Source organism: Pristis pectinata, chromosome 38, assembly GCF_009764475.1.
Source record: "Pristis pectinata isolate sPriPec2 chromosome 38, sPriPec2.1.pri, whole genome shotgun sequence".
Taxonomy (NCBI): domain Eukaryota; kingdom Metazoa; phylum Chordata; class Chondrichthyes; order Rhinopristiformes; family Pristidae; genus Pristis; species Pristis pectinata.
This window is the reverse complement of record NC_067441.1, coordinates 7,806,131-8,031,415: the sequence shown is the minus strand read 5'-3', so window position 1 is coordinate 8,031,415 and position 225,285 is coordinate 7,806,131. Positions and strand designations below refer to the sequence as shown.

Below are 225,285 nucleotides of genomic sequence, written 5' to 3'. Positions count from 1 at the left end.
GTGCACGTGACAGACTGCTGAGTTATTGGGTGAGAGCTACAGATCCTCTGCCTGAAAGCACCAGGTTCGACAAATAACAAATGTTAAGATTGTACCATAATGTGGAAATGTTCCATTCTGCTGATGAGCTGTTTCTGAATTTAAACGCCCTTTTGCAAAGTGCATTTGCTTTAATCAAATCCTCTTCACACGCTGCACCCAGGAGGAACAAACAAGCGTTTTGTGTGATCCACTGTGTCTGAGCTGGGTGATTTATCAGTGGGGACGAAGGGGCTGGATTGGAGGAAGTCATCCTTGCTGACCGGTGTGTGGGGCCATTGCATTAGCAATTGACTTTCCTACTTGGATGCAGATCATAGCCTGATTTGACCTGCTCAATCAACCATCCCTCGCAAGGATGAGTGAAAACCCCCCAGGCACTGCACGCTTGGAGCCAAATACTGCAAAGTGCACGTTTATCAACATTTTCTTCTCGAGGTGGCATGTCAAGTTAACAGACTTGAGAAAGAGGATACTTTGCTAGTTCTACACTTCATTCTCTACCGGGTGGAAAGTCCCTCCAAAATTCACTCTGTGGTGCATGTCATTCAGAGTTTTTGTGTTGTAGTTAGCAGAGCCTGGTTTTGTGTTGCATTGAGCCCAACACAGTTTGTCTAAAATGTGTGCCCCGGCAAAGTGTCTCTGCATGTGTAAACCTGTTAATGTGGGGCAGGCTGTTAGCCCTTTGACTGAGAATAGGGAACAGTTTGGAGCAAGCAATGAATGCCAGGATGTTGATTGTGGATGTGCTGTGCTTTCCCTCCTCTTGGCTGAACGGTTACCCAATTCTTTGATCGACAGGGAGGCAAATGCTTTCTTTCCCTGCCCTGTGCTGTTCCATTCTCATCAATTGCTAAAGGTCTCAGAATAGGGAGAGATCGATTTTTCCTCTCTCATTGTGAAAAGCAAAAAGCTTCTTCCTTTTTTTTAAAAAAAAAGAACACCTCCTTTTCACGGTGTGGTCTCCTCACTGTGTCTAGGGGACAAGCAAGATTGCAACCTTGCACCTCAGATCATCTCTAGAAGGTTTCCTCTGTATGTTCTTCAGTTGTCGGACAGCCTTACCCTCACCTTGGTTCAGCACTTGCACCCCGATGGACTGCTTAAACCAGTGGAAATAAAGGCGGCTTGCAATGGAACGTTAGCCACATAGCTGTTCTCTCCTCGGAAGTTAGAGTGTCCCTTGGTCTGCGCCAGTGTGTTGGAACCGTAGCCGCGAAAGGCAAATCCGTCGCAGCAGGGTGCGTCGCTGTGTGGAAGCGGCCGTCTTTTTGTTTCTGTGGACGAGTTGGTGCAGAGCACGTTTGCGGTGCGATTTTTCTTCCTGCCGTGTCGGTCCTCCCACTGGACTCCTGCCAGCCGGCGTCTCTGCTCGGATCAGTGCCACTGCTCCCTGCTGCCTCGTGGTTCCGTCCTGTGCTGACGTTGGAGGTGTCAGCTGGAGGACGAGCCCTGAAACAACACACTGGTGTCGCTTTTTCTTCTCCACCCCCCCCCCCCCTTCTCTCCCACCCCCTCCCTTCCCCCTCCACTGTTTGCGAGCAGTCTCCCCACTTTCCCCTTCGTCAGGGTGGTGTCAGTGATCACTGAGCAGTTTTGAGTGATGGGCACAGGGTGACAAAGTCACCAGTTAACATTTTGGGGTCTGCTTCAGCCAACAGGATGGAAGGTGTTCTGCCTGTTCACTACACGACATACATTGGACTGATTTTATTACCGTTCCCACTGGGTTTAAATTTCCCACATAATATTTGTTTCTGGTTTCATATTCCAGCACCCCCACCCTCCCTCAGCCTGACCCCGCAGTGTTGAGCCGGCCCCCAGCTGAGGCACTGCCTGCCGCCCCTTGCCAGCTTTGCGTTTACCTCCCCCCAACCGTTCCCTGCCAGACGCTACAATCTCCACTCGGCCCAACCCGGCCACAGCACGCTCGGGCTCACACAGGAGGGAGGCTTCAATCTGTCCCGTTGCACCATGTGCCAGCTTGTAGCATTCCACCCCATCTGGTTTGTCCTCTGTACCCACCACCTCACCGGTGAGTTTAATGACTTCCCAGTGTTCTACACTAGGGCACTCTTTAAGACTCAAACAGCAGTTGCAAATTAACCCTTTTGATAGCAGGAAGGTTGCTACAGGATTCTTGTGATACAGTTGGAGTCTTCTCCTTCCAAACAATGGGTTTGTGGAGTGGATCATCCAGGAGCAGAGGCAGGGCATTCATCCCTGCCGGGTACCAAGGTGTTCGTCCGTCTGGCCACACCGACAGCCTCGTGCAGCGTTCTCTGGGCGTGGCTGGGTTCACAGGCCGTGCCGAGCTGACTCCTTCCTGTCACGGTGCAGGTTGTGTGGTGTGAGGCTGTCCACCGCCGGTGACCTCACTCCCTATCGCCCGCTAAATTCTTGGAATCGATGTGTTACTCAGCACTCACCACTCCTGACGTTGTCGCTTTGGTGAGGTCCTCGTTAGAGCAGGAATGTCAGTCGTGCACTGTGAAACTCCGCTGCAGTGTAAATGAGTTGCTCCTTGTGCTGCCTGTGTTGTGTGACGTCCTGTAGCAAGCTTCCTGCTGTCCCTTACGCTTCCTCAGCCAGTGACCTACCACATCCCCCTTTTTAAATGCTAGACTGAAAATGCAGTCTCTGTTCCAACAGTCCAGTGTGTGTCTTTATCTTTGTTTTGGAGAGTTGACAATTGTATTTGAGCATCTGTGTGAAATGTCATGATTTAATGAATATTTAATTCTGTATTTTTGTTCTTAACAATGACAACCACCCTTTACCAGCTCCTGTATAAGTTATCATAGGAATGTAACTTCTGACTCTGAAATGCAAATTATCATTTGATCAGCTTGTAAATAAAACTTTTTTTTCTGACACTACTTCCAGCTGGATTTGTTTTGGCCGAGAAGGGGTTAATACTCGGAGAGTGGCAGTTCATTGCTGTCTGTCCAGGGGCGGACGCTGTCCTGTTGGCGTGTGAGAAGTGACGTCGTCCCATCAAGCCGTTGGTTGGCCCCACGCACCGCCAGCTCTTCGTTCTACAAACTGGGTTCAAACTTGTCACATCGGTGTCCTGCAACTATCAGCAGCGGTTGTAAGAAATCTGAAGTATTAATTATTATGCCTCACGGTGACCCAGAATTCAGTACAGTGCACCGAGGAATGATGGGCTGCAGAGCTCCTTGACTGTATACTGATCAGCTGCAGTATTCCCACCCTCCCCACGTGATTGTCCGCGTCCTGGAGACGCTGGAATCTGGAACAACAGACAATCTGCTGGAGGAACTCGGCGGGTCGAGCAGCATCTGTGGAGGGGGAAGGAATTGTCATAGCAGGGTCTTGACCCGAATCGTGGACTGTTCCTTTCCTCCCACAGGTGATGCTCAAGCCAATGAGTTTCTCCAGCAGTTTGTTTGCCTGTCCAGTTCCTGTTTTATCTCTGTGGTTGGATTCCGCACCCCGCACCCCCGAGACGGTGCATTCCGGAGTCTTAACGACTTCAGGCATTACAGCATGCCAACAGGCCATTTGGCCCACTGAGTCCACGCTGACCCATCAGCCCACCCATTTACAGGCAGTCCTTGGGCTCCAACAGGGTTCTGTTCCTGAGAACTGTCGGCAAGTCGGAAACAAACAGAAATGGCTGCGACGGGAGAGCGAGCGGGCGTGGGAAGAGCAGCCACCAGCCGGCCTCGCCGACTCAGTGAAGCCTTCTCAGAGCTCCCTGCTCTGCTCAGCTCCACCCAGCCCCCGATTGTTGCAGCTCGGGGAGGGAGAGGGCGGTGGGGAGGGAGAGGGCGGTGGGGAGAGAAGGCACACACAAATGCCCTACAACAGCCAGCAAATCCATCCTGCCAGTCTTTCAAACACATTACGTGCAGGTTGTCCAGAAGCCCGGTGTTGGTAAACCCGGGGAGGACCTACATGCTGATTTCCAATTTTATTCTCCCCAGGATCCCACCCAACCCCACACGTTTGGGGCAATTTATAATTTAACTAAAAGACAACATGTTGGGAACAATTGGCAGTTCCAGCATCTGCGAGAGCAACGTTGAATCCGTCTCTCGCTGCCTGACCCGCTGAGGTGTTTGCAGCTTCCGCAGTCTTTCGATTTTTATTCAAGTCTACCTCTGACTTCAGTTCTATATTTTTTATTTAACATTTATTTGCTAAAAGCACGACAACAGGACATCCAGTGTCAAAAATACTACAACTAATACAAAAAAGTAGAAGGGAAAAACTATGCAAACTACTAACAACCACTAAACACACACGCTATACTTCAGAGGAGAATCCCATCCACATTGTCCACGACACACGCCATCGCCTGGGGGGGGCCACTGATCGCAGAACTCAACCAGGGTGCCCGCGGACACCGCGTGCTCCCTCTCCAAGGACACCCGCGCGCGGACGTAAGCCCGGAAGACGGGCGGGCAGGCAGACCGGCCAGAACCCTCGGTCGCCCACCGCTACGTCCCATGGATGGCCAGCTTGGCCAGGCCCAGCAGGAGACCCACCCCCTCAGTTCTTCTGCTAGTCAGCTTCATCCTCTGTGCCCCGATTCTTGACCCCCACACCCAATGAATCTAGTGTGTCCAGACTTGCCATGAATTCAAATACCTTGTCTCACCTTCAACAAAGGAGCACTAAATCTCCGCCAGTTTGTATATTAATTCCATTTCCCCACAATTCCCTTCAATCGATTTTTCTCTACCCCATTCCCGTCAACTCCCCCTCGTTCCTACCCCTCACCCACGCACTAGCGAGGTAAATGGGTCAATTAACCCACCAACCCCGCACCCAGTTGCAATGTGGAAGGAATGCAAAGCAGCTGGAGGAAATGCACGCGGTCACGGAATGAACGGGGGCGCGCGCACACACACACACTCTCTGAACCCAGGCCCCTGGAGCAGTGAGACATTGCTGCACTATTGTGCCTTTTCATTCTGTACCATCTCCGTCTGAGTCAGAAGGCGCGGCACGGAGATCCGGGGCCAGAGTCGGGGAGTCTGCAGACGCCCCTTGGGTGCTGACTGCGGCCCGCAGTGGGAGTCCCCTTACACTGCTACACTGGGTCAGTTGCCGGTGAACCAGCAAGGTTGTAGACTCAGCCAGCTCCATCCCAGGCACAACCCTCCCCACCGTCGAGGACATCTTCAAGAGGCAGTGCCTCAGGAAGGCAGCATCCATCACTGAGGACCCTCACCACTCAGGGACATGCCCTCTTCTCGTTACCACCGTCGGGGAGTCTCAAGACTCACAGTCAATGATTCAGGAACAGCTTCTTCCCCTCCGCCATCAGATCTCTGAACGGTCCATGAACCCAACCTCGTTATTCCTCTTTTGCACTATTTGTTTTTGTAACTTATAGTAAGTTTTACCGCCCCCGCAAAACAACGAATTTCACGGCATGTTGTCAGTGACGTCAAACCCGATTCCGAGGTCTCCAAATACCATTCTTCAAGCGCCAACACCCAATAAAAATCCCCTCAGAATCCGGAGGCTGCCCAGCACAAGCTGATTGGCTCGCGTCTCGTCGAAGTGGGATTTCAAAGTAAAATATTTTGTGATGTAATTTTAAAAAATTGCAGATGCTGGAAATGGTCATTGTCATTCAACGCGGAAACAAGGCCCTTTGGCCCAGCTGGTCTATGCCCCCAAAGATGCCCATCTAAGCCAGTCCCATTTGCCTGCGTTTGGCCCATATCCCTCTAAACCTTTCCTGTCCATGTACCTGTCCAAGTGTCTTTCAAATGCTATTAATGTCCCTGCCTCAACCACTTCCTCTGGCAGCTCGTTCCATAAACTGACCACCCTCTGGGTGAAAAAGTTGCCCCTCAGGTATCTATTAAATCTCTCCCCTCTCACACTAATGTAAGCCCTCAAGTTCTCGATTTCCCAACCCTGGGGAAATGGACTCTGTACATTCACCTTGTCTACGCCCTTGTGATTTTATACACCTCTATGAGATCACCCCTCATTCTCAAACACATCAATAAACAAAGTCCCAACCTGCTCAACCTCTCTCCATAACTCAGTCCCTCAAGTCCCAGCAACATCCTCGTAAATCTCCTCTGCACCCTTGCCAGTTTAGGCAGAGATAGGGAAGGGGGTAGGGGCTTAAATCCGAAACAAAACAGAAAAAATGCAGCAAGTGTGTTGAGTCCAGACACAAGAGTCTGCAAGGTGCTGGAATTTAGAGCAGAAAACGAGTGACTGGAGGAACTCAGCGGGTCAGGCAGCATCTGCGGAGGGAAATGGACAGTCAGGACATCTCAGAAACGTCGACTGTCCATTTCTCTCCACAGACGCTGCCTGACCTGCTGAGTTCCTCCAGTAGTTTGTGTGTTTCTCACATCTAAAATGTTCTCGAAACTTGAGACAGAGAATAAAAGTACAAATAGGAAAACTGTGTGCGTCACGGGGTCCGAATGTAACCCCTTGCAACCCAAACACCTCTCCCTCTAACCCCCTTTAGCCCCTGCACCCTTCTCTATCTCTGTAACCCCCTCCGGCCCCTACACCCGTCCCTGTCTCTGTAACTCCCTCCGGCCCCTACGCCCCTCCCCACCTCTGTAACCCCTCCCAGCCCCCACACCCCTCCCTGTCTCTGTAACCCCCTCCGGCCCCTACACCCCTCCCTGTCTCTGTAACCCCCTCCGGCCCCTACACCCCTCCCTGTCTCTGTAACCCCCTCCGGCCCCTACACCCCTCCCTGTCTCTGTAACCCCCTCCAGCCCCCACACCCCTCCCCATTGCTGGAAATCTGAAATAATTTTTTTTAAAAAAAGCAGAAAATGCCGGAAACACTCAGCTGGTCAGGCAGCATCTGTGGGGAGAGAAGCGGTTAACGTTTCAGGTTGAATTGTGGGTGGCAAGACAATCGTGGGGGGGGGGGGCAAGGCGAGAGATGAGGTTAGAATAGATGGGTACTCAGTGGCTAGCACAGACAGAATGGGCCGAAGGGCCTGTTTCCATGCTCTTTGCCTCTGACTCACAATTGTCTGCACCCCCGAGCAGGAGCTTCCTCGGTATCCTTTGGCTTCAGTTTACCGCCCGCGGTTTGATATCGCTCGCTCTCTGTGACCCACAGCGGGGAGCTCGCTTGGGGGTTGTAGAGTGTGGGTGGGTGAGTGGTTGCTTCAGGGGAGGGGCGAACCGATGGAAGCTGTCACAGTGTCGTACAACGCAGGAACAGGCCGTTCCACCCACCAGGTCTGCACTGACCAGAGATAGAATAAGATTTCTTTATTAGTCACATGTACATCGAAACACACAGTGAAATGCATCTTTTGCGTAGAGTGTTCTGGGGGCAGCCCGCAAGTGTGGCCACGCTTCCGGCGCCAACATAGCACGCCCACAACTTCCTAACCCGTACGCCTTTGGAATGTGGGAGGAAACCGGAGCACCCGGAGGAAACCCACGCAGACACACGGGGAGAACGTCTGTCTCATGAGGATAGGGTGAGCGAGCTGGGGCTTTTCTCTTTGGAGAGGAGGAGGATGAGAGGTGACTTGATAGAGGTGTACAAGATGATAAGAGGCACAGATCGAGTGGACAGCCAGAGACTTTTTCCCATAATTTTAAGGTGACTGGAGGAAGGTATAAGGGGGGTGTCAGGGGTAAGTTTTTAACACAGAGAGTGGTGGGTGCGTGGAACGCACTGCTGGCAGAGGTTGTGGGGGCAGATACGTTAGGGAGATTGAAGAGACTCTTAGATAGACACGTGAATGATAGAGAAATGGGGGACTCTGTGGGAGGGAAGGGTTAGATAGATATCAGAGCGGGATAAAATGTCAGCACAACATTGTGGGCTGAAGGGCCCGTACTGTGCTGTAGTGTTCTATGTAACATTCAAACTCCTCAGAGACAGCGGCCAGAATTGAACCTGGGTCGCTGGCGCTGTAATAGCGTTATGCTAACCGCTACACTACCGTGCCTGCCCACCCATATTAATCCCATCTCTCAGCACTTGGCACGTTCCCTTCTGCACCGGGGCGATTAAAGTCCTCGTCTAGACACTTCTTAACTGCTGTCAGTGATTCTGCCTCCAGCGCTCTCTGAGGCAGCGTGTCCCAGGTCCTCACTGCTCTCTGGGTGAAGAAGGTCCCCTCTAAGTCTCTTCCCCCGACCCTAAATCTGTGTCCTCTAGTTTTATCTCCCTTTGATCTGGGGAAAGGTTTCCCGCAGTCTGCCCGACCTGTACCCCTCCCGGAAGTGTGGCGACACTTGTGGGCTGCCCCCAGAACACTCTACGCAAAAGATGCATTTCACTGTGTGTTTCGATGTACACGTGACTAATAAAGATACCTTATCTCAGTCACCTCCTCTCTCAGCCTCCTCTGGTCCAGGAAAGCTACAGGAAGTATCCTGACGGGTTGCATCCCAGCCTGGGATGGCGACCGCTCTGCTCTGGGCCGACGGAACCGGCAGAGAGCGGTAAACACGGCTCAGTCCGTCACCGGTTCCTCACCTCCTCCCATCCAGTCCGTCCTCACCGTGCGTTGCTTCAGGACACCTGACGGTATCGTCAGGGATGCCTGCCCCACCCTGGCCGTTCCCTGTTCTCTCTTCTACCTTCGGGGAGAAAATACAGGAGCTCGAAAGCCCCGGACTCAAGAACAGCTTCGTCCCCACTGCTGTCAGACTCCTGAACCAGTCACCTCCCTCACACCCCCTTCCACATTCCCAGACTCTTCCGTTACTGTCACTTTAAGATTCTCTTTTGCACAGTGTGCACGACTGTACCTTACACCATTCTGCTGTTTTGTGCTGGTCGCTGTGTTTATTATTACCGTGTACACTGTGAGCTTCACACGAGCAGGGAATTTCATTGCACTTTGAGTAATCCAAGACCTGGGACTCAGCACCTCGGCTTCCTGACCAACAGACTGCAATCAGTGAGGATAGGCAGCAATATCTCCGGCACGATTATTCTCAATGCTGGTGCCCCACAAGGCTGCGTCCTCAGCCCTCGACTCTACTCCCTGTACACTCATGACTGTGTGGCCGGATTCTGCTCCAACTCCATCTACAAGTTTGCAGATGATACCACTGTATGGAGTACAGGAAGGAGACAGAGAGCTTAGTGACATCATGTCATGACAACAACCTTTCCCTCAGTGTCAGCAAAACAAAAGAGCTGGTCATTGACGTCAGGAAAGGGGGCGGTGTACATGCACGTGTCTACATCAATGGTGCTGAGGTCAAGAGGGTCAAGTTCCTGGGAGTGAACATCACCAACAGCCTGTCCTGGTCCAACCACGCAGACGCCACGGCCAAGAAAGCTCACCAGCGCCTCTGCTTCCTCAGGAGGCTGAAGAAATTTGGCCTGTCCCCTTAGCCCAACACCAATTTTTATCAATTTTTATCAGTCCTGATGAAGGGTCTCGGCCCAAAACGTCGACTGTTCATTTCCCTCCACAGATGGTGCCCGACCTGCTGAGTCCCTCCAGCACTGTGTGCGTATTGCTCCAGATTTCAGCGTCTGCAGAATTTCTTGTGTCACCAAATTTTATAGATGCACCGTACCATCCCGGCTTGGGACGGCAACTGCCCTGCCCAAGACCACAAGAAACCTCAGAGGTTGTGGACACAGCCCAGTCCGTCATGGAAACCAGCCTCCCCTCCGCGGACTCCGTCTACGCTTCCCGCTGCCCGGGAAAGCAGCCGACATAATCAAGGACCCCTCCCCACCCCGGACATTCTCTCTTCTCCCCCCTCCCGTCGGGCAGAAGATACAAAAGCCTGAAAGCCCGTACCACCAGGCTCAAGGACGGCTTCTACCCCGCTGTTATAAGACTATTGAATGGTCTCCTAGTACGATAAGATGGACCCTTGCCCTCACAATCTACCTCGTCGTGGCCCTTGCACCTTACTGTCTGCCTGCACTGCACTTTCTCTGTAACTGGAACACTTTATTACTGTTTTCCCTTGTACTACCTCAATGCGCTGTTGTAATGAAATGATCTGTATGGATGGCATGCAAAACAAAGTTTTTCACTGGACCTCGGTACCATAGAACCATAGAACAGTACAGCACAATACAGGCCCTTCGGCCCACCATGTTGTGCCGACCTTTAAGCCTCGCCTAAGACTATCTAACCCCTTCCTCCCACATATCCCCCTATTTTAAATTCCTCCATATGCTTATCTAACAATCTCTTGAACTTGACCAATGTACCTGCCTCCACCACTACCCCAGGCAGCGCATTCCAGGCCCCAACCACTCTCTGGGTGAAAAACCTCCCTCTGATATCTCCCTTGAACTTCCCACCCATTACTTTAAAGCCATGCCCTCTTGTATTGAGCATTGGTGCCCTGGGAAAGAGGTGCTGGCTGTCCACTCTATCTATTCCTCTTAATATTTTGTACACCTCTATCATGTCTCCCCTCATCCTCCTCCTCCTCTCCAGAGAGTAAAGCCCCAGCTCCCTTAGTCTCTCCTCATAATGCATCCTCTCCAATCCAGGCAGCATCCTGGTAAGGTCGGGTGAGGATTGTACAACAGAACAGCACACAGCCCGTTATTTAAGGAAGGATTTACTTGCACAGAAGGGATTCACCAGACTAATTCCGGGAATGAGAGGGTTCTGCTGTCACCAGCAGCTCACGACATTTAAATCGTCTGGAGTTTAGAAGGATAAGAGGCAACGTTATTGAGTTATACAAGATCCTGAAGGGACGTGACAGGGGAGATGTCTCCCTCTGTGGAACGAGGGGACGTAGTTACAGGGTTAGGGATGGGGGGGGGGGGGGGAGCCTCTGGAATTGTCTGCCCCTGACGGGGGTGGAGGGTGGGTCAGCGGAGGGGGGAGATCCCGGGGGGAGTGGGATTGAGGGCTGTGGGGGAATGGGACAAGGGGAGACGTGGGGCAGATCAGCCACGATGGTATCGAGTGACGGGGCAGGTTTGAGGGGAGGGGCCGAGTGGCCTCCTCCTGCTGCTGTTGGCCTGTGTCCTGGGTGCTGTTGGGGGAAGGGGTCCAGGAAAGCTTCTGGTACTTTCCATTAGTCCACAACCTCAAAGGTGCTGAAAGTACTTGCGTTGATATAGCACCTTGTCCACTCCCCTCCACTGTCCACTCTCCTCCCCCTCCCCGTCCACACTCCCCCCTCTGTCCACCCCCCCACCTCCTCGCCCTCACTCCCCCTGCCAGCACTCGGCACCCTCCTTCACTGCCTTGCCTCCCCCGGTGCTCCCGGCTGGACCTGACTTCCCCGCTGGGCGGGACCCTGCCCGTCACCGGCAACCCCCACCCCCACCCCCCCCGTGCGCAGGAAGATCCCACAGGAGGGCTCGCTCCCCGTCCTTGTTGCTCGCCTGCTTTCACCGAGCCCCGCAGGGGGATGGAACCTGCGGCGCACGGCGAGGGAGGCCACTCGGCCCATTGTATCTGTGCCGTTCCTTCTCCCATGCGTTGGCTCCATGGAGTCTGCACCAACGTTTGACCGTGGCAACCGTTGCCGCTTCCATCGTCCTCTCAGGCACTGAGTCCCCAACACCCCATCACAGGCGGCGCAGCGGGTAGTGCCACTGCCTCACAGCTTCAGAGACCCGGGTTCGAGCCCGACCTCCAGCGCTGTCTGTGTGTGTGTGCGTGTGTGTGTGTGTGTGTGTGTGTGTGTGTGTGTGTGTGTGTGTGTGTGTGTGTGTGTTTGTGGAGTTTGCACGATCCCCCTGTGACCGCGTGGGTTTCCCCCGGGTGCTCCGGTTCCCTCCCACATCCCAACCACGTGCGGGGGGTTGGTGGGTTAATCGGCCCCCAGTGTGTGGGTGAGGGGTAGAATCTGGGGGGAGTTGGTGGGAATGTGGGAGGATAAGATCACAGGAAAAATGGGGGAATGGGAGCTAGCATTGACTCGATGGGCCAAATGGCCTCTTTCTGTGTTGAATGGAAATGCAGTAAATGTAGCACCTTGTGTTGCAACTTTACACGATAATAATTCCCTGGCAATGATATCACACAGGCCTAGCGACCTTGTCGAGTCTGGTCAGAATGGTCTGTCCAGTCACGTTGAAGGGTCTCGACCCGAAATGTCCACTGTCAATCTCCCCCCCACAGACGCTGCCCGACCCGCTGAGTTCCTCCAGCAGCTTGGTTGTTTCCTCCAGATTCCAGCATCTGTCGTCTCTTGTGTGTGTCTCTCTCTCTCGATCTAAGGCTGGGTCAGTAACAGGTAGTGAGGTAGTGAACAAGAAGTCCTCTCTCCGCGCTCAGGGCACCTTCTGAGGAACTCGTTGGATGAAATAGAACAGACCTGGCAGCTCTCAACAGGGTGTCCATGAGGTGCAGTGGACCATCAACAGAGGCAGAAATGTTCCTCAGCTCTCTCTGTGACCTCGTGGCCTAGCCGCATGGATCAGCTTCAGAACTGGACTCAGATCTAGCATTTGGCGGGACGATAAGAAAGCACAGGGGGATCTCGGGGTCCAAGTCCACAGCTCCCTGAAGGTGGCCACGCAAGTAGACAGGGCGGTAAAGAAGGCGTACGGCACGCTTGCCTTCATCGGTCGGGGCGTTGAGAAGAGTCAGGAAGTCATGTTGCAGCTGTGTAAAACTCTGGTTATACTTCAGTCCTGAAGAAGGGTCCTGACCCGAAACGTTGACCGCCTGCTTTTCTCCACGGATGCTGCCTGGCCCGCTGAGTTCCTCCAGCATCGTCGTGTTTTTCATCTAGATTCCAGCATCTGCGGTCCTTTGTTTCTCTAAAACTTTGGTTAGGCCGCACTTGGAGTATTGTGCGCTGTTCTGGTCTCTTAAACCCCTCTGTCGTATCTGCCTCCACCCCCACCCCTGGCAGCACATTCCAGGCACCCACCGCTCTCTGTGTAAAAAAAACTTGCCCCGCACATCTCCTTTGAACTTTCCCCCTCTCACCTTAAATGAACGTCCTCTAGTGTTAGACACTTCAACCCCAGGAAAAAGATTCTGACGGTCTACCATATCTATGCCTCTCGTAATTTTATAAACCTCTATCAGGTCTCCCCTCAGCCTCCGACGCGCCAGAGAAAACAACCCAAGTTTGTCCAACCTCTCCTTATAGCTCATGCCCTCTAATCCAGGCAGCAACCTGGTGAACCTCTTCTGCACCCTCTCCAAAGCCTCCACACCCTTCCCGTAACAGGGGCGACCACAACTGCACACAGTACTCCAAATGCAGCCTGACCTAAGTTTTACACAGCTGCAATGTGAGTTCCTGACTCTTGTACTCAATGCCCCGACCGATGAAGGCAAGCACGCCATTTGCCTTCTTTACCACCCTATCTACTTGCGTGGCCACTTTCAGGGAGCTGTGGACTTGCACCCCAAGATCCCTCTGTACGTCTGGGAGCTCGGTGAAGCAGGGGCATCCATGGATGTCACAACGACAGGCGTTGGGGATACGGAAGAGGCCAGGTCAGGAGGAGAGCGGAGGACGGGGCTGGTTGGGGGAGAAAGATACGGGCTGTCTACTCTATCTATGCCTCTCATGATCTTATAAACCTCTATCAGGTCTCCCCTCAGCCTCCGCCGCTCTAGAGAAAACAACCCAAGTTTGTCCGACCTCTCCTTATAGCTCATGCCCTCTAATCCAGGCAGCATCCTGATGAACCTCTTCCGCACCCTCTCCAAAGCCTCCACATCCTTCCTGTAATGGGGCGACCTGAACTGAGTGCAATACTCCAGATGTGACCCGACCAGTTTTATAAAGTTGCAACATCACCTCCTGACTCAGTGCCTCGACTAATGAAGGCAAGCATGCTGTACGCCTTCTTTACCGCCCTGTCAACCTGTGCGGCCACTTTCAGGGAGCTGTGGACTTGGACCCCAAGATTCCCCGAGAAATATAGAGGAGGCTTTGTTTTATGAGGATAGGTTGAGCGAGCTGGGGCTTTTCTCTTTGGAGAGGAGGATGAGAGGTAACTTGATAGAGGTGTACAAGATGATAAGAGGCATAGATCGAGTGGACAGTCAGAGACATTTTTCCCAGGGTGACAATGGCTCACACGAGGGGGCATAATTTTAAGGTGATTGGAGGAAGGTATAAGGGGGATGTCAGGGGTAAGTTCTTTACACAGGGAGTGGTGGGTGCGTGGAACGCACTGCCGGCAGAGGTTGTGGGGGCAGATACATTCGGGACATTTAAGAGACTCTTAGATAGACACATGAATGATAGAGAAATGGGGGGCTATGTGGGAGTGAAGGGTTAGATAGATCTCAGAGAAGGGTAAAATGTCGGCACAACATTGTGGCCGAAGGACCTGTCCTGTGCTGTAGTGTTCGATGTTCTGTGTTTAACGAGGAGTTTGGATGGACCCTGGGTCCACAGTTGGGCAGGGAGAGGCAGGTAGGTGGGTGCGATGATTCAGTACAGGTTGGAGGGGAGTCAGCAAGAGCTGGGGGCTCACAGAGGGATTTGCTAACACTCCCCAGATGGATTCACCTGAGGGCATGACCGAATATCCATCGCTCTCAACAACAACAATAGAAGACTGAGTCAGGGCTGTTTAGAGTGAGCACAGATAGGGCCCCCTCTAATCATTAGCCAACGTCATTAACAGCAGATTAGGTGCAGAGGATGTCTGTATCTCGACTTATTCCTCTGTTGACTTAGTGCTGGCCATCTCATTGTTGCTCTAGACCCAACTTCAAAGGGCCATTTGCACCTTTTTTGTGCTTCTGAGATGTGTTTACACTGGCAGGCACCATACTCTGGTCTGAGCTGCGCACTTCTCTAAGGTCAAGGCGAGTAAATGCCGCCCAGGAGCGTGCCTGTTCTCGTCTGCCTGTGCTTTTGCCGGGGCTAAAGCCACAGGTGAAGTGGGAATAGTGCTGCAGGTGTTGGGAATCTGGAACCGGAATTGTCACATAGACCACAGTACAGCACAGTGCAGGCCCTTCGGCCCACCATGTTGTGCCAACCCTTATGCCCATTCAATCTATCCCCCTCTCTACGTCATATTCATATACCCCTCGATCGTATCTGCCTCCACCTCCACCCCTGGCAGCACATTCCAGGCACCAGGCAAAAAAATTTGCCCCACACATCTCCTTTAAACTTTCCCCCTCTCGCCTTAAATACTAATTAGACATTTCTACCTTGGGGAAAAGATTCTGACTGTCTGCCCTATCTATGCCTCTCATAATTTTATAAACCTCTATCGGGTCTCCCCTCAGCCTCCGACGCTCCAGAAAAAAACAACCCGAGTTTGTCCGACCTCTCCTTATAGCTCATGCCCTCTAATCCAGGCAGCGTCCTGGTGAACCTCCTCTGCACCCTCTCCAAAGCCTCCACATCCTTCCTGTAATGGGGGCGGCCAGAACTGCACACAGTGCTCCAAGTGCGGCCTGACCAGAGTTTTACACAGCTGCAATGTGAGTTCCTGACTCTTGTACTCCGACCGATGAAGGCCAGCGCGCCGTACGCCTTCTTCACCGCCCAGTCTACTTTCGTGGCCACTTTCAGGGAGCTGTGGACTTGCACCCCAAGATCCCTCTGTACGTCTGGGAGCTCGGTGAGGCAGGGGCGTCCACGGATGTCACGACGACGGGCGTTGGGGATACGGAAGAGGCCAGGTCAGGAGGAGAGCGGAGGACGGGGCTGGTTGGGGATGAGGAGGAGACAGAGAGAGGGCGAGGGCGAGAACGTGGAGGGTTAGGAGTTTAAAGCAAGGAGCCCGAGACGACAGAGGTGACCGGAGTTTTGGACGGGCAATCTCCTGGGGAAATGGTGCTAGGGCGCAGGCACCTTCTGGGACCCTGAGCCAAGGATCTCTTCTTCATTTTGTGTCTTAAGCTGATTAGACATTTTATCAAGGAGATCCAGCACTCTCCCTTATCTCACACCCCATTGTAACAAGACCAGTCTTTGTAATTCTGCCTCCTGGCCAGACATGACCCTTGGCCCCGAACGTCAATCACCCTTCCTCCTGCCAGACTTCCTCCCCTCTCTGAGAGCGGCGTCACAGGTAGACAGGGCAGTGAAGAAAGCGTCTGGCACGCTGGCCTTCACCAGTCAGGCCATCGAGTATAGAAGTCGGGAGGTCACATTGCAGTTGTACCAGACATTGGTGAGGCCGTACCTGGAGTACTGTGTTCAGTTTCGGTCGCCCTGCTATGGGAAAGACGCCACTAAGCTGGAACGAGTGCAGAGGAGATTTACGAGGATGTTGCCGGGAATCGAGGGCCTGAGTTACAGGGAGAGGTTGGGCAGGCTGGGAGTTTATTCCTTAGAGCACAGGAGACAGAGGGGTGACCTTATAGAGGTGTAAAAAACCATGAGGGGCACAGATAGGGGGAATGCACTCAGTCTGTTTCCCAGGGTTGGGGAATCAAGAACTAGAGGGCACAGGTTTAAGGTGAGAGGGGGGAGATTAAACAGGGACCTGAGGGGCAACTTCTTCACCCAGAGGGTGGTCCGTATATGGAACGAGCTGCCAGAGGAAGTGGGTGAGGCGGGTAGATTAGCAACATTGAAAAGACATTGGGACAGGTACATGGATAGGAAAGGTTTCGAGGGATATGGGCCAAACACAGGCAAATGGGACTGGCTTAGGTGGGAATCTTGGTCGGCATGGACCAGTGGGGCCGAATGGCCTGTTTCTGTGCTGTGTGACTGTATGGCTCTGCGACTTCATCTCTCCTGAATCTTCCCACTAAGACGGCGCATTGGGTAGAGCTGCTGTCTCAGAGCTCCAGAGACCTGGGTTCAATCCTGATCTCCGCCGCTGTCTGACGGTGTGTGTGTGTGTGTGTGTGTGGAGTTTGCACGTTCTCCCTGTGACCCCATTGGCTCCCCCCCCCCCCCCCGGGGTGCTCCAGTTCCCTCCCACAACCCAACGACGCGCGGGGTTGATTGGCCCCTCAGTGTGTGGGGTCGAATCTGGGGAGAGTTGCTGGGAGTGTGGGGGGAGCAGGTTACAGGGGAAAGTAGTAGGCGAATGGGATTGCTCTGTGAGCCGGCATAGACTCGATGGGCTGAACGAGCTCAGGTGACATGAGGAAGTATGAGATATGAAGCATCATTGTCAGAAGACTCGGTCTATCTCGGTCAGTCCGATGGTCCAATAGCCTTCCCCATTGTTGGCACGTGCCTTGGGATGCCGGTAACTACTGGCAGCGATGCTGGACGGATCTGGATCCGGAGGCAGGGCGTGTGGGAATGCAGAGAGGATGGGGACAGTTGGTAGGGGGTGGGATGTGCCCAGTGGTCCCTGGTACCTGCCGGTGGGAGAGGTTGCCCCACACCCCCTGCATCGGCCCAGATCCAGATCCGGGTGCGGCTGAGGGGGTGAGCATCCGTATCCGGACACGCACACTGCACCATCCGATCCGGCCTCAGCTCGCCGGGACACCCTGAGGGGCTCGGTAAGGAGAGGGTCCGCTGGTCAGCTGGTCCTGGGACAGGGGTCCCAACACAGCCTGGGACGGGGTTGCTGACTGTTCCTGGGACAGGGGTTCTGACTGTTCCTGGGACAGAGGGAAATCATGTTTGAGAAATGTGTTTGAATCTGTAACCAGGAGGATGGATCAGGGTGAACCAGTAGATGTAGTGTATAGAGCAGGCCCTTGAGAAAGAGCCACACAGGGCTGAATACGAGGTGCTGTTCCTCTGTGTTTGGTCCCACCCTTGCGAGCGGGAGGGGTAGCTGAGGGGGCGTAGGGACAGGTATAGCAAAAGGGTATCATCTCTCTCAGAAAGTCGGGAGATGTAAATGGTTTGGGAATGGGGAGGGGAATTAAAATGGCCGGCAGCCGGGAGCTCCAGCCGGCCGTGGTGAGCGGACTGTGCACCGGGAACAGTTGGGGCCACGGGGACTGTGCTCGGGGTGTCTGCCGTGTGTCAATGAGCGTAATACAAGGGAGACGCTGGAACCTGGAGCAATGGATAATGAGCTGGAGGGACTCGGCGGTGAGCAGCCTCTGTGGGGAGGGAAGGAATCCTCGAACGTTTCGGGTCAAAACCCTGCGTCAGGACCCAAAACGTTCGACGATTCCTTCCCCCCCCCCCGCCGCAGAGGCTGTTCGATCCGCTGAGTTCCTCCAGCTGATCGTGTGGGGAAATGTGTGCGCTGGGGATGGGAGGGAAAGCTGAGGGAGGATAGGGACAGCTACAGTGAAAGGGCATCACCTCTCTCAGAAAATGTAGGAAGTCGGGGAATGTTGAGGGTTGAGAGCTTCAAGTTCCTGGAAGTGAACATCACCAATAGCCTGTCCTGGTCCAACCACGTAGACGCCACGGCCAAGGAAGCTCACCAGCGCCTCTACTTCCTCAGGAGGCTAAAGAAATTTGGTATGTCCCCTTTGACACTCACCAACTTTTATCGATGCACCACAGAAAGCATCCTATCTGGATGCATCACAGCTTGGTACGGCAACTGCTCTGCCCAGGACCACAAGAAACCGCAGAGAGTTGTGGACGCAGCCCAGCGCGTCACGGACACCAGCCTCCCCTCCTTGGACTCTGTCTTTACCTCTCGCTGCCTTGGCGAAGCAGCCAGCATAATCAAAGACCCCACCCACCCAGGTCAGTCTCTCTTCTCTCCTCTCCCATCGGGTAGAAGATACAGGAGCCTGAGGGCAACGTACCACCAGGCTCAAGGACAGCTTCTACCCAACTGTGATAAGACTGTTGAACGGTTTCCCTTGTACAAGGAGATGGACTCTGACCTCACGATCTACCTTGTTGTGACCTTGCAGCTTATTGCACTGCACTTTCTCTGTAGCTGTGACACTTTACTCTGTACTGTTATTGTTTTACCTGTACTACCTCAATGCACTCTGTACTAACTCAGTGTAACTGCACTGTGCAATGAATTGACCTGTACGATCAGTATGCAAGACAAGTTTTTCACTGTACCTCGGTACAAGTGACAATAATAAACCAATACCAATACCAGTGTTGTAAATGGTGAAAGAAGTGTTGGTGTTCTGAGGGTCCTGGGGGTCTTTGTACTGGAATCTTTGAACGTGCAGATTCCTTTTTTATTATTCATTCAAGGGGTGTGGGCTTCGCAGGCTGAGCCAGCATTTAATTGCCCGTCCCTGATTGCCCTCGGGAAGGTGGGGGTGAGCTGATTCCTCGAACCGTTACTGTCCTTGGGGTGTGGGTGTCCCCGCGGGGCTGTCAGGGAGGGAGGGAGTCCCAGGGCTTTGACCCAGTGATGGTGAAGGAACATTTCCAAGTCAGGAAGGGGTGAGCTGACTTCCAAGTGGTGGCGTTCCCTGTGCTTTTAACATAGAACACAGAACAGTACAGCATAGGCCATTCGGCCCACCATGTCTGTGCCGACCAAGATGCCAATTTAATCTGCACTTGCTCCCATCTCCCTCCATTCATGGGTCTGTCTAAATGTCTCTTAAACCCCACTGTTGTATCCGCCTCCCCCACCACCACTGGCAGCCCGTTCCAGGCATCCACCGCTCTCTGTGTAAGAAACTTGCCTCATAAATAAAGGAAACTTTTCCCCTCTCACCATAAACCTATGCCCTCTAGTATTTGACATTTCCGTCCCGGGAAAAGGAGTCTGACTCACTACCCTGTCTGTGACAAATTTATAAACCTCTGTCAGGTCTCCTCTCAGCCTCCGACACTCTAGAGAAAACAACCCAAGTTTGTCCAACCTCTCCTTATAACACACGCCCTCTGATCCAGGCAACATCCTGGTGACCTTCTTCTGCACCCTCTCCGAAGCCTCCACACCCTTCATGTAATGGCGTGACCAGAACCACACACAGTGCTCCAAGTGCTGCCTGACCAAAGGTTTATACAGATGCAACATCATTCCTGACTGTTATACTCAACACCCGACCGATGAAGGCAAGCGTACCGTACGCCTTCTTCACCGCCCTGTCTACTTGTGTGGCCACTTTCAGGGAGCTATGGACTTGCACCCCAAGATCCCTCCGTACATCAATGCTCCCAAGGGTCCTGCCATTTACTGTAGACTTTCTCCTTACGTTTGACCTTCCAAAGTGCAACACCTCACACTTGTCCGGATTAAACTCCATCTGCCACTTCTCTGCCCACATTTCCAACTGATCTACATCCAGCTGACTCCTTGGACAACTCTCCTCATGACCCACAACTCTGCCAATTTTTGTGTCGTCTGAAAAACCTGCTAATCAACCCACCCACCTACAGGGCAGGCACGGTAGTGTAGCAGTTAGCGACCCAGGTTCAATTCCCGCCGCTGTCTGTACGTTCTCCCCGTGTCTGCGTGGGTTTCCTCCGGGTGCTCCAGTTTCCTCCAACTTTCCAAAGACGTACGGGTTAGGAAGTTGTGGGCGTGCTATGTTGGCGCCGGAAGCGTGGCCACACTTGCAGGCTGCCCCCCAGAACATTCTATGCAAAAAGATGCATTTGATGTACATGTGACTAATAAAGAGATCTTATCTCATCTAGTTTTCATCCAAGTAGTTCATATACAATCATACACAACAGAGGTCCCAGCACCGAGCCCTGCGGAACACCACTGTTCACGGACAGAGTAACACCCCTCCATACTACCCTCTGTCTTCTGTGGCCAAGCCAACTTTGAATCCAACTACCAAGTTTCCATGGATCCCATGTGCCTTCTGGATCAGTCTACCACGAGGGATCTTGTCGAAAGCTTTACTGAAGTCCATGTAGACAACATCCACTGCCCTGCCCTCATCAATCACTGTCACCTCCTCAAAGAGCTCAATCAAGTTTGTAAGACATGACCTCTCCCACGTAAAGCCATGCTACTCCTAATAAGTCAATGCTTTTCAGATGTGAGTACGTCCTATCCCTAAGAATCTTCTCCAGTAATTTCCCTACCACTGATGTACAGCTCACCGGCCCATAGTTTCCTGGTTTGACTCTACTGCACTTGTTAAACAGGGGAACAACACTGGCTGGTCTCCAGTCCTCTGGGACCTAAAGCTTAAGAAGATACAACGATCTCTGTCAAGGTCCCAGCAATCCCCTCTCTTGCCTCCCTCAATAACCCGGGATAGATCCCATCAGGTCCTGGGGTCTAATCCACCTTGATACTCCTCAAGAGACCCAACACCATCTCCTTCTCGATATCAATACCTTTTGTCGCCGTCCTTCCAGCTGGGAGGGGTGGTGGGTTTGGAAGGCGCCGTCTGAGGAGTCCCGGTGAGTTGGTGCGGTGCATCCCGCAGGTGGTACAACCTGCTGCTGCTGTGTGACCGTGGTGGAGTGAGTGAGTGGGCGTGGATGGGGTGCCTGTCAAGCGGGCTGCTGCGTCCTGGATGGTGTCGAGCTTCTTGAGTGTCATTGAAGCTTCACTCCTGCAAGAAAGTGGGGTGTCCCGTCACACCCCTGACCCAAGCCCTGTAGATGGTGGAGGGGCTTTGGGTATTGGTATTGGTTTATTATTGTCACTTGTACCGAGGTACAGTGAAAAACTTGTCTTGCGTACCATGAGTGAGGAGGTGAGTCACTCACCGCATGATTCCCAGCCTCTGACCTGCTCCTGTAACCTCTGTACGTGGCTACTCCAGTTCAGTGTCTGGTCAGTGGTAATCCCCAGGGTATCGATAGAGGGGGATTCAGTGATGGGAATGCCGGGGGGAGGGGGTGAGGGCTGGATTTTCTCCTGTGGGAAACCGTCATTGCCCGGTCCTTGAGTGGCCCAGAAGTTACTCGTCACCTGTCGGCACGGCCCCGGATATTTTCCCAGTCTTGCTGCGTTTGGGTGTGGACTGGCTCATTATCCAAGGGGTTGTCAATGGTGCTGAACATTGTGTGACCGTCAGTGAACTTCCCTCCTTCTGACCTTGCGACTGAAGGTAGGTCATTGGTGAAGCAGCTGAAGATGGTTGGGGTTTGGTCACCAGGGTGACGGGCAATGGCAACACCAGGGAACCCTGGATGTCAAGGGCAGCACCGTGGCGCAGTGGGCAGAGCCACTGCCTCACAGCTCCAGAGACCCGGCTTCGATCCTGAGTTCCGGTGGGGTGTGTGTGTGTGTGTGTGTGTGTGTGTGTGTGTGTGTGTGTGTGTGTATGGAGTTTGCGCCTTCTCCCTGTGACCCCGTGGGTTTCCCCGGGGCGCTCCGGTTCCCTCCCACATCCCGACGACGTGCGGGGTCGGTGGGTTAATTCCCCGCTGTAAATCGCCCCCCCCCCCCCCCCCCCCCAGTGTGTGGAGTGGAGTCAATGGGAGTATGAGGAGAATGGGATTGGTGTAAATGGGTGGTTGATGGTCGGGCACAGACTTGGTGGGCTGAAGGGCCTGTTCCTGTGTTGTACCTCTTCAGCAGTGTAAGGGACATGGAGGGTTTGATTAAGACAGGTAATACATGGTGTGATTAGAGCCCTAAAAACAGGGAATGAATTCTGAGTGTACAGTACATGTAGGGAGTGCTGAACAAAGGAACCAGTGGAGTAAAGTGAGGCCATTATTTAAAACAATAGGGAAAATCACAGGCCTTTGTATAAGCATATTACGAGCAAAGTGGTATCCAGGGAAAGAATGGGGCCCATTAGGGACTCGAGACAATCTGTGTGGGGAGCCAGAAGATGTAGGCGAGGCCTTCAATGAATTCACCAAGGAGAACGACACTGTGTGCAATTCTGGTCGCCTCATTACAGGAAGGGTGTGGAGGCTTTGGAGAGGGCGCAGGAGAGGTTCACCAGGATGCTGCCTGGATTAGAGAGCATGTGCTTTAAGGAGAGGTCGGACAAACTTGGGTTGTTTTCTCTGGAGTGTCGGAGGCTGAGGGGAGGTTTATAAAATTATGAGAAGCATAGATAGAGTAGACAGCCAAAGTTTCTTTTTCCCCCAGGGTAGAAATGTCAAATACTAGAGGGCATAGCTTTAAGGTGAGATGGGGAAGGAGATGCGCGGGGCAAGTTTTTTATACAGAGAGCGGTGGGTGCCTGGAATGTGCTGCCAGGGGTGGGGGTGGAGGCAGATACGATAGAGGGGTTTAAGAGGCATTTAGACAGACACATGAATGTGCAGGGAACGGAGGGATATGGGTCATGTGCAGGCGGAAGAGATTTAGTTTAATTTGGCATCGTGTTCAGCACAGACATTGTGGGCCGAAGGGCCTGTTCTTGTGCTGTACTGTTCTGTGTTCTACTTCACGGAGGGGGCAGAGATATTGTGGACATGATATCATTGAAAGGGAGGAGGTTTTCAAAGACAGGGTGAATGTAAAGGTGGATAAATCCCCAGGGCCAGAGGTATCCTGGTGGAGATTGTTCAGGTCCTGGTGGAGATTGTTAAATCTCCCCTGGCTACAGGTGAGGTGCTATGAGACTAGAAGATGGCAAATGTAGTTCCTTCACTCAAGAAGGGCAGATGTGATAAGGTGGGTAAGTCAAGGCTGGAGAGTCTAACGTCAGTGGTCGGGAAGTTATTGGAAAACGTTCTGAGGGATGGGATTAACCTACACCTTGAAAGGCAGGGATGGTCACCATGGCTTTGTCAATAGGAGATCCTGATGAGAGGGCTGCAGACGCTGAAATCTAGATGAAAAACATGGTGACACTGGAGGAACTCAGTAGGCCAGGCAGCATCCGTGGAGAAAAGCAGGCAGTCAACGTTTTGGGGTCAGGACCCTTCCTCAAGACTGAAGATAGGAAAAGGGGCCCAATATATAGGGGGGAAAAGCAGTGCAGTGAGAGGTGGACAAAAGAGGGGAGGCAGGGTGGGCACAGGGTGGTGATAGGTAGACTAATTTGATTTGAGTTTTTTCAAAGATATAGCCAAGTACATCGATGAGAGCAGTGCGGTTGATATACCCTCATTCTGGGCCGTGCCATCTTCCTGCAGCTCCCATCGGGCAGGAGGTACAGAAGCCTGAAGTCCCACACCACCAGGTTCAGGAACAGCGACTTCCCTTCAACCATTCGGTTCTTGAACCGACCGGCACAACCCTGATCACTGCCTCAGTGCAGCAACACTGGGACCACTTTGCACCGCAATGGACTTTTTTTTTGTTCTAAGTGTGTTCTTTATTGTATAATTTTATTTAATTTATGTTTTCCTTGTGAATGCTGCTTATCTGATGCTCTGTGCCTGTGATGCTGCTGCAAGTAAGTTTTTCATACACATGGACTTGTGCATCTGACAATAAACTTGACTTTGACTTTGGAATTTAATGTACATGATCCCATGGTGATAAGACTATTGAACGGTTCCCTTATACAATGAGATGGATTCTGGACCTGACAATCTACCTTGCACCTTATTGTCTACCTGCAATGCACTTCCCTGTAGCTGTGACACTTTACTCTGTATTCTGTTATTGTTTTTACCCTGTACTACCTCAATGCACTGTGTAATGAATTGACCTGTACGATCGGTATGCAAGACAAGTTTTTCACTGTACCTCGGTACAAGTGACAATAATAAACCAATTCCAATACCGATGATCCTACATGGACTTTATAAGGCATTTGACAAGTGCCACCTGGGAGATTGATCCAAAAGGTTAGAGCCAATGGGATCAAAACTGGATCCAAAGTTGGCTTGGGAATTGGAAGCAGAGGGTGCTGGCAGAGGGTTAGAGTCCGCGATCAGCTGCGTACCACGGCGACCGGTGCTGAGACCCTTACTGCTTTTCATGCACACTAACAACTGAGACGTGAATGCAGGCAGAGGATTGGTAAATTTGCAAACGGTATGAAAATTGGGGGCATCACTGATAGTGAAAAGGTCTCAGGTTACAAAGTTATATCGACGTTTGGTGGAGCAAATGGCAGGTGGAATTTAATGGCGATAAGTGCAAAGAGATGTCAGATAGGGTAGGACCTACACAATGAATGGTAGGGGTATTGAGGGACAGAGGGATGTCGGTGCACAAGTCTAAGGGTCCCTGAAGGTGGCAGCACAAGTAGATAAGGCGGTGAAGAAGGCATGTTGGATATGGAGACAAGAGAATCCAGAGATGCTGGGGGTACTCAGTGGGTCAGTCAGCATCTGTGGAGGGAAATGGACAGTCCACATTTTCAAGGCTGGATAGGAACCTTCATTAGCCAGGGCGTCGACTATAAGAGCAGGAGAGTTATGGTACATTCCTTATAAGGCATCTGTGGGGCCACACCGGTGATCACCACACCACAGGAAGAGGGTGTGAGCAAATCCTGGGACGGAGGGTTTCAGAGACTGGCTGGGCTGGGTTTGGTTTCCTTCGAAAGGAGGGGGCTGAGGGGGGAGCCTGATGGGGGTTGTATAAGCTTATGTGGGGGATAGGCAGCAGGATGTGATGCCCCTTACTGGAGGCATCTACAAACAGAGTGTGTAGGTAAGGAGTAAGAGAAGGCCACGTGCTAATAAATGGGATTAGTACAGAGGGGTACCTGATGGTTGGCATTGACAAGACGGGCCGAATGGCCTGCTTCTGCGTTGTATGACTCTATCGCTGCCCGAAATGGCCTCCGCTTATTCTCAAACTGTGGCCCGTAGTCTTAGACACCCTAGCCAGGAGAAACAACCTCTCTGTATCCAGCCAGTCAGGAATTTTGTAAATTTGATGAGATTTCTTCCAAAACTCAAGAGAATGGAGGGCTAATCTGCTCAAACTCTCTGTGTACTATAAACCTGCCATTGCAGGAACCTTCGCTGCACTCTTTTCGTGGCGAGTCTGTCCTTCCTTAGTTCAGCTGACCAGAACTGTCCACAATCCCCCAGGTGTAAAGTGACCAGAAACCGTCCACAATCCCCCAGGTGTAAGGTGTCCAGAACCGTCCACAATCCCCAGGTGTAAGGTGACCAGAACTGTCCGCAATACCCCATGTGTGAGGTGTCCAGAACTGTCCACAATTGTCCAGGTGTAAGGTGACCAGAACTGTCCACAATCCCCCAGGTGCAAGGTGACCAGAACTGTCCACAATCCCCCAGGTGTAAGGTGACCAGAAGTGTCCACAATACCCCAGGTGTAAGGTGTCCAGAACCGTCCACAATCCTCCAAATCCTCCACGGTGTAAGGTGTCCAGAACCGTCCACAATCCCCCAGGTGTAAGGTGACCAGAACCGTCCACAATCCCCCAGGGTGTGATCCACCAAGGTTCTGTACATTTGCAGTGCTGAACGATCTCCCCAGTTGGTCCCAGTTCCCCACCACCATTCATGCACCGCCCCTCCCCAGCCATGTCATCCAGTGGGGTCGCTTTCCCAATGAAAACCCCGCTGGCATTTGCTGCAGACTGCTACCACTGCTCCGTCGGACACCCTGTTCCACATCACAGCAACCCCCAGCAGTAACGTCTCCTCGCTGATCACTTAATTGCCCTCAGTAGATCCCCTCCTGTGGCGGGAAACACATTCTTCTCATTTACTCCAGCAAGCAGCATGGGTAGGGCCGCTGCCTCCCAGACCCAGAGACCCAGGTTCGATCCCGACCTCTGGCGCTGTGTGTGTGTGTGTGTGTGTGTGTGTGTGTGTGTGTGTGTGTGGGTGTGTGTATGTGTGTGTGTGGGTGTCTGTGTAGGTGTCTGTGTGTATGGGTGTGTTTGTGTCTATGTGTGGATGTGTATGGGTGTGTTTGTGTGTGTGTGTGTGGGTGTGTGTGTGTGTGTGTGTGTGTGTGTGGGTGTGTGTGTGGGTGTGTGTATGTGGGTGTGTGTGTGTGTGTGTGTGTGTGTGTGGAGTTTGCACGTTCTCCCTGTGACCCCGTGGGTTTCCCTCCCACATCCCAATGACGGGCAGGGTTGGTGGGTTAATTGTCCCTCAGTGTGTGGGTGAGGGGTAGAATCTGGGGGGGAGTTGGTGGGAATGTGGGGAGAATAAGTTACAGGGAAAATCAGCGGAGGGATAGACTGGATGGGCTGAATGGCCTCCTCCAATGTTATAGAATTATACAGGCCCTTCGGCCCAACTCATCCAGACCTGAGCTGGTCCCATCTGCCCGCGTTTGGCCCACATCCCTCCAAACCTTTCCCATCCATGTCCTGTCCAGTGTCTCTTTAACTTGTCAGTGTCCCCGCCTCACCCACTCCCTCTGGCAGCTCGTTCCACATCCCCACCGCCCTCTGGGTGAAAAACTTGCCCCTCACACCCTCTCTAAATCTTTCCCCTCTCACCTTAGACCTGTGCCCTCTAGTTTTAGACTCCCCTACCCTGGGGAAAAGCCTGTGACCGTCCAGCATCTCTCTGCCCCTCATGGTTTTATAAACCTCTACACGGTCACCCCTCAACCCCCTACACTCCAGGGAAAACAGTCCCAGCCTCTCCCTATAACTCAAGCCTTCCAGTCCCAGACACGTCCTCGGGAACCTTTCCTGCACCTCCCATAAGAGGGAAATCATAGAATCATAGAACAGTACAGCACAATACCGGCCCTTCGGCCCACAGTGTTGTGCCGACCTTTAAACCAAGCCTTGGACTATCTAACCCCTTCCCCTATTCGAGACTGACAAATCTGCAGGAGGTTTTGAGGATGGAGCTACCTCTGATTTTCATGAGTTTGGAAACCTCTATAAGGTCACCCCTGATGTTGCAGGGAAATTTGAGATGTGCAATGAAAAAAAAACTGGGTAATTTTAAATGCTTTTTTAAAAATGTCCCCTTAAACCTGTTCAAACTCCACATTCCCAGGGCACTATTCGAATGCAGAACCACTCAGGACAAGCTAGACTCACTTTGCATTTATAAAACTTCCAAGGCACAGTACTCTCTCTGTCCCGGGATAGTTTATCTCCCTGTTTGTGGATTAGACCCGGGCGGGGGGAGGAGGTGTCACAGTGGGAGGGAGGAGAGGCGGCCCATATTCATGCCTCGGCTTGTCCCAGGGACTCCCCCTATAAAATTGGGTGGTCTTGGGGTGGGAGGTGGGATTTGGACTTTACCCTCTCTGGGAGTGATGCAGACGCTGCGGATGCCGGAGCCACGGCAGGACAGGGCGCCCGAGGGTTCCCGCAGCCAGGACGCGGATGGGAGAGATGGGATGGCGCTGATGGGTGAGTGGCCGCGGCGGGAGGAGGGTGCGCGCTAGGACCCGGGGGGGCGGCGAGGCTGCGTGCAGGGCAAGGAGGGGTGCTGGTGGGGAGAGGGGGTCCCGGGACGGGCTGGTGGGGAGAGGGGCTCCCGGGGCTCAGTCCCGGAGCGGCTGCCGTCCTCCGAGCGATCCCAGGCTGGTCGGTCAATCCCAGGGCTGCCCCTTCCCGTCTGCCCCTCTCATCGCCTGCACACCCTCCTCCCCCGCTGCCCAGACCGTCTGCCCCCCTCGGTGTCCCTTTGCCCCCCCCTTAATCCCCTCTCAATCTTCCCCCAATCTCTCTCCCCCCAATCTCTCTCCCCCCAATCTCTCTCCCCCAAGTCTCTCTCTCCCCCAGTCTCTCTCCCCCCCAGTCTCTCTCCCCCCCCCCAGTCTCTCTCCCCCCCAGTCTCTCTCCCCCCCAGTCTCTCTCCCCCCGTCACTCTCCCCCCAGTCTCTCTCCCCCCCAGTCTCTCTCCCCCCCAGTCTCTCTCCCCCCCAGTCTCTCTCTCCCCCCAGTCTCTCTCTCCCCCCAGTCCTCTCTCTCCCCCCAGTCTCTCTCTCCCCCCAGTCTCTCTCTCCCCCATTCTCTCTCTCCCCCAGTCTCTCTCTCCCCAGTCTCTCTCTCCCCAGTCTCTCTCTCCCCCAGTCTCTCTCTCCCCCAGTCTCTCTCTCCCCAGTCTCTCTCTCCCCAGTCTCTCTCTCCCCCAGTCTCTCTCTCCCCCAGTCTCTCTCTCCCCCAGTCTCTCTCTCCCCAGTCTCTCTCTCCCCCAGTCTCTCTCTCCCCCAGTCTCTCTCTCCCCCAGTCTCTCTCTCCCCCAGTCTCTCTCTCCCCCCAGTCTCTCTCTCCCCCAGTCTCTCTCTCCCCCCAGTCTCTCTCTCTCCCCCCAGTCTCTCTCTCTCCCCCCAGTCTCTCTCTCCCCCCCAGTCTCTCTCTCCCCCCCCAGTCTCTCTCTCCCCCCCCAGTCTCTCTCTCCCCCCCCAGTCTCTCTCTCCCCCCCCAGTCTCTCTCTCCCCCCCAGTCTCTCTCTCCCCCCCAGTCTCTCTCTCCCCCCCAGTCTCTCTCTCCCCCCCCAGTCTCTCTCTCCCCCCCAGTCTCTCTCTCCCCCCCCAGTCTCTCTCCCCCCCCAGTCTCTCTCTCCCCCCCCAGTCTCTCTCCCCCCAGTCTCTCTCCCCCCAGTCTCTCTCCCCCCAGTCTCTCTCCCCCCCCAGTCTCTCTCCCCCCCAGTCTCTCTCCCCCCCCAGTCTCTCTCCCCCCCCAGTCTCTCTCCCCCCCCAGTCTCTCTCTCCCCCCCAGTCTCTCCCCCCCCAGTCTCTCCCCCCCCAGTCTCTCTCCCCCCCAGTCTCTCCCCCCCAGTCTCTCCCCCCCCAGTCTCTCCCCCCCCAGTCTCTCCCCCCCAGTCTCTCTCCCCCAGTCTCTCTCCCCCCTCCCCCTCTGCCCCTATCTCCCCTCTCCCCTTCCCCCTCAATCTTCTCCCCAGTCCCCCTCACTTTCCACCTCTCTCTCTCTCTTTCTTTCTCTCTCTCCCCGATGCATTCCCTCTTTCCCAGTCATCCCCTCTCCCTATGCCTCCCTTCCCCTTCAGTCTCTCTCTCTTTCTCTCTCTTCCTCGCCCCCCCCTCCACTCCCCCTCTTCTCTGTTTTCTCTCTAACCCAAAAGCAAGGACGTACTGCTGAGACTTTACAAGGTGTTGGTCAGACACATTCGGAATATTGTGAGCAGTTTTCAGCCTTGTATCTAATGTGCTGGCCCTGGAGAGGGTCTAGAGGAGGTTCACAAGAATGATCCTGGGAATGAAAGGGTTAACATACGAAGAGCGTTTGATATCTCTGGCCCTGTACTGGATGGAGTTCAGAAGGATGGTGGGGGGGGGGGGATCTCATTGAAACCCACTGAACACTGAAAGGCCTGGATAGAGTGGATGTGGGGAGGATGTTCCATCAGTGGGAGAGTCCGGGATCCGAGGGCACAGCCTCAGAATGAAGGGACGTCCCTTTGAAACCGAGATGAGGAGGAATTTCTTCAGCCATTGGGCGGTGGATCTGTGGAATCCGTTGCCACAGAGGGCAAGTCATTGAGTGTATTTAAGGCAGAGACTGATAGGTTCTCGATTGGTAAGGGGTTAAGGGTTACAGGGAGAATGGGGTTGAGAAAAAAATCAGCCAGGATTGAATAACAGAGCAGACTTGATGGGCTGAATGGCTTAACTTTGCTCCTATATTTTATGGTCTACCCCCAGTCTCTCCCTCCCCTTCTGTACTAACCCAATGTACCTGCACTGTGTAATGAATTGACCTGTATGATTGGTTTGTAAGACAAGTTTTTCACTGTATCTCGGTACAAGTGACAATAATGAACCAATACCAAAACCCCTATTACAAGGTGCATGCCCCCTGTGGTCGAAAGCAGAGAGCTGCTGGCAGGAGGGGAGACTGGCTGCCTCACTATGGGGTGGGGTGGGGAGGGGACAATCATGGTGGTACTAGGGGAGGGTGTGGATAGGGGGATTGCAAACTGATCTCTGCCACTGTGACTGTCAGTCTCCGAGTCTGCCAGGTGAGAGGGTGAGACACATCTCAGAGCTGGAGGGGGAAAGATCCCGAGGTCGCAGTCCATGGGGGGGGGGGGGGGCGACGTGGGCAGGGCAAGGGGGGGAGTCTCTGAGGAAGGAACGGGGGTGGGGGGGCGAAACGGATCAAAAAATCCTGATTTTAGAAAAAAGCACCAATCCCCGGATAACCACCTGAGACGTGTGCGAATTAGCATCGGGTCAGGGAACGGAACGCCCACCCCCGTTCACTGGTGGGTGAAATGGATTCAATTCACCGGGCTGGGGGAAGAGGTTCGACAGGGAGAGGCTTCACCTTGGGGAAACAGTCCCAGTTCTCCTGAAAACTCAAGCCCTCCAGTCCTGGTAATGTCCTCGTGAATCTTTACACTACAGGAGGGAGGTTGGGTTTGACAAATCTGTAGGGATATTTGAGGTTGCAGCTGATGACAATAAGATAAGCTACCTTTATCTTTATTAGTCACATGTACATGGAAACACACAGTGAAAGGCATCTTTTGCATAGAGTGTTCTGGGGGGCAGCCTGCAAGTGTTGCCACGCTTCCGGCACCAACACAGCACGCCCACAACTTCCTAACCCGTACGTCTTCGGAATGTGGGAGGAAACCGGAGCACCCGGGGGAAACCCACGCAGACACGGGGAGAACGTACAAACTCCTCACAGACAGCGGCCAGGTTTGAACCCGGGTCGCTGGCGCTGTAATAGTGTTACACTACTGTGCCTGCCCTCTGCACTACCATGCCTGGGGCCAACCAGTCAGTATGGAGTCTCCAACCTTTGTCTGTAAGGGACTCACTCAAACTTTTCCCTTTTCCCTAACCTTTCACTGGCTTACATCCCCTTATTAATTCCTGGGTCATCCTTTGATGGACTCCGAAACTTTCCTAGTCCTCGGGTGTACTGTAAATTTGGGCAACACTAATGGGTGTTAAGAAACTGCCTGACAAGAGAACAAAATCAGTGCAGATGATACTGGAGGTGATGAAATGAAGGGGTTAGGAAATAATAGGATTTTTTTTGGGTAGAGAGGTGAGGTGTTGCATTTTGGAAGGACAGATCAAGGTAGGGCATACACAGCAAATGGTAGGGCACTGAGGAGTGCGGAGGAACAAAGGGATCTCAGAGTTCAGATACAGAATTCCTTGAAAGTGGCGTCACAGGTAGACAGGGTTGTAGAGAAGGCTTTTGGCATCCTGGCATTCATAAATCAAAGTATTGAGTATAGGAGTTGGGATGTTATGGTGAGGTTGTACAAGACATTGGTGAGGCCAAACTTGAAGCATTGTGTAAAGTTCTGGTCACCTAACTATAGGAAGGATATCAGTGAGATTGAAAGAGTGCAGAGAAGATTTACTAGAATGTTGACGGGTCTTCAGGAGTTGAGTTACAGGGAGAGATTGAACAGGTTAGGACTTTATTCCTTGGAGCGTAGAAGAAATGAGGGGAGATTTGATAGAGGTTTACAAAATTATGACTGGTATAGACAGAGTAAATGCGAGTAGGCTCTTTCCACCTAGATTAGGAGAGATAAGTACGAGAGGACATGGCTTTAGGGTGAAAGGGGAAGGTTTAGGGGGAACTTCTTCATTCAGAGAGTGGTGGGAGTGTGGAACGAGCTGCCATCTGACGTGGTAAATGTGGGCTCACTCTAAAGAATAAATTGGATAGATACATGGACGGGAGAGGTCTGGAGGGTTATGGACTGGGTGCAGGTCAATGGGACTAGCGGAATAAAGTTTCGGCACAGACTAGAAGGGCCGAATGGCCTGTTTCCTGTGCTGTAGTGTTCTATGGTTCTATGGGAGATCTTGACCAGCTTACAATCTGTATCAGTGAGTTGGTCTCTGCTGCAAGACGTTTTGAGTCTAAGACTAGGGGAGACCGCATCGGGAATATCCTGGCCTCCCGGCAGAAGAAGCACAAGGAAAAAGGAACAGGAGGAGGCCAGTCAGTCTCTCAAGCCTGCCCCCACCACGGCTGATCTATGTTGGTCTCTACTCCTGTGCCAGCTCCCCACAACCTTCCAGTCCCTCCAACGATTTGTCCATCTCCACCTTAAATATATCGAATGATCCGGCTCCCACCACCCCAGAGGATTCCCGAGATTCGCCGCCCCACTGAGAAAAGGAATTAGTACGCACTTTAGTTTTAAATGACGGTCCCCTTGTCTTGTCGCGATGGTCTGTCATTCGAGACTCTCGCACTAGTGGAGACGTCTCAGTATGTATCTTGTCAAGCCACTTAGGACCTTGTATCTTTGTAAGGAAGGAGGGAATGCAGATCAGTTCCTGGGATGGAGGGGTTTGTCCACTGACGAGAGATTAAGCAGGTTGAGTCAGAGAGATGTGATCTTACAAGGTTTGATGTGGAGTTAATGTCTCCCGCGTTCTGGATATCCAGAACCAGGGGGTCGCAGCCTCAGGACTGAAGGTCGACCGATTTGGACCAAGCTGAGAAGAAATGTCTTCACCCGGGGGGGTGGTGAAGCTTTGAGGTCCTCTGCCGGAGAGGGGTGTGGAGGCTTCCCTCACTGAGGCAGATGGACCAGTTGTCGTGGGGAGTGAGGTCAAGGTCAGTGCAGGGAAGTAGCCTGACGGAACAGACTCGATGGGCTGAATGTCCTCCTCCTGCTCCTGGATCTTGTTTTCTGTGGGCGGGGAGACACGCTTGACGTCAGTTAGGGGTCGCATTTTGGGAAGGCAAACCAGGGTAGGACTTTGGCAGTGGATGGTAGGGCCCTGGGGAGCGTTGTAGAACAGAGGGACCTAGGAGTACAGGTACACGGTTCCCTGAGAGTGGCGTCACAGGTAAACAGGGTGGTGAAGAAGGCGTTTGGCACGCCGGCCTTCATCAGTCAGGGCGCTGAGTATAGAAGTTGGGATGTTTCTGTTGCAGTTGTACAAGATATCAGTGAGGCCACATTAGGAATATTGTGATTGGTCACCCTGCTGTAGGAAAGATGCCATTAAGCTGGAAAGAGTTCAGAGGAGATTTATGAGGATGTTGCCGGGACTTGAAGGCCTGAGTTATGGAGCGAGGTGGGGCAGGTTGGGACTTTTTATCCTTGGAGTGGAGACTGAGGGGTGATCTTATAGAGGTGTATAAAATCACAAGGGGCATAGACGGGGTGGATGCGCACCGTCTTTTTCCCAGGGTTGGGGAATCAAGAACTAGAGGGCACAGGTTTAAGGTGAGAGGGAAGAGATTTAATAGGAACCTGAGGGGCCACTTTTTCACCTAGAGGGTGGTGAGTATATGGAACGAGCTGCCAGAGGAAGTGGTTGGGGCAGGTACGTTAACAACACTTAAGAGACACTTGGACAGGTACACCGATGGGAAAGGTTTAGAGGGATATGGGCCAAGAACAGGCAAATGGGACCAGCTCAGGTGGGAATCTCGGTCAGTATGGACGAGTTGGGCCGAAGGGCCTGTTTCCCTGCCGTGTGAATCTATGACCAGTACACGGAGGAGATGGTGGGTGGGGAGATGTGGGTGTGGTTGGAGGGAAGTGGACCAGGGGCGGTATCATTCCCTCTCGGACCCCGGGAAGGGGTAGATGAACTCCCGTGTCTTGCCCCTGATGTCGTTCGCTCTGTTTGCAGAGGCGGCCCTGATGGGATCGCCCCATGCCGCGGTGAACGGTCCCCGGAGGAGGAAGAGGACGAAGTACAACCCCTGGCAGAAGAGCCTGCTGGAGAAGGCGTACTCGGTGTGCAAGTACCCCAACGTCTGGACCCGGGAGACCCTCTCCAAGGCCCTCAACGTCGACGATGCCCGGATTATCGTAAGGAAACCCACCGCCCGCTCCCGCCCCGGTGTCAATCACGCAGCGACTTGACCCCTCACCCCTGTGACCCATAACCCTTCACCCTGAGCGACCAGTGACCCCCTTCACCCCCCCCCCCCCCCCCCCCCGTGGAATACTCGGCTATAGAGTGGAGTGACCCTTGCTCCCTCATTCCAAGGAGATTGACCCTTGCCCCCTCACCTGTGAGTGGTGACCCTTTCTCCCTGACCCCTGAATACAATAATTCAGGGGTCAGGGAGAAAGGGTCACCCCTCAGGGGCAAGACTGAAGGGTGACCCTTGCCCTTTGCCCCAAAATAGGGGGGACCCTTTCCCCTGTGGAATGACTCTTGGCCCTTCACCCCGAGAGGTGTGACCCCTGCCTCCTTGACCCCTGAGTTCACTGACCTCTACCCCCTGAGTGGAGTGACCCTTGCCCTTTGCCCCACACTGGACTGACCCACGGCAGGGAGCTTTGCTTTGATTGGCCGATCCGTATGACGCCACCTGTGCGTCGCAGTCTGGAGACTCGTTCCTCATTGGGCACCCGGGTGGGTCTGTGGGAGGGGGCCGGTCACGTCGGGATGCCCCAGGTTCCTCGCACAGTCACCCCCAGCCCACGCGTCTGTTCACATCCGTCCATTGGCTCTGAGGGTCAGTGGGACACTCCCTGTCCATTGGTCATGTGTCCGCACGCTGACCGTGTGTCATCGTCATGCCAACAGACCCCGTGTCAACTCTGTGTCTGTGGACTGACCCCGTGTTGATACTGTGTCCGTGCATTGACACCGTTTTCGCGTGTCGACCATGTGTCCATGCGCTAACCCCCTTGTCCGTGTGCTGACCCTGCGTTGACCCCGTGTCCGTGCGCCGACCCTGCGTTGACCCCGTGTCTGTGCGTTGACCCCATGTCTGTGCGCTGACCCCGTGTCTGTGCACTGACCCCGTGTTGACCCCGTGTCCGTGCGCTGACCCTGTGTGCATGTGCTTACCCCGTGTTGACCCTGTGTACGCGCGCTGACCTCGTGTGCGTGCATTGACCCTGCACTGACCCCTGTGCGTTGCTCCTACAGGTGTGGTTCCAGAACCGGAGGGCCCGCTACAGCCGACAGACGGGGGGCGGCCGCTCCTGCCCCCACCCGACGCCTGTCCCTGACACCCCCCAGACCCCCTCGGGCACCCTGCACTACAGCAGCGCCGGACCCAGCCAGCCCCCGCCCCTGGGGGGCGTCCGCCGACCCCTGGCCGAGGTGACCCAGGGACCCCCGGTGGGACCCCACCGTCCTGTCTGGCATGGCCCAAAGCCGGAGGTGGAGCCCCTGGCCCAGCCCTGCGCCCTGGGGCAACCCCTGGACACCGCCACCATCCTCGGCCACTGGGCACCCCCCCCTCCCTCCCCCACCCACGGACCCCACCCCTGCTACCCGCTGGACGAGATCGAACTGGACTTCACCATCGCCGACTTCAACATGGGCTTGGGCCTGGACCTGTCCCAGGCCCTGTGACTACCCCCCCCAGTCGGGACTCCCGGACCCCTTCTGTCCCAATCCTGTCACCCAAACCGCCCTGAGGTTCCCGGCTCCGGAGCTACACCCTGGCACCGTGCGCCGGGCCCGTCCCGCTGTTGGGACAGTTCCACGTGACTCCCTCCCTGGGTGGAAGGGGTGTTTGGGGTGAGGGGAGGGGGTGGGTGAAGTTGTTCGTTGAGGGAACTGCTGCGGTTTTGGGGAAAGTGTCTCCTTTTGTTGGGAGGGTCTCGAGATGGAAACGGGCTCATAGGTTGTTACTGCCCTGGGAGTGTGTGATGGGACAGTGCAGAGGGATCTTCACTCTGTGTCTGACCCCGGGAGTGTGTGATGGGACGGTGTAGAGGGAGCTTCACCCTGTGTCTGACCCCGGGAGTGTAGTGTCTGACCCCGGGAGTGTGTGATGGGACGGTGCGGAGGGAGCTTCACCCTGTGTCTGACCCCGGGAGTGTGTGATGGGACGGTGTAGAGGGAGCGAAGGGTCAGGATGTAGATCAGGGGTCGTCCTTCTTGTAGGAGTCTGAGTGGGACGTGGTGACCGTCCCACCCACACACCCTCATCCCTCCCCCCCCCCCCCCCCCCCCCCCCCCCACCACGGGGAACCTGATGACCTCATTGCTGCCACATGCAGCCATTTATTTATTTAATATTTAATGATAAATTCTTTTAGAATGCAAAAAAAATTCACATCTGGAGCTGGGGTGCGACGCGCGCCCTGTATACCCCTCGCGCGCCTTGTATACCCCTCGTGCAACTACACTGCAGACTTTAAGCAGCATTCAGTCACGCTGCCTGCTGTGTAATACCTTATGCATGTTGAGAGCCTGACTAAACGTCAGCAACAGGGCGCCAGTGAGGTGCCTCCTGACACAAGGTGGTCAAACCTTAATAGATTATTTTATTATATAAAAAAGGATGGTAGTTACTGCCTCTGCTGCGGATTCATCACTGGCCACCAGTCCAATGCTCTGAATTAAGGATGGTTGGCAGAGGTTGCTAAGTCCCTGTGCGTAAATTGAACCACGTCTATCCTTCCCTTTAAAGGGGACGCATTCCCTGTCTAGTGGTTCAGCGGGTGGGACCACTAAGAGGAATCCCTGGGTTTGCCCACTTCCCTGGACAGAATTTCCCCCAATTTCAACGGGGTTGGGCGAGGGTGGGGAGGGGCTTTTTTTTTTGGTGGTGGTTTGATCTTTGACCTCGGGACCTTTGGGGACTGGGGAGGGCTTGGAATCGGGTCGGGTGCGTGTGGTGTCGGGTGGGGGTGGGGAGAGGATCGGTCTGGGTGGTGATGCCTTTTACAGTTGAATATCTGGCCGCTTGCATCTGAACAGCCAACTGGATGAGGAGCTGATCTTAATTTTTGGAGGAACATTTGCGATGACTGAAAAGTTAATTTATAATTTTAATGTAATGTTAATATGAACAGTTGGTCTCTGGTAGATGTCAAATTCTTATATGTAAGTAGAGAAACTACAATTGGGATAAATCTGACTGTTAAATAAAATCCCTGACACAAGGTGTCACACACGTCAAGGGGGGATTGGTTGTGGCTGAAATACAAGTGTGAGATGGAGGGTGTGGGAGAGAGGGAGTCAGGGAGAGAGGGAGTCAGAGAGAGGGGCACAGTGGCGCAACAGGTAGAGACGCTGTCTGCCAGCTCCAGAGAAGCGGGTTTGATCCTGACCTCCGGCGCTGTGTGGGTGTGTGTGTGTGGAGTTTGCACCTTCTCCCTGTGACCCCGTGGGCTCCCCCCCGGGTGCTCCGGTTCCCTCCCACATCCCAACCTTGTGTGGGTAAAGATATACAGGAGGGAGAGGGAAATATTTGGACTATTTGTCCGGCTCCTGACTTGTGCACCGAGCACTCATTCCCAGCGCCGGCTGGGTTTATAGTGGGAGAAAAGCGCCCCCTGTTGTACTGGGGGAACCTTGTACTCCTGCATCAGGAGTTTATTCAACAGTCAGTGTGTTAATTGTGCTTTGTTTGGTAAGGTGAATAAAAATTGTTGGCCAAATTGCAGCCTTGGAGTTTCCTGCTGTTTTCCTTGCGTTTTGTGATTCATTTAGTGGCTTGTTTCCCCTTCTCCCTTCAGTAGGTTCAAGTTTATTGTCATGGGGATAGATATCCAGGGTATAAATGCCATGACTGGTTGCATCACGGTTTGGGACGGCAATTCGAATGCGCAGGAACCTAAGAAGCTGCAGAGAGCAGTGGACTCTGCCCAATACATCACGGGCACATCCCTCCCCATCATTGGGAGTATCTACAGGAGGTGCTGCCTCAAGGAGGCGACATCCATCATCAAAGATCCCCACCATCTGGGCCGTGCCATCTTCTCGCAGCTGCCACCGGGCAGGAGGTACAGAAGCCTGAAGTCCCCACACCACCAGGTTCAGGAACAGCTACTTCCCTTAAACCATTCGGTTCTTGAACCGACCGGCACAAGCCTGATCACTGCCTCAGTACAGCAACACTGGGACCACTTTGCACTTAACTTTTTGTTCTGATTGTGCATAATTTGTGTTTTCTGTGAATGTTGGGTCTCTGACGCTCTGTGCCTGTGATGCTGCTGCAAGTAAGCTTTTCGTCGCATGCGTGCACACGTGGACTTGTGACAATAAACGATAGTAGAGATAGGCACTTGGTGGTCAGTACAGACATGGTGGGCCGAAGGGCCTTTTCTGTCCTGTAAGACATAAAGACAGGTGACAGATGAAATTTAACACAGAAAAATGCAGGGTGTTGCAGCTAATGAGGGCAAGCGCCCCGCAGTCAGTCCTCGGCCTCCTCCACCGCCAGGAGAATTCCAAGCGCAAACTGGAGGAACAGCACCTCGTTTTCCGTCTTGGTCCCTCGCAGCCTGACGGCATGAACATCGAATTCTCCCACTTTAGGTAATCCCCACCCCCCTTCCCCACAAACCCCCACCTCCAACGTACCTCTTCTTACCTTTGCTCGCCTCTCTGTTTTCTACCCCCCCTCACTTTATTTCCTCTCTGTCCTTACCTGTGATTTTGCCCCCCCCCCGTGGATCTGCTCTCTCCTCCTCCCCCGTACCTATCACTGTCTCTTACCTGTATCTACCTATCACCACCCTGTGCCCACCCTGCCTGCCCTCTATGTCCACCTATCACTGCTCTGTTTTTCCCTCCCGTATATCGGGCTTCCCCTTTTCCTATCTTCAGTCCTGAAGAAGGGTCCTGACCCCAAAACGTCGACCGCCTGCTTTTCTCCGCGGGTGCTGCCTGGCCTGCTGAGTTCCTCCGGCAACTTGTTTTTCCAAATATCCCGTCTGCCTTCTTCAGCACCTTTTCTTCAGGGATCCTTAGACACCAAAGTGCCTCTGTTCCTGTAGTCCCCAGAATCCTACCGTTCGCTGCGTCTCCAACAAGAGAAAATCCCAGCCCTCACCAACCCGCGCCCCCCCCCCCCGGCATTCCCATCACTGAATTCCCCCTCTATCAATGGCACGGTAGCGTAGCGGTTAGCGTGACGCTATTACAGCGCCAGCGATCAGGGTTCGATTCCTGCCTCTGTCTGTGAGGAGTTTGTACGTTCTCCCCGTGTCTGTGTGGGTTTCCTCCGGGTGCTCCGGTTTCCTCCCACATTCCAAAGACGTACGGGTAGGTTAATTTGGGGGTTTAAAATGGGCGGCGCGGACTTGTTGGATCGAAAGGGCCTGTTACAATGCTATAAATATAAAAAAATACCCTGGGGGTTACCAGCGACCAGAAACTGAACTGGAGTAGCCACGTACACAGTGTGGCCATGTGGGCAGGTCAGAGGCTGGGAATCCCGTGGTGAGTGACTCACCTCACTCCCAAAAGCCCCTCCACCATCTACAAAGCTCAGGTTAGGAGTGTGACAGAACACTCTCCGCTTGCCTGGGTGAGTGCAGCTTCAATCACACTCCAGAAGCTCGATACCATCCAGAACAAAGCACCATTCACTCACTCCGCCAGCCGGGTGTATCATCTACAGGATGCACCGCAGCCACTCACCAAGACGCCTCAGACAGCACCTTCCAAACCCACCACCTCTACCAGCTAGAAGGACAAGGGGAGCAAAAGCACGAGGACCAAGACCCCCTGGAAGTTGCCCTCCGAGTCACACACCATGCTGATCTGGAAATATATTGCCGTTCCTTCACTGTCATTAGGTCAAGATCCTAGCAGTCCCTCCCTTAACAGCCCTGCGGGTACACCCACACCTCAAAGATTGTGGCAGTTTAAGGCAGCTCACTGCCACCTCCTCAGGGACAATTAGAGATGGGCAATTAAATGCTGGCTCAGCCTGTGAAGCCCACATCCCTTGGATGAATTTAAAAAAATCCTAGTCTGTTGGTCACTCCAAAAATACATTTAAATTTAAATCTTAAATTAAAAAAAAATTTATTTACAGTGTGGTAACAGGCCCTCCCAGCCCGACGAGTCCGCGCCGCCCATTTTAAACCCAAATTAACCTGTCCGTAAGTCTTTGCAATGTGGGAGGAAACCGGAGCACCCGGAGGAAACCCACGCAGACACGGGAGAACGTACAAACTCCTTACAGACAGCGACGGGAATCAAACCCCGATTGCTGGCGCTGTAATAGTGTCGCGCTAACCGCTACGTTACCATGCTGCTTCACATTTTTCAGGGCTAAGTTCTTCCCAAGGCAAGAGCCAGGGGAGAGTTGTGGACACAACCCAGTCCATCACGGAAACCAGCCTCCCCTCCATTGACTCCGTCTACACTTCCCACTGCCTCGAAAGCAGCAGCATAACCAAGGACCCCTCCCCACCCCGGTCAGTCTCTCTTCTCCCCCCCTCCCGTCGGGCAGAAGATACAAAAGCCTGAGAACACGTACCACCGGGCTCAAGGACAGCTTCTATCCTGTTGTTATCAGACACTTGAACAGACTTCCTGTACAATAAAGATCACCTCTTAATCTCCCGATCTACCTCATCAGGTACCTTGCACCTTACTGTCTGCCTGCACTGCACGTTCTCTGAAACTGTAGCACTATATTCTGCATTCTGTTTCCCTTTTCGCTACCTTGATGGACTTAATATAGGGAATGATGTGTCTGGATGGCACGCAGACAAAAGCTTCTCACTGTATCTTGGTACATGTGACAATAACAAACTAATTAAATTCCATAGGACATTACTCGGTCATCTTACCTACTCAATATTCTGTCGTCAGCTACGCTCCTCGCTATCAACAACACCAATGATGTTCGTGTCACCTGTAAATTTACTGATCACGTCTCCCATTTGCAGCCAGGTCATTTGTATATAAAACAAACGGCAGGTATCTCAGTCCCAATCCCTGTTGTACACCACTGGTCCGGCAACACAAACCCTCCACCATCATCATCCTCTGCTTCTGATCACCACGACAATTCCTGAGCCAGTTGGCCCCCCAATCCCATGGGCGTCAACCCTTTCGACCAGCCCTGCATGTGGGACCCGGTGAATGGCCTCACTGATGTCCATGTAGACAACATCTACCGCACCCCCCTCATCGACGGTCTTCAAAATATATTCAAATTAGCCATGTTAGCAAAGCCTGGCTGAATTTCCCTCACCAATCCCCGCCTCTGCAAGTGTGGTCAGATATTTACCCCCAACCCCCGCCCCCCCCCCCACAATAATTTCCCAATCACCTTGATGAGACAGTTCTGTTTACCCATTTATGGTCCATTAACTCCCCCCATTGCCGGCGGACCGCGGACCCTCCGCGCCGGCAGGGGGCGCGCACCCCCCATTGCCGGCGGACCGCGAACCCTCCGCGCCGGCAGGGGGCGCGCACCCCCCCCATTGACTGCCGGCGGACCGCGGACCCTCCGCGCCGGCAGGGGGGCGCGGCCGGCCGGCCGGCCCGCCGGCAGCGCGCATGCGCGGAGCGGTGGTTGCGGGGGGGGGGAGGGGGCCGCAGAGACGCCGTGACAGAGATGGCGGCCGGCCGCTTGTTTACAGTGTGACGGGTCGCCCTCCGCCCTCCGCCCTCCCTCCCGCCGAGCCCGCCCTCCCTCCCGCCTCTCAGGGTTGTTGCTCCCCTCACCCCCGCAGCCCCCAGCAGCTCCTCGGGCCGTGGGTGAGCGGGGCGGCGGGCCGCGGTGGGCTATGCTGGTGGCCGGGCGCCGGTTGCTAGGATGTCATGGTTTTTCCCCTGGTCGAGCTCGATCAAGAAGCGGGCCTGCCGCTACCTGCTGCAGCACTACCTGGGCCACTTCTTCGAGGAGCGGCTCACGCTGGAGCAGCTCAGCCTGGACCTGTACAACGGCAGCGGCGGCCTCCGGGACGTGCAGCTCGACGTCTGGGTAAGAGGCGAGGCCGGGGCTGATTAAATCGGGGGCACAGCGACGGCTTAACCAGCACACCGAGCAGTCCGGTGACGGCCAGAGGAATCAGTGACCACACCTTAACATGCAGCAGTTGTACAAGCAGTATAGTGTTGATGTGTTAAGTAATCAAGTTGTAGATGCTTAGAATTGTTAAACAGAAAATAATCAGCTGGCAAACATATTAACATGCAATAATTAATCAGTTTGCATGTACATTAAACAAGCAATAGAGTGATGTGTTAATCAATTTATAGATGTTTAACACAATAATCAACTTGCAAACGTATTAACATGCAATAATCAGTATGCAGATACATTAAACTAAGCAATATATTGTAGATGTGTTAATCAATTTGTAGATGCTTAGAATTGTTAAACAGAAAATAATCAGCTGGCAAACATATTAACATGAAATAATTAATCAGTTTGCATGTACATTAAACAAGCAATAGAGTGGAGATATGTTAAACAATCAATTTATAGATGCTTAGAGATGTTTAACACAATAATCAACTTGCAAACGTATTAACATGCAATAATCAGTATGCAGATACATTAAACTAAGCAATATATTGTAGATGTGTTAAGCAATCAATTTGTAGATGCTTAGAATTGTTAAACAGAAAATAATCAGCTGGCAAACATATTAACATGCAATAATTAATCAGTTTGCTTGTACATTAAACTAAGCAATATAGTGGAGATGTGTTAAACAATAGATGCTTAGATGTTAACTAACACAATCAACTTGCAAACATATTAACATGCAATAATTAATCAGTATGCACGTACATTAAACAAGCAATATACTGTAGATGTGTTAATCAATTTGCAGATGCTTTAGAGATGTTACCTGGTTAACATACATTAATAATCAACTTGCGAATGTGTTAACATGTAATAATCAGTATGCAGATACATTAAACTAAGCAATATATTGTAGATGTGTTAAGCAATCAATTTGTAGATGCTTAGAATTGTTAAAGAGAAAATAATCAGCTTGCAAACATATTAACATGCAATAATTAATCAGTTTGCACATACATTAAACAAGCAATATAGTGGAGATGTGTTGAACAATCAATTTGCAGATGCTTAGAGATGTTAACTGGTTAACAGACATTAATAATCAACTTGCAAACGTATTAACATGCAATAATTAGTATGCAGATACATTAAACTAAGCAATATAGCGGAGAAGTATTTAACAATCAATTTGTAGATGTTTAGAATTGTTAAAAAGTTAACAGAAATTAATGATCAACTTGCAGACGCAATGTGTAACAATCAGTTTGCAGACACATTAAACTAAGCAATATATTGTAGATGTGTTAAACAATCAATTTGTAGATGCTTTAGAGGTGTTAAACAGTCTTAAACAATTTACAGATACGTTGAACAGTTAATTTGTGTCAATTTATAAAAATGTTTAAAAATGATATTTAAAAGACATTTGGACAGGTACATGGATAAGAAAAGGTTTGGAGGGATATGGGCCAAAGACGGGCAAATGGGATCGGCTTTGATGGGTCTGTTGGTCGGCGTGGATGAGTTGGGCTGAAGGGCCTGTCTCTGTGGTGTGTGATCCTGAGTCTAATCAATTCACAAACACATTGATTTACAGGTGCATCAATCAAAGATTTTCCAGGTGCCATATCCAGTTTGGAGATTGTCAATTTTGAGATGTTATGAAATCAAATACAGATATTAGTCAATTTATAGATACATTAATAAATTTGATTATCTTAACATTTTCTAATCATCTTCGTTCTGAAACATTCTCTTTTCACAGATATTGCCTGACCTACTGAGTTTTTCCAGCAATTTCTGTTTTTATTTTTAATTTTAAAATTACTTGGTTAGTTTATAGTTTAATGAAACAATTAAGCTGTAGATAGATTTTGGATACATTAAACATTCAACTTAAACATTAATCACTTTAGTGATATTAAACCAGAGGAAAGCCAAAATATGCAGATGGTGGAAATTGGAACTAAAAACAGAAAATGTTAGCAGGACAATCAGAATGTGTGGAGAGAGAGTTAACATTTCAAGTTCCTGATCTTTTATCAGAACTAGGAAAAGTTAGACATTTTAAGTTGCAGGGTAAGGGGAGAGGAGGAAGGAACAAATGAGATTCCCCGTGATAAGTTGGAGATCAAGTGGTAGTGAAGTCTTGCAAATTTACGAGAATGTTGTCAGGCTTGAGTTACAGGGAGAGGTTGGAGGATGGGGGTGACCTTATAGAGGTGTATAACATCATAAGGGGCATAGATTGGGTGAATGCGCATTGCCTTTTTCCCAAGGAAAGGGAACCAAAAGCTAGAGAGCAGAGGTTTAAGGTGAGAGGGGAAAGGGTCCCGAGGGGCAACTTCTTCACACAGAGGGTGGTGCGTATTTGGAAGGAACTGCCAGTGAAAGTGGATTGAGGCTGGTACAATAACAACATTTAAAAGGTGCTTGGATAAATACATGGGTAGGAAAGGTTTATGGGCCAAACGCGGGCAAATGGGACCAGCTTAGATGGGCACCTTGGTTGGCCTGGACAAGTTGGGCCGAAGGGACTTTATTCCATGCTGTATTACTCCGTGACTCTAAATCGCAGCTGCAGCAGATGTAACTAGACGCTGAATTAAAATAGGGCAGAGAAAAAGAAGAATATTGGAACGTAAGGTGTAAAATGCTACAGTTGTGGAAATCTGAAATAAAAGAGGCTGCTGGAAATACTCAGCAGGTCAGGCGATAGTCACAGAGAGAGAAAAATGGAATTAAGGGTACAGGTTGGTGATCTTTCATCAGAACTGTCCACTTCTGACACAAACTGGAAAGTCTGGTTATCTGAAATTGTTGAATTCACTGCTGAGATATTAAAAAGCCACGAAACAATCAATTTACAGATAGACTAAAACATCAGCAGGAGTAAGGCGTTCATCTCCTCAAGCCTTGCTCTGGTATTCAATAATATTGTGGCTGATTCAGTCTTGGCTACAACACCACCTTCCCACTCTGTCCCCATACGCCCAGTCTCCTTGCAGTCAGATATTTGTCAGTGTCGATGGAGAGAGATGTCAGGGAACTGGAGAAAATCAATGTACAAATAAAGTTAAATCAATTTATACACTAATAAAATGTTACACTTAATAATTAATTTGTATGTACATGGTAAATTAATCAATTAATAAAAGAAAATATGACTAAATATGGTAATATGAAATTAATTTACAAATGTATTAATAACTCACAGAAATGTTTATAGATATGCATCTGAAAATGATTAATGCTTAAATAAATTCATTACTTTACAGATAAATAAATAGGTAATAAATTGAATCCATAAAACTTTATTAACAATATTTAGATTAACCAATTTACAAAATTAATACACCAGTTAAGAACAGAAAAACATTTTCAATAGCTACGTAAATGATATAGTAAATAGAAATAATGTAAGTAAGTATATTTACGATGTGAATTTTTATAGAATAATAGGGATATTTAGTTAAATTAATAAATAGCAAATGTATAGAAAGAATCGGGCATATATTCATTCCTCGTTAACTATATATAGATGAATCAATGCAGATAAATTTTGGCATTTGTTGTATCTTTTATCTTTATATATCTTTCTACATGGGGGGAAAACCGTATATTTATTGATTTTTCGCATTGGAAACAATCGGATGATTTCATTATTGTTTAAGATCCAGGTTGGGTTAATCAGTACGAGTATTTCTCACCTCTAAGTGAGATTTTCAGAAGCTTCACCCCTCAGGTCGAATGTCAGAAGGAGCTCTGCATGGTTGGATGTGACTCTCCTTGGATCAGATGTTAATGAGTCCCTCACTAATGCACTGAGATTCACATTAAAAGTCCCACATTCCCCAATGGAGGAAGATGAAGTTCCCTCCAGGTGTCCTCGACGTTATTTACCTCTCAACCAACACCACCGCAACAAGTAGCTGATGGTGACCTTTGCTTTGTTTGTTATTCCTTGCTGTGGGCACGTTGGGGTGCTGAAGGTGCCTATGTAGCAGCAGTGATTAGATTTCAAAAATTGCTTGAGAAGTTCTGTGGGGTGTCCCGCAGTTGAGAAAGGCACTCACTTCCTCCTTTTGGGGTTTAATTCCGTTGAGGCACTGAAGCATGTACCAGCTGCTCCCTGCTGAATGGTCGGTGAGACTGAAGGAAGAACAGTTGAAGGAACCCTTGTTTCTCTGCTCCCCTCACAAGCAGCATGTGCAAGTGGCCAGTTCACCTGTTTGGCAGCGATTGGCTGATAATGGGCCCAGGAGGCCAGGGAGAACTCTCCCACCTTTAGAGAGATAGAGGTGCTGGAGTCTGGAACAACAGACAAACTGCTGGAGGAACTCAGCAGGTCAGCAGCACCTGTGCAGTTGATGTTTCGTGTTAAGAGCCTCCCATCTGGGCTGCACAGGATGCAGGGTCTTGACCTGAAATGTCGGACATTCCCATTTCTCCCTCCCTTGGATCGTCCTCGTCCACCTGAGAGACAGACGTGGCGTCGGTTTAACAAGTCAGCCAAAGGATGGCACCGCCAACACCATCACGTGCCTTCAGCGCTGCACTGCGTGTGTTGGCTAGGCGTGTGGACCTCGTTATCTGTAGTGAGGCTCAACCCATGACCTTCTGACACAGATGGGGGTGGTGGAGAGAGAGAGAGAGATGCCACTAAAGTATGCCTCTACATTCTTATTAAATATTAATCACCTTAGAAAGAAACAAAAATATGTCCATTCTATACAGTGCCATTCAGGAATCCCAAGATGCCCCAACGACTTAACAATGCAATGCAGTCACTGTTGTGACAGGTGGAACTTAATTCTGACAAGTGCGAGGTGATTCATTTTGAGAAGTCAAATAGCGGTAGGATGTAGACAGTAAGTGGTAGGCCAGTAAAAGGAATGAAATAGAGGCAGCTAGGGGTCCAAGCCTGTGGATCCTGAAAGTGGCCGCGCAGGTAGATAAGGTGGTGAAGGAGGCATAGGATTGGAATTGGTTTATTATTGTCACATGTACTAAGATACTGTGGAAAAACTGTTTTGCATGCCATCCATACGGATCATTTCAAAACATAAGTCTATTGAGGTAGTACAAGGGGAAAAGCAATACAGAATATAGTGTTACAGTTACAAAGAAAGTGCAGTGCAGGTGGGTGTGCAAAGACACGAGGTAGATTGTGAGGTTAAGAATTCATCTTTATCGTACAAGGGATCTGTTCAATAGTCTTATAACAGCGGGATAGAAGCTGTCCTTGAGCATGGTGGGATGTGCTTTCAAGCTTTTGTTCCTTCTGCCTGATGCAAGGTGGGAGAAGAGAGATTGTCTGGGGTGGGTGGGGTCTTTGATTATGTTGGTTGCTTTACCGAGGCAGTGGGAAGTGTAGACCATAGAGTCCAAGTCCAGGGGGGGGGGGGGGGGGGTGGTGGCTGGAAACACACGGCATATTGTGGTGCAGGTCTGGTTGCCACACCCGTAGGAAGGATGTGATTGCACTAGAGACAGAGTGCAGAGGAGCTTCACCAGGATGCCGCCTGGATTGGAGGGTTTCCGTTATGGGCAGAGATTGGACAGGCTGGGCTTGTTTTCCCTGTGAGCGATGGAGGCTGAGGCGAGACCTGAACAGAAGTATATAAAATTATGAGAGGCATAGATGGGGTAGATACGTTTTTCCCCCCATGGTCAAGGTATCAAATACAAGAGGGCATAAGGTTGAGGTGAGAAGCAGGAGATTCAAAGGGGATCTGAGGGGTAAGTTTTTTCTTACACCTCAGAGAGTGGTTGGTATCTGGATCTTGATGCCAGAGGAGGTGGAATCAGATACAGTCACCACATTTAAGAGACGTAGATGGACAGTTATATAGGCAGTGAGGGCATGGGTTTAAGCTGAGGGGTGAAAGATTTAAAAGGGACCCGAGGAGCAAGTTTTTCCACACAGAGGGCGGTGGGTCTATGGAACGAGCTGCCAGAGGAAGGGGTGGGAGGGGGGTACAACTGCAGTGTTTAACAGACATTTAGATGGATAGGAAAGGTTTAGAGGGATGTGGGCCAAACGGAGGCAAGTGGGACTGGCTCAGGTAGGCACCTTGGTCAGCACTGGATGTAGTGGATTGAAGGGCTTGTTTCTGTGCTGTATGACGGACTCGATATGTGGCAGGTGATTAGTGCACGCAGCAAGCTCCACAGTCAACAGTGTCCAGGTAATCTGTTCTGGTGATGTTGGTTGACTGATAACGACTGGCCCCGGGGAGATCAGTTTCCTCCACTTCCATATCTTCCTTTCGCATCTGTCTGGGGTGACATCCCATCTGAAAGTTGGCACCTCTGACAGCACAGCACTGCCTCTGTACTGTTGAGGAGCACGGGATCTATGTTTGCCGGTGTTCTGGGAAACAACTCCCTGGTTTACGTGGGGATCTTTTCACCTTGTGTGAATGCAGACGGTATTTTGGTTGGACATTTGCACTGGTCTTCAAAGGCAGTACATATTGTGAAAGCACGGGTTTCTGTCAGTCCCTGTCCTTGATTCCTTCCAGTCACAGGTCAGGGCAGTGTTCCTTGCCCGGGCGTGACCTACAGTGCAGGAGGACTGAGCGTGCTGGTCAGTAGACACTTGCTTCCAGATTTTAGAGTTGACATCTTTCCTGGGTCATTGGTAGGAGTTTGACCTCTGGTGCTGTCTGTGTGGAGTTTGCACCTCAGGTGCTCTGGTTTCCTCCCACATCCCAGAAACATGCAAGTTGCTAAGTTCAAGTTCGTTGTCATAGACAGGGCATAAATGTCCTGAAAATTAGCTTTTTGCAGCAGCAGCACAGTACATTACATGCAGAGAAAAGCAGGCGGTTGAGCACGGATGCTGCCTGGCTTGCTGAGTTCCTCCAGCATCATTGTGTTTTTCACCTAGATTCCAGCATCTGCAGTCCTTTATTTCTCTAACATAACGACATTAGTGCAAGTTGAGGGAAATCTAGTCTAGAATTAGGGTTTTCCAGGTGGGTTCAAGAATCTGACGGCAGTGGGGAAGAAGCTGTTGTTGAACCTTGAGGTGTGGGTCTTCAGGCTCCTGCCTGATGGCAGCATCGAGAAGAGGGCACGGTCCGGACGGTGGGGGTCCTTAATGACGGATGTTGCCTTCCTGAGACGTCTCTTGTAGACGTCCTCGATGGTGGGGAGAGCTGTGCCTGTGGTGGATCTGGCTGAGTCCCACCCCCTCTCTGTAGCCTCTTGCATTCCTGTGCATTGGAGTTCCCAGACCAGACTGTAATGCAACCAGTCAACGCTGTACATCTATAGAAATCTATCAGTTTTTGAATTGCCACTGTAAATTGCCTCTAGTGCAGAGATGAGTGGCAGAATCTTGGTGCAGTTGATGGGAATATGGGGAGAATAAAATGGGACTAGTGTCAGGTTAGCGTAGATGGATGCTTGAAACAAAGTGCTGGAGGAGCCCAGCAGGTCAAGCAGCATCTGTGGCAGCATTGGGATCCCTGATGGGTGCCACATAACCCTGCCCACGCCCTGTGCTGGGATACAGGCTTGTGCAGAGATTGGGTGAGGGGAGGTGGGATTGTGATATCTCCCCTGACAAAGTGGGCCTGTGTCATGGCCCTCAGGTGACGGAATCAGCCAGGTAGTGAGGCACAGTCAGTGACCGTGCCTGGGATCTTACTGTTCGAATACCATTACACAACTCAGCCATGGCTCAGTGGTCTCTCTGATTTGTCTCTCGAGGCAGAGAGTTGTGGGTTTGAGAACCAGAGGTTGGGGCATAACGCAGGCTGAATATCCCAGCGCAGCGCTGAGGGAGTGCAGCAGTGCCAGAGGTGCATCACTACATTGTCACTGTATGACACTGGGGTACAGTACTGGTGGGGACTGGGTCTGTCACTGTATAACACTAGGGTACAGTACTGGTGGGGACTGGTCTGTCACTGTATAACACCGGGGTACAGTACCGGTGGGGACGGGTCTGTCACTGTGTAACACTGGGGTACAGTACTGGTGGGGACGGGTCCTGTCACTGTATAACACTGGGGTACAGTACCGGTGGGGACGGGTCTGTCACTGTAACACTGGGGTACAGTACCGGTGAGGACGGGTCTGTCACTGTATAACACTGGGGTACAGTACCGTGGGGATGGGTTCTGTCACTGTATAACACTGGGGTAGCAGTACCAGTGGAGACGGCCATGGGGACAATGTGCAAACTCCACACACAATTATATATTCATTGAAGGGATGGGGATTTACAGGCTGAGCCAGCATTTAATTGCCTCTCCCTAGTTGCCCTTGAGAAGGTGATGGTGAGCTGCCTACTTGAACCACTGCAGTCCTTGATGTGTGGGTATGAGGTGCTGTGTAAGGATTCTCGGCGAGTTGCTGCAGTACATCCTGGAGATGTTACTGTGTGATGGTGGTGGAGTGACGTGAATGGTTGTGGATGGGGTGCCCGTCAAGCGGGCTGCTACCTCCTGCATGTTGTTGGGTTCCTTGAGTGTTGTTGAAGCTGCACTGGTTCCACGTATACGTGGAGACTGAGTAGACAGGCATGTGTTCTCTAAGTTTATGAGAATGAGAGTAGATCTCATTGAAGTTTATAAAATGGCTGGGATGTCGGGGAGGACGTTTCCCCAGCTGAACAGTCTAGAACTGGGTCACAGTCTCAGAATAAGGGGCCAGGACTGCAGTGAGGACAAATTTCTTCGTGCAAATGCCGGAAAGTTCTTTGGACTTCTGTATCCCAGAGGGTTGTGGAGAGTCGGTTATCGAGTTCATTTAAAACAGAGGTGGACAGATTTTTGGATATTAAAGGAATTAAGGGGGGAAAAGCAGGAACGTGGTACAGAGGTAGATCAGCCACGATCTTGACGATTGTGAAAGCGGGGCGTGAAGGGCCAAATGGCCTACCCCTACATCTGTTCTTGTGTGCTTATGTTATGTCAGGAGGCAACGTAAGAAATAGAAGCAGCATTCAGCCCCTCATTCTTCCTGTATTATTCATTAAGATCTTTTATCTCAGCGCTACTTTCTTGCAAGAACCCCATATCTCTCGTAAGTTATTACACCGTGCACATTGCGTGACCTCAGGAAATCCCAAGTGCTTCAGACCTGGTGAAGAAACTTTGAAGTGGTGCCTCTTGTAATGTAGGTATCGCTGGCTTCCACAGATGGTAGAGAGCCAGTGCCAGATCACGTGCTAGTGCTTTTAGTCGAGGGGCTCGAGCAGAACATTGGGAAGACTTGTCCTGCTCTCCCTCCAACGGTGAGCGTGAGATGATGCCCTCCTCCCTCGAGGGGACAGTGAGGCCTCGCTTCAACGTCTCTTGGTTCGAGGACTGAAGTGTATAAAATTATGAGAGGTATAAATTTTGCTTTCTCTTCACTATCTTGTACAATTTATATTCCATGTTGTCTGTACCTATGTGCCTGCAAGTGTTTCTCCACTGTACCTGTACTTCGCTGCACTTGTGCACATGACAAACAAACTCGACCTGACTCGACAAGGGAGATGGTGTCTTGTCCCGAGAGAGATGTCAAATACTAGAGGACGTAGGGTTTAAGGTGGGGGGGAGAAGTTTAATGGAGATTTACGAGGCAATTTTTTTTTACACTGAGAGTGGTGGGTGCCTGGAGCACACGGCCAGGGGAGGTGGTGGAAGCAGCTACGTTTAGAGTGCATTTAGACAGACTCGTGAAAAAGCCAGGAATGGAGGGATGTGGATCATGTGCAGAGACAGATTGGGATTAGCTAGATCGGCATCATGGTCAGTGCAGACATGGTGGCAGAAGGGCCTGTTCCTGTGCTGTTCTGTGTCTCACCTGAAGCCAGTAGTACACCAGCTCAGTACAGCACCTGGCTCACCCAAAGCCTCACCTGGTGCAGAATGCTGCCATCGAGCAGAACATAGAAACATAGAAAACCTACAAGCACAATTCAGGCCCTTCGGCCCACAGAGCTGTGGCCGAACATGTCCCAACCTTAGAAATTACTAGGCTTACCCATAGCCCTCTATTTTTCTCAGCTCCATGTATCTATCCAAAAGTCTCTGAAAAGACCCTATCGTATCTGCCTCCACCACCGTTGCCGGCAGTCCATTCCATGCACTCACCACTCTCTGAGTAAAAAACGTACCCCTGACACCTCCTCTATACCTACTCCCCAGCACCTTAAAACCTGTGTCGTCTTGTGGCCACCATTTCAGCCCTGGGAAAAAGCCGCTGGACTATCCACGCGATCAATGCCTCTCATCTTATACACCTCTATCAGGTCCCCCCTCATCCTCTGTCACTCCAGGGAGAAAAGGTCGAGTTCACTCAACCTGTTCTCATAAGGCACGCTCCCCGCTGAGACATCCCTGTGTGAACTGATGCCCAGCCCAGGAGAGTGAGGCAGAGAACCTCACGCAGGGAAACCTCCTGACAGTCAGCCGCTCTCCCTTTATTTTCCGAGGGTCGCCTCGTATCGAGAGTCCACATCTTTTCTTCCAAGCTGGGACTTCTTTTCTCCTTGAGGTGTTTGTCCCCTGTTGTTAGCCCTCAATGTTTGCCTCATCTGGACATAGTCAGAGATCAGTCTGGTCTCCGCCCCCTGCCCTCCAGCTTCACAGTGGGCTCTCTGCAGGAGTGGGTCACTGCGGATTCCATCAGGTAGAAGATATGGGAGCCTGAGGGCACGTACCACCAGACTTAAGGACAGCTTCTACCCCACTGTGATAAGACTATTGAACAGTTCCCTTATACAATGAGATGGACTCTGACTTCACAATCTACCTTGTTGTGACCTTGCACCTTATTGCACTGCACTTTCTCTGTAGCTGTGACACTTTACTCTGTACTGTTATTGTTTTTACCTGTACTACCTCAATGCACTCTGTACTAACTCAATGTAACTGCACTGTGTAATGAATTGACCTGTACGATCGGTACGCAAGACAAGTTTTCACTGTACCTCAGTACAAGTGACAATAATAACCAATACCAATACCAATCTTGGACGAGGTGCCTCATTTTGGATTTCCCTCCCATACTACTCCCCTCACCTTCCCCTCTTGCTCACTGGCCCTGCCAGCCCTGCCCTCCCCTCCCTCCACTGACTCTCTCTCTCCCCCCCCTCCCCTTACCCCCTCCCTCCCACACCAGTCCTTCTCATGGAAATCAGCACAGGATCAGGCCCTTCTGTCCACCACGTCCATGCTGACTGTCGTACCTTTCCAAACTCATCCCGTTTACCAGCTCTTGGTCCGTAACCTACGTACTGGCGATTCGTGCTTGTAAAGATGCTTCTTAAATGTTTCTTAAAGATTACCCCTCCCTCCCCTTCACCTCCCTCCTAATTCTCTCTGCTCTCCATCTTCCCACATCCCTCTGCCATCTTTCTCTTCCTCCCCCACTTCTGGACCCCCTGTGATGTTTTTCCCCCACCTCCTTTCTCCCCTCCCTCTCCACTCATGTCCCTTCCCCACCCCCCCCCCCACCCTCCCACCACTGACTTTCTGTTTTCCATTTCAGTTTCCTGTACTGTTGTCGAAGCACATCCACTGTGGTGATGAAACACTGCTGTGTTTGTGGCAACAGAGGTGGGGGCAGGGAGAACATTGAACTGTCATTACATGACTGCTTTGCACAATACTTGTAATCTGTGTACTAAGTCATTGCGTGAGAGGGCCAAAATCTACGTCCTGTCACAAACCATCGCCCTAGCAGCTGTTTAAAACCATTTCTATCCTGCACCAGTTTACCGTGACAGGCAAGGTTTTCTTTGGAGTTTGAGATTGCAGCTATATAGGACCCTGGTCAGACCCCACTTGGAGTACTGTGCTCAGTTCTGGTCGCCTCACTACAGGAAGGATGTGGAAGCCAAAGAAAGGGTGCAGAGGAGATTTACAAGGATGCTCCCAGGTTTGGGGAGCATGCCTTATGAGAACAGGTTGAGTGAACTCGGCCTTTTCTCCTGGATCGACGGGAGGATGAGGGGGGACCTGATAGAGGTGTATAAGATGATGAGAGGTATTGATTGGTGGATAGTCAGAGGCTTTTTCCCAGGGCTGAAATGGTTGCCACAAGAGGGCACAGGTTTAAGGTGCTGGGGAGTAGGTATAGATGTCAGGGGTAAGTTTTTTACTCAGAGAGTGGTGAGTGCATGGAATGGGCTGCCGGCAACGGTGGTGGAGGCGGATACAATAGGGTCTTTTAAAAGACTGTTGGATAGGTACATGCAGCTGAGAAAAATAGAGGGCTACAGGTAAGCCTAGTAATTTCTAAGGTAGGGGCATGTTCAGCGCAGCTTTGTGGGCTGAAGGGCCTGAATTGTGCTGTCGGTTTTCTATGTTCTATTTCCCACCGAAGGCTCAGTAAATGGAGCCACACTGATCCAGGAAGACCCAGGTTCCAGTCCAACTCTGTGTGTGTGATCAGAAAAACTTTAACAGCAGCTCCCAGTGGGCCCTGGGCCCAGGGAATGGTTGGGGAGGGGTGGGATATCCCACCAAGCTTCTGTTCCCTTCTCGCCGTCCTGTGACTTTTCCCGTACCTGTGCAAATTCGGATGGGACTGCAATGCCTCCATGGCCAAATAGCCCATTTCCACAACCGAGAGATTGGATACTTCTGTGAGTTATTGGAGGTGCTCATTTCTTGGCACTTGCAGAAGGAGAAACGATATAAAACAAAAAGGCCTCTGAAAAAAGCAAGAGCTATTTTGTTAAGAGTAATAGAGTCGTAGAGTTATACAGCACGGAAACAGGCCCTTTGGCCCAACTCATCCATGTTGACCAAGTTGCCTCACTCAGCTAGTGCCACTTGCCTGCGTTGGGCCCATATCCCTCTGAACCTTTCTCGTCCATGTACCTAATCAAATGTCTTTTAAGTGTCGTAGTTGTACCCACTCCCTCTGGCAGATTGTTCCACATACCCACCTCCCTCTGTGTGGAAAAACTTGCCCCTCAGGTCCCCTTTAAATTTTTCCCCTCTCTCTCTAAACCCATACCCTCTAGTTTTGGACTTCCCTTACCCTGGGGGGAAAAACTGTGACCATCCACCTTATCTATGTCCCTCTATAAGATCACCCTCGGCCTCCTACGCTCCAGGAAAAACAGTCCCAGTCTGTCCAGCCTCTCCTTGTAACCCAAGCTCTCCAGTCCCGGTAACATCCTCGTGAATCTTTTTTTTACACCCTTTCCAGTTTAATGAGATGAGATATTTATTTATTAGTCACACGTACATCGAAACACACCTGAAATGAGTCTTTTTGCGTTACTGAGAATGTGCTGGGGAGCAGCCCGCAAGTGTCGCCACTCTTCTGGCGCCAACATAGCACGCCCACAACTCCTAACCCATACGTCTTTGGAATGTGGGTGGAACCAGAGCGCCCGGAGGAAACCCACGTAGACACGGGGAGAATGTACAAGCTCCTTGTAGACAGCGGCAGGAATTGAACCCAGGTCGCTGGCGCTGTAACAGCACTACGCTAACTGCTACACTTAGCAGGTCTGACAGAGCCGCATGCAGTGCTCCAAATATCATCATTCCAACATCTTGGATTTAGCACCTGGGCTCTGAACTGACCTGCTGACTTTCACTGTTGCCCCCTACTCTAGAGACCTGAGTGTCTCATCTTGGCTAGGGTGTAAAACACAGTGCTCAGCAAATACGGCGCTCCTGGAGTTGCCATCATTCAGATCCAGAGTGTTTGATGTCTCTGGGCTTGTACTCGATGGAATTCAAAAGGATGGGGGTGGTGGGGGATCTCATTGAAACCTACCGAGACCTGGATAGAGTGGATGTGGAGAGGATGTTTGCATCAGTTGGAGAATCTAGGATCCGAGGGCACAGCCTCAGAATAAAGGGATATCAATTTAAAACTGTGATGAGGAGGAATGTCTTCAGCCAGTGGGAGGTGAATCTGTGCAATTCATTCCACAGAGGGCTGTGGAGACCAGGTCATTGGGTGTATTCAAGGCAGAGATTGATGGGTTCTTGATTGGTAAGGGGGTTAAGGGTTACAGGGAGAAGGCAGGAGAATGAGGTTGGGGAAAAAAATCAGCCATAATTGAATGGTGGAGCAGACGATGGGCCGAATGGCCTAATTCTACTCCTATATCTTATAGAAACATAGAAAACCTACAGCGCAATCCAGGCCCTTTGGCCCACAAAGCTGTGCCGAACATGTCCCTATTTTAGAAATAGCCCTCTATTTTTCCAAGCTCCGTGTACCTATCCAAAAGTCTCTTAAAGGACCCTATCGTATCCGCTTCCACCACCGTTGCCCGGCAGCCCGTTCCACACACTCACCATTCTGAGTAAAAAATTTACCCCTGACATCTCTATACCTACTGCCAAGAGTCTTACCATTAATGCTATATTTGCCATCATATTTGATCTACCGAAATGAACCACTTCACACTGATCTGGGTTGAACTCCATCTGCCACTGCTCAGCCCAGTTTTGCATCCTATCTATGTCCGCTGTAACCTCTGACAGCCCTCCACACTATCCACAACACCTCCACCTTTGTGTGACTCTCCATCTCCCACTGAGATATGATGCAGTCTGCCCGCTCTGATGGGGATAAATGACCAAAGGTACCAAATCGCCAAAGGGAAGACAGCGGAGGAGTGTTCTCCCCAGTGTTTTGTCCCAGTCTAGTCATAGTTGTACAGCACAGAAACAACTAATCCATTTGCACATACCCTTCTTTGCTTTATTTCAGCGTGTATTCTACCAGCTGCATCATCTCACTTAAGTATTCAATAGAAACCATAACTGCAGATTCTCTCAGAAACAATCTATCTTCTGCATGGCAAACAAGTCAACATTACCACAAGAGAGCTGGTCATTATCACATTGATGTTGTGTGTCTTCACCGCCATTAGATTTGCTGCTGTATTTCCTACAACACAACTAGATGCATTTACAATGCTGACAGCATGTGGAAAGGTACTTCCTTGGCTGTAAGGTCTTTTGGGACATCTCGAAGTCGAGGGAGGCACTCTATTTCTCTGTCAGCTGCAGTGAGCGGCTGCTTGGGTCACAGTTGTGCGTGGCTGAGTGACGTTACCTTGTTTTGCTGCCTGTGCTGTTTGGATAGTGACAACACTGGCCTCGGGATTCCTTTGGCTGCCTTTGAGGAGACCATGTGGTGTTTGTTAGTGTGTGAGTTTTGTGTGTGTGTGTGTGTGGGGGGGGGGGGTGGTGGGAGGGGGGAGGAAGAGGGGGGTTGGTTACTTGGCACTGGTCAGGAACTCTGCACTGTGTTTATACACATTCCCAAATCATGAGCTGTCAGACACATAGCTACAGCACTTGTGCACATTGCTTTGAGAGGGAAAGCCGGGGGCTGATGTGAAAGCTGGTCTGTGGACAATCCTGTTCCCGTGGTCAATGAGAAGATACATTCCCCCCGATCCGATTGTGTATTGGTGCAGAGCTGGCTGGGTCCCTGAGCTCTACACCAAAGAAACTTAGGATAATCTTATTTATTTGTGTGATGTGGACAGTGATGATAGGGCCAATATTTGTTGTCCACACAACATGAGTTTTAGTCCATTGAGTCCCTTTCCCCCACATTTTCCCTGTAATTCCGTTGTCCCCACAATTCCCATCTTCTCACCTCAGATTTTACCACTCGAGGGACAATTAACCCACTGACACGCAAGGTCGTTGGGGTGTGGGAGGAAACCAGAGCACCCAGAGGAAAACCCACACGGTCACAGGGAGGATGTGCAAGCTCCACCCAGACAGTGCCGGAGGTGGGGATCGAACCCGGGTCGCTGGAGCTGTGAGGCAGTGGCTCTACCTGCTGAGCCACTGTGCCACTCTTAACTGGTCGGGCCGTTTCACAAGAGAGTTGCAAGGCATTCAAGGATGAGGGCTGTAGACATTCTTCCCAGAAGGTGACTGGTGAATCTTTACATCAATCCCTTAGCACCTTTCATTTTTAATTCCGGATTGAGCGCTGGGCTGTTTATGTTGTATTTCCAGCATAGCTTCTGGAAATTCTCGATACCTGACAAGATTAACATGGTCGAGGAAGGCCACGTTACCCATCTTAGTTCATTCCTCGCACTCTCCTTGTGAGGGGTTCTTCAGTGATCCTGGAATGGCTGCCTCCCTGGCCTGTCCTGGAGTATGTTCCAGGGGTAGCTCCCTCTTTGTATGGAGAGCCACCTCCTTGCTTGTTTCAACCTGTGATCCTTCAGTTTGACCCACTGTTAGCCTGTCCAAAGTCAAAGTTGAGTTTATTGTCACCTGCACAAGTACGTGCGTGCACGGGTGCAATGAAAAACCTGCTTGCAGCAAACATCGCAGGCACATAGTATCAGATAAGCAGCATTCACAAGAAAAACATAAATTTAAGCATAAATTGTACACAATTTTTATAATAAAGAACACAATTAGAACAAAACAAAACAGTTCAGTTCAGTGCAAAGTGGTCGTAGTGTTTGCTAAACTGTAGGTGATTAGGGTTGTGCCGGTTGGTTCAGGAACTGAATGGTTATAGGGAAGTAGCTGTTCTTGAACCTGGTGGTGTGGGACTTCAGGCTTCTGTACCTCCTGCCCCGATGGGAGCTGCGAAAAGATGGCACGGCTTCTTGTAATCTGAATGAAGAGGCCCAGTTTACATTTTCTTTATATCCATTTCTGTTGTTTTGGAAACTTCATCTCCCAAATTGACTTGATCGATGCATATACTGCCAGGTTTGGTACAGACCTGACAAACTCTCATACCTGGGGTTAGGGTTAGGGTCAGTGACGTCTGAGTGAGCTGGTTGTTGTCAGGGCCGCTGTTGCTCTACAGTGAGCAGGCTGGGGATGGACTGAGTGGAGCAGGAATCACAGCAGCAGCCAGTCGCTCTGCTGGAAGGTGTCTGTGTGCAGATGTTTGCTGGGACCACACTCTGGCTTGGCTGTGGATCCCTGCACGGCCATAGCACTCGATGAGACATGGAGGACATCTGTGCTTGGCGAGATGTTAAAATCACATTTCTGATGGGCAGGCACAGTAGTGCAGCAGTTAGTGTAACGCTATTACAGCGACAGCGACCCGGGTTCAATTCCCGCCGCTGTCTGCAAGGAGTTTGTACGTTCTCCCCATGTCTGCGTGGGTTTCCTCCGGGTGCTCCGGTTTCCTCCCACATTCCAAAGACGTACGGGTTAGGAAGTTGTGGGCGTGCTATGTTGGCGCCGGAAGTGTGGTGACACTTGCGGGCTGCCCCCAGAACAAACTACACAAAAGATGCATTTCGATGTACATGTGACTAATAAAGATCTTATCTCAATCAAATGCTGTCAGGCCATGTTTATTGAGGCAAAGAATTTGCCTTTTACACGATGAGAAGCATCTGTCCTTATCTCTGTACGTGCGGAACCCTTTGCGCCTCACTCGCTTCCCTTCTCCCTTGGCGGGTGTCTTCAAATCCTCATAAGCCCAGAACTCGTGATTCCTCCTTCCAAACTGTCTGGCTGACTCGAAAGCTCCTCCTTTCCTGCCCTCATACCCTCTGTGGCGCAGTGTTGAGGTTGTCACGAGATGCTCTTGTGAAGGGGCTAGAGGACCTGTACGGATGATCCTCAGGTGATAACATGTTCTCCCTTTGCTTTGCAGTCCCTGATGAGTTCCTGGATTCGTTGGGTGCGCCACTGGAGATCACCGATGGTTTCATCAGCAGCATCTCGGTGACCATCCCCTGGTCTGCCCTGATCACTGAGAACTGCACTGTGGAGGTATCAGGACTGCAGGTCACGTGCAGACCCAAGTACTGCTTTGGTAAGCAAGCCACAGCTGAGATACTTCTGTGAGCTACTGGAGCTGCTTGCCTCTTGGCACTTGCAGGAGGAGAAGCAATATAAACAAAAGGCTTCTGAAAAAAAGCAATAGGTCATATTTAGAGTAATAGAGTTATACAGTGCACAAGCAGGCCCTTTGGCCCAAACTTGTCCGTGCTGATCAAGGTTGCCTAATTGAGCTAGTCCCACTTGCCTGCATTTGGCTCATATCCTTCTAAACCTTTCCTATCCATGTACCTGTCCAAGTGTCTTTTAAATGTCATAATTGTACCACCTCAACCACTACATCTGGCAGCTCGTTTCATATACCCACCACCCTCTGTGCCCATCAGGTCCCTTTCAAATCTTTCCCCTCTGACTTTAAACCTGTGCCCTCTAGTTTAGGACTTCCCTACCCTGGGGAAAAGACCGTGGCTGTTCACCTTATCTATGCCCCGCATGATTTTATAAACCCGTATAAGGGTCCAGAATAGGGTGGGGCTAGCTACATCCAGGCACTTGCCACATCCACTCATGATAGTCCTGGCTGCCCCCTACATAAAAGCTTGTCTCTCATCTCTTCTGGGTGGTAGAGGTAGGGTGGTGGTTTGGGTACAGCTATCGCTAAGGACACACTGTTAGGCTGGAAGTTGGGTAAAAGCCTCTTGGACTTGGCGTTCATGGAACGCACGCAAAAGATGGTATTGGTTTATTATATTGTCACGTACCGAGGTACAGTGGAAAAACTTGTCTTGCATACCAATCGTAAAGGTCAATTCCTTACACAGTGCAGTTACATTGAGTTAGTACAGAGTACATTGAGGTAGTGCAGGAAAAACAACAACAGTACAGAGTAAAGTGTCACAGCTACAGAGAAAGTGCAGTGCAATAAGGTGCAAGGTCACAACAAGGTAGATTGTGAGGTCAGAGTCTATCTCATCATGTAAGGGAACCGTTCAATAGTCTTATCACAGTGGGGTAGAAGCTGTCCTTAAGTCTGGTGGTACGTGCCCTCAGGCTCCTGTATCTTCTACCCAATGGAAGAGGAGAGAAGGGGGTATGTCCTGGGTGGGTGGGGTCTTTGATTATGCTGGCTGCTTCACCAAGATAATGAGAGGTAAAGAGAGTCCAAGGAGGGGAGGCTGGTGTCCGTGATGCGCTGGGCTGTGTCCACAACTCTCTGCAGTTTCTTGTGGTCCTGGGCAGAGCAGTTGCCGTACCAAGCGTAATGATACTGTGAATAGAGACAATGTAGTCATAGAGCAATACAGCATGGATACAGGCCCTTCGGCCCAACCAGTCCATGCCAACCACAGTGCCCACCCAGCTAGTCCCAGTTCCCTGCACTCGGTCCATATCTCTCTAAGCCCCACCCCCTCCACATACCTATCCGAGTGCTTCTTAAATGATACTATTGTACCTCCCTCACCTACTTCCTCTGCAGCTCGTTCCATGTACTCACCACCCTCTGTGTGAAAAAGTTGCCCCTCAGGTCCCTTTTAAATCTTTACCCTCTCACCCGAAACCTATGCCCCCTAGCTTTGGACTCCTTTACCCTGGGGAAAAGACTGTTTACCGTCCACCTTATCTATGCCTCTCATAATTTAAACACTTCTATAAGGTTGCCCCTCATTCTCCTACGTTCCAGGGAGTGTTCTTTTTTTGAAACTGTATGAATAAAATATACAGGCTGTCCCTGGGTTACTAATGGGACACCCCTACATTCGAACAAACTCCCCTAACGTTATTAAATTCAAAAGTCCGACGTATGTCCTATGAATGGCAGAACTGGTTTTTGGAGAGACAAGACTGCAGATGCTGGAGGAACAGATGAACGAGCAGCCTCTGTGAGGGGGAAAGGAATGGTCAACGTTTTGGGTTGAAACCCTGCTTTGGTCCTGCTGCTCCCAGAATGAGTTTCCTGTCTCCTTCTCCACCTTTAGTAATGGTTCTTACCCAGTCTTGCATGCCTTTGCCATTCATTACATACTGTAGGGGTGTGGTTACCGTATCGTGTGATTCTTGTGTATTTTCTGACTTAGGGACAAAATTTACTTGCGGACGTTTGTAAAAACAGAACCCATTCATTACCCGGGGATGGTCCGTATTTTTGGGTGGGGGGGGAGGGTGGGATTTGGTTGGTCAAGTGCAAGTTGAACCTTGGTGGTCTGATGCCTGATTCACGTCAGCCAGCACAGAGCCAGGCTTTTGTGGTGAAGTGGGTGTTGTTCATCCCTCAAATCCTGTGCCTGTTTCCCTGGATGGTTTGCATTCCAACAGTGCCTTGATTTATAATCCCCTCTGCCTTCCACCTCACCCACTCTTGAGGGGTCAGCTGGCCTACTCCTGCTCCTATTTCGTTGTGTTCCATAACCTCCCACTCGCACAAGGATTTGTTGGTCTCATTGTTTCTCCAGTTCTGGCTGTTCTGCTCTCCTCAATTTAATCTGCTCACCCTTGGCAGCAGGGTCCTAACTATCTTGTTTTCCTTCTTAAATAGCCTTTAAAACTCACTTCTTTGACTAAGCCATTGCTCATCTGCTCTCTGGCATCTCTCTGGTGGTTAAATTTTGACTTACTGATACCGGTGCTACATTAACGTAGCTTTTTGTAGAAAAAGGAGTAGGAACCTGCAAGCCTGTGTCACCATTCGTTAAGATTGGATGTTGTTATTAATACCTCAAAGCACTTTAATTCACTTTTTAGATGTTACACAGTATTGTAAGTTTCCAGTAAACCTGCTAACTTTAAAGGGAGCGGGAACCGGGCCCCCGGTGGGTTTCAGGGGGAGTGCGGGAACCGGGGCCCCGGTGGGTTTCAGGGGTGTGGGGGAACCGGCGCCCCAGTGGGTTTCAGGGGTGTGGGGGAACCGGGGCCCCGGTGAATTTCAGGGGTGTGGGGGAACTGGGGCTGTGGTGGGTTTCAGGGGGGTGCGGGAACCAGGGGCCCCAGTGAGTTTCAGGGGAGTGTGGGGGAACCGGGAGCCCTGGGCAGTTTCAGGGGGGTGCAGGAACCAGGGGCCCCAGTGAGTTTCAGGGGAGTGTGTGGGAACCTGTGCCCCGGTGGGTTTCAGGGGAGTGGGGGCACCGGGGCCCCGGTGGGTTTCAGGGGAGTGGGGGAACCGGGGCCCCGGTGGGTTTCAGGGGAGTGGGGGAACCGGGCCCCGGTGGGTTTCAGGGGAGTGGGGGAACCGGGGGCCCCGGTGGGTTTCAGGGGTGGGGGAACCCGGGGCCCTGGTGGGTTTCAGGTGAGTGTGGGAACCGGGGGGCCTGGGAGTTTCAGGAGTGTGGGGGAATTGGGGCACCAGTGGGTTTCAGGGGAGTGTGAGAACCGGGGACCCCGGGGAGTTTCTGACAGCGCGGTAAACCTCAACTTATGAGCCAAATGTCAAACCACTCGGTCTCTGAATGGTTGGTCAGTAGATTATCCGAGTTTCCGTATTAACATCTGCTTCCTGTATTCTGGGCCTGTTCCCTTGCAGAACATTACGTGTTGGGAGAACGAGCTAGGTGGCGCGTTCTTCTGCTGTTCACCTGGTGTATTCGGGAACTGCAGTGTCCTGCAGCATCTTGCTCTGCCGACCTCTAACTTTGTTGCTACCTCTCTCTCTCTCTCTCTCGCAGGCCCCAGGGACCGAGTCTCCCAGCTGGTCATCATGTATGACGACCAGCATGCAGCTGGCCAAAGAGTGCCTGAAGGAGCAGGCAGAGGAGCCTGAAGAACCAACCCAGCCCTTGGAGGGGCTCGAGATGTTTGCACAGACCATAGAGACTGGTAAGTATGGTCCTGTGGTTCAGTTAAACCAACTACTGGCACCCTCTCCAATCCATTCTGTTTGAGGTTATTCCCAACAGTGAATGAAAAGGCTCTCAACCACCATCTCCCGAAGTAATTTTATAGCCTTCCCTATGTGCAGATATTGTGTAGGAACCTTCAGAATGCACTGTGGTTACTCACCAAGGCTGCTGCTAAGCCTGTAAAACACGATGATGCTGGAGGAACTCGGCAGGCCAGGCAGCATCCATGGAGAAAAGCAGGTGGTCAACATTTTGGGTCAGGACCCTTCTTCAGGACTGAAGATAGGAAAAGGGGAAGCCCGATATATGGGGGGGGGGGGGGGGGGGGGGGGGGGGGGGGGGAATAAGTAGATCCAGGTAAGAGATAGTGGATAGGCAGGTGTAGGGGAGGGAGGGTAGCTTTTCCCTCCTATATATCGGGCTTCACCTTTTCCTATCTTCAGTCCTGAAGAAAGGTCCTGACCGGAAACGTTGACCGCCTGCTTTTCTCCACGGATGCTGCCTGGCCTGCTGAGTCCCTCCGGCATCATTGTGTTTTTTATCTAGATTCCAGCATCTGCAGTCCTTTACTTCTTTGCTGCTAAGCCCATAGGCACTGCCACCGGACAGGAGAAGAGCAGCTGGTGTAGTATATTTGCATGTCATGAAGGAGGGAGGTCACTGGCCACCACCCGTGAGTTTCCTCCTTCCTGACTTGCACATGTACTGATATTCCTCTTAAGATAAGACATCTTATCACATGTACATCGAAACACAGAGTAAAGTACATCTTTTGCGTGGAGTGTTCTGGGGGCAGCCCGCAAGTGTCGCCACGCTCCCGGCGCCAACATAGCGTGCCCACAACTTCCTAACTCGGAGCGTGGGAGGAAAACCGGAGCACCCGGAGGAAACCCACGCGTCACTGGGGAGAACGTACAAACTCCTTACAGACGGAGGAGGGAATTGAACCCGGGTCACTGGCGCTGTAATAGCGTCACGCTAACTGCTACACTACGGTGCCTGGCTGTGTTACTACCCCGGAGGTCTCAGTCCAGCATCACTGGGCATATCTACACCATATGTGCTATGGTGAAGCTCGCCACCATCTTCTCAAGGGCAGGCAGTGATGGCAGGCCCTGGAAATGGTTGTAGAACACAGACTTAGTACGTACATCATTGCTTGAGAGTGGTGGCTCAGGTAGACAGTGTGATGAAGAAGGCATTTGGCACGCTTGCCTTTATCGGTCGTGGGATTGAGTACAGGAGTTGGGATGTCACGTTACAACTGCACAAGACATTGGTGAGCCCACACTTGGGGGGTACCGTGTGGCAGTTTCTGGACGCCCAGCTACAGGAAGGATATTGATTAAGTGCGGAAAAAGATTCCCATGATGCTACTAGGACGAGAGGGCTTGAATTATAAGGAGAGACCGGATAGGTTGAGGCATTCTCCCCTGTGGGAGGCTGAGGGGTGACCTTATTAGAGGTTTATAAGATCATGAGAGTCATAGATCAGGTGGATGGTCACAGTCTTTTCCCCAGGGTAGGGGAGCCTACAACTAGAGGGCACGAGCTGGGAGGGGAAAGAATTAAAAAGCCACCTGAGGAGCAGGTTTTTCCTACACGGAGGGTGGTGGGGAAATGGAACGAGCTGCCAGAGGAAGTGGTTGAGGCAAGTACCATTATGTTTAAAAGACACTTGGACAGGTATATGAATAGGAAAGGATATGGGCCAAACCAGGCAAATGGGACTAGTTCAGGTAAGCAACTTGGTCAGCATGGACAAGTTGAGGCCAGATGGGCCTGTTTCTGTGCTCTGTAGCTCTATGACTACGATGTACTTGGCCTTGCCAGAGATGCCGATGTCCCATGAGGGTAGAGAAAAAAGATGCGACAGCTGATTCGTGCACAGCAAGCTCCCGCAAAAAGCAATAGGAGAATGAATCTATTTCTGTGGAAGGCTTGGTGTTGCTCCCTGGACACCTGCACAGGGGTGGACCGTGCACAGTGGGTAGGAGCCACTGCTCATGGTGGCAGAGACCTGGGTTTCGATCCCAACCTCCGGTGCTGTCTGTGTATGCAGTTTGCGCATTCTCCCTGTGACTGCGTGGGTTTCCCCCGGGTGCTCCGGTTTCCTCCCCTATCTCAAAGACATGAGGGTTGTGAGTTGAAGGCAGAATACAAGGTTAATGGCATGACTTTTAGCAATGTGGAGGAACAGAAAGATCTTGGGATCCACGTCCATAGATCCCTCAGAGGTTTCTGCGCAGGTTGATAGGATTGTTAAGGAGGCGTATGGTGTGCTGGCTTCGTTAGTCCAGGACTTAAGTTCAAGAGCTGTCAGGGTAATGCTGCAGCTCCATAGAAACTCTGGTCAGACCACACTTGGAGTATTGTGTTCAGTTCTGGTCGCCTCTATAGGAAGGACGTGGAAGCTTTAGACAGGTTGCGGAGGAGATTTACCAGGATGCTGCCTGGATTGGAGAGCATGTCTTATGAGGATAGGTTGAGTGAGCCAGGGCTTTTCTCTTTGGAGAGAAGGAGGATGAGAGGTGTGTTGATAGAGGTGCACAAGATGATGAGGCATAGATCAAGTGGACAGTCAGAGACTTTTTCCCAGGGTGACAATGGCTCACACGAGGGGACATAATTTTAAGGTGATTGGAGGAAGGTATAAGGGGGATGTCAGGGGTAAGTTATTTACACAGAGAGTGGTGGGTGCGTGGAACGCACTGCTGGCAGAGGTTGTTGGGGGCAGATACATTCGGACATTTAAGAGACTCTTAGATAGACGCATGAATGATAGAGAAATGGAGGGCTATGTGTGGGGAAGGGTTAGATAGATCTTAGAGCAGATAAAATGTTGGCACAACATTGTGGGCCGAAGGCCTGTACTGTGCTGTAGTAAAAATTGACCGCTGTAAATTGTTCTTGGGTCAGTGGTAGAATCTGGGGAAGTTGATCCGAATGTGGGGAGAAAATGGGATTAGTGAAGGATTAATGTGAAGGGTGGTTGATGGTCAGCATGGACGGTGGGCTGAAGGGCCTGTTCCCCTCTGTGCTGTATCTCTCTATGACCATAATGATCCCTTCTTATGTACCTTTCATTTAACCACATAAATACTGTGACTCCAAGACCAGGGACAAGAGGCTGGTTTCCCTGCAGCAACCCAGAGTGACTCACCCAAGACTTTCCCCCCATATACAAGGCACAACTCAGGAGTGTGATAGGACGCCTTTCCACTCTCCTGGGTTCACTCTCAAGAAGCTCGACACCATCCAGGTCAACGCAGTCCGCACGATTGCCACCCTGAACACTCCCTCCCTCCAGCACCAGCAACACGGGCTGCAGTGTGTACCACCTACAAAATGCAACAAACGTTCTGCTACAAGAACTCAAGCAGGTCAAGCAGCTTCTGCATTTCAACCCGAAACGTCGACAATTCCTTTCCTCCCACAGATGCTGCCCTCGGTGTGTTGCTCCAGATTCCAGTGTCTGCAGTCTCTCGTGTCTCCACCACAAAATGCACTTGGCTGCCATTGCAGAACTTCCAAACCTACAATCTCTATACCACCACTTATGACTGGGACAGCCCACATACATCAGGCTCCCTTCTAAGTCACCCACAATCCTGACTTGGAAGTATACTGCTGTTCCTTTATTGTCACTGGGTCTAAATCCTAGACCTCCATCCCCAACAGCACCAGAGCAGCATCTTTGCCAGAAGGGACTACAGTGATTAAAATGGTGGATCACCACCAATTTCTCAGGTCAGTTAGGGATGGGCAATAAATATTGATCTTGCCAGTGACACCCAGATCCTCAAAACAAATTAATTGGAGTAGGTGGAAAAGTGGGACTGATTGAATATTATGACTGAGCAGGAGAAAAGGATTCCCCACTGCTATCAGAGTCCCGAACCACTCACCTCTCTCGCATCCCCTTCCCTGTGGTGCTGCCACGTCCTACCTCTTGTGACGCTGGAGGAACTCGGCAGGGCCAGGCAGCATCTGTGGAGAAAAAGCAGGCGGTCAACGTTTCGGGTCAGGACCCTTCCTCAGACCCGCCTTTTTCTCCACGGATGCTACCTGGCCTGCTGAGTTCCTCCAGCATCGTCGTGTTTTTCATCTAGATTCCAGCATCTGCGGTCCTTTATTTCTCTGTTCTACCTCTCTGGGTTATTCTGTTATTGTCACCTTAGCATTTCTTTTGCACTACTTCAGATTTGCACAATCTTCACACCATTCTGCCATTTTGTACCCCTCATCGTACTTACGATCACCCAGGTATACTGTTTACTCTGCAGGCTTCATGCGAGCAAGGAATTTTTTTATACAAGATATCTTTATTAGTCACATATACATCGAAACACAGTGAAGTACATCTTTTTGTGTAGGGTGTTCTGGGGGCAGCCCGCAAATGGCGCCGCGCTTCCGGCATCAACGTAGCATGCCCACAACTTCCTAACCCGTACGTCTTTGGAATGTGGGAGGAAACCGGAGCACCCGGAGGAAACCCACGCAGACACGGGGAGATCGTACAAACTCCTTACAGACAGTGGCCGGAATCGAACCCGGGTCGCTGGCACAGTAATAGCATTACGTAAAACCGCCACAGTACCGTGTTCGCTGCACCCCCGGTGTATATGACAATAAACTAATCTGATCGGGATTAGACAGGGTGGCATGTTAAGGATCAATTGGGTGAGATATCAAAGGATGAGGTCAGTGGGATTAGACTGGGTTGGAATATTAAAGCGTGGGGGAGTGAGGAGGGAGTGGGATTAGACAGGATGAGGTATTAACAGACATATACCTGGGGTCAGAGTGGATGTATGGAGAGTAAGAACAATGAGTGTAGAACAGTTAGGATATAAATGATGAAAATAAGATTACTCTGCATGGGATCTTAAGAGATTTGAGAGTGTGAGTGAGATATTAAAGGCTGTAGGGGGTGATAGAACTGTGGGATTGGAATGGGTAGGATATTGAAGAGTAGAGTTCTGGTGGGAGTGTGGGATGTGAAAGGGTATAGGAAATTATGGCGTGAGATTAAATACATTTTTGCAGTTGCTGAGACTAAGATATCCTGCGGCACTCCGGACACAGCAGGGTAGTTCTTGGTGCTCTAGGCCACAATTTCTTCCTCATCATGTCCAAAACTGGCCGTAGTGTGGGATCACGCTGTGCGTATATTTCTGGTGAACGTCTGCCAGGCAACAACGACCGGCGAAATCGTTCGTTAGCTGTGGAGCGCGTTGGGGCACGTGAGGTGCGGTAGTTTCTTCTCCTTGCCAGAGGACCTGCACCGTGGTTAAAGCATGTGATACGTTTTTATTAAATGGACTTTCTCATTTTGCTTTTGAATAACCAGTGCTGAGGAGGATAAAAGTGACATTCCTGGATACCATCGTGCGAGTAGAACACACTCCTGAAGGCTCCAGGACCGGCATTGCCCTGGAGATGCACATAAAGAGGTCAGTAGGGATGATCTTCCAGTAGTGGGGGCATTGAGAACGTCTGTACGACTGGGTGGGACCCTTGGGTCCTGCCTGGGATTGGTCTGGGAAGTCTGAGCCGTGAAACTCAGACTCTGACCTTTCAGCTGTGGGATCAGGGTCCTAGATGAAAGTCTTCTCTTATGGATAATTTGCAGCAAAGAAATTGGCCGTCGAACTCCAGGTCTCTAGTACAACACACCCACTATTCCCCACACCCATTGTTCCCAATAGCTTTTAATATCCCACTCAGACTAACCACACTATTCTTGCACTCCATTTGTTCTGACCAGGCTAATCACGCTGTCCAAATGTTTCAGTGTTCCACACAGTATAATTCCATTTTCAAAACTAATTACCCACCCATTCCAATCCCATCTCTCTACTCTCCAAACCTGGGAATATCAGATGAAGCTCCTAACTAACTGCTTCGGAATACCCTTCCGTCCCTTTCACTCCTGCACTTATCTCACAAGCCCCTCTTCTCCTACCTCTGAAGTACTTCTGTCTGACTTGCCTGACCTTCTCCTTGTCGTCTTGTCAAGGGTTCGGTGAGAAATGAAGTGGGCAATTTCAACAGAGGTTGTCGGCGGGAAACTGGCCTTGTTTCCAACATTAACTGGGCTTGTCTTAACATTAAGCTGGCCTTGTTTCAACAGAGTCCAGATGAAGGGTCTCGACCCGAAACATCGACTGTCCACTTCCCTCCACAGATGCTGCCTGACCCGCCGAGTTCTTCCAGCGTTGGTGTTATTTCAACATTATCGGCGAAAGCAGTGGTCCCCACTGACTAGGAACTCAGCAAAACTGGCAACATAAATGTGGTTGCACGTGATGGACGGAGATGGTACTCTCCTACCATCCATCGCTTTAAATGTGATCACCTAATGTATTGTGTCTGATGGCTCGTTTGGAGGGAACTTTAGTCTGTATCATATCCATTTCTTTTCTGAGCCTATTGATGTCTAATGACAGTGTAAAAGGAGCTTTAGAACCATAGAAGAGTACAGCACAATACAGGCCCTTTGGCCCACAATGTTGTGCCGACCTTTAAACCTCACCTAAGGCTATCTAACCCCCTTCCTCCCACATATCCCCCTATTTTAAATTCCTCCATATGCTTATCTAGCAATCTCTTGAACTTGACCAACGTATCAGCCTCCACCACTACCCCAGGCAGTGCATTCCATGCATCAACCATTCCATGGGTAAAAAACCTTCCTCTGATATCTCCCTTGAACTGCACACCTTCCCCCCCCCCCCCCCCCCCCCCACCATTACTTTTAAAGCCATGCCCTCTTGTATTTAGCATTGGTGCCCTGGGAAAGAGGCGCTGGCTGTCCACTCTATCTATTCCTCTTAATATTTTGTATACTTGCTTTATTTTCTTTCCAAACCCATGCAAACCAGAGGATCTGTGTTGTTAAAACTTGTGATACATTTTTAAAAATAAGTTAGCTTTGTTAATTCTGCTTATGATTAACAGTGCTGAAGAGGTTTAAAGGAGCATCCTCCACACTGTCTTTTGCCTTGGTAGTGTTTGGTTCTTGCGCTGTTTATAAAATTAAAGTTCTACACACAAATGTAAAAATTAGTCTGAAAAATGGGAGAATTGTTCATTCTTCTGCGTGAGCCTCCCCAGTGCCACAAGCTTCTTTGTCAGCAGATCCTTTACTGAAGTCTCGTCAGATCCTACTGAGGCCCAATGGTACTTTGCTGTTCTTGCGACATCACCTGTACGTGGAGCCCCCACCCATCTGTGGAACAGGTCTGCTCCTTCATTGCGGGGCAGGCGGTTCTGATGTGTCTGTTTGGCTGTCTTGTCTGCAGGTTGGATTACTGCGACGAAGCTGTGAAAGACTCGGTCAGCACCTCGAAGAAGGATCCCATACCACTCGACGTCCACCAACCCCCTGCGTTTGTTCACAAGGTGCTGCAGTTTTCCGGGGTGCTCCTACATTACGAGGATGTCCCCGAGCAGGGAATGGATCCCCGAGCCTCCTCGCCTGTGCCGCAGGTAAGGACTTTAATAAGGAACTTGGACACAGTGGGCAATAAGAAACTCGGGCCCTAAAAAACCAGGGCTTAACATCTCATCCAAAACACTGCGCCTTTGACAGTGCAGCACTGCCTTGGTATTGGACAGGAAGCATCTGCTGAGATTATATGATCACAACATCTATGTGCACAGAGATGGTTAACCCATGCTGCAAGGAAAGGCTGCAGGGCCAACCCTTTGTCTTTGGGCTGTTTTTATTATTAAGAATAAGAATGTCTCCAAGCTTAGAGAAACAAAAGACTGCCAGATGCTGGAGTCTAGATGAAAGACACGATGATGCTGGAGGAACTCAGCAGGCCAGGCAGCATCCGTGGAGAAAAGCAGGCGGTCAGCGTTCGGGTCAGGATCCTTTTTCAGGACTGAAGATAGGAAAAGGGGAAGCCCGATATATAGGAGGGAAAAAACTCCCCTCCTCCCCCGCACCTGCCTATCACCATCTCTTACCTGCATCTACCTATCACCACCCTGTGCCCACCCCGCCTCCCCTCTTTTGTCCACCTATCACTGCTCTGCTTTCCCTCCTATATATCGGGCTTCCCCTTTTCCTATCTTCAGTCCTGAAGCAGGGTCCTGACCCGAAACGCTAACTGCCTGCTTTTCTCCACGGATGCTGCCTGGCCTGCTGAGTTCCTCCAGCATCATCGTGTTTTTCATGTCTCCAAGTTTGCTGCTCATGTCATTTTGGGTGATGAGGGACTGGAAGAAGCGACAACGGTCAGCTTTTGTTTTTTCTCTATAACTTCCCTTACTCCACTCTAAACCAGGCTGCTCCATAGACTTGTACCACAGAAAGCAGGCCCTTCGGCTCACCCAGTCTGTGCCATACTTATTTTCCTGTTTACCTGCATTTGGTCAGTGGCCTTCTCTGGCCTTAACTATTCAAGTGCTCGTCTAGCTGCTCGGTGGAACCTCAGCAGGTACTTCAGGGGCAGGCATGGTAGTGCAATGGTTAGCGTAACACTATTATAGCCACCAGCGAAATACATGTGACTAATAAAGATATCTTATCTTACCTTGAATGCTGTGGAAGTGTCCTCCACCACTCCCTCAGGCAGTGCGTTCCAGATCCCAGGTCACGCTTCAGCGGAAAGAAGCATTGTCACCTGGACGACCGTGGTCTCCACCCCTCTTCCTTTCTGCCATGTTAACCAAGCCTGTTTCCTCCCTTTCCAGTTCTGATGAAGGGTCACTGACCTGCAGACTTGACTCCTGTTTTTCTCTCGCTCCCCTCACCCTCCCCCCTCTCCCTCCCCTCACCCTCCCTCCCTCACCCTCCCTCCCTCACCTTCCCCTCTCCCTCTCCCTCCCCCCTCTCCCTCCCCTCTCCCTCACCGTCCCTTCCTCACCTCCCCTCTCCCTCCCCTCTCCCTCCCCCTCTCTCTCCCTCCCCTCTCTCTCCCTCCCCTCTCTCTCCTCCCCTCTCTCTCCCTCCTCCCTCTCCCTCTCCCTCTCCCTCTCCCTCTCCCTCTCCCTCTCCCTCTCCCTCTCCTCTCCCTCTCCCTCCTCCCTCTCCCCTCTCCCTCTCCCTCTCCCCTCTCCCTCTCCCTCTCCCTCTCCCTCCCAGTATTTCCAGCGTTTCTGTTATTGCTAACGATCAGGATAGACTTGGTTGAAACTCAAGAGTCACTAAGCTGCTGGGGAGAGGAGGTCCGCACAATAAGAGGCAGCATTCCATCGAGATTATTCCAGCTGTTTTCAATGGAGTCGAGCAGGCAGGCAGCAGGGACTCCTCAACTGTGGCCATTGCAACCAGTTGGACCAGAAGCCAACCTCTCGCCAAGTCTATCCTTACAGCCCACTCTTCACATTATCTGGGGTCTGGTGTCAAACTCAGAGGTTGTGTCACAAACTAGTCTCCAGTCACGTACAAGTTCCCACAAGTACGTGACTGAGACTAGGAAGGGTGTTCGTTAAGCTGGAGAGTGTGCAGAAACGATTCAGAAGGATGTTACCAGGACTGGAGGGCTCGAGTTATAAGGATAGGCTGGGACCGTTTTCCCCGGAGTGTACGAGGCTGAGGGGGGAGGGGGGTGACCTCATAAGAGGTTGATTAAAATCATGAGGGGTGGAGGTTGAGGTGAATGGTCACAGTTTTTTTTTCCCCCCAGGGTTGGGGAGTCCAAAACTAGAGGGCTTAGGTTTAAGGTGAGAGGGGAAAGATTTAAAGGGGACCTGAAAGGGCAAGTTTTTCAACACAGCAGTTGGTGGGTATATGGAAGGAGATGTCAGAGGAAGTTGTAGAGGCAGGTATAATTGCAATGTTTAACAGCCATTTGGACAGGTACATGGATAGGAAAGGTTTAGCAGGATGACAGGCCCAACCTGGCAAATGGGACGAGCCTAGGAAGGTACCTTGCTTGGGCATGGACGAGTTGGGCTGAAAGGCCTGTTTCCGTGCTGTGTAAACTCTATAACCCTAATCCTCAAGAGTTCTGAGGTGAACAGGGGGCTCAGCTTGTCAGCGAGAAGCAGCCTTAAATCATCAGTTCCCATGATGGCCAGAGTGAGAAGGATAGGGCTGATGTTGCCTCTAACCTGCTGAGGCAGGAGGTGAATGTCGGTAGATACCACAGGCATCAGCCACAAATTACATCGTACCTCATCCCTTCTGCCATGTGTTCGTTCTATCAGGGAAATTCCCTTGGTTTGACTTACATTTCACTGCTACCCAGACTAACCTTATTTCTCTTTCTCGGGCCTGGTGAAGGGTCCCCCACTGTTCCCCTTTCCAGAAGAAGCTGCCTGACCTGCTAAGTGCTTCTGGCATTTTCCATCTTCTGTTGGCTGTTTCTCCTATCCCATGATCACAACTCTAAGCCTGCCTGGGCTCAATCCCACCACCTTACCATTAGAACTCATTACACAGGTTGAGTAGCTTCATGTGCCAATAACTGTTCCCATTAAAGCCATTTGGATTTGTCCTATCACAGACATTCCCTATGGTCTACACATCCCTTCAGCACCTTCCCTCCCTACTGAGAACTGACGTGGCATCTCTCTTTCTTCCCAGTTCTGACGAAGCCTTGCTTGATCCAAAACATTGACTATTTCTCTTCCAACAGATGCTACCTGACTTACTGAGTTTTTCCAGCATTTTTGTTTCACAGAGATATACAGGAGGGTTGTAGGGGCTGGACAGGGTTACAGAGACAGGGAGGGGTGGGGGGGGGTTACAGAGAGAGAGGGCGGGCTTGTGGGGGCCAGAGGAGGTTACAAAGGGAGGGGTGTGGGGGGGAGGGGGTTACAAAGATAGGGAGGGGTATGGGGGTAGGAGGGAGTTTCATAGATAGAGAGGAATGTAGAGGTGGGAGGAGGGTTACAGATTGGGAGGGTGTAGTTGCTGGAGGGGGTTACAGAGAAGGGGAGGGGTCTAGGGGCCTGAGGGGGTTAGAGAGACAGAGAGGGGTGTAGGGGCCGGAGGGGGTTACAGAGACAGAGAGGGGGTGTCGGTGCCGGAGGAGGTTAGAGAGTGGCAAGGGCATTGGTGGCGCAGGGGGTTACAGAGATGGGGAGGGGTGTAGGGGCTGCAGGGGTTACAGAGACTGTAGGGGTGTAGGGGCCGCGGGGGGGGAGGTTACAGAGATGGGGAGGGATGTAGGGGCCTTGGGGGGGGGGGTGGTTACAGAGACAGGGAGGGGGTGTAGGGGGCCGCAGTGGGGGGTTACAGAGACGGAGGGGTGTAGGGACCGGAGGGGGTTACAGAGGACAGGGAGGGGTGTAGGGGGCAGAGGGGTTTACAGATAGCGAGTGTAGGTTTTGCAAGGGGTTACATTCAGAAGTTCAAAAGCCCCATGTTTCCCCCACAGTTTACCTCTTTGGTTTTAAGTCAAGTTTATCGAAGACTTAAACACACACTTGCTGGATCTTCTCTGGTTTTTACTTACGATTTCAAGTATCTGCAGTTTCTTTTGACTTACATCACAAAGTATTTTACTTTGCAACAGCCATCTGAATTTCTGAGAAAATCCCACTTTTGTGAGACTTGGGCCAACCAGTTTGTGCTTGGCCAAACTCCTGGTTCTGTGGGGATTTTTGTTTGGTTTTGGTTCTTGGAGGACGACATTTGAAGACCTCCCTGGTTCATAGTCTACTGACCCAGTATTGTAGTGGAACGAGGACTCCTACGGGGGCCACAGTCAGCACCCAACAATGGATCTCTGGGTTGCACCTTCTGGCTCACGCAGGGATAGCACACAGAAGAGAAGGACCACTGTGGTGCAACGGGTAAAGCTGCTGCTTCATGGCTCAGGGACCCGGGTTCGATCCCGACCACTGGCGCTGTCTGTCTGTGTGTGGAGTTGCATGTTCTCCCTGTGATCATGTGGGGTTTCCTCCCGGGTGCTCAACTTTCCTCCCACATCCCAACGATGTGCCGGGCTGGTGGGTTAATTGCCCCCCTAGGGTGGTGGTGGGTGGAATCTGTGAGAGTTGATGGGAATGGTGGGGGAGAGTGGGATTAATGCAGGATTAGTATGGACTGGGTGGGCCGAAGGGCCTGCTTCCATGCTGTGTTACTGAACTTGTTGGCTCTATGACAGTCTCAATGATTGCTTCCCATTCAGTGTTACAGACATGGCAAACGTTCCTGTAAACCAAAGTGCCAGGCTGATGGGTGCTGAGGTGAACTGTGGTTTGCCAGAACGCTCCGTGCTTTAAGCTGTGTCTTATGGAATGAGTTATCCTCTCCGCAGCAAACGGGAATTGAATGTCCCCCAACTGAGGAGTCAGATCTTGCCCCCGAAATGAAGCAGCAGGACCTGCAGAGCGAAGATTCTGCCGTGGCACCTTTGCAGCTGGTGCAGATCGGCAGCTGTACGGGTGCGTGGAGATGACCGTGAAACTCAAGCAAAATGACATGCTACCTGGACCTAAGGTAACTGTATTTTTCTGCTCCTAGTTGTCACTTAGGTTGCCTTTTCCAGTCGGAAGCATGTAACTAGTAGAGTACCACAGGGATCAGATCTTAGCCATCAGTTATTCCCTATTTATATTGACCTGGAGGAGGGGGTGAACTATAAGGGATCTACATTTGCTGAGGACTCAAAGATAGGTGGAAAGGGTGTATAGTGATGAGGGTATCGTGACCTTACCATGGTATATAGATAGGTTGAGTGATTGGCTAAAAACTCGGCAAATGGAATTCAGTGTGGGGGGAAGTGTGAGGGTCATGCACTATGTGAAAGAATCAAAAGGCATATCGTTATCCAAATGGAAGACTGTAGATGAGTGTAGTTCAGAGTGAAGCAGGCAGCATAATCAAAGACCCCACCCACCCGGGACATTCTCTCTTCTCTCCTCTTCCATCGGGTAGAAGATACAGGAGCCTGAGGGCACGTACCACCAGACTTGAGGACAGCTTCTACCCCACTGTGATAAGACTATTGAACGGTTCCCTTATACAGTGAGATGGACTCTGACCTCACGATTTACCTTGTTGTGACCTTGCACCTTACTGCACTTTCTCTGTAGCTGTGACACTTTACTCTGTACTGTCATTGTGTTTTACCTATACTACATCAATGCACTCTGTAATAACTGAATGTAACTGCACTGTGTAATGAATTGATCTGTACGATTGGTTTGCAAGACAAGTTTTTTTTACTGTACCTCGGTACAAGTGACAATAATAAAACAATACCAGTACCTGAGGGATCTAGGTATTCTAGTCCATGAATCACAGAAGTTTAGCATGCAGGTGTGCAGCAAGTAGTTGAGAAGGCAAACGACATGTTGGCCTTGATTGCAAAGTGTTTGGAGTTTAGAAATGGTGAAGTTTTGTTGCAATTGTACAGGGTGATGGTGAGGACACACATGAAATACTGCACAAGGTTTTGCTCCCCTTCCCTAAGAAAGGGGATCTCCTGGTGTTGGAGGCAGTCCAAAAGAGATTCACAGGCTAATTCCAGGGATGAGAGGGTTGTCCTCGAGAGAGAGGTTGGACAGTTTGGGCCTGAGTTCAGAAGAATGCGGGGTGACCTTATTGAGACATGTAAGATCCTGAGGGGACAAGACAGGGGAGATGTTGAGATGTTTCCACCAGTGGGAGAAACTTGAATGAGCCGATATCGTTACAAGATCAGGGGGCAGTCTTTTAAAACTGCGGTGCCTGGAAATTTTTCGCAGAGGTGGTGAGTCTCCGGATTTCTCCACCTCTGAGGGTTGTGGAGGGTGGATCGTTAGAAGTATTTAAGGTGGAGGTAGATTCATTTTGAAAGATTGGGGAACTGCAGACAATGGGGAACTGGCAGAGCAGCGGAGATGAGTCCTAGGGCAGACCAGCCGTAATCATATTGAATGGCGGGGTAGGCTAGAGGGGCTGAGTGGCCTCCTGTTTTGTTGTGTTGTTTACTGGCCTGTTCTTTCAAACAAAAAAGATGCCTCTCTAACAAGGTGTCCTGCAAACTCAGGACCCCTCGTTGTTGAGACTGAAATAGAATTGTAGTTGGCAGTTTTGTTTATTGAGCCAGTCATGGGTCCCAGAGCAATCCTGTCTGTCCCATTCCTCATTGATTTTGGATGTGCCTGTCCAACGTCCTCTGGATGCGCTGATTGATTCTGTTTCGCCACTGCTACAGGCAGTGAGTTCCAGATTATAACCACTCAATGTATAAAGCAAGGCTTTTCTCAGATCCCCTTGGAGACGCAAGCAACTGCAGACACTGGAATCTGGAGCAACAAACAATCTGCTGGAGGAACTCAGCAGGTCAGGCAGCATCTGTGGGAGGAAAGGAATAATTGACATCAATTCCTTCCCTCCCACAGGTGCTGCTCAACCCGCTGAGTTCCTCCAGCAGATTGTGTCTTGCTCTGAAATCCCCTTGGTACCTTTTTGTCCAGAATGAAAGACCCTTGCCTTTCGCTCTTGAAATCATGCGACACGGAAACAGGCCCTTCTGCTCACTGAGTCCATGTCGATCATCAAGCAGCCATCTATACTAACACCCTATTTTATTCTCCCCTCAATTCCACCACTCGCTTGCACACCAACAGGGGCCCAATTTACAGTGGCTAATTAACTTACCAACCTGCACGTCTTTGGGATGTGGGAGGAAACCGGAGCACCTGGGGGAAACCCACACAGCCTCAGGGAGAATGTGTAGACTTCATACAGACAGCGCCGGAGGTTAGGATTGAACCTGGGCCGCTGGATCTATGAGGCAGCGGCTCTTCCAGCTCTCCCACTAATGGGAACAGCTCCCCTCCATCACCGCTATCTAAACTAGTCATGGCTTTGTATACTTCTATCAAACTTCTCCTCAACCTTCTTTACACCAAGGCCAATAAAGATGAGCTCCCACAAAAGAAACCTGGTAATGACCTGACAACTTGTTCTTTTGTGCTGGACTTGTTTCAGGCGTCAATCTTTGGCAGGACACTGGTTGAAGGGAAGTAGCTATTCCTGAACCTGGTGGTGTGGGACTTCAGGTTTCTGTACCTCCGATGGGAGCTGTGAGAAGATGGCACGGCCCGGATGGTGGAGATCTTTGATGACGGATGTTGCCTTCCTGAGGCAGATACTCCCGATGGTGGGGAGGGATTTGCCAGTGATGTATTGGGCAGAGTCCACTACTCTCTGCAGCTTCTTACATTCCTGTGCAGTCGAATTGCCGTACCAGACCGTGATGCAACTGGTCAAGACACTTTCGACAGCACATCTGTAGAAGTTTGTCAGTGTTTGGTGATAAGCCGAACCTGCTTAACCTCAAGAAAGTGAGGACGGTGGCATGCCTTCCTTGTGATTGCATCTATGTGCTGGGCCCAGAACAGGTCACCCGCTAACACTAGGGCGGCACAGTGGTACAGCAGATAGAGCCACTGCTTCACAACTCTGGAGATCCGGGGTCCATCTCCTCCTCTGGCTGTGTGGAGATTGCTCGGTCTCCCTATGACCGTGTGGCTTCCCCCTCCCCGGGTGCTCCGGTTTCCTCCCACGTCCCAACAGTCTGCGGAGTCGGTGGGTAGATTGACCACTAAATTCCCCCTAATGTGTGGGTGAGGGGTAGAATCTGGGGGGGAGTTGGTCAGAATGTGTGGAGAATTAAAATGGGATTATTGTGGGATTAGTGTAAATGGGTCAACAGGCAACAGGAGCTCAGCGGGTCGAGCAGCATCTGTGGGAGGAAAGGAATTGTTGACGTTTTCAGGTTGAAACCCTGCATCGGGATGCTGCTCGACCCGCTGAGTTCTTCCAGCAGATTGCTTGTTGTTCCAGATTCCAGTATTTGCAGTCTCTTGTCTCTCTGTGGTGTAAGTATGTGGTCGATGGTCACTGTAGACTGGAAGGGCCTGTTTCCATGCTACATCTAACGGCCGATCTGATTGTAAGTTCAACTCCACATCCTCTTCCACTTGTGGTAACCTTCCTTTAAGAATCTCTCCACCCCTGCCCTGTTCCAGGGTTCTGCTTCCACTGCTATCTGGGGAAGAGCATTCCAAAGGCTCGCGGCTCTCCGAGAGAGAAAAGAACCAAATTTGCTTCCCCTGTTTTAAATGGGAGGAAACATTATTTTAAAACTATGGTCCACTGGAGGAAACATCCTGTGCACATCCACCCTGTCAAGATCGCTCAGGGTCTTGCTTGTTTTGGTCAAGTCACCTCTCGCTATTCTAAACTCCAGTGGATAGAAGCTGAGTCTGTCCAACCTTTCCCTACCCATTGCAGTTAATGGCCTGGTCAACCTCTGAACTGCTTTCAACACATTTACATCCTCCCTCATAAAAAGGAGACTGGTACTGCACACAATGCAGTAACATTCCAATAATCCACGATCCACCTATTGGGAAATCCTGATGGTTCAGCACCCGGCTCTGGTGAAAGAAAGGGCAAATGGATCGATGCAGCTGCCCAAACTGATGCACTTTAAAAGGCACCTGTGATGCCCCAGATAATGTTCGCTGTGTTCTCTTTCCTGCTTGCCGGCGGTCCCGGTTCCCACACTCCCTTCTCTCTCACCGGTGGTCCCAGTTCCCGCGATCCCTTCCCACTCACTGGAGCCTCAGTTCCCACAATCCCTGCTTATCCAGCACCACCAAAGTCCCACGAATGCTGGATTAAAGGAGTTGTATGGTATTGTAGATGTGATCTCACCAACACCCTACAAAACTGAAGCGTCACCTGGCTATCTCCTTGGAGTGACGGAGGATGAGAGGTGACCTGATAGAGGTGTATAAGATGATGAGAGGCATTGATCGTGTGGGTAGTCAGAGGCTTTTTCCCAGGGCCGAAATGGTTGCCACAAGAGGACACAGGTTTAAGGTGCTGGGGATTAGGTATCGAGGAGATGTCAGGGGTAAGTTTTTTACTCAGAGAGTGGTGAGTGCGTGGAATGGGTTGCCGGCAATGCTGGTGGCGGCGGATACGATAGGGTCTTTTCAGAGACTTTTGGATAGGTACATGGAGCTGAGAAAAATAGAGGGCTATGGGTAAGCCTAGTAATTTCTAAGGTAGGGACATGTTCAGCACAACTTTGTGGGCTGAAGGGCCTGAATTGTGCTGTAGGTAGTCTATGTTTCTATATTTTACCTCGGTATTCAGTCCCGATGGCGTCAAACAATAACATTCTATTGGCTTTCCTCATTACTTGCCGTACCTGCATGCTGGCCTTCTGTGAATTGTTAGAAAGGGTATGCTCTGTAAGTTTCCGTACAGTATCTTTCTGTCACTCTATTGTGGATGGTAGTGATAGTTGCCCAAGCTCCTGAGTGGGAGTCTGCCAACATCTGTCCAGGTCTTCGACCTGAACCATTAACTCTGTTTCTCCTCCCACAGATACTGCCCGACCTGCTGAGTATTTTCAGCATTTTCTGTTTCTATTTTATTTTTCCAGCAGCTGCTGTTTTTTTTTGATTACAACATCTGTTACACTGGGGATGGATGTTAATTGTACCTCAGTATGGGAGATGCATCCACTCTTATGTATGGTATGGTTCCGTTGGATATGGGGTGTTCATTGTATTCTGGTGCGGGAGTCTGTAACCACTGTCGTACTGAGTACAGGATGGTGGTTGTGCTGTGGTGCAGCAGTCACCAGAATGGGATGTTAATTGTAATCTCATCTGATGTCTACAGCTGTTGTTATAATGGGTGTGGGTTACTAATTCTACTCTGGAATGTAGACTGTAATAGCTGTTAAATTTGTTGGTTATATCCCTGAATGAGTGTCTATAATCATAGTTACATTAGACATCTGATCATATTTCAGTCTGTAACTACTCTTACACTGGGTTACACTGTGTTGATTGTACCCTGGCATGAGAGTCTATAACCAGCATTGCATAGAACATAGAACAGTACAGCACAATACAAGGCCCTTCGGCCCACCATGTTGTGCCGACATTTAAACCTCGCCTAAGACTATCTAACCCCTTCCTCCCACATATCCCTCTATTTTAAATTCCTCCATATGCTTATCTAGCAATCTCTTGAATTTGACCAACGTACCTGCCTCCACCACCACCGCCCCAGGCAGCGCATTCCACACCCCAACCACTCTCTGGGTGAAAAACCTTCCTCTGATATCTCCCTTGAACTTCCCACCCATTAGTTAAAGCCATACCCTCTTGTATTGAGCATTGGTGCCCTGGGAAAGAGGCGCTGGCTGTCTACTCTATCTATTCCTCTTAATATTTTGTACACCTCTATCATGTCTCCTCTCATCCTCCTCCTCTCCAGAGAGTAAAGCCCTAGCTCCCTTAGTCTCTCCTCATAATCCATACTCTCTAATCCAGGCAGCATCCTGGTAAATCTCCTCTGCACCCTCTCCAACGCCTCCACATCCCTCCTATAATGAGGCGACCAGAACTGGACACAGTGCTCTAAGTGTGGCCTAACCAGAGTTTTGTAGAGCTGCATCATTACCTCACAGCTCTTAAACTCGATCCCTCAACTTATAAATGCTAACATCCTATAAGCTTTCTTAACTACCCTATCCACCTGTGAGGCAACTTTCAGGGATTTCAGTTTTGATTCTGCACTACTGCGGGCACCTATAACCGCTGTTATATTACTTCTGAGATACTTGTACTCTAGTGCCACTTTGTGCTTCAGTTTTTCATGGGGTTAACCACTGGCCAGTGTTAAGCTCCTCACACGAACACAAATAAACTCCCCGTCCCCAATAAAAACGTCTGTTGAAGTGTTAACAATAGAAGAACATAGAACACTGCAGCACAGTACAGGCCCTTCAGCCCACAATGATGTGTCGACGTTTTATCCTGCTCTAAGATCTATCTAACCCTTCCCTCCCACATAGCCCCCTATTTTTCTATCATTCATGTGTCTATCTAAGAGTCTCTTAAATGTCCCTAATGTATCTGCCCCGCACAACCTGTGCCGGCAGTGCGTTCCATGCATCCAACACTCTCTGTGTAAAAAAAAAAACTTCCCCCCTTATACCTTCCTCCAGTCACCTTAAATTATGTCGCCTCGTGTTAGCCATTTTCGCTTTGGGAAAAAAGTCCTCTGACTGTCCACTCGATCTATGCCTCTTATCATCTTGTACACCTCTATCAAGTCACCTCTCATCCTCCTCCTCTCCAAAGAGAAAAGCCCCAGCTCACTCAGCCTATCCTCAGAAGACATGTTCTCCAATCCAGGCAGCATCCTGGTACATCTCCTCTGCACCCTCTCTCTCAAGCTTCCACATCCTTCCTATAATGAGGCGACCAGAACTGAACACAATACTCCGTGTGGTCTGACCAGCTCTATAGAGCTGCAACATTACCTCGCGGCTCTTGAACTCAATACACTGACTAATGAAGGCCAACACTCCATATGCCTTCTTAACAACCCTATCGACCTGTGTGGCAACCTTGAGGGATCTATGGACGTGGACCCCAAGATCCCTCTGTTCCTCAACACTGCTAAGAGTCCTAAGGCGATGAAGTAGTCTGTTATACACGGTGATTTCAGTGCCTTGCCTTACACCCTTTAATGTCCTGAAGAAGGGTCCTGACCCGAAACGTTGACCGCCTGCTTTTCTGCACAGATGCTGCCTGGCCTGCTGAGTTCCTCCAGCATCTTCGTATTTTTCATCTTTAATGTGAATATGTGGTTTTCTTACTTTCTTTCTTCAATCTTTTTATTAATTTTCAAATTAATACAGATTAATATATAGCATCAATATCTGTACATGTAATACAAAGAGATCTGGATAACGATCATGGCATAGATAATCATAAAGAACAATAAGATAGGAAAAAAATCTGTAGATCCAACGATCTCTTAGTAAATGAATATAATATAAAAGAATGGAAAGAAAAAGATTTATTATATAAATTAAAAAAAAAGAAAGAGAAAAAAAACCCCAAATCAGTAAGGAAAATTATAACCAATGTAAAGTAAACTAAACAGAAAAATTTCAAAAAAAAAAGAAAAAAAGACTTGGCTAAAATTTCTCAGTAGAAACAGAGCAATATTATGTCGTCAACTCCATTCTTCTAAGTTGGAAAGTTATTGAAAGGGGACCTACATCATGTGAAAATATTGAATAAATGGACTCCAAATATCTCCAAATTTAAGCAAAGGATCAACAGTAACACTCCTAATTTTTTCCAAGTTTAAAACGTGATGTAGTTTGAGAAAACCATTGAAAAGTAGTAGGGGGTATTGGATCCTTCCATTTAAGCAAAATGGATCGTTTGGCCATTAATGTAACAAAAGCAATCATACGGTTAGCGGAAGCAGATAAATGGCCAGACTCTATCCTTGGTAATCCAAAAATTGCGGTGATAGGGTGAGTTTGTAAATCTCATTTCTTTTCTTTTTTCCCTTTTTCTTTGGAGCAGACTCAACGGGCTGAATGGCCTACTTCTGCTCCCTTGTCTTGTGATCTTGTGACATGTTGTTGGGGTTAGAGGGAAAGGTCTGGGAGGAGACTTGTGTAGAGCATAGAATATAAGGGCAGGAGGGGGAGCTATAGTACAGCTATGTAAAACTTAGGCCAGGCCACAGCTGGAGCACTGTGTGCAGTTCTGGTCACCACACTGTAGGAAGGATGTGGTTGCACTGAACAGGGTGCAGAGGAGATTCACCGGTATGTTGCCTGGGATGGAGTGTTCCAGCTATGTGCAGAGACTGGGATATTTCAAGGTTACTTGCCTTGGAGCTGAGCGGAGACCTCATTAAGGTGTAGAAAAGTTAGCAGTGGATAGTGAGAACCTTCTCCCCAGGGCAGAGGTGTCTGAAGCCAGAGGGCATGGTTTAAGATGAGAGGTAGGTGATTTAGAGGGGATTTGAGGAAGAATTATTTCCCCCTACTGGGTGGATGGAATCTGGAATGCACTGGAGGGGGGTGGTGGAGACAGAGACTTGAACAACAGTTACGAGGTATCTAGACAAGCACTTGAGTCACCAAGGCAGAGAAGGGCAATGGAGCATATGCCGGTAAATGGGATTAGTGGAGGTGGGTACTTGATGGTTAGCATGGACGTGGTGGGCTGAAGGGCCTGTTTCTGCTCAGTTTAGCTCTTTCTCTGTGTTACGTCGTGTACTAAGCGTTACATACTTCATCGGGAGTCATCGGAACAGCATCCTGCTGTAGCATGCCTGAGGGGCCACTCACTGTCCCTGGAGACTGTTGCAAAGGAATACCAGGGGTTGATACGGTCCCTTGAACAGGGAGGTCTGTCAGCTGCCTGAATGTTCTGAATTATGTGTGGCTGCCACCCTCGCTCAACAGAAGTGACAAGTTGTATCCCAGCTCCAGAGGTGGTGAATTAAGAGGTGGTGTCTGCGTGGGTTTCCTCCGGGTGCTCCGGTTTTCTCCCACATTGCAGAGACGTACGAGTAGGTTAATTTGGGTTTAAAATGGGCGGAGTGGACTTGTTGGGCCGGAAGGGCCTGTTACCACTCTGTAAAGAAAAAAAAATTAAAATTAAAAAAAAATTTAAGGAGTGCTGGTTCTTCACTTAATATGTGTTGACTGGTGTCATTTCCTCCTCCCAGTTTGAACTAGATGGGAAGATGGGCTCGGTACACTTGTTCCTGAGTCCTTGCCAGCTCTCCAACTTGATTGATTTTCTCAGCAACACTTAATCTCTCAGGTGAGTGGCTTGGTTTTCCCATAATCAATGTTTCACAAGAACATCAATGCTCTTTGGAAATCTCCTAACATAAAGCTATCCCTGAAAAGCGTCGTGGAGTCATACAGCATGGAAACAGGCTCTTCGGCCCACCGAGTCTGTGCTGACCCTTAAGCACCCATTTGCACCAATCCTATTCTCCCCACATTTCCCATCAGCTCCCTCCAGATTCTACCACCCCCCACACATGGGGGGCAATTTCCAGCAGCCAATTCATCTACTAACCTGCATGGCTCTGGGGGATCTGGGAGGGAACCAGAGCATCTGAGGGAAACCTACGCTGACACAGGGAGAACGTGCAAACTCCACCCACACAGACAGCACCGGAGGTCAGGATCGAACCAGGGTCACTGGAGCTGTGAGGCAGCAGCACGATCTTCTAGAACAACACACACAAAATGCTGGAGGAGCTCAGCGGGTCAGACAGCATTTGTGGAGGGAAATGAACAGTCTTCTGTGCCACTTTCTGACTCCCAAGTGCTTGAAGTTTAAACCTGGACACGAGTTTAAGCTTGAAGTAGGGATGGTTCCTTGTAAGACATGATTTACAGTGGTGTCAGTTGGTGGTGGATGGGTTAGGAGGTGTAGCTGAGCAAGCCTGGGCTTTAGAACTGTCCTGGGCTTCCCCAGCTCTGGGCAAACCCACCATCATGTGGTCATATTACATTTTCACTTGTCACGTGGGGCACACTTGGTTAAAAGGCTAATTGTTGATATCAGAAGCTTCTCTACATGAACAGAGTAAAACTCCCTCCACATTGTCCCATCGTACCCTCCCAGGGTAGGGACAGGTTAGACACAGTAAAACTCCCTCTACACTGTCCCGTCATACCTCCCAGGGTAGGGGCAGGTTAGACACAAAGCTCCCTCTACACTGCCCTGTCATGTACTCCCAGGGCAGGGACAGGTCAGACAGAGAGTAAAGCTCCCTCTGCACTGTCCCATCATAGACTCCCAGGGAAGGGAAGGCATGGGTTGATGCAAGATAAAACTCCCTCTATGTAGTCCTGTCACACACTCCCAGAGCAGAGATGTCACGAGTTGGACAGAGTGATGTTTTCCATATACTGCAAGGTCCGTGTATTCCTCACTAATGTGCAAAATGCCTTTGAGTGGAGATGGCCTTTTGCTGATACAAGAGGGACAGTTTTGTGCTCCCGGTCCCTGTTTATTAGGAACTGTCCACCTTATTTCACGATTGACTAAAAATTTGAGAGAATGTATTGTGAAAGGGGAAAGGCTGGTGCGGAAACTACTTGCCAATCTCCCGCTCTTGAATATCACTCAAAGCAGGGTGCGCTTGTGTTGTGTACCTCTTGGCATCCGTCTATTGTAACAGAGGCAAGAGAGCCACTGGGTCACAACTTCATACTTTCTGCTGTCAGGACAACGCAATGGTGCAGTGGATAGGGCTGCTGCCCCCCAGCTCCAGGGATTTGGGTTCGATCCCGACCGGTGCTGTGTGTGTGTTTGAGTGTGGAGTTTGCGGCTTCTCCCTGTGACTGCATGGGTTTCCCCCGAGTGCTCCAGTTTCTCCCCACATCCCAACGATGTGCGCGTCGGTGGGTTAATTGGCTGCTGTAAGTGGCCCGTGGTGTGTGGTTGAGGGGTAGAATCTGGGAGGGAGTTGATGGGGATGTGGGGAGAATAAAATGGGTGTTGGAATGGTGTGAATGGTCAGCATGGACTGTTTCCCTGGTGGACGACCCCAGGTCCAGGCTTGGTTCAGACAGGAGATTGAGCCCCGTCTCCTTTCTGGCTCGGGACATATCGTGTAACTGCCATGTCTCCTCTGTTTCATCTGCCTTCCACCCACCCCGCAGAAGTGAGTGGACTGAAGGAAAAGCTGAGCAAGAGTCGGCCACTGGACCCCGAGGATTTCAAACTGATTGAGCAGGACCTCAACAAGCAGCTTCACTCGGGCCAGAACCTGGCGCACTCCAAGGCCGAAGAGTTGGTCTCATTCATGGGCACCGAGAACGGGGGTAAGGGGCGTCCGCGGGGTCAGTCGGCAGGGATGGGTTCACGGGGCATTGGAGGAAGCCCCTTCCCAGGCCTGAACAAGCAGTCGTATCAAATCCATCCATCCCATGGTGAATCTGGTCGGACTCCTGAAGGAGAGGTGGGGGAACACCAGCTAACCCAGGCTGGGAACGGGAGGTGGGGGAACACCAGCTAACCCAGGCTGGGAACGGGCTTCCTTTATAAGAACATTGGGTGGGACAGTGAGCCAGTCGGGCACTAACCTTACCAACAAACACTCTGCTGGAGGAACTCAGAGGATCGAGCAGTGCCTGTGGGAGGAAAGGAATTGACGTTTGGGGTCAAATCCTTGGTTTCAACCTGAAACGTTGACAATTTTTTTCCCCCCGCAGATGCTACTCGACCTGCTGAGTTCCTCCAGCAGAGTGTGTGTTGCTCCAGATTCCAGCGCCTGCTGTCTCCTGTGTCTCCAGACACTAACTTTAATCTGGTCTGTATGCCAGTGCTCAGCTGGCAGCTACTTTTCCACTTTGCGTGTTGGTGGGCTCTTCAACCGCACCTTGGAAAAGATCTGATGCTGGAATTTTGCGGCACTGTGTTCTAAGTTCTTTGCCCACCTGCGTTTGGCTGACTCGTTGCAGAGAATCCCACCGCCTCCGGTGGAAGAGGGTCAGGATGTGGGCGAGTGAAGCTTTGACGGTCGCTGGATTTGACAGATTCTTGTCATGAGGCGTTCTGTTCCTGTTGCCAGTGTCCTCGGAGATGTTTTTCTCCATGGCGCCGATGACCAGCAGCGTGGCCTCGACACAGTCGGTTAGTGAGCTGTCCGACGTGGACCTGGAAGGCTCGATGTACAGTGACTACAGCAGCTCTCCTCTGCAGGCGCCCTCGCTGGGCACAGGCGTGAGTAAAACAGCAACTCCTTGGTGCAGAGATGGGGATGAATCTCTGGAACTCTGTACCCCAGAGGGTTCTGGTGGCTGGATCACCGGGGGGAATTAAAGAGGAGGGAGATTTCTGAATGATTGAGGAATTGGGAGCTATGGGGAACCGGCACTGAAGGTTCCTGGAGTCATACAGCACAGAAGCAGGCCATTCGGCCTACCAGGTCTGTGCTGACCACCAACCACCCATTGACACTCATCCTGTTTTATTCTCACGACAACAACCACCCCCCCCGCCCCCAGATTCTACGCCTCCCCCACAGAGTGGGGGCAATTTACAGTGGCCATTTGCGTCAACTCCGCACGTCATTGGGATGTGGGAGGAAACCGGAGCACCCGGGGGAAACCCACGGGGTCACAGGGAAAACATGAACTCTGCGCGCGTGTACACACACACACACACACACACACACACACACACACACACACACACACACACACACACACACACACACACACACACAGCCGGAGGTCGGGATCAAACCTGGATTGCTGGAGCTGTGAGGCAGTGGCTCCACCCACTGTGCCGGCCCACGAGAGTGGAGGCCTGGGGCAACCATGATTGTATTGAATGCTGGGGCAGGCAGGAAGGGCCGAGTGGCCTACTCTCCTATCTCCTTTAAAATTCTTGTATCGGAGTAACACATGCTTCACAGGAGGGTCTATCAAAGTTGCAAGCTGAGTGAATGGAGCAGAGGACTTGGCTGCGTGGATTCAGATTGGCTCGCCCATAGAAGACAGAGGGTGGTGGTAGACGGAGTGTATTCTGCCTGGAGGTCGGTGACCAGTGGTGTTTCGCAGGGATCTGTTCTGGGACCCCTGCTGTCTGTGGTTTTTATAAATGACTTGGATGAGGATGTAGAAGGGTGGGTTAGTAAGTTTGCTGATGGTGGTGGCGTGGATAGTGTAGAAGGTTGCTGCAGATTACAACAGGATATTGATAGAATGCAGAGCTGGGCTGAGAAGTGGCAGATGGAGTTCAACCTGGATAAGTGTGATACACTTCGGGAGATCGAATTTGAAGGCAGAATACAAGGTTAATGGCAGGACTCAGGAGTGTGGAGGAACAGAGGGATCTTGGGGTCCAAGTCCATAGATCCCTCAAGGTTGCCACGCAGGTCGATAGGGTTTTTAAGAAGGCATATGGAGTATTGGCCTTCATTTGTCGGGGTATTGAGTTCAAGAGCCGCGAGGTGATATTGCAGCTCTATAGAACTCTGATCAGACCACACTTGGAGTATTGTGTTGAGTTCTGTTTGCTTATTATAGGAAGGACGTGGAAGCTTTAGAGAGGGTGCAGAGGAGATTTACCAGGATGCTGCCTGGATTGGGAGCATGCCTTATGAGGATAGGTTGAGTGAGCTGGGGCTTTTCTCTTTGGAGAGGAGGAGGATGAGAGGTGACTTGATAGAGGTGTAACAAATAAAATGTCGGAGCAGGATAAAATGTCGTCAACAATTGTGGGCCGAAGGGCCTGTACTGTGCTGTAGTGTTCTATGTTCTAAACAATGTCTTAAAGGCAGACATAGCTGGAGAGTCATGGAGGTTTTAAGTTGGAAAAAATCCAGTGCCTAAGGCACTGTCAGTTCAAGATTTATCCCCAGGCAGTGCAAGGCAAGCGATAGGCCAGAACTGGAGAGCAACAGATCTTGGGGTTCTACCACAGGAGGTTAAAGAGATAGTGGGGGAAGGCAAGGCAAGGGGACAACAAAGTTTGAGGTGTTGTTGCCAGTATAAGTCTGCGAGCACAGTAGTGATGTGTGAACAGGGTGTGATGGAATTGTATAAAAACCACAGCACAGACGCAAACTTCTGCTGAAATGCTTTAGCAAACGTTTTAGTGTAGAAGGTTGCTGTAGGTTACAACAGGATATTGATAGAATGCAGAGCTGGGCTGAGAAGTGGCAGATGGAGTTCAACCTGGATAAGTGTGAAGTGATACACCGGGAGATGGAATTTGAAGGCAGAATACAAGGTTAATGGCAGGACTCTCAGCAGTGTGGAGGAACTTATGCTCCACATGAGACTCGTCCACAAGTGCAAACATCATTTCCGTGTCCTCGTTGAATGCCTTCCCGCGTCTTAAGGACTTCTATCAGTGACATTTGCACTTGTGGGACGAGTCTTAGATGGAGCAAAAGCACGGCTGAGCTATTTCAACAAATCAGTTTGCACCTTTGCTGTAGTTTGTTGCGCATGTCCATCACCTTGTTCACACGTCGCAGACTTACACTGCCAGAAATATTCTTGTTCTTGCCTTCCCATCCCCTCGCCATCTCTTAAACCTCCTCTATCCCCAAATCTCTCCGCTCCCTAGTTCTGCCATATTGCTCATCCTCTGTGTGTTTCGATATACATGTGACTAATAAAGATATCTCTTACCATTCCACGTATGGGGGTTCAACTGCCGGTGCCTTGCGCAGTAAACCATTTGGATGGTGGGACTAATGGAATAGCAATGGTCCAAGGATATACTTACAACAGAGGGAGCGCAGCAAAGGTTGACCAGACCGATTTTTCAAGATGGGGTTGCGATTGTTCCAAGAGGAGAGATTAACCAATACGGTCTTGAAGTTTAGGAGAGGCAACTCATTAAAACGTTCAAGTTCCTTGTGGACTTGACGGAGAAGGTGTTTCACCTAGGTGGGGTGTTTAGATCCAAGGCTCTCTCCCGCAAAGTTAAGGGTTGGCCATTCAGCACTGGGTTGAGAAGAAGTCCTCTGAGTCCTCTACCTAAGAGGGCTGTGGCAGCTCGGTCACTGGGTATATTCACGGCAGAGATCCATGGATTGTTGGATGTTTGTGGGGTGAGTGCAGAAATGTGGCACTGAGGTTAGAAGTTCTTATTGGACGGTGAAGCAGGCACAAGGGTCTGAAGAGTCTACTCCTTCTAACGTTTCTTGAGACAGATGGAGAAAGGCAGGATTATGCTGAAGAAACAATTCAAACCTCAAATGCAGTTACTGTTAGCGTGCACTGATCTGTTTTTTTTGTAATAACAATGAAACTTACAATTTACCAATGCCTCTGAAGAGTAGACAGGTTATGATGTAGCAGCCAGTTAGAGTCAGAGCAATACAGCACGGATACAGGCCCTTCGGCCCAACCAGTCCATGCCGACCACGGTGCCCACCCAGCTAGTCCCAATTTCCTGCGTTCAGCCCATATCCCTCCAAGCCCACCCCTCCATGTACCTATCCAGTGCTTCTTAAATGAGACTATTGTACCTGCCTCAAACACGAAGGTTGGAGGTGTTGTGGAAAGTGTAGAAAGTTGTCGTAGGTTACAACAGGATATAGACAGGATGCAGAGTTGGGCGGAGAAGTGGCAAGATGGAGTTCAATCTGACAAGTGTGAAGTGATACACTTTGGAAGATTGAACTTGAAAGCGGAGTATAAGGTTAACGGCAGGATTCTTAGCAGTGTGGAGGAACAAGGGGCATCGTGGGGTCCAAGTGCATAGATCCCTCAAAGTTGCCGTGCAAGTTGATAGGGTGGTTAAGAAGGCATATGGTGTGTTGGCCTTCATTAGTTGGGGGTATTGAGTTCAGGAGCCGCGAGGTAATGTTGCAGCTCTATAGAACTCTGTTAGACCACACTTAGACTATTGTGTTCAGTTCTGGTCACTTCATTATAGGAAGGATGTGGAAGCTTTAGAGAAGGTGCAGAGGAGATTTACCAGAATGCTGCCTGGATTAGAGAACATGTCTTATGCGGATAGGTTGAGTGAGCTAGGGCTTTTCTCTTTGGAGTGACGCAGGATGAGAGGCGACTTCATAGAGGTGTAGAAGATTGAGAGGCATAATCTCTTTTTTACACAGAAAGTGGTGGTGCCTGGAACGCACTGCTGGGGGTGGTGGTGGTAGAGGCTGATACAATGGGGACATTTAAAAGACTCTTAGCCATACTGTAAGACTCTTACATAAGAAAAATGGTTATGGGCTGTGTGGGAGGGAAGGGCTAGCTTGATCATAGAGTAGGTTTATATAAGTCAGCACAACATTGTGGGCTGAAGGGCCCATACTGTGCTGTATTGTTTTATGTTCTATGTTAACCACTTCCTCTGGCAGCTTGTTCTATATACTCACCACCCTCTAAGTGAGAAAGTTGCCTTTCAGGTCCCTTTAAATCTTTTCCCTCTCACCCTAAACCCATGGCCCCTACTTTTGGACTCCCCTACTCTGTAGAAAAGACTTATTACCATCCACCTTAAATTTCTCGTAATTTAAATAATTCTATAAGGTTTGCGAGAGTAAGCTCAAGATAATGGACCATTTTCATGGTTGTTGCTTGTGTTGACTGGGTTGGGATGTTGGGCCCAGGCTCTGGGGAGATGATCCCAGCTCTGCTTCCCACAGTGAGGAGGGGTTTTCACGTTATCCTGTGCCAGTACTGGATCAGTGACAGCCTCTGGAGTGGGAATCCATGACCTTCTGGCTATGAGGTGGAAGTTAAGTTGAGTTTATTGTCACATGCACAAGATCAGGTGTGCACAGGTGCAGTGAAAAACTTACTTGCAGCAGCACCACAGGCACAGAGCATCAGTTACACAACATGCACAAGAAAAACACATAAAATTATAGAAGAAAGAACAGAATTAAAACAGAAAAAAACAAAAGTTAATTGTATTGCAAAGTGTCATAGTGTTATACTGAGGTAGCGATTAGGGTTAGAACATAGAACATTTACAGCACAATTCAGACCCTTCGGCCCACAAAGCTGTGCCAAACATGTCCCTACCCTAGAAATTACTAGGCGTACCCATAGCCCTCTATTTTACTCAGCTCCATGTACCTATCTAACAGTCTCTTGAAAGACCCTATCGTATCAGCCTCCACCACCGTTTCCGGCAGCCCATTCCATGCACTCACCACTCTCTGAGTAAAAAAACTTACCCCTGACATCTCCTCTATATCTACTCCCCAGCACCTTAAACCTATGTCCTCTTGTGGCCACCAATTCAGCCCTGGGGAAAAGCCTCTGACTATCTACCCTATCAATACCTCTCATCATCTTATACACCACAGTCAGGTCCCCCCACATCCTCCGTCTCTCCAAGGAGAAAAGGCCGAGTTCACTCAACCTGCTTTCGTAAGGCATGCTCTGCATCCCAGGCAGCATCCTTGTAAATCTCCTCTGCACCCTCTCTATGGCTTTCACATCTTTCCTGTAGTGAGGTGACCCGAACTGAGCACAATATTCTAAGTGGGGTCTGACCAGGGACCTATATAGCTGCAACAATACCTTAAATTCAATTCCCTGATTTGACGAAGGACAATACACCATATGCCTTCTTAACCACAGAGTCAACCTGCGCAGCCGCTTTGAGCGTCCTGTGGACTTGGACCGGTTGTGCCGGTGGGTTGAAAAACTGAATGGTTGAAGGGAAGTAGCTGTTCCTGAACCTGGGGGTGTGGGGACTTCAGGCTTCTGTACCTCCGGCCTGATAGGAGCTACGCAGAAGATGGCACAGCCCGGATGGTGGGAATTTTTGATGACGGATGTTGCCTTCTTGAGGCAGCGCCTCCTGTAGATACTCCTGATGGTGGGGAGGGGATGTGCCTGTGATGTATTACCCACTTTGAGGCAGTGTGGGTTGGAGGTTGTGTTTCAGGGTCAGCGGGTATGGCATTGTCTTACTCTGCACCTATTGAATTTGCTGTACTGACCCAACTGGACCCAGCACTGACCAAAGGGTTTCTGGTGTCACACCTGGCATGGAGTGGGGGGAGAGATCACTGCCTGATTGTTAGCTGGTGTCATCAGCTGGTATGCTGATTTCCTCTCCAACACCCCCCACCCCCTCCTTCCCCTCACTACCTCCACCCAGCTACAAACTTCCAGTAACGGAGCAGTGTATTGGGCAGTGTCTAACGAAGCACTTCAGAAACACAGCCACGGTTGTGACGCAAGGCAACGCGATGCTCAGCGAGATGCAAGGGCAGTGGGTGGGGTGTCGTTCGATGTGCCGAGGGCGGTCGTATTAATGAGCTGCTCTTCTGTCCTCCAGCTGATGATGGGTTCCCCGCGCCGGATCGGGAGCTCCTTCTTTCCCTCCACTCTCCCCAGTGTACAGTGCATGAACAGGCAGCAAGGTGAGTGAGACCTGGGGTCTCTGGGAGTTCGTTCCATCGTCCTGGTTGTCCCCATGACATTGGGGAACCGGCGAGGGGAAAACCCTTTCTCGCCTTCCTTAGAGTTTGGGATTGATCCAAGGCTTTGGAGACAGTGGGTTTGCTTTGAGATTGATGCAGGGTTATGTGCAGAGGGTGGGGAATTAACAGAATTACTCTAGCAGGCACAGTCAAGTCAAGTCGAGTTTGTTGTCATGTGCACCAGTACGGTGAGGTACAGTGAAAAACCTGCTTGCAGCAGCATCACAGGTACGTAAGTACAGACAACAACACAGAGCATAAATTGTGCAGAAATTGGTTTATTTTTTATTGTTACTGTCACATGTACCGAGGTACAGCGAAAAAACTTTGTTTGCATGCCATCCATACAGAATCATTTCATCACATCAGTACATTGAGGAAAACAATAACAGAATACAGATTATAGGGTTACAGTTAGAGAGAAAGTGCAGTGCAGGCAGGCAATAAGGTGCAAGGGCCACAATGAGGTAGATTGTGAGGTCAAGAGTCCAGCTTAATGTACTTGGGGACTGTTCAATAGTCTTATAACAGTGGGATAGAAGCTGTCCTTGAGCCTGGTGGGGTACGTGCTTTCAGGCTTTTGTATCTTCTGCCCGATGGAGGGGGGAGGGAGGAAAAGAAGAGAGAATGTCCGGGGTGGATGGGGATCTTTGATTATGTCGGCTGCTTTACTGAGGCAGCGGGAAGTGTAGACAGAGTCCATGGAGGGGAGGCTGGTTTCCGTGATGTGCTGAGCTGTGTCTGCAACTCTCTGCAGTGTCTTGCAGTCCCGGGCAGAGCAGTTGCCGTCCTAAGCCGTGATACATCTGGATAGGATACTTTCTATGGTGCATCAATAAAAATTGGTGAGTGTCAAAGGGGACATGCGAAATTTCTTTAGCCTCCTGAGGAAGTAGAGGCGCTGGTGAGCTTTCTTGGCTGTGGTGTCCATGTGGTTGGACCAGGTCAGGCTGTTGGTGATGTTCACTCCTAGGAACTTGAATTTCTCAACTCTCTTGACCTCAGCACTGTTGACGCAGACAGGAGCATGTGCACCACCCCCTACTCCCCCACGCCCCCCCCTTTCCTGAAGTCAATAACCAGCTCTTTTGTTTTGCTGACGTTGAAGGAAAGGTTGTTGTCAGAAGCTGCTTTGGAAAGTGAAGGGAGAGAGGAAAAGAAGATGGCAATGACAAGAAATTTGTGCAAAAAAAAAGACACAGAGACGAGCTGACTTGGAGGGGTGGGTGGGGAGGGGGTGCAGACTCCCCCCACATCCCTAAAACCTGCTGCCTGTTCCCTCATCAGGTAGAGGCCAGCAGCCTCCGTTGCTGGATGGTGTGAAGGCTGAGCTCCTGCTGAAGCTGACCTTCGGTGGACTCACCGCCACGGTGCTGCACCTGGACCCGTCGCTCGTCGGCCCTCCCGCAGCGCCGGGCTCTCCTCCTGCCGCTGAGAACCCCCTCCACGCAGCTGCCCGCCACTACTTCACCGAGCTGATGTACTTCAAGGACACCATCTTTGGAGGCCGCGACTTCGTCCACTTGAGGGGGCATTTTGAGAAGGCCTGCCCCCAGAGTAACCTAAGGTATAGTCACAGAGTTGTACAGCACAGAAACGGGCCCTTCGGCCCACCACATCCATGCCGACCCTTTTTTGCCCATCAACACTAATCCCATTTGCCCGCATTAAGTCCATATCCTTCTCTGCCTCACCTATTCAAGTGTCTGTCTAAATGCCTCTTAAACATAGCGATTGTATCTGATTCCACCTCCTCTGGTAGCAAGTTCCAGATATCAACTTCTCTGTGGAAGAAAGAAACTTACCCCTCAGATCCCCTTTAAAACTCCTTCCTCTCACCTTAAACCCTGCCCTCTTGCATTTGATACCCCCACAATGGGAAAAAGATTCAGATTATCTACCTTGTCTCTGCCTCTCATAACTTTATAAACTTCAGCCTCCTTTGCTCCAGGGAAAGCAATCCCAGTGTTCAATCTCTCCTTGTAGCTAAAATGCTCCACTCCAGGGAACACCCTGGTGAATCTCCTCTGCTCCCTCTCCGGTGCAGTCACGTCCTGCTGATAGTGTGGCGACCAGAACTGCACACAGTGCTCCAGCTGTGAGCTAACCAGTGCTTTGTGACGTCCCAACTTTCATATTCTATATCCGGACCTGTGCAGGGAAGCAATTCATGTGCTGCCTTCACCACCTGTTGGGGAACAGTAGACATGTACCTCTCTGTAAATAAACATTCCTTGGGGCTCTAACACTTACAGTCTCCTATGTGACTTCCCAAATACATCACCTAGCGGTTGTTGTTATTAAATTCTACCTATCCAGCTGATTTATATCCTGCTGTAGCCTTGGACAACCTATCCATGATCCCACCAAAAATGTTCAGACCATCCGGGGAATGTCCTGAGTTGCTGTACCCTTCCCTTGGGTAGAGGGGGACAGTTCCGGCAGATCCCTCTCTATCCATCAACTCTCCAGCGCATGGATATCAGTGCCCCAGCCCACACGCTGCAGCCAGACGAATCCACAAACCCTGTCTCTCTCTGCTTTTCACTGGTTTACTCATTCCCCAAATCCTTCCATATCCCTCCCAGTTTAATCCCAGTCACAGCCCACATCCTTCAGTATAAAATAAGATTTCTTTTAGTCACACGTACATCGAGACACGCAGTGAAATGCATCTTTTGCATAGAGTGCTCTGGGGGCAGCCCGCAAGTGTCGCCACTCTTCCGGCACCAACATAGCACGCCCACAACTTCCCAACCCGTACGTCTTTGGAACGTGGGAGGAAGCCGGAGGGTCTAATCCCACACCCTTAACTATCCCTCTGTGTCTAATCCCACTCATTGCCTTCAATACCCACCCTGTCTAATCCCTCCCACTCCCCATTGCTTTGTGATTCCACCCACACTGCTGTGGTCTGTCTCACTATTCACCTCATCACAACCCTCCGTTATCTGGAAGTCCTCGATCCGATTGCCCTTAAACCTCAGCTTTTCAAGTCTGTATGTTTGTACCTCTGGTGGCATCCACATTGCTGCTACTGCAATAATAGGAGCCCCAAAACCAGATTTGGTATAACTATAAGAGGCCCTCTGCTAACGCAAGAACACTTCATTCAACACATTGAGACTCAGAACCAATGAGCTTTTTTTGTTATGCAGCTTTATCTACCTGTTCTGAGACTTTTGATGGTTTATCTGTCTGATATAATTTTTTCCAGTCCTGGAACCACCCACCCCCACACCCCCCACCTTCTCTTGACAGTTTTGGGTATTCCTGGTAAGGCCACTTGCCTCTGTTGTCCTGAGATTGTGTTCTTAGACCTTCCTTTGGTGCGGTAGTTTGGGTTCTACCACCAGGCTCATCTTCCCTTCATGGAATCATACAGCATGGATGCAGGCCATTTGGCCCATCATGCCCATGCCAACCAGTGGGCATCCTTCTGTACTAATCCCGTCTTGCCCTGTGGCCCTCTATACCCGGGCGATTCAAGTGCTCGCCTGGACATGTCTTAAATACTGTCAGTGATTCTGCTTCCATCACTCCCTCCGGCACTTGCCACTCGCTGGGTGAAATGGGGGCCCCCCTTTCGGATCCCCGCTGAATAAATGCGAGTGATTTCTATGCCCTGAACGTGCTGGGTGTTTGTGCTTTATCCATCCTGTTCCCCTCCCCAGGTTGATCGGCAGTGCGGTGCAGCTGGTGTGTGAACAGAAGAGGGGCAGAGGCGGGCAACTGGTGTGCGTGGACGCCTGCTTTGGTGCGCTGGAGATCCTGGAGTGCCTGTGGCCATGGGCAGGGCCTGCCGCCGTGCAGCAGGAGGCCGAGTACACGGAGGTGAGCGGGGTCCCGCTTTGTCTTTTCACCACTCACTCCCTCTCCCGTGTGGTTCTCTAGTCAAAGCCAAATATGAACAAGTCCGTGTGTGCACAGGTGCAATGAAAAACTTGCTTGCAGCAGCATCACAGGCACAGAGCATCAGTTACGCAGCATTCACAAGAAAAACAGAAATTAAACATAAATTGTAAGATAAGATATCTTTATTAGTCACATGTACATCCAAACACAGAGTGAAATACATCTTTTTGCGTAGAGTGTTCTGGGGGCAGCCTGCTAGTGTTGCCACGCTTCCGGCGCCAATATAGCATGCTCACAACTTCCTAACCTGCAGGAGGAAACTGTAGCACCCGGAGGAAACCCATGCAGACATGGGAAGAACGTACAAACTCCTTACTGACAGCGGTGGGAATTGAACCTGGGTCTCTGGCACTGTAATAGCGTTTATGCTAACCGCTACACTACCATGCCTGGCTGGAATTTACGTCCACTAGCGTGGACACTAGGAGATGCCGGGGATTGAACCCTCGACCTCATACATACAAAGCATGTGCTCTCCCACTGAACTACATCCCCGACACAAACTAAACAAAGTCAGTGGGCTGATAACACAACCTCTACAAGACAGAGAGTTTGGCATTTCAATCATCTTGTGCAGTGTCAGTTCATGACTCACTCAATCAGAATCAGATTTATTATCACTGATGTATGTTGTGAAATTTGTTGTTCTGTGGCAGCAGTAAAATTACTAGAGATATAAAAATTTACAAGACGTAACAATTGCTATAAGTTACCAGTAAATAGAGTGCAAGAGAGGAATAACGAGGTAGTGTTCATGGGTTCATGGACCGTTCAAAAATCTGATGGCGGAGGGGAAGAAGCTGTTCCTGAATCGCTGAGTGTGGGTCTTCAGGCTCTTGTACCTCCTCCCCGATGGTAGTAACGAGAAGAGGGCATGTCCCGGGTGGTGAGGGTCCTTAATGATGGGTGCTGCCTTCTTGAGGCACCGCCTCTTGAAGATGTCCTTGATGGTGGGGAGGGTTGTACCCCTGATGGAGCTGGCTGAGTCTACAACCCTCTGCAGCCTCTATCGATCCTACACGTTGGAGCCTCCACACCAGGCGGTGATGCAACCAGTTAGAATGCTCTCCGTCGTCCATCTGTGGCAGGAGTGTGATGGACCACTCCCCACTTGCCTGGGGGTGAATGCAGCTCCAACAGCTCTCAGGAAGCTTGGCACCATCAGGGACAAAGCAGCCCGCCTGATCAGCACCCCATCCACCTCTGTGAATGCCCCCTCCCTCCACCACCGACGCACAGTGTCTGCAGTGTGCACGGTCTATACAACGCCCTGTGGTTACTCGCCCAGGCTACTCCGACAGCACCTCCGGAACACGCCACCTCTCCCACCGAGGGCAGCGGGGGCAGGGGGACACCACCACCCGCAGGTGCCCCTCCCAGTCGCAAACCATCCTGACTTGGAGATGGATCGCTGTTCCCTCATATACTGGGTCTAAATCCTGGCACTCCCTCTCCCCACTGTGGGAGCACCTTCACCAGACGCACTGCGGTGGTTGAACAAGGTGACTCAGCACCACCTTTTTGAGGGGTAATTAAGGATTGGCAATAAATACTGGCTTTGCCCCTAATGCCCAGATGCTGGAAAGTGAACAAGTATATTTTAAAAAAAATCTGCAGAGCCTCAGTTGAACAGACTCGTTGTGGACTGATTCTGACAGCAGCTGACCTCTGCTAGACTCACTGAGGCTGGGTGTGGACGCTGCCTCCTGTTCTGACAAACAGCTGGAACTTCTATAATCACTGTCATCACATTTTACAACACTAACTTGTGGCCCTTGGAGGTTGAGGTTATCGCTTATTGGGACAGATGGCCCCATAGGTGTGTTTTTAGTGGGCTTATCCTTACAGGGATGCTGTTCCATTGTCTAAACTGTCTTTTACATTTGCAGTTCATTTGTTTTGTCAAACTCGACCTGAATTGTTCGGTCTTTCCCCCATATTTTAAAGTTTCAGAAACAATAGCATAGCGGACTAGGTGACCGCTTCGCCGAGCACTGCGCTCCGTCCGCCGTGGCTGTCTGCAGCTCCTGGCTGCCGGCCATTTTAATTCCCCTCCCCATTCCCACACCGACCTGTCCGTCCTCGGCCTCCTCCACCGCCAGGGTGAAGCTAAACACAGACTGGAGGAACAGCCCCTCATTTTCCCCCCCGGGCAGTCTGCAACCCCACGGCATCTGAATTCTCCAGTTTCAGGCAACCTGCTCCCCCCTCCGGCCCTTTTCTCTCTCCTCCTGATCCACCCAGTCCCTCCTACACCCACCCCAGCCCCCATCACCCACACACTCCCCCCACTGTCCCCACTACTGTCCCCTCTCCCCCCCCACTGTCCCCCCCACTGTCCCCCCCCCCCCACTGTCCCCCCCCACTGTCCCCCCCACTGTCCCCACTACTGTCCCCCCTCCCCCCCCACTGTCCCCCCTACTGTTCCCCCCCCTCCCCCCCCACTGTCCCCACTACTGTTCCCCCCTCCCCCCACTGTCCCCACTACTGTCCCCCCTCTCCCCCCCACTGTCCCCCCTACTGTCCCCCCTCTCCCCCCCACTGTCCCCCCTACTGTCCCCCCTCTCCCCCCCACTGTCCCCACTACTGTCCCCCCTCTCCCCCCACTGTCCCCCCTACTGTCCCCCCTCCCCCCACTGTCCCCACTACTGTCCCCCCTCCCCCCACTGTCCCCACTACTGTCCCCCCTCCCCCCACTGTCCCCACTACTGTTCCCCCCACTGTCCCCCCCCACTGTCCCCACTACTGTCCCCCCTCCCCCCCACTGTCCCCACTACTGTCCCCCCTCCCCCCACTGTCCCCCCTCCCCCCACTGTCCCCCCTCCCCCCACTGTCCCCACTACTGTCCCCCCTCCCCCCACTGTCCCCACTACTGTCCCCCCTCCCCCCACTGTCCCCCCCAGTTCCTTCCTCCCTCCTCCCACTGTCTCCCCCCCCCACTGTCCCCACTACTGTTCCCTACTGTTCCCCCTCCCCCCCACTGTCCCCCCCCAGTTCCTCCCTCCCCCCACTGTCCCCACTAGTTCCCCATGCCCCCCCCCACTGTTCCCCCCCCCCCCCACTGTTCCCATCTTCCCTCCCCACCTCCCTTATTTGGTTCCATGCTCCACCTATCAGATCCCACCACCTGCAGCCCTCTGTCACCACCTATCACCACCCAGCCCCCGTCGCCACTCCCACCCACCCCTCCTCCATCTGCCCATCGCCCTCTCCTCACCTGGATCCACCCATCACCCACCAGCTCTTGCTCCAGCCCTTCCCCCTCACCCCTCTGTACCGGTTATCTCCTCTCTTATCTTTCAGTCCTGCTGAAGGGTCTCGACCCGAAATGTCGACTGTCCGTCTCCCCCCACAGGTGCTGCCCCACCTGCTGAGTTCCTCCGTTATCTAGCAGTTGGTGTAGCCCTGCTGAGAGTGGCCCTGGGTTAGTCCCACATTTCTTCAGCTCCTGGTGATGTTATCCTAAAGGGGATCCCTCTGCCACTGCACTGACCCCACTCACCTCCCCCAGCGCTTCCCCGTCCAACCTCACCCAAAGTGCTACAGTCAGCGCTGCATGTCCTCCAACAGTCATTTTCTGGTTCAAAACGATGGGCTGAACAGCCTTCGTCTGTGCTGCAATAACTCTGTGATTTTGTACGTCCCGTTGGGTGGGTCAGTTGACGAGCGGAAGCCTTGGTGTCCTGTCCCTTGCTGGCACCGGGCAGGGCGTTGAACCACACACTGCCCCAAGCTGCATCTGTGGCAAGAGAAACCAGTCAACATTGTGTCAGCAACCCTTCCTCGGCAGGCTCTCCCTTGACCTGAGATGTAAATTGGTGTCTCTTGCTACAGATGCTGCTTGACTGGCTGAATTCTTCTAGCACTTCTCATGGTTATCCCTGCCCTTCATCCAGGCCAGTGACTCTAATTCACCCTCTTGCTCTTTCTCCCTATCCAGCTGCTGATGTTCAAGAAGCCCTCCCCTGTGTCTTGTGAGTCCAGTGCCTGTCCCTGTGCTCAGATCCACTACAGACAGACTCAGAGGACGGAAGGAAAGGTAAGATCGTCAGGGAATTGCCGTACTATCTGCTGATCTGGCCAGTGAAGTACTTCTCAAGTTGAGTCGAGTTTACTGTCACATACACAAGTACATTAAGATTAAGATTTCTTTATTAGTCACATGTACATCGAAACACACAGTGAAATGCATCTTTTGCGTAGAGTGTTCTGGGGGCAGCCCGCAAGTGTCGCCATGCTTCCGGCGCCAACATAGCATTGCCCACAACTTCCTAACCCGTACGTCTTTGGAATGTGGGAGGAAACCGGAGCACCCGGAGGAAACGCACACAGACACGGGGAGAACGTACAAACTCCTTACAGACAGCGGCTGGAATTGAACCTGGGTCCCTGGCGGTGTAACCAAGTCCATTGTAGTGCAAAGTGGCTATACTAAGGTAGTGATTAGGGTTGTGCAGGTTGATTCAAGAACCGAGTGGTTGAAGGGAAGTAGCTGTTCCTGAACCTGGTGGTGTGGGGCTTCAGGCTTCTGTACCTCCTGCCCGATGGGAGCTGCGAGAAGATGGCACGGCCCAGATGGTGGGGATCTTTGATGATGGATGTTGCCTTCTTGAGGCAGTGCCTCCTGGAGATACTCCGGATGGTGGGGAGGGATGTGCCCGTGATATATTGGGCAAAGTCCACTACTCTCTGCAGCTTCTTACGTTCCTGCGCATTCGAATTGCCGTACCAGACCATGATGCAACCAGTCAGGATAGTTTCAACAGTACACCTGTAGAAGTTTGTTTAGAGTGCTCCGTGTCACATCGCATGAAGTGTCACTTAGCAAGATCCAGTGTAGAGCATTCTAATAACAATTACATGTTGCAGTGATGTAGGCTTTAGGATCTCAGTCCTATCAGTCCTATCATGGGCAGCTGAAGAGATTTGATCTATACTCTTTGGAGTTTGGAAGAATGAGAGGTGATCTTACTGACTTGTGACCATGGGAGGTGGAGGTTAATGCTTATTGAACAGATGGCTCCACAGGCGTGACTTTAGAGGGCCTGTCCTTATCCGGATCCTGTTCCATTCTTTAAACTGTCCTTCACAATTTGTTTTGATATACAAGGTCGTTAGGGGATGTGACAGGTTAGATGTTGAGGTGTTTCTGCCGGTGGGAGAGTCTGGAACAAGGGGATGTAGTTACAAGATTTTGGGGGTGGTCATTTATAGAGCATAGAACAGTACAGGCCCTTCGGCCCACGATGTCTGTGCTGACCATGATGCCAATTTAAACTAATCCCACCTGCCTGCACGTGGTCCATGTCCCTCCAGTCCCTGCCTGTTCACGTATTTGCTTAAATGCCCCATGAACTTTTTTTTATTGCATCTGCTTCCATCACCGTCCCTGGCAGCATGTGCCAGGCACCTACCACTGTACTTAAACAAAACCTGCCTCATAAAGCTCCTTTAAACTTTCCCCCTTTCACCTTAATCCTATGCCCGCTATTTTTTAAAAATTAAAAAAAAAATTTTATGTACAGCGTGGTAACAGGCCCTTCCGGCCCAACGAGTCTGCGCCGCCCATTTTAAACCCAAATTCACCTACCCGTACGTCTTTGGAATGTTGGAGGAAACCGGAGCACCCGGAGGAAACACACGCAGACACGGGGAGAACATACAAACTCCTTACAGACAGCAACTGGAATTGAACCCCGATCGCTGGCGCTGTAATAGTGTCGCGCTAACCGCTACGCTACCGTACCGCCCAAATTCAGATTCCCCCAGGGTGGAGATGTCAAATACTATTTAAATACTTTGACATCTCCACCCTGGGGGAAAAAGACTGTCTCTCTCATAATCTCATCAGTTTGACCCTCAGCCTCCGACCTCCAGGTTTGTCCAACCTCTCCTTCTAGTTAATACTAGGCAATATCCCAGTGAATCTCTTCTGCAACTTCTCCAAAGCCTTCACGTCCTTTCTGAAATGCTCAGGAATTTCTTCTCACAGAGGGGTTGAATCTCTGGAATTCTCGACACTGAAGGGTTGTGGCCACTGGATCACCGGGGCTGCTTAAAGAGGGAGGAGATAAACATTTGGCAGATCAGGGAACTGGCACAGGAGAGGAGTTGAGGCCTGGGGCAGATCAGCCATGATCGTATTGAATGGTGGAGCAGGCTCGAGGGGCGAAGTGGCCTACTCCTGCTTGGGATGGCCATCCTGTTCAATTCCACATCCCACTCCCGTACTGACACGTCTATCCATGGCCTCCTCTACTGCTGGAGGAGGCCATGGATAGACTGTTGAGGCCAGACACAGGTTGGAGGAACAACACCTCATATTTTGCCTCTGTAGTCTCCAGCCTGACGGCCTCAACATCGATTTCTCTAACTTCCGGTAACCCCTCCCCTCTTCTACCCCCCCCATCCCTTTTTTTTTGTCTTTGTCTTCCCTTATTCCTGAGGTCCCCTTCCCCCACCCTCATGACCTGCCCATCCTTTCCCCCACCCTCATGACCTATCTATTCCCCACCTCCTTCCCTTTATTGCCATGGTCCACTGCCTTCTTCAGCCCTTTGCCTCTTCTACCCATCACCTCTCAACTTCTAACTTCTTCCCCCCCTCCCCCACCCCCACCCTCCTACCTTCCCCCTCTCACCTGGACTCACCTATCCCCTGCCTACGAGCGCTCCTCCCCCTTCCCTGACCTTATTCCGGCTTCTGCTCTCTTCCTCTCCAGCCCTGATGTACGGTCTCGACCCGAAACGTCGACTGTTTCTTTCCCTCCGTAGATGCTGCCTGACCCGCTGAGTTCCTCCAGCGTTTTGTTTGTGTTGCTCCAGATTCTATTCCCTTTCTGTGCCAGGTGTTTATAGCTGGGGAGAACTGTGATTTTTTTTCTCTCTCTGTAAGGGTCGTTTAACCTTGTTCATCCACAGAAGAAGGTAAGTGGGGCCTCAGTTTAACATCTCGCCCGCAACAGCGCGGTATTGCACTGGAGGTCACGAAACTCATTCGCATCTCAGATCACTGGGATGTTGGTGGAACACAAGACCTGCTGCACAAGCGAGATATACAGTTAAAACAAAGTTACCGTTAACACCCAATAAATGTTTTAAAAAAATATAGGTTAACAGCAGAGCAACCTGAGGGTAATCTGGTTAACGTGGAAGGAGAGGGAGCGAGAAAGGTTTTGGCTGAGCGAGGGGATTGAGGGAAGGTGGGGGTGGGACGTTGGGCGCAGTGAATGACCGACCGTGTCCGCGTCCCTCCCCAGGGCACTCGGAGGAGATCCGGCACGAAGCGCAGCGCCGAGCTGGTGATCGAGCTCCAGGAGGCCCACGCGGACATTGACCTCGGCTTCCTGGACAGGGTGGACCTCCTGCTGCGGCTGTGGCCAACAGAAGAGAGGGTATTTCCGGCAGAGCAGGCCAGGCCTTCGGAGCCGACGCTGGTGAGTGGCGCACTCGAGCCGCCCGTGTGTTTGCGATTCTGTAGTATCTGCTCATCTGAGTCCACGTGGCCGTAATTGGTTTATTAATGTCACATGCACCCAGATACAGTGAAGAGCTTTCGTTTGCATGCCATCCAGACAGATCGTTCCATACGTAAGGTAGTACAAAAGGAACAAAAAGAAACAATGTGGAATATAGTGGTACAGTTACAGAGAGAGTGCAGTGCAGGTCGACAAAGTGCAAGGGCCACGATGGGGTAGACTGAGAGTTTGGAGCTCATCATATATACCAGGACGTTGCCTGGACTTGGGGAGTTACAAGGAGAGGTGGTGTAGACTAGGACTTTATTCCCTGGAATGTAGGAGATTGAGGGGTGACTTGATAGGGGTGTATAAGATCATGAGGGGCATAGACAGGGTGAAAGCACAGAGTCTTTTTTCTCCAGGGAGGGGGTGCTAAAAACAAGAGGGCAGAGGTTTAACATCAGAGGCGAGAGATTTATGAGGGACATCAGGGGCATCTTCTTCATGCAAAGGATATCATTATTAGTCACGTGTACATCGAGACACTCAGTGAAATGCATCTTTTGTGTCGTGTGTTCTGGGGGCAGCCCGCAAGTGTCGCCGCGCTTCCGGCACCAACATAGCACGCCCACAACTTCCTAACCTGTACGTCTTTGGAATGTGGGAGGAAACCAGAGCACCCGGAGGAAAGCCACACAGACATGGGGAGAACGTACAAAGTCCTTACAGACAGTAGCCGGAATCGAACCTGGGTCGCTGGCGCTGTAAAAGCGTTAGGCTAACCGTTACCGTACACTACCAGGGTGGTGCGTATTTGGAACAAGCCGCCAGAAATAGTGGTTGAAGCAGGCACATTAGCAACGTTTAAAAGCCGTCTGGATAAGTACATGGAGAGGAGAGGTTCCGAGGGCTGTGGGCCAAACGTGGGCAGATGGGACTAGTTCGCTGGGCAACACAGTCGGCACGGACGAGTTGGGCCGAAGGGCCTGTTACCCTGCTGTACGACTCTACAAAGAGATCCATTCAAGAGCCTTTTAACAGTGGTTAGAGAGGAGTGCTTTAACTGCTTAACCCTAGCCCTGCTGGAACAGAGTGTTCATGTCAGGTTCACACTGGGTGTCTATTCCGATAACGTTCAGGGCAGCGGGCTGTCGGGAGTTCCACCCGAGCCAGCTGCCACTCCCTCTTCTGAGGATATGTCCGTGCCCAGGTGACCCTGGAGAGGTCTGCTGGCCCTGTGGGAGCCTTCCTGGACCAGTGGGCATCCTGAACCAGGATTAATTTATTTAAATTTGAAAAATGAGGAAAATATTTGAATGAATTCATGTACACACAGGCAATCCCCTCCTTACAGAGGGGTTGTGTTCCTTGGAAACGGTCTGTATCACGATTATTCATAATGTGAACCTTGCCATCTGTGCATTGAAAAATATTAAATTTTGTTTTCATTTATTTTTTTCCCCACATAAATTTCTTAAGAGTGAATTTTTATTCCTTATCCCAGATTTTTTTGGTTGTGATTTGTGAATTCTGTCAGGGTGAATTTCCGTTACTCGAACTACTGTAACATGGGGGTTGCCTGTAGTGTAAATAAGTTAATAAACCTTTCCAAAACAAAAGGTCAGACACACAGTGAAGCTCCCTCTACACCGTCCCATCACATACTCCTGGGGTCAGACACAGAGTGAAGCTCCCTCTACACCGTCCCATCACACACTCACGAGGTCAGACGCAGAGTGAAGCTCCCTCTACACCGTCCCATCACATACTCCCGGGGTCAGACGCAGAGTGAAGCTCCCTCTACACCGTCCCATCACACACTCACGGGGTCAGACACAGAGTGAAGCTCCCCCTACACTGTCCCATCACACACTCCCGGGGTCAGACACAGAGTGAAGCTCCCTCTGCACTGTCCCATCCCACACTCTCAGGGTCAGACACAGAGTGAAGCTCCCTCTACGCTCTCACATCACACACTCTTAGGGTTAGACACAGAATGAAGTTTCCTCTACACTATGCCATCACGCACTCTCAGGGCAAGGACAGTACAGGTTAAACGCAGAGTAAAGCTCTCGTTATCCTATCACTGGGGATCAGTCCTCGGTAAGTGCCTCAAATTTGACAGTGAGACCAGACCAGCAGTTTGGTACTATACTGCTTGAATGAATATTGAAGTTGGGAAAGATGCTCCTGTATTCTTTAGCAGTAGGATGAATGGCCTGTACTTACCGTGAGGAGCTGGCTGCAGTGGAGTGTACTCGGCACCACTGGTTAGAACAGGCAGGGTACCCCTGAAGCTCAGCACTGGTCTGCAGCGGGCATTCTGCTCTGTGTGTCGTGGCCTGACCAGCTGAGTGACTGGACAAGCTCGAGTTGCCTTGTTTGTACACAGAATACAGTAAGGCAACTTCTCGGAACCCTGCGTGCAGCTCTGTAACTCTAGGCATGGTCTCCAAACACGCAGGATGTCTGTGGCTGATTTGTTGCTTCACTGGCTCGGAACCTGGAGTGCACCGCACGGAGAGACTGAGGGCCTGTTTGCACAACACCCTATGTGGCAATAGTACATCCTAACTTAGGGGTGTGGAGAGGGGCACAGGGCTGAGGGAAAGAGACCAAGGAAGTGGGCAAGTCTGTTGATAAGTGTATCCATAGTGTGTGTGTGTGTGTGTGTGTGTGTGTGTGCCTAAGACCTCGCTCTATCAAGACTAGTGCACAATAGCCATCCCACATTAAAAGAAATCACTGGCAGTCGTTGTTCTGCTTCCACCACTTACAGAGGCCTTCTGTGAGCTCCTGATGCAGGGACTTGACGTTCAAGTCAAGTCGAGTTTGTTGCCATGTGTACAAGTGCAGTGAGGGTCAGGTACAGTGAAAAACTCACTCGCAGCAGCAGCATCACAGGCACGTAGGTACAGACAACACACAGAACATAAATTATACAAGACAGGGGGGAAAAAGACTGCAAAAGCAAGACCCTAGTGCAAAAAAGACACAATCAGAGACAAGTCTACAGCAGTGCAAGAGGTGGTCTGTAGTGTTCTGTTGCTGAGGTGGGGTTAGTGTTGTGCAGGTCGGTTCAAGAACCTGATGGTTGTAGGAAAGTAGCTGTTCCTGAACCTGGTGGTGTGGGACTTCAGGCTTCTGTACCTCCTGCCCGCTGGGAGCTGCGAGAAGATGGCACGGCCCGGATGGTGGGGATCCTTGATGATGGACGCTGCCTTCTTGAGGCAGCGTCTCCTGTAGATGCTGTCGGTGGTGGGGAGGGCTGTGCCCGTGATGGACCGGGTTGTCTCCACTACTCTGCAGCCTCTTGTGTTCCTGTGCATGGGAATTACCGTACCAGTACTCATGTCCATCCTGAATGTTCCTTCACCACTTTGAGTGGTCATGGGCCAGAGATTCCCAGAAGTCAGTAGGGGTGTTTCCCAAACCTCAGCTAGTTTAGCCAATATCCTTCTAAACCTTACCTGTCCAAATGTCTTTTAAACACTGGAATTGTACCCGCCTCTACCACTTCCTCTGGCAGCTCGTTCCATACACCCATCACCCTCTGTGTGGTAAAACTTGCCCCTCAGGTCCTCTCTAAATCTTTCCCCTTCAATCTACATCCTCTAACCTTGGGAAAAGACTGTGACCGTCCACGTTACCTACACACCTCATGATTTTACATGCTTCTATAAAGTCACCTCTCAGCCACCTACGCTTCGGGGGAAAACCGTCACAGCCTGTCCAGTCTCTCCTTATAACTCAAGGCCTCCAGTCCCGGTAACATCCTCGTGAATCTTTTCTACACCCTTTACAGCTTAATGACGTCCTTCCTACTGCTGGCCAACCAGAACTGTGCACGATACTCCAAGTGTGGTCTCACTTGTACAGTTGCAATGTGATGTCCCAACTCCTGTACTCAATGCCCTGACCGATGAAGGCCAGCGTGCCGAATGCCACCTTCACCACCCTGTCTATCTGTGTCTCCACTCTCAGGGAACTATGTACCTGTACCCCAGGTCTCTCTGTTCTACGACACTCCCCAGGGCCCTACCAATTTCCATGGAGGGTCTTCCACAATCCTTCCTGGAACATGGTTAACTCAGTGAAGAGACAGACTGCAGATGCTGTAATCTGGAGCAAAAGATACTGCTGGAGTAACTCGGGGTCAGGCAGCTCCTGTGGAGGCAGAGGGATGGTTGACCTCTTGGGTGGAGACCTGCATCAGGGCTGAGAAGGTAGAGGGCAGAGTATAAAGAGGTGAGGGGGTGGGTTGAGACAGGGGCTGGTAGGTGATAGGTGGAATCAGGTGGGGTGGGAGATGATGGGCAGGTGGGGGGGGGGGGCGGTGGGATGTAGAGAGAGGCTGGTGGGTGACAGGTAGAAACATCCAGGATGCTAGGGAAGAAATTAAGTTGATGGAGCCAGGTGGGGAGGGGGAAGGTGGAGATGGAGGCTGGAAGGTGATGGTGAATCCTGACAAGGGAGGGACGATGGACAGATGGGGGAGGGAAATGAATCAGGCAGTGTGGTGAGGTGTGTGGCTGGACACGCAGGGACATGCTTAGAGTAAGCAGCCGGAGCTTGGGAATATTGGTAGGTGTGTGGCAGGTGCCAGGGATTGGGAACGTGGTTAGCTGTACAATTTTGTAGGGCCGACCACAGCCACAGTCGGCCAAGTATGTGACCCGACCTGAAGTATTGTGTTCAGTTTTAAAGTCAGAGTCGAGTTTATTGTCACATGCACAAGTCCATGTGTGCAGAGGTGCAATGAAAAACTTCCTTGCAGCAGCATCACAGGCACAGAGCATCAGATAAGCAGCATTCACAAGGAAAACAAATTAAACAAATTATACACAATTTTTACAAAGAACAAATAAAATAAGGTCAAGGTGTTGCTGTACTGAGGTAGTGATTAGGGTTTTGCCAGTTGGTTCAAGAACTGAATGGTTGAAGGGAAGTAGCTGTTCTTGAACCTGGTGGTGTGGGACTTCAGGCTTCTGTACCTCCTGCCCGATGGGAGCTGCGAGAAGATGGCACGGCCCGGATGGTGGGGATCATTGATGATGGATGTTGCCTTCTTGAGGCAGTGCCTCCTGTAGATATTCCCGATGGTGGGGAGGGATGTGCCCGTGATGTATTGGGCAGAGTCCACCGCTCTCTGCAGCTTCTTATGTTTCTGCGTATTGGAGTTACTGTTACCAGACCGTGATGCAACCAGTCAGGACACTTTCCAACAGTATATCTGTAGAAGTTTGTTAGAGTGTTCGGTGACAAGCCAAACGCCCTTAACCTTCTAAGAAAGTAAAGCCGCTGGCACGCCTTCCTTGTGATCCCAGCATCTGCAGTCTCTGGGGTCTTGGATCGATTTCTGGATATGGGAGCTGTGCTGGAAAACAGCGCCAAGGTACATCAGCCTCGAGAGGCCAAACCGCTGGCTCTTACTTCCTTTGCTCGTGTGTTCCAGATCTCTGGATTGTCCGCTGTCCGGGCCGAACCTCCTCCTGCCCAGGGGCACCCGACGGCTGTGCGGATCACGGCGCCCAAAGCCCACCTCCGGCTGCAGTTCCCCGTGCCCGACCTGCGCCCCGAGGCCGAGCGCAGGCCCTGGTTCCAGAAGGCCGTGAGGAAGGAGTCTCTGAGGTTGGAGTGCAAGGACCTGACTTTCAAGACCGATTTTGGAGCCAGCGTCGAGCCCTTCAAGTACGAGCTCAGCTTCAGCGACCTGCACGGTGAGTCTGCGCAGTTACATTTGTCCTTTCTCTGCCGTGTCTACGAAGCACTACTAACTGCTTGTTCACCTTGGGCGTTGAGGTCACCGACTGATTACGACCACCGCCTGCATTTATTGACGGTCCTTGACTCAAAGCACCGCAAACATCACAAGGATGTTGGGAGCAGGTGACCGCAAAGGAATAGGGGTTTGGGGCAATCAATCAGAGGAAAGAGGGGGATTATGAAGGGGACTGCAGGACTAGGCAGCTGCTGGCTTGGCTGTCGATGCTGTACGGAATGTCAGCCGCTGGAATCGGAAACCTCATTAAGCTGGTAAAACACTGCAGATGATATTTGCAGGTACAAAGTTGCAAAACAGGCATTGATCTCAAACTGTGTTCTGACAGGTATTTACGAAGACGGACTGAAACCTGGCATTTCATGCATTCGAGTCAACAAAGCAACCGATAAAGTTCCTGGTACAAAATATACGACTCCCAAGTAAGTCAATCGGGTGAATTGTAGAAAAAGTGCTGTGCAGATAAACATTCTGTAGTTAATTTTATTGATGGGGACAGTGTGGAGGGAGTTTACTCTGTCAATGACCCGCACTGGAGCCCCTGTGCTGCCCACTGGTCCCAGAAGCCCCCCCCACATTGTTCTCGTGGATACCGCGTGCTCCTTCTCCAGGGACACATGGGCGCAGACGTAACCCCGGAAGTGGGGCAGGCAGTTGTCTCAGCCAGAACTCTTGACTGCCCGCCGCGTAGACCCGTGAATAGCCACCTTGGCCAGGCCCAGGAGCAAACCGACCAGGAGATCCCCCAACCAATCCAACCCCCTCCGCACCGGGTGACCGAAGTCAGGAGCGTGGGGCTGAAGTGCAGCCAGAACTTTAGGAGCAGCCCCTTCAAATACTCGGAGGCTGCAACCTCTCAAACTCCATATGTACATAATAGTCTTCTCCTGGCCACAGAAATGACAGGAGGCTGGGGAGTAAACTGACAAGAACCTGTGCAACACTTTCCACCCAAGGTCCCCAGTGTAAAGAGGGGCTATTCCTGCCATGGGGGTGTGTGTGTGTGTGACAGGACAGCGTAGAGGGAGCTTTACTCTGAAAACCCCATGTTATCCCTGCCATGGGAGTGAGCTTTAGTTAGTCTATGAGTAACTCGTGCTGTCCCTGCCCTGGGAGTGTGTGATGGGACAGTGTGGAGAAAGCTCAACTTTGTGAGTTATGCATTTGTTTGAAGGATAGTTTGATTTTGTACAAACGTATTTACCAGCTTGTTGTTACACACCATCACGTGTGAGAGATGGTAGCTGACTGAACTGCAATGTTTGCGAGACCAGCTCCCAGTGCAAGGTGTACAACTTCGGTCTTGCGGGGTGTTGTCTGTGCCACAGTAGCCCTGGAGATAAAATGTCAGGGAAGAGGAAGTGCCCTCTGGTTGGATAAGAGAGATAAGATATCTTTATTAGTCACATGTACATCGAAATGCATCTTTTGCGTAGAGTGTTCTGGGGGCAGCCCGCAAGTGTCGCCACGCTTCTGGCACCAACATAGCACGCCCACAACTTCCTACTTGTAGTCTTTGGAATGTGGGAGGAAACCCACACAGACACGAGGAGAATGTAAAAACTCCTTACAGACAGCAGCCGGAACCGAACCTGGGTCGCTGGCACTGTAATAGTGTTACGCTAACTGCTACACTACCGTGCCAGCACGTTTCCGGAAGTGACAGCCAGGCCTGGCTCTGAAGGTGAAGTGGTCAAATAGCAGAACCCTCCCAATTCCCTGGGCTAACTGCATGCAATCCATCACCAGCTGGTACTGATAGAAACTTTTGGGGGCAGGGTGGGGAGCAGTGTCTGCTAACTACACTACCAGACGACTGTCATCTGAGTGCTGTTGTTCTTCTGATGGGGCAGGATAGTACTGACTGTGAATCCAGACTACAGCGGCTCCCAGTGGGACCTGTTCGTGGGAAAGGCCGAGGAACTCGACACCTCTACAGTGGAAAGCCCCTGTGAGCTGAAGCAGCCTGAGCCCTCTCCATTCTCGTCTAAACGCACCATGTACGAAACAGAGGAGGTGAGGTCTTGCTTTAGCCAGCCACATCACTGGTTCACGTTGGCTGTCTGTAATTGTTGAGCTTCGTCTCCCCCACACCGCTAATCACTGAACAGATTCAAGCCAGCCGTCATTTACGTCCGGGTGCTATGCTTTCCGCAGCTATGCATAGTCTGGCCCTGGGCTGCGGATTGTACAGCACAAAAACTATTCACTTCACACCAATTGGTATTGGTTTATTATTGTCACTTGTACTGAGGTACAGTGAAAAACTTGTCTTACAAACCGATCGTACAGGTCAATTCATTACATAGTGCAGTTACATTGAGTTAGTACAGAGTGCATTGAGGTAGTACAGGTAAAAACAATAACAGTACAGAGTAAAGTATCACAGCTACAGAGAAAGTGCAGCGCAATAAGGTGCAAGGTCACAACAAGGTAGATCGTGAGGTCAGAGTCCATCTCATCGTATAAGGGAACCCTTCAATAGTCTTATCACAGTGGGGTAGAAGCTGTCCTTAAGTCTGGTGGTACGTGCCCTCAGGGTCCTGTATCTTCTACCCAATGGAAGAGGAGAGAAGAGAGAATGACCTGGGTGGGTGGGGTCTTTGATTATGCTGGCTGCTTCAGCGAGTCCAAGGAGGGGAGGCTGGTGTCCGTGATGCGCTGGGCTGTGTCCACAACTCTCTGCAGTTTCTTGCTCAACCTAGTCATTAAACCCAGAGACAAGGGCAGTGCTTTTGTAGTCTGGTGGACTGACCTCTACCTTGCAGAGGCCAGTCAACAGCTCTTGACTATCTCCTCATTACCAGCCCCTGGTCCACGACTCCACCAGTGAACACTAGGCCGCTATCTCCCGCATTGTTACAGATCCCATCAGATCGGGAGATCTCCCCTCCACGGACTCCAAACTGCCCATCACTTTTCACCCCTCCTCAGTCCACCAATCACCTGGGACAGGAGCGGCTCTTGTCCTGCCACTCACTCCCTTGCCGCGCTGCCCCCCCCCCCGTTATACTGGCCATCTCCCCTCTCCACTATCAGTCCTGGTGCAGGGTTTTGACCCAAAATGTCAACAATTCCTCCCCCCCCCCCCCCCCCCCCCCCAACAATTACTGCTCAACCCACTGAGTTCCTCCAGCAGATTGTTTGTTGCTCCAGATTCCAGTGTCTGCAGTCTCCTGTCTCCCTCAGCCCATCACATCCATCTGGATGTATTTAATTTATTGTCCCATATAAACATCCAGTAGTCTGGAAAGCCTACCATTCTGGTATCCCCAAAGTGTGCTGGATTATCAGAGTTTTATTGCAGTAACAAGGCTTCCCTACTTCAGTACTCCACTTGCAGTGTTTGAGCCAACAAGTTGAGGTGTTGGATGGTTTGTGGCTGATCCCTGCTGTTGCCTGGTGTCCAGATATGTGCAGGTGTTGGGAGCCTGACACACATGCAATTCCATCCCTGCCACTGAGTTTTCATTTAGAGAGTCATATACAGCAGGGAAGACAGGCCCTTCAGCCCAAATAGTCCATGTCAACCAAGGTGCCCACCTCGCCTGGTCTCATTTGCCTGCGTTTGGTGTTGCTGTAGCCTGGTTTCCAGTCCTGCTGAGATTAGAATCAGAGCAATACAGCCCAACCAGTCCATGGTGCCCACCCAACTAGTCCCAATTTCCTATGTTCAGCCCATGTCCCTCCAAGCCCCTCCCCTCCATGTACCTATCCAAGTGCTTCTTAAATGGTACTGTTGTACCTACCTCACCCACTTCCTCTGGCAGCTCGTTCCATATACTCACCACCCTCTGCGTGGAAAAGTTGCCCCTCAGGGTCCCTTTTAAATCTTTCCCCTCTCAACCTAAATCTATTCCCCCTAGTTTTGGACTCCCCTACCCTGGGGAAAAGACTGTTACCGTCCACCTTACCTTTGCATCATGATTTTAACATTTCTATAAGGTCGCCCCTCATTCTCCTACATTCCAGGGAATAAAGACCTCACCTGGCCAACTTCTCCGTGTAACTCAGGCCCTCTGGTCCTGGCAACATCCTCGTAAATCTTCTCTGCACTCTTTCCAGTGTAACCACATCTTTCCTATAACAGGGCGACCAAAACTGTACACAGTGCTCCGTGTGCGGCCTCACCAACGACTTGTACAACTGCAACAATGTCCTAACTCCTATCCTCAGTGCCATGACTGAGGGAGGTCAGTGTGCCAAATGCCTTTCTCACCACCTTGTCTACCTGTGACGCCACTTTCAACGAACTATGCACTTGTACTCCTAAGTCCCTCTGTTCCATTACACTCCCTTGTGCTCTGCCATTCATTGAAGTCCTACGTTGGTTTGACTTTCCAAAATGTGTCACCTCACACTTATCTGTATTGAAATCCATTTGCCACACCTCGGCCCACTTCCCTCACTGATCAAGATCCCCTGTAATCTGCGTTAACTTTCTTCACTATCAACAACACCTAATTTCGTGTCATCTGCAAATTTACTGATCAAGCCTCGTGCATTCACATCAAAATTATTTGTATAAATAATGAACGACAAGGGTCCCAACGCTGACCTGTGGCACACCACTAGTCACTGGCCTCCATTCCGAGAAACAGCCTTCGACCATCACCCTCTGCTTCCTACCTGAGCCAATTTGGTATTGGTTTATTATTGTCACTTGTACCGAGCTACAGTGAAAAACTTGTCTTGCGTACGGATCGTGCAGGTCAATTCATTCCACAGTGCAGTTACATTGAGTCAGTACAGAGTGCATTGAGGTAGTACAGGTAAAAACAATAACAGTGCAGAGTAAAGTGTCACAGCGAGAGAGAAGGTGCAGTGCAATAAGGTGCAAGGTCACAACGAGGCAGAGTCCATCTCATTGTAAAACACACACACGGTGCCAGAGGTCAGGATCAAACCAGAGTCCCTGGGGCTGTGGGGTAGCAGCTCTACTGGCTGCACCACTGCGCTTTCCTCATTTTGAATCCACCTAACTAGCTCTTCTTGAATTCCATGGAACCTAACCTTCCAGCCCAGCATACCTTTTCAAAGGCCTTGCTCAAGTCCTATTAGACAACATTCATTGCCCTACCCTCATTTATCTTTTTGGTCACCTCTTCAAAAAAAAACTAAGATTCATCAAGCACGACTTTCCATGCACAAAGCTATGCTGACTCCGCTGATCAGACTCTTTCTAAATGCTGGTTGATCCTGTCCCTTCCCCACTACAGGCCAGTCAGCCTGACATCAGTAGTTCCCTAGCTTGTCCTTGCTGCCCTTCTTAAACAGAAGATTAGCCACCTTCCAGTCTTTGGGAACTTCACCAGTGGCCAATGATGAAGCAATCTTCTCCGCAAGGGTCTCCGCAATTTCTTCTCTAACCTCCCACAAAGTCCGAGGATGCACTCAGTCAGGCCCTGGGGATTTATCCTCCTTAATGTGCTGCAAGGTTGCAAATACCTCCTCCCCGGTAATATGAATTTCCTCCAAAACATCTCCACTAGTTTCCCTCAGCTCTCGAGGGACTGTGACTTTCTTTTCAGTAAATAGCAAGGAGAAATGTGTTAAAAATCTCACCCATCTCCTGCAGCTCGAGACGTAGGCAGTCCTGCTGATCTCCAAGGGGACCTACTCCAATCCTTTTCATCTATAGAGCCTCTTGGGATTTTCCTTAACCTTCCCTGCCAGATCCATCTCATACCCTCTTTGCCCTTCTGATTTCCCTCAAGAGTATTCTTAAAGGGACATTTAAGAGGCTCTTAGATAGACACATGAAAGATAGAAAAACAGGGGCTCTGTGGGAGGGAAGGGTTAGGTAGATCTTAGAACAGGATAAAATGTCAGCACAACATCGTGGGCCGAAGGGCCTGTACTGTGCTGTACTGTTCTATGTTCCATGTTAATCTTTTTAGAGTCATCAAGGGATTCACTTGCCCCCGACCTCCTAAACCCTAAGCTTCTTTCTCTTTCTTGACCAGAACCTCAATATCCCTCGTCAGCCAAGGTTCCCCAAGCTTACCAGATTTATCCTTCACCCTAACAGGAACATGCTGCCCCTGGACTCTTGATATCACACTCTTAAAAGCCTCCCACTTGCCATTCATTCCTTTCCTTTCAAACGGGCTCACCCAATCAACTTCTGCTAGAGCCTGCCGAGTTCTCCCAAAATTAGCCCTGCTCCAGTTTAGGACTCGAACCTGTGGGCCTGTCCTATCCTTTTCCATCTCTATCTTAAAACTATTAGAATTATGGCCACTAGAGCCAGAATGCTCCCTGACCTGCTACTTCCGTTACCTGCCCTACCTCGTTCCCCAAGAGGAGTTCCAGTCTTGCACCCTCCTGAGTAGGGTCCTCTATATACTAACTCAGGAAACTTTGCTGGACACATTTCACAAATTCCATCCCGTCGGGGCCCTTAACACTGGATGCTCCAGTCAATACTGGAGAAATTAAAATTCCCACTAATACAACACTATTATTCGTACAACTACGGGTTATTTCTCTGCATACCGGCTCCTCAAGTAGTTTCAGCTGACTAATGGGGGGGAAAAGTCGTCAAGAGTGACCATCCCCTTTCTGTTTCTAAGTTCTACCCATATGGCCTCACTGGATGATCCCCCAAGAATGTCATCCAAGTACTGCTGTTACCTCCTCCCTTATCAAAAAGGCAACACCCCTCTCCTCATCTACCTGTACCTCTGTCACACCTGTAGCATCTGTATCCTGGAACACTGGGCTGCCAGTCCTGCCCTTCTCTCAGCCATGTTTCTGTTATGGCTATAACATCCCAGTCCTCGAACCAATCCACAGTCTAAGTTCATCCACCTTAGCTGTTAAACCTCGTGCATTGAAAGAAATGCAGTTTAACAGAGTATTCCTTTCCCTTCCCTGGCTATCCTGATTACTAAACTTGCTCTCACTGGTTACAGCTTTACCCCATGACTTGCTCCTGCTCAGAGCCCACCAACCTAGTGTAAGCCCTCCCATGTAGCACTAGCAAATTTCCCTGCAAGGATATTGGTCCCTCTTGTACAGGTCACCTCTATCCCAGATGAGATCCCAATGATTCAAGAACCTGCATCCCTGCCCCCTGCACCAGCTCCTCAGCCAGAAATTCACCAGGCCTATTCTTCCATTTCTGACCTCACTAGCACATGGCACTGGAAGTAATCCAGAGATCACCACCCTCAAAGTCCTGCTTCTTAATCAACTCCATATACTTTTTCTGGAGGACCTCATCCCTGGTTCTACCCGTGGCATTTGTACCAAAGTGTACAACAGCTTCTGGCCCTCCCCCTCGAGAAAGTTCAGCAGCTGCTCAGAGGCATCCTTGACCCTGGCACCCAGGAGGTAATACACCATCCTGGCCTCTCTTCCCTGGCCACAGAGTCTCCTGTCTGTCCCCCTCATTGTCAAAGTCTCCTACTACTATCACCCTGTCTGACTGCACCCTTTCCCTCTGAGCCAGTCACAGTGCCAGAGACCTAACTACTGCTGCTCACCCCTGAAAGAACATCCCCCTCAACAGTATATACCTGTTCGTGAGGGGAATGCCCACAGGGGAACCCTGCACAGACCTCTTACTCCCCTTGCTTTTCCTGGTGGTCACCCATCTACCTGAAGCCTGTATCTTGGGTGTGACCACCTCCGTAAAAGCCTCATCTATGATGTTCTCAGATTCCCAGATACATCCAGCTCCAGTTCCTTGACCCAGTCTGTCAAGAGCTGCAGCTGGGTGCACTTCCCACAGATGTAGTCATCAGGGAGACCATGAGGTTCCCTGACTTCCCACATCTTGCAGGAGGAGCATTCCACTGCCCTAACCACCATCGTGCCTACACTGAATCAAGTATTGAGGATCAACAACAAAATAAGACCTTACCTGTGCCTCCTCACTGAAGCCTTTTTAAAGATCCACTCTCACTCCCAAACCCTGGGCTACTCCACACCAAAGCCTCCTACACTGGACCACTGTCACATTGGCTGCTCTGCTTGACCTACTTTCTTTTTAATGGCTGCTGTTAATTAGCTAATCAGCCAATCAACTCTCAACTAACAAGTTGCAAACATGCCTCCTTTAAAGTGAAACTTGCAAGCAAGCCCCGAGACCTACCTCTTTTAAACTCTCCCGCTCTCGGTCCAAGTCTCAAATCCTGTAAAGTGAAACTTCAGATTACTTTATTGTCATCTACACCAAGGTGCAATGAAATTCCTTGCTAACGCGAAGCTCACAGAGTAAACGCTATACATGGTAATAATAAATACAGCGACAAAACAGCAGAATGGTGCAAAGTTTAGTTCTGCAAAGTGAAATGCTAAAGTGAAAATAATGGAAGGGGTAGAATTAAGAGGTAGAAACCTCAGCAACAGATACAGCTTGCAACAAGTGGCTTTTTCATGTAGAGGAACTGTCCCAACATGCTGTGTAAGGGGGTTAAAACTCCGATAGTCTGGCACACCCAGTATTTTCAGGACAGCAGATTTTCCAGACTATTGGATGTTACTCCTATTAATAGTTCAGCGCACACTTAGTTCACTTTCTTTTAGAGTGAACCTGGTGAGTTTAAAGGGAATGGGAGCCGAATCCCGGTGAGTTTCAGCTTGTACGTTTCACAGACCGATCCATGTTCCAGATCCCCGACCCCCATCTCCACCCTCCCACCCCGCCCACACCCTGGACTAATGAATGAGCCAGATGCCAAACCATTGGGATTTCCAAGCAATTGGATGCAGATTATCAGAGTTCCATTGTATAAATACAGGGGATTGTACCAGGAAGCCTTTGTCATTCATGACCATACCTTGTGCCTTCTTATTCCGAGAAATCCTCTATCGAAGGAATTTATCATTGAGTGAAGTGATTCAATTCATGCCTGTCAGGTAATTCTGATACTCCACAAGGTTTAGAGACTGGATGGGCGCAAAGGAGGCAGAGGGGTAATTTTATAAATGTTTGTAAAATTGTGAGAGACATAGGTAAGGTGGATGATAACAAGTCTTTTTCCCAGGGTAGGCGAGTCTGAAATTAGAGGGGAAGATCTAAGGCAAGAGGGGAAAGATTTAAAGGGGACCTGAGGGGCAAGTTTTTCACACAGAGTGTGGTGGGTATGTGGAACGAGCTGCCAGAGGAAGTGGTAGAGGCAGGTACACTTACAACATCTAAAAGACACTTGGACAGGGACATGGATAGGAAAGGTTTATTGGTATTGGTTTATTATTGTCACTTGTACCGAGGTACAGTGAAAAATCTGTCTTGCATACCGATCGTACAGGTCAATTCATTACACAGTGCAGTTACATTGAGTTAGTAGAGTGCATTGAGGTAGTACAGGTAAAAACAATAACAGTACAGAGCAAAGTGTCACAGCTACAGAGAAAGTGCAGTGCAATAAGGTACAAGGTCACAGCAAGGTAGATCGTGAGGTCAGGGTCCATCTCGTCGTATAAGGGAACCAAACGTAGTCAAATGGGACCAGGTCAGAAAGGCACCTTGGTCAACAGGGACGAGTTGGGCCGAAGGGCCTGTTTCCGTGCTGTACAACTCTATGAATCTAAAGTAATCAGCTGTCATTATTATCTTGAAGTTTGTCCCCTAGCAGTTGTTGAACGTGAATTTGCCATCCCATAAACCAACCAGCTGCAATTGAAAATCCCAAAAATAAATTACAGATGCTGGAAATCTGAAGCAAAGCAGAACATCCTGGAAACAGAGAGCTCTGACAAAGGGTCTTAGACCTGGAACGGTAAATCCTGTTTCCCTTTCCACTGGTGCCACCAGACCTGCTGAGTGTGTCTAACATTAAAGGGGATCTGTGGGGCAAGTTTTTTTCCTGCACAGAAGAGTGTTTGGCATCTGGAATGTGTGGAACGGCTGGAATCGGATACAATCACTGTGTTTAAGAGGCATTCAGACAGGCACTTGAATAGGCAAAGCATAGACGGATAGGGTCCTAATGCTGGCAGATGGGATTAGTGTAGCCATCCCATGGGTGTGGTGGGCATGTTTGTGTGCTGTATGACTCTCTGACTATGTTTTGTTTCTGTATCAGTTGAGGTAACATAAGCCAAGTGGCTGACACTTGCCCTGAATCCACCATCCCACTAACCACTCGGGAGTCACTTCCCACCCCACTGGAGTCGTGCCCTACCCCAACACTGAGAGGGAGGCAAGCTCTGACGGCTGCTGACTTTGATTGACAGATGGTGATCCCGGGAGACCCTGAAGAGATGGCAGAGTTCCAGTCTCAGACGCTGGCCACTTCTCGGTACGTCCTGGAGCTGACCCTTCCCGCCCTGCACCTGCTGCTTCCCAGTAAGGAATTCTACGAGAGCGTCTACAACAGGTGAGCCTCAGGGGACGCCCTCCTTGTCTATGTTTGAAGCCTCCAAGTAGGCACCATCTGGCCAAGGCCAGGGGTCGGAAGCTGGGTTGGAAAAGCTAAGGCGAGTAAGAAGTGGCTTAGCAAATCTGTGCAGGACTTGGACAGTAAATGGTAGGGTCCTGAAGAGTGTTGTAGAACAGAGAGACCTGGGGGTACAGGCATACAGTCCTGAAAGTGGAGAGACAGGTAGACAGGGTGCTGGAGAAGGCGTTTGGCACGCCTGCCTTCATTGGTCAAGGCACTGAGTACCGGAGCTGGGACGTGGTGTTCCAACTGTACAAGACCACACTTGGAATATTGTGCGCAGTTTTAGTAATTAAGCTGGAAAGGGTGCAGAAAAGATTTATAAAGATGCTACTGGGACTGGAGGATTTGAGTTATAAGGAGAGGCTGGGGCTTTTTTCCCTAGACTGAGGGGGGGGGGGTAACCTTATGGAGGTTATAAAATCATGAGGGGCATCGATAAGGTGGATGGTTACAGTCTTTTCCCCAAGATAAGGGAGTCTGAAACTAGGGGGCATAAATTTAAGGTGAGAGGGGAAAGCTTGAAAGGGGACCTGAGGGGCAAGTTTTTCACACAGAGGGCAGTGGGTTTGTGGAACGAGCTGCCAGAGGAGGTGGTAGAGGTGGGTACAATTACAACGTTTAAAAGACATTTGGACAGGTATATAGATAGGAAAGGTTTAGAGGATATGGGTAGGGAAGTGGGCCTAGCTTGAATAGACATCTTGGTTGGCATGGATAAGTTGGGCCGAAGGGCCTGTTTCCGTGCGAAGGTCACTTTACAAGGGGACTGATGGAATACATAGGGAGAAGCTTCCTGCACTTACAGAATGGTAACATGAAGATAAGAGATGAAGACAAGTGGCAAGATCAGCAGAGCTGGGAATGAGTGACTCCACTGGAGGTTGTTGTGACCTGGAACTTAAGGCCCGACAAGGCTGTGGAAGGAGTTTCAATGGGAGGTTTCCGAAGGGAATTGGATCAGTATTTGGAAAGGATCATCTGCAGGGCTCCAGGGAAAGAGCAGAAGTGGGTCTAGTTGGAGAGCTCTTTCACAGAGCTGGTACAAGAGGCGAGGGGCCAAATGGCCTCCTTTGCTTTAATAAAGGATCTGAGCGTTCCTTCTCCCACATGCAGTTGACTTAACTGAACACAGGTGGTCGAGCCATTTCATCAGCAAAAACCACACTCGAAAGGTGAATGTTTTAATAGCCTAACATCCAGGGAAAGCCTCACGGTGTAGTCACGGCACTGAAGCTCATGTAGGGGGTGAAGTGTTCCTCCCTACCCTTGACTTCCAGAGCCTTGAACCCCGGGTGCTGAGGAGGAGCTGCACTGCCAGAGATGTTAAACCAAGATCCATTTCCCCTCTGGGGCTGATGTAAATGATCCCCTGTGCTGTTGGTGTAAGAACTGGAGGATTACTTCTGCTGTTCTGCTCCAGTATTGTATTGGTTGGTTATTGTCACACTTACCAAGAGACAGTGAAAAGCTGTTTTGTTTTGCATGCCATCCAGATGGATCATTTCCATACATAGTTACATCAAGGTAGTAAAAAGGAAACAGAGTGCAGGATATAGTTCTGCAGTACAGTGAAAGTGCAGTCCAGGTAGACAAATAAAGTTTAAGGGCCACGACGAGGTAGATCGAGAGATTGCGGGTTCACCTTTTAGCGTATGAAAGTCTGTTCAGGAGACTGATAACAGCGGGGTAGAAGCTGTCCTTGAGCCTGGTGGTACGTGCTCTCAAGCTTTGGTATCTTCTGCCTGATGGGAGAGGGGGGAAGAGAGAATGACCGGGCCGGGAGGGGTCCTTGATTACGTCAGCTGCTTTCCCGAGGCAGTGGGATGCGTAGACGGAGTCAGTGGAGGGGAGGCAGGTGTCCGTGATGCGCTGGGTTGTGTCCACAACTCTCTGCAGTTTCTTGCGGTCCCGGGCAGAGCAGTTGCCTTACCAAGCTGTGATGCATCCAGATAGAATTCTTTCTATGGTGCGTCTGTAAAAAATTGGAATTGGTTTATTATTGTCAGTTATTTTGAAATGTTCTGTATGGATGGCTTGCAGAACATTGAGGTAGATGTTAACATAGAGAAAAGCAATAACAGAATGCAGAATAAAGTGTTACAGTTACAGAAAGTGCAGTGCAGGCAGACAATAAGGTGCAAGGGCCCTGATGAGGTAGATTTTGAGGTCAAGAGTTCATCATTAAAGCCAGGGTCATTGGGGACATGCTGAGTTTCCTTAGCCTTCTGAGGAAGTAGAACCATTGATGTTATCTGTAAAGCAACCTCTCGAAAACAGATGGCCATTTGTGCCTGTGTAAACTGGCTGTCACAGTTCCTACATCGCAACAGTGACCATTCAAAACATCTTTGGGGCCTGAGCCTTTCATTAACTGCATAGCTGTCCCATTCCGTGACGAGAGGACACCTCCGCGCCAGGTTACAAGCGCCTGACCTATGTACGGCCCGCACACCCAAACAAGGGAGACTGGTGGGATGGATTTGCCAGCTGCTGAGGGGCTGCAGGCATCTCCTGCCGCCTGGGAATTCGGTTTGTGGTCACATTTCCGACTTGCAAACCATCTGGGTCACAACCAGTTCGCAGGGACGGAACCCTGCCGTGACCTTGGAAGGACCTGTGGGGAATGCCCATTCCGGGCAGGAAGGTCAATCCACGAAGGGAGGAAGAGGGCAAAGGTTTGTGATGCTGTCCTGTTTATTTTTCAATGGCAGATTTAATAACGACCTGCTGATGTGGACGCCAACTGCAGCGGCTTCAAGCAGCGCAGCACAGAGCGCAGACACCGCTGGGCTCAACCCTTTGATGCTGAGCTACGTGCCAGGGCTGCCTTTCGCGCAGGACAACTTCCGCCTCTGCAAGTCGGCCTTCAGACTGGGTGAGGGCCTCGGTTAACGCACCACGTTCCCCTAAACGCGCTCTTCTAACTTCCGGGGTGCAGTACACAACAGGCAGAGAGAAGGGACCGTGTCAGGTTGCACAGAGGAGGTATTTGATGGCTAAAGCAATGTAGGCAGGGCAGGGAGACCGATTCCCCAGTGTTACGGGGAAAGAGAAAGGAGAACATGGAATTAAACCGGCAGTCTTATTCCATCCCTCACCATTGGATAAGCACATGGAGAGGAACGGTTTAGAGGAATATGGGCCAAACGCAGGCAGATGGGGACAAGTTGGGCCGAAGGGCCTGTTTCTGTGCTGTATTACGCTGACTCTATCTTGTACCACAGCCCCATGTTAGGCTGCTGGGGAAGAGTTGGTATTGGTATGGATTTATTATTGTCACTTGTACCGAGGTACAGTGAAAAGCTTGTCTTGCGTACCGATCGTACAGGTCAATTCATTACACAGTGCAGTTACATTGGGTTAGTACAGAGTGCATTGAGGTAGTACAGGTAAAAACAATAACAGTACAGAGTAAAGGGTCACAGCTACAGAGGAAATGCAGTGCGATAAGGTGCAAGGTCACAACAAGGTAGATTGTGAGGTCAGAGTCCATCTCATTGTACAAGGGAACCGTTCAGTAGTCTTATCACAGTGGGATAGAAGCTGTCCTTGAGCCTGGTGGTACATGCCCTGAGGCTCCTGTATCTACTACCTGATGGAAGAGGAGAGAAGAGAGAATATCCTATTTCACTGCTTCACCAAGACAGCGAGAGGTAAAGACAGAATCCAAGGAGGGGAGGCTGATGTCTGTGACACGCTGGGCTGTGTCCACAACTCTCTGCAGTTATAACCAGGTTCGATCCTGCCCTCCGGTGCTGTCCATGTTCTTCCTGCAACCGTGTGCGTTTTCCCCACCCCGGGTGCCCCAGCTTCAAGGAGTTAGAGTCATACATCATGGAAACAGACCCTTTGGCCCATCGTGTCTGTACTAACCACCAACCACCCATTTACACCGATCCCATTTTATTCTCCCCACATTCCCATCAACTCCGCACCCCCCGTCCGCCCCCCCCCCCACCCCACCAAGATTCTACCCCTTCCCCAAACACTCGGGGGATGACTTACAGCTGACGATTAACCCACCGGCCCCGCACGTCGTTGGATTGTGGATGCTCCGGTTTCCTCCCAAATCCTAAAGATGTGTGGGGTCGGTGGGTTAGTTGGCCGCTGTAAGTTGCCCCTAGTTTGTGGGTGAGTGATGGTATCTGGGGGGGAGCTGATGGGAACGAGGGGAGAATAAAATGGGATCAGTGTAAATGGGTGGTTGATGGTCGGCACAGACTTGATGGACTGAAGGGCCTGTTTCCGTGCTGTGTGACCCGATGACTCCATGGGGCATCCAGGGGAAATGCACACAGTCACGGGGAGAACATGAACAGCACTGGAGGTCAGGATCGAACCTGGGTCGCTGGAGCTGTGAGGCAGCAGCTGTTGTAGCTGCACACCGTGCCGCCTTATCTTCGGTTAGACCACACTTAGAGTACTGTGTCCAGTTCTGGTCGCCTCATTATAGGAAGGATGTGGAGGCGTTGGAAAGGGTGCAGAGGAGATTTACCAGGATGCTGCCTGGTTTGGAGAGTATGCATTATGCGGAGAGACTAAGGGAGCTAGGGCTTTACTCTCTGGAGAGGAGGAGGATGAGAGGAGACATGGTAGAGGTGTATAACAGATTAAGAGGAATAGATAGAGTGGACAGCCAGCACCTCTTTCCCAGGGCACCAATGCTCAATACAAGAGGGCGTGGCTTTAAAGTAATGGGTGGGAAGTTCAAGGGAGATATCAGAGGGAGGTTTTTTACCCAGAGAGTGGTTGGGGCATGGAATGCGCTGCCTGGGGTGGTGGTGGAGGCAGGTACATTAGTCAAATTCAAGAGATTACTAGATAAGCATACGGAGGAATTTAAGATAGAGGGATATGTGGGAGGAAGGGGTTAGATAGTCTTGGCGAGGTTTAAAGGTCGGCACAGCATGGTGGGCCGAAGGGCCTGTATTGTGCTGTACTTTCTATGCTGTTATAAAGGAACAGGAAGAGACTGTTCAGACCGTCATGCCTGTTACATAGGCAGAGGAAGGAGTTGTTCAGTCCCCCTTCAGGTCTGTTTCATTTGAACTCGAGCAGGCCACTCACTCTCTTCAGTCTATTGTGTAAGTTGAGGCCATTCAGCCCTTTGAGGAAAGAAGAGGCTGTTGACCCACTTGAGACGGTTACGTTAACACTGGAGTTCAGGTCCTCCCCAGCTTACGAATGCCCGACTTGTGTACAGCCCATACATACAAACGAGTGTTTGGGAGACGGGTGGGATGGATTTACTGGCTGCTGTGGGGCTGCAGGAATCTCCTGCCGTGCGGGGACTGTATTCGCTGCTGCATTTCTGACTCGCGAGCTGTCCGGGAGACGAGCAGCCCTTGGGGATAGAACCCTGCCGTAACCTGGGGAGGACCTGTAGACAGTTCAGCTGTTTGTGTCTGCTGCATATTTAAAAGGTGGAGGCCATTGGTCCCTTGAGCCTGTTGTATGTGCAGATAAGGACCCCATTATATGCTTCAGAAATGGGAGGAATGTACCCAAGGCAGTGGCGATACATCAGAACATAGAACAGTACTGCGAAGGAACAAATCTTTCGGCCCCCAACATCTGCGCCGAGCACAGTGGAATTGGAAATGGTTTATTATTGTCACTTGTACTGAGGTACAGTGAAAAACTTGTCTTGCATACCGTTCATACAGATCAATTCATAACAGTGCATTGCGGTAGTACAGGGTAAAACAATAACAGAATACAGAGTAGAGTGTCACAGCTACAGAGAAAGTGCAGTGTAGGTAGATAATAAAGTGCAAGGTTATAACGAGATAAATTGTGAGGTCAAGAGCCCATCTTTATTGTACTAGGGAACTGTTCAATAGTCTTGTAACACTGGGATAGAAGCTGTCCTTGAGCCTGGCGGTACATGCTTTCAGGATTATGCTGGCTTCTTTACCGAGACATTAAAAAGTGTCGACCGAGTCCATGGAGGGGAGGCTGGTGTCCATGATGCGCTGGGCTGTGTCCACAACTCTCTGCAGTTTCTTGCGGTCCTGGGCAGAGCAGTTGCCGTACCAAGCCGTGATGCATCCGGATAGGATGCTTTCTATGGTGCATCGGTAAAAATTGGTGAGGGTCAATGGGAACACGCCAAATTTCTTTAGCCTCCTGAGGAAGTAGAGGCGCTGGTGAGCTTTCTTAGCCGTGGCATCTATGTGGTTGGACCAGGACAGGCTATTTGTGATGTTCAATGCTGAATTAAACTAAAACTCTTCTGTCTGTACCTGATTCATATCCCTTTATTCCCTGCATATTCATGTGTCTATCTAACAGCCTCTTAAATACCACGATTGTATCTATTTCCCGGAAGCTGATTAGGAACTAGCTAATGACAATGAATTGTGTGAGGCCTTGGGTGTGTGGCTTGTTGGCTTTGAGAATTTACAAGTTCTCCTTTCTCTAGACTCTGATTCGGAAGATGAAGATTCCCACTTCTACTCGGTTGAAGAGTCTGGGAGGAGAAGGAAGATGGAGGGAAGGAGAGGGCAAACGCAGAGCTTTCTGTCGGCCATCGTGAATGTCGGAAAAGGGAGGGTCACTGCTCTCACTGACTCGAAGGTGAGCTGGCTGCGGGAGGGAAGGACGAGCCTTGGTCAGCCACGGCATCGCCCAGAGTTTGCACAGTGCAAACCTATCCTGAAGCAATCCAGGATCACGGGCACAGAGCAGCAAACAATCTGCTGGAGGAACTAAGCGGGTCGAGCAGCATCTGTGGAGGGAGGGGAAGGAATAGTCGACGTTTCGAGTCAGAACCCTGCACCAGGACTGAGAGTGGAGAGGGGGGATGGCCAGTGTAAAGGTGGAGTGGTGCGACAGGGGCCAGTAGGTTACTGGTGGACTGAGGAGAGGTAAAGGATAGAGAATCTGGAGCAACGAACATCCAGACAGATCATTCCATACATATGTACGCTGAGGTAGTAAGAAGGAAAACAGAATGCAGAATATACAGTAGTGTTACTGTTACAGAGAAAGGGCAGGCAGACAATAAGGTGCAAGGGCCACGACGAGGTAGACTGGGAGATCAGGAGTTCACCTTTTAGTGTACAAGAGGTCCGCTATAGAGTCTGATAACAGCGGGATAGAAGCTGTCTTTGAGCCTGGTGGTACGTGCTCTCAAGCTTTTATATCTTCTGCCCGACAGGAGGGGGGAGAAGAGAGAATGTCCGGAGTGGGGAGGGGGTCCTTAATTATGTCGGCTGCTTTCCCGAGGCAGCGGGAAGTGTAGACGGAATCAGTGGAGGGGAGGCTGGTTTGTGTGACAGATTGGGCTGCGTTCATAACTCACTGCAAATTTCTTGCGGTCTAGGGCAGAGCAGTTGCCGTACCAAACCGTGATGCATCTGGATAGGATGCTTTCTGTGGTACATCTGTAAAAATTGGTGATGGTCATCAGGGACATGCCGAATTTCCTTAGCCTTCTGAGGAAGTAGAGGCACTGGTGAGCTTTCTTGGCCGTAGCATCTACATGTCTGGTTCAGGACAAATTGTTAGTGATATTTACACCTAGAAACCTGAAGCTCTGGGACAAGGAACTAAGGCAAGTAAATGGAGTTAAACTGCAGAGCAGCTGCGATCTAGTCATGGGGTTCAATGACCTCCTGTCAAGTTGTTGAGTTTATTGCCATGTGCACAAGTACAGCGAGGTACGGGTACAGTGAAAAACCTGCTTGCAGCAGCATCACAGGCACGTAGGTACAGACCACACACAGAACATAAATTGTACATCGATTATACAAACATGAAACAACATTGAAGAAGGAGAAAAAACTATGTATAAACAAGACCTTAGTGCAAAAGAAACAATCAAAAACAAGTCCATGGCAGTGCAAGAGGTGGTCCATAGTGTTCCGTTGCTGAGGTAGGGATTAGGGTTGTGCCGGTTGGTTCAAGAACCGAATGGTTGAAGGGAAGTCGCTGTTCCTGAACCTGGTGGTGTGGGACTTCAGGCTTCTGTACCTCCTGCCCGATGGGAGCTGTGAGAAGATGGCACGGCCCGGATGGTGGGGATCCTTGATGATGGATGTTGCCTTCTTGAGGCAGCGCCTCCTGTAGATACTCCCGATGGTGGGGAGGGCTGTGCCCGCGATGGACATTTCCTGGGTATGAAGCAGATCGAGGGGCAACACAGGGCAATAGAGCCAAGGTGGAAGGTCAGATTTTAAGAACATAAGAAATAGGAGCAGGAGGAGGCCATCTGGCCCGTCGAGCCTGCTCCGCCATTCAATAAGATCATGGCTGATCTGGCCGTGGACTCAGATCCACCTACCTGCCTTTTCCCCATGACCCTTAATTCCCCCACTATGCAAAAATCTATCTAACTGTGTCTTAAAAATATTTAATGAGGTAGCCTCTGCTGCTTCCCTGGGTGGAGAATTCCACAGATTCACTACTCTCTGGGAAAAGCAGTTTCTCCTCATCTCCGTCCTAAATCTATTCCCCCAAATCTTGAGACTATGTCCCCTAGTTCTAGTCTCACCTACCAGTGGAAACAACCTCCCTACTTCTATCTTATCCCTTTCATAATTTTATATAAGATCCCCTCTCGTCCTTCTGAATTCCAGTGAGTCTGGTCCCAGGCGACTCAATCTCTCCTCATAGGCTAACCCCCTCATCTCCGGAATCAACCTGGTGAACCTCCTCTGCACCGCCTCCAAAGCCTTCCCTCAGGTAAGGAGACCAGAACTGAGGCCAGACCAGATCTTAATGAATGGGGGAGCAGATTGCCTGCTCCCAAATCTTGTGTTCGTACCTTGGTGCTTCCCACCCATCCTGGACTGGGAACCTGACGCTGGTTTTGTTTTCTCCTTTTGCAGGGGGAAGCGGGGAAGTCAGTCAGCGGGGTCCACGGAGAACTGGTCCTCGACGTGGAGAACGGCACCATCTTCAGCGTGTCGCAATACAAGGGGCAGCTGGACCTGGGCTACCTCTGCATCGAGTCCAGCAAAGTAGCTCTCTACCAGAAAGGTAGTGTTGCAACCCAGGGGCTGTGACCAGCACATGGGGCAGGGGTGGGGGGAGTTGTGTCAATGCCGTCCTCTCCTGGAAGTAGCACTTCAGGCTTGGGAGCAAAGCCCTCTCGAGGGGATGAGATTAAAGTGTTGCTGTATCATAGTCAGAGGTGCTCACTGGGTGAGTGACTCTGGACTTAGGGAGGGAGGGTGGTGGGGAGGGGTGGGGGAAAGGAGCGGAAATCAGCCAGCGTTCCTGCTCCTGATTGCCAGCCGATTGGTCTGATTCCGAGATCAGGGAAATCCTTGTCACCTGTGCATCCGACATAAACCCAAGGGATCTGAGAACTTAGCTGGGTCAAGTGGCTTCTTCAGCCACTGCTGCGATGTTGCTCCCCCAGTCTTAAGCTCCAGTTGCCTTGAGTTCACCAGTGGGTTTAAGGTGAGAGGGAAAAGATTTAAAGGGGACCTGAGGGGCAAGTTTTTCCACACAGGGTGTGGTGGGTATGTGGAACGAGCTGCTGATGGGAGTGGTAGAGGCGGGTACAGTTGCAACGTTTAAAGACATTTGGACAGGTTCATGGATCGGAAAGGTTTAAGTGGACACGGGCCAAACGCAGGCAAATGGGACCAGCTGAGGTAGGCACCTTGGTCGGCATGGACAAGTTGGGCCGAAGGGCCTGCTTCCCTGCTGTATAGCTGACTTTTTATTTTGTTTGAGGGTGGAAGATCTCCAAACATTGTCAACTTTAAAACCACACGGGAATGTCACACGGTGTGTGCTGGCCATCAACCACCCATTTACGCTGACCCCAATTTATTCTCCCCACATTCCCATCAACTGTCCCCCGCCCCCAGTTTCTACCCCTCACCCACACACTGGGGACAACTTACAGCAGTCAATGAACCTCCCAACCCTCATGCCTTTGGGATGTGGGAGGAATCCAGAGCACCCAGGGGCAACGCTCGCACACTCCACACAGACAGCACTGAAGGTCAGGATCGAACTTGGGTCTCAGGAGCTGTGAGTCGGTGGCTCTAACAGCTGTGCCAGTGTTACCGAGGAAGAGGAGCAGGCTCTTAAACCCCTTGGGCCTGCTCCTCGTGTTGATAACCACATCGGTTCCATTTCTCTGGCCTTTGCTCCATGTCACTTTGCCAATACCTCATTGTTAGTCTTCAGAGCCTGAATTGTCCCCTAATCTCTGTGGGTGAGGAACAAGCGAGTTTCCACTGCCTTGTGTGAAGAGCTGTAGATGGATGTGGTGGGCCCTCTTCTGTGCTGTACAACTCTGTGACACTGTGGTGAAACCCCTCCCTGTGCTGCTGTGGTAACCACCTTCCAGCCTTGAATACTTAATGAATTTGGTATCTGCACTGTGACATTGGTTTGCATTAAACAAGTGTCTCTCTTTCTGCTGGCTGCTTTTCTTCCCATCACTGGCACTTACAAAACCCAAATTAAAATGCTCACCCTAATGGTCCTTTCTAAAGTGCTGTTGTATTGCGCATGAATGTTTAAAGTAAATCTTGAGCACTGACCCCGAAAATGGAACAGGCATGCACAGCGGAAATTTTTGATCTGTTTTTGAGGATAAGGCCAGCGTGTGCTGCCCATCATTAATTGCCCTTGAGAAGGTGGGCAGGATCCGTGGTTGAACCGAGGTGGCACTTTGACGAAGGGGCTCCCACGGTGCGTTTGAGGAGGGAGTTCGGGATCAAGAGCCGGCAGCGATGAAGGGCACTCGGCATATTTCCGGGTCAGTGTAGTGCGTGACTTGGAGAGAGCCTGCGTCTGGCGTTGCTCCCCTGTGTTCACTGCCCTTGTCCTCCGTGGTCGAGGTTACAGGTTTAGGAGGTGCTGTCGGAGCAGCTGGCCAAGTAACTGCCGTGTATTCTGTAGACGGTGCACACTGCAGTCACTGCGCACTGGAGGTGGAGGGAGTGAATGTTTAGGGTGGTGGATGAGGTGCTGATTAAGTGAGCTGCTTTGATTTGAAGCTAGTTAAAGTACCTTGCCTCCATTCTGCTCTTGTAGGCACTGTATTTATGTCGGTGGGCTGATTCAGCAATGGTAATGCCATTCAATACCAAGGGTTGGTGGTTAGACTCTCTCTTGTTGGAGGCAGTGTTACATACCAGCAACAATAGAAACACAGAGCCATGTATAAGTGTTAGAATCTATTTATTAATAACTATGTATAATAATAAGAAAAGTAAAAACGTTTTTATTCTCCCCACATTCCCATCAACTGTCCCCCGCCCCCAGTTTCTACCCCTCACCCACACACTGGGGACAACTTACAGCAGTCAATGAACCTCTCAACCCTCATGCCTTTGGGATGTGGGAGGAATCCAGAGCACCCAGGGGCAAACATTGACCCCAAAAGTAAACTCAAAGTGTGTGTGTGGCAAATTCCCAAACCCCAAGTCTGGGAATAGTTCTCAAAGTTCAGCAAGTCATAAGGTAGAATGTGAGCAAAGGCTTTTGCAAAACCACAGTAGGTTGTAGAGAGAATGTAGAGAGAATTTACAAAATTCACATGTTCCACGATGGAACCTATACGACACCTCAATCACCGGTGATCTCCATTGCTTTGTTTTGAAGTATCTGCCACACCGAGAGCACTCGATTCGTGGCTGCCCACAGATATACCTGCTTCCCAGTGCAGGTTAACGGCAAAGTGCACTCCACAGATTGCTCCAAAAATCCATACGTGGATTGTATGGTGACAGACACAGCTATTGTTCTTCATCCATAGATACAGAGACCGGCAATCAGTCTCTCTCTCCACCCCCCCCCCCCCCCCCACCAACTCTCTCTCCCCCCCACCAACTCTCTCTCCCCCCCCACCAACTCTCTCTCCCCCCCCACCAACTCTCTCTCCCCCCCCCACCAACTCTCTCTCCCCCCCCACCAACTCTCTCTCCCCCCCCACCAACTCTCTCTCCCCCCCCACCAACTCTCTCTCCCCCCCACCAACTCTCTCTCCCCCCCCACCAACTCTCTCTCCCCCCCACCAACTCTCTCTCCCCCCACCAACTCTCTCTCCCCCCCACCAACTCTCTCTCCCCCCCCACCAACTCTCTCTCCCCCCCCACCAACTCTCTCTCCCCCCCCACCAACTCTCTCTCCCCCCCCACCAACTCTCTCTCTCCCCCCACCAACTCTCTCTCTCCCCCCCCAACTCTCTCTCTCCCCCCCCCAACTCTCTCCCCCCTCCCCCCGTGCAAACAGCCAGTATGCTCTGGTTATAGTCTTGCAGTCCTTCGATAACACCACACACACTACTACACTACTGTCCAGGTGCCTTAAAGGGACTTTCACCAAGTAGCAACCTGGCTCGTAACAGTAGTCATTGCCTGCTGCTTCTGTGGCTCCACTACTTCTTTTGCAACTTACCAGCCCACACCTGAATGTGGTCCAAATCTTGCCGAAGACTGCCTCATTGTCCGAGGAGCTGTGAACGGAACTTAACATTGTGCAGTCATCAGCAACCATCCCCATGCCGGACCTTACGATGGGAGGAAGGTCACAGATGAAGCAGCTGAAGGTGGTTGGGCCCAGGACACTGCCCTCAGGAACTCCTGCAGTGATGTCCCGGGACTGGGATGACTGACCTCCAACACCCACACCCACCTTCCTCTGTGTGGGGTCTGACTCCGACCACTGGAGTGTTTTCCCCTTGATGTCCATTCAGGTTTACCAGGGCTCCTTGATGCCTCACTTTGTCAAATGCTGCCTTGACGTTAAGAACAGTCATTCTCACCTCTCCTCTGGAATTCAGTGTTTAGAGATATTAGGTGAGCAAGTTTTTGGAGAAACAAACTATCTGCTGGGAGAACTCAGTGGGGTGGGCAGCATCTGTGGAAGGGAAGGAATTGTCGATGTTTCGGGTTGAGACCCTGCATCAGGACCAGATGAGTCCCCAGGTTATTGGAGAATACATGGAGCGTATTCTGCCTGGAGGTCGGTGACCAGTGGTGTTCTGCAGGGATCTGTTCTGGGACCCCTGCTCTTTGTGATTTTTATAAATGACTTGGGTGAGGATGTGGAAGGGTGGGTTAGTGCGTTTGCTGATGATACAAAGGTTGCTGGTGTTGTGGATAGGGTAGAAGGTTGCTGTAGATTACAACAGGATATTGATAGAATGCAGAGCTGGGCTGAGAAGTGGCAGAAGGAGTTCAACCCGGATAAGTGTGAAGTGATACACTTCGGGAGATTGAATTTGAAGACAGAATACAAGGTTAATGGCAGGACTCTTAGCAGTGTGGAGGAACAGAGGGATCTTGGGGTCCACGTCCCTAGAACCCTTAAGGTTGCCACACAGGTTGACAGGGTTGTTGAGAAGGCATATGGAGTGTTGGCCTTCGTTAGTTGGGGTATTGAGTTCAAGAGCCACGAGGTGATGTTGCAGCTCTATAGAACTCTGATCAGACCACACTTGGAGTATTGTATTCAGTTCTGGTCGCCTCATTATAGAAAGGAAGTGGAAGCTTTAGAGAGGGTGCAGAGAAGATTTACCAGGATGTTGCCTGGATTGGAGAGCATGTCTTATGAGGATAGGTTGAGCGAGCTAGGGCTTTTCTCTTTGGAGAGAGGAAGGATGAGAGGTAACGTGATAGAAGTGTACAAGATGATAAGAGGCATAGATCGAGTGGACAGTCAGAGACTTTTTCCCAGGGCGACAATGGCTAACACGAGGGGACGTAATTTTAAGGTGATTGGAGGAAGGTATAAGGGGTAAGTTTTTTTACACAGAGAGTGGTGGGTGCGTGGAACGCACTGCCTGCAGAGGTTGTGGGGGCAGATACATTAGGGACATTTAAGAGACTCTTAGATAGACACATGAATGATAGAAAAATAGGGGGCTATGTGGGAGGGAAGGGTTAGATAGATCTTAGAGCAGGATAAAATGTCGGCACAACATTGTGGGCTGAAGGGCCTGTACTGTGCTGTAGTGTTCTATGTTCTATATCCCTTAACAGCAGTGTCAGTGACACTTTGATTCGGCATAGACTGTTTGGCTGATAATTAGTCGGGTTGGATTTGTTCTCCTTTTAGCGATATTCCCCATTGTGGGGTAAACGGTGGTGTTGTAACTGGACTGGAAACTTGGCTAGAGGCACAGCCAGCCCTAGTCATCCGCTCCCTCCGCCTCCAGTGCGCAGTGACTGCAGTGTGCACCATCTACAGAATACACGGCAGTTACTTGGCCAGCTACTCCGACAGCACCTCTCAAACCTGTAACCTCGACCACGGAGGACGAGGGCAGTGAACACAGGGGAGCAACGCCAGATGCAGGCTCTCTCCAAGTCACGCACTACACTGACCCAGAAATATACCGACTGCCCTTCATCGCTGCCAGCTCTTGATCCCGAGTGCAGGTCCTCACTAGTACAGCTGTGGTGTTGTCTGGCTCTGTGGCTCCAGCTCTTCGTTCGACGACATGTGGAGTGACTCACATTGGCTGAAGACAGGTTTCTAGATCGGTGGGGATCTCAGGAGGAAGCTGAGATCAGCCATGCTGCTTCTGGCCGAACTTGGTTATGATTGAAAAGGGTTACATGTGGCAGATAGAACACAGAACAGTACAGCACAGGAACAGGCCCTTCGGCCCACCATGTCTGTGCTGACCACGATGCCAATCTTCACTGGTTTTAACCAAACCCATCTGCCTGCACATGATTCATATCCCTCCATTCCCTGCCTGTTCATGTGCCTGTCTAAATCCCTCCTAGATGCCACTATCGTGTCTGCTTCCACCACCTCCCCTGGCAGCCCGTTCCAAGCACCTAACACTCTGTGTAATAAAAAAAAACTTCTCCCTCTCACCTTAAAGCTGTGCCCTCTAGTATTTGACATTTCCACCCTGGGGGGGAAAGACTCTGTCTACCCTATTTATACCACTCATAATCTTCTCAACTTCTGTCAGGTCTCCCCTCAGCCTCCGACGGTCCAGAGAAAACAACCCAAGTTTGTCCAACCTCTCCTTATAGCTCATGCCTTCTAATCCATGCAGCGTCTTTAGGGTGAAAGGGGAGAGGGTTAGTGGGAACATTAGGTGGAACTTCTTCACTCAGAGAGTGGTGGGAGTGTGGAATGGGCTGCCATCTGATGTGGTAAATGTGGACTCACTCTTAAGTTTTAAGAATAAATTGGATACATACATGGATGGGAGAGGTCTGGAGGGTCATGGACTGGGTGCAGGTCAATGGGACTAGCGGAACTAGTTTTGGCACAGACTAGAAGGGCCGAATGGTCTGTTTTCTGTGCTGTAGTGTTCTATGGTCCTGGTGAACCTCTTCTGCACCCTCTCTAAAGCCTCCACACCCTTCCTGTAATGGGGTGACCAGAACTGCACGCAATACTCCAAATGTGGCCTAACTAAGGTTTTATATAGCTGCAGCATGACTTCCCGGCTTCTATCCTTAAAATCCTGACCGACGGAGGCAAGTATGCCATTCGCCTCCTCTACCAGGTGGGAGTATGAAGTTGAGTTTATGACCTGATCAGCAATGATCATAGGGAGTGATAGGCTGAAGGGAGGTGAAGAAGGTCTTTGGCACGCTTGCCTTCATTGTTGGGATGTCGTGTTATGGCTGTGCAAGACTTTGGTGAGACCGCACTGGGAGTTTTGTGTGCAGTTCTGATCACCCAGCTACAGGAAGGATATCGCTTAGCTGGAAAGGGTGCAGAAGAGACTTACAACGATGTTACTGGGACTTGGAGGGTATTGGCATTGGTTTATCATTGTCACTTGTACCGAGGTACAGTGAAAAACTTGTCTTGTGTACCGATTGTGCAGGTCAATTCATTCCATAGTGCAGTTACATTGAGTTAGTACAGAGTGCATTGATGTAGCCCAGGTAAAAACAATAACAGTACAGAATAAAGTGTCACAGCTACAGGGGAAGTGCAGTGCAATAAGGTACAAGGTCACAACAAGGTAGATCGTGAGGTCATAGTCGATCTCGTAAGGGAACTGTTCAATAGTCTTATCATAGTGGGGTAGAAGCTGTCCTTAAGTCTGGTGATATGTGCCCTCAGGCTCCTGTATCTTCTGCCTGATGGAAGAGGAGAGAAGAGAGAATGACCTGGGTGGGTGGGGTCTTTGATTCTGCTGGCTGCTTCGCCAAGACAACGAGAGGTATAGACAAGAGTCCAAGGAGGGGAGGCTGGTGTCCGTGATGCGCTGGGCTGTGTCCACAACTCTCTGCAGTTTCTTGCGGTCCTGGGCAGAGCAGTTGCCGTACCAAGCCATGATGCATCCAGATAGGATGCTTCCTATGGTGCGTTGATAAAAGTTGGTAAGTGTCAAAGGGGACAAACCAAATTTCTTTAGCCTCCTGAGGAAGTAGAGGCGCTGGTGAGCTTCCTTGGCCTTGGCATTTACGTGATTTGACTAGGACAGGCTGTTGGCTTGAGTTGGGCAGGCACGGTAGTGTAGTGGTTAGCATAACGCTTTACGGCACCAGCGACCCGGGTTCAATTCCCGCCACTGTCTGTAAGGAGTTTGTACATTCTCCCCGTGTCTGCGTGGGTTTCCTCCGGGTGCTCCGGTTTCCTCCCACCTTCTAAAGACGTACAGGTTAGGAAGTTGTGGACGTGCTATGCTGGCGTCGGAAGCGTGGCGACACTTGTGGGCTGCCCCCAGAACACTCTACGCAAAAGATGCATTTCACTGTGTGTTTCGATGTACAGGTGACTGATAAAGAAATCTTGTCTTATCAGGAGAGGCTGGATAAGCTGGGTCTTTTTTCCCCTGCAGTGTAGGAGGCTGAGGGGTGACTTAGAAGTTTATGAAATCATGAGGGGCACAGATAAGGAGGATGGCCACAGTCTTTCCCCCAGGGTAGGGGTGTCTAACAGTAGGTGAGTGGGGAGAGATTTTTAAATAGAGACCTGGGGATCTTTTCCACACAGAGGGTGGTGGGTGTATGGAACGAGCTGCCAGAGGAAGTGGTAGAGGCGGGTACAGTTACTACATTTAAAAGACACTTGGACAGGTGCATGGATAGGAAAGGTTTGGAGGGAAGTGGGCCTGACACAGGCAAATGGGACTAACTTAGATGGGCATAGCCGAATTGGGCCGAAGGACCTGTTCCTCTGCTGTGCAGCTTTCTGACTTAACGAGTGACCTCTTTCTGTGCGGTGATAATTCTCTGATTCCCTGCACAGGTTGTAGAGCACCGACCTACCTCCCATCCCCTCTGCTCGGCAGGGCATTAAGCTTTCTTTCTGCCCTACAGCTGACGTAGAGGACTACCCCCTGCCGGAGAGGTTGGAAGTGCCGAGCTTCACTGCCCCAGCCGGGCTCTCCCCGACCATCCTGTCCTCGGAGGAGGGGCTGCTCACCACGTCCTCTGCGGCCCCGGGGCGGAGAGACAGGAGCCTGCGGATGCTCGCTGCAGCCATCAAGACCACGCTGGACACCACAAATAACATCAAGGTATCCGTCCGTCTGCAGGACCGTGCTCGGGAGCAAGGTCTGTCTGCGCAGTGTCGCTGAAAGGTTGAGGGAGCATCTAATCACGGTGTTCGGTGCTGTTATTGGTGAGGGTATGTGGGGAGGAGCTGTGTCCATCAGTACCGGGGCTGTCACTGGGGTGCAGGAATGTAAGGTAATTTGCAAAGAGGAAGGAGTGGGTACGTCATTGTAGAACAGAGGCCCTTTGAGCCACTGCTGGCTGCTTGGACAGGCTACCCTATGTGCTGATCCATCCCCAACAGCTTGTGTTTACTCCCCTAATTCCCACGTGTGAGGAGTACGCTGCACCCAGACGGTGGGCTCTATGAGCGCACCAACCCCGGCCCGCGTGTGAGTGCGCCATGCCCGGCCCACGTGTGAGTGCACCGACCCTGGCCCGCCTGGGAGCATGCCGTCCCGGTCAGTGGGCTGTTTAGGAGTGCGCTGGGTGCCGGACCAGCCTGATCTGACAGGCAGCATTAGAGTTCTGTGGGACCGTACTGAACTGTGGTGCTGCCGACGGGTTGGGAACTGTCCCCAGCCCGTGCTGTTCAACGTCGGATCCACCCAGTCGTGGGGCCTGTACAGAGGGGCAGCGCTGGGTCGCGGGAAGTGGGATGCTCGGAAACCAACGGCCGCGTGCAGTGAGCCCAGGAGCGCGGCCGCCGCGGCTTCTCACCTCTCCTCCTGACCTTCCCGTTCCTGTTTCCAGGAGTTCCTGGTCGCTCTGAGACTACAAGGCGCGACCCTGTGTCACCGGATGGCACTCACCAACCAGAGCTGGCACGAGCAGGTGAGCAGCAGCAGGGACGCGCACACCTCCCGCCGAACCATTCCCTCCTGGGACCTCCCGGACCGCAGGACATCCCCTCCTCTCTCCCCTGCAGAGTCGGTGAAGGAGCTCGGTGTGTGCGCCACTCGAGAGGCAGCTTGGCCTTTGGGCACACTGGAGCAGTGGGCAGCAGGAGGTCATTCAGCCCTCGTGCCTGCCCTGCTATTCAACGAGATCGTGGCTGACCGTTTGCCTCGGTGCCACCTACTTGCATTTACTCCGATCCCTCCACTACTTCAATATCCAAAGAAACGATTGATCCCCATCTTGAATGTGCTCAGAAGCTCTTCACAGCCCTGCTGTGGAGAATACCAAAGAATGGGTGCCACCGCACCAGGCTTGGTCAGTAAGTTTGCAGATGGTACAAAATTAGGGGAAACAGAGGACTGTAGATGCGAGAAACACGATGGTGCTGGAGGGACTCAGCGGGCCAGGCAGCGTCCGTGGAGAAAAGCAGGCGGTCAACGTTTCGGGGTCAGGACCCTTCTTCAGGACTGAAGATAGGAAAAGGGGAAGCCCGATATACAGGAGGGAAAAGCAGAGCAGTGATAGGTGGACAAAAGAGAGGAGGCGGGGTGGGCACAGGGTGGTGATAGGTAGATGCAGGTAAGAGACAGTGATAGGCTGGGGAGGAGGGGAGAGCAGATCCACCGGGGGACGGGTCACAGGTAAGGAGAGAGAGGGGAAAAGGCTGGGAAAGGGAAGGAAAGAAGAGCCATGGTTGGGGGTGGGGGTGGGGGGGGGTGGTGGGGGGTGGGGGTGGGGTGGGTGTGTGGGGAAGGGTGGGTGGGGATTACCTAACATGGGAGAATTCAATGTTCGTGCCGTTAGGCTGCAAGGTTCCGAGACGGAAAATGAGGTGCTGTTCCTCCAGTCTGCGCTTGGGATTCTCCCGGCAGTGGAGGAGGCCGAGGACTGACATATCAGTGATAGTGTGGGAGGGGGAGTTGAAGTGACCGGTGACGGGGAGATGCAGATCGCGGTTACGCACAGAGCGCAGGTGTTCTACGAAACTAGGAGGTGTTGTTGATAGCGAGGAAGGTTATTGTAGATTACAGGGGATCTTGATCAGTTGGGGAAGTGGGCTGAGGAGTGGCAAATGGATTTCAATACAGATAAGTGTGAGGTGATGCATTTTGGAGAGTCAAACCAACGTAGGACTTGTACTATGAATGGCAGGGAGTGTAATGGAACGGAGAGACCTAGGAGTACAAGTGCATAGTTTGTTGAAAGCAGTGTAACAGGGAGATAATGTGGTAAAAAGGGCATTTAGCACGCTGGCCTTCATCAGTCAGGGCACTGAGGATAGGAGTTGGGACATTATGTTGCAGTTGTACAAGTCGTTGGTGAGGCCGCACTTGGAATACTCTGTACAGTTTTGGTCACCCTGTAATAGGAAAGACGTGGTTAAACTGGAAGGAGTACGGAGAAGATTTATGAGGATGTTGCCAGGACTAGAGGGCCTGAGTTACAGGGAGAGGTTGGCCAGGCTAGGTCTTTATTCCTTGGAGCGCAGGAGAATGAGGGGTGATCTTATAGTTCATAAAATTAGGAGAGGCATAGATAAGGTGGACGGTAACAGTCTTTTTCCCAAGGTAGGGGAGTCCAAAACTAGGGGCATAGGTTTAGGGTGAGAGGGGACAGATTTAAAGGAGACCTGAGGGGCAACTTGTTCACACAGAGGGTGGTGGGTATGTGGAACAAGTTGCCAGAGGAAGTGGTTGAGGCTGGTACGGTTACAACATCTTAAAAGACATTTGGACAGGTACATGAAGAGATAAGGTTTAGAAATGTACAGGCCAGATGGGGCTAGCTCAGGAAGACACCTTGGTCAGCGTGGACAATTTGGGCCGAAGGGCCTGTATCACTCTGACATTGGGTGTAAAAATTTCTTCTCATCTCAGTCCTGAGTGGCCTTTGCTTTATTTGAGTCTGTGGCCCCTGGTCCAAGACACCCCAGCTGGGGGAAACATCTACCCCATCAGGCCCTGTCAGAATTCTGTACATCTCAGTGAGATGACCCCTCGTCCTTCTGAACGCCACAGAAACAAGCCCTTTGGTCCATCGTGTCCATGCTGACCATTATACCAGTCCCATTTACCTGTCCTTGGTCCGTGCCCTTCTCTCCCTTGGTCGATTCAAGATGCTGCTTAATTGTTGCGAGAATCTCTGGCTCCACCACCCCCTCAGGCTCCAGTGGGTACAGCCGCAGTCTGCCGAATTTCTCCTTCTGACAAACCCACCATCCCTGGAGTCAGTCTGGTGACCCTTGGCTGCATCGCTCCCAAGGTAGAGTGGACAGCTGGACAGCTGCCTGCCTACAAGTCCAAGAGCAGTGTGTGCAGCCAAGTCCCGGGAACACGCAAGGAGAACGGGCGTCTGAACACTGCTCAACAGACGAGCCCCGTTGTTCAGACTGACGCTCCCAGTGCTGGGGGTGGGTGGGGGTGGGAGTGGTGGGGTGCGTTTGCACTGTCTTTCAGCTCAGACAAGGAAATGAGGTTCAGTCTGCCCTCTCGGGTAGACGGAAATGATTCACCAGCCTTTAAACCTAGAACGCTACAGCATAGGACAAGCCCTCCGGCCCACGATGTTGTGCCGACATTTTATCCTGTTCTAAGATCTATCTAACCCTTCCCTCCCACATAGCCCTCCATTTCTCTATCATTCATGTGTCTATCTAAGAGTCTCTTAAATGTCCCTAATGTATCTGCCCCCACAACCTCTGCAGGCAGTGCGTTACACGCACCCACCACTCTCTGTGTAAAAAAAACTTAACACTGACATCCCCCTTATACCTTCCTCCAACCACCTAAAAATTATGTCCCCTTGTGTTAGCTGTTGTCACCCTGGGAGAAAGTCTCTTGACTATCCACTTGGTCTATGCCTCTTATCATCTTGTACACCTCTATCAAGTCACCTCTCATCCTCCTCCTCTCCAAAGAGAAAAGCCCAAGCTCGCTCAACCTATCGTCATAAACCATGCTCTCCAATCCAGGCAGCATCCTGGTAAACCTCCTCTGCACCCTCTCTAAAGCTTCCACATCCTTCCTATAGCGAGGCGACCAGAAATGAACACAATACTCCAGGTGTGGTCTAACCAGAGTTCTATAGAGCTGCAACATCACCTCGCGGCTCTTGAACTCAATACCCCGACTAATGAAGGCCAACACTCCGTACGCCTTCTTAACAACCCTATCGACCTACGCGGCAACCTTGAGGGATCTATGGATGTGGATCCCAAGATCCCTCTGTTCCTCCACACTGCTAAGATTCCTGCCATTTGTATCAGAATCAAAATCAGGTTTATTATCACAGTCTTCTATGACGTGAAATTTGTTGTTTTGCGGCAGCAGTACAGTGCAGAGACATAAAATTACCATAAGTTACAAAATAAATAAAAAGTGCAAAAGAGGAATAACGAGGTTGGGTTCATGGACCGTTCAGAGATCTGATGGCGGAGGGGAAGAAGCTGTTCCTGAATTGTTGAGTGTGGATCTCCAGGCTCCTGTACCTCCTCCCCGATGGTAGTAACGAGTAGGGGGCATGTCCTGGATGAAGCGGAGTAACAACATCTGGCAGTTCGACTCGCTGCCATTTGTGGGATCTTGCTGTGTCTGTGCAAGAACTGGCTTCTCTTTGTGAAGCACTCCGGGATATCCTGTGTGCGTGCGTGAATGAATGGTGCTGGATCTTGGCACCTTAGGAATGCTTGCAGGGTTTTCTGACCTCCCCGTGTGTGCAACTTCAGTGCAGCCAACGGGGAGAAGGGAGGCTCTCCCCTCCACTCCCCCACCCGGCAGGGAAGGGGGTTCTGCTCCCATGGGTCCATGGCAGCCACTAGTCAGCACACTGCCCACCTCCGCTCAGACCCCGAGCTCACGCTCCGAGACCAAAGGCAATGTTGTCCTGGTTTATTTGCCTCATTGGGGGGGTTGGGGGTAGTGTCCTCTCCGGCTGGAGACACCTCCGGACAGCAGGGTACGTACCGGCAAATCCAGACCGCCGTTCCATTCCTAACCTTGTGCTCGTTTCCCACCCCCCGCCAACAGCTGATGGATTTCTTCGATGTGTTGGACGACCCAATCCTGGGCTACATCCCTCCCACTGTGATCACCATCCTGCACACCCACCTGCTCAGCTGTGCTGTTGACTACAGGTAAACCCCCGGAGCGCTTTCTCCTCACCCCCCACCCCTGGCTGGGACGCTGGGGATACTCCCCCTCTGGTGACTTGAGCTTCTGGTGCAGAGGCATTTGGAGCGCAGACTGCTGTTGGAGGGGTGTCGGCTGGGACTGTGATGCCTGCACACTGCCATTGGCCCAGGGGTAACCCACCATTCTCCCCGCCCCTCACCCTTCCCCCTCTCGCCCTCCACCACCGCCACGCCCCTCCCTCCCCGTGCCTCTCCCCCGCACTGCGCCCCTCCCTTCCTGCCACCCCCCTCCCTCACCACGCGCCTCTCCCTCATGCCGCGCGCTCCATGTTTCCGTCTCAGCGTTTGGGCTGACTCCTACAATCAGATCCCACCTCCTTCCTATTCCTGCGGCTGACTGCGGTGTCTTGGTTTGCGGTTTCAGGCCCCTCTACCTCCCGGTGCGTGTGCTGATCACTGCAGAGACCTTCACCCTGTCCAGCAACATCATCGTCGACACAGCAACCTTCCACCTCAGGTAAAACCTGCCGCCGTGCTGCACGGGTGCACTCAGGCCCAAGCTGGCAGCAAGTGACGGAGGAGGGGCAGAGAAGTGCCAGAGCTTAGGGCCCAGGCGACTGAGGGCACAGTGGCCAGAGCTGGAATAAGGAAGCTCGGTGATTTCAGAGCCTTGTGGAGTTCACCGTCCAGCTTATTGTCATGGGCTCAAGTAGGGTGGGGTACAGGTACAGGGAAAAACCTGCTTGCAGCAGCATCACAGGCACGTAGGTACAGACAACACACAGAACAGAAATTATTACAAGATATAAGATATTTATTTATTAGTCACATGTACATCGAAACACACAGTGAAATACAAGACAGTGGGGAAAAAAAACTCTGCAAAACAAGACATTAATGCAAAAAAACCACAATCAGAGACAAGACCACAGCAGTGCCAGAGATGGTCCGTAGTGTTCCATTGCTGAGGTAGGGTTGGGGTTGTGCAGTTCTCAAACCAGCTGTTCCTGAACCTGGTGGTGTGGGGACTTCAGGCTTCTGTACCTCCTGCCCGATGGGAGCTGCGAGAAGGTGGCACAGCCCGGATGGTGGGGGAATCTTTGATGATAGATGTTGTCTTCTTGAGGAAGCACCTCCTGTAGATACTCTCGATGGTGGGGAGGGATGTGCCCGTGATAACTGGGCAGCTGCCATCTTGAGGCAGTGCTTCACGTAGATGCTGTCAGTGGTGGGGAGGGCTGTAGAGAGGGAGAAGAGGGCCATGGCGAGGTTTGAACCTGCTGTCAGGAGGCGGGTCAGCATACAGGCAGGAAAGTTTTTGCGGCGCTCACCTTGCCTGTGGAACTGGAAGCTGCTGTTCTGAGGAGTGAACGCGGAACATAGAACACTACAGCACAGTACAGGCTCTTCAGTCCACAATGTTGTGCCGACATTTTATCCTGCTCTGAGATCTATCTAACCCTTCCCTCCCATATAGCCCCCCATTTCTCTATCATTCATGTGTCTATCTAAGAGTCTCTTAAATGTCCCGAATGTATCTGTCCCCACAACCTCTGCCAGCAGTGCGTTCCACGCACCCACCACTCTCTGTGTAAAAAAACTTACCCCTGACATCCCCCTTATACCTTCCTCCAATCACGTTAAAATTATGTCCCCTCGTGTTAGCCATTGTCACCCTGGGAAAAAGTTTCTGACTGTCCACTTGATCTATGCCTCTTATCATCTTGTACACCTCTATCAAGTCACCTCTCATCCTCCTCCTCTCCAAAGAGAAAAGCCCTAGCTCACTCAACCTATCCTCATAAGACATGCTCTCCAATCCAGGCAACATCCTGGTAAATCTCCTCTGCACCCTCTCTAAAGCTTCCACATCCTTCCTGCAATGAGGCGACCAGAGCTGAACATAATACTCCAAGTGTGGTCTGACCAGACTGCAATACAGCTGCAATTTCACCTCACGGTTCTTGAACTCTATCCTCTGACTAATGAAGGCCAACACACCATACGCCTTCTTAACAACCCTATCAGCCTGCGTGACAACCTTTGAGGGATCTATGGATGTGGACCCCAAGATCCCTCTGTTCCTTCACACTGCTAACAGACCTGCCATTGTATTCTACCTTCAAATTTGATCTCCCGAAGTGTATCACTTCACACTTATCCGGGTTGAACTCCATCTGCCACTTCTCAGCCCAGCTCTGCTTTCTGTCAATATCCTGTTGTAATCTACAGCATCCTTTGATTTGACAGATGAGCACTAGGACCGCTCGGAGACCAACAGCAGGTTCTTCTGCAGCAGTTGACCAGGCTGCTTGGAGCAGATGGGTTACTGCTGAGCAGGGTGACTGACCGCAGGAAGGGAAACCCACATTTCGACAGCTTTGGGCGTCAGTGTGTGCAGCCGATGGGGAACTTGTTAACGTGGGAAATGTGGGTGTGGAACTGGGGCAGAGAGAGAGTGAGTGGGCGTCGAGAGAGAGAGAGAGATGTCGGGGTCAGCGGGAGAAGAGGGGATGGGGAGAAGGGGAGACGGGCGGTGGGGAGAGGGCAGATTGAGAGGGGGTCGGAGAGGGATTGGGGAGAGAGGGAGGGATGGGGAACGGTGGGGAGAGAAGGTGAGGTGTGGGAGCATCCAGTAGGCGTAGGGAGGTCAAGGCAGAGTGAGGTCGGACGAGGGAGGTGGCCGCCTTTGTCTCCAAGGGCTTCCGTGCAGCGTCTGGGTAAACAACTGACCCAACACTTCAGCCTGTCATTTAGATGCTGACAGTCTTTTTCTAGCACTTCCTGTGTTGAGTGCGCTCTCAGCGTCAAGCATCACTATCTATGTCTCAGGGAGCCTCAGCAACGACTCATTGCCACTTTCACTTCAAGCGAACCCTCTGGTTGGGATCTCAGTTCCTCTTTCTGAGCCGCTGGGGAGCTCCCGCTCTGTCGAGCTGCACCCCCCCCACTGCACCACCAGGTGGGGCAGGAGGGCTGAGAGAGCAGGGAGCCCTGAGGCTGGTCGGGTCAGCAGACAGACTGCAGGTTGAAGGTGAGGGAACACACAGTGAATGTTTAGGATACCGAGCTGTGGAAGAATGGGGGGATCAGAAAGGGTTCGGAAGAGAGCATTGGAAAGGGTGCAGAGGAGATTTACCAGGATGCTGCCTGGTTTAGAGAGCATGCATTATGAGGAGAGACTAAGGGAGCTAAGGCTTTACTCTTTGGAGAGAAGGAGAATGAGGGGCAACATGATAGAGTTGTACAAAATATTAAGAGGAATAGATAGAGTGGACAGCCAGCGCCTCTTTCCCAGGGCAGCAATGCTCAATACAAGAGGGCGTGGCTTTAAAGTAATGGGTGGAAAGTTCAAGGGAGATATCAGAGGGAGGTTTTTTACCCAGAGAGTGGTTGGGGCATGGAATGCGCTGCCTGGGGCGGTGGTGGAGGCAGGTACATTGGTCAAATTCAAGAGATTACTAGATAAGCATATGGAGGAATTTAAAATAGAGGGATATGTGGGAGGAAGGTGTTAGATAGGCGAGGATTAAAGGTCAGCACAACATTGTGAGCTGAAGGGCCTGTATTGTGCTGTACTGTTCTATGATTCTCAGAGAGTGGATCCCTGAAGGCCGGGGGGGGGGGGGGAGGGCTGCGTGGTGGTTTTAGACACGCCACCTTCTCGTTACTGCCATCGGGGAGGAGGTACAGGAGCCTGAAGACCCACACTCAACGATTCAGGAACAGCTTCTTCCCCTCCGCCATCAGATTTCTGAACCCATAAACCCTGCCTCATTATTCTTTTTTCTTGCACTATTTATTTATTTTGTAATTTATAGTCATTTTTAAAAAAAACTTAAAAACTTTATTTATACAGCACGGTAACAGGCCCTTCTGGCCCAATGAGCCCACGCCGCCCAATTACACCCATGTTAACTTCCTAACCCGTATGCTTTTGGAATGTGGGAGGAAACCGGAGCACCCGGAGGAAACCCACGCAGACACGGGGAGAACGTACAAACTCCTTACAGGCAGCGGCGGGAATCGAACCCCGATCGCTGGCGCTGTAATAGCGTCGCGCTAACTGCTACACTACCGTGTCGCCCAATGTCTTTTATGTCTTTGGACTACACTGCTGCCGCAAAACAACACATTTCACGTTGTGAGACAGTGATAGTAGATCTGATCCTGATTCTGAGAAGGTGTGTGGGGCATCTGGAGGGGGTGCGCGCTGGAGGGGGTGCAGAGGGCGACTGACTGGGCCCTGGTCGGGGCTGGGGGACTCCTGTCAGCAGGAGAGACTGTCCGGGCCGGGGAGGGGGGGGGTTTTCCTTGGGTCAAAGGGGTTGAACTGAGGTGGGTCAGACCCTGAGAGGCCAGGATGGGGGGGGACAGGAAGGGCTGATCTCCCCCAGCAGAGAGGGCAGTAACTGGGGGCACAGGCTGCAGTGAACAGGTGGGGGGGATTAGAGGGGGGAGGCGGGGGGAAGATTATTTCACTCCGTGAGCGCCGGGGGTCTGAAACTCACTGCCTGAGAGGAGGGTGGAGGCAGAAACCCTCTCCGCATTTACATGGCGCTGGGACGGGCCCTCGGAGAGCTGAGACCCACAGGGTACAGACCCAGAGCTGGGGGGAGTTTTGGTCAGTGTGAACAATGGGATATCAGCCTGCCTGCTTTCATCTGTGTTGGGTTCAGGTTGCAGTCTGTTTAAACTGCCCCAGAGCACTCACCAGTGGAGCGAATGTCAGCTTGTCTCTGTGAGTTAACGCTCCCCCTGTCTCATATCTCTGCCTCCGGAGATTCAAGTCCCCATTACAAGGACCCTGTAAGTCAGCCCTGTCTCCCCCAGTGCAGCATTGAGGGTGACCCACACTGTTGCCGGGTGAACCTCCAGCAGTCTTGTCCTACCTAGTGGGTGCACAAGGTTCCATCACCACCACTGAACCAAGAACAGGCACATTCTCCCTGGCTCGGCCATGATTAGTCCTCCGTCACGATCACCCAACAAGACCTCCACGCAATCTGCGGGATCTTGCTGCACTCACACAGGCCATGGTGTTTTGGGGGACACTAACTAGGGAAGTCACAGGAGAAATCCCAAGGCTGCTGACCGTGGGCTGGGAGATTGCCCCCGTTTGTTGATGGCGTGATGCCCAACACAGTCGAATAGTTGTCTCGGGTTGAGGTTTGAGCCAAGGACACGGGGAGGTGGGGAAGGGGGTCTCTGGGCGTCAGGCGGAGTGGGTGAGCAGCAGGCGTCGAGTGTTGGGTGCTCCTTTGCTTCCAGTCAGCCCCAGCACCCCCCTCTCTCTCTCTCTGCCCCGCCTCAGGTTTATTTTGGACGACTCCGCCATCTACCTGTGCGACAGGTGCAGCTCGGAAACCGTGGACTTGAAGCGAGGTACGGCAGCCCCCTGGTGTGGTATCGGTGCACTGCCCCACCCCAGCCCCCCACCCCCCTCCTCCAGCCCACTCACTTACACCCACCTCCCCCCCCCACCACACCTGGCACCTTGTGTGTAGGTCACCGTGAGCAAGACCCCCTCCCTGTCACCGCCACGCCCAGTGTCTCTCACAGCCGCAGTCATATCTGGACCCTCGGGCGCCTGACCCACCCTCGCACAACCCCCCCCCCCCCCCCCCCCTCACCTCCACGTCTCCACGGTCCTCCCTGCCCTGCTCCTGTACTCCTCCCGCTCCCTCCTCCCCCTCCCGCTCCCTCCCTCCCCCTCCCGCTCCCTCCCTCCCCCTCCCGCTCCCTCCCTCCCCCCCCCGCTCCCTCCCTCCTCCTCCTCCCCCCGCTCCCTCCCTCCTCCTCCTCCCCTTCCTGTCCCTCCTCTTACCTCTCCCTCTTCGTCCCTCCTCCTCTCCCCTCCTCTTCCTCCCTCCCCCGTTCTTCCACACCCCACCCAGTGGTGCTTCCCCCCCCCCCGACCCGCACCTTTCTGACATCCCACCCAGCATTCTACAGTAGGCGACATTTGACCCTGCTCCCTCCCTACCCCCACGGCCCTGCCTCAGCCCCCCCCCACCACCTCACCCCCTCCCCGTTACCCTTGGTTGCCAGCCCGAGGTTTGACGCGGCCTCTCCCCTGCAGATTACGTGTGTGTGCTGGATGTGGACCTGCTAGAGCTGGTGATCACCACCTGGAAGGGAGACCTGGCGGGGAAGCTGGTGAGATGGACCGCGCTCTTGATCCGGGGGGGGGGGGGGGGGGGGGGGCGCTGCACTGGGAGAGGGCTGCCCCCTCTGATATCGAGCACCCCCTGACGGACACCACCCTCCCTGCTCCACCCTACGCTTCACTCTCCCTTGTGCTTAACCCCAGCGGATATTCTGTTTGGGTTGTATACGTACAACCGCCCCCACCCCCACCAGGGTTACAAACGCCTGATTCACGGACACCCTGTACGTACGGCAGAGCCGTCACAGTCAGGGGCTGGGTGGAACCGAGCAGAGCCGGGGGCATTGAGCAGACTCACTTTTTTTTAATAAATGTTTATTAACTAAAAACACTACAAAAGGACAACCAGTGTCAAAACACTACAACTAACACAGAAGAGAAGAAACTAAGCACCTACAGAACTACAGCAAAGTAACGCTGACTACACACCAGCGAACTGCACACGCAACGCAACACCCGCTGAGCGCACCACGCAACACTTCAGAGAAGAATCGCATTCTCACCGTCCACGACACACCCGATCCCCTGAGGGGCCCACCGAGCGCGGAACTCAACCAGGGTGCCCGCAGAGACCGCGCGCTCCCTCTCCAAGGACACCCGCGCGCGGACGTAAACCTGGAAGACGGGCAGGCATGCCGACCGTCTGGAACCCTCGGCCGCCCGTCACCAGGACCCGTGGATGGCCAGCTTGGGCAGGCCCAGGAGAAGATCCACCAGGAGATCCTCCGTGCGACCCGCCCTGCGCTGCACCTGGTGACCGTAGATCAGCAGCGTCGGGCTGAAGTCCAGCCAGACGGACTCGCTCACTGAGTCAGCAAGGCCAGCTGGTGGCCGTTCTCCCCACCCCTTCACTCTCTCCTGTCACGGCTGTTCCTGGGATCCTCTCCCGCACACTGCTTCCATTCATTTCTGACCTGCAAAAAATCTGGGTTAGGAACCGTTCTCTAGAACACAACTCCAGCATGACCTGAGCACTGCCTGTCTGGCACAGGAACTGGCCCTTCGGCCCACCATGTCTGTACCTATCTCAACTAATCCCATCTGTTTGCACATGATCCATCTCCCTCGACTCCCTGCCTCTCTGCCTCTTAAAGGTTGCTGCGTATCTGCTTGCACCAGCTCCCCTGGCAAGCCCGTTCCAGGCACCCACCAGACCCAGCAGAAGACCCACCAGGAGATCCCCCACGCGACCGGCCCCATGCCGCACCGGGTGACCGTACATCAGCGGCGTCGGGCTGAAGTGCGGCCAGAACTTGAGCAGCAGCCCCTTTCAGATACGCGAAGAGGGGCCACGACCTCTCGCACTCCGCGTACACGTGGTACACCGTCTCCTCCCGGCCGCAGAAATGACAGTCGGTGGCCCCACCGACCCCGCTCTTCCTGACCCACACCTCCCTGCTCATCCAGCTGTTCCTCAGCTCCAACGCCCCGGAGCAACCGGGCAGCGTATCCCTGGAGGGTGGGAGATCGGGGAAGAAATGCCCTCTCATTCTTCAAGGGGGAGGTGTGGGAGCTTTAGCCCCGGTGGCCGGATCCACGGTATGCTGACTGGGGGGCATGGTCCTGCGAGCACAAACCCCAGGCAGCGGGGGCTCTTCCGCACCCTCCCCCCAGACTCTGGGGCTGGGAGTGTGGGGTGCAGTGAGGGTGGGGGCTTTGGACGCCGTCTGCAGGAGCCTCCGACCCACGCGCCTGCTCTGCTCTCCCTCCAGACGCAGCCGCTGTTCGAGCTACGTTGCTCCAACAACGTGGTGCACGTCCACACCTGCGCCGACTCCTGTGCCGCGCTGGTGAACCTGATCCAGTACGTGGTGAACAGCGGAGACCTCCACCCTCCCCCCAAGCAGGACAGCCCGACCGAGATCGCCGGCCAGAAGCTGCAGGTACGGAGACCCCGTGCTCGTAAACACACTGGGAGGTTCTTCCTTCCAGAGAGGGCAGGGACGCGTCTGTAGCCACCTCAGTGTAGCGTTGGAATGTGGAGCTTCTGGCGATGATGCTGCCTCTGGTAACACTGAGATTCTGAATCAGGGTTATTATCACTGACATAGGATGATAGGATGCAAAGCTGGGCTGAGAAGTGGCAGATGGAGTTCAATCCGGAGAAGTGTGAGGCGGTACACTTCGGAAGGACAAACTCCAGGGCAGATTACAAAGTTAATGGCAGGATTCTGGGGAGTGTGGAGGAGCAGAGGGATCTGGGGCTTCATATCCACAGATCCCTGAAAGTTGCCTCACAGGTGGATAGGGTAGTTCAGAAAGCTTATGGGATGTTAGCTTTCATAAGTCGGGAGTTCGAGTTTAAGAGCCGTGAGGCAGCTCTACAAAACTCTGGTTAGACCACACTTAGAGTACTGTGTCCAGTTCTGGTCGCCTCATTTTAGGAAGGATGTGGAAGTGTTGGAAAGGGTGCAGAGGAGATTTACCAGGATGCTGCCTGGTTTAGAGAGTATGGATTATGAGGAGAGACTAAGGGAGCTAGGGCTTTACTCTTTGGAGAGAAGGTGCCCCCAGGGCACCAATGCTCAATACAAGAGGCCATGGCTTTAAAGTAATGGGTGGGAAGTTCAAGGGAGTCACTCTGAGGTTTTTTCACCCGGAGAGTGGTTGGGGCGTGGAATGCGCTGCCTGGGGGTGGTGGTGGTGGAGGCAGGTACATTGGTCAAATTCAAGAGGTTGCTAGATAAGCATATGGAGGAATTTAAAATAGAGGGATATGTGGGGGGAAGGGGTTAGATAGTCTTAGGCGAGGTTTAAAGGTCGGCACAACATTGTGGGCCGAAGGGCCTGTATTGTGCTGTACTGTTCTATAGCGTGAAATGTGTTGTTTTGCGGCAGCAGTACAGTGCAAGACATTAGGATTATTAACGAGAAAGTGCCAGGGGACAGGGAAGGATGAGCAGACCAGGGAATCACAGAGAGAGCGATCCCTGCGGAAAGCAGAAAGGGGCGGGGAGAAGATTCCACGAATCCACAACTTAATTCCATGCTTCACCTTCCTCTCCTATCAGATCCCACCATCTGTCACCTCGACCTATCACCTCCCAGCTTCTGTCGCCACTCCCACCCTCCCCTCCTCCTCCTCCACCTCCCCATCACCCCTGGTCCCACCCGTCACCTGCCAGCTCGCGCTCCACCCCTTCCCCTCACCCCTTTATACCGGCCATCTCCCCTCTATCTCTCAGTCCAGATGAAGGGTCTCGACCAAAAACGTCGACTGTCCATCCCCCTCCACAGGCACTGCCTGACCCGCTGAGTTCCTCCAGCATCTTGTGTGTTGCTCCCTTAAAACATTCAAACCAGAAGATCCGCAGCCCCGTCAGAGTTTTAAAAACCCAAGGATCAGAATCAGATTTATTATCACTGACTTAAATGGCATGAAATTTGTTGCTTGGCGGCAGCAGTACAGTGCAAGTTACTTTAAATTACAAACATAAACAAATAGTGCAAAAGAGGAATAATGAGGTGGTGTTCATGGACCGTACAGAGATCTGATGGCGGAGGGGAAGCTGTTCCTGAATCGTTGAGTGTGGGTCTTCAGGCTCCTGTACCTCCTCCCCGATGGCAGTAAGGAGAAGAGGGCATGTCCCGGGTGGTGAGGGTCCTTAGTGATGGATGCTGCCTTCTTGAGGCGCCGCCTCTTGAAGATGTCCTCGATGGTGGGGAGGGTTGTGCCTGTGATGGAGCTGGCTGAGTCTATACAACCCTCTGCAGCCTCTTGCGATCCTGCACATTGGAGCCTCCATACCAGGCGGTGATGCAACCAGTCAGAATGCTCTCCACTGTACATCTGTAGAAATTTGCAAGAGTCTTTGGTGACATACCAAATCTCCTCAAACTCCTAACAAAGTAGAGTTGCTGGCATGCCTTCTTCGTGATCCCAACAATGTCTTGGGCCCAGGATAGATCCTCTGAGATGTTGACGCCCAGGAACTTGAAGCTGCTCACCCTTTCCACTGCTGAGGGCAGGTGTCAGCTTCTATGTGGACCACAGCGGTGAAGTGTGTGTCACCTTTGGGTGCTGAACAACCCTGCAGCTGTGGCCCAGTGTGGGGCAGGATAGGGCTGTAATGGGTCCGAAGCAGGTGAAGAAATCTGTCCAGGACCTTGCCTTCTATTCCAGCAGGTCAGAGTTGAGAGTCACTGTGAAATCTCCAACTCCAACTCACTGTGCCTCAGATCCTCAGCCTCATCCCCTCAGTCTTCTCCTTCAAACTAACCACATTAAAAAAATACAAAGCAAGAAGGGGAAAAAAAACCTTTTGTTGTACTTGCAGAAATATGACAGTAATGGTGCAGTGAGTAGAGCCGCTGCCTCCCAGCTCTGGAGACCCGGGTTCGATCCTGACCTCCGGCGCTGTGTGTGTGGAGTTTGCACGTACTCTCTGTGTCCGCGTGGGTTTCCCCTGGGTGCTCCGGTTCCCTCCCACATCCCACACATGTGCAAGATCAGTGGGTTAATTGGTCGCTGTAAATTGCCCCTCTAGTGTGTGGGTGAGGGGTAGGATCTGGTGGTGGTTGACGGGAATATGGGGAGAATGTGTTGCAGGGGATTGGGGACTGCAGTATGACTTGGATAGACTCAATGAATCATGTCGTGGAGAGGTATGGAACTTGCGTTTTGCCTAGAGGTGTAGCTTGGTTCTAAAATTACCCCAGGTAAACCATACAAGGATGTTGCAGGAATTTCTCCCGGAGTTGGAAAACAACTTGGTCATTTGCATTGAATTGTGTTGAGGCTGCAGCACAGAAACGCTCGGCTTTTGCTTGCCAGCGTTTGTGTGAGTCACCTCTCACATTATGTTCAAGTTCAAGTTACTTTATTGTCATTCACCCATATGCTACGGAGGAACGAAATGTCGTTTCCCCCAGACTCTCACAATAGAGGACGTACATGAAACAGAAGACATACAATAAACGCAGACAAAAAAAATTGTGCAAGTAAAAATAGTGCAAAAAAACGGTATATACAGAATACAATTTCAGTGCAGAGTTAGTGCAAAACCGAGTTGGACGAAGAAAATAACACCACAGCTGTCCAATCTCCTTGCTTGCCTGGTGTGCTGGGACTGAAGTCCTCTGCAGTCCCCATCAGGGACTGTAAACTGGCCTCAGTCACGGAAGTGAGCTCACCTCCAGCTCATCCCGGACTGGATAGCAGAGGGCGCTAATTATCTGAGTACCACGGACAACACCAGCATTTATCACCCATCCCGAACTGCCCCCGTGAGAAGGTGGGGGGGGGGGTGAGCCCCCCTTGAACTGCTGCAGTCCTTCTGGGGAAGGTGATCCCTCAGTGCTGTTGCAGAGGGAGCCCCAGGGTTTAGACCCAGTGACAGTGAAGGAACGGCGATGTATTTCCGAGTCGGGGCCGTGCGTGTGACAGGGAGGGGAATCTGCAGGTGGTGGTGTCCCCCTGACCCCGCTTTCCTCGGTGGGGAGAGGTGGTGGGTTTTGGGAGGTGCCATCGGAGTAGCCCCGGGCGAGTAACCGCGGGGCGTTGTGTAGACGGTGTGCATTGAGGCCACCATGTGCCAGTGATGGAGATGAGGGTGCCGATCGAGCGGGCTGCTTTGTCCTGAGTGGCGTCGATGTTCTCGAGAGCTGTTGGGAGCGCACTCACCCGGGCTAGTGGGGAGTGTCCCGTCACACTCCTGACATGTGCCTTGTAGACGGGGGAAAGGCCTTGGGGTGTCAGGAGGTGAGTCCCTCACTGCTGGATCCCCAAACCCTGACCTATTGTAGATGTGATCAAAAGTCACAGAGCCATACAGCAAAGAGGCCCTTCTGCCCAGTGCTGTTGAAGTTGCCTGCCTAAGTCAGCCGCATTTACCCACGTTTGGCCCCTATCCCTCTAAACCTTTCCTATCCACAAACCTGTCGGAATGTCTTTTAAACATTGTAATTGTACTCGCCTCTACTGTACTCTTTCCATACTCCCACCACCCTCTGTGTGGAAGAACTTGCCCCTCAGGTCCCCTTTAAATCTTTCCCCTCTCTCTGTCGCAGCGTGAGAATGTGGGAGCTGCCCTCTGCCCTTTGGATTGGATTGACTGGGTCTGCTCTTTGTTCTTGGCTCCTGGCTCTGGGCTCTGCTGTGCTTGAAGCCTCGCAGCAAAACCCAGGAACAAAGAAGTCCCTATCAGCGGTGAATCATCGTCCCACAGCGAGAATCCGTCAGTATTATACTCTGAAAATGCAGCCTCCCTCATCTCACACGCCCCAGTCATCAGGCAGAGCTGCAATCCAGAGATTTGCCCATAAACCAGAGCAGGGCCGTGGTGAGGGAGCCCCGCGCCATGGGAGGGGCGGTGAGGGAGCCCCGCGCCATGGGAGGGGCGGTGAGGGAGCCCCGCGCCATGGGAGGGGCGGTGGGGAAGGAACGCCGCGCCGTGGGAGGGGCAGTGAGGAGGGAACCCCGTGCCGTGGGAGGGGCAGTGAGGGAGCGCCGTGCCATGGGAAGGGCGGTGAGGAAGGAACGCCGCCCCGTGGGAGGGGCGGTGAGGGAGCACCGCGCCGTGGGAGGGGCGGTGAGGGAGCACCGCGCCGTGGGAGGGGCGGTGGGGAAGGAGCGCCGCGCCGTGGGAGGGGCGGTGAGGAGGGAGCTCCACGCCGTGGGAGGGAGCGCCACGCCATGGGAGGGCATGAGGGAGCCTCGTGAGGGAGCCCTGCACTGTGGGAGGGACGGTGAGGGAGCTCTGCACTGTGGGAGCGACAGTGTGGAGGGTGCGCTGTGGGAGGGGTGGTGAGGAGGGAACACCATGGGCGAGACGAGGTGGGAGGGGCGGTGAGGAGGGAGCGCCATGCTGTGGGAGGGGCGTGAGGGAGCCCTGCATCGTGGGAGGGGCAGTGAGGGAGCCTCATGGTGAGGAAGCACCACACCGTGGGAGGGACAGTGTGGAGAGTGCGCTGTGGGAGGGACAGTGAGGAGGTAGCGCCATGGGAGAGACGATGAGGTGCGAGGGGCGGTGAGGAGGGAGCCCTGCACTGTGGGAGGGGTGGTAGCGAGGGAGCCCTGCACTGTGGGAGGGGTGGTAGTGAGGGAGCCCTGCACTGTGGAGGGGTGGTAGTGAGGGAGCCCTGCACTGTGGAGGGGTGGTAGTGAGGGAGCCCTGCACTGTGGAGGGACAGCTGAAAACGGTGACTCAGAAAACACCTCAGCCCTTCCACTGGATGGTGAAATCTTTCACAGGAGCCAGGCAGCATCTTATTTCCACATTTGCAATCATATGTCAGCCTGGACTTGGAACCTACTAGGTACTGACTCAGTCGCTGAGAGCATCAACACCAAACCACAGTAGACAACATTGCACTGTTGCTTTGCAAGAGGTTGTTGCTGACGGGGCTGCTCGTCTTGCTGGAAGGTGCAGGTCTGTGTCACTCCTGGTGGTTTGAGTGTCTGTCAAACACCAGGATGTGGGCTGCAGGCACTGCTGAGCTCATTGAGGCCACTGTGAGCAACACCAGGTAGTTCTTGCAGAAAGAATACTTTGCATAATTAACCCCTGCAGATTGTTATTCTAATCAGAGGCGGTAGAGTTCAAAGGTGAGAAGGGTTAATGAAAGGTGTGTTTGCACAGTGTAGACAGGTAGCCCAGCACCTAAAGTACGAGACAGTCGACAAGTGGACCAGGGGAGTCGATCGGGATCCAGGACGGGCGGGGGGGAGTCGGTCGGGATCCAGGACGAGGGGGGAGTCGGTCGGGGTCCGGGACCGGGGGTTGGGGGAGTTGGTTGGGGTCCAGGATGGGACAGGGTGGGGGGAGACGGTCGGGGTCTGGGACGGGTGGGGGTAGGGAGAGACGGTCAGGGTCCAGGGGGTTGGGGGGAGTTGGTTGGGGTCTGAGACGGGTTGGGGGGGGGGGTGGGGTGGGGAGTCGGTCGGGGTCTGGCTTAACACCTTATCTTCTGTCTGGGCACTTGAGGGATTTGCCAATCTTCCTCACCGTGGCTCTTGCACTTTACTTGTCTGCCTGTGCTGCACTTTGTCTGTAACTGCAACACCATATCGTGCATTCTGTCTCTCTTGATGTACTTGTGTACGGCGTGATCTGTCCGGATGGTACGCAGAGGTTTTGCCACAGTATCTCAGTACACATGACAATAATAAGCCAATACCAATACTGAAAGGAAAATGGCTCAGTTCTTGAAAAGGAGAACTTCTGTGGGGCAGTGAAACTAAAGCAGAAAATGCTGGGAAAATTCAGCAGAGCGGGCAGCAGCATCTGTGGAGAGAGAAGCAGTCGACATTTCGGTCTAAGGTGGGGGAGGGATGTGTAGAACAAAGGGAATGTGTGTGATAGGATGAGTGGAAATGGTGTAATTCAGTCTAAACACCTCACCTTCCGTCTGGGCACATTGCAGCCTGCAGGACTCAGTAAGGTGATGGGCCGCACCCTTTCTGTTTTCTTATCCTACATGGATAAGTCTAGCCTGCTGAGCAAGTCCCACCACCTTACCCTGAACAACTCGCTTACGCAAGCGTAGTAGCTTCATGTGCTGATAACTGTCCCCGTTAAGCCATTTTGAGGCATTCTATTGCAGACACTCCCTTTGAGAGAGCCAGTACAGACTTGCTAAGCCAAATGGCATGAGTGGCAGTGTCACTTGACTGACATCCACGTGCTACAGGATACCCTGAGGGTGTAGAGGGTGAGATTTAAATGTAGGAAGTATATCTGTGTGGGGCACCCACCCTCAGTCTTACAGGAGTCACCCTGAGCTGTCAGTTTAATCCTGCGGCCCACTCCGCCTCTGGTCTCCCTGCCTTTACAACGAGGCCCAAAACAAGAACAATGAACAATGCCTCATCTCCTGTGTGGACACGTTGCAGCCTGCAGGACTTCATATTGAGTTCTCTAACTTCAGAGAACTCGCTCTTTATTTATTGTGTCTAACCATCTCTGCCTGTTGTCATTTTTGTTTTACTTCGTATGTTCTGGCCTGCCAGGCGAGTAGTCCAGATGGTACAACGTTACACAGGCAGTACAACATTAGCAACACATTACACAGATAAGGAAACTTAATCTGATTTTAACTTCCCTTTAAGTGCTATATCATTTCATCCTATCAGAGAAATTCTCCTTGTTCCACCCTCCCCCGCCTCTGCTGCCCGGGCTAACGTTTCTCTTTTTCTCAAGTTCTGATCCTAGATCTGAAGTATTAACCGTTTCTCTCACCGCGAACGCTGCCCAATCTGCTGAGATGTTACTATAACGAACTTCTTTAGATTTCATCTTCCCCTGGATGTGTCCCATCCCTTACTCTGCCTTGCCCATCTTCCACATGAGGGCCACAGACAGGGTGAAACGCATACAGTCTTTTCCCCCAGGGTTGGGGAATCAGGAACTAAGAGGGCACAGGTTTAAGGCGAGTGGGGAGAGGTTTAAAGGCACCCAAGAGGCAACTTTTTTTACGCAAAGGGTGGCGTCCATGTGGAACGAGCTGCCAGAGGAAGTGGGTGAGGCAGGTTCATTAACAACATTTAAAAGATACTTGGACAGGTACACGGATAGGAAAGGTTTAGAGGGATATGGGCCAAACGCTGGCAAATGGTGGATGGGGTATCTAGGTCGGCATGGATGAGTTGGGCCAAAGGGCCTGTTTCTGTGCTGTATGACTCTATGACCCTATTCCAGCTCTTTGAAAGAGCTCTCCAGTTAGTCCTCTCCACCTGCCCTGGCTCTCCCTTAAAATTTTAACTGTTAAAACTCCCCTTCATCTTTCATGCTGTAAGAATGTACCAGCAGGCTCAAGAACAGTTTCTACCCCGCTGTTATAAGACTCTTGGACGGTCCCCTAGTACAATAAGATGCACACTTGACCTCACAATCTACCTCATTGTGGCCCTTGCACCTTACTGTCTGCCTGCACTGCACTTTCTCTGTAGCTGTGACACTTTATTCTGCATTCTGTTATTGTGTTCCTTCGTACTACCTCACGGCACCAGATGATCTGTCTGGATGGCATGCAAAACAAAGTTTTTCATCGTACCTCAGTACGTGACAATAATAAACCGATTTTTGTTACATGTACTGAGATACAGTGAAAAGCTTTTGTTTTGCATGCCATCCAGACAGATCATTCCGTACATAAGTAGGCAGTAAAAAGAAAACAGAATGCAGAATATGGACATAGCGCAGTACAGGCCCTTCGGCCCACAATGTTGTGCCGACATTTTATCCTGCTCTAAGATCCATCTAACCCTTCCCTCCCACATAGCCCTCCACTTCTCTATCATTCATGTGCCTAACAATTATGAACTTATGGCAAAGGTTTAAGAACACTTCCCTTGCCCTCCTCAGGGACAGAATTTTATGACTTGATAGAGATCTTGTGAAGAGTAGTGATTGAGAGATTCGGGTAGGTGCAATCAACCAACGTAAAGAAATCACTTGTGGGCAAAGATAATATAGTGTTACAGTTACAGAGAAAGTGCAGTGCAGGAAGACAATAAGGTGCAAGGGCCACGACGAGGTAGATTGGGAGATCAAGAGTTCATCTGTTGGGAGGTCCATTCAAGAGTCTGATAACAGCGGATGGAAGCTGTCCTTGAGCCTGGTGGTACGTGCTCTCAGGCTTTTGTATCAACTCCCAGTCTGGTAGAAACTGGGGGGAGTTGGCGGGAATGTAGAGAGAATGGGTTCTGGGGGAAATAAAATGGTGAATGGCATTGCCCTGTGAGCCAGGATAGACTTGACAGGCTGAATGGCCTCCTATGTTGGAAGGGAATGGGTGAACCCTGGAGTGACGAGTGAGGTGTGGGCAACTGGGTTCGTTACTAAGGAGGAAGCAGGAGACATAAGACTGCAGATGCTAGAATTTGGAGTAACGTACCAAAAGCTGGAGGAACTCGATGGGTCAGGCAGCATCTGTGGAGGGAGATGGACAGGGGACGTTTCGGTTCAAGACCACACGAAGCGTCTCGACCCAAAACTTCGACTGCCCATTCCCCTCCATATAAGCTGCCTGACCCGCTGAGTTCCTCCAGCTTTTGGTGTGTTGTGAAGGGAGGAAAGCTGCCCTCTCGGTGGGACCCCTGTCCTACTAGGAGATGTGCTGCTGCTTTCTCTCATACCTGCACACAGCCCTCCACCGGGAACCCGGGTGGGAGGTCAGGACCCGCGGGGGGCTACAGACACCAGAACATTCGGACAGGTTTTAACACTTTCCTCTTGGCTCCTCCACCCCCACCCCCCAACCAGTTGCCAGAGTCAGCGACCTCCCTCCCGCCTCGCCTCCCAGCAGAGACGGCCGAGATCAACCAGGGCGACCTGACGGATGCGCTCATTGACACCGAGCGCTGCCACAGGGACTCGGCTGACGGGTCAGGTAAGCGCAGCGAGGGTGGGAACGGGACAACCTCGGGGTCCGAGCACCCGCTGTTCGGCCGTGTATGTGCATCAGTGTGCACCTGGGAAACAGTGTGAGCAAGTTCGTGCTCGGATGAGTGTACCTTAGCATGGGCGAGCCGTGCGTTAATGTGGGTGACCCGTGTTAGCTTGGGCGAGCCATGCGTTAGCGTGGGTGAGCCGTGTTAGCATGCATCAGAGCGGGCGTGAATGAACGTGCGTTTGAGTGAGGGTGCAGATGAGCGCATTAGAGGGCGCGGATCATTGTGCATTTGAGGGTGCGGATCAGCGCGCGTTTGAGGGCATGGGTGAGCGCGCGCGTTTGCGATGGGCGCAGGAGTGAGCATGTGCTTGTGGATAAGTACGTGGGACCTAGTGCCTGTCTGAATGAGTGAGTGTTTGTGAATGATGAAACATTGAGGTAATGTGATGCTTACGTTCCTAGACTAGAGGAGTTGTAGACCACGTTCAGAGACACGAGTTCAGCTCACATCGTTGCAGCTGCCGAGTGTAAACCCAAGTCTTTAAACAAAACTGGAATCTTAACCAAAATGGCCAGTGGCAGTAGGTGACCCTGAAACCACTAGGTTGTTGTAAAAACCCACTGGGTTTTTTTTATTAAAGTAAGTTTGCCATCCTTAACCTGGACTGGCCTCAACGTGACTCCGGACCAACCAACCTGATCAGTTCTTACCTGCCTCCTGTTCAAGGGCAAAGAGGGGTCGGCAATAAATGCTGGCAGTATCCACATTCTGTCTGCGTGTGTGTGTGTCTGTGTGTTTGTGTGTCTGTATCTGTGTGTGTGTGTGTGTGTCTGTGTGTCTGTGTGCGTGTGTGTCTGTATCTGTGTGCGTGTATGTGTGTGTTTGTGTGTCTGTATCTGTGTGTGTGTGTGTTTGTGTGTCTGTATCTGTGTGTGTGTGTGTCTGTGTGCGTGTGTGTGTGTTTGTGTGTCTGTGTCTGTGTGTGTGTCTGTATCTGTGTGTGTGTCTGTATCTGTATCTGTGTGCGCGTATGTGTGTGTGTCTGTATCTGTGCGCGTGTGTGTGTCTGTATCTGTGCGCGTGTGTGTGTCTGTATCTGTGCGCGCGTGTGTGTGTCTGTATCTGTGTGCGCGTGTGTGTGTCTGTATCTGTGTGCGCGTGTGTGTGCGTGTGTGTCTGTATCTGTGTGTGTGTCTGTATCTGTGTGTGTGTGTGTGTCTGTATCTGTGTGCGCGTGTGTGCGTGCGTGTCTGTATCTGTGTGTGTGTGTGTGTGTGTGTGTGTGTGTAAGAGAAAATCAGTGGGCTTATGTCGGCCCAGGAAGGGGAAGGGATGAGTTCAGTGAGATCTGACAGAGGAGCCCGTATCGACCCCAAGGAGCTGCTGCGGGAACAGTCTGAGCACGCGTTGGTGAACGTTTGTGTGACGGAGGGACTATTTTTACGTTGACCTGGAATGGTGGTGGAGGCAGATTTAATCTCAACTTTCAAGAGGGACGTGGGCAATGAACAGAAAAGGAGCAGAGCCAAGTTCAGGGCGGAGGTGGAAAGGCATAAGTACTGGGACTATTTGGGTAGCTCTTTCAGAAATGCAGCTCATCCAAATTTACCAGCATGCTGCCTGGATTAGAGGGCATGAGCGAGAAGAAGAGGTTGAACAAACTTGGGTTGTTTTCTCCAGAGCGGCGGAGGCTGAGGGGAGAGGTTTATAAGATTATGAGAGGCACAGATAGAGTAGACAGCCGGTATCTTATTCCCAGGGTCGAAATGGCTAATACATTTAAGGTGATAAAGGGGTAAGTTAAAAGGAGATGTGCGGGGCAAGTTTTTTTACACAGGGAGCGGTGGGTACCTGGAACGGGCTGCCAGGGGTAGGGGTGGAGGCAGATACGATAGAGGGGTTTAAGAGGCTGTTAGATAGGAACCTGGATGTGCAGAGAATGGAGGAATGTGGAACATTATGCAGGCAAAAGGGATTAGTTTACTTTGGTGTTTTGTTAGTTAGTCACAACATTGTGGGCCAAAGGGCCTGTTCCTGTACTGCTCTATGTTAACGTGTCTGGGACCGCACTCTTCTCCTGTCTGCAGGTGGGATGCCCTTGCTGCGCCAGGATTCACCTGTGTCCGTCTATCTCTTCCCGGGTGAGAACAACCAGGACAAGCCCCCGGCGCAGCCACCCCCGGCGGTCGACAGGCTGGACGTGTACCCCTCTGAGGGGAGCGAGGCGGAGAGCGACTCGACGGACAACGACGAGTTCTGCATCCTGGACGCGCCAGGCATGGGGATTCCGGTGAGCCTGCCCTCCAAACCCCACGGGACAGCCCACTGGACCCGAGACAGGGATAGAACAGAGCGACTCACTGTCCAAGTCACCTTGGCCAGCATGGGAGTTAGGCCGAAGGGCCTGTTTCCATTGCTCTATGACTCAACCTATTGTCATTGGAGTTGGACGGGACAGAAACAGGCCCTTTGGCCCATCGAGCCCATGCCAACCATCAAGTATCTACACTAATCCCATTCGCCAGCACTTGCTCTGCCTTCTCTGCCTTGGTGGTTTGAGTGCTCGTCTGGATTCATCTTAAACGCCGTGAGGGCCTCTGCCTCCACCACCCCTCTCAGGCAGTGCGTTCCGGATTCCAACCCCGCCCTGAGGGGATAAAATTCCTCCTCCGACCCTCTCTGAACTGCTCAAGTAAAACTCCAGCAGCACGCAAGAAGCTGGAGGAACTCAGCGGGTCGGGCAGCGTCTGTGGAGGGAAATGGACGCTGGACGTTTCGGGTTGAGACCCTTCACCAGGAGACCGCCTCGACCCGAAACGTCGACTGTCCATTTCCCTCCATAGATGCTGCCCGACCCGCTGAGTTCCTCCAACTCCAGATTTCCAGCATCTGCAGCCTCTTGTGTCTCCAGAGTAAAACTCCAATCATCCAGCCTCCCTCTCGAGACCTTGGCGCTGGACTAGCAGGGTCTACCTGACAGAGGTGTCGAAAATTAATGAGAAACATAGGGTGGATAGTCAGAATCGTTTTCCTGTGGTAGGGATATCAAAAGAGGGTGTTGGTTTAAGGTGAGAGGAAGGGGTTTTAAAGGTGTTTTTTGCTTTGTGCAGAGAGCGATTGGTGTCTGGAACGTGCTGCCAGAGGAGGTAGTGGAATCAGATACAATCACCATGTTAAAGGGACATTTAGACAGGCACCTACATAGGCAAGGCATCGATAGATACGGGCCTAATGCGGGCAGTGTAGATGGGCAAAAAGGTCAGTGTAGATGTAGAGGGCCGAAGGGCCTGTTTCTGTGCTGTATGACTCTTTGATCCTCTTCCATGCTACTGGGTGGTGCTCTCAAACACACTTGTTTCACTTTTTCTTATGTTACACGGTAGTATAATAAACTTTCCAGTGAACATAGAACACTACAGCACGGTACAGGCCCTTCGGCCCACGATGTTGTGCCGACATTTTATCCTGCTCTAAGATCTATCTGACCCTTCCCTCCCACGTAGCCCTCCATTTCTCTATCATTCATGTGTCTATCTAAGAGTCGCTTAAATGTCCCTAATGTATCTGCCCCCACAACCTCTGCCGGCAGTGCGTTCCACGCACCCACCACTCTGTGTGTAAAACAAAAACTTACCCCTGACATCCCCCTTATACCTTCCTCCAATCACATAATTATGTCCCCTCATGTTAGCCATTTTCTCCCTGGGGAAAAGTCTCTGACTGTCCACTCAATCTATGCCTCTTATCATCTTGTACACCTCTATCAAGTCACCTCTCATCCTCCTCCTCTCCAAAGAGAAAAGCCCGAGCTCACTCAGCCTATCCTCATAAGACATGCTCTCCAATCCAGGCAGCATCCTGGTAAATCTCCTCTGCACCCTCTCTAAAGCTTCCACATCCTTCTTATAATGAGGCTACCAGAACTGAACACAATACTCCAAGTGTGGTCTAAACAGAGTTATATAGAGCTGCAACATTACCTCGCGGCTCTTGCACTCAATACCCCGACTAATGAAGGCCAACCCACCATACGCCTTCTTAACAATCCTATCGACCTGTGGGGAAACCTTGCTGCCAAGAGTCCTGCCATTAACCTTGTATTCTGCCTTCAAATTCGATCTTCCAAAGTGTATCACGTCATGCTTTTCCAGGTTGGACTCCATCTGCCACTTCTCAGCCCAGCTCTGCATTCTATCAATGTCCTGTTGTAACCTACAGCAACCTCTGTACTGTCCACAATACCGCCAACCTTCATGTCATCTGCAAACTTACTAATCCACATCCTCATCCAAGTCATTTATAAAAATCACAAAGAACAGGGGTCCCAGAACAGATCCCCGCAGAACACCACTGGTCACCGACCTCCAGGCAGAATACGCTCCGTCTACAACCACCCTCTGTCTTCTATGGGTGAGCCAATTCTGAATCCACGCAGCCAAGTTTCCCTGGATCCCATGCCTCCTGACTTTCTGAATGAGCCTTCCATGAGGAACTTTATCAAACGCCGTACTAAAATCCACGTACACCACATCCACTGCTCGAACTTCATCAATGTGCTTTGTCACATCCTCAAAGAATTCAGTCAGGCTCGTGAGGCACGACCTGCCCCTCACAAAGTTATGCTGACTGTCCCTAATCAGCCTATGGTTCTCCAAATGCCCATAAATCCTGTCTCTAAGAATCTTCTTCAGTAATTTGCCCATCACTGAAGTAAGGCACACTGGCCTGTAATTCCCAGGGTTATCCCTACTCCCTTTCTTGAACAAAGGAACAACATTTGCCACCCTCCAATCATCTGGCACTACTCCTGTGGCCAGTGACGACACAAGGATCATCACCAAAGGCGCAGCAATCTCTTCTCTGGCTTCCCGTAATAACCTTGGATATATCCCATCCGGCACTGGTGAATTATCTATCCTAATGTTTTTCAAAAGTTCCAGCACATCCTCTTTCCTCGTGTCGACATGCCCGAGCGTATCAGCCTGTTGTACGCCATCCTCACAAATGTCAAGGTCTCTCTCACGGGTGAATACTGAAGCAAAGTGTTCATTAAGGACCTCCCCTACCTCTTCCGACTCCAGGCACATGCTTCCTCTTTTATCCCTGATCGGTCCTACCCTCACTCTAGTCATCCTCCTATTCTTCACATACGTGTAGAATGCCTTGGGGTTTTCCTTAATCCTACTCGCCAAGGCCTTCTTGTGCCCCCTTCTAACTCTCCTAAGTACATTCTAATGCTCCCTCCTACCTTGTAATTCTCCAGAGCCCTGTCTGATCCTTGCTCTCTAAACCTTAGGTAAGCTGCTTTCTTCCTCTTGACAAGATGTTCCATGTCTCTTGCCGACCACGGTTCCTTCACTCTACCATCCTTACCCTGCCTCAATGGGACAAACCTATCCAGAATCCCATGCAAGTACTCCCTAAACAACCTCCACATTTCTGTTGTGCACTTCCCTAAGAACATACGTTCTCAATTTACCCTCCCAAGTTCCTTCCTAATAGCCTCATAATTCCCCCTCCCCCAATTAAATCCTTTGCTATATCGTCTGCTCCTATCCCTCTCCAAGGCTCTGGTAAAGATCAAGGAGTTATGGTCACTGTCTCCAAAATGCTCTCCCACCGAGAGATCTGAAACCTGATCCGGCTCATTGCCCAGTACCAGGTCCAGAATAGGCTCTCCTCCAGTCGGCAAGTTTAAGGGGTGCGGAATATATACCAGTAGCCGGCCGCAAACTCGACAATGTCCCTGACCCCTGGTGCTCTGGATCCTACACCCGGCCGCACCCTGGATCCCCACCTCGCGTTCCGGATAACAAGTGAACCAGGTGCCAATCCATCAGGATTTTCAAACAATCGGATGCCGTGTTTTTGGAGTTTTACCGTACCCCTCACCCATACACCTAACACCCTATAGTTACCCCTTACCCGTACACCTAACGCCCTGTAGTTACCCCTCACCCATACACCAACGCCCTATAGTTACCCCTTACCCGTACACCTAACGCCCTGTAGTTACCCCTCACCCATACACCAACGCCCTATAGTTACCCCTTACCCGTACACCTAACGCCCTGTAGTTACCCCTCACCCATACACCAACGCCCTATAGTTACCCCTTACCCGTACACCTAACGCCCTGTAGTTACCCCTCACCCATACACCAACGCCCTATAGTTACCCCTTACCCGTACACCTAATGCCCTATAGTTACCCCTTACCCATACACCTCACTCCCTATAGTTTCAGACCCCTCTGCTACAGGGAGAAGTTTCCCACTGTCTACCCTCTCTATGCTCCATATAGACCTCATTGAGATCCCTCCTCAGCCTTTCCCTCCTAACTGAAGCACTCCATCCCAGACATCATCCTGGTGAGAGAAAATCACAAAAAACTGCAGATGCTAGAAGTCTGAAATAAAAATAGAAAATACCGGAAACACTCTGTAGGTGAACTCTGGTGAAATTTTCTCTGCAGCCACCCACGCCCTTCCTATAGAACTGTAGTCAGGCTGTGGCCTAACCTATGTTCTATAAAGTTGAACTGTCCCTCTCTGCTCTGCTATTTCTGTACCCCAGATGATGTTTAATATTGTCACGTGTACCAAGACACAGTGAAAAGCTTTTGTCTGTGTGCCATCAGGACAGATCGTTCCATACTTAAGTACATTGAGGTAGTACAAAGGAAAACAGAATGCAGAATATAGTGTTACAGTTACAGAGAAAGCGCAGTGCTGGTAGACAAATAAAGTGCAAGGGCCGTGACGAGGTAAACTGGGAGATCAAGAGTTCACCCTTAGTGTAAGAGTGGTCCATTCAAGAGTCTGATAACAGCGGGATAGAAGCTGTCCTTGAGCCTGGTGGTACTTGCTCTCAGGCTTTTGTATCTTCTGCCCGATGGGAGGGGGGAGAAGAGAGAACGACCAGGGTGGGGAGGGGTCCTTGATTATGTCGGCTGCTTTCCCGAGGCAGCGGGAAGTGTAGACGGAGTCAACGGAGGGGAGGCTGGTTTGTGTGACAGACTGGGCTGTGTCCACAACTCTCTGCAATTTCTTGCGGTCCCGGGCAGAGCAGTTGCCGTACCAAGCTGTGATGCATCCGGATAGGATGCTTATTGTGGTGCGTCTGTAAAAATTACTTAGAGTTATCCTGTACGCCTCCTTCACCAGCTTATCTACCTGTTCTCTGGAGGGTTTTGTAATTATGAAATAGATCTTGGAGCAGATGTAGAGATGGTGTGAGGGAGACCAGAATGTGGCTGTGCTTATAAGGCAAACACTACTAAATCCACTCAGGAGGACCCCCTACATCTAGGGAGGACATTGTGTCCACTTCCAGAGAGAGTGGTTGGGTGACACACATGCATCCGTGTAAGGGGAATCTGGATAAACACAGGACAAAGAATGTGAGGAGGGGTAAGAGAAGGCTTGTGTGGACCTGTGGTATCAAAATTCATGGGGACTGCTGGTCAGATAAAACTCTCAGCTTGTAATTATAAGGCCAATGAATGTGATCTTTCGCTCCTCCTCAGTCCACCGATCACCGCGGGCTCCTGTCTCACCACTCCCCTTCTCTCTACACCGGCCATCTCCCCTCTCCACTCTCAGTCCTGATGCAGGGTTTCAACCCGAAACGTCGACAGTTCCTCGCCCCACCCCCACAGATGCTGCTCGACCCGCTGAGTTCCTCCTCCTGATTGTTTGTTGGTCCAGATTCCAGCATCTGCAAACTCTTGTGCTGCTAGTTGGCATGTTGGATATAAGCCTTTCACGTAACCACAGAGAGAAAAACAAGGGACTTCTCTACAGTGTCCTGGGACAATATTTATCCCTTGACCAACGTCACCAAAGCTGAATTATCACGTTGCTGTCTGTGGGAGTTCTCTGCACCTGAATTGCTGCAGTGGATCCACCTCCAAAGGAATCAGTTAAAGCACTTTGGGGGTGTCTGACTCTGAAAGAGGCTGCATGTGCGTTCATTCTGCTGTTACCTGGGCAACCCAGTGGACAGAGCAAGATCCCACAACTAACCAGAACAGTCGGATACCAATGAGAAGAAAGCAGGGAAAGAGCAGAGAGGACAGAGCGGGGTGGTTAACAGGGTCCCACACAAGCTAGAGGGGGTTGGTTGCATGTCAAAAACCTGGGCAGGACATACACGGTGAATGGCAGGGCCCAGGGGACTGCTGTAGAAGAGGGAGACCCAAGTGTACAGGTACATGGTTCCCTGGAAGTGGTAGACAGGGTGGTGAAGAAGGCATATGGCACACTTGTCTCCATCGGCCAGGGCACTGAGTGCAAGGGTTGGGACGTCATGTTGTACCTGTTGGTGGTGGGACTGCACTTGGACTATTGTGTGCAGCTGTGGTTGTCCAGCTACAGGAAGGACGTCATTAAACTAGAGGGGGAGCAGGAAAGATTCACGAGCATGTTGCCGGGACTGGAGGGCTTGAGCTATAAGGCGAGGCTGGACGGGCTGGGACTGTTTTCCCCAGGGTATTAGTGGCTGAGGGGTGACCTTATGGAGGTTTATCAAATCATGAGGGGTGTAGATAAAGGTGGATGATCACAGTCTTTTCCCCAGGGTAGGGGAGTCTAGAACTAGAGGGCATGGGTTTGTGAGAGGCGAAAAGGGTCCTGAGGGGCAACATTTTCACACAGAGGGTGGTGGGTGTGTGGATCAGGCTGCCAGAGGAAGTGGTTAAAGGCAGATACAATTACAACGTTTAAGGGACACTTGGACAGGTACATGGATAGGAAGGGTTTGGAGGGATAGGGGCCAAATGGGACCAGCTCAGGAAGGTGCTTTGGTCAGCATGGAAGAGTTGGGCTGAAGGGACTGGTTCTGTGCTGTATGACTCTATGACTAAGAGCTATGACTTTCGATCTTGTGCGCTTGATGGACTAGATACACATCAGCATCCTTTACTGTCCAGCTAACTGTTGACACTATGACTAAGAGCTATGACTTTCGATCTTGTGCGCTTGATGGACTAGATACACATCAGCATCCTTTACTGTCCAGCTAACTGTGTATGTGTGCACGCACGCATGCGCGGATGTACATGCATGTGTGTGTGCGTGCGTGTGTGCGCATGCATGGATGTGTGCATCCATGGATGTGTGCACGTGTGTTTGCGTGTGTGTGCGCGCGCGTGCATTTGTGCCAGCACATATTCAGAGACTTGTTTGCTTTCTTTCAAGCCCAAAGACGGAGAGCCGGTTGTCTCCAAGCTGACAGACGACTGCATCACGATCAAGGACGGTTACTTCTCCCGACCCATCGGCAGCACGGACCTGCTGAAGGCACCGGCCCGGTTCCCCGTCCCCGACACCCGCATCATGCTGAGGGAAATCTCCGTGGTCTGGCATCTGTATGGAGGAAGGGACTTCGGCCCATTTCGCCCTTCTTCCATCCACTCGCATTCCCCCAGGTAGGTACCAGCGGAGGGTCCGAACTGCTCCCTCCTGATGCAGGGTCTCGACCCAAAATGTCAGCTCATCGGGTGCTGAAGCCTTCATCCGTGCTTTGGTGAGGTGACCCCAACTCCCCATTCCTAGCTGGTCGCTCTCATTCACGTCTACAAACTTGTGACCATCCAAGGCTCTCTCGTCTGCTCTGCGTTTGCTCCTCCACAGTGGGTCTCAGTGCTTTAATTTTAAATTTCTCATCCTCGTAACCAAATTGCTCCATGGTTTCTATAAAGGTGTGATCTCCAGTCCTGTAACTGTCCGAGATCCCGACGCTCCCCTGTTCCTGGTCCACACATCACACAACACCACTGGTGACTGTCTTCAGCTGCCTGGCCCCGAAGCTCTGGACTTCCCTCCCTATCTCTCCACCTCGCCTTCCTCCTCAGACCCTGCCTTACTATTTCCCCCTGGAGTCAGTTTTCTGCTTGCTCACACTTTATGGGGAATTTTGCTATGTTAAAAGCTGTAGTAGCAAAGGACGTAGCAGGAGGTGAGGGTGACTTGCAGTAGGCAGTGTTGTAGACAGCGAAGGTGGTTATCAGGATTTACAGGAGGATCTTAGTCAGCTGGGTAAGGGGGCCAAGGAATGGCAAATGCAGTTTAATTCAGCTAAGTGCAAGGTGTTGCATTTTGAGAAGTCAAGCCAGGGTAGGAGTTTCACAGTGAACGGTGGGGCCCTAGGGGGTGTTGTAGAACAGAGGGACCCAGGAGTACATGTACATAGTTCCCTGAAAGTAGCGTCACAGGTAGACAGGGTGGTGAAGAAGGTGTTTGGCATGGCGGCCTTCATCAGTCAGGGCACTGAGTATAGATGCTGGGACACAAGAGATTCTGTAGATGCTGGAATCTGGAGCAATACACAAAAAGTGCTGGAGGAACTCAGCAGGTCAGGCAGCATCCGTGGACGTAAATAAACAGTCGACGTTTCGGGCCGAGACCCTTCATCAGGACTGGAGAGGAAGAGGGCAGAAGCCGGAATAAGGGGGAGGGGGGAGGAGTACACGCAGGCAGGGGACATGAGTTCAGATGATAGGCGAGTCCAGGTGAGAGGGGGAAGGTTGTTGGGATGTTAAGTTGCAGTTGTACAAGATGTTGGTGAGGGCACACGTGGAGTACTGTGTTCGGTTTTGGTCACCCTGCTATGGGAAAGATGCCATTAAGCTTGAATGAGTGCAGAGGAGATTTACAAGGATGTTGCCAGAACTGAGGGACTGAGTTATAGGGAGAGATTGGGCAGGCTGGGACTTGAAGGAGTGTAGGAGACTGAGGGGTGATCTTGTAGAGGTGAATAAAATCATGAGGGGCATAGACAGGGTGAATGCACATAGTCTTTTCCCCAGGGTTGGGGAATCAAGAACTAAAGGGGACAGGTTTAATGTGAAAAGGAGAGGGATTTAATAGGAACCTGAGGGGCAACTTTTGCCACACAGGGTGGTGCGTGTATGGAACGAGCTGCCAGAGGAAATGGTTTGAAGCAGGTATAATATCAACATTTAAAAGACACTTGGACAGGTACGTGGATAGGAAAGGTTTAGAGGGATATGGGTCAAACGTAGGCAACTGGGACTGGCTTAGATGGGGCATCTTGGTCGACATGGACGAGTTGGGCCGAAGGGCCTGTTTCCGTGCTGGGTGACTCTATGACTTTGGGAGAGCATCGTGGTAATAGTGACTTCTCCCCGTCTGCTACAGGATGAAGCCGGTGGTCGTCAGCGCGAGGAGCTCGCCGTCTCGCTCCGCCTTCCCCAATAGGCCACAGAACACGTGGAGGACGCAGGGAGGCTCGGGAAGGAACCACGAGATCCTCATGGAGATACAGCTCACCAAGGTAGCCCCAACATCTGCTGAACTCCCAAAAGAACGGGTACCATGGCCCTATAATCCCCCTACTTGCTGAGGCATGCACCTGGCTATTCAACAGTGTCAGCATCATAGGTACTGCAGGATTAGCAGTAGTGACCCTAGCCAATGGCCAGTGACTTCTTACAGATGTGGCCACCACTGTCAAGGAATCAGAGCCAATGGTGTCACTCCCAATTGATGAGAGAAGCCAAGACCCAAGGTTCAAACGCGAGGCCCTCACTGGTCTGTGTGGCCTGGCTATCGATCTAACAGAACGCTTCAACTCCTGAGGGAGAACAGTACAGCACAGGAACAGGCCCTTCGGCCCACAATGTTGTGCCGACCATGATGCCAACATGCTAAATCTCCTCTACCTGCACATGATCCATATCCCTCCATTCCCCCCCTGCATATTCATGTGTCTCTTAAACCCCTCTATCGTATCTGCCTCCACCCCCACCCCTGGCAACCTGTTCCAGGCACCCACCGCTCTCTGTGTAAAACAAAACTTGCCCCACACATCTCCTTTAAACTCCCCCCCTCTCACTTTAAGTGCATGAGCTGAAGCCAGTCTATGTTTGGGCCTTACTGCAGGGATCTGAGCATGTAATCCAGGACTCTCCCCATGCATTATGGATGAAGATGTCGTCTGTTGGATGAGGTCTACCGTTGAGCTCCCTGCTATAGAGGTGTACAGGCCTTTCGGCCGACCATCAAGCTCCCAATCCCATTTTCCAGCACTCGGTCTGTACCCTCCTGTGCCTTGGCATTTCAAGTGCTTGACCAGATACTTGGCAAATGTTGTCAGGGTGTCTGCCTCCACCACCCCCTCGCGCAGTGCGTTGCAGGTTCCATCCCCCCCACCTTTGGGAGAGACAAAAAGTTCTTCAGATTCCTTATAAACCTCCTGCCCTTAACCCTCAACCATGGTGAAAAGTTACCTGTCAACCCCCCTGGGGATGGACGGTTTGGGCTGAAGGGCCTGTCTCCGTGCTGTATTATTCTATAATAAGATAAGATATCTGGGTGGCACGGTAGCGTAGTGGTTAGCGCAACGCTATTACAGCGCCAGCAATCAGGGTTCGATTCCCGTCGCTGTCTGTAAGGAGCTTGTACGTTCTCCCCGTGTCTGCGTGGGTTTCCGCCGGGTGCTCCGGTTTCCTCCCACATTCTAAAGATGTACGGGTAGGTTAATTTGGGGATTAAAATGGGCAGCGCGGACTCGTTGGGCTGGAAGGGCCTGTTACCACGCTGTAAATAAAATTTAATTTAATTTAACAAGTACATCAAAACACACAGTGAAATGCATCTTTTGCATAGAGTGTTCTGGGGGCAGCCCGTAAGTGTCACCACGCTTCCGGCACCAACATAGCATGCCCATGACTTCCTAACCCATACATCTTCGGAATGTGGGAGGAAACCCACACAGACACACGGGGAGAACGTACAAACTCCTCACAGACAGTGGCTGGAATTGAACCTGGGTCGCTGGCGTTGTAAAGTGTTACACTCACCGCTACACTACCGTGCCTACCCTTTTACAAACCCAGATGCAAGGTTGATCTGCTTCAGAATAGGTTCAAGTTGGGAGCAGGTTTATTGACATAAGTGTACGTACATAAATGCCATGAAAATTAGCTTTTTGCATCAGCAGCACAGTCCACTACAAAATGTTAACAAACTTAAATTAACAAATTATACGTAACTCGCACAACAAAATAAACATAGCCACACTAGCGCAGGTTGAGAGAGAGAGTCCGAGATAGTGTTAGGGTTTCTGGTATTGGTTGATGCACCGAGGTACAGTGAAAAACTTGTCTTGCATACCGATCGTACAGGTCAATTCATTACACAGTGCAGTTGCATTGAGTTAGTACAGAGTGCATTGAGGTAGTACAGGTAAAAACAATAACAGTACAGAGTAAAGTGTCACAGCTACAGAGAAAGTGCAGTGCAATAAGGTGCAAGGTCACAACAAGATAGATCATGAGGTCATAGTCCATGTCATCGTGTAAGGGAACCATTCAATAGTCTTATCACAGTGGGGTAGAAGCTGTCCTTAAGTATGGTGGTACGTGCCCTCGGGCTGTATCTTCTACCCGATGGAAGAGGAGAGAAGAGAGAATGACCCGGGTGGGTGGGGTCTTTGATTATGCTGGCTGTTTCACCAAGACAGCGCGAGGTAAAGACAGAGTCCAAGGAGGGGAGGCTGGTGTCTGTCATGTGATGGGCCGTGTCCATAACTCTCTGCAGTTTCTTGCAGTCCTGGGCAGAGCAGTTGCCATACCAAGCCGTGATGCATCCAGACAGGATGCTTTCTATGGTACATCGATAAAAGTTGGTGAGAGTCAAAGGGGACATACCAGATTTCTTTAGCCTCTGTGGGTTCGAGAGCCTGACGGCAGTGGGGAAGAAGCTGTTGTTGAACCTTGAGGTGTGGTTCTTCAGGATCCTGTACCTCCTGCATCGAGAAGAGGGTACATCCCGGATGGTGGGGTTTTAAAAGGGGCTCTGAAGGACAAGTTTTACTACACAGAGCAGTTGGAATCTGGAAGTCGCTGCCAGGGTTGGTGGTGGAATCAGATACAATCTCCACATCTAAGAGACATTTAGACAGTAGGCAAGGCATGGAACGATACAGAGCTAATGCGGGCAAATGGGATTACTGTAGATGAGCAGAAAGGTCAGCATGGATGTGGTGGGCCGAAGGGCCTGTTTCTGTGCTGTACGAGTCTATGAAGTAGGACAGCATCCGACCCCAACCCAATGAGACACCCAACTGCTCGGGCTTGGGTCCGGTAACTGGGCTGCGGTGGAGGAGCGGGGAGAGCACAGATGTGGCAAAGAATTGTTGAGCTGTCCCTCCCGCTTTCTGCCTAGGTGAGCTTCCAGCACGAGACATACCCAGTCCCGGCCGCCACGCTGGAGAAAGGCCCAGCCGAAGCCCATGCTCCCGAGCTGGAGGAGCAGCCCATCGCCCGGCAGGTCTTCATTGTCCAAGAGCTGGAGATCCGTGACCGGCTGGCCTCTTCCCAGATCAACAAGTTCCTCTACCTGTACACCAGTGAGAAGATGCCCCGGAGGGCCCACTCCAACATGGTACGCAACGCAGGCGGCCGCGTTTGAATAGCGGCCTTTTTGACGATCTTGATGGTTTTGTAGGTCTGTCCGGCCCACTCCTGCTCCTTGGGATCTCGCTTTGCCGCGGCCTTTTCCCCAAAGAGTCACGTCAGCTAGACGCAGATAAAAGCTCCATTGGAGAGATCTCACAGGAGAAGAAAGAGGTGGTTTATTTAAGAGAATTACAGAGCTTATTTACAATAAAAGTGCGTTGGGGTTTTAACAGGAGCAACATCCAAGAGGGTGGAAAATCTGCCTGTACGGGGGGTGCCTTAAAGGCAAAGCCTGTCTGGGTCTGTCGAAGGCAAACTGGGTTTGACAGAAAGCAAACTGCTGGAGAAACTCAGCGGGTCAGTCAGCATCTGTGGAGGGAGATGGACAGGCAACATTTCGGCTGGAGACCCTTCATCTGGACTGAAAGATAGAGAGGGGAGATAGCTGGTGTGGGGAGGTGAGGGGGAAGGGGTGGGCCAGGGGCTGGCAGGTGATGGGTGGATCCAGGTGAGGTGGTGATAGGTAGATGGAGGAGGGGAGGGTGGGAGTGGTGACAGAGGTGATTGGTGGAGGGCTGCAGATGGTGGGATCCTAAAGGTGGAGTATGGAACCGAATACGGGAGGTGGGGAGGGCGGATGGGAACAGTGGGAGGGGTGTGCGGGTGATGGGCAGATCGAGGAGGGGAAGAAACGGGGTGATGGGGAGCTGGGGTGGGTGTAGGAGGGACTGGATGGATCAGGAGGAGGGAGAAAAACCTGGCTGACAAACCTGGTTAAGTCTTTCAATGAGATAACAGAGATGGTTGAAGGGGTTAATGTGCCAGTTGTCATATTCATTGACCTTCTAGAGGTGTATAAAATCATGAGGGGCATAGATAGGGTGAATGCACACAGTCCTTCTTCCCCAGGGAAAGGGAACCCAAAACTAGAGGGCATGGGTTTAAGGCGAGAGGGGAAAAGATTTAAAAGGGACATGAGGGGCAACTTCTTAACGCAGAAGTTGGTGCTTATATGGAACGAGCTGCCAGTGGAAGTAGTTGAGGCAGGTACAATAACAACACCTAAAAGACGTTTGGGGAAGTATACAGATAGGAAAGGTTTGGAGGGATACGGGCCAAATGCAGGCAAATGGGACCAGCTGAGATGGGTACCTTGGTTGGCATGGACGAGTTGGCACATGGAGCAGACTCGATGGGCTGAATGGCCTAATTCTGCTCCTTATGGAGTTGAGCTGAAGGGCCTGTTTCCGTGCTGTAGAACCTGATGACTCTCATGAATGTTCAGTAGGTGTTTGGTAAAGTCCCTTGAAAAGTTTGGTCAGCAAGATCGAAACTCATGGAATAAAAGGATGAGAAATTGGCTTCGCAGAAAAAATGTGTCAGAGAGGAGGGGGATTTAGTTCTTCCCTGAGGTTATTACAGTAGATATTGACTTGGAAATAAGTGTCCATGGTAAAACTGACCAAATATTTGGAAGTGTGGGGGGGAGTGAGGAGGGTAGTGATGAACCGCAGAGGGCTGGTGGATTGGGCAGTCACGTGGCAGATGGAATTTAACACGGGTGTGATGTGACATCAAGAGGTCGGACAGTACAGACTAAGTTGTCCATTGCCGACGGGTGCAAGGGAACAGAGGGTCCTCCACATGCATCTCAATCCTTGAAGCTGGCAGGACGCATTGAGAGAGCAGTCAGTGGATTCTGGGCTTCATAAATAGGGGCAGAGGGGACAAAGCTGGGGGTTAGGTCAAACCTGGATGAAACACTGATGGGGCCACCGCTGGGTTATTGTGTCCAATCCTGGCCCCTGCACTTCAGGAGGTGAAGTTCCTTGGAAATGGTTTCGGGCTGAGGGGTTTCAGTTTTAAGGGTGGACTAATTTGTATTTGGGGCAGTGATGCACCCTCGTTCCCACACTGTGCGGAGCAGTGATCCACTCCAGGGTGTTTGCTGGTTGCTGCAGCTCGCTGTAGCAGTCCAGCGGGATACTGTATGTGTTGGGGAGGGGAAGGGAAGGAGGTTTCACTGCAACAGCGCTGGAGTAATTGTGCCAATGTGTACTGTGTGTTACAGCTGACAATTAAAGCCCTCCACGTCAGGCCAGAGTCGGGGCTTGGTGGCCCTGAATGCTGCCTGCGAGTCTCTCTCATGCCGTTACGCCTCAATATTGACCAGGTTAGTGGCTGAAACACACTGAAAATCTCTCTGTCGCTCCTTCCCTCCGTCACCCTCTCTCCCCTCGTTTACCGGCACTCCATCACCTCCACTCCTCTCCTTCACCGGCACTCTGTCACCTCTGCTCCCCCCGCTGACCGTCACTCTGCCCCCACTCCCCTCGCTCGCCGTCACTCTGCCCCCACTCCCCTCGCTGACCGTCACTCATTGCCGCCATTCCCCCCGCTGACCGTCACTCATTGCCCCCACTCCCCTCGCTGACCATCACTCTGTCACTCCCACTCCCCTCACTGACCATCACTGTCACTCCCACTCCCCTCGCTGGCCGTCACTCTGCTCTCACTCCCCTCGCTGACCGTCACTCCCACTCCCCCTGCTGACCGTCACCCATTGCCCCCACTCCCCTCGCTGATCATCAGTCACTCCCACTCCCCTCGCTGGCCGTCACTCCGCCCTCACTCTCCTCGCTGACTGTCACTCCCATCCCCTCATTGACCTTCACTGTCACTCCTACTCCCCTCGCTGGCCATCCCTCTCACTCCTACTCCCCTCGCTGACCGTCACTCCACCCTCACTCCCCTCACTGACCGTCACTCCGCCCCCACTCCCCTCGCTGACCGTCAGTCTGTCACTCCCACTCCCCTCGCTGACCGTCACTCTGCCCTCACTCCCCTCTGGCCATCGTCCCTCCTCTTCGCTGCCGTTTGGTGGATGGACTCGAGGACGAGAGGTGTTTGTGGAGTCCCTTTGGGAAAATTTGAATGCAAGCCCAGAGACGCCCGTCTGTCCAACGTTCAGTGTGCCTTGAGCACTTCCCACCCCTCTGCCCAACAGCTTTTAACTGTGGGAGGGGCCGTTCTTTCCGCTGCACACTCATTGCCACTGTTGCACGGATTGTGTTACCCGACGCATCAGTGGCAGTGTCCCTCACCGACCTGCAGACTGCCATTCCCAAACCACCCAGGCCTCTGTCGACCCCATACGCCGAGCGATGCCTCCGGCTGCAAACAGTCAGCGGGTCGAGCAGCATCTGTGAGGGGAAAGGCATTGTCAGAGTTCCCTCGCCTCCTGGCGCAGCCAGCCCGTCATCCTTCACCCCCTCCTCGGGCTCCTGTCCCCCTCTCTTTATCCCGGCCGTCTCCCCTCTGCACTCTCTGTTCTGGAACGTCGACAATCCCTCACCCCCCACAGATGCTGCTCGACCCGCTGAGTTCCTCCAGCAGATTGTGTGTTGCTCCAGATTCCAGCGTCTGCTGTCTCCTGTGTCTCAACTTTATCTCCAGTCTCTTCACAGCTGCATCTGCCACCTTCGCACAGCCATTGAACCACTGTCTTCGCCCCTCGACAGCACAGTCCCCCTCCCCTCCTCTCGTTTCATTTTAGCCCTAAAGGAAATTCGGCATGTCCCCAATAACCCCCACCAATTTTTACTGATGCACCGTAAAAAGCATCCTATCTGGTTGCATCACGGCTTGGTACGGCAACTGCTCTGCCTAGGACCGCAAGAAACTTCAGAGAGTTGTGAACACAGCCTAGTCCGTCATGCAAATCAGCCTCCCCTCCTTGGACTCTGTCTACACTTCCCGCTGCCTCGGGAAAGCAGCCGACATAATCAAAGACACCACCCGCCCCGGACATTCTCTCTTCTCCCTCCTCCCATCGGGCAGAAGATACAAAAGCCTGAAAGCACGTACCACCAGGCTCAAGGACAGCTTCTACCCCTCTGTTATAAGACTTGAAAGGACCTCTCATACGTTAATGATGAACTCTTGACCTCCCAGTTTACCTCGTCATGGCCCTTGCACCTTATTGTCTGCCTGCACTGCACTTTCTCTGTAACACTACATTAACGTAGAACATTACAGCACAGTACAGGCCCTTCAGCCCACAATGTTGTGCCAACATTTTATCCTGCTCTAATCTCTATCTAACCCTTCCCTCCCACATAGCCCCCCATTTCTCCATCATTCATGTGTCTATGTAAGTGTCTTAAATGTCCCTAATGTATCTGCCCCCATCACCTCTGCCGGCAGTGCGTTCCACGCACCCACCACTTTCTGTGTAAAAAAAAACTTACCCTGACATCCCCTTTATACCTTCCTCCAGTCACAAAATTATGTCCCCTCATGTTAGCTATTGTCGCCCTGGGAAAAAGTCTCTGACTGTCCACTCGATTGATGCCTCTTGTCATCTTGTACACCTCTATCAAGTCACCTCTCATCCTCCTCCTCTCCAAAGAGAAGAGCCCTAGCTCACTCAACCTATCCTCATATTTTGAATTCTTTTATTGCTTTTCCCTTTGTACTACCTCAATGTGCTTTTGTTTTGAAATGATCCGTATGGACGGCATGCAAAACAAAGTTTTTCACTGTACCTCAGTACATGTGACAATAGTAAACCATTTACCAATTCCCCCACGCTGTGCACCTCCAGCCTTCATGAATTAGAAGACCCTTTGCATCAGTGTGCTTGAGGGCAGGTAGACCACAAGCGTGTGACAGTGGGAACTGAATCCTGCCCTTGGTCTCCAGGGGGACAGGTGCACCACGGTAATCACCGCTCTGGTCCTGGCTGCCTGTTAATTTTATTCTCTTCCCTCTCCCTGCTCAGGATGCCTTATTCTTCCTGAAGGACTTCTTCACAAGTTTTGCAACTGGAATTAATCCCGTTGTTCCCATCGATTCAGCAGCAGAAGGTAGGAAGGTTGGGCATGACGGCTGCTTCGATGCTGGCGTTGAGGTCAAGTGTTCTACACCGTTAACCCTGGGGCTTGCCTGCCCTCTGAACCGGACGTCAAACATTGTTTCTGGGAGGAAATTGGTACTCATAGAGATATACAACACGGATCAGTCCCTTCACCCCAACTGGTCCAATGCCAACCAAGTTATTTTCCTGAGCTAATCTCATTTGCCTGTGTTTGACCCATATCCCTCGAAACCTTTCCCATCCATGTACCTGTCTTTTAAACATTGTAATTGTACCCGCCTCAACCACTTCCTCTGGCAGCTCGTTCCACACACCCACCACTCTCTGCATGAAAAAGTTATCCCTCAGGTCCCCTGTAAATCTTTCCCCTCTCACCTTAAAGCCATGCCCTCTAGTTTTAGACTCCCCCACCCTGAGGGGAATAGACTGTGACCGTCCACCTTATCTGCACCCCCCATGGTTTTATAAACCTCTATAAGGTCACCCCTCAGCCTCCTTCGCTCCAGGGAAAACAGTCCCGGCCTGTCCAGTCCCTCCTTATAACTCAAGCCCTCCGGTCCCCGTAACACCCTCGTGAATCTTTCCTGCCCCCTCTCCAGCTGAATGACATCCTTCCTAATGGGCGACCAGAACTGTTCACAATATTCCAGGTGCAGTCTCACAAATATCTTGTACGACCGTCCGGGGCTGATATTTCTCCTCAACAAAAGGAATTATCTCACCTGCTGACTCGTCTGCTGTGTGCGGGACTTCTACCGTGTCTCGCCGACCACGGTTGCCCTCGGCACAATGGCCCAGCGGGCAGAGCCGCTGCCTCACAGCACCGATGACCCGGGTTCGATCTTGACCTCCGGTGCTGTGTGTGTGTATGTCTGTGTGTGGAGTTTGCACGTTCTCCCTGTGACCGCATGGGTTTCCCCTGGGTGCTCCGGTTCCCTCCCGCATCCCAACGACGTGTGGGGTCGGTGGGTTAATTGTCCCTCGGTGTGTGGGTGAGGGGTAGAACCTGGGGGAGTTGATGGGAACGTGGGGAGAATAAAATGGGATTGAAGTAAATGGATGGTTGATGGTCAGCAGGAACTCAGTGGGCCGAAGGGCCTGTTTCCGTGAGGTGTGTCTCTATAACTCTACGTTGACCATCGTAGGGGAAGGTCATTCATCAGCTGTGGACGTTCCGGGAGTTGGCCGGGGTTTAATCATTCTTATTTTCTAGGTGACTTTCACAAATAACTTGTGCCTTCTCTGCTCTCTCCTGCAGCCAAACCCGAGCCCGGCCAGAGGGCGAGTGGAGTCTTTGAGGCTGATTCCGTTGGCAGGGACGCAGAACCTTGTCAGGGCGGGCTCGAGTTGCCCGAGATGACGGCCTCGATGGAGACCACCTTAAGCGAGCACAGTTCCTCGTCCACTGCCTCTTCCTCCGAGCAGCCAATTTATTTCAGGTGTACTGCTGGCCACGTGCCTTGGGGAATCTCCTTGACTGTTTCTGGTTCAGATTGTTGCTTGTGGTGGATCAAAGCTGGCTCAGTGGCACAGCGGGTAGAGCCGTTGCCTCTCAGCTCCAGAGACCCGGGTTCGATCCCGACCTCCGGCGCTGTGTGTGTGTGGAGTTTGCACGTTCCCCTTGTAGACGCGTGGGTTTCCCCCGGGTGCTCCGGTTCCCTCCTGCATCCCAACTAGACGTTCCAGTTCGAGACTGGAATGTTTCAGTTACAAGCAGAGGCTGGATTGGCCGGGTTGGTTTCCTTGGAGAGGAGGCAGCAGAGGGGGGAGCCTGGTAAAGGTGGACAGAATCAGAGGGACATAGATGAGGTAGATTGTGAGACACTTTTCCCCATCTAAAACCAGAGGGTATAGATGAGGGGTAAGAGGGTTAGGAGGCGTATGAGGAAGAACTTTGTTCACCCAGAGGGGGGCTGGAATCTGGAACACTCTCCCTGTGAAGGTGTTTAATAATGAAGGCTGCAGGCTGGCTGCTGCTAAATGGGATAAGTATAGGTCGACACTCGATGGCAGGCGTGGACATGGTGGGTCGAACGGTCTGCTTCTGTGTTGGGTGACTCCATAATCTAGCTTTCCATTGGAAACGTTGCTCTTGTGTCTGTTTCCACCATCGTCCCGGGAAAACGTTCCGACACACTGTGAAATATCCCTTCCTCATCTCACTGCTGCTCCTTTGTCATTCACCTTAGAGCTGCCCACTCCATTTTCCAGCCCACTTTACTCTCTGAGTCCCTCATTATTTCGAGTGCCTCGGTTAACTTTCCCCTTGGCCACCTCTGCTTGACCGCAGTCTCTTCATTGATTGAAGTCGTTTATCCCTGTGAAACGTGTCAGTAATTCTCCCTCTGGACCCCCCTCCAAGGCCTTGACGTCTCTCCAAAAGTGCGGTGGATAGAATTCAACGCACATTGGACGTAGTACTCGTTCAGGAGATATCTGTAATGTATCCTAAGCATGTATCCTGAGGAAGGATGGTTTTGATAATAGGGAGTGGGATAAAGGCAGATGGGTAAAAAGATCATCACTCGGAAAATTTAATGAGTTTTTTTGAAGAGGTAGTGAAGAAGATTGACGAGGACAGGGCAGTAGATGTTGTAAACAAGGTCCCACGTGGTAAGGCTAGCCTGGAAGGTTAGATCACATAGGTTCCAGGGTGAGATGAGGCAAAATTGGCTTGGTAGAAGGAGGTGGTGGTGGAAGGTCGTCATTCAGACTGGAGTCCTATGACCAGTGGTGTGCCGCAGGGATCGGTGCTGGGTCCACTGTTATTTGTCATCTATTTTCATGACGTGATTAGTGAACACCAAAATTGATGGTGTAGTGGACAATGAAGAAGGTTGTCTAAGATTACAACAGGACTCAGATGAACTGGGGAAGTGGGCCAAGGAATGGCAGATGGAGCTTAAGGCAAGCGCGAGGTGTTGCATTTTGGTCAGGGAAGGACTTGCACAGTAAATGGCAGGGCCCTGGGGGGTGCTGTAGAACAGAGAGACCCGGGGGTACAGGTACACTGTTCCCTGAAAGTGACGACACAGGTAGGCAGGGTGGTGAAGAAGGCGTTTGGCACGCTGGCCTTCATCGGTCAGGGCGTTGAATACTGGAGTTGGGACGTCATGTTCCAACTGTACAAGTCATTGGTGAGACCGCACTTGGAATGTTGTGTGCAGTTCTGGTCTCGCAGTTATAGGAAGGATGTCGTTAAACTGGAAAAGGATTCACGAGGATGTCACCAGGACTGCAGGGCTTGAGTTATAAGGAGAGACTGGATCGGCTGGGACTTTCTTTCTGAAGCATAGTAGGGTGAGGGCTGACCTTATGGAGGTTTATGAAATCATGGGGGGCATGGATAAGGTGGATGGTCGCAGTCTTTCCCCCAGGGTAGGGGAGTCTAAAACCAGAAGATATAGTTTAACAAGGATGCTGCCTGGGATGCGGAGCATGCCTCATGAAAGCAGGTTGAGGGAACTCGGCCTTTTCTCCTTGGAGAGGGAGGATGAGGGGGGACCTGATAGAGGTGTATAAGATGATGAGAGGCATTGATCGGGTAGATAGAGGCTTTTCCCCAGGGCTGAAATGGTGGCCACAAGAGGACACAGGTTTAAGGTGCTGGGGAGTAGGCACAGAGGAGATGTCAGGGGTAAGTTTTTTTTACTCAGAGAGTGGTGAGTGTGTGGAATGGGCTGCCGGCAACAGTGGTGGAGGCGGATACAATAGGGTCTTTCAAGAGGCTGTTAGATAGGTACATGGAGCTGAGTAAAATAGAGGGCTATGGGTAAGCCTAGTAATTTCTAGGGCAGGGACATGTTCGGCATAGCTTTGTGGGCCGAAGGGCCTGAATTGTGCTGTAATTGTTCTATGTTCTGTGAGAGGGGAAAGGGGAACTGAGGAGCAAGTTTTTCACACAGAGGGTGGTGGGTATATGGAACGAGCTGCCAGAGGAAATGATAGAGGCGGGTACAGTTATAACATTTAAAAGGCATTTAGGCAGGTACATGGATAGGAAAGGTTTGGAGGGATACGGGCTAAATGCAGGCAAATGGAAGTAGCTTGGACAGATATCTTGGTTAGCATGGAGGAGTTGGGCCGAAGGGCCTGTTTCCGTGCTATACAAATCCGTGGCTCTATAACATCATGAAGTAGAATCAATGTGTAGAAAACATTGGTGGGAGTTCCCTTCTGACCCCCAAGCTATCATGGTAATGTAGAACATTGTACAAATCAGATGTCCACGTTGACCACATCAACCGCACTGCCCCCACTGACACGTTCTGTTACCTCTGAAAGTGTCACTCAAATTGGTCAGACAGGATCTCTCCCCAAACAAATCCCTTCCAGGTTTAGCTTATTCCTGTCCCTTAGGAATGGTGCCCTTAGGGCAGCACAGTAGCGTAGCGATTAGCATAACGCTATTACAGCGCCAGCAATTGGGGTTCGATTCCCACCGCTGTCTGTAGGGAGTTTGTACGTTCTCCCCGTGACTGTGTGGGTTTCCTCCCACGTTCCAAAGACGTACAGATTAGCAGGTTAACGTGGGGTGTAATCGGGCGGCGCGGGCTCATTGGGCCAGAAGGGCCTGTTACTGTGCTGTATAAATTTTAAAAAACCCTCCCTACCACTGACATTAGACTCACACATCTATAGTTAGCAGGGTTCTCCCTGCTGCCCTTATTGGAATTGGTTTATTATTGTCACTTGTACCGAGGTACAGTGAAAAACTTGTCTTGCATACCGATCAACACAGGGCATAGAGGTAGTACAAGGTAAAACAATACAGAATGCAGAGTAAAGTGTCACAGCTACAAAGAAAGTGCAGTGCAATGAATAAAGACACTGCATTTGCTGTCCTCCAGTCACCTGGCACCTCACTGTGGCTAGTGAAGATTTAAAAATCCCTGTCAGGGCCCCACCCTCCCACAGCACACTGGGGATTTATCCACTTTTAAGTCTCCTGAGACAACTTGCATCTTCCTTAATGCCTACATGTTCTAGGACTCACTGTCCCCCTCCTTGAATTCTCCAGCTACAATGTCTTCCTTAGCAACTTCACGTGAGGAGTGTTCATTTAAGACCTCATCTGTCATCAGACTCCAAGCACAGATTGCTACTTCCCTAATAGGCCCCTCTCTTTTCCTGGTTACCCTCTTGCTCTTAATACACTAGTAGGAAGTTTTGGAGTTTTCCTTAATCCTGCCCCTCAATCCCCTCCTGGTCTTTTTACAAGGACCTCCCTACACCCCGTACTCCTGAAGGGTTTTCACTTCTCCAAACACTTGTATATTTCCTGTATCCAGTCCTCGACATCTCTTGGCATCCAGGGTTCCCTGGACTTGCAGTCACCTCAACTCGCCCTTCTGGGTGGCACGTTAGCCCTGAACTCCTCTTCCACATTTAAATGCTTCCACCCTTTTCAACCAAACTATCGGGAATGTGCTGAAGGGGTCGGCCATTCAGGACTGAGATGAGGAGAAATGTCTTCGCCTGGATTCTTTGGAATTCTCAACCTGGGAGAGCTGAGGAGGCACAGTCAGTCAGAGGTTTTTAGCAATTTAAGGGAGTTGAGGGTTATGGGGTTTAGAACATAGGACACTACAGCACAGCACAGTACAGTACAGGCCTTTCGGCCCACAATGTTGTGCCGACATTTTATCCTGCTCTAAGATCTATCTAACCCTTCCCTCCCACATAGCCCCCTATTTTTCTATCATTCATGTGCCTACCTAAGAGTGTCTTAAATGTCCCTAATGTATCTGCCCCCACCACCTCTGCCGGCAGTGCGTTCCACGCACCCACCGCTCTCTGTTTAAAAAAAAACTTACCTCTGACATCCCCCTTATACCTTCCTCCAATTACCTTAAAATTAAGTCCCCTCATGTTAGCCATTGTCACCCTGGGAAAAAGTCTCTGACTGTCCACTCGATCTATGCCTCATCATCTTGTACACCTCTATCAAGTCACCTCTCATCCTCCTCCTCTCCAAAGAGAAAAGCCCTAGCTCGCTCAACCTATCCTCATAAGACATGCTCTCCAATCCAGGCAGCATCCTGGTAAATCTCCTCTGCACCCTCTCTAAAGCTTCCACATCCTTCCTATAATGAGGCGACCAGAACTGAACGCAGTACTCCACGTGTGGTCTGACCAGAGTTCTATAGAGCTGCAACGTCACCTCGCGGCTCTTGAACTCAATACCCCGACTAATGAAGGCCAACACTCCATACGCCTTCTTAACAACCCTATCGACCTGTGCGGCAACCTTGAGGGATCTATGGACGTGGATCCCAAAATCCCTCTTGTTCCTCCACACTGCTAAGAGGGTTTGTAAATGGAAGTGATGCCAAGGGAATAAATCAGTCTTGATCTGGAATGACAAAGCAGATAAGGGGGAGATAAGTGGCTTCCACGGGTCCTCCCCAGCCGATGAGCGGCTGACGTGTGCAGTCCGTTCAACAAGTGTTTGGGAGACGGGCGGGATGGATTTGTGGGACTGCAGGCATCTTCTGCCGGGTGGGAACGTGGTTCATGGCTCTAGTGCGAGGTTGGGGATCACAGGGCATGTACAGCATGATTGAAACAAACCAGTCCTTTATTCTGCACAGAGCTCAGACATTACTGAGTATGGAGAATAGTTTTCCTGCAACAGTATCATTGCACCTTGCGGGGAAATCTGACTGGTTTGAGTTGAACTACACGTTGTCCTTGTTTGCCCAATGTTTTTATATAAATACATTGCGGGGTGGCCATACTTCCAACTTCCGGGTTACGAGCAGTTATTGGGCGCAGAAGCTTGTGGTAATCTGTATCTCTGTTGATTTCACCCTGTTTCCTGTGGATGGGAAAGTGATTGTGCAAATATGTCCAATCACGAAGCAGTCTTGGACAGACCCATAGAGCGTTAAATGAAGTTGGGATTGGCTGACCCATTCACCCCTGGAGAAGCCCTGATCCACACTGGGACAGGCAGGGAATGGAGGGATATAGACCACGGCCGGACAGACCTGCAGCTTCAGTTGGCATCATGGTCAGCAGAGACATCGTGGGCCGAAGGGCCTGTTCCTGTGCTGTACTGTTCTATAAATGACTACCCCCTAACCTTGTAACAATGTCCCCTTGTTCGAGATTCCCCCACTAGTGGAAGCATCTCAACAGGTAACCTGTTGTGCTCCCTACAGATCTTGTATATAAAAACAAATTGTTTTGAAGAGTTTGAAGAGTGGAACAGGATCCGGATAAGGGTAGACCCCCTAAAATCATGCCTGTGGAGCCATCTGTTCTATGAGCATTAACCTCCACCTCCCATGGTCACAAGCCAGTGAGATCACCTCTTATTCTTCCAAACTCCAAAGAGTACAGATCATGGCATCATGGTCAGCGCAGACATGGTGGGCCGAAGGGCCTGTTCCTGTCCAGTACACACTGACAGGATTAGCTCTGTAGCCACCTCTCGACTCTCCTACTCCCCTCCTGTGTCCGGTCTCGGTCCACTCCTGTGCGCCAGTCCGCAGAGGGTGCGGGGTAATCCGCTGAGCTTGCCAGGGCAGGAGTTACATGTGTGTCGGGCTTTGGGAGAACAGCAACAAGGGTCTGAGTTATAACTTGTGGTCTTTCCGTGTGACAGGGAATTCCGATTTACCTCAGAGGTGCCAATCTGGTTGGACTATCACGGAAAACACGTAACCATGGATCAAGTGAGTGGTGCCCTTCATCGGCTGAGGGAGAGACCTCGCTCTGTACACTGCTCTCTCTCCCCGTCTGAGTGTAGTTTACCACATCCACTCAAGCTCTGTTAGGGTATTGGTTTATTATTCACTGTAACTTGTACCGAGTTACAGTGAAAAACTTGTCTTGCATACCGATCGTACAGGTCAATTCATTCCACAGTGCAGTTACATTGAGTTAGTACAGAGTGCATTGAGGTAGTACAGGTAAAAACAATAACAGTACAGAGTAAAGTGTCACAGCTACAGAGAAAGTGCAGTGCAATAAGGTGCAAGGTCACAACAAGGTAGAGCGTGAGGTCAGAGTCCATCTCATTGTATAAGGGAACCGTTCTGTAGTCTTATCACAGTGGTGTAGAAGCTGTCCTTAAGTCTGGTGGTACGTGCCCTCAGGCTCCTGTATCTTCTGCCTGATGGGAGAGGAGAGAAGAGAGAATGGCCCGGGTGGGTGGGGTCTTTGATTATTCTGGCTGCTTCACGAAGACAACGAAAGGTAAAGACAGAGTCCAAGGAGGGGAGGCTGGTGTCCGTGATGCGCTGGGCTGTGTCCACAACTCTCTGCGGTTTCTTCACCCTGACCCCGACTCAAGCATAGGAGCTTGTAACGTGTTGCAACCAACACTCTGCTGGAGGAACTCAGCAGGTCGAGCAGCATCTGTGGGGTGGGGGAGGAATTGTCGACGTTTCGGGTCAAAGCCCTGCATCAGGACCTTTCCGACCTGAAATGTCGACAGTTCCCTCTCTGCCCCCCCCCCCTCCCCCCACAGATGCTGCTTGACCTGCTGAGTTCCTCCAGCTGATTGTTACTTCAGATTCCAGTGTCTGCCGTCTCTTGTGTCTCCTTGTAATGTGTTTGGTGCCCCAGCTACACACAGACAGGCCCCGTCAGGCTTGGGTCAAGTAGACCTTCTCCAACAAGCAGCCATCTCCTTATCCTCAGACCCTGATCCTTGCCAGAATGCAGTTCCCTGGGCACCCAGTGCTGTTGAGGGGATGGTGGTCGAGTGATCAGGTGACTGGACAAGCAATCCAGACAATGCAAGTTCAAATCCCACCACGGCAGTTTCAGGATCGAAATAGTTTAAAAGAATTGCTTTGTTGCAGTTGTAAAACACCTCTTGAGGAACATACCTGCTGGCTTTACCCCACCTGTGTGGAGATGGGACTCCAGTTCTACACCTGAACCTATGGCCTGTGGACTACTCAGTGCAGCTCCAAACCTGCACCGGTGGCGTGGCGTGTACAGCCGCTGCCACACCGTGCCAGAGACCCGGGTTCGATCCCGACCTCTGGCTCTGTGTGTGTGTGTGTGTGTGTGTGTGTGTGTGTGTGTGTGTGTGTGGAGTTTGCATGTTCTCCCTGTGACCGCATGGGTTTCCCCCGGGTGCTCCGGTTTCCTACCACATCCCACAACGTGCAAGGTCGGTGTGTTAATTCCCCTCCGCACCGCTGTGTGTAGGTGAGTGGTAGAATCTGGGGGTGGGGAGGGGGGGAGCAGCTGATAGAAATGAGGGGAAAATAAAATGCACTCAGATAGGATTAATGTAAAAACGAGTGGTTGATGGGCTGAAAGGCCTGTTTCTGTGTTGTGTTTCTCAATGACTATTGTCGTGGGTTGTTTAAGTAAATTCTGTAGATTTCTATAGTTCTAATAGACACTGTAGACTGTTGCAGTCCACTGTCTGTTCACTGTTAATATCTGCCTACTGTCAAAAGGAATAGCTGCCATAATTCCTGCCACCAACTCATTGGCTTGAGCAGCGGTGTTAAGGGATGCTCCGAGTGTCCGTGGTGCTTTTGGTGACCGTGATCAGTTGCACAGAAGTCCGGCGCTCCCATTCTACAAGCCTCAGTATGTGTTTCCATCGTCCGCAGGGCACGTTCGCTGGAATACTGATAGGACTCGCTCAGCTCAACTGCTCTGAACTGAAGCTGAAGAGACTGTGCTGCAGACATGGGTGAGTGTTGGGCAGGCGATGGGACCGTCACAGCATGGCGGAAGGCCGTTCTGCCCATCAGAGCCATCCCCACCTGTCCCGTTCCTCCAGGTTTCCTTGCAACCAGCAGAGAGAGACAGAGCAGATAGAGCTGCCGCTCCTGGGGATGTAGGATGAAGCCAAACTTCCTCTTGCTCTTTGGGAGGCCAGATTTGTTCTGCTACATGTGCATCGTCCTGAATCTCTATAGATGTCTATAGTGCACTGTTCTAATAGACACTGTAGACTGTTAAGGTCCGCTGTCTGTAGACTGTTATAGTCCGCTGTCTGTAGACTGTTATAGTCCGCTGTCTGTTCACTGTTAATATCTACCTACTGTCAAAGGAGGCCTGTGGTAATTGTCACTTCCACACTGCACCAGCCTGGAGCAGAAGCGTTAAAGCCGTTGCTTCCTGACCCCAAAAGAAAGATCCCTAGCATGGGCTGCCAGCAAACCAAATCATTCGCTCCATCGACCCAATCCTTCCCATTCATTCCAATTGGATAGAACTCCAATGGACCAAACTCCTTCCTAATCAATGGAATCCCAGTAAGTCACACCCTCTCCCATTGTACAGAATCCCAGAAGATCGAGCTCTTTCCCAGAACTCCCTCATTAATCTCGGCACGTTTCCTTTTACTCCGATTAATCCTTCACCCAATCACTAATCCTGATCTGACCTTCCACTTGCCCTGACAATCTGCTCCCGTGTGAGCTGGTGTGCTTGAGAGGGGTTTCGATTGTACTGATGTCAGTCAGGTGTCTCATTGTAGGGGCACCTAGTAATGGAGTGGTATTGTAGCCCCAAAGGGTTGTGTGTCCTCTACTGTCCCTCCTTTGGAAGAACTACCTACACCAACACTAACCCCAGCACCAAACCTATGCCTGCTTGAAGACACCAGTCAGATGTAGGTGAAACTACCTTGGAGATCCAGCTGCCAGCAGTCACTTGTTGACCCACTTGCTAAGTTCCCATACAAGTGTGCATTGGTTATTCAGCCACTCCCCCCCCCCCCCCCACACTATCACCGATATGACAGTCACCACCAAGCATATCTTCCCCCCACCTCCCCACCCCTTGCTGCCTTTCTCAGGGACCGGTCTTTCTGTGACTCCCTCGTTCACTCCTCCCCCCACCCATCCCACTCCCACCCCCGCCGTAGGTGCAACACCTGCCCCTACACCACCTCCATCCAGGGAACCAAACAGTCCTTTCAGGTGAGACAGAAATTCACCTGCACCTCCCTTAATATCATCCACTGCATTCGGTGCTCCAAGTGTGGCCTCCTCTACATCGGCGAGACCAAACGCAGGCTGGGTGACCGTTTCGCAGAACGCCTGCGCTCTGTCCGTAACTGCGACCTGCATCTCCCCGTTACCAGTCACTTCAACCCCCTTCCCACACTGATATGTCAGTCATGCTGCCTGGCCTGCTGAGTTCCTCCAGCATCATCGTGTTTTTCAGCTGGATTCCAGCATCTGCAGTCCTTTGTTTCTCTGGCGAGTCAGTCTGCTGAGTTCCACCCTGCTATCCCATGCGCCCTCGCCCCCTCTCCCGCCCCCTCTCTCTCATATCTGGATTCTTTGTCCCATTCCTTGGGACACTTCTGGGACTGGAGCTTGAATGCTGCCCAGGTTGATAGCGTGAAGGTTCCCACAGTGCGAATAACCCGCAGAGAGTGAGCGGTGTTTCAAACCGACCCACAGGCAGTAGATTTTTTTTATAAGGAGAGTCATAAAGCCCAGAGCAACACACAGACAGCTAGAGGAACTCAGCGGGTCGGGCAGCATCTCTGGAGGGAAATGGACAGTCGACGTTTCGGGTCAGGACCCTTCATCAGGACCCAGTCCGCTGAGTTCCTCCAGCATTTTGTGCGTTGCTCCAGATTTCCAACATCTGAAGTCTCTCTTGTGTCTTCAGACAGCACGGAAACAGGCCCTTCAGCCCAACCAGTCCATGCCCATCTAAACTAGTCCTACTTGCCCAAGTTTGGCCCATATCCCTCTAAACCTTTCCTATCTGTGTACCTGTCCAAGTGTCTTTTAAATGTTGTTAATGTACCTGCCTCAACCACTTCCTCTGGCACTCCCTCTGGGTAAAAAAGTTGCCCCTTGGGTTCCTATTAAATCTCTCACCTCTCACCCTAAATATACGCCCTTGACTCCCAACCCTGAGGGGGGGCGGGGGGGGGGGGGAGACTGTGTGCATTCACCCTATCTATGCCCCTCATGGTTTTATACACCTCTATAAGGTCACTCCTCATTCTCCTACGCTCCAATGGATAAAGTGCCAGTCTTTTGTCCACCACAGCTGGGTCACAGGGATGGTTACCGCATTGGCTCAGCTTTGGGAGAGAGTAAAGGGAGCGTTACTCTGTACCTGACATGTTTGATACCAGCCCTGAGAATGAGGAGCAGGAGTAAGGCACCAGACCCTCAAGCCTACCCCTGCATTCAGTGTGATCCTGGCTGATCTATGCTGGTCTCAATTCCTGTCCCGTGCCAGTTCCCTGTAATCCTCAACTCCTCAATCTTTCAAATATTTACCCACCTCCTTGAGTATGTCCAATGATTTCCCCCGAATTCCAGAGATTCACCACCCTCTGAAGATGAGGTACCTTTCTTAGTCACACGTACATCGAAACACACAGTAAAATGCATCTTTTTGCATAGTGTTCTGGGGGCAGCCCACAACTGTCACCACACTTCCGGTGCCAACATAGCATGCCCACAACTTCCTAACCTGTACGTCTTTGGAATGTGGGAGGAAACCGGAGCACCTGGAGGAAACCCATGCAGACACGGGGAGAACGTACAAACTCCTTACGGACAGTGGCCGGATTTGACCTCCATTTTAAATGACCGTCCCCTTATTTTATAGCTACACCCCCTTGTTCGAGACTCTCCCACCAGTGGAAGTATCTCAACATCTACCAAATCAAGTGCCCTTAGGATCTTCTACTTCTGAATAAAGTCGCCCTTCATTCTTCTAAACTCCAAACAATCCAGAGCCAAACTGTCCAGCCTCTCTTGATCAGACATACCTACTTAAAATTGTCATCAGGTACTTAAACTGGATATTGCCTCACTCCTAAGTACTGACATCAGACTCTACAGGAAGCAGAAGTGTGGATTGCATAGAATTGCCTGCCTGCAGAGAGAGATAAAAACAGATTGTCAAAACGCCTGTAGATGTGTCAACCAGAAATAATTCGTGAAAGTTAACACTGGTGCTTTATGTATTGAGATAGAAGAAATTATCTTAAGGAATAAGGAATTGATAGGGAAAGAAAGAACTACAGATCTAAAGTGACCGAGGGTCTGAATGAAATTAGCTTCAGTTTAGAAGCAATAGTGGAGAAATCAGTGGGTTTGAAAAAGGTTTGAGCCCCAGGATCTAATGATTCCATCCAAGGGTTTGGGTGGGGATAGTGGAGGCACTGACTGCTGGCTTCCAAAATTCTATGGATTCATGATGATAAGATAAGATAGGCTGGCACGGTGGCGCAGCGGGTAGAGCCGCTGCCTCACAGCTCCAGAGACCCGGGTTCAATCCCGACCTCCGGTGCTGTGTGTGTGTGTGGAGCTTGCACGTTCTCCCTGTGACCGCGTGGGTTTCCCCCGGGTGGTCCGGTTCCCTCCCACATCCCAACGACGTGCGGGGTCGGTGCTGGGTTAATTGTCCCCTTGTGTGTGGGTGAGGGGGAGAATCTGGGGGCAGTTACAGGGAGAATAAAACACGATGAGTGTAAGTGGGTGGTTGATGGTCGGCATGGACTGGGTGGGCTGAAGGGCCTGTTTCCATTCTCTATCACAATGAGCTCGACAGCATGGAAGCAGGCCCTTCGGCCCATTGTGTCCATGCCGACCAAATTGCCTAAGTGAGTGAGTCCCATTTGCTCACGTTTTGCCCATATCCCTCTAAACCTTTCCTATCCATGTAATTGTCCAAATCCCTTTTAAATGTCGTAATTGTACCCACCTCTACCACTTCTTCTGGCAGCTCGTTCCATGTACTCACCACCCACCAAAGTTGCCCCTCAGGTCCCATTTAAATGTTTCCCCTTAAACCTATGCCCTCGAGTTTTGGACTCCCCTACACTGGGGAAGGGATTCACCTTCTCCATGTCCCTCACGATTTTCTAAACCTTTCATTAGATGGGAGGGTACCAAACGTATCCTCTCATCTAATGATAGGTTTATGAATGTGTACTGTTTAAGAAAGGAGCAAACTGGTTGGAGTTTGGAATGAGCAGACTAGATAAAGAGAAACCAGTGAACATGGTGCTTTGTCATTAAACGATGTCAGAGCACCTGGGGTTGGGGTTTAATGTACTCCTCCTGGCTCACGATTGGTGAACAGCCAAGCTGTGCCCATTGGAGGGATTCAGGGAACCGTGCTGTGACCCTGGCTCACTACATCTACGGCATTGGTTCAGATAAGGAGGCCAAGTACGATATATCCATGGGGACACCAGAGACTGCAGATGCTGGAAATCTGGAGCAACACACAAAAAGCTGGAGGAACTCAGCGGGTCAGGCAGCATCTACAGAGGGAAATAAACAGTCGGCGTTTTGGGCCGAGCCCCTGTTCGGGTCCAGTCCTGATGAAGGGTCTCGACCCGAAGCATCAGCTGCCCATTTCCCTCCATAGATGCTGCCTGACCTGCTGAGTTCCTCCAGCACCTTGTGTGTGTGTGTGTGTGTGTGTGTGTGTGTGTGTGTGTTGCTATGATATATCCGTGTTTGCTGGGTAGCAGCATGGACTGGGAGGAGGATGCAGGAGGCCTTTGGGAGTGGGGGGGGGGTACGGTTAACGTTTCAGGGCGGACACCCTTCATCAGAACTGGGAAGAGAACGAAGTTGGTCGAGGGAGCAGAGAAGGTGGAGGAGGGCGAAGGATGGAGCTAGGGCAATTGCTCTGATGGGGTGGAATTTAGGGGCAGTTAAGCTCCTTTGCCTGGTGAATGTGTTGCTAGGTTTCTCTCTCTCTGTGCATCAGGACTGGCCATTTTTGTTTTCCTTTCTGTCTCATAGAACACAGAACAGCACAGGAACAGGCCCTTCAGCCCAACACGTCTGTGCCGACCGTGATGCCAGTCTAAACTAATCCCATCTGCCCGCACCTGATCCGTATCCCTCCACTCCCTGTCTGTTCCTGTGTCCGTCTAAATGCTGCTATCGTGTCTGCTTCCATCACCTCCCCTGGCAGCCCGTTCCAGGCACCCACCACTCTCTGTGTAAAAAAGAAAACTTGCCCTGCACATCTCCTTTAACTTTCCCCTCTCACCTTAACTGCCCTCTATTACTTACCATTTCCACCCTACAGGAAAAAGACTGACTGTCTACCCTATCTCCACCTCTCATAATTTCATAAACTCCTATCAGGTCTCCCCTCAGCCTCCGACGCTCCAGAGAAAACAACCCAAGTTCGTCCAACCTCTCCTTATAGCTCGTGCCCTCTAATCCAGGCAGCAGCCTGGTGAACCTCTCCTGCACCCTCTCCAAAGCCTCCACGTTTTCCCCGTAATGGGGCGATCAGAACTGCACACAGTGCTCCCAAGTGCTAATTCCCAGGAGGAAGCCACGTGCCCATTAGCTGCGGGCTCTGCTTTACATCAGAGTCTTTGTCTCCTGTCTGCCCCCAGAAAGAAAACACTTCCAAAAGTAAAGGAAAATGCAAGAAATGTTTCTCTTCAGCTGCGTGACTTGGCCAACAGGCAGTGGAAAGGGCATCTTTGTTGGATGATTGTTCCAGGCCTGAGACGGGTTACAATGTGATGATTGTACGCAAGCTGCCCTGACACATGAGCACCAGCAGAAACTCCCTGCAACAATGAATCCCTCTCATCCAAGCGTGACACCAACCGATGGTCAGTGCTACACAAAAGGAGCCCAATTTTTCTTCCACATTTGAAAGAGCTATTCAGTATTTATCCGATTCCCCCTTCACAAGACCCATTGAACCCACTTCCACTGCCCTTTCTAGATCACAGTAACCGGCTGCGTTAAAGAATGCCTCCTCTGCTCTGGTTCTTTCATCACTTGAGGACCTGAGTCTTCTGATTACTGGAGACTTACTTGCTCTATCAAGATCCCATGCACGGTAAAATTCCGATAATTCACTACCTAATAATGGAGTTATACAGCACAGAAACAGGCCCTGCAGCCCAACTCGTCCAGGTTGTCTACCTAAGCTAGTCCCATTTGCCTACATTTGGCCCATATCCTGCTAAACCTTTCCTATGCGTGAACCATCCTATTCATGGCCTTTAGACATTCTAATTGTACCCACCTCTACCACTCCCTCTGGCAGCTTGTTCCATATACCCACCACCCTCTGTGTGGAAAAACTTGCCCCTCACGTCCCCTTTAAGTCTTTCCCCTCTCAGCTGAAACCTATGCCCTCTAGCTTTAAGATAAGATAAGGTATCTTTATTAGTCACATGTACATTGAAACACACAGTGAAATGCATCTTTTGCATGCAATATTCTGGGGGCAGCCCACAAGTGTCGCCACACTTCCGGCGCCAACGTAACATGCCCACAACTTCCTAACCCGTATGTCTTTGGAATGTGGGAGGAAACCGGAGCACCCGGAGGAAACCCACACAGACACGGGGAGAACTTACAAACTCGTACAGACAGCGGCAGGAATTGAACCCGGGTCACTGGCGCTGTAATAGCGTCACAGTAACCGCCTCCCCTACCCCGGGAAGACAACTGTGATCATCCACCCTATCTATGCTCCTCATGATGTTATAAACTTCTATAAGGGTCACCCCTCAGCCTCCAAGGGAAAAACATCCCAGCCTATCCAGTACCTCCTCATAGCTCAAGTCCTCCAGTCTCAGTAACATCCTCGTGAATCGCTTCTGCACCCTCTCTTGCTTAATGACACCCTTCCTATAGCTGGGTGACCAGAAATGCACACACTACTCCAGGTGCGGTCTCACCAACGTCTTGTACAGCCATAACATGACGTCTCAACTCTTATACTCAGTGCCCCGACCAATGAAAGCAAGGGTGCTAAGCACCTACTTCACCACCCTGTCTACCTGTGTCTCCACTTTCAGGGAACCATGTACCTACACTGCAATTGTTCGGGAATACTGATGGGTCAGTGTCTGATTCACTTGGTTGTTTCCTGTGTCCCTGTTAACCTCTCTAGGTCCCCTGCAAAATTTGTTATACTACTGTGTAACATCTCCGAAAATGTGCATTAAAAGAATAACAGGGTATTAGGAGGAGTTCTATCCAATAGTCCAGAAATTCTGCCAGTCCAGCAAAGCTAAAGTCTCGAGGGAGCCCGATTATCTGTGTGAAATTTAACATTTAAGAGACTCTTAGATAGACACATGAATGATAGAAAAATAGGGGGCTATGTGGGAGGGAAGGATTAGATAGATCTTAGAGCAGGATAAAATGTCAGCACAATGTTGTGGGCTGAAGGGCCTGTACCGTGCTGTAGTGTTCTATGAAACTTTCCTTGTCAGCTCCCCCTTGTCTCTGCCGACAGTTGACATTACGTGCCATTAAATAGGTGACACCACAAGTCCCAATCAGGACATTAGTCAGTGACATGAGGAGGTTGCTCTGCTGTGGATACCTTGATTCATTTTTGCATCCACCATTATACGACTGTCACCCACTCATTGCACTGTGCTGGAAATCCCCCTCCTCTGGTCCTCCCATTTTGTCCCCTTTCCCACATTAACACCCCACCCCATCCCACTAGCCCCCCCATCGCCCATCTTCATCCCCCTCTCCCTCCTGGGTCCATCCACCCACCACTCACACAGTTCACCCTCAGGCTTCCCCCAGCTCTGCCCCCCCCCACCCCCCCCACCAAAATCTGTCTCTGGTTCCATCTGCCATGCACCTCTCCCCTAATGGTTCCCGCTCTCACCTCCTTTACATATCAGAGCCCAGCACTGGCAGCCCTTTGTGTTCCTGCTCATCTCCCTCCAGCTTTCACCCTTCTCTACCCCCACCTTGCTCCATCTGCCTCTCATTTCTCCCTCCCTCTGTCTCCCCCCTTCTCCCCCCCTTCTCCCCCCTCTCCTTCCCCCCCTCCTTCCCCCCCCTCCTTCCCCCCCCTCCTTCCCCCCCCTCCTTCCCCCCCCCTCCTTCCCCCCCCTCCTTCCCCCCCCTCCTTCCCCCCCCTCCTTCCCACCCCTCCTTCCCCCCCTCCTTCCCCCCCCTCCTTCCCCCCCCTCCTTCCCCCCCCTCTCCTTCCCCCCCTCTCCTTCCCCCCCTCTCCTTCCCCCCCTCTCCTTCCCCCCCTCTCCTTCCCCCCCTCTCCTTCCCCCTCTCCTTCCCCCCCTCCTTCCCCCCTCCTTCCCCCTCCTTCCCCCCCCCTTCCCCCCCTCCTTCCCCCCCTCCTTCCCCCCCCTCCTTCCCCCCCCTCCTTCCCCCCCCCTCCTTCCCCCCCCCTCCTTCCCCCCCCTCCTTCCCCCCCCTCCTTCCCCCCCCTCCTTCCCCCCCCTCCTTCCCCCCCCTTCCCCCCCTCCTTCCCCCCCTCCTTCCCCCCCTCCTTCCCCCCCCTCCTTCCCCCCCCTCCTTCCCCCCCCCTCCTTCCCCCCCCCTCCTTCCCCCCCTCTCCTTCCCCCCTCTCCTTCCCCCCCTCTCCTTCCCCCCCTCTCCTTCCCCCCTCTCCCCCCCCTCTCCTTCCCCCCCCTCTCCTTCCCCCCCCTCTCCTTCCCCCCCCCTTCCCCCCCTCCTTCCCCCCCCTTCCCCCCCCTTCCCCCCCCTCTTCCCCCCCTCTCCTTCCCCCCTCTCCTTCCCCCCCCTCCTCACCCCCCACTCTTCTCTCCCCCTCTGCCCTCCATCTACCACCCACCTGCCCCTATCTCCCATCCCCCTCCCCTACCTGGCACAACCTGCCTGTCATCTTTCACCCCTCCCCAGTCCATCTCGGGCTCCTGTCTCACCACTCCCCCCCTCTCTACACCGGCCATCTCCCCTCGCAGTCCTGATGAAGGGTTTCGACCCCAAATGCTGACAATTCCCTCCCCCACCACCACAGACGCTGCTCGACCCGCTGAGCTCCTCCAGCGGGTTGTGTGTTGCTCCAGATTCCAGCATCTGCAGTCTCTTGTGTCTCCCTTGCTGGAAATTAATCCTGCTTTTATCGGGAGACTTTGCCATAGTTTGGATCATGAGTTCTATTTTACATGGTTCTTGGAGGCTCTGTTTAAAAAGACTTTGTTTTAAACTAAGACTTTGTTCTAAGTCCCACCCTACCTCCCACTTAATGGGATCAACACTCCTTGTCTGTAAAATAACTGCCGATGTCTCTCCGTCTCTCAGGCTGCTGGGGGTGGACAAGGTGATCAACTATGCCTTGAGTGAGTGGCTGAACGATATCAGGAAGAACCAGCTGCCAGGCATTCTCGGAGGCGTGGGGCCCATGCACTCAGTGGTACAGCTGTGTAAGTAGCAGGTGCTCAGCAGAGATGGTTCAGTCATGACACCCTGTGAGCTAATAGCGTCCCTGAGCACTCTTCCCCCATCCTTCTGTTGGTCCTTGTGTCCTGCTAATTGAGGGAGCAAGAGGCTCCTATTTGTCAATGCTGTGACCTGACTGATCCCAGCAATGATTCTGGCAACTGGCTGTGCTCTTGAATCAAATTTAATTGGTTTATTACTGTCACATATACCGAGGTACAGTGAAAAAACGTGTTCTGCATGCCATCCATACAGATCATTTCATCACATCACTACATCGAGGTAGTATAAGGGAAAAGCAATAACACAATGCAGAATATAGTGTTACAGTTACAGAGAAAGTGCAGCGCAGGCAGACAATAAGGTGCAAGGTCCAAACGAGGTAGATTGTGAGTTCACCTTATCGGACTAGGGGACCGTTCAAGAGTCTTATAACAGCGGGATAGAAGCTGTCCTCGAGCCTGGTGGGACGTGCTCTCAGGCTTCTGCATCTTCTGCCCGATGGGAGAGGGGAGAAGGGAGAATATCTGAGGTGGGTAGGGTCTCTTGACTGGCCTCCTGAGGGCTACTGGCACCTCAGCCTCATTAGAGGGGCAACGGTGAGTGTCTTCAGGAGTGGAGGGTCGGGAGTGAGTGGGATATTACTGCAAGGGCAGAGTCATGCTTGAAAGTAGCAGGGCATGTTACGGGAGCAGTCGGTAAAATAGCTGGGATCCTGGGATTCATAAACAGGGTCAGAGGGTAGAAAACCAGGGAGGTTACGTTGAAGCTACGTAAAACGCACATTGGCCGCAGCTGGAGCACTGTGCTGCTTCCGGACCCTGCACTTCACGAAGGATGTGAATGGAGATCCCGGAAAGAGTGTGGGGGTCTATCGTTGTCATAGGCAGACGTACCCAGGGTATAGATGCCATGAAGACTAGCCTTCTGCAGCAGCACCACAGTACATTACAAGACGATGACAAGCTTAACATAAGCTTAAATTAACACATGCAAAATAAACCAGAAACTAAACAAAACACTAGTGCAAGACTAAGAGAGAGAGAGAGGGAAAAGACTTAAAGGGACCTTAGGGGCAACGTCTTCTTGCAGGGGTGGTGCGTATGTGGAACAAGCTGCCGGAGACGGTGGGGCAGGTGCAATAACGTCGTCTACATTTGGACAGGTACACGTTGGGAAGGTTGAGAGGGATGTGTGCCAAACACGGGCAAACGGGACGAGTGTAGACAGGACCACGGTTGGCCTTGGACCAGTGGGGCTGAAGGGCCTGTTTCCATGCTGTATTACCGAAAGATCCTACGGCAGTGGGGAAGAAGCTGTTGTTGAACCGTGAGGTGTGGGGTCTTCAGGCTCCTGTACCTCCTGCCTGGAGAAGAGGGAATTCTTCATTCTCCAATGAAATGGAGAAGAGGGCACGGCCCGGATGGTGGGGGTCCCTAATGATGGATGCCACCTTCCAGAGACATCGCCTCCTGTAGATGTCCTCAATGGATCGGTGCCAGGGCATGAGGGATTGCGGCTCCAGGGTTGGACTGGAGAAGCTGGAGTTGTTCTCCTTGGAGCGGGGAAGGTTGCGGGGAGGTTCGATGGAGGTGGACTAGACCCAGGGCTGGTTTAGGCAGGGGAGACAGAGCCATTAGTGCATGGGTCAAGGTCCAGCAGACTGAATCTACAACAACAAACTGTAGGTGAGGAGGGGGCGATGGGCAGATGGGGGAGGGGAGGGTGGGAGTGGCGTCGGGGGCTGGGAGGTGATGGGTGGAGGTGACAGAGGGCTGCAGGTGGTGGGATCTGATAGGTGGAGCATGGAACCAAATATGGGAGGTGGGGCGCGGAGATGGGAACAGTGGGGGGGAGGGGACCCAGTGGGAGGGGTATGTGGGTGATGGGGGCTGGGGTGGGTGCAGGAGGGACTGGGGTGGATCAGGAGGAGGGAGAAAAGGGACAGAGGGGGAGCAGGTTACCAGAAGTTGGAGAATTCAGTGTTCATGCCGTCAGTTTGTAGCCTACCCAGGCGGAATATGAGGTGCTGTTCCTCTAGGTTGTACTTAGCTTCATTCTGGCAGTGGAGGAGGCCGAGGACAGTCAGGTCAGTGTGGGAATGGGGAGGGGGATTAAAATGGCCGGCAGCCGGGAGCTGCAGACGACCACGGCTGACAGAGGACGGGTGCCCACAGCTCATTCCCGCTCCCTCCTCTGCCAAGTTGGTCATGAAAATGGTCTCATTATGATTACTCCTGGGAAGGCTGGCATTAGAATCATCTTGTTACAGTATAAGGGACAGTGTAGAGACAATTTTACGCTGTATCTAACCCACATTGGGCCTGCCCTTGGAGTGCGTGACGGGACAGTGTAGAGTGAGCTTTACTCTGTGTCTGACCTGTGCTGTCTCTGTCCTGAGAGTGTGACAGGACAGTGTCGAGTGAGCTTTACTCTGTGTCTAATCCATGCTCTGGGAATGTGTGCTGGGACAGTGTCGAGTGAGCTTTACTCTGTGTCTGATCCATGCCCTGGGAGTGTGTGATGGGACAGTGTCGAGGGAGCTTCACTCTCTACCTAATTTCTATTGTAGCAGTCCTGCTAGAATTTGGTGTTGGCACGGGGTTCCTGAATTGGGAAGATTTCCATTCCCCAGGTCTATGCTTCAGTCTGATGTGCTCACTCTGAGCCATCAGTGGAAAACTCAGCTCCATAAACATCTCACATTCTGTCCAAAATAACTCTGGGAAAGAGCTGAGGATTATGAGTGGTCAGATCAGCTTTACAAAGAGCTGGCACAGGCAAAATGAGCCTCCTCCTCTGCCAAGTCGGGGCTGTACAAGTGGTGTAGTGGGTAGAGCAACTGCTTCACAGCTCCGGAGACCCAGGTTCGATCCTGACCTCCGGCGCTGCCTCTGTGTGTGTGTGTTTGTGCACATGTGTGCAGTTTGCACATTCTCCCTGTGACCACGTGGGTTTCCCCCGGGTGCTCCGGTTTCCTCCCACATCCCAACAACGTGTGGGGTCGGTGGGTTAATTGGCCGCTTAAATCGTCCCCCTCGTGTGGGTGAGGGGTAGAATCTGGGGGGAGTTGATGGGAATGTGGGGAGAATAAAATGGGATCGATGTAAATGGGTGGTGATGGTTGGCAGGGACTCGATGGGCCCAAGGGCTTGCGTCGTATTACTCTGCTAAATCGGTTGTTGTGGCTACTCGTTTCTCCCCTGCATCAGTTGTACGTAACAACGGTCTCTCCTTTCCCAGTTCACGGCCTCAGGGATCTATTCTGGCTGCCCATCGAACAGTACCGCAAGGACGGGCGGATTATCCGCGGGCTCCAGCGGGGCGCCGCGTCCTTCGGAACCTCCACTGCCTCCGCAGCCTTGGAGCTGAGTAACCGGCTGGTGCAAGCCATTCAGGTAAGGCGGCGCTTGAGGCAGCTAAGCCACCGATGCTTGATCCATTCCATCTGCTTGGGAGTACTTGATACCTCTCATGTTGCATAGAGATAGCTCAGAAGCCGTCAATCCCCTTTCTGTATTCCCTCCCACGTCCCTGCATTGCCTCTCTGAGAGAGCTCCTCTCTATCCCCACACTCCTTTCCCCTGGCCAATCGCTCTCTTCCATCCAACCTTTTGCCCTTAGTCAACAGCACCTGAACCCATCATCTGGTGCCTGGTATGGGTTTGTTATTGTGACACGTACCAAGCTTGTGTCTGCGTGCCATCCGGACAGATCATTCCGTACATAAGTATCTCAAGGTAGTAAAATGGAAAACAGAATGCAGAATAAAGTGTTACAGTTACAGAGAAAGTGCAGTTTAGGCAGACAAATAAAGTGCAAGGGCCACGACAAGGTGGGTTGGGAGATCAAGAGTTCATCCTTTAGTGTTCAGGAGTCTAATAACAGCAGGATAGAAGCTGTCCTTGAGCCTGGTGGTCCATGCTATCAAGCTTTTGTATCTTCTGCCTGATGGGAGGGGGAAAAGAGAGAATGTCCGGGGCGGGGAAGGGTCTTTAATTATGTCGGCTGCTTTCGAGTCAACGGAGGGGAGGCTGGTTTGTGTGACGGACTGGGCTGTGTCCACAACTCTCTGCCGTTTCTTGCGGTCCTGGGCAGAGCAGTTGCTGTACCAAGCTGCGATGCGGTCCGGATAGGAGTCTGTTTCCATGAGCTTGCCCTGTGTCAATTGGCTACATTTACCGGAGGCGAGGTCTGAGGTCAGAGAGGCTTCAGGCGAGGAGAGGCGAGAGACTGGGGTTGCCTCGTTGAATGGTTGAGAGAGGTCAAATTGAGAAGAGATTTAGATTGACGAGTTGGAATCGACTGCTGGCATTGGCCAATGAGTATGTGAAGTGAATCCATTTAAGTTTGATGCCAAAGGAGTTGACGGAAGATTACTTAAGTGACTGTAGAAAGTCCAGCTGGAATTAACAGTGAAACCAGTTTTCAAAAGGGAGGAGGTCAAACATCTGAAAACACTGACATCTGGGGCAAGGGGATGGGATTAAAGAGGTAATTCTGTTGGAGAGGGAACATAAGGTTGGCAGGTCGGATAAAGGATGCAGAGAGAGAGAATTTCCACTACCTCAGGACCCAAAAGTGCTCTACAGCTGCTGAAGGACAATTTCTGTCAGTGCGTAGCCTCCACTGTGTGATGGGGAACGCGGCATCGAGTCCGTACACGGGGTCCTCCGACAAGAGTAAAATATTGGCAGGGCAGCAAACGTGATGAAAGGGTAGGAGAGGGGAAGCAAAAAGCGGCTGTTTCAGGGAGAGGGAATGTGGGGAGAATGAAATGGTTGACATGGACTTGGAGTATTGTATGCAGTTCTGGTCGCCCCATTCCAGGAAGGATGTGGTGCCTTTGGAGAGGGTGCAGAAGAGGTTCACCAGGATGCTGCCTGGATTAGAGGGCATGAGCTATAAGGAGAGGTCGAACAAACTTGGGTTGTTTTCTCTGGAGTGTCGGAGGCTGAGGGGAGACCTGATAGAAGGTGTACGGTGCTGGGAGTGGCTGTGATTACATGGCGCTTGGTTCCTCAGCCCTGCCCACACAACAGATCCTTTGTTCTGTGGGTCCAGGTTTGGGCCAAACCCCAGACTGATGGGGGAGAGTCACAGCTCCCACACTGCAGCCTCTTAAAGCAGCTCCTCTCTCCACAGGCCACCGCGGAGACCGTGTACGACATCTTGTCTCCGACGCCACCGGTAACCAAGGCGATCATGGACCAGAAGTACCTGAAGAAGTACAGGAGAGTACAACAGCCAGCGGACCTTCGCGAAGGAGTTGCCAAAGCTTACGACACCGTCCGAGAGGTAGCGTGTGTGTGTGTGTGTGTGTGTGTGTTCATCTCCTGAGAATTATGCTCTTGTCTCTATGGCAACAATGACAGCAGCAAAAAAAATCACTGCTGGAGGAACTCAGCGGGTCAGGCAGCATCTGTGGAGGGAAATGAACAGTCGACGTTTCAGTTCAAGACCAGACAAAGGCTCTCGGCCCGAAACGTCGACTGGTCATTTCCTTCCACAGATGCTGCCCGACCCGCTGAATTCCTCCAGCATCTTGTTTCCTGCTCCCAGATTCCAGCATCCGCAGTCTCTGTTGTCTCCTTAACGTCAGCACTTCTTGCCAGTTGGATTGGTTAATGCATCTCCCGATCAGAGAGACATCCAGTTGTAACTAGGACTTGGCTGTACCCTTGTAGATATCCAATATTCCATTATCTGCAGTCTCTTGTGTCTCCAGCTATGATAGCAGAAGTGAAAAAGTTATGGAAAGGACATTGGGTCTCTTTTGTGAGAGAGAGAGAGAGAGAGAGAGAGGACTTGTCTGGAGGAATGGTGTGTGGGGACAACCATATGAGGGGCATTGATGTAAGAGGCCCAGTCATACATCCAGTAGGGAGCTCAGGAGAGAAGTTTCGACCAAGAGGGGTGAGAACTTAGAACCGGATCCCATAGTGACAGTGGGGGAAAACAGACAGATTTATGGAGAGGATAAGTGGAGCTTGATTTTTTTTTGTTTTTTATTTTTAGTTCAGGAGTGATTTTTTTTCTCCTTTTAGAAAAAAATGATTATTTCTGGGAAGTAAGCGAGTGTATGGGCTTCCTCTGAGAGCCAGCACTGTCTCCATGGGCTGAAGAATTGGAATTGGTTTATTATTGTCACATGTACCGAGGTCCAGTGAAAAACCTTGTTCTGCATGCCATCCATACAGATCATTTCATTACACAGTGCAAGGTAGTAGAAGGGAAAAGCAATAACAGAATGCAGAGTAAAGTGTCACAGTTACAGAGAAAGTGCAGTGCAGGCAGACAGTAAGGTGCAAGGGCCATGACAAGGTAGACTGTGAGGTCAAGAGCTCATCTTTTATCGTACAGGAGGTCTGTTCAGGAGTCTTATAACAGCGGGATAGAAGCTGTCTTTGAGCCTGATGGTGCGTGTTTTCAGAGCAGCTGCCTTGAAGCTCCAGTGGTTCAATCCCGACCTCCGGCACACTGTGTGTGTGTGTGTGTGTGTGTGTGTGTGTGTGTGTGTGTGTGTGTGGAGTTTGCACGTTGTCCCCGTGACCACGTGGGTTTCCCCCGGGTGCTCCAGATTCCCCCCCACGTCCCAATGACGTGCAGGTCGGTGAGTTAAGTGGCAGCCGTAAATTCCTCCCCCCCCCCCAGTGTGTGGGGGAATCGGTGGGTTGTTAATGGAGCGAGAGTGGGTTGCAGAGAAGTAAATGGGAGAACGAGAATGAAGGTGTTTGCTGTGAGAACCAGCATAGACTTAATGGGCCAAGTGGTCCTCTATGTCATTGGGAAATATGGAAAATTTCTGTTACTAAAAAAATTATTTTTAATAAGATGCATTAACTTTGTTTCTATCAGCACAACTAAGTCAAAATAGTCATAGGCATTGATTCTGGAAACTGCATGGTATAACTGTTCCATGTTATAAATGCCTTGGATGAAAATGTCGATGGGTGGGTTAATACATTTGCTGATGACTCAAAGATTGGTGGTGTTGTGGACAGTGTACAACGATGCCAAAAGATACAGCGAGATATAGATCAGTTGCAGATATGGGCAGAGAAATGGCAGGTGGAGTTTAATCCAGCCAAGTGTGAGGTGTCGCACTTTGGGAGATCAAACGTAAATGGAAGTTACACAGTTAATGGCAGGACCCTTAACAGTGTTGATGTACAGAGGGATCTAGGGATCCAAGTCCACAGCTCCCTGAAAGTAGCTGCACAGGTTGATAGGGTGGTAAGGAAGGCGTACGGCACACTTGCCTTTATTAGTCTAGGCACTGAGTTCGAGTCAGGAAGTTATGTTGCAGCTTTATAAAACTCTGATCAGACAGCATCTGGCGTATTGCATTCTGGTTGTCCCATTACAGGAAGGGTGTGGAGGCTTTGGAGAGGGTGCAGAAGAGGTTCATTAGGATGCTGCCTGGATCAGAGGGCATGAGCTATAAGGAGAGGTTGGACAAATGTGGGTTGTTTTCTCTGGAGTAGCGGAGGCTGAGGGGAGACCTGACAGAAGTTTATAAAATTATGGGAGGCATAGATAGAGTAAACAGCTGGTATCTTTATCCCAGGGTCGAAATGTCTGATACTGGAGGGCATTCGTTTAAGGTGAGAGGGGGAAAGTTCAAAGATGTGCGGGCAAAATTTTTACACAGGGAGCGGAGGGTGCCTGGAATGCACTGCCAGGGGTTGGGGTGGAGGCAGATACGATAGAGGGGTTTAAGAGGCTCTGAGATAGGCACATGAATGGAGGGATATGGGTCATGTGCAGGCAGAAGGGATTAGGTGTCATTAGCTTAATTAATTTAGCACAACATCATGGGCTGAAGGGCCTGTTCCTGTGCTGTACTGTTCTTTGTTTTCGAACCTGCGTACCCTGCCACTTATTAGATGCAGTGTTAAAGGCAGATGTTAATTCCTAAGGAGGTCACCACACTAGAGGAAAGATACGGTGGCAATAGAGAAGGTGCGGAAGAGACTCACTAGGCTGTTGTTCAGAATGGAGGGCTTATAGAGGTTTCTAAAATTATGAGGGGCAGAGATAGGGTAGATAGTCTTTTTTCCCAGGGTAGGTGAGTCCAGAACTGGAGGGCACAGGTATGAGGGGAAAGAATTAAAGGGGATCTGAGGGGCAAGTTTTTCACACAGAGGGTGGTGGGTATCTGGAACGAGCTGCCAGAGGAGGTGGTGGAGACAGGTACAATTACAGCGTTTAGACAGGTACTCAGATAGGCAAGGATATGGACCGAGTGCGGGCAAATGGGTTCAGTGTAGATGGGCGTCAAGGTCGACATGGACAAGGTGGGCCAAAGGGCCTGTTTGTGTGCTTGGTATTGGTATTGGTTTATTATTGTCACTTGTACTGAGGTACAGTGAAAAACTTGTCTTGCATACCGATCGTACAGGTCAATTCATCACACAGTGTGGTTACATTGGGTTAGTACAGAGTGCATTGATGTAGTACAGGTAAAAACAATAACAGTACAGAGTAAAGTGTCACAGCTACAGAGAAAGTGCAGTGCAATAAGGTGCAAGGTCACAACAAAGTAGAGCATGAGGTCAGAGTCCAGCTCATCGTATAAGGGAACCGTTCAATAGTCTTATCACAGTGGGGTAGAAGCTGTCCTTGAGCCTGGTGGTACGTGCCCTCAGGCTCCTGTATCTTCTACCCGGTGGAAGAGGAGAGAAGAGAGAATGACCTGGGTGGGTGGGGTCTTTGATTATGCTGGCTGCTTCACTGAGGCAGTGAGAAGTAAAGACAAGAGTCCAAGGTGTCCGCTGTACGATCCTATGAGGTCATTGGCTTCGTCATTGGCACTGCTCTGTTCAAACCGGCAGGACCTCCTTGCAGTCTGCCAGGAAGTGATCACAGCGACAGAGAACAAAATAGATCAGCAGGAAAGGACACGGGGTCGGTGCCAGGCTGATTGGGTTCAGGGTTACGGGGGAACTGGACGTAATGGAGTATCCAGAGGAGAAGTGAGAAAGGAAGTGCAAGGTGAAGGTGAGGCACAGGGAAAGGCAGCAGAGAGAATTCATAACCGTTCTGAAGCACACAGACAGGAAAAGTACCGAGGTGGGGCCCACCAGGAATGATACTCATTGAATCACAGAGAGCACAGGCCATTCAGCCCATCATGTTTGTGCTGCCTCCCTAGCAGAGCAATTCACTTGCAACAACCCCAAGCTCCTTACAGACCTCATCGTGGCCTTCTTTGTCTACCTGCACTGCACTTTCTCTGTAACTGCAGCTACTATATTCTGCTTTCTATTTTTCCTACCTCAACGTCATGGCTTATGAAATTATCTGCCTGGATGGCTTGCAAAACAAAGCCTTTCACTGTGTCTCGGTACATGTGACAATAATAAACCCTATGTTTATTCCCTTTGGAAGGCCATGGAACCTGCCTCACCACGTCTGCAGGCACTTTCAAATTCCGTCCACACCCTCCATGGAAAGATCTTTCTGCCTGTTACTGTTAGTTCTTTTCCCCTTGATTTAATATGTGACGCCTCTACCAACAGGAACAGCCTTCCGCTATCCATTCTGTCGAGAACCCTCATCATTTTATATCCTTCTGTCCGATCCACCCCTCAACCTTCTCCTCTCCAAAAAGTCCCAGGCTCTTTTGCTCTGTGATGATCCTCATCACAGGAGCCATTCTCGTTATGTTTATCCACTTCAAACTGCACTGGATAAATTACCCGGTCCAAATGCAAAGCATCTCAGGTTGTTGAGGGAAGTGAGGGAGGAATTGGCCACAATCTTCCAAACATCTGTGGTTTCTGGGGTGATGTGTGGAGGCTGGAAAGTTGCAAACATTACACCCTTGTTCAACAAATGGTGTAATTTGGTAAATCGATTTGTTATTGTCACATATACCGAGGTACAGTGAAAAACTTTGTTTTGCATGCTGTCCATACAGATCATTTCATCACATCAGTACAAAGGAAAACAATAACAGGATGCAGAATATAGTGTTACAGTTACAGAGAAAGTGCAGTGCAGGCAGACAGTAAGGTGCAAGGTCACAACGAGATAGATTGTGAGGTTAAAAGTTCATCTTATTGTAGTAGGGGAGCGTTCAAGAGTCTTATAACAGCAGGTTAGAAGCTGTCCTTGAGCCTGGTGGTACGTGCTCTCAAGCTTTTGTATCTTCTGCCCGATGGGAGGGGGGAGAAGAGAGAATATCCCAGGTGGGTGGGGTCTCTGATTACATTGGCTGCTTTACCGAGGCAGAGAAGGGACAAACCCAAGGGGCGTAGGTTTGATAAGATGTAGGCGAGGTAGAGGGCATTGATGAAGATTTCTTCCCCCAAGCATGGTTAGAATCAGGAGCACGCTGCCTGAGGGTGTGGAGGAAGCAGAGACTTCCACAGCATTGCAGAAATATATAGATCAGGACTGGAAACACCAAGACATAGAAAGCTGCAGGTCGGTAAATGGGATTGGTATAGAACATACAACACAGAACACTGCAGCACAGTACAGGCCCTTCAGCCCACGATGTTCTGCCAACATTTTATCCTGCTCTAAGATCTATCTAACCCTTCCCTCCCACATAGCCCCCTATCTTTCTATCATTCATGTGCCTGTCTAAGTGTCTCTAATGTATCTGCCCCCACCACCTCTGCCGGAAGTGCGTTCCACGCACCCACCACTCTCTGTGTAAAAAAAAAACTTAATCCTGACATCCCCCTTATACCATCCTCCAATCACCTTAAAATTATGCCCCCTCGTGTTAGCCATTGTCACCCTGGGAAAAAGTCTCTGACTGTCCACTCGATCTATGCCTCTTATCATCTTGTACACCTCTATCAAGTCCCCTCTCATCCTCCTCCTCTCCAAAGAGAAAAGCCCGAGCTCGCTCAACCTATCCTCATAAGACATGCTCTCCAATCCAGACAGCATCCTGGTAAATCTCCTCTGCACCCTCTCTAAAGCTTCCACATCCTTTCTATAATGAGGTGACCAGAACTGAATACTCCAAGTGTGATCTGACCAGAGTTTTATCGAGCTGCAATGTCACCTCATGGCTCTTGAACTCAATACCCTGACTAATGAAGGCCAACACACCATACGCCTTCTTAACAACCCTGTCAAACTGCACAGCAACCTTGAGGTATCTATGGATGTGGACCCCAAGATCCCTCTGTTCCACCACACTGCTAAGAGCCCTGCCATTAACCTTGTATTCTGCCTTCAACTTCGATCTTCCAAAGTGCATCACTTCACACTTTTCCGGGTTGAACTCCATCTGCCACTTCACAGCCCAGCTCTGCATCCTATCAATGTCCTGTTGTGACCTACAGCAACCTACTACACTATCCACAACACCACCAACCTTCGTGTCATCTGCAAACTTACTAACCCGCCCTTCCACACCCTCATCCAAGTAATTTATAAAAATCACAAAGAGCAGGGGTCCCAGAACGGATTCCTGTGGAACACCACTGGTCACCGACCTCCAGGCAGAATACACTCCATCTACCACCACCCTCTTGTCTTCTATGGGTGAGCCAATTCTGAATCCACACAGCCAAGTTTCCCTGGATCCCATGCCTCCGGACTTTCTGAATGAGCTCTCCATGAGGAACCGGAAGAGTGGCGACACTTGCGGGTTGGCCCCCAGCACATTCTTAGTAACATAAGAAGACGCATTTCACTGTGAAATATTTCACATTTTACATACTATCGATTTCCTTCTGACACAGAAAGAAGGTGTGTCGGCCTTCATTAGTCAGGGTATTGAGTTCAAGAGCCGCGAGGTGATGTTGCAGCTCGACAAAAGCAGTAGACCCGACGCAGATCGGGTGACCACTTCGTCGAGCGCCTTCGGAGCATCCGCCGCAACAGCCAGGACCTCCTGGTGGCCAACCACTTCAATTCCGCATCCCACTCCCATACTGACATGTCTGTCCACGGCCTCCTCTACTGCCACGTTGAGGCCACTCGCAGGTTGGAGGAACAACACCTCATATTCCGCCTTGGGAGTCTCCAACCTGACGGCCTCAACATCGATTTCTCTAACTTCTGGTAACCCCTCACCACCCCCCAACTCCTTTCTCTTATTCCTGTGGCTCCCGTCCCCCGCCTTGATGACCTGCCCATCTCCTCCTCTCCCCTCCTCCATCCTTTATCCCATGGTCCACTGCCCTCTCCTACCGGATTCCTCCTCCTTCAGCCCTTTTGCCTCTTCTACCTATCACCTCTCAGTTTATTACATCTTCTCCCCGCTCCCCCCCCCCCCCCCAACCCACCTACCTTCCCCCTCTCACCTGAACTCACCTCTCCCCTGCCTGTGTGTGCTCCTCTCCCTCCCCCCACATTCTGGCTTCTGCCCTCTTCCTTTCCAGTCCTGAAGAAGGGTCTTGACCCGAAACATCAACTATTTATTTCCCTTCACGGATGCTGCCTGACCTGCTGAGTTCCTCCAGCACTTTGTGTGTGTTGCTCCAGATTCCAGCATCCGCAGAATTTCTTGTGGCCCCTGCGCCCCCCTCCCCAACTTGTTTCCCAGTATCCCAGTCTTTCTCACATGCCTATTAACTCCCCACGGATTCTCCCACTAGCCACCTACACACTTACAGTGGCCAACTGATAAGGTATCTTTGTTAGTTACGTGTACATCGAAGCACACAGTGAAATGTACCTTTGCATGGAGTGTTCTTGGGGGAGCCATGTCTTTGGGACGTGGGAGGAAACCGGAGCAACCTGGGGGAGGAAACCCATGCGGTCACAGAGAGAACATGCAAACTCCAAAAACAGACAGCGCCGGAGGTCGGGATCGAACCTGTGAGGCACTTAACACCAACTGCAGTTAGTGTTGCTGCCTCACTGGTTCGTGAGGGCAGGCAGGGGGAGTAGGGGGGGGTCTCAGATTAACATCTGTGAAGCTTTTCCCAAAAGCCGGCAGTATGGGAACAAGAGTGGTGAGCTGGAATGTGGTCTGGTCTCCAGACTGGAGACTGGACCCATGACAAGGAGCCAAGGGTCACCCTTACCAAAGGGACCTACCTACCTCTCACCACTGGTCAACATGCCAAGGGGAAAAACAAGATGGTGGACTGGCCACCATTAGCCCTTCTGGTCAGGACACTTTTGCCTCAAAAGGGGGTGGACAGCACGTGTGCCCCCCCCCCCCACCGTACCCAAAGGAGAAGGTTCATCCCAATGATGTTAATGATGTTCACATTTTTAAAATAAGATACCTTTATTAGTCTCATGTACATCAAAACACACAGTGGAACGCATCTTTGGTGCAGAGTGCTCTGGGGGCAGCCCGCTTCCGGCGCCAACGTAGCACGCCCACAACTTCCTAACCCGTATGTCTTTGGAATGTGGGAGGAAACTCACGCAGACACAGGGAGAATGTACAAACTTCTTGCAGACAGCGGCCGGAATTGAACCTGCTGTAGTAGCGTTACGCTAACCATGCCTGTCCGGTTAACGTCTCAGCCAGAGGATGGTATCACCAACAATCCCACTGTACTGACTCCGGGATTGGGGGTCAAATCTCTGGAGAAAAGGCTCCAACCAAACGCAGAAGGGAAGGAAAAAGATTCCAGCCCGTAACTGTATCAAGGATCTCTCTTCAGTGAGGATATATTGACCTTAAAGGGGGTGGAGTGCAGATTGATGAATGACGTTTAGACTGAAAGGCTTGGATTACGTCGGAGAAACGACTTGGTGGCGTGCCTTAATATTATAAGCTGACACCGTTGGTGATGTCAGGGAGAACTCCCCCACACGAGGAGCAAATCTTACATCCAAAAACCGTTGAAGGTGGAGGTTGGTTGAGCTCTAACCTGTCATCCTGAATCAGACATCGAGTGTTATCCAGTGAAAGAGAAGCAAAGGACCGCAGATGCTGGAATTCAGAGGAAAAACACGATGGTGCCAGAGGAACTCAGCGGGCCAGGCAGCATCTGTGGAGAAAAGCAGGCGGTCAACGTTTCGGGGTCAGGACTGAAGATAGGGAAAGGGGAAGCCCAATGTAAAGGAGGGAAAAGCAGAGCAGTGATAGGTGGACAAAAGAGGGGAGGCGGGGTGGGCACAGGGTGGTGATAGGTGGATGCAGGTAAGAGATAGTGATAGGCAGGTGCGGGGGAGGAGGGGAGAGCAGATCCACCGGGGGACGGGTCAAGGTTAAGGAGAGAAAGGAAAAAAGGTAGAAAAAAAGAGGCAAGGATAGGGAAGAAGCATGGTGGGGAGGGGATTATCTATAGTGGGAGAATTCAATGTTCCTCCAGTGCTATCCAGTGTCTGCTTCCCTTACACTGATAATTCTACTTCTGTATTGGATGCCTTGTTGTATTTTCATCTGGACTCAGAAATACAGGGGTATAAAGAAACCTTCTGGCCCTGTGGGCCCGTTCTGCTATCAAGGGCAGTCTGTCTGAATGTCTATCCATCAATACCTCATCTTCATTCAATGACATAGCACCAAGAAATGGGAATTATACAGCTGGGGTAACAGCTACAGTGGTGTTGGTTTATTATTGTCACTTGTACAAGTTTTTTCAGGTCAATTCATTCCACAGTGCAGTTACATTGAGTTAGTACAGAGTGCATTGAGGTAGTACAGGTAAAAACAATAACAGTACAGAGTAAAGTGTCACAGCTACAGAGAAAGTGCAGTGCAATATTTGCAAGGTCACAACAAAGTAGATCGTGAGGTCAGAGTCCATCTCATCGTATAAGGGAACCGTTCAATAGTCTTATCACCGTGGGGTAGAAGCTGTCCTTGAGCCCGGTGGTACGTGCCCTCAGGCTCCTGTATCTTTTGCCTGATGGAAGAGGGGAGAAGAGAGAATGACCCGGGTGGGTGGGGTCTTTGATTATGCTGGCTGCTTTGCCAAGGCAGCGAGAGGTAAGAACAGAGTCCAAGGAGGGGAGGCTGGTTTCGGTGACGCACTGGGCTGTGTCCACAACTCTCTGCAGTTTCTTGCAGTCCTGGGCAGAGCAGTTGCCATACCACGCCATGATACATCCAGATAGGATGCTTTCTACGGTGCATCAATAAAAGTTGGTGAGTGTCAAAGGGGACATACCAAATTTCTTTAGCTTCCTGAGGAAGTAGAGGCACTGGTGAGCTTTCTTGGCCGTGGTGTCTACGTGATTTGACCAGGACAACTATTGGTGATGTTCCCTCCCAGGAACTTGAAGCTCTCAACCCTCTCGACCTTAGCACCGTTGATGTAGACAGGTACATGTACACTGCCCCCTTTCCTGACGTCAATGTTGACATTGAGGGAAAGGTAACTGTTTGCAAGAATACACAGGGATTATGGAGATGGATGGTCCCCATATCCAAGGGAGTAGCATTGCAGGTAGTCCAAAAGAGGTTCACCGTGCTAACTCCTGGGATGAGAGGGCATGGTAGTGTAGCGGTGAGCATAACGCTTTTACAGCGCTGGCGACCCAGGTTCAATTCCCGCCGCTGTCTGTAAGGAGTTTGTACGTTCTCCCCGTTGCTGCGTGGTTTCCTCCGGGTGCTCTGGTTTCCTCCCACATTCCAAAGACATATGGGTTAGGAAGTTGTGGGCATGCCATGTCGGCACTGGAAGCGTGGCGACACTTGCAGGCTGCCCCCAGAACATTCTACGCAAAAAGATGCATTTCACAGTGTTCCGATGTATATGTGACTAATAAAGATGTCTTACCTTGTCCTATCAAGAGGCTAAATGGTTTGGGTATGTATTCTTCGGAGCTTAGAAGAATGAGGGGTGACTCTTGATCTCTCAATCTATCACATTTTGCCCCTTATTGTCTACCTGTACTGCACTTTCTGTGTAACTGTAACACTAACTGTAGGTTGAGCGAGCTCGGGCTTTTCTCTTTGGAGAGGAGGATGAGAGGTGACGATAGAGGTGTACAAGATGATAAGAGGCATAGATCGAGTGGACAGTCAGAGACTTTTTCCCAGGGCGACAATGGCTCACACAAGGGGGCATAATTTTAAGGTGATTGGAGGAAGGTATAAGGGGGATGTCAGGGGTAAGTTTTTTTTTACACAGAGAGCGGTGGGTGCGTGGAACGCACTGCCGGCAGAGGTTGTGGGGGCAGATACATTTGGGACACTTAGATAGACACATGAATGATAGAGAAATGGAGGGCTATGTGGGAGGGAAGGGTTAGATAGATCTTAGAGCAGGATAAAATGTCGGCACAACATTGTGGGCCGAAGGGCCTGTCCTGTGCTGTAATGTTCGATGTTCTATATTCAGTTACTGCTTTTCCTTTTGTTCTACCTCGATGCACTTGTGTATGGAATGATCAGTCTGGATTGTGTGCAGTTTTGGGCCCCACATCTTAGGAAGGATGTGCTGATGTTGGAGAGGGTTCAGAAGAGATTTACGAGGACGATTCCCAGAATGAAAGGGCTTACATATGATGAGCATTTGTCGGCTCTTGGACTGTACTCACTGGAGTACAGAAGAATGAGAGGGGACCTCATAGAAACATTTAGAATGTTGAAAGGACTGGACAGAGTAGATGTGACTAAGCTGTTTCCCTTGGTGGGTGAGTCCAGGACTAGAGGGCACAGTCTTAGAGGGTACAGGTTTAAAACAGAGTTGAGGAGAAATTTCTTTAGCCAGAGGGTTGTGGATTTGTGGAATTCGTTGCCATGTACGGCTGTGGAGGCCCAATCACTGGGGGCATTTAAGGAGGAGATTGATAGGTATCTGAGTAGTCAAGGTATCAAGGGATATGGGGATAATGCCGGAAATTGGGGCTAGATAGGAATAGTTTTAGTTTAGCCTACGGAGCAGACTCAATGGGCCGAATGGCCTACTTCTGCTCCTTTGTCTTGTGACCTCGTGACAGCACACAAAACAAAGTTTTTCATTGAATTTCGGTAGATGCGACAATAACAGACCAATTACCTTAAATATTTAAGATCCGGAGGGGATCTGACAGGGTAGGTTTGCAGACGTCTCCACCAGTGGGAGCGTCTCGAACGAGGGGGCTGCAGTTGCAAAATTAGGGGGTGTTTTGAATTAGTTACAAAATGAGGTTTGTATGGACTTCTCCCAGAGGGTGGCAGATCTCTGGAACTCTGCCTCAGAACGTTGTGAAGGCCGGTTCATCAGAGGTACTTCAGGTGGCGGTAGATAAATGTGTGAAAGGTCAGGGGATTGAGGGCTGTGGGGAACTTGCACAGAGATCTTGGCCAGAGCTTAAAAGCCATTTGGACAGGTACACTGATAGGAAAGATTTAGAGGGATATGGACCAAACGCAGGCAAATGGGACCAGCTTAGATGGGCATCTTGGACGAGTTGGGCAGAGGGGCCTGTATGAATCAGCCATGAACATATTGAACGGCAGGGGCAGGTTTGAGGGGCCGAGTGGCCTACTCCCACTCCCGTTTGCTTGAGCAAAGCCACAGTCTAAAGAAAGGGGCTGGAGGAGCCAGCAAAGGGCCCGACCCGCTGACCAGTGCCATCATCCTCTCGTTCCAGGGCGTCATCGACACGGCCCAGACCATCTGCGACGTGGCCACGAGGGGGCACGAGCAGAAGGGCATCACGGGAGCCGTGGGTGGGGTCCTGAGGCAAATCCCGCCCACCGTGGTCAAGCCGCTCATCGTGGCCTCAGAGGCCACCTCCAACCTCCTCGGCGGCATGCGGAACCAGATCAAGCCCGACGCTCGGAAGGAGGAAAGCTTGAAGTGGCGCACGGACGAGGCTCAGGAGTAGCCCACCAGCTCCGCCAACTCTTCTCCCCGTCCTTCTGTTCTCTGAAGCAACAAGTTATTGCTGTCGGGCGAAAGAAAAGTGCCATTAGCTTCTACGTTGTAAGTTGGCAGCAAAGGCAGACGGAGAACAGGAAGCTCTTTGCGGGGAAGTAACTCGTGGCGTGGGGGCGTGCGCAGCGAGGTTGGGAGAGCGGGACAGGATCTTCCCCACCCTCGGCACGCCACCTGCGCCCCGGAAGTGCACAGACCCTTGTTCAACCACCCCCCCCCCCCCCCCATCCCCCCGGGAGTGTGTGAGTGTGTGCTAGGGTACGTTGGGAGCCAAGTGGGAGAGGAGCTAAAAGACTTGGGGTATCTTCAGCCCCACCTCCCCCAGCATCCGTGCTCGGGGTGAGGGAGGGGCGGGCGGTGTGGGTAGAAAATAAATAAATTAATAAAAGCTCGTTCTAATTTCCGAGAATTGATCATTATCAGGTGACGTTTATTGACGAGTTGATTGGCCTTGTCTCCGGTGTTGGGTGTGAGGGGGGAATGGGATACTTTTCCGGCGAAGGTGTGTGTGTCTCTCTGCACCTCCCGCCCCTGATCTCTCCTGCAGGGAGTTCGGGAACATATCTTTCCATGGGGGAAGGGGAGGACGTGGGGGGGGCAGTGGTGAATGGTTTCTGTGACCCCTGGCTGAAGGTCTCCCCTGCCGCTGACTTTTCGTCCCGAGCACTCGAGCTTGACAGTAGCTGCAGAGGGAACGTGGCTAATGGGATGGCAGGCAGAGTGACGGTGTCCCTGCCAAGGGCCAGTGGCAGACCCCTGCAGCAGTCTTTGGTACTCTCGATCACTCCTTTAACGTCAGGCAGCAAACAATCTGCTGGAGTACTCAGCGGGTCGAGCAGCATCTGCGGCAGGGAAAGGAACTGTCGACGTTTCGGGTCGAAACCCTGCCTCGGCCTGAAATGTCGACAGCTCCATCCTCCCGACCTGCTGAGTTCCTCCAGCAGTTTGTTTGTTGCTCCAGATTCCGGCGTCTGCAGTCTCCCGTGTGTCTTCATGAAAACACTGCTTGCCAGTAGGACTCAGATTACTTAATGTGCCTCCCGATCAGGGAGACATCCAGTTGAAACCGGGACATGAAGCCATTGCCTGTATCCCTGAGGATATCCAGTGTCCAGGTAAGCTGTAAGTGGCGTCGTCCAGAATTTCCACTCCAGAGTTTGGGGCTTGGGTGTGATGCAGGAGAGAAGGCCGTGGAATCTTGGGACTGGTTAGATCTGCGTCTCTGCGCCACGCACAATCCCACCGTCTCCTCTTCCTCTCCCCACTCACCTGCCTCAAAGGAAAAGGTAAACTCCTCTGGGTGGAACTTGACGGCAAAAAGTGGGAGCCTGTTACAGTCTCGCATTGGGACTCTCTGCGCCCCCCCTGCCAAAGCTCTGGGTGAAACCAGAGCCAGTCGCCTCGGGAGTGGCTGCATCTCTGTGCTGCCCCTCCCTCCACACCTGGGTTACAAGGGATTGCAGGTCTCTCTGTTGACCAGCACCCTCGCTGCACTGGGGCACGGAGCCACGCAGGCTGGCTGGCTGCTTCGCTCTGCATTATTGCTGCCAAGTTGGGAGGGAGAGAGGTGTCGGGAGCTGTTGCTCATCTTCTGAACTTCAGGAAGACTGGCGCCATGACGGCTCATGTGTCCCTGGGGGAATACGAGGGGTGGTGGGGGAGGTGTAAGGGAGTACTACTGCCCTAGTTGATCCTCGAAAACTGACAGCTCGGCCTGAAGCCCATTTTAAAGGAATCTGAGAGGGAAGGGGGCAATATCGACCGAGATCTGACTGACACAAGCAGCGGAGGTGTGTCAGTGCCCAGATCAGTGCACTGGGCAGGACAATCATCCCAGTTTGCTGCCCCAGTGGGGGGCATCCTGTGCCCCTCTGGTAGGTAAGATCGGGATGAATTCTCGCGGTCCAGAACGGGAAGACCGGGAGGGAGTGGGCGCTGGGGAACTGGTGTCACAGGAGTGGGGGGCAGGGGATACAGGGTCCCCAAGCTGAACCCGGCACTCTCTACAGAGCCACAGAAGCCCAGCCAAGCCGGGCTTCCCCACACCCGAGCCATGGGGGTCCCAGGACGTGATGGCAATCCCGCATCGAGCAGCTGGAGGAAGAGGAGCAGGGGAATGCGTGGGGAATGCGTGTTCCTGGCAGGCCGCTGACACCGGGTCACAGAGAGCAGCTAACCGTCCATCTAGTAAGGAAGGTGGTGGGGTTGGGGGGGGAGGTGGGAGGAGGGTCGTTAGTCCAGGTTTGGTCTGGAGGTTCATCCAGCTTCGACAGGCTGCACCCAAGCTCCCTTCGCCCATCGTGTCTTGGCTCCCAGGCCAGCAACACATTTAAGACATTCATCCTCATGTCCCTCTGAGGCTTTCCCCGTCCCTGGCCCTGCCCCACGAAGCTGGGGTCTCTATGCTCCTCAGGTTTTCGCACACATCCCCACCACCGCCCCCCCACCCCCACCCCACCCCCCATCCACCCACCTCTCAGCCTCCTCTCTGCCTCAAAGACACCACTTAGCTTGTTGCTCTGACTGCTGGCCATCTGTCCTTTCACTCGTCCACCCCTCTTTGTTCCCTGTGGAACATCTCGGAACTCTTCACCACACCATACAACAGCGAGCTTTGGTGGTCGAGACACCATCTGAGTCCTTCCGATCAAGATAACTCTGGCAAAGGGGAGAGGAATGATTCTATAAGAAATATACCCGACATGCTATGAGATGTTTAAAAATATTTGTTTTTGAACAGCCAGGAAGTTGGCTTCTTGTAAACTGCTATTATTTTTATTAATTTGTACATTATCGCCATGGAATCCAGGACGATATTTAGTGAGGAACAAGACAAGAATGATTTAGACTTGCTGATGAACTTTTTTGGGGTGAGTTCATTTATATTGCAGACCTGAGAGATAAGTGTTAAGATTTTTAATTGAGAAAAAAAATGAGAGAAAAATTACATTTTTAAGATTTAATGTTGGTGGTGACACTGCTTCACGAATTCAGCTCCTTAAAGCATTGTGGGTGGTTGAGCAGTGAGCTGCTGTAATTATTATAGTTTCTGTGTACGCTGTTCCCCCTCAGTTAGCTTTCTCCTCCAAGCCTGTAACGGGAGTGTCGCATGTAACCTTGTCGCAGTACAGTTGAGCTCTCCCACCCAGAGGTAGCTCTGCAGTGCCACTTCTAACAGGACTTGGCCCCGGAGGGGTGGGGAGGGGAGATGGCTGTAACAAACGTTGGATTTTTGGCAGGGGTTGGGGCTGTGGCAGAGGCTGGTGGGGGGGGGGGGGGGGGCGGAAGGAAGGTGTCACAGAGGAACTTGACCCAGATGGCAAGGATCTTATGATCGTTTCGCCAACTGTTAGTCCTGACGCCCATGTGGAGCAAAGTTTGTAGTTCACCCATCTGTGGTTAGGTGTGGGTTTGAGGGCAGGGCATCAGTCAGCGGGGTGACGGGTTAGGGTGGGGTCACAGGGTGAGACAGAGGGTGGGGTCTCATGGTGACAGTTTCGGGTGGAGTGTCGGGGTGACAGGTTAGGGTGGGGTATCAGGGGCTGACAGAGGGTGGGTTTGGATACCTCCCCATCAGGATGGTGTGACCAGATGAAGGTGCAGTTTCTGGTCTCTGCGCTGCTGCTTCCAGTACCAGGTTGCCCTTGTATTGGGCACGGCAGAGCAAAGGGAGCAGACAGCAGCTGCAGAGTTTGTATAAACTGCCCGTACGCCCACGACTGCCACACGTAGACAAGGGGCCAGGAGCTGGGGCGACATCCGTCCAAGGTGTGTTTCCAATTTCAGCACAGAGGGGTGTCCTGTCGCTGAGAGGCGTGGTGTGGTCCCAAGTGGGCCCCCTGTTGGCGTCCCCAAGTCAGATTGACTGCTGCGTGTTGACCGCCCCCAAGGAAACGTTGATAGTGTTAACAGGTCACAACAAAGGCACGTCAGTGCGCCCTCCTTTAGATTAGGCACATCACACACACACATCACACCCGAACAGTATCCCAGCCCTGGTCTGTGCCACGCTGGGCTCTCTCAACCCAGGGGAGCACCCATTACCCAGAACAGAGACCTGTTACTGGGCACCTCCTCGTCACTGGGAACAGTGAGTTATGGCATCCAGGGAGACCAGGAGCAGGTGTGATGCTGGGTGTGGTTGAATAGCTGGTGTCTTTTAAAGCTAATAGCCATTTGGGCAAGGTGTTACTGGCCATGTGGTGTCTGTCCCCCGGCAAGTATGGGTGGAGAGATGGGAGGGCTGCGGGGGGAAAGCATACAGCTCCTTCCTTTCAATCTATCAACTGGGCAGTGTGTACTGGTGCGAGGTCGCAAAGTGTCTTAGCTGTTGCACACCACCAGCTGGCTGCGTGTGTGAGTGAGTGTGTGTATGTGTGAGATTTCTCTCCTTCCTGTCCCAATCCAACGGTGAAATGAGTGTTAATCCATGTTCATATACTTGTACAAAAAAAAACCCAACGTGTAATAATAAAAAGATGTTTAAGTGCAATTATTTAAAAAAAAGGCTTTCTTTGAATTACATTGCAAGGTTCTTGACAGGAGTGGTATTGGGAGTGATGTTCTCCTGGACTCTTGGACCATCCCTAGTTCGGTTAACACTGTACCACAGGTCCTCCTACGTCCCTCTCCAGTCTGCCCCTCTCCCCCGCTATCCTCTCCCATTCTGCTGCAGATCTCCCTCAAGGAATGTGATCCGGAGATGTAATTCCTCAGGGAAGGCCCGAATTGCCCTGGTTACTTTCAACTTGGAAGGAGGCATCATCCTCTTAAAAAGAAGTGTGTTTTTATCTCACCTTTCTTGCCGTCTAGATGTTCCAGGTACTGCATACCCACTGAAGTGCAGTGACTGCTGTAGTATAGGAACTACAGAATCTAATTGGGACCTCGGACACCAAAACATTGGTAAGACCACACTTGGAGTATTGTGTGCAGTTCTGGTCGCCCCACTACAGGAAGGGTGTGATTAAGCTCGAGAAAAGTTTCACAAGGATGTTGCCAGGACTGGAGGGCTTGAGGAGAGACTGGATAGGCTGGGGCTGTTTTCCCTGGAGCGAAGGAGGCCGAGGGGTGAACTTATGGAGGTTTATAAATTCATGAGGGGCATCGATAAGGTCGATGGTCAGTCTTCTTCCAACCCCCCACCCCCCTGGGTAGGGGAGTCTAAAACTAGAGGGTGCAGGTTTAAAGTGAGAGGGGAAAGATTAAAGGGGACCAAAGGAGCAAGTTTTTCACACAGAGGGTGGTGGGTGTGTGGAACGAGCTGCCAGAGGAAGTGGTAGAGGTGGGTACCATTACACCATTTAAAAGACCTTTAGACAGGTACATGGACAGGAAAGGTTTAGAGGAATATGGGCCAAACGCAGGCAAATGGGATTAGCTTAGATAAATAACTTGATCCACATGGACAAGTTGGGCCAAAGGGCCTGTTTCTGTGCTATATGACTCTATGAATCTTAATTTGTGCACAGAACAATCCCATAAATGTCAATGGTAATAATTACTGGCTCAGAACACTGGCAAGAACTCCCCTTGACGTGCTTCACTATACGAGCCATGGTTTAACGTCTCACCCTGATGACGGCGCCCCTGACCCTGAGGCACTCCCTCAATGCCAGCATCAGCCTTGGTGAACCGTGTCTCACGGCTCGTGAGGGACAGAGAGCTGGTGCCCAGACCTGGAGATGGGCGAGGCTGGGGTCTGATATCTCGGTGATCGAGCCCAGCAGCCAGTACTGTGGTGAGTCCCACTGAGGGGAAAGCTTGGAATGCTCACAGGAACAATGTGATGCAGAACGTGGGGTAGGAAACTTCGTTTGAGAGAGCCTCTGTGATGGATTAGCGGCTCGTTGTGGCAATGGGGACTTTAATAGTGTGACAATCTGTTGAAAGATCTCAGCGGGTCGAGCAGCATCTGTGGGGGGGAATTGTTAGTGTATCTGGCAGTTGGTGACAATGCCAGCATTTATTGCCCATCCCCAACTGCCCCCTCGAGATGGTGGGTGGGGTGGGGGGGGGGGGGCGGGATGAGCCGCCGCCTTGAACCGCTGTGTTCCTTCTGGGCAAGGTGCTCCCACGGTGCTGTTGGGGAGGGAGCCCCAGGGTTTGGACCCAGTGGTGATGAAGCAACGGCGATGTATTTTCAAGTCAGTTGTGCAACTCTGTGTTTCCTTAGGCTAGAGAGAGTGGCACAGCAGGTAGAGCCGCTGCCTCCCGGCTCCAGAGACCTGGGTTCAATCCTGACCTCCGACGCTGTGCGCGAGTGAGTGTGTGTGTGCGCGCGCGCGCGCGGAGTTTGCACCTTCTCCCTGTGACTCCATGGGTTCCCACCCCCGCTCAGGTGCTCCAGTTCCCTCCCACATACCGACATGCGGGGTCGGTGGGTTAATTGTGTGGGTGGGGGTAGAATCTGGGGGAAGGGGGGCGGTGCTTGACAGGAATGTGGGGGGAAAATAGGATTAATGCGAATGGGTAGTTGATGGTCAGCAGAGACTTGTTGGGCTGAAGGGCCTGTTTCTGTGCAGTATCTCTCTATGAATCGATGACTCAGTGTTGCAAAGGATCGGGGTTTAGAAATTCTTCTGTTAGCTTAGCATTCGGGAAAGAATTCCACTTATCTGGAGTTAAACAGGGCAGAACCTGGGCAAAAAGGATTTCCATTGGGAAACATTGGACCAGAGGAGGTCACGAAGTCTCTTAAACCTGCTCCTTCATCGGTTAGATTAACCGGTCAATTATCCCTTGAGTCCTGGGACCAGCCAGTGGGGACTTCTCACCTTTTTGCAACTTTACAGGTGACCTGTACCTGTAGAATAATCCTGATTATTCACCTCGTAAACGGATCCCATCCATCCCATTCCCGGCTCCTTCCCCACAAGGCTTTTAATCCGTCTCCCCAGTTCATGAACGGCCTGCTGATGAGAGCAGCTTCTACCTGTCTGACCCTGCTCTCTATTCTCTATTGTCCCTATCAGACCTTCTCTCAACACCCTCTGCTCCCAGGAGTACAACCCCAGCTTCTCCAGTCTGACCAGGGAACTGAGAATTCCCATCCCTGTAATCTGTCTTTCACCAAGAAAGGTACAGCACGGAAACAGGCCCTTCGGGCCGAATGGCCTACTTCTGCTCCTTTGTCTTGTGAGTCCATGCCAACCATCAACAACCCAT

The 225,285-nt window shown here is 51.3% G+C and overlaps 2 protein-coding genes across 3 annotated transcripts; both read left to right on the top strand.

The window, feature by feature from the left end:
* Positions 1-27,802: 27,802 nt before the first annotated feature.
* LOC127587011 (homeobox protein prophet of Pit-1-like) lies at positions 27,803-37,849 on the top strand. Of its 2 annotated transcripts, none has more exons than XM_052045120.1 (3): positions 27,803-27,926; positions 34,118-34,299; positions 35,375-37,849. In XM_052045120.1, exons 1-3 carry the CDS (start codon positions 27,830-27,832, stop codon positions 35,804-35,806), a joined length of 711 nt encoding a protein of 236 aa, XP_051901080.1. In that variant the 5' UTR covers positions 27,803-27,829; the 3' UTR covers positions 35,807-37,849. The 2 variants fall into 2 exon arrangements, with proteins under 2 accessions (XP_051901080.1, XP_051901081.1); XM_052045121.1 differs by lacking the exon at positions 27,803-27,926 and adding an exon at positions 30,798-30,859 and having other exon boundaries at positions 35,375-36,402.
* A 3,929-nt stretch (positions 37,850-41,778) lies between these two features.
* On the top strand, positions 41,779-222,610 carry LOC127586934 (autophagy-related protein 2 homolog A-like). Its single transcript, XM_052044963.1, is given in 43 exon segments — positions 41,779-42,149; positions 59,792-59,942; positions 63,566-63,715; positions 69,092-69,194; positions 71,046-71,232; positions 75,966-76,025; positions 76,028-76,147; positions 85,220-85,298; positions 87,180-87,341; positions 88,091-88,242; positions 94,294-94,378; positions 95,726-96,005; positions 98,113-98,272; positions 102,294-102,392; positions 105,612-105,788; positions 111,268-111,532; positions 111,923-112,016; positions 113,448-113,610; positions 121,783-121,925; positions 124,703-124,866; positions 128,416-128,570; positions 130,826-130,976; positions 139,214-139,413; positions 140,144-140,224; positions 144,316-144,422; positions 144,844-144,936; positions 149,734-149,804; positions 150,502-150,578; positions 152,301-152,471; positions 161,793-161,919; positions 164,011-164,213; positions 171,123-171,352; positions 173,085-173,220; positions 176,115-176,333; positions 178,419-178,520; positions 181,131-181,215; positions 182,485-182,665; positions 188,839-188,908; positions 190,814-190,896; positions 200,228-200,349; positions 203,609-203,763; positions 205,511-205,663; positions 217,832-222,610. Coding segments are annotated over 43 exon segments (6,183 nt in total). The 5' UTR covers positions 41,779-41,969; the 3' UTR covers positions 218,069-222,610.
* The last annotated feature ends 2,675 nt before the right edge of the window (positions 222,611-225,285 follow it).

Coding starts and splice junctions, on each gene's coding strand:
- LOC127587011 (XM_052045120.1), top strand. CDS start 27,830: ATGCAGACGCTGCGGATGCCGGAGCCACGGCAGGACAGGGCGCCCGAG. Junction 27,927..34,117: donor AGATGGGATGGCGCTGATGG/GTGAGTGGCCGC, acceptor CTCTGTTTGCAG/AGGCGGCCCTGATGGGATCG. Junction 34,300..35,374: donor TCGACGATGCCCGGATTATC/GTAAGGAAACCC, acceptor TTGCTCCTACAG/GTGTGGTTCCAGAACCGGAG.